The following is a 288,358-nucleotide window of genomic DNA, read 5'->3' as shown; positions in this document are numbered from 1 at the left end:
GATAGCGCGGCAATTTTAGGCCCACCTTACTCACCGTCGTCCCTTTGGTGCTAATGGAAGAAGTTTCATTGAAATCGGTGTTATATTTTTAAAGCTATTCACATTTTAAAGTTTAAATCTATCTCCTAGGGAGGGGGGGAGAGGGAGGGGGAAGGGGGGAGAAGGGGGAGGGAGGGATAAGAGGGGTTGAGAGGGATGGAGTGGGGGAAGGGAAGAGGGCAGAGGGAGGAGGGCGGAGGGGGAGAGGGAGGGAAGAGGGAGGGAGGAGGGGAGGGGAGGGGAGGAGGGGAGGGGAGGAGGGGAGGAGGGGAGGGTGGGAGGGAGGGGAAGGAGGGGGAGGAGAGGGGAGGGGGAGGAGAGGGGAGGGGGATGGGGAGAGGGGAGCAGAGGGGAGAGGGGGGAGAGGGGAGGGGGAGGAGATGGGAGGGGGAGGGGGGGAGAGGGGAGGAGATGGGAGGGGGAGGGGGGAGAGGGGAGGGGGAGGGGGGGAGGAGGGGGAGGGGGGGAGGAGGGGGAGGGGGGGAGGAGGGGGAGGGGGGGAGGAGGGGGAGGAGGGGGAGGGGGGGAGGAGGGGGTGCTGCACCAATGCAGGAAAGGTTTGGGCCCAATGGGTCCACTTGGTCTACTATCCTTCTAAACCTGTCCTATCCATGTACCTGTCTAATTGTTTCTTACATGTTGCGATAGTACCCACCTCACCTCCCAGGTTCCTAATAAATCTTTCCGCTGCCACCTTAAACCTTTTCATCTGACTCACGATTTCCCCTACTCTGGGCAAGAGACTATATGTTTACCCAATCAATTCCTTTCATGACTTTGTACACCTCTATAAGATTACCCCTCATCGTCCTGCGGTCCAAGGAATACATTTCTAGCCTGCTCAAACTCTCCCTATAGCTCAGACCGTTGAGTCCTGGCAACATCCTCGTAAATATTATCTGCACCCTTTACAGCTTGACAACCTCTTTCCTATAACATGGTGCCCAAAACTGAACACACTATAACTTTGACATCACCAACGCCTTATATAACATGACCTCCCAACTTCTGTACTCAATACTCTGGCTAATGAAGGCCAGAGTATTGAGTATCCTCTGTACTCTGGTTCTTGGTTCCCCCTCTCTGCGTAACAGCAATTTCAGCAACTGATAGGTGATGCTAGGTGATGATCAGCAGATGTCCTTGCCTGTGTCTGACGTGGAGCTTTGGAAGTTGATGGAGTAGACAGTGAATGTTGAGGACTCCCCTTGGACGATGTCTCTCAACATTGTACCAATTTGCCACCACAAAATCCACTCTGCTACAATCATGTTGGTCGAAACCTCGTCTTTACCAATCCCGTACCTTACCCACTATGCCGGCCACGTAATCCAACCACAGGGTCAGAAACCGTATTGCTCTTGCCCGTAAGGTCACCCTGATCATTATTTTATACACCCTTAGCTTTTCTCGAAATGAGAGCAGGAGAAGCCTGCAGAATCTCTCAGCTTGCAACACACACACTTGCGGGAGAGTGGAATTCATTATTTTTCTCCAGGGCAGGTAGCGACATATAGTTTTGTACGGACGGCACATGAGACAGTGACGGAGGTTGCCATTGCCTACGCTCACACTTGAATGCATCACAAACGGCCTGAACTGCAACTCCACCTAATATCTGCAGTACAACTGATATGGAAAACGTTGAGAGCTAGAGGGCTTAGCTATAAAGTAAGAGGGGCAAAGTTTTAAGGAGATGTGTGGGGCAAAGTTTTTTTACACAGAGGGTGCTGAGTGTCTGGAACGTTCTGCCAGGGGTGGTGGTGGAGGCAGATACAATAGTGGCGTACAAGTGGTTTTTGGAGAGGCACATGGATATGCATGGAATGGAGGGATATGGATAATGGATTATGGATATGGATCATGTGCAGGTAGATAAGAGTTAATCTTGGCATCAAGAGACTTTTAGATAGGCACATCGAAGTGCAGGGAATGGAGGGATAGGGATCACATGCAGGGTGCTCAGGCTAACTTGGCATCATGTGTAGGAAGGAACTGCAGATGCTGGTTTATACCAATGAAAGACACGAAATACTGGAGTAACTCAGCGTCTCTGGATAAAAGGAATAGGTAACATTTCGGGTCAGAACCCTTCTTCAGACCCGCAGAATATGAACCAGTCTGATGAAGGGTTACATTAAAAACATCACCTACTCCTATTTAGAAACAAAGAACTGCAGATGCTGGTTAATACACAAAGTGTTGGAGTAACTCAGCATGTCAGGCAGCATCTCAGGAGAACATGGATAGAAGACGCTTCAGGTCAAGACCTTTCTTCAATCATGGCTGATCTATCTCTCCCTCCTAACCCCATTTTCCTGCATTCTCCCCATAACCTCTGACACCTCAAGAATCGATATATCTCTGCCTTAAAAATATCCACAGAATATAATGTGGACACAGGCCCTTCGGCCCACCGAGTCTGTGCCGACCAACGACCCCCAATAGTCAATAGTCATTTATTTGTCACAGACACATAAATGTGCAGTGAAATGAAAAATTACCCGCAGTTCAACAATAAGACCAATAAGAATAATCAATAAAAATGCAATAACACACACAATCATAAACCAACACCAAACAAAAGAAACATCCATCACAGTGAGTCTCCTCCAGTCCCTCCTCACTGTGATGGAAGGCCAGAATGTATTTTCTCTTCCCCTGCCATCTTCTCCCACAGTCAGGCTGTTGAAGTTGCCACGTCGGGGCGGTCGGCGCTCCCGACATTGAAGCCCCCGCCGGGCGGAGAAAAATCCCGTGGCCTATTCCAGGCCTATTGTGTTATAAACCACACACCAATACCACCCTACACACACTAGGGATAATTTACAATTATACCGAAGCCAATTAACCTACAAACCTGCATGTCTTTGGCATGTGGGAGGAAACCTCAGAACCTGGAGAAAACCCACGTGGTCACAGGGAGAATGTACAAACTCTGTACAGACAGCACCGAATGCTACAGTCACGATCGAACCTGGGCCACTGCCGCTGTAAGGCAACAACTGTACCGCTGCGCCACCGAGTCGCCTGGTCAGTGTGCCATCTTGGGTGTTTCATGTTGAAAGAAGAATGGTTTATAACACAACAGTGATCTGAAGCAGATGATCACACTGCAAACTCAAACATTCCACAAAGACTTCATCTGTAATCGTTTTTTTGACCTATTGGTCGATGGAATGGAGAACGGACCTGTTGCTTGTTAGGGTTAAGGGTGGGGGACTCTTTCCTGAGACTTTAGATCAAGAAAGAACTCCAGCTGTATATCAAAACCTGGTCATTAATGTTCGATAGGTCCAGCTTTGTCACAGAGTCACTGAAGTGTGATGGATATTATCAGTGCAGTCGGTGTTGGGTATGTGTTGAAATCAGGATAATGAGTTGAGGGAACACCAATTTCATGCATGGCAGGTGGCAGATGGGGCTGCAATGCATATTCTCCCACCGTTATCCAAATTCTAGCACAAAATCCAATACAATCCAGTCAGGAATGGTTGCTGCAATTGGCCTTCAAGCTGAACGAGATCCCTGCATAAAACTCTCAGTCGCCTGCCCCAAACTCTGATCTTATCCCTCTGATTTTAAGCATCAGTAACCAATTAAAGGTTTCACAATAGTTCACTGTCGGATATGAAAACAGTAAGCTGGAATGTAAGACCAACAATTATACAGGGGCTGCGAGATCTGCTTTTTTTTTCCCAGTTGCTGCAAATATTCCAAACTTTTAACTAAAATGAGAGATCATGACGATACAACTCGGAATTGAGTGGGAACACTCAGGGCTAGGTGCTAATGTCAGAGAGAAAACAGCAAGAAATAACAAATTCACCTCCTGACTTTTCATGCATGGTTTCCTAATTGGTAAGTTCACCTCACGCGCCCTCCAAAAGCAGACACACATTTAAAATTCACATTACATTTAATGATCATTCTTTGTTGCACTGTAAAGGAGAATGGGATTTTGTCAGATTGGTTAATGCCGAGGCATCACAAGGAATTTGGATTTAATCCAGGGCGCGGTGGACAAGATAAAGATGGTTTTATTTTGTTGTTTTTTTGTGTGTCTCCCTCAGCAGACTGCACGCGAGGGACAGATTTCAACTTCATCGGCTAACAGGCCCACGGGGTGTTCTAAATGTAATAAAAAAGCATTTTACTTTTTAAGCTACTCCAGCATTTTCTGTCACCCGCTGAGTTACTCCTGCAGTTTGTGTCTATCACGGGTGTTCCGCTTGTTGGCGTGAAAAACCAAAGTTATTCATTTAGAGATGCAGCGCGGAAACGGGCCCTTCGGCCCACCGGGTCCACGCCGACCAGTGATCATCCATTCACTGTAGTTCTATCCTGCACACTAGGGACAAATTTACAGAAGCCAATTAACCTAGTAGTTCACTCAGCAAAAGAGCAAATAGAAAACAAAATAATTTAATCCGACACAGGTGAGCATCCCTTGTGGATTCCTGGGTACCATTTCAGCACTGGTGGACCCTTTGTGCCTTGTCTAATGAGTGATGTCTCAGAATGCACTGCAATACAAGCAGACAACAGCCAACATTAGTGTACTTTAGTTTAGATTTTAGAGATACAGCAAGGAAACAGGCCCTTCGGCCCACCGATACTGCGCCGTCCACCAATCACCCCATACACTAACACTATCCTACACACTAGAGACAATTTACCTACAAACCTGTATGTCTTTGGGGTATGGGAGGTAACCGGAGCACCCAGAGAAAACCCCCGCAGTCACAGGGAGAACGCGCAAACTCCGTACAGACAGCACCCGTAGGCAGGATCGAACCTGGGACTCTGGTGCTGCTAGGCAGCAACTCTACCGCTGTGTCACTGTTCCGCTTGGATGTAACTGATGGGATGCCCACTATAAAAGGGAGTTATCGGATTCTGCTTGGCCTTGCAGGAGGGTTTGGGTTTGGGTTTATGTTTATTATTGTCATGTGTACAGAGCTACAGTGGAAAGCTTTGTTTTATATGATGTCAAATCAGATCAGGTAAAAAAACGCAAAACAGTACAGCACAAGAACAATATCTGTGCCGAACATGATTCCAAGAGCAACTATTATCTGCCTGCACTTAATCCATATCCCTCCATTCCCTGCATATCCATGTCCCTCTCCAAAAGCCTCTTAAACACCACTATCGTATCTGCCTCCACCACCATCCCTGGCTGTGTGTTTCAGGCCCCCACCAATCACTGTGTAAAAAACGCTTCCTTCCACTGTGTAAAAAACGTCTCACGCTTTCCTCCCAATTTTAAAGCTATGCCCTCCAGTATTTAATTTTTCCAACCTGGGAAAAAGATTCCCATGATGTTGGCAGAGATGATGACATTAACATTTGCTTTATGCAAACAAAGGGAGATGGATGGAATTGGATTATTTTCTCTGTTTCTCTGGAATGCCAAAGATTGAGGGGGGACCTCATATAAGTATATAAAATGATGAGAAGCATAGATAGGATAGACAGTCAGAACCTTTCTCCCGGGGTAGAATTGTCGAAGTCTAGCGGCCAAAGCTTTATGGTGAGAAGGGCAAAGTTTATAAGGAGATGTGTGTGACATTTTAATTTTAAACAGAAGGTGGTGGGTGCCTGGAACACACTGCCAGGGGTGGTGGTGGGGGCAGATACAATAATAGCATTATGTTTCTATTTAATGTTTCCCCGCCCACTTTAAACTTGTACCCTTTAGTTCTTGATTCCCCTACCCTGGGTAAAAGACTGTGCATTCACCCGATCTATTCCCGTCATGATTTTATACACCTTTATAAGATCACCCCTCAGCCTCCTGCGCTTCAAGGAATAAAGTTCTAGCCTGCCCAACCTCTCCTTATTAGCTCAGGCCCTCAAATCCTGGCAACATCCTCATAATTATATGTGGCTGTATTTGGAACATCAAACATAGAACATAGAACATGGAGCAGTACAGCACGGAAACAGGCCCTTCGGCCCACAACATCTCTGCCAAACATGATGTCAAGACCAACTCTTATCTGCCTGCACATAATCCATATCCCTCCATTCCCTGCATATCCATGTTCCTGGAATTTAAGTTGCCAAGTAGTCAAATTTTATTATAAGGTTTAAACGTAGTGCATTAGACGACGTTCCTAAGGTAATTAATTGCTTGTGGTACTTTGAAGCATCTTAATGTGATTGGGGACTATAAAAATGCAAGGATTATGATTATTGTTATGGGTTTTGCTATTCTAAAGTGACAATAAACAGCGGTTTATGATATTTAAGATCAGCTGCTTTAACTACTGCCCTGGGCTCATTTGCTTGATCGATTTACGTTTATTTCCAAGGGAAAAAGTATTTTCAGTCTTGGTTGCTCTCAATGAATATATTTGTATTTACATCTGTCCCTCACACTCACATGTCTATGAGCCTGGGTTCACTGTATACAATTCTCATCCTTCACTTGTGGAGGAACCCTGATCCTTGCATCTTAATCCCTGGAGTTATTCCAAGGTGACATTAAATGACGCTGCTCTTGAGAGCAATCGATGTGTGCATGTCTGGGGGAACTAGGGCATGGAGCAGAGTAACTGGGACAGGACGAACTGCAGATGCTGCTTTACCAAAATAAGACACAAAGTGCTGGAGTAACTCAGCTGGTCAGGCAGATCACTGGAGAACATGGATAGGTGACGTTTCGGGTCAGGGCGCTTGTCCAGTCTGAAGATGGGTTACAACACAAAACGTCACCCTTCCATGGTCTCCAGAGATGCTGTCTCAGTTAGTCCAGCACATTGTGTCATTTTGCGTAAACCAGCATCTGCAGTTCCTTGTTTCCAAGGTTTAGAGGGTTTAGGCTGATTGTGGTGTGTGAGGGGGGGGGGGGGGGGGGGGGAGGGGTGAGAAAGCTGCAAGAGAGGAGAGGCAGGCAGGATCAAGCCATGCAAGTGATAGGTGGATACAGGTGACGGGAGTTGTTGATCGGCACAGTGGAGCAGTGGTAGAGTTGCTGCCTCACTGCACCAGAGACCTGAGTACAGACGCTGTCTGTACGGCGTTTGCACGTTCTCCCTGTGACCGCGTATGTTTCCTCCAGGTGCTCTGGTTCCTCCCACAATCCAGAGATGTGCGGGTTTGTAGGTTAATTGGCCCTCCACAAATTGCCCCTAGTGTGTAGGATAGAACTAGTCGAGAGGTGATTGCTGGTCGGCACAGGCACAGACTCCATGGACCGAAGGGCCTGTCTCCACATGGTATCTTTAAACTAAAACTAAACTAAGGATGGCTGGACATCGGCCAGAGATGAAAAGACAAAAAGAGTGAGAAAAGGATTGAAGAAGTGCGAATGGTGAAGCCAGAGGAAGGAATAAAGTCGGAAAGGGGTAAAATGGATGTCAGTTCAGGTGGGGCACAGGGAAGAGGGGGGTGGCAAGGAAGAAGAACAAAAAATGTTGTTGTAGTTAGTTGCGCAGAATATGAGGTGCTGTTCCTCCACCTTTCGTGCGGCCTCACTCTGGCAATGGAGGAGGCCCCGGACAGCGTGGGAATGGGAAGGGGAGTTGAGATGGTTCACAACCGAGAGATCCAGGGGGCAAGGGGTAGTGTGGCCTTGCCTGATGCTCAGCCTTTATACAAGGGCCGGCTTTGAGTTCAGACCAGTGAACATGTATTTGGGAACCATCGATGTATCAGGCAATGTGGCATTGCCCCATTATAAACAGTTATTGATATTTCCTGATAGCGCCATCATAATAACGCTTGCCCATTCATTCCTCCCAGCAACCATCAGGTTCTTGAACCAGCCTGCACCTCACAAACCTCAACCTTACCTCAGTACCAAAGCTCTTTGGTTTAATTTCCTTTACTTCTACATTACTTTCACTTTTTTTAACTTTATTGTCACCGAGGTAAAGTGAAAAGCTTTTGTTGCATGCTAACTAGTCAGTGATTACAATCAAGCCGTCCACAGTGTACAGGTACATTATAAAGGGAATATTTTTTTAGCGCAAGATAAAGTCGAGTAGTCTGATTAAAGAGAGTTCGAGGGTCACCACTGAGATAGATAGTAGCTCAGAACTACTCTCTAGTTGTTGATGGGATGTTTCAGTTGCCTGATAGCAGCTGGGAAGAAACTGTCCATGAATCTGCAGGTGTGTGTTTTCACACTACTGTACCTCTTGGCTGCTGGGGAAGAGGAGAAGAGGCAGTGATCGGGGTGAGACTGGTCCTTGATTATGCTGGTGGCCTTGCCGGGGCAGCGTGAAGTGTAGATGGAGTCAATGGAAAGGTTAGTTTGTGTGATGGTCTGGGCGAGCGAGGTCCACAATTCTCTGCAATTTCTTGCTGTCTTGGATGGAGCTGTTCCCAAACCAGGCTGCGATGCATCCCGATAAAATGCTTTCTACCTTTGCTGACTTTGTATTGTTTTGGCCCGTTCCACTCTGCCTCTAAAGTTTAAAAGTCTAAAGCATTTCAAGAGTCAAGATGATTGTCCTCATTAATTTGTCCTTTACAAATGCATGCACACTAGCTTTCATGAGTCAAGAGTCAAGAGTGTTTAATTGTCAGATGTAACTGTGAGAACAATGAAATTCTTGCTTGCTGCAGCTTAAAAGCCCATTGACGCAATAAAACATAGATACCTTACTTACCATTATCCTGGGCATCATCTCCAACAACTCTCATTCAAATTGAAGATACATTTCTAAAGCTAGAGAGATTTTAATGTAAAAAAAAATCCTTTCTAACCCATTTCTTGAAGGTATTCAACGTCTGACGTCATAATGTGAGCCACACATCTTCTACAGAGGAGAGAGTGGGGGTGGGGGGGGGAAAGAGGGTTGGGGGAGGAGAGTGGGGGGAGGGGATGGGGGAGGTGTGGGTGTGGGGGGAGAGTGGGGGTGGGGAGGAGAGCAGGGTGGGGGTGGGGAGAAGGGAAGAGTGGAGGTAGGAGGGAGAGTGGGGTGTGGGCAGGGAGAGTGGGAGTAGGGTGAGGGAAGGGGGAGGGGGGAATTGGGGTGGGGAAGGGGAAATGGGGGTGGAGGCAGGGCTGGGGGGAATGGGGGAGGGGCAAGTGGGAGTGGGGGATGGGGAGGGGCAAGTGGGGGTGGCTAGGGGGGGTGGAGTGGGTCAGTAGGGGAGGAGGGGGGATAAGGGGGATTGAGTGGGGGGGGTTGAGGGTGCTACAATACAGGAGAGGCTTTGAGTCCAGGGCTCACTCAGTCACACCCTCTCCCCTTCCCTGCCCCCCCCCCCCCCCCCCCCTCTATGAGGAATGGGCCCCACGGGTCCACTTGGTCTAGTTATATCATAATTTCAGAAAGTGTCCGGACCTGAAACACTACCTATCCATGTTCTCCAGAGATGCAGCCTGACCCACTGAGTAACTGCAGCACTCTGTGTCCTTTTACTATATTAAATTAATAGCCCAAGAGCAAAATTCCATAGTGCAACCAAAAACACGGTCCATAGAAGATCACGGTTGCTAAGGTTAGTGTGCAGTGTTCAAGAGCCTGATGTTTGTTGGGAAGAAGCTGTTCTTGAACCTAAAGATCAAATTTTCAGGCTCCTAGACCTTCTTCCCAATGGTAGCAGCAAGATGAGAGCATGGGCGGGGTGGTGTGGGTCTGATGATATTGGCTGCCTTTTTGAGGCAGCGTCTCCTGTAGATCCCTTCAATGGTGGAGAGGACAGCACCCATGATGGACTGGGCAGTGCCCATCCCTCTCTGTAGATCCCTTCGATGGTGGAGAGGTCAGTACCTGTGCTGGACCAGGCAGTGTCCACCTCTCTCTGTGATCTCCTTCGTTCCTGGGCGTTTGTGTTAGAAACATAGAAACATAGAAAATAGGTGCAGGAGTAGACCATTCGGCCCTTCGAGCCTGCGCCGCCATTCAATATGATCATGGCTGATCATCCAGCTCAGTAACCTGTACCTGCCTTCTCTCCATACCCCCTGATCCCTTTAGCCACAAGGGCCACATCTAACTCCCTCTTAAATATAGCCAATGAACTGGCCTCAACTACCTTCTGTGGCAGAGAATTCCACAGACTCACCACTCTCTGTGTGAAGAAATGTTTTCTCATCTCAGTCCTAAAAGACCCCCCTTATCCTTAAGCTGTGACCCCTGGTTCTGGACTCCCCCAACATCGGGAACAATCTTCCCGCATCTAGCCTCTCCAACCCCTTAAGAATTTTATATGTTTCGATAAGATCCCCCCTCAGTCTTCTAAATTCCAGCGAGTACAAGCCTAGTCTATCCAGTCTTTCTTCATATGAAAGTCCCGCCATCCCAGGGATCAATCTGGTGAACCTTCTCTGTACTCCCTCTAAGGTGTTACTGAACCAGGCTGGTATGCATCCAATCAGTTGAACTGTACCTTCTTCTTGATGGTAGTAGCAAGTTGAGAGTGTGTCCAGGGTGGTGTGGGACATGCTGCCACCCACCCACCTGCATGTCCATAGACTAAACTGAGTGAGATTCTGTGAAGAAAAATGGAGCAATAAAATAAATAGTTAAACCAGAGAAGTGTAATTGTTAGATGTCAATAGAATAAGGGAAAGGTCTGGTGAATAATAGGAATGCACAGTATCTTTTACCCAGAGGAGGGAAATCAAGAACCGGAGGGCATGGGTTTAAAGTGAGAGGGGAAAGATTTAATAGGAACCTGAAAGGCAACTTTTTCACACGGAGTGTAGTGGGTGTATAGAACGAAGTGCCAGAGGAGGTAGTTGAGGCAGGTACTATAACAGCATTTAAATGGCATATGGCCAGGTGCATGGGTAGGAAAGGTTTAGAATAATATGGGCCAAATGCGAACAATGGTTCTAGCTTAGATGGGGCGTCTTAGTCGGCATGGATGATTTGCTCTATGACTCTAATTATGGAATTATGGAAAACACGTAAAACGAATGAGAAATTGAGGAAAGATAGATGCTGTTCACAAGTCATAGGAGCAGAATTAGGCCATTCAGTCTATCAAGTCTACTCCGCAATTCAATCATGGCTGATCCTTCTTTCCCTCTCAACCCCATTCTCCTACCTTCTCCCCATAACCTTTGACACCCTTACTAATCAAGGACCTGTCATTCTCCACTTGTCCGTAAGCAATCTTGAATAGAAAAGTTTCTGATTTGTATAAAACCAAAACTATTCAGAGGCCAAAAGGCTAGACTAAATAATCCTCAGACTTAGTGTCCAATTCTGAATCACATATTAGTTGCAGAGATTTTAATGTAAATATGCCATTACACTGCCATTACAGTGATCAGTCTGCATGGTTTACAGGTCACGTCTCTGCCACTGTTAATTTTGCAGGCCAAAGCCTTTTTTTTCTTTTGAAATGTTAATAACTTTCTATTAGTTAATGTAGCGTGACTAAAATTCAGATGAGATATAATTCATTTTAATATCTATGACAGGCTACCTTGCTGCATCTGATCATTTAGCAATGCTTTCCAGCTGAATACTTGATTGTGCTTTGTCCTATTTACATAGGTGAGTTTATGCAGTGTCTTATCAAATGCATTAATTTTTAATATCTGTAGAACATATATTTTAGCACCAATGTTGAATCAATTCTTTGCAAATTTTCATGATTCCATTAGCATAATTCCTGTTGTAATTTAAAATGCAATATTAATGTCCCTCCCTCGTTTTGTCCTTCGTGAAATAATTTTAACACTCTCAATCCATTTAAACATTAAGCTGGCTTAAATTTTATATATTTATATATATATGTGTGTGGTGGGTGTGTGCATGTATATATCTATATAGTCTGAAGAAGGGTCTCAACCCGAAACGTCACCCATTCCTTCTCTCCTGAGATGCTGTCTGACCCGCTGAGTTACTCCAGCATTTTGTGTTAACCATCTATATATATATAAATAAATAAATATATATATATGTGTGTGTGTGTGTGTGTGTGTGTGTGTGTGTGTGTGTGTGTGTGTGTGTGTGTGTGTGTGTGTGTGTGTGTGTGTGTGTGTGTGCATATATAGGCGTATATGTACATGTACATATACATATGCCAGACGTAAAAACAGCTTTTATCCACAAGTGATAGTTCTACTCAATAACCAAAGTCTGTAGTCTCTTTTTTGCTCTGGTTTTTTCCACCCACATGTTTAGACCGTAATGGTGTATCCTTATTGTTTTAATGTGTCTGCTTTATTCTTAATTGTTAACTGGAGTGGGGGAGGAGAGGGTGCTGCACCAATGCAGGAGAGGTTTGGGCCCAATGGGTCCAATTGGTCTAGTATATAAATAAACATATATATGTGTGTATACACACACACACACACATATACATACATACAACACACATACATACACACACACATACACATATATATTTATACATACACACATGCGCGCGCGCACACACACATATACAGTACATACATATACTGTACGACATTGAACACAAAGTGCTGAAAGAACTCAACAGATCAGGCAGCATCTGTGGAGAGAATGGACAGGTGGCGTTTTGGGTCGGGACCCATCAGACTGATGGAGTAGGAGGGAGAAAGCTGGAAAAGAGAGGTAGGTGGGGGAAATGAAGCCTGGCGAGTGGTAGGTGGTCAATCAAAACCTCCATCGTTTGCATCTATCAATAGACAATAGGTGCAGGAGTAGGCCATTCGGCCCTTCGAGCCAGCACCACCATTCAATGGGATCATGGCTGATCATTCACAATCAGTACCCCGTTCCTGCCCTCTCCCCGTGACTCTGCTATCCTTAAGAGCTCTATCTAGCTCTCTCTTGAAAGCATCCAGAGAATTGGCCTCCGCTGCTTTCTGAGGCAGAAAATTCCACAGATTTACAACTCTCTGAGTGAAAAAGTATTTCCTCATCGCCGTTCTAAATGGCCTACTCCTTATTCTTATCAGGCTTATCACGCGATGAGGAAATTCGGCATGTCTCCAACGACTCTTACCATCTTTAGTTTAGTTATCAGAGGTACAGTGCGGAAACAGGCCTTTTAGCCCACCAAGTCCACATCGACCAGCGATCCCCACACATTATCCTGTACACTAGGGGCAATTTACAATTTTACTGAAGCCAATTAGCCTATGAAGCTGAACGTCTTTGGGAGGAAACCAGAGCACCTGGAGAAAACCCACGTGGTCACAGGAAGAATGTAAAACCTTTGTACAGACCGCACGCGTAGTCAGGATCGGACTCGGGTCTCAGGCGCTGTAAGGCAGCAACTCTGCCGCTGCGCCACCGTGCAGAAGCAGATGCACCATAGAAAGCAAACTGTTGGGATGTATCACAACTTGGTCTGGCAACAGTTCTGCCCAGGACTGCAAGACCAAAAGGGGAGGGAGGTATTTGTCGAAGTTACCTGAAATTGGAGATTCCAATGTTCATACCACTGGGTTGTAGGCTGCCCAAGCAGAATATGAGGTGCTGTTTCTCCAGTTTGCGTGTGGCCTCACTCTGGCAAAGGAGGAGGCCCAGGACAGAAAGGTCGGTGTGGGAATGGGAAGGGGAGTTAAAATGGTTGGCAACCGAGAGATCCAGCAGGTTTCATCTTTTCTTATTTCAGTATTCGGATGCTGAGCCTATATACCAATCATACCAGAGTGAATATAACTCACTTGGATTGGGTGGAGGCTGTCAAGGCACTCTTGTTCCCGTGTGGTGGTTTATTTGCTATGGAACAACATCCATCCTCTGTGCATTGAGCTCAAACGGCTAATATTTACTCACAATATTGAAAGATCAATCTGATATTTCCAGGCAGCTGGGTAATTTAGAGCTGGATGCCTGAACCCGTGAGCTTACAAAGTGTTCTGGTAAATGGTGCATTCTTTATTAGCCGTCAAAGTATTTAACTCAATTTTAACAATACTTATGGTGGTGCAGCGGTAGAGCTTCTGCCTTACAGCGCCAGAGACCCGGGTTGGATCCTGACCACGGTTGCAGTCTGTACGGAGTTTGCACGTTCTCTCTGTGACCGTGTGGGTTTCCTCCCACATTCCAAAGTCAGGTTTGTAGGCTAATTGGCTTCTGTAAATGTTCCCTAGTGTGTCAGATAGTGCTAGTGTATAGGTTAATCACTGATCGGTGCAGACAGAGAGTTAAAGGGCCCATTTCCACGCTGTATCTCTAAAGAATCTAAAGTTTACCTTTGACTTTCAAAGACTTGCTGACTGTATTACTAATTTTTATTCCTTCATATCTAATTACTACAGTAAATACAATGAACTGTCGCCTCATCTACCCATCTCCCGGTGGCTGAGCAGTCCGCCTTAACCAACCTGATCTCCCGGTGGCTGAGCCAGTCCGCCTTAACCAACCTGATCTCCCGGTGGCTGAGCACTTCAACTCCCTCTCCCACTCCCAGTCTGACCTTTCTGTCATGGGCCTCCTCCAGTGCCATAGTGAGGCCCACTGGAAATTGGAGGAACAGCACCTCATATTTCGCCTGGGCAGCTTGCAGCCCAGCGGTATGAACATTGACTTCTCCAACTTTAGATAGTTCCTTTGTCCCTCTCATCCCCTCCCCCTTCCCAGTTCTCCCTCTATCTTCCTGTCTCTACCTATATCCCTCCTTTGTCTTGCCCACCTGACATCAGTCTGAAGAAGGGTCTCGACCCGAAACGTCACCCATTTCTTCTCTCCTGAGATGCTGCCTGACCTGCTGAGTTACTCCAGCATTTTGTGAAATAAATACCTTCGATTTGTACCAGCATCTGCAGTTATTTTCTTACACCCACAGAGCTGTAAAGTAATTTGACTCGTTACATGCACTGTTGCCGTAGGATTGCTGTTAACTGATCAATGTCCACTCAGGGAGGGATGAGGGTTAGGTTTGCTCACAAATATTGACCATGGAGACCGAGAGGACAGAGCCGGCGATGATGGATACGATGGGCGTGATGGGCGAGGAGCGAGGCCGGTGGGAGAGGAGAGGGAACCGGGTGATCTGACCCACTGCGGCCTCGTGGTCGGCTGCGGGAAGAACCCCCGGGGAACAAAAGTGGACGGGCGAGGAGAGGGACGTGGCATCCAAGGAAGGCAATGGCTGGAGGCCCACAACAGCCTGGGACTTGCTTGGAACAGCCTGTGACTTGCCTGCAACAGCCTGGGACTTGCCTGCGACAGCCTGGGACTTGCCTGGGACAGCCTGGGGCTTGCCTGGGACAGCCTGGGACTTGCCTGGAACAGCCTGGGATTGCTGCACCAACCTGGGACTTGCCTTGGACAGCCTGGGGCTTGCCTGGGACTGCAGGCAACAGCCTGGGGCTTGCCTGTGACAGTCACCGCTCATGAGAACTAGAGCGGGGACTTTAAAAATGGCGACAAAACATGCCACTTCTTTCATGCGGGTTCTGTGGACTATTCCTGTACACTGGCAATACTCTACTGGACTGTTTGTAAGAAAAATAATTTTACTTTCTTAGCACTTTGCATATGTGACAATAAAAGCACCAATGAACCACTGAATTATTAGCAAATTGATGGAAGATGCAAGCAACTATCCATGAAAAGAATGTATATGTTTGCCCACAAACACTGTTTTGGGAACTGAGCTCATGAATTCCATAACCTTTCTAAAGTTTTTTTAAAACAGCCTAGGCGAGATTGCTAATGCCATTTTTACACCAGAAAAAAAGGTGGTCTAATTCTTTGACCCACTTTCATCATTTTTCTTTTTTTTTCTCACAAAATTTGAACAAATTAAGGTATATCCTGGCACTAATAGAGATTAAAATTTAAAGATGATTTTGGTGTCCGCCCTTGCAATTTAGTTTGTCTGCACCACTCTGCAAATTGTTTTGTTTTCAGATTCAAATATTGCGCCTTTGAAACATTTAAAAAAATGAAAGTGTCAGAGAAAACAATCCAAATCAGTCCATCTCTTTGTAGCTAATACCCTTGAATCCAGGCATCATTCTGGTTAACCTCCTGCACCTTCTTCAAAGCTTCCACATGTAATTCTACCTGTAATTCCTAAATGCAGCCTCACCCAAGCTTGACTTCCTGACTCTTATACACAATGCCCTGACCAATGAAGGCAAGCATACCTTTATATTTGTCTGCTATCTAGTTGTTATACTGTACAGGAGTACAATCAGGCCCTACACAATACTGCTCCAGCATTATGTCGCTGAAGCCTAGATTTCAAAAGCAATCCAGTGACTGTCAACAAAAGAGAGAAATCTTTGGGAAGTTTTTAAAATCAATACCAAAAGATAAATGAAAGAAAGTATTGATCATTTCGCTGAAGAAGATTGCCCTTTCCCTCCCTAAATTTGCTAGTAATATAGGTTTTAAACATATACTACACCCTGTATATAAAATTACGAGCGGCATAGATAGGGTATACAGTCAGAACATTTTTCCCAGAATGGAAAAATCAAATAATAGAGGACATAGCGTTTGTGATTGGGGCAAAGTTTAAAGGAGATGTGCGGGACAGGTTTTTTACACAGAGGGTGGTGGGTACCTGGAGCACGCTGCCGGAGATGGTGGTGGAAACAGATACAATTGTGGCGTTTAAGAGACAAGTGGATATGCAGGGATGTGGATATGGATGATGTAGAGGCAGGTAAGATTTGGTCTTGGCACCATGTTTGGCTTGGACATTGTGGGCCGAATGGCCTGTTCCTGTGCTGTACGGTTCTCTGTTCTCTGTCGCATGTTCTGTGTGCTATTAATGACACTCATTAGAAGTGGCTGTAATAAATGCCTCATCAGAAGGTTTTTCTCGAGTTGTTGTTTCACTGAGTCCATGCTGACCATCGATCACAGGTTCACACTAGCTCTATATTATTCCACTTTCGCATCCACTCCCAACACACGAAGGGCAATTTACAGAGGGCCAATTAACCCACAAACCTGTACCTCTTTGGGATATGGGAGGAAACTAGAGCACCCGGAGGAAACCCATGGGAGAACGTGCAAACTCCACACATCCAGCGCCCAAGGTCAGGATCGAACCCGGGTCTCTGGTGCTGAGAGGTAGCAGCTCTACCTGCTGCACCACTGTGCCGCCCCTCTTCAGCCTGACTGGAGTAGGGGTGAGAAAGCTGGGGGAGGTGGGGTCGGGACAAAACTTAGCTATTGATGGGTGGATAAGCATGACATGAACATTGAATTTTTATCTGTCATTTTGACACAAAAAATTATATGCAAGTGATTTATTTATTCTCCTGTTAGTGCAGATGGAAGAAATAATGTTTAGTTATTATTTCAATGACATACTTCCAATTCAACTCCCAGTCCTCTCTGAGTATTGTTTTTTGGTTCCAGTCTTCACTTGCCTGAACACTGAGGGATTTGTGCATTCTTTGTAAATCTAAATCGAAATTGAATAATATTATTTTATTTCAAGCTCTCGATCACCTTACTGAACAGGAGAATTATGCAACCATATGTTCCTGACCTCTCTCTCTCTCTCTCGCTCTCCCTCTGTCTCTTGTCCTTTTATTATCCTGAGTCATGGACACGTCTATTTATGTCACTGTAGTATATGCAGAGAACAAAATTATTTATTGCCAGAGTGAAGCCACACGCAACCTTGAGGAACGACACATCATGTTCTGCTTCGGTAGCTTACTACCCAATGGTATGAACATTGAATTCTCCAGTTCTAGGTAACAACCCCCCCACCCTTCAGTCTGAAGAAGGGTCCAAATCCAAAACGTCACCCATTCTTTTTCTCCAGAGATGCTTCCTGACCCACTGTTACTTCAGCACTATGTGCCTATCCCGTTTCCCCCCCCTCTCTTCCCTGTGTCAAACCTATATGCAGACGCATTTGTCCCACTATCCTGTCCCCCTTCCCCCCCCTCTCCCCCCCCCCCCCTCCCCATCTCCATCCGCCTATGTTCCTCCCTCTTCACTCATCTCTCCTTATCTGACATCTTTTTGTCTGTTTCTCACCTCTGGCCTTTGTCCAACCATCTGCCAATTAAACCTCCTTACCTGTATCCACCTATCACTTGCCAGCCTTTGTCCAGCTTCCACCTGTCCTCCAGCTTTCACCTCTTTCTCCCCACTACAATCAGTGTGAAGAAGTATCCCGAACCAACATGAAACTTAGGGAAAAAAATCTGCAGATGCTGGTTTAAATCGAAGGTAGACACAAAATGCTGGAGTAACTCAGCGGGTCAGGCAGCATCTCTGGAGAGAAGGAATGGGTGACGTTTCGGGTCGAGACCCATTCCTTCTCTCCACAGATGCTGCCTGACCCGCTGAGTTGCTCCAGCATTTTGTGCTTTTTTGTTGTAAACCAGCACCTGCAGTTTCTGGTTTCTCAAAATTGTTTCTTTCTTTATTCACACAAGTGACTGGGTTCATCAAGGAATTTACTGTCATTGACCTGACATGAGTTTTAATAAAACACCTACTGCCTTTGCACGTACCTGTCACAAACTGCTCTCCAAACCCTTTCAATAGTCACAGGGGCAACACAGGGGCAACACAGGGGCAACACAGGGGCAACACAGGGGCAACACAGGGGCAACACAGGGGCAACACAGGGGCAACACAGGGGCAACACAGGGGCAACACAGTGGCTCAGCGGTAGAGTTGCTGCCTTACAGCACCAGAGATCCGGGTCCCATCCTGACTGGGAGTGCTGTCTGTACGAAGTTTGTACGTTCTCCCTGTGACCGCCTGGGTTTCCTCCGGGTGCTCCGGGTTTTTCCCACACTCCAAAGACGTGCGGGTTTGTAGGTTAATTGGCTTCGGTAAAATTGTAAATTGTCCCCAGCGTGTAGGATAGTGCTAGTGTTTGGGGTGATCGCTGGTTGGTGCAGACTCAGTGGGCCGAAGGGCCTGTTTACGCGCTGTATCTCTATAGTCTAAAAAGTCATTTAAATCATTTCCATCAGTTATGGGGAGAAGGCAGGAGAATGGGTTTGAGAGGGAAAAATAGATCAGCCATGATTGAATGGCGGTGTAGCCTCGATGGACCGAACGGCCTAATGCTGCTTTGATTTCCTTTGGCCATTAACAAATCTCCCCATTTTTCCACCTCCCCCTTCCCAGAACAGTTTAACCTCCAACTCACCATGAAAAACCTTCTAATAAATTAAATTTTCATTTCACTTGGGTAATCAGATTCAAACTTTCATTAAGCAATTGTGTTTGCGAAAATCTAGCAATTTCGATGAATTGGTCCATACACATGTTAATGTATATATAAATCTCAGCACATACATCCGCATTAACGTGCAGTTAACAATGATGTTTAAGTCAATTCCCACTCCATTATTTCAGTACAAAATACGGCTTGCTATTATATTATTTTAGTTTTATTTTAGTTTATTGTCACATGTGCCGAGGTACAGTGAAAAGCTTCTTGCTATGTGCTATTCTGTCCATTTTCCAGTGAGACATCCCCTCTCACTGTCATGCCATTGCCCTTTTCAAAAGCCTGTGGTGCTTTAAGAAATATTTTGAGCATTTGTGTCAAAGAAATACCTTGGCTGCAAACCGGGTGATAAGATACATTTAAAAAGTGAACCTTGAACATAAATACATTAATGCATTGAGAACAGCGTTGATCTAATCCAGTTACCAGGCATCGCTGAAAAGGACAACGGAAGGTCATGAAACAATTACCTTATCAAAATTTGAACTAAACCAAGATGTGCATTCAGATATACCATACATAAAACCAGACGGTAAGACATAAGGATATATATAAAAAGCAAACTATGCAGTTCAACAGAACAAACTCTTTTTTATAGAGATGTAGCATGGAAACATGTCCACCAAGTCCGTGCCGACCATCAATCGCCCAGTCATTCTAGTTCTATGTTATCCCACTTTCTCATCCACTCCCCACACACTAAATGCAGTAAAAATCGCAGTATTATTTTCTACTCGCTTTATGACTGCACTAAGAGTTATTATTCCCTTTTCATGTATCTGTACACTGTAAATGGATTGATTGTAATCATGTACTGTCTTTCTGCTGACTGGTTAGCACGCAACAAAAGCTTTTCACTGTACCTTGGTACACGTGACAATAAACTAAATTGACTGCAATTATATATTTTTTTAATTGAAGAGAATAAATAGAACTAATCATAGAGTCATTGAGTTATGCAGCGTGGAAACAGGCCCTTCGGCCCCACTTGCCCACGCCGACCCATCCACACAGTTCCACCTGCCTGCATTTGGGCCATATCCCTCTAAACCTATCCTATCCATGTACCTGTCCAAATGTTTCTTAAATGCTGTGATGATACTTGCATCAACTACCTCCTCCAGCAACATTCCATATATCCACCACCCTTTGTGTGAAAAGGATACCCCTGAGGTTCCCATTAAATCTTTCCCCCCTCACCTAAAATCTAAAATCATCAGACTGCAATACAACAGGCTCTTTGCACAAGTTTGGGAACAGTCATTTTTTCAGAATTCAACCAGGAGAGGGCGAATAAAGTCACTTCAACACTGTAATCTATTAAACTATAAATATTTAAATTCTATCTTCCAAGGACATAGGGACCATCTGTATGGTGACCTTTTGGTGAAATCTGTAATGCTACAAGATATAATCTAACTAACCTTTGAGTTCAATAGTATAGTTCCACGTTCGCTAACAAAATATGACAGCTAACACAATATCCGTACATGTTATGAATGTAAACATTTGTTTATATAGATCAGACAGACAAAGGAATCAATATCTTAAAGAGTAGATAACAAATTATTTCCTTACTCTACAACACTGAAAAGCAGATCCTACAATAATATCTCTTATTTGCTGTCACCACAATCTTACAATAATTTGTTATTTGCTGTCATCGTGATTTTTTACTGTGTCACAATATGCTTTAAGTTTCATTTTCCCACCCTCGCTGTAACACTTTGACTGCTGGTTAGAACAGGAAAAATTATCCCTTCTTTTTCCCCACCCACTTTTATGCATTATTGCGATTATTTTTATTTTAGTTTGGTGTCGTTTAGAGATACAGAGTGGAAACAGGCCCTTCGGCCCACCGAGTCCATGCCGACCTGCAATCATTGATACACCAGTTCTATCCCACACACCAGGGACAATTTACAGAACCCAATTAACCTTCAAACCAGCACAGCTTTGGAAAGTAATTTTACACAGAGAGTAGTGGGGGCCTGGAACGTGCTGCCATGGGTGGTGGAGGAGGCAGATACAATAGTGGTGCTTAAGAGATTTTTAGATATGCACATGGATATGCAAGGAATGGAGGGATATGGATCATGTGCAGGCAGAGGAAATTGGCGTATCTTGGCATCATTATCGGCACAGACATTGTGGGCCGAAGGGCCTGTTCCTTTGCTGTACTTTTCTGTGTTCTATGTAATTGTTGCATCTGTCCTATTCAAGTAAAACATACTCAGAATATATTTTTTTAAATTCTAGATCTTTCACTTAGTTGTCCATAAGTTTAAGTTTATAAGACATGGGAGCAGATGTAGGCAGTTAGCTCATCGAATCCACTCTGCCATTCAATCATGGCTGATCTATCTTTCCCTCTCCCCTTTTCCTGCCTTCTCCCCATAACGTTGACACCCTTGCCAATCATGTATCCATCAATGTCCGCCTTAAAAATACTCAAAAGCAATGAATTCCACAGATTCACCACCCTCGGACTAAAGAAATTCCTCCTCATCTCCTTTCTAAAGGTACATCCTTTTATTTTGAGCCCGTGCCCTTTTCTACATCCTCTTCACATGCACTATCCAGGCCTTTCACTACTTAGTAAGATTCAATGAGGTCCTCCCATTTAATTCTGCAAAACTGTCTCAATTGCATTTGCATTTGAAATTTAGGCAAGAACTAGACCAAGTGGACCCGTTTAATTATTGGTGCAGCACCCTCTCCTCCCCCCTCCCCTCCCCCTCCCCTCTCCCCCTCTCTCCTCCCCCATCCACCCCCCTCCTCCCATCCCCTCCCTTCTCCCCCCTCCCTCCCTCATCCCCCTCCCTCCTCCCCGCTCCCTCCCTCCTCCTCTCCCCCTCACCCTCCCCTCCCCCTCTCTTCCCCATCCTCCTCCCTTCCCCATCCTCCACCCCTCCCCATCCCCTCCCCTCTCCCCATTCCTTTCCCCCTCTTCCCCTCCCCCCCACTCCATCCCCCTCAACCCACCTTATCCTCCCTCCTCCCCCTCCCTCCACCCCCTACCCCCCTCCCTCCCTAGGAGATGGATTTAAACTTTAAAATGTGAATAACTAAAAATATAAATCGATTTCAATGAAACTTCTTCCATTAGCACCAAAGGGACGATGGTGAGTAAGGTGGGCCTAAAATTGTCGCGCTATCGTGTACCGTTTTGGCTGTAGTTCAGGAACAAACAAACAAACAAGCAAGAGTTTTATTATATAGATTGTGGGAGGACAGGTTTTCTGTCAAGATCTCTTCAAGGATTAGCTAGGGGCCAAAATCTCCACTTCCATGGAGATCTTAGGCAGTTCTTTTTCTGAACATTGGCGCGGTGGCACAGCGGTAGAGCTGCTGCCTTACAGCGCCAGGAACCCGGGTTCCATCCTGACTACGGGTGCTGTCTGTGTGGAATTTGTACATTCTCCCGAACAATGCGTGAGTTTTCTTCAGGTGCTCCGTTTTCCTCCCACACTCCAAAGACGTGCAGGTTTGTAGGTTAATTGGCTTGGGTAAAGATTGTTTATTGTCCTTAGTGTGTTGGATGGTGCTGGTGTACGGGGAAAGCTGATCGGAGCAGACGGTGGGCCGAAGGGCCTGTTTTCACGCTGTATCTCTAAACTAAACTAAAATCAATATGCAAGCACTCATGTTTACAGACCAGACAGGCGACACCAGCATCATCTCTCCACTTCTCTGCAGAATCAGGGATCGAACCTTGCCATCTGCTGCAAACTGACCTCCAGACAACTTTAAGGACCAAAGTGTCTCTTTCCATGACTGGAGGTCACAGTGCCATTATGCCTCTGTGCTGCGTGATCTTTCCACAGGGGACAGATAAATCTTTTGGCAAATCATTCCATTATCAAGCTGCAGGAGCTTCTGCCAGGGGGATAATCTCTCTAATTTTGACTCTGGACAAAAGAGACACCAACCGAAGGAGTTGCAATGAGTTCAATCAAAACTAAAATATTTGGTGTTACTGTATGTTAAATGTGCTGCAGAATTACCAACGCTCCTCTCTGCTACACCAAAAACTGGCTCACCTCTCAACCCATATTTTTCTTAACCAAAATTTTGTGTCTACCTTCGATGGCCGGAAAGGCCCGTTTCTGCACTGTATCTCTAAACTAAACTAAAGGATATAGAGGGCAAGGAGAAGATAGACACCAAAAGCTGGAGTAACTCAGCGGGTCAGACAGCATCCCTGGAGAAAAGGAATAGGTGACGTTTCGGGTCGAGACCCATCTATAGATGAGCTACTCCAGAGTTACTCAGAGTTAGGGGCCTGTCCCACCTAGGCGTTATTTTAGGTGAACGCCAGCGACTGTCATAGTCGTAGCAGGTCGCCGAAAAACTGGCGACTGGACCCCCCTACGACAATGTCTACGACAAGCTACAACAACCTACCACCTAGTCGACGTCAAGCGACGGCAAGCTACAGACAACCGGCGACCCAGTCGTCGCGACTTAGGGGGTCCACCTACGACCGCCCCCATGACAACCTACGACCACGCAGGCAACAACCTACCACAACTGAAGTTAACTTATGTCTACCCGCGACAAGCTATGACAAGCTACGACCCTGCCGGCGGCAACTGAAGACAACTGAAGACAATTCACATCATTTTGGCCTCCGGTTTTGACGCCGGTACCTGTCGCCGGTTGTGGTAGGTAGTCGCCAATGGAATTCACCGAAGTCAGCACCGGCAACAACCTATGTCACCTGGTGACAACCTGGCGACAACCTACGACAGGACCTACGTCAGGAGACATCAAGCTACGATCATTGGCGTCAAACCAACAGTCGCCGAAAATGTTTAAACAGTTCAAAATCCAGCGGTGACCAGAAAAACGCTACGACTCTTTGGAGACTACTCACGACCGTACAGGCGACACCAACAACCTAGTTGCCTGTAGTCACCTAAAAAATCACCTAAGTGGGACAGGGGTTTTACTCCAGCCATTTGTGTCTCCTTCCTATACACTCCTTCTGCCCATCGCGTCCACGCCAACCATCGATCACACTACATCTCTGTTATCCCATTTTCTCATTCACTCCCTATTCATAGGACAATTAAACAATTGACCGTTGAAAGAGCAAAAACCTTTACCATGACGGCTCGCGACCCGAAACGTCACCTGTTCCTTTTCTCCAGAGATGCTGTCTGACCCACTGAGTCACTCCAGCTTTTTATGTTTATCTTTGATGGGCAGAAGGGCCTATTTCTGCACTGTATCACTAAACTAAGCTAATGGATATAGGTGGTAAAGAGGAAATCTTTGACTTATCAGTATGTGCAGGAAGGAACTGCAGATGCTGGTTTACACTGAAGAAAGGCACAAAGTGCTGGAGTAAGTCAGCGGGTCAGGCAGCATCTCTGGAGTAAAGGAATAGGTGACGTTTCGGGTCGAGTCCCTTCTTCAGACTGAGGGGAGAGGGAAACTAGCGGTATATTGTGTGCATAGATGCATAGATTATGGATAGACCGTGGTGAAAGGACACTGTTCATACCAAGTGTTATATCCTGAAAATCTCTTTAAATACTGCAGAGCCTTATAAAGGGCTAATTTGTGGTTAAGTGTGGGTTATATGTGAGTGTATCTCATATTAAAACATAAAAGCATTTAGAAATCCCTACATTTGCTTTACATGAACAGTACTCATGTAATAGATTGCAGAGACTAAACTCGATGAGGTTAACTGAATTTCCTCATTGAAGAACAAGAAAAAGGGGTTTCCTCTTCATTTTATGATAGTGTTCGTAGGTACTGGGATCAAATGAATCTTAATAGATAAAAAGCACAAAAATTAAAGAAACTTCCAAGATAATCCTTATAATATCTATTATCTTTACTCAGTGAGGCAATTACCGCTGACAAGGAAGGAATTTTAAGGTGACATAATAAATGGGGCTTCGTAAGCTTAGCAATAATCTTTTGCAAACTAGAAGTTTAGTTTAGATTAGTTTACAGACACAGCATGGAAACAGATCCTTCAGCCCACTGAGTCACCCGTTCACACTAGTTCTATGTTATCCCACTTTCACATCCACTCCCTACACACTAGGGGAAAATTTGCAGAGGCCAATTAACCTACAAAACCGCACATCTTTGGAGTGTGGGAGGAAACCAGACCCCATGCGATCACAGGGAGAATGTGCAAACTCCACACACAGACTGCACCCCAGGTCAGGATCGAACCCGGGTCTCTGGCACTGTGAGACAGAAACTCTACTGCTGCACTACTGTGCTGCCCCAGTTCTTAAAAGATAAATTAGCTTTAAAGTATGTGAGGAAAGGTAACAGCCAAGAACAAATGACAAATAAAATGCAACAATGAAAATGTTGTTTTCATAAATAAAACAAATATTTGTTAGTTATTTGTTTTATAATGGGGTGCTGGAGGAACTCAGCGGGACAGGCAGCATCTATGGGGGGAATGAACAGGTGATAAGACATAGGAGCAAAATTAGGCCATTCAGCCCATCCATTCAGCAGACGAATGGGGTTATGAAGGAAAGATGGATCAGCCTTGATTGAATGCCCTTGATGGGCCGAATGACCTAATTCTGCTCCGATCACTTATGACCTTACGACCAGTCTACTTTGCCATTCAATTATGGATGATCATTGTTCTGTCTTCCCCCTGGAACTTTTGACACCCTTACTAATCAAGAACTGATCAGTCTCCTCAGGAGACCTGTCTGTCCATTCCCTCCACAGATGCTGCCTGATCCACTGAGTTCCTCCAGCACTTCTCACATACAAAATTATGAGAGGAATAGATCAGGTAGATGCACAGAGTCTCATGCCCAGACTCAGTGAATGGAGGATCAGAAGACAAAGGTTTAATTAAAGTGAGGGAGAAAAGATTTAATAGGAACCTGAGGGATAACATTTTCACACAAAGGGTGGTAGGTATATGGAATGAGCTGCCAGAGGAGGTAGTAAAGGCAGGTAGTATTGCAACGTTCAAAAAACATTTAGACAGTTACATGAATAAGACAGGTTTAGAGGGATATGGGCCAAATGCAGGCAGGTAGAACATGTCGAACAGGGCGGCACGGTGGCGCAGCGGTAGAGTTTCTGCCTTACAGCTAATGCAGCGCCGGAGACTCAGGTTCGATCCTGACTACGGGTGCTGTACTGTAAGGAATTTGTACGTTCTCCCCGTGACCTGCGTGGGTTTTCTCCGAGATCTTCGGTTTCCTCCCACACTCCAAAGACGTACAGGTATGTAGGTTAATTGACTGGGTAAATGTAAAAATTGTCCCTAGTGTGTGTAGGATAGTGTTAATGTGCGGGGATCGCTGGGCGGTGCGGACTTGGTGGGCCGAAAAGGCCTGTTTCCGCGCTGTATCTGAAATATGAAAAAATAATAATAATATGAAATATGTAGATAGGACATGTTAGTTGGCGTGGGCCGAATGGTCTGTTTCCATGCTGAATGACTTTATGACTCTACGACACTTTGTGATTTGACCAAGATTCCAGCATCTGCAGATTGTTGCATCCACAAATCGGCAGTGAACAGTTGGAACTTTATTTCCCTCCACTCGCTTAAGTTTATTTTTAGTCCAGTTTGCTTTCCCTAGGTATTGTTTCACTCTGAGCAGGCGGCATTACTGACAAGGAATTATCCTCAGTTGAATTCCAGACACATCCTCTGTAAGCTGCCCAGATAGTCTGAATGACAGTAACTGAGGAAGGTCCATGATGAGTTCTGGCAGGCAAAGCAAACCTAATCAAAGACTTGTCCCACCCCGGTCCTTCCCTCTTCTCCCCGTTCCCATCATAAAGAATATACAGAAGCTTGAAAGTGTACACCATCAGACTCAGGAACAGCTTCTTCCCCTCTGTTATCAGGCTTCTGAACGGTCCTTCCATAAGCTAGGGTACAGTCCGATTCACCTCTACCCCATTGTGGACATTGGTCTCTGGAACTGGTGCTCTACAATGCTGAGAACTGTATTCTACACTCTGTATCTTCCCTTTTGCTTTACCTTGTGTTTTACTTGATTGCTTTTATGTATAGTATTATCTAATTGGAGAGCATGTAAAATAAAGCTTATCACTGTACCTCGGTACACGTGATAATAATATGGAACTGATGCGCTACAATGCTGAGAACAACATTCTGCACTCTGTATCTTTCCCCTTTGCTCTATCTATTGGACTTGAGTTTTTACTGATTGCATCTATCTATGGTATACCTGCTCTGTGGACAGCAAACAGCACATGTGACAATAATAAACCTGCAGTAAATGACAAACCTCAGTACAACATGACGATAATAAACCTAAACCTAAACCCACTACACAGTAAATATGAGGACAATACCCCTCGTCACTTAGTCCTCCCTGCTCTCAGGACCTAGTTGTGGACAGTGCAATGTCCAAACCCCCAACACCGCACCGATCTGAGCTAGCTACCTGAAATTCAGTGTATAGAAGTGAGTCTTAGATTAGCAAAGGGAGACTCCCTTCCACTGACTCCATCTACACTTCGTGATGCCTCAGCAAGGCCACCAGCATAATCATGGACCAGTCTCACCCCGGTCACTCCCTCTTCTCCCCTCTCCCATCAGGCAGGAGGTACAGAAGTGTGAAAAAGCTGCAGGTTCAGAGACAGTTTTCCCCCAGCTGTTATCAGGCAACTGAACTGCCTTCTCACCAACTTGAGAGCAGACCTGACCTATCTACCTTATTGGAGACCTTTGAACAATCTTTAATCAAATTTTATCGGACTTCAGTGTTATATCTTGCACTAAATCTGTGGAATCTGTGGAATTCTCTGCCTCAGAGGGCAGTGGAGGCCAATTCGCTGAATGAATTCAAGAGAGAGCTAGATAGAGCTCTTAAGGATAGCGGAGTCAGGAGGTATGGGGAGAAGGCAGGAACGGGGTACTGATTGAGAATGATCAGCCATGATCACATTGAATGGCGGTGCTGGCTCGAAGGGCCGAATGGCCTCCTCCTGCACCTATTGTCTATTGTCTATTGTCTAAACGTTATTCCCTTTATTCTGTATTTGTGCACTGTGGACGGCTTGGTTGTAACCATGGGTAGTCTTTTCTTTGGCTGGTTAGCACGCAACAAAAGCTTTCCACTGTACCTCGGTACATGTGACGATAATAAACAAAACTAAACTAAACTAAACTAAACTAGAATTTTAGCCTTAGTGTTTGTTTCCTTGATGAGTTCCCATGAAACCGCAAGTACTGGTTGAAATGTCACCTACTTTGGCCTCTGCTTTTTAATTCTATCTGAATCAGCAATGTCCTGGAATTATTTTTTCAGTCATTGACAGATTTGTAATTGTTTTTGGTGCATTGTTTTGATTTTCTATCACAATCTTCATGCATACGATATTTTGTTAATTGCAGTCCTAGCATAACTTGAGCATAAAACACAAAGTGTTGGAGAAACTCAGTGAGTCAGGTAGAATCTGTGGAGGGAATGATCAGGTGACATTTCAGATAGGGACCCTTCTTCAGTCCCAATCCAAAACGTCGTCTGTCCATTTCCATCCACAGATGCTGCCTGACCCACTGAGTTCCTCCAGCACTTTGTGTTTTGCTCAAGATTCCAGCATCTGCAGTACAATATGTCTACATAAAAAAGGGGTTGCGGTTTAGAGAAGATTTTACAAATTGATCTAATTTTCTTTCAATAAACTGCAAAGAAGTTTAAAATTTTAAGAGATTGAAGGGTTCTTGATTAGGAAAGGTGTTGATGATTACATAGAGAAGGCAGGAGAATGGGGTTGAGAGGAAAAGATAGTTCAGCCATGAATGGTGGAGTAGACTTGATGGGCCAAATGGTCTAATTCTGCTACTGTCTAATGATCTGGTATAATAGGTAACCAATCTATGTATCTGTTTAACTGACGTACATGCAGAAAATTTGTCCTAAAGTATTTGAATGCAATGTTTTATTGGCAATACTCTTAATTAATTTATAGGGAGAGTAGTTGGGTATTTTTCCATGTATGAACTAGTGGTGTCCCTTCCCTTGTACGCTGGCTTATGTCACATATAGTCATGGATTCATGGAAACAGGCCCTTCGGCCCAACTTGACCATGCCGACCAAAATGCCCCATCTCCTATTTACCTGCATTTGTCTCATATCCATTTTAACCTTTCCTACCATGCACCTGCCCAAATGTCTATTAAATGTTATTTTAGTACCTGCCTCAAGTATGGCAGTTCAATCCATATACCCACCACTTTGTGTGAAAAGGTTGCCCCTCAGGTTCCTGTTCAATCTTTTCCCTCAAACGTATGCCCTCTAATTCTCGATTCCTCTGTTCTGGGTAAAATACTCTGTGCATTCACCCTATCTGTTCCCCTCGTGATTTTATACTTCCTTAAGATCAACCCTCAGCCTCCTGTGCTCCAAGGAATAAAGCTTTAGCCTGCCCAACCTCTCCCTGTAGTTCAGGTCTTCAAGTCCTGGCAACATCCTTGTAAATCTTCTCAGCATCATTTTGGTTGAGAGTCATAGAGTCAAACAGCATGTTAACAGGCCCCTTCTCTGAAATTTCAAGATTCTACCTGCGCACACATACAATCACATAAGACCTGTATGTGCGGTCGTGTGGGGTGTGCGTGTGTGTGTGTGTGTGGACTATCATTAAGATTATGTATTAATAAAAATGTGACCTGGTGAAATATTTTCACATAACCCAAATGTAATTGGCAAATAGCTTTGCGATGATTCCGATATACGTGACTAAAAATGCAACAACTACTTGCAATTTAAACTATTGAGATGCTGCATCGTAGAAATATGCATATGTATAAGAAAATGTAATTGCTAATCAGTGACAGATTTAGTGGTGAATTATTAATCATGAATACAATTCATTTGGTGATCCACAGATCTCTGTTTATGCCACTTGTGCATAATTAGTAGAATTACTAGAAAGATCTAGAAATTCAATCACGTCTCACATCCTTTCTAAGTGCTCTGGGATTTCTGTGGCAGCATAAAATCAATAACAAAATGCAATTGTCACCTTATAATACGGTTTTTATTTTGTGTAATATTCAGCTGCATTGTTTTACATGTTCTCTACCCACACACACAAAGCACAACACCACACAACAAGGGCGGCACGGTGGCGCAGCGGTAGAGTTGCTGCTTTACAGCATCAGAGACCAGGTTCGATCTGACTACGGGTGCTTTCTCTACGGAGTTTGTACATTCTCCCCGTGACCTGCGTGTTTTCTCCGGGTTCTCCGGTTTTCTCCCACACCCCAAAGATGTACAGGTTTGTAGGTTAATTGGCTTGGTATAAATGTATACACACATGTCGCTAGTGTGTAGGATAGTGTTAGTGTATGGGGATCGCTGGTCGGTACCTCGGTTGGCCAAAGGGCCTGTTTCCATGCTGTATCTCTAAACTAAACTTAACTAAACAAACATGAGTGTTAATCCTCATGTGATGTTTGATTATCAGCCTCCCTCAAAGATGGCTTTATGTACATTGACTTACCATACAATGTTAAAGATGCGTAGGCGATTAGATCTAGATCGGTTCTGGTCAAGGCTATTCAATGGTCCAAGCAGTGGGCAATCGAGTATTCGACCCAAGTCGACTTCCCGCCGCTCTTCTGTGCTTACATCCGTGCATTGCTTTGTATGTGATTATGCAATAAAAACTTTGTTAAGGAAACAAAAAAAGATCACATGAACAAACCTCCAAATGCATTGTGGAAAGCAATCATCAATGACATATTGGTTTGTTTGGGTGGTAATTGGCTCATTTGAGTCAGTTTCGTAGAGGGTTAGAAGTGTTCTGACATGAAAGTTTAGTTTGTTTCGTTTAGTTTAGTTTAGATACTGTGTGAAAACAGGCCCTTCGGCCCACTGAGTCCGTGCCGACCAGCGATCACCCCGTATAGTTCTTCAGAGAAGATTTCCGACCCAAAACGTCACCTATTCTTTTTCTCCAGAGGCGCTGCCTGACCCGTTGAATTACTCCAGCACTTTGTCCCTATCTTTGGTATAAATTAGCATCTGCAGTTCCTTCCTACACATTATATGTGTTTCGAATTGAACTTAAATCTTACACTTAAAGCAAAAAAAGAGTAAAATCTTACACCAATATTTTATACTGCTCCTTTAACATTCAATTAGATGTACCACGGGATGTAATCAAATTGTGCATTCTATTATACATGCAGAAAATAGATTTATTACAAAATTCTGTGTTTTCTATGCATGCAAAACCAGTTCAGTAAAAAAAAAACATATAATTGATGTATTTGAGTGCACAGTAATTGTTGAGGTAGAATTATGGAGCATATCCATTCTCAAATGAATTACTGGCCATGCATGCTGATTTCAATAATGCTGGGAAACGTACACTTGAATTCCTTCAATGGTTTGATGAGACATTTTTAGAAAAAAAATGAAAAGGGAAATGAAAATAAAACAGAGGGGCATTACTTTCGAGCTTCTGCATCTTCTGCCGGATGGGAGCGGGGAGAAGAAGGAATGACCAGGGTGGGACGTCTTTGATTATGTTGGCTGCTTTCCCGAGGCAGCATGAAGTGTAGATGGAGTCAATGGTGGGGAGTCTGGTCTGTGTGATGGACTGGGCTACATCCACAACTCTGCAATTTCTTGCAGTCTTGGGCAGAGCTGTTCCCAAACCAAGCTGTGATGCAACCCGACAGTACGCTTTCTGTGGTTTAAATCAAACAATCAAATTCTTCCAGAACACCAGTAAGCACAAATGGAAAACATAATGCCACAAATGCATCTGCAAAGACATTACTTTAAGTTATAGCGCACATTTTCAAACTGTTAGAATTAAAGACATATAAATCTGAAAGAATAATGAATTTCACCTGGTGCTGAATTGTAGAGAAGCACTGTCTCACTACTGTTCAAAATACAATCATTATTCAACATTGCACTGCCGAATTTGGCCTGGTTGAAATAAAACTTTTGCAGTGGTTTTATGAGACATCTAGATACTGAAGAACACAGAGCAAGCAGGAACAGGCCCATCGGCCCAAAATGTCTGTGCTAAACATGATGCCAAGATAACCTAATCTCCTCTGCCTGCACGTGATCCATACCCCTCCATTCCCTGCATGTCCATGCACCTATCTAAAAGCCTCTTAAAAGCCACTATTGTATCTGCCTCCACCACCACCCCTGGCAGTGCGTTCTAGGCACCCACTGCCCTCTGTGTAAAAAAACTTGCCCCGCACATCTCTTTTAAACTTTGCCCCCTCACCTTAAAGCTGCACCCTCTGGTCTTTGACATTTCTACCCTGAATTTCTACCATGATATGAAAGTTACCAAAAAACAGTCAAATTTTTGTTAAATTGCGGACTTTTATAGAAATGCAAAATTGAAAGCTTTTAAAATGCTCATAAATAATTAGTGAAATCATGTGGAGAGACAAGAAATCTCCTCCCAATCCCCACCCACACTGACCTTTCAGCCCTGGGCCTTCTGCATTGACAAACTGAGGCCACACGCAAACTGCAGGAACAGCACCTCATATTCTGCCTGGAAAGCTTACAAACCAACAGTACACACATTGTAGGACACAAAGTGCTGGAGTAACTCCACGGGTCAAGCAGCATCCCTGGAGAACATGGATAGGTAATGTTTCGGGTCGAGACACTTCTTCAGAGACCCTTCGTCACCAGACTGAGGAAATATCTTGACCTGAAACATCACTCATCCATGTTCTCCAGAGGTGCTGACTGACCCACTGAGTTACTCCAGCACGTTGTGTCCTTTTGTGCATTAGCCAACATCTGCAGTTCTTTGTTTCTATGATATGAACAGTGAGTTCTCCAATTTCAAGTAATAACCCCCCAGAGGACAGGTTTAATGTGAGGCGGGGAAAGATTTGATAGGAACCTGAGGGGTAACCTTTTTACACAAAGGGTGGTGGGTGTATGGAACGAGCAGCTGGAGGAGTTTGTCGAGGCAGGTACTATCGCAACATTTAAGAAACAGTGAGACAATTACATGGATAGGATGGGCTTCGAGGGATATGGGCCAAACACAGACAGGTAGTGTAGATGTTGGTCAGTGTGGGCAAGTTGAGCCAAGGGGTCACATTGTCTGAAGAAGGGTCTCGATCTGAAACGTCACCTATTCCTTCTCTCCTGAGATGCTGCCTGACCCGCTGAGTTACTCCAGCTTTTTGTGATACCAACATTGTATGACTCTATGACTCAAAGACAAGGATATCTGCACCAAGACAGGAGGATACCGCAGGTGCTGGGATCTTGAGCAAAACACAAATTGCTGGAAGAGCTCAGAGGGTCAGGCAGTGTCTGTGGAGGGAATGGACGGATGGAATGGTTAGCACTGTATGATGTTCTAAGCTCGGCTTCACGAATGAGTATTGACTCTGCTTTTACTGTTTCTCACATATCTATCTGTCTTGTCTTAGTTTAGTTTAGAGATATAGCATGGAAACAGGCCCTTCGGCCCACCGAGACCACGCTGACCATCGATCACCTGTTCACACTAGTTATGTGTTATCCCACTTTTGCATCCACTCCATACACACAGGGGGCAATTTACACAGGGCCAATTAACCTACAAACCGTACGTCTTTGGGATGTAATCTCCACACAGACAGGATCAAACCCGAGTCTCTGGCACTGTAAGGCAGCAACTCTACCTCTGCGCCACTTGTCCCTTCTCATTCCTCCTTCTCCCCGCTCCCATCAGGTAGAAGATACAGAACTTTGAAAGTGCGCAATATCAGACTCAGGAACAGCTTCTTCCCCTCTGTTACCAGGATACTGAACGGTCCTTCCATAAGCTAGGGTACTGTCCAATTCACCTCTACCCTATTAAGGACATTGGACTTTGTCTCTGGAACTGGTGCGCTACAATGCTGAGAACTATATTCTGCACTCTATATCTGCCCTTTTGCTCTACCTATTGTACTTGAGTTTGACTTGACTGTATTGCTGGGGGTCACACGATCAGAGTGATACAGTGTGGAAACAGGCCCTTCGGTCCAACTTGCCCTCACTGGCCAACATGTCCCAGCTACACTAATCCCACCTGCCTGTGTTTGGTCCATATCCCTCAAAACCTGTCCAAACCATGTACTTGCCTAACTGTTTCTTAAACGTTGGGATAGTCCCAGCCTCAACTACTCTTCTGGCAGCTTGTTCCACACACCCACCATCCTTTGTGTGAAAAGTTACCCCTCAGATTCCTATTAAATCTTTTCCCCTTCACCTTAAACCTATATCCTCTGGTCCTCGATTCACCTACTCTGGGAAAGGGACTGTGCGTCTACCTGATCTATTCCTCTCATGATTTTATACATCAATTACTTTATTATCTGATTTTCTTTAGATAGCATGGAAAACAGAGCTTTTCACTGTATCTCAATACACGCGACAATAATATACCTAAACCTAGCCCTGTTTTATTTACATTTTCTGAACACAATGCTATCTAAAACAAATGGACATGTCTCAAGGTGTAACTTACGGGGAGTTGTTTAGGGAAAAAATAATCTAAATTACACAAAGCAATTATGGCTTTCAGAGTCTTTTTTAGAAAAATGGTTAATGTAAAAAAATTATCATCTGTCCTTTTCTAAAAAAAAAATCTGCCTGTGGTACTTAAGACCTGAGATGAGGACACACTTATTTCCATAACTGGGTAGTCAGAGGTAGGAACAAAATTCTGAATAATCACAAGGGAGTACTTAACCCCACAAGAGTATGTGGTGCTCCATCGCTATGAAATTGTTAGTGCACTCCAAGTATTACCCACTTTGAATACCAGCCATTTTCAGGCTGTATAGCAGAAATTTATTGTGATATATAATTACTATAATTTACATATTTTGTATTGGCTATACTTCCATTTAAACATGATAAATACCATCCTGTACTGAGCGCAAAGAAATTTGTTTCAAGTAGCAACACATGGACTCAGTGGTTATTAAAGTCACCGTTGTGTCCAACATCTCATATTCCGCTTGGGCAGCTGACAACCCAATGGTACGAACGTTAAATTCTCCAATGTTATTCATTCAGATACGAGGAATCTTGTGCAAAACGCAAAGTGCTGGAGGAACTCAGTGGGTCCGGCAGCATCTGTGGAGGGAATGTACAAACGCTAGGGTTAGACTTTAGACTTTAGAGACACAGCGCGGAAACAGGCTCTTTGGCCCACCGAGTCCGTGCCGACCAGCGATCAACCATACACGAGCACTATCCTACACACTAGGTACAATTTACAATCTTTACTGAAGCCAATTAACCTACAAACCTGTACGTTTTGGGGATGTGGAAACCGGAGAACCCGGAGAAAACTCACGTGGCCACAGGGTGAAAGTACAAACTCCACACAGACAACACCTGTAGTCAAGATCAGTTCTCATGATGCCTATTCAAATAACCTATTCATGTACCTGCCCAAATATTCTTTAAATGTTGTTTTCGTACCTGCCTCAAATACTTCCTCTAACAGCTCACTTCATATGCCTACCACCCACTATGTGAAAATGTTGCCCCTCAGGTTCCTATTAAATCTTTCCTCCCTCACCTTAAACCTAGGCCCTCTGGCTCTTGATTCCCCAACTCTGGATGAAAAAGACTGTGCGTTCATGCTATCTATTCCCCTCTTGATCATATACACTTGATTTTTTTAATACTAATTAATCTCCCTCAAAGTCAGCAAATGAAGGGGCTTGTCTTTGACTGCAGGAAGCAGTTTGGAGTACATGCCCCAGTCTGTATCTCATATGCTGAAGTGGAGATGGCTGAGAGCTATCAGTTTCTAGGTGTAAATATCACTGTAAATTTATCCCGACCTACCACATTGGTGCAATGGGCAAAAGGGCTCACCACCATTTCTACTTCCTCCAGAAGGCTAAAGAAATTTGGAATTTCTCCAATGACTCTTGCCAATTTCTACAAATGCACCATTGAAAGTATCCTACCGGATTGCATTACAGCTTGTGGGAACAGCTCTGCTCAGGAATTGCAGGGAGTTGTGGATGTAGCCCAGTCCATCACACAGAGCAGCCTCCCCACCATCGACCATCTACGCTTCACGCTGCTTCGGGAAGGCAGCCAACATGATCAAGGACCACTCACACCCCGGTCATTCCTTCTTCTCCCTTCTCCCGTCAGGCAGAAGATACAGAAGCTTGAAAACACGCACCACCAGACTCAGGAACAGCTTCTTCCCTGCTGTTATCAGACTGGTGAAAGTTCTTTTCATATCTTGCACTTATTTTTTGTCTGCACTTTTCCTGTGGAGAAACACAATACATTCTGAACCCTGTCTATTCTCTGTTCTTCACTACCTGATGCACTCACGTATGGAGATAGACACAAAATGCTGGAATGACTCAGCGGGTCAGGCAGCATCTCTGGAGAAAAGGAATAGGTAACATTTTGGATCGAGACTCTCCTTCAGATTCACATATGGTCTGATAGCAATCAAAATTAAGTTTTTAACTGTATTTTGGTGCACATGATAATAATAAATCAATACCAATTAGTATTAGACTAATACTAAATGATACCTAAAGAAGCAAATTGGAAATGCAGGAGACACAAGGAACTGCAGATACCAGAATTTAGAGCAAAACACAAAGTGCTGGAGGAACACAGCCGGTTGAGCAACATCTTTAGTTTTAGTTTTAGAGATACAGCATGGAAACAGGCCCTTCAGCCCACCAAGTCTGCACCGACCAGCGATCCCCACACATTACCATCCTACATACACTAGAGACAATTTACACTTTTACCAAGCCAATTAACCTTCAAACTCTTTAGAGTGTGGAAGGAAACCGGAGATCTTGGAGAAAACCCACATGGTCAGGGGGGGAACGTCCAAACTCCGCAAAGAGAGCATCCATAGTCAGACCCTTCAGGCTGATGAGTCGAATGTGCGAGAGAGAGCAGGAGATAGAGACAGACAGAGCACCTGTTTTTGAATGCTTGCTTTTTTTATTATCACGGAAAGCTTTCATAACATATTCTCGATTCCTGCAATCAATCCAAACACGGTTTCTAGAAAAGAATGGCTTGTCACATCGTCCACAAGTTAACACACACTCTACATGCAGAAATAATTACTTTAATTGCCATAACCTTCCCTACAACAGTTCTCAGACTTTTGCGGGACTTTTTAAAATCGTTGTGAATAACATAAGCTATTTTTCCATTATTCTTTTATGTCGTGTGTTAAAATAATCCGATCCCAAAGTGTGGGTTGGTGAATTACATCCAATTTTCTACCTATAAACCAACACAACACGTGCAAGAACAGCTTGAGGTGAGTCGTCTACCTAGTTAATAGTCGACACCATAACTGCCTTAATGCATTGCCCTCCCGCCCTCTTTTGTGAATGTTTGTATTCCCAAATTCAGGCTGCTGATAAAAACCTAGAAGTTGTTTGCAGATTAAAAATAAATGTCAATAAAAAGTCTGATGCAAATCTCCAACTTCAATGTGTTGCAAGCGATCTGAGTTCCTAGTTTTGAGATGCTAGGGAAACAGTAGAGCTCAGGAACAGTAGAAGAAGAAGGGTCTCCACACGAAACCTCACCCATTCCTTCTCTCCCGAGATGCTGCCTGACCTGCTGAGTTACTCCAGCATTTTGTGAATAAATACCTTCGATTTGTACCAGCATCTGCAGTTATTTTCTTATACAGCACAGGAACAGGCCCTTTGGCCCGCAATGTCCGTGCCGAACACGATGCCAAATTATACTAATCTCCTCGGCCCGCACATTATCCATATCCCTCCATATCCAAACGCCACTACCAAATCTGCCTCCACCACCACCACCCCTGGGAGCGTGTTCCAGGCATCCACCACTTTCCCTGCATGTCTCCTTTGCCCCTCTTCCCTTAAAGCTGTGCCCTCTAGTCTTTGACATGTCCACCCTTGGAGAAAGTTCTGACTGTCTACCCTATCTATGCCTCTCATAATTTTATATACTTCTATCAAGTCTCTCACAACTACTGTTTCAGAGAAGCTCTCTCTCTCTTTCCCCCGCCTGTCTCTTTTTCTCTCTGTCATTCTATCTCGATGTCTCTCTGTCTCTCTCTACATCTGTCTCTCTCCCTCTATATATATATATATGTATATATATATATATATATATATATGTCTCTCTCTGTCTCACTCTCTCTGTCTGTATATAAAATGCCTGACCCAAAACGTCAAAGAAAAAGGGTCTCGACCCGAGAAATCACCTATTCGTTTTCTCCAGAGATGCTGCCTGCCCTGCTGAGATGCTCAAGCATTATGTGTCCATCTTCGGTGTAAACCAGCTTCTGCAGTTCCTTCCTACACACACACACACACACACATATATCACTCCATTCTCCTCACCCGACTTGAAACCTCCCTTAACATCACCGGCACAGCCCTATCCTGGTTCAAATCTTACCTCTCTGACAGACACCAGTTCATCTCCATTAACAACTGTAAATCCCCCACCGCTCCCCTCCCCCAAGGTGTCCCCCAAGGCTCAGTCCTTGGCCCCCTCCTCTTCATCCTCTACCTGTTCCCCCTTGGTCAATTAATCCGCCGTCATGGTCTCAACTTCCACTGCTTCGCCGATGATATCCAGCTCCTCATCTCCACCAAGTCAATCTCCCCCACCACACACTCTACACTGACAAACTGCATCACTGAAATAAAATCTTGGCTTCAATCAAACTTCCTCAAACTCAATTGCAACAAATCTGAAATCATCATCATTGGTCCAAAAACGCTCACCAAATCCACCCAAAACTTCATCCTCAACATTGATGGTCTCCCAGTATCCACCTCACCTCACATCCGGAATCTTGGAATCATCCTTGATCAAACCCTCTCCTTCGACAAACACATCAAACACATCACAAAGACAGCCTTCTTCCACCTCAAAAACATTGCCCGTCTCCGTCCATCCCTCTCCTCCACAGCTGCAGAAACCCTCATCCACGCCTTCATCACCTCCCGTCTGGACTACTGCAACAGCCTCCTCTATGGCGCACCCTCAAAAGTCATCAATAAACTTCAATACATTCAAAACTCCGCTGCCCGTCTACTCACACACACCTCGATCCGTGACCATATCACCCCCGTCCTTTATAAACTCCACTGGCTCCCCATCCCCCAGAGAATCCAGTACAAAATCCTCCTCATAACCTGCAAAGCCCTCCATAACCTGGCCCCATCCTACCTGACCGACCTCCTCCACAGGCACACTCCCACCTGCACCCTCCGCTCTGCCGCTGCCAGGGCTTTCTCCATCGCTGCTCCCACCCTATGGAACTCACTACCCCAAACCGTTAGAGACTCCTCCACACTCACCACATTCAAAACATCGCTGAAGTCTCACCTGTTCAGTACTGCCTTCAACCACTGAAGGTCACCTTACCTTCTGTCTCCTTTCTCTGTTCATTTATTTATTTACTTATTTATCTATTTATTCATTTCTCTATGTTCTCAAAATCTCTGTAAAGCGTCTTTGAGTATATGAAAAGCGCTTTATAAATAAAATGCATTATTATTATTATTATATATCTATTTATTACAAAACTCTCATCTTGTATGTATGTATGTACGTATTTTCCCGAAATACAGCCACAACGGTACATGATAGCACAACAATCGTAGGGGCACCTTGGACGAGCTGAGCCACGCGGGTCAGTTGGAGGAGCCGAGGCCGCGTGGGTCGGAGTGCGGGTCGGCGGAGCGGCCGACGGAGCCTGCGGCTGGGGCCCGGGTCGGCATCACGCAGGCGTGAAGTGGGGTGTTGACAGTGGTGAGGCCTCGGCGGTGGTGAAGCGGCAGCAGCGGTGAAGCCTCGCGACGATGGGGTGAAGCCTCACGGCGGTGGCGATGCCTCACGGATCGACCCGCAGTCGACGGTTGATGAGAGCGTGGAGGAACCATCGTGAGGGGAGGGGAGGAACAATGGGGACTCGGCGTGGGGGGGCCACTGTTGGGGGGGACAAAAGGAGGAGCCGGCACGCTTTGTAACTTTGTCAGCGCCGTAGGTGGCCGCTATTTGTGCACATTGGGTATGCAGCCAAGAATTTCACTGTGCCTAGTCACACGTGACAATAAAGTAGTCCATTCCATACTCCTGAAATAATTTCAGTTTTTAAATCACTATTAACTTCACATATGTACTCTTCACATTTCACACATTCAACAACAAACTTGTTCGACCATAGTTTGTTGTACCACTCATGATCTCCGCCGTAGTCTTGCTATGTAGGTATTGCATCCCTGTCCACTGTCCGCTGTCTTTTCTTGGAATGAAATCCGTATAAGAGCAGCCAATTTCTAAATCAGGAAAAATATATTTTGTTTGCATAAATTTCCAATTCGACTGGAAGAATGTTGTCTATTCCCTTCGAGTGAACAAACAGAATGATAGAGTCAAAGAGTCATACAGCACGGAAACAGGCACTTCGGCCCAACTTGCCCACGCCAACCAACATGCCCCATCTACGCCAGTCCCACCTGCCTGCGTTTGGCCCATATCCCTCTAAACTCTACCCTATCCATGTAACCATGTATCCATGTATCCTAAGAACACTGAAAAAGTCTGGTCTACCCCAACAGCTGCTGACGACCTTCTACCGCTGCACCATAGAGAGCATCCTAACGCATGGCATCCCTGTGTGGTACCTCAGCTGCACGGAGGCAGAAAGGAAAGCTCTTCAGCGGGTAGTCCATAGAGCTCAGAGGACCATCGGAACACAGGTACCAGACGGAGGGCATCTACAACACACAATGCCTCAGAAAAGCCACCAGCATCCACAAAGACTCTTCACACCCCTGCAACAGTCTGTTCGAACTCCTTCCATCGGGCAGACGATACAAGGCCTTCTATGCCCGCACCTCCAGACTCAGGAACAGCTTCATCCCCAGGGCCATAGCTGCTATGAACTGGTCCTGCTGAGCCGGATGGTCACATCGCACAGTGATCCGGCACAGATCTACTTGCACTTTATTCTGTCTCAAAACTGTTACAATTTGTTTCGTTGGGTTGCTGTTGTTTAAATAAATAAAATTATTGCATCGTATGGGAGGCGCATTCCCAATCTCGTTGTACCCCTGTACAATGACAATAAAGATATATTGTATTGTATTGTATTGTATTGTACCTGTCTGGAGTGGGAGGTGCTTTACATCTTCGCCGTCCACCCTGGGTAGTTCTACGGAACTGGCAAAATTTGCAGCAAAGCGTCAACTACGGTACTCTGAAGCACCAATTGCCACTTTAGAATGTTGTAGTTGACATACGAAAGAAAGAAGATGTACCTGTCTAAATGAGTAAGACCTTCATTGTTCTGTTGTCCTTACTCATTTGTGTGTGTTTTAGGACCAAGAAAAACCAAGAGTGTTTAATTGTCATATGTACCGGCAACAGAACAACAAAAGTCTTACTTGCTGCAGCTTAATTGACCCGTAAGTGCAATAAGATATAAATAAATGTACAATAATCAACAAGACAGTAAATTAATCATCAGTAAAATTTGGTAACCAGACCATTATAGTGCAAAACCAAGGTCTGTGGTGTAACCAAAACAGTAGGTGGTTGTTGCTGAGCTGTGCTGTGGTTAACGTGTTGTTCCAGGCTGAATGGTAAATAGACATTTACAACCAAAGGATCAATAATTGTAATTGCAATTTCTTCCTTGAGATGCAAATTCCTCAAATATTTGTGATATATTCTTGTTATTTAAATGTTCATAAGTTCTAGGAGCAGAATTAGGCCGACCCCAGCATTCAATCATGGCTGATCTAACTTTCCCTTTCCAGCCCATTCTCCTGCCTCCTCCCCATAACTCCTGATACCCTTACTATATATATATGGGGATAATATTTTAACCAAAACACAGGCACACACACATAAATGCACACACATATATACAGATACATACACAGATGCACACACGCACACACACACATGCACGCACACAGATATATACATATACACATACACACACATGCATAAACATGTACACACACATATACATTCACACTCATATACATACACATACACACATACGCATACATACACACACGCAAATATATACATATGGATACACATACATACACATACACGCATATGCATACACACACATATATACGCAGACCATCGCATAAAACACACATACACAGAATACAATTTAGGAAAATTCATGAACTAAAGAGTAATAAAGAGTATGAAAGGAAAGACATGTGTGAGCAATTAGATTTTGTGCTCTGCAGATACGAGAGGGAGGTGTCCAATTGCTACCACGTTCAGAGGGACTAATTGCTGTCTTGCTAATTAAATTCCGTTTACAAGCATATAGTATTACTTTCACTTTAAAACATTTTTAACATGCAATTAGCATTTGAGTGCCACATGCACAATGAAACAAAACAAAAAGTTGTCTTTGTTTAAAATGTTAATCGCACTGACCATGACAGAACAGCTGTGATTTTTCTAATGAGACCCAAAATGTTTCGTATGCTGTGTCCTGTGCAAAGTGAATGTGCTAAACATGTTATGACTACATGTTATAATTTATTATTTGTTTAGCCCACTCATTAGAATCTGCTTTTGACAGTGAGGAAACACCACTTGTTAGCTTTTTAACTCAGCATCACTAGTTAGGCTGGAGATATTAGCAAGAACGTGAGAAGAAAAATCCTTTGTTACTCTGAAAATATCAACAGAATTGAGTCAGGCATTGTTACCCATCTCTTTCAGCTTGTATACCAAATTTATTTTGGAGAGTCATAGTCATACAACATGAAAACAGGATCTTCAGCCCAACTTGCCTATGCCAACCAAGATGCCCCGTCTACACTAATCCCACCTGCTTGCATTTGTCCCATATCCCTCTAAACATTTCCTATCTATGTACCTGTCCGAATGTCTTATTGCACCTCCTCTAACAGCTCATTCCATACCCCCACCACCTTCTGAGTGAAAAAGAAGCACCTCAGGTTCCTATTAAATCTTTCCCCTCTCACAAATCTATGCCCTCTGGTTCTTCATTCTACTACCCTGAATAAAGGACTCTCAATGGACTAGATGTCTAGGGTGTTTAATTGTCATATGTAACAAAAATGGAACCTTGTGATTTTATACACCTGTATAAGATCATCCCTCATCCTCCTGCACTCCTAGTCTGCCCAACATGTCCCTGTAGCAGAGGCCCTCAAGTCCTGGCAAACCTACATATGAAAAGCAAACACTTTTGATTAAGATCCAAGAGGAAAAACCTCATGAGAACATGGATAGGCGATGTTTCGGATGAAGAAGGGTCCCGACCCGATACACCACCTATCCATGTTCTCCTGAGATGCTGCCTAACCCGCTAAGTTACTCCAGCACTCTGTGTCTTCTTTTGTCAACTAGCATCTGAGGCTCTTTGTTCCTTTCTTGACTTCCCTCCTGGCGAAAAGCAAGCTCAATTTGCAGTACTTAACTCATTGCAAAGTGTAATGCTTCACTTACCTCAGCCGTAATAGAAGATACTTCCACCGGGTAAACAGCAACATTCCGCACATGTTGACCATCATACATGTGCTGCAAACTCCATGTAACCTGCCTGGATTGGGGGTATTAGCAACAGGGAGTGGTTGGACAGACTTGAATTGTTTTCTCTGGAGCGCCGGAGGTTGAGGGGAGACCTGATAGAAGTGGCTAAAATTATGAGAGACATGCATAGGGCAGACAGTCAGACCTTTTTTCTCAGGCTGGAAATATTCAATACTAGAATACTCTAGTTTAAAGTGAGAGGGGCAAAGTTTAAAGGAGACAAGTGGACCCGTTGGGCCCAAACCTCTGCTACATTGGTCCAGCACCCTCTCCCCAACTGCCCCTCCCCCTCCCACCCCCCCCTCTCCCTCCCCCTCTCCCACACTCACCCACTCCATCCCCCCTCAATCCCCCTTATCCCCCCTCCTCCCTTCACCCCCCACTCACCCAATCATCCGCACGGCACGGTGGCGCAGCGGTAGAGTTGTTGCCTTACAGCGAATGCAGCGCCGGAGACTCAGGTTCGATCCTGACTACGGGCGCTGTCTGTACGGAGTTTGTACGTTCTCCCTGTGACCTGCGTGGGTTTTCTCCGAGATCTTCGGTTTCCTCCCACACTCCAAAGACGTAAAGGTATGTCGGTTAATTGGCTGGGCAAATGTAAAAATTGTCCCTAGTGGGTGTAAGATAGTGTTAGTGTGCGGGGATCGCTGGGCGGCGCGGACCCGGTGGGCCAAAGGGCCTGTTTCTGTGCTGTATCTCTAAATCTAAATCCCCCTGAAACCCCCGTTCCCCCTCCTCCCCACCCCCCATTCACCCACTCCATCCCCCCTCAACCACCCTCCTCCACTCCCTCCCTCACCTCCACAAGCCCCCTTATCCCCCTCCCCTCACCCCCCCCTCACCCACTCACCCATTCGATCCCCCCTCAACCCTCGCAAACCTCTCCTGCATTAATCTAGCACCCTCCCCTCCCTCCAACTTACCAACTTACCCACTCCATCCCTCCACAACCCCCCTTATCTCCCCCTCCTCTCCCCCCCCCCACTCACCCAATCCGTCCCCCCTCAACCCCCTAAACCTCTCCTGCATTGGTCTAGCACCCTCCCCTCCGCCCCACTCCAAACCCCCTTATCCCCCCACTCCATCCCCCCACAACCCCCCTTATTTCCCCCTCGCTCCCCCACTCACCCAATCCGTCCACCCTCAACCCCCCAAACCTCTCCTGCATTGGTCTAGTACCCTCCCCTTCCCCTCCCCTCCACTCACCCACTCCAACCCCCCTCATCCCCCCTACTCCCCCACTCACCCACTCCATCCCTCCTGAAACCCGCTCCTCCCCTCCCCCCACTCACCCACTCCATCTCCCATCCTCCCCTGCCCCCCCACTCCCCCACTCTCCCACTAAGTCAGGGAGCATCTCTAATTAATCGACGGGCCCCAACTGCGCACGTGCGGACTGACATCGAAAATGCAGCTCGTCCTCCCAGCAGAGGGGGGGGGGGGGGGCGGGTGAGTGGGTGAAGGACAGGCGCCAGTCCTCCTGGGGGGGGGAGGAGCGGGTGAGTGGGTGAGGGACAGGCGCCGGTCCTCCTGATGGACCATATGGTCCATATGGTCACAGGAAGAACATACAGGCACCATTCAGACAGCACCCGTAGTCAAGATCGAACCCGGGTCTCTGGCACTGTGAGGCAACAATTCTACCGCTGTACCACTGTGTCTCGACACTCCTGTACCATCTTAGTTTACTAGATAAGAGATGGTCTTGGCATCATGTTTGGCACGGGTATGGAGGGCCGAAGGGCCTGTTCCTATCCTGTACTTTTTATGTTCTATAAATAGGTTGGACTATTATGCCATCAGTGTGCAAATCAGATGCAACGCTTGAAGAAAATAATTCAGGTCAATGCACACTTCCCATGAGGAAACATGATGTTTTTATTCTAAGGAGCTCAGATGTCAGTGAGAGTTTTGAAGAATAGAGAAGGATAGAAAGATGATCCCTCTGAAACCCAGCCACATGGTGCAGCCAGTGCTGGTGACACTTTAGTATAACGTTGACAACAGGAGTAGAGCCAATAGACCCAGGAAAGCAGATTAGATAAGCTCTTACCTGGTCAAATATTTGGGGTTCAATAGCAACATTTCTCACGCTCAGTACACAGTCTGACTGGTAGTTAAAATCCTTTGTACACCAGTTTAGAGTCACAAAGTTATACAGCACAGAAACAGGCCCTTCGGCCCAACCTGTCCTTGCCGACCATCTACGCTAATCCCATCTGCCCGTGTTTGGCCCATATCCCACTAAACCTTTCCCATCCATGTACCTGTCCAAATGTTTTTTAAATAATATAATAATTGTTATATAAGTTATATAAGATGTTGATGAGGCCACGTTTAGAGTATGGTGTTCAGTTCTGGGCACCATGCGAAAGGAAATATGTTAAGTTGGAAAGAGTGCAGAGAAGGTTTACAAGGATGTTACCAGGACTCGGGGGTCTAAGCTATAAGGAAAGGTTGAGCAGGCTGGGTCTATTCCTTGGAGTGCAGGAGGATGAGGGGTGATCTTATAGAAGTGATTAAAAACATGTGAGAAATAGATCAGGTAGACACAGAGTCTCTTGCCAAGAGTAGGGGGATCGAGAGCCAGAGGGCATAGGTTTAAGGTGAAGGGGGAAAGATTTTATAAGAATCTGAGGGGTAACTTTTTCACATGAAGCGTGTTGGGTATATGAAACAAGCTGCCAGAGGAGGTAGTTGAGGCAGGTGCTATTGTAATATTTAAGGAGCAATTAGACAGGTACATGGATAGAACAGGTTTAGAGGTATATAGGCCAAACACAGGCAAGTGGGACTAGTGTAGATGGGGCATGCTGGTCGGTGTAGGGCAAGGAACTGAAGGGCCTGTTTCCACACTGTGTAACTCTATGACTATGACCTATCTCAACTACCTCCTCTGTCAAGCCAATGCCTTCTAGTTCTTGATTCCCTTCCTCTGGGTAAATGATTCTGCATATTCACCTGAACATGATGCTGTTTGATTCTATACTGAGGTACAGTTGAAAGGCTTTGGTTTGCATGTTAACCAATCAAATCAGACGACACTATACATAATACAATCAAGTCAAGCTCAAGGACATTAGGTAGAGCAATGGGGAAAATACAGAGTGCAGAATATGGTCCTCAGCATTGACAAAGCCCAATGTCCCGTAATGGGGTAGAGGTAAATCGGATAGTACCCTAGCTTATGGAAGAACCACTTCGAAGCCTGATAACAGAGGGGAAGAAGCTATTCTTGAGTCTGGTGGTGTGCGCTTTCAAGCTTCTGGATCTTCCACCAGATGGGAGCGTGAAGAAATGACCGGGGTGGGACAAGTCTTTGATTATGTAGGTTGCTTTTCTGAGGCAGCATGAAGTGTAGATGGAGTTAATGATGGGCTACATCCACATTCTATTCACTGCAAACCAAACGCTGTCCAATGGGACTGAACAGAGCAGGAGTCAAACTCATTTTAGACCCAATGCACAAACATAGATTTGACGAATGAATAAAATATCATGTTTAAAATATTTTAGTTTTAAATTTAGCTGAATGCTTTTAATTTGCTGAATAAAACATTCGGATGTCAGTGGAAATGGCTGTGATTTCCAGAGTAAACATGAAAAGATGTAACCTGAGAAAAAATGATTGTACAACTATAATTGAGAGTAAACGCTTGCAAAGATAAAACCTACACTGTTTGGATTTTCAATAGTTTGAAGAAGCTTTCTTTGCGATTCATTCAACTCCTCTGGGTCCTAAAAGACACTTTAAGCTTCCATTATGTTCTCAGAATAGACCAGTCTTTTGTGTAGCGTCTGTAGAAGAATATATTTGATGCTGAATTTTCTAGAGGGAAATTAGATAAAAATGAGAATTATCAATTAATTATTAGTAAAATACTCTTCTTTAAACATTGGCACTGTAATGTGGGTGCAATCCTTTTAGAATTAAGTGGAAGTTAGCTAATATTCATAATTTTAAATGTAAAAATAAGGAAATGCAAGTTCTGCATAGGCGTTTGTGCATTTTCCTTTTAATTAGTTACATTTTTACATTGAACTTAAGCCATTTATTGCAGCAGCGAAATAGAGTAGGTGCATAAATTCAATTGCAATATATTAAACTCTAAAATCTAATCAAAATGCATTTGTTTAATGGGATTTTAGCTCGATGTGACTGAGAAAAAGGATGTGTACATTTTTGCATTTCCCGATATATATTCTTAATTTGTGCATTGAACTGAGATATTGCCATTTGAGCTAATTCCTAAATTGCAATGCCATTTCATTTTCTTGTACTAAGGCATTTTAAAATTTGGAATTTGCTGTTTGTGTGCATTGTGCGCGAACTGCTAATGCAATAATCTGTAATTATACCATTATAAAAGTTTTATTTTATTGGGAAGTGTGAAAATAATCTCTTATTTGGTGACACGTATGTTCCAACGTATGCTGAGCATTTGATGGCCCTGGGCCTGTACTCACTGGTGTGTAGAAGAATGAGGGAGACCTTATTGTTACTTACTGAATAGTAAAAGCCCTGGATAGACTAGATGTGGAAAGGATGTTTCCACTAGTGGGAGAGTCTAGGGCCAGAGGGCAGAGCCTCAGAATAAAAGAACGTACCTTTAGAAAGGAGATGAGGAGGAATTTCTTAATGAGCCAAAGGTAGGAAATTGGCCAAACGCAGGACAATGGCGCTACCTTTGTTGGGGCATCTTGGTTGGCGTGGGCAAGTTGGGCCGAATGGCCTTTTTCTGTACTGTCTGATGGTGAATCTGTGGAATTCATTGCCACAGATGGCTGTGGAGGCCGTCAATGGATATTTTTAAGGCGGAGATTGACAGATTCTTGATTAGTAATGGTGTCAAGGGTTATGGGGAGAAGGCAGGAGAATGGGGTTGAGAGGGAAAGATAGATCAGCCATGTTGAATGGCGGCATAGACTCGATGGGCCAAATGGCCTACTTCTGCTCGTAATTGCTTATGAACTTATGAGGATAGGTTGAGAGGGATATGGGCCAATCCAAGTCAGATGGGACTTATGTAGATGGCACAAGTTGGTCGCCTTGGGCAAGTTGGTTTGAAGAGCCTGTTTGCACACTGTATACATGCTGAATTACCCTATTAGGATTTTTAAACCTCATTTCTGCCAATAATCCTTGTTTCATGAACGTTGGTACGAAATCTGACTTTAAACTTGTTGTTTATAAAGTCTGTATTGCATTGTATTAAATTCTTATAGCTGGGTATCTTCAGATGAATTATAGTAATAGGAAACAATATAATTATAGTAAGATGGTACTGTGATAATATTTAAAAAAAACACTTGTAGAAACAAGAAACAGCAATTACTGGTTTACAAAAAAAGACACAAAGTGCAGGAGTAACTCAGCACGTCAGGCTGGAGAACATGGATAGGTGATGTCTTGGTTCAGAACTGTTCTTCAGACTGAGACTTTGAGTCAGAACAAGGGTCCCGATCTGAAACGTCACCTATTCCATGTTCTCCAGGAATACTGCCTGGTCCACTGAGTTACTGCAGCACTTTGTGGCTCTTTTTAAAAAGACACTTGGACAGGTATGTGGGCAGGAAAGGTGTAGAGGGAGATGGGCCAAACACAGGCAGTGGGACAAGAGTAGATGGACCATCTTGGCCGGCATGGGAAAATTTGGGCTGAAGGGCCTGTTTCCACGCTGTATGACTCTCTGACTCTATGTGAGCATAGGTTACAAAGTTTGGAAACAGATTCCAATTATTCATGCCCGTGATCAGAGAGCTAACTGATTAAATCTATCCTCATATGGAGACACATGGGACTGAAGCTGCTGGACTTGAGCATCTGTGGAGGGCATGGATGATATTTCTGTTCGGGACCCTTCTTCAAATTCAAAATATAGAATGTTGGCTGAAAATCATGAATGACATAAAACTGCAGTCATCTATGATTTAGAAAAGATTAAAGACTTCATTTAAAATGAGGAATGAAGAGGGATTTAAAGAAATATGAACATTTAAATGCAGTGACCATCATTCTGAAAGCAGCACAGAAGGTATAGGTACATATTTTATATACAAAGAAATAATTAATATCACTTTGAGATCAATATCACAAGAGGAAATGCACCAATGAAAAGTGGATTTAAACATTAGAATACAATTCTAAACCCAGAAATGCGACAATAAATGTGGAATCATACACCTAGGAAACTGGCCCTTTGGCCCAACTATATTCTCAAAATACCAATGGATGCATGCTGGGCGAGACCTTTTTGTCCAGTGAAATGACTCTTACATCTAAGGAAGGCACAAGCTGCTGGAGTAACTCAGCGGGTCAAGCAGCATCTCTGGAGAACATGGATTGGCGACGTTTCGGGTTAGGACAATTATGTTCGAAGGCTTCCAGTAAGTGGAAGGTGATTTTTGAATGGGCTAAATGATCTATGATTTTTGCCTCTTTATTATTTGCTTGGTGACATAATTAAGAAAAATCCACATAATGAAATGGAAGTTTATGAATTCACCTTTTTTATACAGCGTTCATTACTTTCTTCAGTGTCATCTGTGAAAGGTGGTACATAAAAACAAGAATACAAGTCAGTCTAGTTTGTTTATTATTTGCAAGTAACTTGATGAACACTCAAAGTCCTTTAAGAGAACTGTACAAAGGTCACCAGTCTATCCACTCAACTTGGTAGAACATGCAAAGAACGGAGGAATATGGATCACGTGCAGGCAGAGGGGGTAAAATAACTTGGCATCCTGTGTATGTTTCCAATGATTTTCGGCATGTCTCCAATGACTTACCAACTTCTACAGATGCACCGTGGAAAGCGTACTGTCAGGTTGCATCACAGCTTGGTTTGGGAACAGCTCTGCCCAGACTGCAAGGAACTGTAGAGAGTTGTGGATGTCGCCCAGTCCATTACACAGACCAGACTCCCCACCAATGACTGGGGTGACACAAGTCTTTGATTTTGCTGACTGTTTCTGATTGCATTAACATGAGATATTTATATATTGACTCCATCTACACTTCACGCTGCCTCAGGAAAGCAGCCAGAAAAATCAAAGGCTTGTCCCACTCGGTCATCCTTATTCTCCCCACTCCCGTCTGGCAAAAGGTACAGAAGTTTGAAAGCGTGCACCAGCAGACTCAGGAATAGTTTCTTCCCCTCTGTTGTCAGGCTTTTGAATGGTCCTTCCATAAGCCAGGGCACTGTCTGATTCACCTCTACCCCTTTGCAGACATTGGACATTGTCTCTGGAACAGATGCACTACAATGCTGAGAACTAAATTCTGCACTCTGTATCTTCCCCATTGCTCTATCTATTGTACTTGAGTTTGACTTGATTGTCTTTATGTATGGTGTTATCTGATCTGTTGGATAGCATGCAAAACAAAGCTTTCACTGCACCTTGTGACAATAATAAACCTAAACTTAAACCTACAATAAGTGCAGAGTACTGGGCAGCATAGTGGCGCAGCAGTAGCGTTGCTGCCTCAGAGCGCTAGAGACCCGGGTTCAATCCTGACCTTGGGTGCTGTCTGTCTGTCTGGAGTTTGCACGTTCCCCCCGTGACTGTGTGGGTTTCCTCCAGTTGCTCCAGTTTCCTGCCACATCCTAAAGATGTAGGTAAATTTCCACTAGTGAGTAGGAAGTGAATGAGAGAGTGGAATAACATAGAGCCAATGTGAATGTGTGATCAATGGCCTGTTTGGACTCGGTGGGCCGAAGGATCTCTAAACCTACCTAAAACTATATTCTACCCTCCATATCACCCCCTGTGCTCTACCTTGGGTACTTGAGTTTGACTTGATTGTATTTATGTATAATATTATCTGATCTGATTGGATAGCGTGCAAAACAAAAATCACGAGGGGAATAGATTGGGTAGATGCACAGGGTCTCTTGACCAGAGTTGGTGAATCGTGGACCAGGGGACATAGGTATAAGGTGAAGTGGAAAAGATTTAATAGGAATCTGAAGGGTAACTTTTTCACGCAAAGGCTGGTGGGTGTATGGAACAAGCTGCCAGAGGAGGTAGTTAAGACAGGGACTATCCCAACATTTAAGAAACAGTTAGACAGGTACATGGATAGGACAGGTTTGGAGGGATATGGACAAAACAAAGGCAGGTGGGACTAGTGTAGCTGGGACATGTAGGCCGGTGTGGGCAAGTTGGGCCGAAGGACCTGTTTCCACAATGTATCACTCTGTGACTCTGTGACAAAGCTTTTCACTGTATCTCAGTACATGTGACAATAATAAACCTAAATCTAAACCCAAACTAAAATGTTCAGCACAATCATTGTGGGCCGAAGGGCCTGTTCCTGTACTATACTGTTCTATGTTCTATGTAAAGTGGCAGATTCTACAGAGGAAAATGTCACCTCATGAAGAAATGCTAAACACATCATGTCTGTTAAGCTGTGAAAACAAATAAAAGAGCAATTGCTTATTCAGATACAGGAATATCAGGTACATTTGGATGCCTTAGAAAATAAGAGTTGTTTCACATAAAACATCCTTAGCCATCGTTTTTCACTTAAAGAGAAACAAAATGCTGCCATTAAGTGAGTGGCATTGATAAATAATATCTGTGCAATGCCGTAGATTTTTCTTGTACAACTTGCAACTCCCAGAGAATGGCGGCTCAGCAAGATATAGTCTGGTCCAGCCTGACAAAAAGCCGATCTAAACAAGAACAAAACCAAAAGAAAATACACAGTAACCTTGAAAATACATGTTAGACCAGAATTACTTTTCTAAGACTGCAGTGCCGCATTCAACAAAATCTTCACAATTTTTATTTACTGCAGACGACGAGATCTGAATTGATTTTAAAAGTAAAGAATGTTAATGACATTAAATACAAGGTTGTACAATTCTGCAAGCAATTTGCTGATGATTTTGGTGACCGGCTTCAATTTATATTAAACAGAAGAAAGCTAATTAACCTCGGTGGACATCAATAGCGTATTGCACAAGGAATAAACAGTTGTGATTTTTATTCAGGGCAGCGTGAAATGTTATTATCTTTCTATGTTTCCTGAGTTATACATAAGAAACACAGTTATCATTTAAATATGTCAGACCTTTTCCGATTTCAATGTTATATTTTGCACTAAATGTTGTACCCTTTATCCTTTAACTGTACACTATGGAAGGTTTGATTGTAACCATGTATAGTCTTTTCTGCCACAGGATAGCACACAAACAAAAGCTTTTCATTGTACCTTGGTACACATGAAAATAATAAACTAAACTAACCTAAACTAAATTTAATCCCTTCTAGAACCTCATAGAATCATAGAGTCGTAGAGTCATACAGCGTGAAAACAGGCCCCTCATCCCAACTTGCCCACACCAACCAACATGCGCCATCTGCACTAGTCCTACCTGCCTGCATTTGGCCCATATCTCTCTAAACCTGTCCTTTTCATGTACCTGTCTAAATGTTTCTTAAATGTTTTGATTGTCCCAGCCCCAACTACCTCCTCCTGCAGCTCATTCTATACACCCACCACCCTTTGTGTGAAAAAGTTACCCCTCGGATTCCTATTAAATCTTTCCCCCCCTCACCATAAACCTATCCTTTTCTGGTTCTAGATTCTACAAAATATATTTGTTATTAACAAAATAATACATGTGAACAACTGTCTTTGTTCTATGTAAAGGACTATGTCTATGTCTAAGTTTTTTTTTTCGCACTAGTATTGTGATTATTAATTTGTTGACTTTGGTGTTTATTATTTATTATCTCCATGTACTGTGTTTACGGACCTGTTATGCAGCGGCAAGTAAGTATTTCAATTGTCTGTTGCTGGCACAAAAGGCAATTAAACACTCTTGACTTTCTCCTCCAATTTCCCATTTGTTTCAATCTTTGAGCAAACTTCAGAGCAAATATCTACCTCCGATGTAAATGAATGGAAAAAACGAACAAACATTGTTCCAGGCCGTGAAACCAGTAAGTGATAAATAATCCTATCCTTTTTCTAAGCAACAATATGGTTTATGAATACAAAGAAGTGGGCACTATCCCAGTTTATCTGCAGCCAAGAGCTAATGAAAAATCATAATAAGTTTTATGAATAATATATTTTGCTCAGTATTTGAGTTTCCATTATGGTTCTGAAGCATATGATTTCACTGCACTATAAGTGCATTGTCAAAAATAAAGTACTGTATGTAGTTACAATATGGCATAACAAAGTATTTTTCACTGACATAACAAAGTATTCTCTCTCTCTATAAACATGTCCTCTGAAAAGTGACCAAGCAACTCTTCACACACCACTGTGTAGAAACAATGAACTGCAGATACACAAAATGACACAAAGTGCTGGAGTAACTAAGCAGGTCAGGCACCATCTCTGGAGAACATGGAACATGGACATTTCGAGTCAGGACCCTTCTTCAGACAGATTGTGGGGGGAGGGGGGGGGGGGGGGAGAAAGGGGAGGGGGAGGGAGTTTGTTAGAGGTTACCTAAAAATTGAAGACATGTGCTGTACTGTTCTATGCTCTATATTCTATGTAATGGTTAAACACAGATGGGTTTTTTTGATTATTCTCTCTACCTGTTTGTTCCATCAGCCACCTTTCTCCGTACATGGACAGGCAGATGGGACGAGTGTAGATGGGGCATGTTGGTCTGTATGGGCAAGATGGGCCGAATGGCCTGTTCGATGCTGTATGACTATGACTTTAAGAGGAGAGAATTGATTTGCTTCGTGGTCTTTGACTACGCACCTTGGAACAACCTGAAGGACACAAATGATTATTTCCATTCTTCAATGAGGAGTTTTTACACGTTGCATTTCCCTGGACCATCAAACCAAAGTCAGGAACTTGGAGGAGTTCCATGCAGTCAGAGAGACCTGAAATACACCCAGCCAGCAAACAAATTTACATTTTAAACACAAAAACATAATAGAGGTAGAGTTGCTGCCTCACAGCGCCAGCGACCTGGGTTCGACCCTGACCTCGGCGACTGTCTGTGTGGTGTTTGCATGTTCTCCCTATCACTGCATGGGTTTCCTCCAGATGCTTTAGTTTCCTCACACATCTTAAAGACTTGCAGGTTAATTAGCTTCTGTAAATTGTGCGCTAGTGTGTAGGATAGAACGGGTGTGATCGATGGTCGGCACGGATTCGGTGGGCCAAAGGGCCTGTTTCCATGCTGTATCTCTAAAATAAAACTATATTAAATTAAGATCACATCTTTAGAATACACTCAAGATGAGAATTCAATTCACTATAGGAAAATTAAATTTTGATGATCCAATTATTACCTGAGCAGAATTAATCAGTTTTCGTTTGAGTTGTTATGGCCAAATAATTCTTCTGAAATATTTTTTTAAACTTACAAAAATGAGAAAACTTACAGGAATAGGTGTATAAAATTATGAGGGGAATAGATGATGTGAATGCTCTGAGTCTTTTACCCCAGGGTGGAGGAATCAAGAAAATAGAGGGTATAGGTTTAAGTTGAGAGGGGAAATATTTAATAGAAACCTGAGGAGCAACCTTTTCACTCAGAGGGTGGTGGGTATAGACAATAGACAATGGACAATAGACAATAGGTGCAGGAGTAGGCCATTCAGCCCTTCGATCAATGCGATCATGGCTGATCACTCTCAATCAGTACCCCGTTCCTGCCTTCTCCCCATACCCCCTCACTCCGCTATCCTTAAGAGCTCTATCCAGCTCTCTCTTGAAAGCATCCAACGAACTGGCCTCCACTGCCTTCTGAGGCAGAGAATTCCACACCTTCACCACTCTCTGACTGAAAAAGAACTTCCTCATCTCCGTTCTAAATGGCCTACCCCTTATTCTTAAACTGTGGCCCCTTGTTCTGGACTCCCCCAACATTGGGAACATGTTTCCTGCCTCTAATGTGTCCAATCCCCTAATTGTCTTATATGTTTCAATAAGATCCCCCCTCATCCTTCTAAATTCCAGTGTATACAAGCCTAATTGCTCCAGCCTTTCAACATATGACAGTCCCGCCATTCCGGGAATTAACCTACGCTGCACGCCCTCAATAGAAAGAATATCCTTCCTCAAATTTGGAGACCAAAACTGCACACAGTACTCCAGGTGCGGTCTCACCAGGGCCCGGTACAACTGTAGAAGGACCTCTTTGCTCCTATACTCAACTCCTCTTGTTATGAAAGCCAACATTCCATTGGCTTTCTTCACTGCCTGCTGTACCTGCATGCTTCATTTCAGTGACTGATGCACTAGGACACCCAGATCTCGTTGAACATCCCCTCTTCCTAACTTGACACCATTCAGATAATAATCTGCCTTTCTATTCTTACTTCCAAAGTGAATAACCTCACACTTATCTACATTAAACTGCATCTGCCATGTATCCGCCCACTCACACAACCTGTCCAAGTCACCCTGCAGCCTTATTGCATCTTCCTCACAATTCACACTACCCCCCAGCTTAGTATCATCTGCAAATTTGCTAATGGTACTTTTAATCCCTTCATCTAAGTCATTAATGTATATCGTAAATAGCTGGGGTCCCAGCACCGAACCTTGCGGTACCCCACTGGTCACTGCCTGCCATTCCGAAAGGGACCCATTTATCCCCACTCTTTGCTTTCTGTCTGTTAACCAATTTTCTATCCATGTCAGTACCCTACCCCCAATACCATGTGCTCTAATTTTGCCCACTAATCTCCTATGTGGGACCTTGTCGAAGGCTTTCTGAAAGTCGAGATACACCACATCCACTGACTCTCCCCTGTCAATTTTCCTAGTTACATCCTCAAAAAATTCCAGTAGATTTGTCAAGCATGATTTCCCCTTCGTAAATCCATGCTGACTCGGAATGATCCTGTTACTGCTATCCAAATGCTCAGCAATTTCGTCTTTTATAATTGACTCCAGCATCTTCCCCACCACTGATGTCAGACTAACTGGTCCATAATTACCCATTTTCTCTCTCCCTCCTTTCTTAAAAAGTGGGATAACATTTGCTATCCTCCAATCCACAGGAACTGATCCTGAATCTATAGAACATTGAAAAATGATCTCCAATGCTTCCACTATTTCTAGAGCCACCTCCTTAAGTACCCTGGGATGCAGACCATCAGGCCCTGGGGATTTATCAGCCTTCAGTCCCATCAGTCTACTCAAAACCATTTCCTGCCTAATGTGGATTTCCTTCAGTTCCTCCATCACCCTAGGTTCTCCGGCCCCTAGAACATTTGGGAGATTGTGTGTATCTTCCTCAGTGAAGACAGATCCAAAGTAACGGTTTAACTCGTCTGCCATTTCTTTGTTCCCCATAATAAATTCCCCTGCTTCTGTCTTCAAGGGACCCACATTTGCCTTGACTATTTTTTTCCTCTTCACGTACCTAAAAAAACTTTTGCTATCCTCCTTTATATTATTGGCTAGTTTACCCTCGTACCTCATCTTTTCTCCCCGTATTGCCTTTTTCGTTAACTTTTGTTGCTCTTTAAAAGAGTCCCAATCCTCTGTCTTCCCACTCTTCTTTGCTATGTTATACTTCCTCTCCTTAATTTTTATGCTGTCCTTGACTTCCCTTGTCAGCCACAGGTGTCTCTTACTCCCCTTAGAGTCTTTCCGCCTCTTTGGGATAAATTGATCCTGCAACCTCTGCATTATTCCCAGGAATACCTGCCATTGCTGTTCTACCGTCTTCCCTGCTAGGGCCTCCTTCCAGTCAATTTTGGCCAGCTCCTGCCTCATGCCTCTGTAATCCCCTTTGCTATACTGTAATACTGACACTTCCGATTTTCCCTTCTGCCTTTCCATTTGCAGAGTAAAACTGAAGAAGGGTCTCGACCCGAAACGTCACCCATTCCTTCTCTCCCGAGATGCTGCCTGACCTGCTGAGTTACTCCAGCATTTTGTGAGTAAAACTTATCATGTTGTGATCACTGCCTCCTAATGGCTCTTTTACCTCTAGTCCCCTTATCAGATCAGGATCATTACACAACACTAAATCCAGAATTGCCTTCTCCCTGGTAGGCTCCAGTACAAGCTGTTCTAAGAATCCATCTCGAAGGCACTCTACAAACTCTCTTTCCTGGGGTCCATTTCCAACCTGATTTTCCCAGTCTACCTGCATGTTGAAATCTCCCATAACCACCGTAGCATTACATTTGTGACACGCCAATTTTATATGGAACAAGCTGCCAGAAGAGGTAGTTAAAGCAGGCAGGATAACAACATTTAAAAGATGCTTGGACAGGTACATGGATGGGAAAGATTGAGGGATATGGGACAAGCAGGGAAATTGAGGCTAGCTTCGATGGGACATTTTGGTTAGCACAGACAGGTTGGGCCAAAGGGCCTGTTTCCGTGCGGTATGACTCTATGACTCTAACACTGCAGGCAGGCATTCTTTACTGAGGAATACAAGGATGTTTCTGTGTGTAAACTGCCCCCTACTGTCCACTAGATATAGAGAACAAATGACAAAAGGATATTAACGAAATTCCAAATGTACATGTTGCATTTATCGGAATTCAACTTTTAAAAATATCTCCCTCATTTATTTGTACTCTAAAATGTACTCTGCACCATATTTCAAGTATAAGATTTTAGACATGCCACACTTCAAATATTTCTACTCTCTCTGGAATACCCACTTGTTTCAAATCAGGATGACTATTCACATTCTCCACCTTCTCCCCGGTCACTCCCTCTTCTCCCCTCTCCCATCAGGCAAGCGGTACAGAAGTGTGAAAACGCATACCTGCAGATTCAGGGCCAGTTTCATCCCTGCTCTTATCAGGCAAATGAACTATCCTAACAATAACAAGAGCGGTTCTGATCTCCCATCTTCCTCATAAGAGACAATTGGACTAGATGATCGCTGGTTGGGACGGACCTGGTGGGCTGAAGGGCCTGTTTCCGTGCTGTATCTCTAAGTCTAAAGTCAAGTGTAAAGGCTGTTGAAAACTAATTACACGTAGATACAAGGAACTGCAGACGCCTGAATCTTGGAGCAAAACACAAAGTGCTGGAGTAACTCAACGGGCGAGACAACATCTGTGGAGAGAATGGACAGGCAGCGTTTCAGGTCGGGTTCCTTCTTCAGACATTGAAAAAACAATTATTGAGTGGGTAACACATAGAAACAATAGGAAATAAATGAAGATTGAAGAATAAATGATAAATGAAGAATTAAAAAAGATCGTCTTTCATAAAATATTCATTTAGATCATGATTAGACAAAATACCAAATTACTTAATGTTTAACTCTGCAGCGCAAGATTAATTATATTTTAGGTCAGCGTAAAATAATTCTTTAAAGCTGCAAAAGAATTCTTACAACAGTCCGGGACAATAGGATTTAATTTTACTTTAATTTCAAGAGCATAATACAAAGAAATAACAAAGTATGCAATGGTATATTGCCCATTTAATTATTACTGTGAAAGTTCTGTATTGTGACTTATAAATTTTATCTTTTATCATTTATTTTCTGCATGAATAAATAGTGGAGAACTTTTGTATTTCATCCACACATCAGATGCATCTCTGAACTCAAATATGTAAAAGGTTCATTGCTCTTCCTTAGTTAAATACTGCTGACCAACAAAGCTATTAGTTAAATAGATAATTACTTTTTTAGCTTTATAATTTAATTGCAGCAGTAAAGAGGATTTATAATGCATTTTAATTATTTGTACCAGGTGACCTCTGTAAAAGGTTTTACAGTGGAGTCTATATAATTACTTGTCATAGACCAGTTTGACTGTTGCCTTGTTGTCCATTTCATGGTTAGTCACGACATGACCAGCATTCTAAAAACCACGCATAATAGACTCCTGCAACAGTTTAAAAAAGAAGCACCAGAAATATGTGCGTGACTGACAAAGATACCGCCACTGTGCTAATTTGCGGTGGCTCCGCTTGGCGGGAAAGTCCCCGGGGTTTTGTGAAATTGTCCCACTCCAAGATCTCAAATTTACCCCGTCCCTAAATGGTCAAAGAGAGACCTCCCTCCCCTGGGTAGGTAATTAGCTTATGCTACAGAACGCCACCTGATCTAATTCCATTTGCTTTGTTGTTCACCCCCCAAAAAAATACAAATACCCTGATAAAAAATTGTCCAAATAAGGCATAAATTCAGTGAATTTCTGAAAATATTCAAACCAAATTGCATTTGGACATTAAAGTACTGTTGACAAATCATTAAGGATGTGAACTATTGTATATTACTAAGTGACAATCTATTAAAAATTGGTTAAGGCAGATAAAGCAAATTATATTACTGTTGGTCTTTAATGTCTATATGCTTCATGTGTTTTCACTGTATGTTACTTTTATCTCTGTGGTTTTTAATGGAAAGCAATTTGGTAAAGAAGCAATTTTCATTTACTTATATTATGCAATTATGAAACAAATTAACCTTACTGGTCTTAATTATGTTTAGTTCCATATGGCTGATCAAGCAATTTATATGCTATTACACTTTAGAAATTAACAACCTTGTTATAATTTTCAGAGGAACATGTATTGTCTTTTAATAGGTGCATCGCTGGATGAAAGATAGACCAGAATACCAAACATGTGTTGAGACTTTATTAGCAAGGAGCATAAATATCCAGCATTTCTATTTAAAAAAATAATCAATGTAATATTCCAACTTCCTGATTTTCACAATTGCTAGGTATAGGTTTAGGTTTATTAATACCACGTGTACCGAGGTACAGTGAAAAGCTTTGTTTTGCATGGTATCCATACGGATCAGATATACTATACATAAATACAATTAAGTCAAACTCAAGTGCAATAGACAGGCAAAATGCAGAAACAAGAAAATGCAGATGCTGATTTACCAAGGAAAGACACAAAATGCTGCAGTAATTCAGAGGGTCAGGCAGCATCCCTGGCGAACATGGATGGATGACGTTTCAGGTCATAAGAAGAGTCTCGACTTGAAATGCCACCGATAAGAGTCTGAAGATGGTCCCAACCTGAAATATCACCTATCCACACTCTCCAGAGATGCTGCCTGACCCGCTGAGATACTCCAGCACTTTGTGTCTTTCCCACAATAGGCAGAGCAAAGGGGATAATACAGAGTGCAGAATAGAGATCTCAGCATTGTAGCACATCAGTTCCACAGACAAAGTGCAATGTCTGTAATAGAGTGGGGGTGAAATAGACAGCACCCTAGCTGATGGGGTGTGCTTGCAGATCGTACATATCAGTGGACAGTGCATTCACAAAGTATTCAGACCCCTTCACTTTTTCCACATTTTGTTACGTTACAGCCTTATTTTAAAATGGATTAAATAAAAATTTTAATCATCAATCTACACACAATACCCCATAATAAAAAAGCGAAAACAGGTATTTAGAATTTTTTTGCAAAGTAATTAAAAATAAATAACTGAAATATCACATTTACATAAGTATTCAGACCCTTTGCTATGACACTCAAAATTGAGCTTATGTTCATCCTGTTTCCATTGATTATCATTGAGCTGTTTCTACAACTTGATTGGAGTCCACCAGTGGGAAATTAAATTGATTGGACATGATTTGGAAAGGCACACACCTGTTTATATAAGGTCCCACAGTTGACAGTGCATGTCAGAGCAACTACCAAGCTATGAAGACGAAGGAATTGTCCATAGACCTCCGAGACAGGATTGAGTCGAGACACAGATCTGGGGAAGGGTATAAAACAATGTCTGCAGCATTGCAGGTCCAGAAGAGCACAGTGGCATCCGTCATTCTTAAATGGAAGAACTTTGGAACCACCAGAACTCTTCATAGAGCTGGCTGCCTGGCCAAATTGAGCAATCGGGGGAGAAGGGCCTTGGTCAGGAAGCTGACCAAGAACCCGATGGTCACTCTGACAGAGCTCCAGAGTCCCTCTGTGAAGATGGGAGAACCTTCCAGAAGGACAACTATATCTGCAGCACTCCAACAATCAGGCCTTTATGTTAGAGTGGCCAGACGGAAGCCACTCCTCAGTAAAAGGCACATGACAGCCCACGTGGGGTTTGCCAAAAGGCACCTAAAAGACTTTCAGACCATGAGAAACAAGATTCTCTGGTCTGATGAAACCAAGATTGAATTCTTTGGCCTGAATGCAAAGCGGCACCACTCATCACCTGGCCAATACCATTACCTACGGTGAAGCATGGTGGTGGCAGCATCATGTTGTGGGGATGTTTTTCAGCGGCAGGAACTGGGAGACTAGTCAGGATCGAGAGAAAGATGAATGGAGCAAAGTACAGAGAGTTCCTTGATGAACACCTGTTCCAGAGCATTCTGGACCTCAGACTGGGGCGGAGGTTCACCTTCCAACAAGACAACGACCCTAAGCACAGCCACGACAATGCAGGAGTGGTTTCGTGACAAGTCTGTGAATGTCCTTGAGTGGCCCAGCCAGAGCCCGGACTTGAACCCGATCGAACATCTCTGGAGGGACCTGAAAAAAGCTGTGCATCGACGCTCCCCATCCAACCTGACAGAGCATGAGAGGATGTCACCCAAATACAGGTGTGCCAAGCTTGTAGCGTCATACCCAAGAAGACTTGAGGCTGTAATCGCTGCCAAAGGTGCCTCAACAAAGTACTGAGTAAAGGGTCTGAATACTTATGTAAATGTGATATTTCAGTTATTTATTTTTAATTATTTTGCAAAAATGTCTAAACACCTGTTTTCGCTTTTTTATTATGGGGTATTGTGTGTAGATTGATGATTAAAAAAAAACGAATTTAGTCCATTTTAGAATAAGGCTGTAATGGAGGAAAATGTAGAAGAAGTGAAGTAGAAGAATACTCTCTGAATGCACTGCATATCAGCAAACACTTGTCCCACCTGCCTGTGATGGCCCATATCCCTCCAAACCTTTCCTATCCATGTACCTATCCAAATGTCTCTTAAATATTATGATAGTACCTGCCTAAAATATCTCTTCAAGCAGCTCGTTCCATACACCCAGCACATTTTGTGTGAAAATGTTACCCCTCAGGGTAATATAAACAATTTCCTAAACCCATAAGAATATTGATACAGAGATTCTATCTTTTATATGTTCTTTCAGCCACACTAAAGTTAAGTTATTTCGCTGTGATCATGCCCAATGTAGGTATTTAAATTAATTTGTTGAAACCAATGACTGCAGATGCTGACTTACACAAAAGGACACAGAATGCTGGAGTAACTCAGCGGATCAGCCAGCATCCATGAAGAATATGGATAGGCAATGTTTTAGGTCTGAAGAAGTGGCTCAACCCGAAATGTAACCTGCAAGAGTCCGAAGAGGGACCCGACCTGAAACGTCACCTATCCATGTTCTCCAGAGATGCTGCCTGACCCATTGTGTGCTTTTTCTATGATAGGTAGAGCAAAGGGAAAAATAGAGAATATAATTCTCAGCATTGTAGCGCACCCATTCCAGAGACCATGCCCAATGTCCACAATGGGGTAGAGGTGAATTGGACCGCACCTTAGCTTATGGGGATGAGCATGTTCGCTTGAGATACTGCCTGGGCCATTGAGTTACTCCAGCACCTTGCATTTATTTAGTACAAGATTCCAGCATCTGTAATTCCTCGTGTCTGGCTCCATACCCATGTGGCTACCCTGAAGCACCTTGAATGGCACTATTGTATCAGCCTCTTTTCTTTGAAATAATATGTTGCCTGCCTGGAAAGCTTGCTGATTGTTGCAATTCTTAAGAGACATAAAAAAATAAACAGACTGAGGCAGTAAGATAAAGTTGCATTTATGTAAGTCAAGTTGCATTTATGTAAGTCAAGTGCTAGAGCTTCATATTACCAGGGATGAGGCTGACATCATACCCCGGTTATCAGAGTGTGACAAATCTGCACAGGTTTAAATAACTCTAATTCCAGTCTACATATCGTCTGGGTGCGCAAGATTGCCACAATATGATCAGAAGCCTAATTAGTCAACTATGGCAAAGATAGAGCATTGTTCTCCACGTGCAGGTCCACGATTAAGGATGCGTTGTGCGTGAAATTGGTGTTCACCTACAGAAAGCACTTGTTCGGTAGCTAGCCGAGATCCTATTTTAAGCATCTTTTAAGTTTCGAATCATTGCCACTTTTTTTAAGCCTTCCTCTCCGCGACTTTGTATTTCCTGCTGAGATTGTTAGTGTCACAAGAGATGTCAGTCGGCTTATTAGTGTCTGGCTGTGGCTCGTCTTACACTGGGATGCTGGCAGAATAGTATGTATTTATTTTCTCTTTCCAGTTCCCCAGGACATTGAGAGTAAGATACATATAACACCTGTTGTAGCTCTTTCCAGGTTTCTATTAAATCTTTCCCCTCTCACCTTAAACTTCTGCACTCCAGTTCTTGATTCCCCTACCCTGGGAAAAAAAACCTCTGCATTCACCTTACCTATTCCCCTCGTGATTTTATCCATCTTACTCTAGACCTACAGACACAGCGTGGAAACAGGCCTTTCGGCCCACCGAGTCCACGCCAACCATCAATCACCCGTTCACACTAGTTCTATGTTTTCCCACTTTCACATCCACTTCCTACACACTAGGGACAATCTACAGATGGCCAATTAACCTGCAGACCCGCACGTCTTTGTGATCTGGAAGGAAACTGGAGCATCCAGATGAAACCCACAGGGTCACAGGGAAAATGTGCAAACTCCACACAGACAGCACCTGAGGTCAGGATCGAACCTGGGTCTCTGACGCTGTGAGGGAGCAGGTCTACTGCTGTGCCACTGTGTGCCATCTCTGTAGGTCATTACTCAATCAGCTGTACCTGACAATAATCTAGCATTCATTTTTACTGGCAAAACTGCCAGATGCAATGGCCATGAATTCGAGCAAAACACAAAGTGCGGCAGGAACGCAGTGGGTCAGGCAGCATCTGTGGAAGGAAAAGACAGGTACTCGTTCTGGACTGAGAGCCCGGAGAGGAAAAACCTGTGCAAAGCAGTGAAGGGAAGGACTGGCAAGTGGTAGGTGGATCCAGGTGAGAGGGGTTGAATGGCAGATGAATCAGATGGTGGAGAGAATGGTGGGGATAGTAACCAGGGCTGGAGGAGATGAGTGGAGAAGCCAAAAGGGTGCAAATAGAGTTATGCAGACGGAGGCAGGCGCATCAGCTCAAGTCTTCCATGTCAGCCAAGATGCCATCTAAGCTGGGGCAGCACGATGGCGCAGCGGTAGATTTGCCTTCCAGCGCCATAGGCCCGGGTTAGATCCTGACAATGGGTGCTGTCTGTACGGAGTTTGTACATTCTCCCTGTGACCACATGGGTTTTCTTTGGGTTATCTCCGATTTCCACCCTAAATCCTAAGATGTACAGGCTTGTAGGTTAATTGGCTGAGGTAAGTGGTAAAACTGTCCCTGGTGTGTAGGATAATGCTATTGTGCAGGTGATCACTGGTCAGTGCGGACTCAGTGGGCGGAGGAGGGCCTGTTTCCATGTTGTATCTCTAAAATCTAAAGTCCTAAAGCTAGCCCACTTTTGGCCCATATCACTTCAAACCTTTCCCATCCATACACTTGTCCAACTGTCATTTAAATGCTGTTATAATACCTGCCTTAACTATCTCCTCTGGCAGCTCATTCCATATACCCACCACCCACAGTGTGAAAAAGTAGACCCTTAGGTTCCTATTAAATCTTTCCCCTCTCATCTTAAACCTATGCCCGGTAGTTCTTGATCGCCCTACTTTGCAAAAAATAGGATGGAACAAGCTGCCAGAGGAGGTAGTTGAGGCAGGGACTAGCCCAACATTTAAGAAACAGTTAGACATTTACATGGATAGGACAGGTTTGGAGGGATACGGGCCAAACGCGGGCAGGTGGGATAAGTGTAGCTGGGACATATTGGCCGGCGTGGGCAAGTTGGGCCGAAGAGCCTGTTTCCACGCTGTATGGCTCAATGACTATGACTCTATGAATAAAGTCCTAGCCTGCCCAACCTCTCCCTATAGCTTATACCCCCAGGGGAAAGATTTAATAAGAAACTGAGAGGCAACCTTTTCACTCAGGGGGTGGTGGTTATATGGAATGAGTTGCCAGAGAAGGTAGTTGAAGCAAATACAATAACAACATTTAAGAGACACTTGGACTGGTACATGGATAGGAAAGGATTAGAGGTATACGTGCCAAGCAGGTGGGACCAGTGCAGATGGGGCATTTTGGTCAGAGTGGTCAAGTTGGGCCAAAGGGCCTGTTTCTGTGCTTTTTGACTTGGGTTGGCACAGTGGCACAGTGGTAGAGTTGATGCCTTACAGCACCAGAGACCCGGGTTCGATCCTGACTATGGATGCTGTTGGTACGGAGTTTGTACGATCTCCCCATGACCACGTGGGTTTTCTCCTGGTGCTCCGGTTTCCTCCCACACTCAAAGATGTACGGGTTTGTAGGCTAATTGGCTTCAGTAAAAATTGTAAATTGTCCCTTGAGTGTATGGTGTTCAGGGTGATAAATGCTCACCACAGACTCGATGGGCTAAAGGGCCTGTTTCTGTGTTGTAAAGTTTAAAGTCTAAAGTAAAGACTACACCTCTAAGAAAGCTACAGAAAGGTCAAGACATTAACAGCTACAGGATACACAAAATAATGCAAAAAAAACCCCACAAGATTAACTGTGCCCAGTATAAAGAAAACGTTTCATTAATTCACACAAAACTCAATTAAGTGTCCCACAGAGAAACTATTAAGCTCTATCCAGGGTGCTGAACATGCATCACTTGGTGAAAAAAATAACGTGGAGGTGACGGGCCAATCTCTTTTCATTTCGAGCCATCACAGCTAATAGATGAAAGAAATCTTACATTGCACAAAGAAAGGGCGGCTATGAACTCAAATCAGGAAAGGGAAACAGAGATGGGAATTCATTTTGTTTACCTTTAGCTTGTCTTTGAGATTCGACTTCTTAGAGAATTGCATTCTTTGCAAAACTGCCCAGATTGTATGTACAAACTGGTAGTGTTACCTTGAGTTTGGATTTCTTACTCCTTTCATGGATAGAAAGTGACACCACAGAAACAGGCCCTTCGGCCCACCGAGTCCACTCCGACCATCGATCACCCGTTCACACTAGTTCTATGCTATCCCACTTTCTCATCCATTCCCGACACACAAGGGGCAATTTACAGAGGGCCAATTAACCTATAAACCCCCACATCTTCGGGATTCTGGGAAGAAACTGGAGCACCTGGAGGAAACCTATGCGGTCACCGGGAAAACGTGCAGACTTCACACAGACGGCACCCGAGGTCAGGATCGAACCAGGTCTCTGGCGCTGAGAGGCAACAACTGTACCTGCTGCGCCACCATGCCACCCATGCCCCCCATGTTTGGTGTGATAAACTGTACCTGCTGCGCCACCATGCCACCCATGCCCATGTTTGGTGTGATAAACTGTACCTGCTGCGCCACCATGCCACCCATGCCCCATGTTTGGTGTGATAAACTGTACCTGCTGCGCCACCATGCCACCCATGCCACCCATGCCCCCCATGTTTGGTGTGATAAACGCGTGTTTATTAATTGATTGAATTTTGTTATTATATATTATCTGTGCGTTATTGTGTTTACAAACCTGCTGCGCTGCTGCAAGTAAGAGTTTCATTGTTCCAGTGTCCAGTTCCAATTAAACACACTTGACTATTGTATTGCAATCAGAGCTAATGCACACTTGAATCTCCTGAGGAATTACAAAATTAGGTAAAAATCCATGAAGATCAGCCAACTGAAGCATTCTATCACCAACTAGAGAGCGGCCCTCAGCTATTATCTACCACATTGGCCACCCTCGGACTTTACTGGACCTTATCTTGCACTAAACGTTATTCCCTTTATTCTGTATCTGTAAACTGTGGACGGCTCGATTGTAATCATGTATAGTCTTTGGGCTGACTGTTTAGCACGCAACAAAAAAGCTTTGCACTGTACCTCAGTACATGTGACAATAATAAACTAAACTAAACTGAAACTTGGTTTCTGCCTTTTGGATATGATAACGGAACCATCCCGATCCTGTACATCATTCTTCCAATTTCAATTAGAAGATTACAAATGATTTTCCACGTCTTAAACTAAGTGTGATTGAACTGAATTGAAAGAAACAACATGGAAACATGTCCTCCATGCCCTCCAGTCCATGCCCACCATCAATCCCCCGTTCACACTACTTCCATGTTATCCCACTTTCCCATCCACTCCCTACACTCTAGGAGCAACTTACAGAGGGCCGATTAATCTACAATAATAAACTTAACTAAACTACACAAAACTAAACTAAACTAAATTAAGACTGCTGCTGTGGTGGTTGACATACAGGCCCTTGCTCAAAAACAGGTCCTGTGAAGTCCTCACCAGTCCTTCCAAGGGAGACAGATATCCACACGCACCTCCTCCAATCTGGTCTCTTGCCGTTGATCATTTCCACACGGTCTCATTTACATGACAACAGTTTCGTTGGGCATATGTGCTCTGCTCTCCTTGGCCATTCAGAGCTCCCAGTTACAATCCATTTTAATTCTTCTTTCCGTTCCCACACCATCCTGTGAATCTGCCATCTCCTCCAACTCCATGGTGAGACCAAATGCAAACTGGGTGAGTGCCCCTCAGGCAACAATGTCCGTGCCGAACATGATGCCAGGTTAAACTAATCCCCTCTGCCTGCACATGATCTATATCCTTCTATTCCCTGCATATCCTAGTGACTATCTAAAAGCCTCTTAAATGTCACTATCGTATCTGCCTCCACAGGTTCCAAGCACCCACCACTCTCTGTATAAACAAAATCTCTTTTAAATGTTGCCCCTCGAGTTTTCGTCATTTTCCATCCTTGGGAAAAGGTTCTGACTGTCTACCTTGTCTATGCCTCAAAACAGTTTCTTCCCAGCTGTTATCAGGAAACTGAACCGTCCACTCAGCACCTAAAGAGCAATCCTGGCCTCCCAACCAACTCAATGGAGACCTTCGAAATATCTTTAATTGGGCTTTACTGGACCTTATCTTGCACTAAATGTCATACCCTTTATCCTGTAAGAGTACACCGGGGATGGCTTGATTGTAATCATGTATAGTCTTTTCATTGTACCTCGATACAAGTGAAAACAATAAATTAAACTAACAAGTCTCCCCATAACTCTCCTCCATTCCAAAGAAAACAATCCTAATCTGTCCAACCTCTCCCTGTCGCTAAACAACCCCGCCCGCCCCCCTCCCCCACCTAATCCAGGCATCATTCTGGTGAACCTTCTCTGCACCCTTTCCAAATCTCCACATCCTTCCTGTAATGGGGTGACCAGAACAGCACGCAATACTCCAAATGCGGCCTGCCCAAAGTCCGATAAAGCTGCAGTAAGTCAGAAGATCCTGCATTGCAAAGATCTGACCCGATCAACTCCCTAGCCGTATGCCCTGAGTGTCGGTGAAAGGCACAAACTGATCAAGAGGCTAGAAATCGCAGCCCGCAGCTCAGAATTGATTTTTAAAAATAGGCTGTGATCAGTGAAGGGTGTATCATTGATTTATCCTGCACAGTACCGACCATTGGAGACCAAGGCTGGAAGATGCTGTTTGCAACACATCAATGTGACTTCGCAAACCCTTTAACTGCCATCACACTCTCAACTCCACACAATGCGCTCCGAGTTTTCTGGTTTGGAATAAATACTGAATGTTGTGGATTTCTCCCCCAAAACCCTGGCATTTATGTGGCAGTGGGGATAAAGTGTGGTTTGATCACTGACGTCAAGAGCCAAGAGCTATGGAGTCATACAGCAGGGAAACAGGCCCTTCGGCCCAGCCTGTCTACCAACTAACATGCCGCATCCAACATGCTCATCCAAGGGGCAGCACGGTGGCGCAGCAGTAGGGTTGCTGCCTTACAGCCATAGAGACACAGGTTTGATTCTGACCTCGGGTGAAGTCTGTACGGAGATTTACATTCTCCCTGTGACCGCGTGGGTTTTCTCTGGGTGCTCAGGTTTCCTCCCACACTCCATAGACATGCAGGTTTGTAGGTTAATTGCCTTCGGAAAGTTGTGAAATTGTCCCTACTGCGTGTGTAGGTTAGTGTACAGAGTGACTAGTGGTCGGCGCGGACTCGGTGGGCCGAAGGGCCTGTTTCCAAGTGTGCCTTCTTTACCATTTAATCAAATCGTGTTGCCTATTTTTAGGGAGTTATGGTCTGGCAGAGAACTTGTTCTAATTTTGCTGGTCCCACCATCTCCAAGGTGACCATGGAAACACAGTTGTGCATTTAATGCTTCACCTCTGTTGCACATCTGTTGCAAGGCGTCAGATACATGACCCACAGGCCTTTCCCTCAAAACCTTTGGGACAATAAAATAGTGATTGCCTACTGCAGAAAATGCTATTGAAAGCTTATTTGAAACCGCTTGTTTAGCTACCAATTAAATACATGATCAATTAAATATTAACGGTTCCAAAGTTGTTTAATTCCTTCAATAATATCAATGTGAAGAAATGGAAAACAGAAAAATCGGATGTTCGTTTTAATCCTCCTATAAATCTAAATGCATTAAACAGCGGGAACCGACCTATTAATGGCTGGCAATTCCACTGATATTGGTGTTGGTTCATTTATTGTTGAGATACTGTGAAAATCTTTTGTTTGCGTGCTATCCAGTCAAACATATTATACATGCGTACAATCAATCCACACACAAGGACAACAGGTAGTGCAAAGAGAAAAATACCAGAGTGTGGAATAGAATGTAGTGTAATATTTCCGGAGAAAAAGTTTAGTTTAGTTTATTCTTGTCACGTGTGCCCAGGTGCGGTGAAAAGCATTTTGTTGAATGCTACCCAGTCAGCGGAAAGACGGCATACGATTTCAATCAAGCACTCACAGTACACAGACACAGGACAAAGGGAATAACGTATAGTGTAAGAAGAAGTCCAATAAAGTCCAATTAAAGATAGTTCAAAGGTCTCCAGTGAGGTAGATGGGAGGTCAAGGCCACTCTAGCTGCTGAGAGGATGGTTCAGTTGTCTGATCATAATCATAATCATAATCATAATCGTAATTTATTAGCCAAGTGTGTTTTGCAACATACGAGGAATTTGGTTTGTCATAGTCATATCAAAAAAGCACCAAGACACACAACTACATAAAAATTACCATGAACATCCACCACAGCAGCTCCTCCACATTCTTCACTGTGATGGAAGGCAATAAAGTCTTATTTTCTTTCCTCCTTTTCTCCAGCGGTCGGGGGAGTCGAACCATCCGCAGTCGGTGCGATTGAAGCTCACGCGGCCGGGGATCGAAGCCCCCATGTCGGGGCGATCGAAGCTTCCGCAATCGGGGAGGTCAAAGCTTCCGCGATCAGGGCTGTCGAAGCTCCATCAGCTTGGAGCTCCCAAAGCCGGTCCCTAACCAGGGACTGTGAGCTCCATATTGTTAAAGTGCGCAGGCCCCCGCGGTTGGAGCTTCCGAGGTCGATCCTTGGAAAAGGGATCGTCAGCTCCGAGATGTTAAGTACGCAGGCTCCCGCGGTTGGAGCTCCCGAGGTCCCAGCAAGAGGCCACCAGCTCCACAATGCTAGGCTGCAGTGCAGATGGAGATACGACATGGAAAAAGTCGCATCTCCGTCGAGGAAAGAGATTTTAAAAATTTCACCACCCCCCACATAACACAACACTAAAGATAAACTAAAACATACATTTTACAACAAACTAAAAACACAAAGAAGGAAAAAGATGAGACAGACCATTGGCGAGGCAGACATTGTTCGGTCCCCCTTGGTGGCGATAACAGCTGGGAAAAAAACTGTAGGAAACAGCTGGGTACAGAAAAAGTTCAAGATCTTTGATGAAGTAGGTTGGAAGATCGGGACTACACCCTGGCTTATGGGAGCATCGTTCAGTAGTTGGATAACAGTGGGGAAGAAGTTGTGTCTGAATTTGATGATAGGTGCTGATAGGATGGGGAAGAAGAGGGAATGACCTGGGTGTGAGTGGTCCTTGATTATGTTAGCAGCTTTACTGAGGCAGAATGAAGTGTGGATGGAGTCAATGGTGGGGTGTCTGGTCTATGTAATGGACTGGGCTACATCTAAAACTCTGCAATTTGTTATGGTTTGGGGCTGAGCTGTTGCCAAAGCGAGCTGCGATGCAACCCAACATGATGCAGTCTATGGTCCACCTGAAGTATTTGGTCAGAGACATTGTTAGAGACATGCTGTATAACATCATGAGAGGATTAGATCAGGTAAATGCACAGAGTCTCTTGCCCAGAGTAGGTGAATCGAAGACCGGAGGACAGAGGTTTAAGGTGAAGGGGAAAAGATTTAATAGGAATCTGAGGGGTAGCTTTTTCACACAAAGGGTGGAGGTATATGGAACAAGCTGCCAGAGGACGTAGTTGAGGCTGGGACTATCCCAACGTTTAAGAAACAATGAGACGCATACATGGATAGGACTGGTTTTGAGGGAAATGGAGTGCCAAATGCAGGCAGGTGGGACTAGTGTAACTGGGACATGCTGACTGGTGTGGGAAAGCTGGGCCGAAGGGCCTGTTTTCACACTGTATCACTCTATGACTCTATAACTCTATGCTGAACTTCCTTAGTCCTCTGAGGAAGTAGAGGCATTGGTGTGCTTTCTTGGCCATTGCTTCGATGTGATTGATCCAGGACAAATTGTTATCGATTTTTACAATTAGGAACTTGAAGCTTTTGACCATTTGTACTTCGACACCAATGATGTTGATTGGGGCATGAACTCCAACACTTTGAAGTAACAAGGAACTGCAGAAGCTGGATTACCAAAGAAAGACACAAGGTGCTGGAGAAACTCAGTGTGGGGCCTGGTTGAATCTCTGGAGAATGTGGATAGGTGATGTTTCAGGTTATTAAGGGTCTCAACACAAAACATCACCTATCCATGTTCTCCATAGATGCTGCCTGACATTCTGCGTTACTCCAGCATTTAGTAACCAGTACGTTTCCTGAGGCCAATATCCAACTCCTTTCTCCTTGCTGGCTTCTGTTTTCCATAAAACTGAATCGACCTATTTGCCCTAAATGTGATACACTTGTTTTTATTTGAAAGCATCAATGTGAAGAAGCCACAATTAGAGTATTGTGTTCAGTTTTGGTCAACCTGTTATGAGAAAGATGCTGTTAAGCTGGAAAGGGTGCAGAGAACATTTTTGAGGATGTTGCCAGGTCTCAAGGGCCTGAGCTACAGGGAAAAGTTGAATAGGCTTGGACCTTATTCCTTGGAGCGCAGGAGACTGAAGGATGATCTTATAGAGGTGCACAAAATCATGAGGGGAATAGATAGGGTGAATGCATAGTCTTTTATCCAGACTAGAGGAATCCATAATCAGAGCACATAGATTTAAAGTGAGGGGAGTAAGATTTAATGGAAATCTGAGGGGCAACTTTTTTACACAAAGGGTGGTAGATATATAGAACAAGCAGCCGTAGGGGATAGTTGAGGCAGGTACTAAAACAGTGGTTAAAAACATTTGGACAGGTACATGGATAGTCAAGTCAAGTCAAGTCAATTTATTTGTATAGCACATTTAAAAACAACCCACGTTGACCAAAGTGCTGCACATCTGACTAGGAAAAAAAGAAACATACAGTGGGTAGGTTTAGAGGGATATAGGGTAGGTTTAGAGGGATATGGGCCAAATACAGGCAGGTGGGACAAGTGTAGATGGGGCATGTTGGTCGGCGTGGGCAAGTTGGGCTGAAGGGCCTGTTTCCGTGCTGTATGACTCTATGACTCTCTATGACATCATATTTAACTCGGAATTCAAATTGCATCTTTTCACAGACGACCCATCCTAATTTTACTGGTCCCACGATCTCCCAGATGACCATGGAAGCGCAGTTGTGCATTTAATGCTTCATCCCTGTTGCACATCTGTTGTGAGGCGTCAGATACATGACCCACAAAGGTGCCAAACCTTTCCCTCAAAACCATTGGGAGAAAAGTAGTGATTGATTACAGCAAAGAGTACTATTGAAAGCGTATTTGAAACAGCTTATTTAGCTATGAATTAAATACACGATCAATTAAATATTAATGATTCAGAAGCCATTTAATTCTGTCAATGGAAAGGAATGGAAAACAGAAAAATAAAATGTTCAGTTTAACCCTCTGATAAATCTTGAGGCGTTAAACAGCAAGAATCAACCAATTATAGGCTTGTAATTAGAGATGGGATACGGAAACAGGCCCTTCAGCCCACCTTGTTCATGCCAACCAAGTTGCCATACTGGGCTAGTCCACTGCACTGGGCTGTGCACATTATGAAAGTGGCACTAAGACTCGATGTGAATCTGCTTGTAATGTGTTTGCTTTCATTTAGAATAAGGTTGAAAGGAGACTGATTTTTGTTAGTTTCAGAACTGATACACAGAATATAGAACAATGACAGGCCCTTCAGTCCACAATGTCAGTGCTGAACACAATGTCAAGACTAGGGTGGCACAGCGGTAGAGTTGCTGCCTTACAGCGTCAGAGAACCGGGTTCAATCCTGACTACGGGTGCTGTCTGTGCGGGGTTTGTATGTTCTCCCTGTGACCAAGTGGGTTTTCTCCGGCTGCTCCAGATTCCTCCCATATTCCAAGAACATGCAACTTTGAGTCTGGAGAAGGGTCCCGACCCGAAACGTCACCCATCCTTTTTCTCCGGAGATGCTGCCTGACCCATTGAGTTACTCCAGTAATTTTTCTCTATCTTTGGTACACTGTAATTCAGCATCTGCCGATCTTTTGTTTCTACAGGTCTGTGGGTTAATTGACTTCTGTAAATTGTCCCCGGTGTGTAGGATTGAACTAGTTTATGAGTGATCATTGGCCAGCACGGAGTTGGTGGGCTGAAGGGCCTGTTTCCGCACTGTATCTCTAAATTAAACTAAACTAACTCTTACCTGCCTGCACATAATCCTTGTCCCTCTATTACCTGCATATACATGTACCGAGCCAAAGATTTCTTAAACACCACAGTCGTAACTGCCTCCATCACTACCCATGACAATGCTTTCCAGGCACCCTCTGTGTGAAATAACTTGCCCATCACATCTCCTTTAAACTTTGCCCCTCTCACCTTAAAGGTAGGGTCAGTTTTTTTCATTCAAGTGCGGATGGTTGGTTTGAAAGGAAGTTAGGTTCCTGTTGGGTAAGGTAGCAAGCTTCACTGTAAATGCCTGCTCTCATAATAAAAATATCCCTGACAGTGCAAATGGTAAGCCACTGTATACACACGGGAAAAAGTGAATGTTGCACATTAGAATCATTCTAAATCTCTACCAACAGAATCACTAACTAGCTCTCCCAATCATCTGCCGTAAATTTGGAGGCCTGTATTTTTTAAGAGATACAGAATGGAAACAGACCCTTCAGCCCACCAAGTCCATGCTGACCATCGATCACCCATGCACACTAGTTCTATGTTAGCCTATTTTTGCATTCACTCCCTACACAGAGGTGCAGCGGTAGAGTTGTTGCCTTACAGCGCCAGAGACCCGGGTTCGATCCTGACTATGGGTGCTGTCTGCACGGAGTTTGTATTGAGCTTTTGATCTCACGTTTTACTTGATTTAAGCATGGGTAGAATAATGTGCTTGTCTAATTACTACCAAAGTTTAGTTTAAGCCGACCTATTTTCCGAATAATGCACTCAGATTTATCCCTGGCACTGTATGGCAGCTAGGTCATGTGTGGTGCTTGGAATAGGTTTGATTTACGTGTTCTCTGATTTACGTACTGCCTTTCAAGCACGTAACCTCAGCGTAAAACGTGAGCTGCTTGAAAATATAAACACTCCCTTTATAATTGCCATAAATAGAATTTTATAAAATATTGCAACTTGCAGGGTTATGTTTAGGGTTGTTTTTGTCATGTATACTGTGCCACAGTGAAAAACTTTTGCTTACGTGCTGTCCATTCAAATCATACGATTCATGAGTACAATCATGCCACACACAAGTATAACAGATGGTACAAAGAGAAAAATACCAGAGTTCAGACTATAGTGTTATAGCATTACAGACTGTAAAGTCAGCAGTGAGGTAGGTTGGAAGATTGGGTCTACACCCTGGCTCATGGGTGGACCATTCAGTAGTCAGATAACAGCGGGAAGAAGCTGTTCCTGAATCTGGTGGAACGCGCTTTAAAGCTTTTGCACCTTCTGCCCGATAGGAGAGGGGAGAAGAGGGAATGATAATATTTCACATGAATACAATCAAGGCCTACACAATTACAACAGGGAGTGCACAGAAAAATGACCATAGTGCAAAATATAGTTTCTCAGCATTGTACCGTAACAGTTCCAGAGGAAAAGCCCATTATCCACAGTGAAATCAGACTGCTTAGACATACCTGATCTCCTGGTTGCTGAACACTTTAACTCCCCCTCCCATTCCCACACTGACCTTTCTGTCCTGGGCCTCCTCCATTGTCAGAATGAGGCCCAGTGCAAATTGGAAGAACAGCACCTCATGTTTCACTTGGGCAGCTTACACCCCAGTGGTATGAACATTGACTTCTCTAAGTTCAAGTGACCTTTGCTTTCCCTCTCTCTCCATCCCTCCCCTTCCCAGTTCTCCGACCGTTCTTACGGTCTCCGACTACATTTTCCCAGCTAACAATGATCTATTCCACATTTTCCTTGATCTCCTTTCCTTTTGTCCCGTTTTCACACCTAACATTTATATCTATGTTATCTATCTTCCCTCTCCCTTGACATCAGTCTGAAGAAAGGCCTCGACCCAAAACCTCACCCATTCCTTCTCTCCAGAGATGCTGCCTGTCCCGCTGAGTTACTCCAGCATTTTATGTCTATCCACAGTGAAATGCTGCATCAGAGGGATACTGATCATTTGCTAGAATTTGCTGATTGATCCTCATTTCATAGAGTGTAGAACAGTACAGCACAGGAGCAGGCCCTTCGGCCCACAATGTTTCTGCAGAACAATGCCAAGACCAGCTCTCATCGACCTGCACATAACGCATATCCCTCCATTTCCTGCATATCCATATGCCTATCCAAATTATTTTGAATGCCACTATCATATCTGCTTCAGCAGTATGTTCCAGGCACTCAACATCCTCTGTGTAAAACAACTTGCCTGCACAGCTCCTTTAAACTTTGCCCCTCTCAACTTAAAGCTTCTTAGTATTTGATTTTTCCATCCTGGGAAAAAGGTTCTGACTGTCTACCTTATTCATGCCTCTCATATATTAATACACTTATATTAGGTCTCCCCGCAACCTCCAGCATTCCAGAGAAAACAATCCACATTTATCCAACCTCTCCCTGTAGCTAATACCCCCATAATCCAGGCTTCATTCTGGTAAACATCCTCTGCACCCTCTCCAAAGCCTCCACATCCTTTCTGTTCAGGGTGGTTTGGTGGCACAGCCTTACAGTGCCAGACAGCGCCAGACAGCTGGATTTGATCCTGACTACGGGTGCTGTCTGTACAGAGTTTGTGTGCTCTCCCTGTGACTTGCATGGGTTTTCTCCAGGTGCTCCAGTTTCCTCCCACACTCCAAAGATATACAGGTTTTTTGGTTAATTGGCTTCGGTAAAAATTGTAAAATTGTCCATAGTTTGTAGGATCGTGTCAGAGTGCGGGGATCGCTGGTTGGCGTGGATTCAGTGGGCCGATGTGGCTGTTTCTGCACAGTATCTCTAAACTAAACTAAACTAAACTAATAGGGTGAACAGAACTGCATGCAATACTCCAAATGTGAGCAAGCCAACGTCATATGAAGCTGCATCATGATTTCCTGACTCTTATACTCAATACATTGACTGATGAAAGCAAGCATACGATATGCCTTCTTTACCACTCAGTCTACATGTGTCACCACTTTCAGGGCATTATGAACTTGGCTCCAACATCCCTCTCTACACCAATGTACATCCACTGTTTTTCTTTTCAACAACAAAAGTAATAATTTCCAATCTTTTGCATTTATCCAGGAGATAGAACAATCCATTTTTAACTAGGATGGTGAAGTTGCAGGTTATATTCTGGGGCATTACTGAATTAATCATCAAAATATAAAGCAAATTAATTTAACACAGGATCACATTTGAGAAGGCCTAACACCTGTGTTATGTTAAACACCTTTTAATGTTAAAAGGTTCACCATTATTATTGGCTTTGTCTATATGTCAGTGTTTTTACTAACATCCCTTGCACTGGTTAGTTTGAGGAATGCTGTAGATATGCCTAGACTTCTAAGTAGCCATGGGCAATAATTCCTAGATCTCATGCCAATTGCTTCAAGAATATTTCTCCTGTCTGAATGCTCCAGTAATTCGTTCCCTTCAGCCCAGCTTTCTGCTTTTAATGCTTTATCGAGTTTTTAAATAGATATAACCAGATAAATAAAAGCAGATAGTCTATTTACCAGAGGTGGGGGAATTAAGAACCAGAAGACAAAGGTTTAAGGTGAGAGGGGAAAGATTTAATAGGAACCTGAGGTGCAACGTTTTCCCTGAGGGTGGTGGGTGTATGAAATAAACTGCCAGAGGAGGTACAATACCAACATTTAAAGGATATTTGGACAGGTGCATGGATAGAAAAGCTATAGAGAGATATGGACCAAATGTGGGCAAATGGGATTAGCTTAGTTGGGGCATCTTGTTCAGTATGGACGAGTTGGGCCGAAGGGACTGTTTCAGTGCTGTAGGACTCTAAGACTAATATTAAAGGCAGTCAGCAGCGTAAATCACACATATTACCATAGGAAGATATTGTTTCTATATCCCCATTCTGATCTCAATTTTAGATACAGGGATCTGATTAGTGGGTCAAATTTGCCCCCTGCGGCCGGGGCTCAAGCCAGCCGGAGATGGCAGATCTGTTCCCATAGCCAACTTTCGAGGCCATCTTTGCGGGTCGCTATCTCGGCCCCTCGGCGACTGAGGCGGATCATTCCGGTACCGATGGACCCCTCTTGGAGGCCGTGGCTTCAGTTGGTCTGGCCAAACGGATAATCCAAAAAGGCTCTGGAGCCAAGGGTGCCAGATAATTGGTGGTGAACCTGCATTGGAGACTGGTAGGTAAATGTTACAACGGTGTCAGATGGCAAATGTCAGATGCTGGCCATGTGGAAGTCCATTTCACTATTGGTGTGGTTCTGTATGACACACAGTAGGTGACAAGCCAATGAAGAATGATATTAGAATTAGTTCAGTGTGTGTTTTTTTCCTGTCTACACTCAATCACTATTCCTGTTAAGACGTTGAAAGGGAAATAATGGAAATGGATGGAAAAGGATTACCATCCAGCTGCTACAGTGTAAACGCAGGAGTCAAAAGTGTTTTATTGTCACATGTCCCGAAACGGAACAATGAAATTCTTAAGATAGACACAAAATGCTGGAGTAACTCAGCAGGTCAGGCATCTATGGAGAGCCGAGACCCTTCTTCAGACTGAGAGTCAGGAGAGAGAGAAGCTAGAGGTATGAGAAGGTACAGAACAAATCAGAGCCGGCACCGATGGCCACGGAGCCCACAATGGCCCATTGTTGGCTGTGGAGGAGGTGATAATGAAGGGATACGAACAGTGAAACTAGCAGAATGACGAGGATGGGGGAGGGACGGAGAGAGAGGGAATGCAAGGATTACTAGCAATTCTTACTTGCATCATCACAGATGTATCACGGCCTGGTTCGGGCAACTCGAACGCTCAGGAATGATGAAGATTACAAAAAGTGGTGGACACCGCCCAGTCCATCATGGGTACTAACCTCTCCACCATTAAGGGGACCCATAGAGAGTGGTGGACACTGCCCGGTCCATCATGGGTACTGACCTCTCCACCATTAAAGGGACCCATAGAGAGTGGTGGACACTGCCCAGTCCATCATGGGTACTAACCTCTCCACCATTAAAGGGACCCATAGAGAGTGGTGGGTACTGCCCGGTCCATCATGGGTACTGACCTCTCCACCATCAAAGGGATCTGAAAGTGTCGCCGCCTCAAAAAGGCAGTCAGCATCATCAGAGACCCACACCACCCTGGCTATGCTCTCATCTCACTGCTAGCATCGGGAATATGGTACAGGAACCTGAAAACTGTAAAGTCCAGATTTCTTAATCTGAAGAAACAGCACCTGTGCATTCACCTCCAGAGATGCTGCCTGACCCGTTGAGTGAGGCCAGGGAGGTGTGGGTCTTAGATTATGCTGGCTGCCTTTGTGCGGCAAACAGACTCAGTCCACCTTGGCCTACGCGATCTCCCGCTCGCCACACGTTTTCACTCCCCTTACATTCCCATACAGACCTTTTTATCCTGGGCCTCCTTCACTGTCAGTGAGGCAACATGAAAATTGGAGGAACAGCACCTCATATTTCACTTGGGCAGCTTACAACCCAGCGGTATGAATATTGATTTCTCTAATGTCAAGTAAACCCTCTCTCTCCGTCCCTCCCCTACCCTAGTCGGCTTGCTAGTTTCACTGTCCGTATTCTTTCATTATCACATCTTCACAATGAACCATTGTGGGCGACACCTTTCCTGGGTCATCGGTGTTGGCTCTGATTTGGTCTGTACCTTTTCATACCTCTAGTTTCCCTCCCCCCTGACTCAGTCTGAAGGAGGGTCTCGACCCGAAACACCACCTATTCCTTTTGTCCAGAGATGCTTCCTGGCCCGTTGAGTTACTCCTGCACTTTGTGTCCATCCTCAGTGTAAACCAGCATCTGCACTTCCTTCCTATGCACTTCTGCAGATCCTTTCGATGGTGCTTTTTCATTTGATTTTGCGGAGTCTAAGAGCTTAAAATGTACACTCTACCCCCCCAAAAAATCGACATCTTGCAGTATTTCAGCTGTGATCATCTGTAGTCTGCCTACAGCATCTGCCCGTTCTCCACTGTTAAACTCGGGCAGATGAAGATCATTTCACTCTCAATTTATAGACATGACCTTAAACTGACAAGTTGTCCTTGCAGGAAATATTGCCGCTCGCATGCACCTTGGAAACGCTACAAAACATCACTCCGTCCTTTCCAGAACTTTTCCCTATTACTTGGACCTGATATTTGCTCATCTCAGCAACATCGTGTTGCCGTCGGTATGGAGAGCCATGCATAAAACATTTTTATTCCGTTGAAAATGCCTAGCAATAAGGTTGCCTACTGAGGCTGCTGAAAATGGTCCTCCACAGATCTGTAGTGGCACTCTGAAGAGTTATTAAAGACTGAATTACCATACACAGAAATGATCTATATTTTCCAAGGGTTTCAAGTCTTCAAATTAACACAAATGGTAGCAAGTGTGGCTTTCAAATAAGTAAATTAGCAAGACTGCTTCATGCATGTCTAAATTATCACATTGAAAAGAGGATCTTAGGATAAGGTAGAGAATGTTGGCGATAATTGATATTATGCTACATTTATCCTAATATATATATATATATATATACATATATATACATATATATATATATATATGTGTGTATATATATATTTGTTACAGCTATGTGTGTGTATATCTAAGGAAGGGTGCGGATCCGAAACATCACCTATCCACGTTGTCCAAAGATGCTGCCTGATCCGCTGAGTTACTCCAGCACTTTGTGTCCTCTTTTGTAAACCAGCATCTGCAGTTTCTTGTGTCTAGTCATATATATAAAACACATTTTGTCTAATAGATACAATCTTATTAAGCGGTTCCTTCTCATGTAATTGCCTTTCATTTTGATTATAAAGGACAGTGGTATGAAATGCAAAATTTATTAAATTGACTTTTGCACGTTGGAATGTAGAACAGTACAACACAGGAAAGGGCCCTTTGGCCCACAATGTCTGTGCCAAACGTGATGCCAAATTAGGGCCACAGAGTGGAAGGATACATATAGATACATAGATTATAGGTGCAGGAGTAGGCCATTCGGCCCTTCGAGCCAGCACCACCATTCAATGTGATCATGGCAGATCATCCACAATCAGTACCCCGTTCCTGCCTTCTCCCCATATCTCTTGATTCCGCTAGCCCTGAGCTCTATCTAACTCTCTTTTAAATGCATCCTGTGAATCGACCTCTACTGCCTTCTGTGGCAGAGAATTCCACAAATTCACAATTCTCTGTGTGAAAAAGTTTTTCCCCATCTCAGTTCTAAATGGCCCACCCCTTATTCTTAAACTGTGACCCCTGGTTCTGGATTCCCCAACATCGGGAGCATGTTTCCTGCATCTAGCGTGTCCAATCCCTTAATAATTTTATATGTTTCTATAAGATCCCCTCTCATCCATCTAAATTCCAGTGAATACAAGCCCAGTTGTTCCATTCTTTCATCATATGTCAGTCCTGCCATCCCAGGAATTAACCTCGTGAACCTACGCTGCACTCACGCAATGGCAAGAATGTCCTTCCTCAAATTAGGGGACCATAACTGTACACAATACCCCAGGTGTGGTCTCACCCAGGCCCTGTACAACTGCAGAAGGTCCTCTTTGCTCCAATACTCAACTCCTCTCGTTATGGCCAACATGTCATTAGCTTTCTCCATTGCCTGCTGTACCTGCATACTTACTTTCAGTGACTGATGTACAAGGACACCCCAGGTCTTGTTGTACTTGCCCTTTTCCTAACCTGACACCATTCAGATAATAATCTGCCTTCCCGTTCTTGCCACCAAAATGGATAACCTCACATTTATCCACATTATACTGCATCTTCCATGCATCTACTCACTTGCCCAACCTGTCCAAGTCACCCTGTATCCTCATAACATCTTCTTCACAGTTCACACTGCCACCCAGCTTTGTGTCATCTGCAAATTTGCTAATGTTACTTTTAATTCCTTCATCTAAATCATGAATGTATATTATAAATAGCTGCAGTCCCAGCACCGAGCCTTGCGGTACCCCACTAGTCACTGCCTGCCATTCTGAAAGGGACCCGTTAATCCCTACTCTTTGTTTCCTGTCTGCCAACCAATTTTCTATCCATGTCAATACCCTACCCCCAATACCATGTGCTCTAATTTTGCCCACTAATCTCCTGTGTGGGACCTTATCAAAGGTTTTCTGAAAGTCCAGGTACACTACATCTACTGGCTCTCCTTTGTCCATTTTACTTGGTACATCCTCAAAAAATTCTAGAAGATTAGTCAAGCATGATTTCTCCTTCGTAAATCCATGCTGACTTGTACCGATCCTGTTACTGCTATCCAAATGTGCCACTATTACATCTTTAATAATTGACTCCAATATTTTCCCCACCACCGATGTCAGACTACCTGGTCTATAATTCCATGCTATCTCCCTCCCTCCTTTCTTGAAAAGTGGGATAACATTAGCTAACCTCCAATCCACAGGAACTGATCCTGAATCGATAGAACATTGGAAAATGATCACCAATGGGTCCATGATTTCTAGAACCTCCTCCATCAGGCCCTGATGCAGACCATCAGGCCCTGGGGATTTATCAGCATTCAGTCCCATCAGTCTACCCAACACCATTTCCTGCTTAATGTGAATTTCCTTCAGTTCCTCCATCACACTAGGTCCTCTGGCCACTAGTGCATCTGGGAGATTGTTTGTGTCTTCCTTAGTGAAGACAGAACCAAAGTACCTGTTCAACTCGTCTGCTATTTCCTTGTTCCCCATAATAAATTCACCAGCTTCGGTCTTCAAAGGACCCACATTTGTCTTAACTAATTCTTTCCTCTTCACATACCTAAAGAAGCTTTTTCTATCCTCCTTTATATTCTTGGCTAGCTTACCTTCGTACTTCATGTTTTCCCCCCGTATTGCCTTTTTAATTATTTTCTGTTGCTCTTTAAATGTTTCCCAAACCTCTGGCTTCCTGCTCATTTTTGCTATGTTATACGTCTTCTCTCATATTTTTATACTGTCCTTGACTCCCATTGTCAGCCACGGTCATCTCTCGCTCCCTTAGAATATCTCTTCCTCTTTGGAATGAAATGATCCTGCACCTTCGGTATTATTCCCAGAAATACCTGCCATTGCTGTTCCACTATCATCCCTGCTACGGTCTCTTTCCAGTCAACTTTGGACAGCTCCTCCCTCGTGCCTCCATAGTCCCCTTTGTTCAACTGCAATATTGACACTTCCGATTTTACCTTTTCCCTCTCAAACTAAAGATTAAAACTTATCATCATTATGGTCCCTTATCAAAACCGGTTCATTACACAACACCAAATCCGGAATTGCCTTCTCCCTGGTAGGCTCCATCTGCTCTAGACAATAGACAATAGGTGCAGGAGTAGGCCATTCGGCCCTTTGAGCCAGCACCACTCTAAGAATCCATCTTGGAGGCACTCTACAAACTCCCTTTCTTGGGGTCCAGTACCAACCTGATTTTCCTAGTCAACCTGCATGTTGAAATCTCCCATAACCACTGCAGCATTACCTTTGCTACATGCTAATTTTAACTCCTGAAGCAACTTGCACCCTATCTCCAGGCTACTGTTTGGGGGCCTGTAGATAACTCCCATTGGGGTCTTTTTACCCTTACAATTTCTCAGTTCTATCCATAATGACTCTACATCTTCTGATTCTGTCACCCCTCGCAAGGGACTGAATTTCATACCTTACCAACAGAGCTACCCCACCCCCTCTGCCCACCTGTCTGTCTTTTTGATAGGACGTATACCCCTGAATATTCAGTTCTCAGCTCTGATCCTTTTGCAGCCATGTTTCTGTAATTCCCATAACATCATACTTACCAATTTCTAACTGAGCCTCAAGCTCATCCACTTTATTTCTTATACTTTACGCATTCATATATAACATTTTTAATTTGGTATTTACCAGTTCCTATTTCACCTGACCTTACTCTTTTATCCCTTCTTGAACTTTCCGTCCCATTAATTCGGGAATCTTTTGCAACTTTTCCTGTACTCTTTTCCCCTTTAACTCCATCCTTATACTCCCAATTCATTAATCCATCCCCCCCACTATTTAGTTTAAACCCACATTTGTAGCACTAGCAAACCTGCCCGCCAGAATGTTGGTCCCCCTCCAGTTAAAGTGTAATCCACCCCTTTTGTACAGGTCACCCCTACTCCAGAAGAGATCCCAGTGGTCTATAAATCTAAATCCCTGCTCCCTGCACCAGCCCCCCAGCCACACATTCAGATCCCCGATCTCCCCGTTCCTGCCCGCAACAGCACGAGGTACTGGAAGCAATCCAGAGATAACCACCCTAGAAGTCTTGCTTTTCAGTCTTCTTCCTAATTCTCTAAGCTCACATTGCAGAACCTCCTTCCTCTTCTTCCCGAGGTTGTTTGTCCATGTGCACAACTACTTCCGGTTGTTCACCTTCCCTCTCGAGGATGTTCTGAAGTTGGTCTGTGACATCTTGAATCCTGGCACCAGGGAGGCAACAGGCCATCCTCGAGTCTCGCCTGCCGCCACAGAATCTCCTGTCCGCAGCTTGAACAATGGAGTCACCCACCACTATGGCTCTGCTCGACGTCGGTCTCGCCGGTTGAGTCTCAACTCTGGGATTGGAGCCACCGACCTGACTGGAAGCCTCTTCTGCCCTGACAGCTCCCAAGAGGGTGTACCTGTTTTCATTAGGCACAGCCACCGGGGTCTCCTGCACTCCACGTTTACTCCTCTTTCTCACAGTCACCCACCTTCGCTCTTCCGGAATCCTTGGCGTGACAACCTCACTGTCGGTCATGTCCAGGAAACTCTCGTTTTCCCGGATGGCCCTGAGGTCATCCAGCTGCTCCTCCAGTTCCCCAACACGTTCATTCAGGAGCTGCACCTGGACACAGTCCCTGCAGGGGAGGGGTAGATGAGTAGGTGGGTTACCTACAATTGGAGAATTCAATGTTCATACGACTGGGTTGTAAGCTACCCAAGCGGAATATGAGGTGTTGTTCCTCCAGTTTGCGTGTGCCCTCACTCTGGCAATTGAGCAGGCTCAGGAACAGAAAGGTCAGTCTGGGAATGAGAAGGGTAGTTAATATGGTTGGCAACCAGGAGATCCAGCAGGCCTTGGCGGAACTGAGTTTGGTGAAACGGTCAGCGAGCCTACGTTTGGTCTCGCTGATGTACAGGAGGCCACATCGGGAACACCGGATGCAGTAGATGAGGTTAGAGGAGGCGCATGTAGACTTCTATCCCACCTGGAAAGTGCTGGGGTCCCTGGATGGAGGCGAGGGAGGAGGTATAGGGACAGGTGTAGCATCTCCTGCGGTTGCAGGGGAAGGTACCTGGGGAGGGGGTGGTTCAGGTGGGAAGGGATGAGTTGTGGAGGGAGCGTTCGCTGCGGAAGGCAGAAAGGGGTGGGGATGGGTAGATGTGACTGATGGTGGGATCACGTTGAGGCGACGGAAATGTTGGAGGATAATGTGTTGGCTGAGGAGGCTGGTAGGGTGACGATCCGTTGTTCTGTCTGGGGAAGGAGTGAGAGCAGAACCACAGGATACAGAGGAGGCAGGTGAGCTCTCCTCCCACAAAAGCAAAAGGTGGAATGTTTCCTGAAGAAAGAGGGCAACTAAATAAATAAATGAGCCATTTAGTTTAGTTTAGTTTATTGCCACAAGTACCGAGGTACAGTTAAAAGTTGTTGCGTGCTAACCAGTCAGCGGAAAGACTATACATGGTTAGAATCGAGTCTTCCACAGTGTACAGATACACGATAAAGGGAATAATGTTTAGTGCAAGGTAAATTCCAGTAAAGTCCACTGTTGTAGAAGTTTAAGAGTGGAGCGATTGTAATGTGTGATTGCAGATCCACATCTGGGACCAGCACGCAGAGTCGCCTGGCTTGGGCGCCATCTTGTTTAGAGTTCTTCGGCCCACCCAGTCTGTGCCAACCAGCGATCACCAGTACACACCAGTACAGCACTATCCTGCACACTACGGACAATTTACAGCTTTTACCGAAGCCACTTAACCTGCAAACCTGTACATCTTTGGGACGTGGGAGGAAACCGGAGCACTGGGAAAAAACCCATGCAGTCAGGGTGAGAAATGACAAATTCCATACAGACAGCACCCAGAGTCAGGATCAAACCCTGGTCTTTGGCACTGTAAGGCAGCAACTCTACCGCTGCGCCACTGTGCCGCATCTGGTTGTAGCTGTGTTTTGAAGCAGGTCTAAGTTACTTGTCCATAGCATGTTCAGTACCTGGAAGCGACCAGCATTTCTTGCTTGGAACTTCATTAACTTCAGCAACTCTTTATTTGAGCTTAATCCAACCGTTACCATTTCAGTACGATGTTCACTAGAACAGCTTTTCAAAAAGCTTTTAACTGACTCAGACCCGAGACTTTAACAAACTCAGGGATATCGAAATAATTTTATATTTACATATTGCATTTGCATTTCTCAACTTGCTCCTAATTATTTTTAACAGAACTCCCACTAAGGAGGTTTTAAGATCGCAGGCAGTCATCTCTGGCTGAGATAAGAGACAGCTCATACAAAATAAGGAGTATATTAGAGTCCCTTTGCTCTTAGAAGTCCTAATTAGAATGAATTATTTATTCTACCAAAAAATTAGCTTGACAGGAGCATACTGGGAAGCAAAATTTATATAAATCAGACTACATGTACAGCTTTGAAATATTTTGGAACCCAATCAAGGAATTCTTATGATGACTTTATTCAATTGGACTGCAGCATCAGTTTTTAGATTTTATCGTTATGTTTTATGTATATTATATATACACACATACACACACACGTCCCTTGAATAATTGAAATGCTAATAGTTTTGTTCCCACGCCGGTGATTTTACCATTCAGCATAAATTATCGCAGAAATAGATGCGTTTTGATTAATTAATTCATGTAGTCAGGATCTGTTCAAACCTTTCATTCGTTTGTTCTTTATCCTTTTCACACTCTAGTTTCCAATTCCCCTGACACTCAGTCTAAAGAAGGGTCTCAACCCAAAACGTCACCTATTCCTTTTCTCCAGAGATGCTGCCTGACCCGCTGAGTTGCTCCAGCATTTTGTATCTGTCTGGTTATCAACGTCAAGGCAAGCAATTATCACCCATCCTCAGTTGCCCTTGGTCTTGATGGGCAACTTCAGAGGGCATTTGGCAGTCAACAGTATTGAATGGATCCAGAATCACATGTGGACAAGACCAGGGTAAGATGGCAGACACAGGGAACTGCAGACGCTGAGTGAAACACAGAATGCTGGAGGAACTCAGTGGGTCTTTAGACTTTAGACTTTGGAGATTTTAGAGATACAGCTGGAAATAGGCACTTCGGCTCACACCGGGGGCCGTTGAAGAGCCGAGGGAAAACCATCGGAGAGCGAGGAAGGCCCAAGAATGATGTGGGACACAGCGGAGGGCGGGGGGGGGGGGGGGTGGGGGGAGGTAAGCATGAGAATGAAGGGGGACACGGCAGGGGAAGGGGGGGTGGGGGGCATGGCTGCCACATGCAGCGGCAGGCAGTAGACAGGAATTTTGGTGAATGTTTGTAACTTTGTCGATGCCAGAAACGTGGCAACACTTGTGTACTGCCTAGGCGAGGTCTGCTGCATGATTTTACCGAGTTGTATGTAAAGCAAAGCATGTCACTGTACCTAGGTACAAGTGACAAATATATCATTGGATGATTAAATCAACCCATGTCCTGCTGTAACATACCTGTGACCAGAGACTGGACAGACTGGGACTGTTTTGCCCGGAGTGTATGAGGTTAATGAGTAGTTTTATAGAGGTGCATGAAATCTTGAGGGGTGTAAAGAAGGAGGATGGACACAAGTCTTTTTCCCACGGTAGGGAAAATCCTAATCCAAAAATCCAATGGGCATACGTAGACCTAAGGAGAGAGGGGAAAGATGTAATAGGAAGCCGAGGGGGCAACTTTTTCACACAGAGGGTGGTGGGTATATGGAACAAGCTGCCAGAGGAAACTGTGGAGGCGGCTCCAATTATATGGTTTGAAAGTCATTTGGACAGGTACATGGAGAGAGAAGATTTAAAGGGACAGGGCCAAATGCAGGCATATGGGATGAGGTCATATGAACATCTTAGTGAACAGGGGCAAGTTGGATTGAAGAGGCAGTTCCTGTGCTCTGTAACGTCAATCATGGGCGGCACGCTTGCACAGTAGTAGATTTGCTGCCTCAGCACCAGATAGCCAGGTTCGATCCTGACCTTTGGTGCTGTCTGTATGGAGTTTGTACCTTCTCTCTGTGACCATGTAAGTTTCTCCGGGTGCTCCCACATCCCAAAGACATACAGTTTTGTAGGATAATTGGCTTCGATAACTTGTAAAATTGTCCCTAGTGTGTTAGTGCACAGAGTGATTGCTTGTGGGCCCAGGGCCTGTTTTCGCGCTGTATCTCTAAAGTCTGAAGCTTCTAAAATGATGCATCACTAAAATGTCTAAATGAACAGCTGAACTAGAATTAAGTTCTCTTGTGATTTCAAGTGCATTATATTCAGGGATGGCCCTGACATTTCTGATATTACCCCTTGCGCATTTGTTACTGAGAACAAGGCTAAAAGAACAGCAGACATATTATTTGTGACGATGGTCTTATACTGATGGTGCTGAATAACACGTGTGAAACAATACTGCTACCTAGAGCTCAGAAAATGCCACTAAACATTTTTGCAACCTAGAAATACGTAAAAAGTAATAAAAACAATACAATGCATTATGTTGGCTAAAGTGGTTCAATTAGAAATATTTTAAAAGCTTAGTCATAGAGTTGTACAGCTTGGAAACAGGCCCTTCAGCCCAACCTGCCCATGCAGACCAACGCATCCTATCTATACTAGTCCCATCTGCTTGTCCCTCTAAATCTATCATATCCATGTACGTGTCTAAATGTTTTTTAAACATTGTGATAGTACCGGCCTCAACGACCTCCTCTGGCAGCTTATTCCATATACCCACCACCCTTTGTGTAAAAAAGTTGCCCCTTAGTTTCCTATTAAATCTTTCCCCACTCACCTTAAACCCATGTCCTCTGGTTCTTGACTCCCCTACAAAAGACCTTCTGCATTAACCCGATCTATCCTCTCATGATCTTTATAAAATCGCCCCTCGTCCTCCTGCACTCCAAAAAAGAAAGTCCTAGCTTGCTCAACCTCTCCCTGTATCTCAAGTCAAGTCAAGTCAAGTCAATTTTATTTGTATAGCACATTTAAAAACAACCCACGTTGACCAAAGTGCTGTACATTTGATTAGGTTCCAATAGAAAAAAAATGAAAACATACAGTAGCACGCAAACAGTTCACAGCGCCTCCTCAATGAGCCTCAAACGCTAGGGAGTAGAAATATGTTTTGAGCCTGGACTTAAAGGAGTCGATGGAGGGGGCAGTTCTGATCGGGAGAGGGATGCTGTTCCACAGTCTAGGAGCTGCAACCGCAAAAGCGCGGTCACCCCTGAGTTTAAGCCTAGATCGCGGGATAGTGAATAGCCCCAAGTCGGCCGATCTGAGGGACCTGGAGTTAGAGAGGGGGGTTAGAAGATTTTTGATGTAGGGGGGGGAGTGTCCATTTAGGGCTTTATACGTGAATAGGAGGAGCTTGAAGTTGATTCTGTACCGTACAGGGAGCCAGTGGAGAGAGGCCAGAATCGGGGTGATGTGGTCCCTTTTACGGGTACCCGTCAGGAGTCTCGCTGCGGCGTTTTGGACCAGTTGCAGGCGGGACAGGGAAGATTGGCTGATCCCAGTGTATAGAGAGTTGCAGTAGTCTAGGCGGGAGGAAATGAAAGCGTGAATGATTTTTTCTGTGTCGTCGAATTTGAGGAAAGGTTTGATTTTAGCTATGGTTCGAAGTTGGAAGAAGCTGGCTTTTACCACAGCGTTGACTTGCTTATCAAATTTTAATGCAGAGTCAAATATCATGCCGAGGTTTTTGACATGCGGTTTGACTAGGCAGGATAGGCTTCCAAGACTGCCTGTTATCAATTTGATGGAGTCGGGGGGGCCGAATAGGATGACCTCAGACTTGCTCTCATTTAATTGGAGGAAGTTCTGTGCCATCCAACATTTTATGTCCTCAAGGCAGTGTGAGAGGCTGTTTAAATTTGACTGGTTGTTGGGTTTCAGGGGGAGGTAAAGCTGAGTGTCATCGGCATAGCAGTGGAAAGAAATGCCGTGCCTTTGAATGATTTGGCCAAGGGGGAGCATGTATAGAGAGAAGAGAATGGGGCCTAGGATGGAGCCTTGTGGAACTCCGCAGGAGAGGCTAGCTGGAGCAGAGGAATAGCTGCCTATGTTGATGGCGAAACTCCTATCTTTGAGGTACGAAGCGAACCAGCTCAGGGCAGTGCCATCAATGCCAACCGCGTACCGGAGACGGTCAATAAGGATGGTGTGGTCCACTGTATCGAATGCTGCGCTGAGGTCGAGAAGGAGCAGGATTGCACAGTCGCCGGTGTCGATGGCGAGAAGCAGGTCGTTGTGTACCTTCAACAAGGCAGACTCTGTGCTGTGGTGGGCTCTGAAACCTGACTGGAAACTTTCCAGGATGGTGTTTTGGTGCAGGTAGGGCACTAATTGGTTAAGGATTGCCTTTTCAAGGACTTTTGACAGGAATGGCAGTTTGGAAATGGGTCTGTAGTTGCTAGGCAAGGTGGGGTCTAGGTTAGGTTTTTTCAGTAGGGGCTGGACCACCGCGTGCTTGAAACTGGTTGGAACAGTGCCAGTGGCCAGAGAACTGTTGATAATAGAGAGGATGCTGGGACCAGCTATTGCAATGACATCCTTCAGAAGGGCAGTGGGGGCAGGATCAAGGGGGCAGGTTGCAGGCCTTAAGTCCTGACAATATCCTTGTAAATCTTTTCTGCACCCTTTAATTAGTTCATTTCATTTTATAGTACGAATGATGTGAATTTAGCAAGAATGTCTGTTGACTAAATAGGCCTGAGATTTTACAGAAGTATATAATGTATAAAATTATTGATTGAGAATGATTGAGAATGATCAGCCATGATCACATTGAAGGGCGGTGCTGGCTCGAAGGGCCAAATGGCCTACTCCTGTTGTCTATTGTCTATTGTCTAAACTAAACTAAACTACAGAGAGCGATGGGCACTGCCCAGTCCATCACGGGCACTGCCCTCCCCACCATCCAAGGGATCTACAGGAGGCGCTGCCTGAAAAGGACAGCCAGCATCATCAGAGACCCACACCACCCTGGCCACGTCCTCATCTCACTGCTACCATTGAGAAGGTGGCACAGGAGCTTGAAAAACCGTGATCTCCAGGTTCAAGAACAGCTTCTTCCCAGCAACCATCAGGATCTTGAACACTGCACAACACTAACCTTAACTACTATGAACTTCAATGGACTGTATCTTTGGATGCATTACGGACTTCCATTTTGCACTGTTATAGTCTGGTTAACTTGTATTACTGATTATCAATGTATTGTGTTTTTGATGATTGTATATTTATTTGTGTGTTATTCATTGTTTGGGTCGGCTAAGCTGCAGCAAGGAAGAATTTCATTGTCCCCTTGCTTGCGCATGACAATTAAACACTCTTGACTCTTGAATCAAGAAAACAAATAATGCTTTATCCAAGAGAATCAGGAAGAAAATGAGAGGATGGAAAGAGGAATTCAAAGTTACAAAAAATCAGAAGAAACAAAAAGCTAACAGATACATATACAGTAAAGCACACAGTGCTGGAGGAACAGTGGGTCAGGCAGCATCTGTAGAGAGAATGGACAGAGGACGATTCAGATCGGGACCCTTCTTCAGATTGATGGAGTAGGGGGAGAAATACTGGAAAAGAGAGGTGGATGTGAGACTTTGTTCATTGGAGCGTAGGAGGCCGAGGGGTGACCTTATTGAGATGTGCAAGATCATGAGGGGCATGGATAAAGTGAACGCTCACAGTCTTTTTCCCAGCGTAGAAGATTTTGAAACTAAAGAGCACTGACAAGGTAAGAGGGAAGAGATTTAAGGGGCACCTCAGGGGCAACCTTTTCACCCAGGGTGTAGTCCAGATCTGGAACAAGCTGCCAGAGGAAGCTGTAGAAGTGGACACAATCATGACTTTTAAAGGTCATTTGGACAGATATAAGAAGGGTTTTAATGGTTATGGGCCAAATGCAAGCATTGGGACTAACCCAGTATGCCAACTTGGTCGGCATGGATAAGATTGGCCAAGGGGCCTGTTTCCTTGCTGTACAGCTCTGATTCTGATTAGAGTCATAGTCATACAGTATGGAAACAGGCCCTTCGGACCAGCATTCCCATGCCAACCAAGGTGCCTCTTCTACACTAGTCCCACCTACCTGCATTTGGCCCATATATCCCTCTAAACCTTTTGTATCCATGCACCCGTCCAAGTGTCTTTTAAATGTTGTTATCATACCTGCCTCAACTATCTCCTCCGGCAGATCGTTGCATACACCCACCACCCTGTGTGAGAAAAAGTTGCCTCTCAGATTCCCAGTAAATCTTTCTCCTCTCACCTTAAGCCTATGTCCCCTGGACTGATTGTACTTGGTAATTAGCTTCAACATTCAGGATATTCCAAAAGATATTATAACAGTCACATTTGGGCACCACAATCCCATTGATCTCAAGCCATTGGAGAACAGCCAATAAGCAATTGTTTTAATGAACATATACATCACAATCGTTTGATTTGTTCTTCCCATTGCCATCACATATATCTTAGTGAAATTGCCCCGGCATTACACTTGATTAATCAGTTCAAGCTCTTGAGGTTAGCTGTCAGTTTCCATTGGGAACAGAGTAACAGGTTTCCAATATGTAACGAATATCTAAATCACAAGCTGCCAATGAGTCAAATCTTGCAATACAGAAATAAATCAATTTAGGAATTAGTTAATAGACAGTTATTTTGTTCAGATTAGTTTTGAGATTCAACGTGGTAACAGGCCCTTCGGTCTACCGAGTCCACACCGACCAGCGATCACCCGTAAACTATTTCTATCGTACACACTTGGGGCAATTTACAGAAGTCAAGTAACCTACAAACCTTCATGTCTTTGGAGTGTGGCAGAAAACCCACACGGTCACAGGAAGAACGTACGAACTCCATGCAGACAGCACCCAAGGTCAGGATCGAACTCGGGTCTCTGGCACTGCAAGGCAACGGCTCTACTGCTGTGCCACTGTGCCACCCCAAATGTCAAAGTAACAATACAATCATTTTTTAAATCGTTGCTCGGGTGGCATACTGTGGCGCGCCTGGTAGAGTTGCTGCCGCCAGCACCAGACACCTGGGTCAAATCCTGACCTCGGGTGCTAACTGTGCAGAGTTTGTACGTTCTCCCTATGACCTTGTTGGTTACCTCCGGGTGCTCCGGTTTCCTCCCAAAGACATTCACATTTGTAGATTAATTAGCTTCTGTAAATTCCCCCTAGTGTGTAGGTAGTGGGTGAGAAAGTGGGATAACATAGAATCAGCGCAAACAGGTCACCAATGGTAGGTGTGGATGCAGTGGGCTGAAGAGCCTCTTTCCATGTTGTATCTCTAAACTAAACTAAATTAAAATCCCTTAGTTTGGATTTGAGACTCAATAGTGTTTAATTGTCATATGTACCAACTATAGAACAATGAAATTCTACTTGCTGCAGCTTAATATGCCCATAAACACAATATCACACCAATAATAGATAAGAATCAAATATACAATACGTTAATAATATTAGGTAACCATAATAGCGCAAAAAATGAAGTCCACAGTGTAACCAAACACACAGTCTGTAGATCATAGTTGCTAAGGTTAGTGTTGTGCAGTGTTGAAGAGCCTGATGGTTGCTGGGAAGAAGCTGTTCTTAAACCTGGAGATCATGGTTTTTAGGCTCCTGTACCTTCTTCCCGATGGTCGCAGCGAGATGAGAACTTGGCCAATATGGCGTGGGACTGATGATATTGGCTGCCGTTTGATCGCTTCAATGTTGGGGAGGTTAGCACCCATGATGGAGCGGGCAGTGTCCACCAGTCTCTGTAGACCCCTTCGATGGTGGGAAGGCCAATAAACGTAATGGACTAGGCAGTGTCCACCACACTCTGTAATCTCCTGTTCCTGGGTGTTTGAGTTGCTGAACCAGGCCGTGATGCAACCAGTCAGTAAGCTCTCTACTGTAATTCCTGTGGAAGTTTGATAGAACATTGATCGACATACCAAATCTACTCAGTTTTCTAAGGAAGTAGAGGCATTGATGGACTTTCTTTGGGATTAGATTGATGTGTGATCTTTGGAGATATGTACACCCAGGAATTTGAGCTTGTTTATGAATATAAACCCAGTATCTGCTTCTGGGAATATTGTCTGGCCATCCAACCAATTGTGGGAATATTTAAACAATGAAACGACACAAATTACAATAATTTTTTTGTTGAATTCCTGAAACCTTAAATCAGTAATTATCTTCTATTGTTTAAGGAGTGTAGGAAAAAAACTGCAGATGCTGGTATAAATCAAAGGTATGACAGAAATTGCTGGAGTAACTGAAGGGTCTCGACCCAAAACGTCACCCATTCCTTCTCTCCAGAGATGCTGCCTGACCTGCTGAGTTACTCCAGCATTTCTTGTCTACCCCATTGTTTAAGAATAGGTTCCTTCACAAAAATTGCAATTCACAACTTGCACTTACTGCCACAAATACGCACTCCATTTACGCCAGATAATTTTAATTTAAGCTTGCACCAATAAAGTTTGTCTACATGTCCTGAGAAATTACGATGAAAATATATAATTAATCTCACGAGCAAACTAATTTAAAAAACAGTTTTTCTATTATTCTCAGGAGTATTACAACCTATTAACTATATTGTGTTTTATGGATTATTGAATAATAAATCAAAATTTATTGATAATTGAAATGCTTAATAAAAGATAGAGGTTACAAAAATAAGTTATAGCTGCCTTTCAAATTAAAAGATAAAGGATTAGAGTGTTTTTGATTTTGTAATTGTTATTTTGATGACATTTGTCATAGATAAATTAATGAACCACCATCGACTCCATCTGCACTTCATGCTGCCTAGGGAAACCAGCCAACATAATCAATTACCTTTTTCATCCCAGCCGTTCCCTCTTCTCCCCTCTCCGGTCAGGCAGAAGATACAAAAGCTTCAAAGCACACCCTATTAGATTAAGGAACAGTTTCTTCCCCGCTGTTATCAGACTTCTGAATGGTCTGCCCATAAACTAGGGTATAGTCCCGATCTTCCAACCTACCTCATTGCAGATGTTGTACTTTTTCTCTGTAACTGGAACATATGACACTGTAACTTTATATTCTGCACTCTGGTATTTTTCTCTTCGCGCCACTTGGTGTAATTGTGTATGTGTATTGTGTTCAGTTTTGATCGCCCTGCTTTAGGAATTATGCCATTAAGTTGGAAAGAGTGCAGAGATGATTTACGAGGATGTTGCCAGGACTTGAGTCCTTGAGTCCAGTGCTCCGGTTTCCACCCACACTCCAAAGACCTGCAGGCTTGTAGGTTGTGTAAGAAGGAGCTGCAGGTGCTGGTTTACACCAAAGAGACACAAAATGCTGGAGTTACTCAGCAGGTCAGGCAGCCACTTTGGAGAAAAGGAATAGGGTAAGGTTTCGGGTTGGTCTGATGAAGGATCTCGACCCAAAACGTCACCTATTCCTTTTCTCCAAGATGCTGCCTGACCCACTGAGTTACTCCATCATTTCGTATCTACCAGGTTTGTGGGTTAATTGGCTTCTGTAAATTATTCCGAGTATGTAGGAAAGAACTAGTCGGCGCAAACCTGATAGGATGAAGGGCCTTTTTTCATGCTGTATCTCTAAAGACTAAAGCTTGGGCAGGCTAGAACTTTATTCCCTGGAGTGCAGGGAGCCGAGGGGTGATCTTATAGACGTGTATAATATCATGAGAAAAATAGATAGGGTGTATGCAGAGTCTTTTACCCAGTGTAAGGGAATCAAAAAGCAGTCGGCGTAGGTTTAAAGTGAGAGGGGAAATATTTAATAGGAACCTGAGGATCAACTTTTTTTATACAGAGAGTAGTGGTTATATGGAACAAGCTGCCAGAGGAGGTAGTTGAGGCAGGTACTATAACAGCATTTAAAAGAAGATATTCTATCTTCATTACTTAATTCCCTGACCAATGAAGGCCAGCGTGCCATATACAGTCTCGTAATTTATGTACCCCAAATAATTTGTAATGTTGGAATAAAAAGTAGTAAATTGAGATATAAACATTGAGAACAATTAAAATGTTTGTCACTGGATATAAAATCCATTCTTCTTCTTGCATTTGAGGCAGCAGAAGTTATGAAGCTGCTTCTGCTTCTGCTGTCTCTGTTTGTTGTCGTTCGCCTGACTGAGGTCAGTTGACAGGGCTCACCACAGGGAGGTCAACTAAAATCCATTAAACACTGATAAACAGCTCCTAAACCACTAGATGGTGCCAGAGGGCAGGTGACAGATACCTCAACAGAAAGATGGCATTGAAAAGCTATTGATTGTAGAGCTTGAAGGTGAACAAGCACACTGCTTGTCTTCAGTATTCTAAATTTCAATAAATTAGATCACAATTGCAGTTTCCAGGTACAAATTATTTGACGGAGACACAAGGAACTGCAGATGCTGGAATCTTGAACAAAACACAAAGTGCTGGAGGAACTCAGCAAGTCAGGCAGCATCTGTGGAGGAAATGGACAGACAGTGTTTGAGGTTGGGACTGATTCAGTCTGAAGAAGGGTTCCAACGCGAAACGTTACCGATTCTTTTTCTCCAGAGATGCTGCCTGACCCGCTGAGTTATTCCAGCACTTTGTGTCTTTTACAAGTTAGAAACATAGAAACATAGAAAATAGGTGCAGGAGTAGGCCATTCAGCCCTTCGAGCCTGCACCGCCATTCAATATGATCATGGCTGATCATTCAGCTCAGTAGCCTGTACCTGCCTTCTCTCCATACCCCCTGATCCCTTTAGCAAAAAGGGCCACATCTAACTCCCTCTTAAATATAGCCAATGAACTGGCCTCAACTACCTTCTGTGGCAGAGAATTCCACAGACTCACCACTCTCTGTGTGAACAAATGTTTTCTCATCTCGGTCCTAAAAGACTTCCCCCTTATCCTTAAGCTGTGACCCCTGGTTCTGGACTCCCCCAACATCGGGAACAATTTTCCCGCATCTAGCCTCTCCAACCCCTTAAGAATTTTATATGTTTCTATAAGATCCCCCCTCAGTCTTCTAAATTCCAGCGAGTACAAGCCCAGTCTATCTAGTCTTTCCTCATATGTAAGTCCCGCCATCCCAGGGATCAATCTGGTGAACCTTCTCTGTACTCCCTCTAAGGCAAGAACGTCTTTCCTCAGGTTAGGAGACCAAAACTGCACACAATACTCCAGGTGCGGTCTCACCAAGGCCCTGTACAACTGCAGCAGAACCTCCCTGCTCCTAAACTCAAATCCTCTTGCTATGAATGCCAACATACCATTCGCTTTCTTCACTGCCTGTTGCACCTGCATGCTTGCTTTCAATGACTGGTGCACCATGACACCCAGGTCACGTTGCATCTCCCCTTCTCCCAATCGGTCACCATTCAGGTAATACTCTGCTTTCCTGTTCTTGCCGCCAAAGTGGATAACCTCACATTTATCCACATTATATTGCATCTGCCATGCATTTGCCCACTCGCCTAATCTATCCAAGTCACTCTGCAGCCTCCTAGCATCCTCCTCGCAGCTAACACTGCCACCCAGCTTCGTGTCATCCGCAAACTTAGAGATGTTGCATTCAATTCCCTCGTCCAAATCATTAATATACACTGTAAATAACTGGGGTCCCAGCACTGAGCCTTGCGGTACCCCACTAGTCACTGCCTGCCATTTCGAAAAGGACCCGTTTATTCCTACTCTTTGCTTCCTGTCCGCCAACCAATTTTCTATCCACCTCAACACTGAACCCTCAATACCGTGTGCTTTAAGTTTGTACACCAATCTCCTATGTGGGACCTTGTCGAAGGCCTTCTGAAAGTCCAGATATAACACATCGACTGGTTCTCCCTTATCCACTCTACAAGTTACACGCAAGAATTCTTCATGCAGGCATAATAATTCTACATTGAAAATATAATTCTCTCAACTCTGTACAGAACCATTATAAAAACCAATTCAATGAAAATTGGAGGAAGCTTTATTTATGTAGAAAATGGCAATTAAACACGAGTTGCTTTAACAGAATATAGGCCAGTGCAACTAGCTCTCTCACTAAATCCACTAAAATTTGAAAGGTTTTGAAAGCGCTTGCAATTTAAATTTCAGTGCACTACAATGCGGCAAGTTGTCCTCATGTCTTCACATACAATATCTAGAAAGGACAATCCAATGCAGAATTGTCAACTAAAAATTAAAATGTGCTGAATCCAAGCTGCTGAAAGAAATAAGGAACTGCAGATGCTGGTTTATACCAAAGATAGACACAAAGTGCTGGAGTAACTCAGCAGGTCAGGCGGCATCTCTGGGGAAAAAGAATGGGTGATGTTTCGGGTCGGGATCCTTCTTCGGACTGGAAGTAGGGGGGTGTGGCGTGAGGAGAAGAGCAGGAGACGAGGGAAGAGCAGGACCCAGTAACGTCTACTTACACTACCCTCCCCTTCCAGCCCCCTCCACTTCCCCTTCCTCTACCCTAGTCATTTAACCAAGTCCGCAGTACTCCACTGTTTCCCTCTTGAGATCACTCTTTCCCCAGCCAACAATGGACCTACCAGGCACTGCCCTGCCAGAGGTCACCTGCGACTGGCCCTGAATGATCCTGGCCTTCTGATCATAACCCCCCCCATCCCCCCAACCCCCCCCCCCCAACCGCCCCCCCCCCCCACCTCCCTCACAAATCCCTACTTTTAGTCTGATGAAGGGTCCCGACCCAAAATGTCACCCATCCTTTTTCTCCAGACATTCTGCCGCAGCCGATGAGTTACTCTAGCACTTGGTGTCTATCTTTGCTATAAACTTACATCTGCAGTTCCTTGTTTCTTTAACAAATTAGCAAGTTGAGCTCAGCACATTTTAATTTTTTTTAATTGAGAATTCTGTATCGGATTATCTTCAAACGAGAACAACTCACTCGGACTCGCTCACCCCAACACTTTGTATCCAGCTCTGCTCATTTGTTGCCTTGGGTTCAAATATCAAGAAAACACCATACAGTATTTTACCTCTGGTTTTGGTGCCCCTTCTAACAATGGAAAGGATTGTTCTGTTGGCAAGTCATTATGATCCGAATAATAAAGGCCTGCTTACATTCTGAAATAAGAATAGTGTTACCTCAATCAAACACACCAGTTGTTGCGCACAGACCATCAACTCACAAGAAGATAGGCACAAAGTGCTGGAGTAACTCAACGGCTCAGGCAGCATCTCTGGAGGACAAAGGGTCGCGACCCTTCACACCAGCATCTGCAGTTCTTTCCGACACAGTGAACATTGAATTCTCCAATTTTAAATGACATTCCCCTGTTCCCCCTTTCTCTTTCCTGTGCCTCCATCCTAGAGCACACACATTTCTACCACTATCCCAACCCTCTTTGCATAACCCCCTCAACCCCTTCCACCCATATCCCTCCCTCCGGCTTAACATTTCCCTCCTCCTCTTCTCTCCTTATCTGAAACCCTTTTGTCTCCTTCTCATCTCCAGCTTTTGTCACTTACTCCACCCATCTGCCAATCACCCCCCCTCACCTGTATCCACCTATCACTTGCCAAGTTTTGTACCACCCCCATCTCTTTTCCAGCTTCTTACCCCTGACTATAATCAATTTGAAGACGTTTCGGATTGAGACCCTTCAGACTGAAAGCAGAGGGGAGAGAACTGGAGGTAAGAAAAAGCCAGGGTTCTGACTGAAGAAGGAACCCGACCTGAAAAGTCACCCATCCTTTTTCTCCAGAGATGCGACCTGACCCGCTGAGTTACTCCAGCATTTTGTGTCTACCTTCGATTTAAACCGGCATCTGCAGTTCTTTCCTACACATCTGCAGTTCCTTTCTACACAACTCACAAGCAGCGTGGATTTTAGTAATGCCGCACAGATTGTCTTGGTGCGGGCCTCCCATTACAAGCAGCAACCAAGGAAACACTGATTCCTCATAGACAAGTGGATTGAAAAATAAATCCACAAAGATTGAGTATTAAGGAACATCAATCTAACCATCCAAATACCCAGGCAGTCTTCCCCTGTGTCTGAGGCACCATGCACTTCATCACAAATACTTTCTCACAGTTCCAGCGTGTTTGTTCTCAGCCCACACTCCATTTATTATTGAAGCAACTCTGCTGAGCTGATGGCTTCAAAGGGCACTCCGTGTGCAGTGGTACCTCAGCTTACAGGGCAGTGCTCCTTTGTTAAGTTCGTAGAACTCCACCAGCTGAATAAGGTCGGTAAATTTGGTGTGACCCTCATCCAGGGAATAATACAATTCTCCATCTTCTTCCAGCTGTATTGATGACATGAAATTATGAAACCTTTCCAATATGTTAAAACCTTTCTTTACAATTCATCAACATTGTTATTTTATATCCTTGTCTCTCACTTTTTACAATACTGGATATCCCCGAAAGATCTCAGCCGTTACGAGGATGTTGCCAGGACTGGAGATAATCTCTTTCTTGATTAGCAATGGTGTCAGGGGTTATGGGGAGAAGGCAGGACAATAGGTTGAGATGGATAGATAGATCAGCCATGATTGAATGGCGGAGCAGACATGATGTGCTGATTGGCCTGATTCTGCTCCGATGAATGGGGTGCCGCAGTAACGCAGTCGTAGAGTTGCTGCCTTATCGCGCCAGGGTTCGATTCTAACTATGGTTGCTGTCTGTTCGGAGTTTGTACATTCTCCCTGGGACTGCGTGGGGTTTCACCGGGTGCTCTGGATCCTTCCCACACTCCAAAGTAGACTTGAGGGGCTGAATGGCCTAATTCTGCTCCTGTGACTTATGAACTTATTGAACGATTTCTATTTTAGAACCCAACAGTATGAACATTGAAGGTAGACACAAATTCTGGAGTAACTCAGAGGGACAGGCAGCATCTCTGGAGAGAAGGAATGGGTGACGTTTCAGGTCGCGACCCTTCACACCAGCATCTGCAGTTCTTTCTTACACAGTATGAACATTGAATTCTCCAATTTTAAATGACATTCACCCATTCCCCCTTTCTCTTTCCTGTGCCTCCACCCTAGAGCACACACATTTCTCCCACTATCCCAACCCTCTTTGCATAACCCCCTCATCCCCTTCCACCCATATCCCTCCCTCCAGCTTAACATTTCCCTCCTCCCCTTCTCTGCTTATCTGACACCCTTTGGTCTCCTTCTCACCTCCAGCTTTTGTCACTTACACCACCCATCTGCCAATCACCCTCCTCACCTGTATCCACCTATCACTTCCAGGCTTTGTACCACCCCCATCTCTTTTCCAGCTTCTTACCCCTGACCATAATCAATTTGAAGAAGGGTCCTGACCCAAAGTGTTGCCGATCCATGTTTTCCAAGATGCTGTCTCACCCGCTGAGTTACTCATGCACTCAGTCACTTATTTGTGTAAACCAGCATCAGCAGTTCCTTGTGTCTAAAACAGGACTGCACAGAAACTGGCCCACCAGCCCAACCGTCCTATGCCAACTAAGATGCCCAAAACTTTCCTATCCATGTACCTGTTCAAGTGTCTTTTAAATGTTGTTATGGTACCTGTCTCTACTACCTCCTCTGGCAGCTCTTTCCATACACCCACCACTTACGTAAGACTTCACTTAAATAAGCTAAAAGTAAAATTAATTCATTATAATTTTCAAATTTTAACACAGTTGCAGCAAATCTTCAAGCTCCAACCACTTACCGGAACAATTTGAAAATGTCTTATCTTCTGGTAATGACATAACGACAAAACAAAACTCTTCACGTTGCTTTGACTGTCACGTACCAAGAACATCCTAGATGGGGAAACAGGGAGAAGTACATGAACACCAACTTGTTTGCATTGTATTCTTTGCACACCCATTGATCCCGCACCGCTTTTCCCCTCCCTCCATCCCCTTCTACCTACATCCCTCCCTCTGGCATTACATTTAGACCAAACGACCATAAGACATAGAAACAAAATTAGACAATGCGGCCCATCAAATTTTCTCCGCCATTTAATTGTGGTTGATACAATTTTCCCTCTCAATCCAATTCTCCTGTCTTCTCCTTGTAACCTTTGACATCCTTAGATAATCAAGAAATTATCAATCTCCGTTTTAAAAATAGTTTATTTTTTAAAATTTTTAGTTTAGCTTAGTCACTGTCATGTTTACCGAGGTAGAGAGAAAAGCTTTTGTTGCAAGCTATCCAGTCAGCGGAAAGACAGAAGAAATGATTCAAATTTTGAAGGAGAGCAGTTTGAAAAAGGTTTTGTAAAGTTCATTACTGGAATCAAGAAAACCGTATGGAGTGTAAGCATGCCTTCCTCCAAACAAGTTTAGATTTTGTATATTTATGTACATTGGTTGACATTTTGGATTGTTTTTGTGTCATTTGTATGACTTTGAAGACAGTTATGTGAGTATCTTTGAATGTTTTGGGTTTGGAATGAAGGTTTATAGAATGTGTTATATGTGTTATAGAATGAAGGACATAGGTTTAAGTTGAGAGGGGAAAGAACTAATAGGAACCTAAGGGGCAACTTTTTCCACACAGAGAGTGGTGGGTATATGGAACAAGCTGCCAGAGGAAGTGGTTGAGGCAGATACCATAACAGCACTCAAAAGCCATTTGGACAGGCACATGGATGGAAAAGGTTTAAAGGGATATGGGCCAAATAGAGGCAAATAGGACTAGCTTAGATGGGGCAACTTGGTCAGCATGGATGAGTTGGGCTGAAGGGCCTGTTTCTGTGCTGGGTGATTCAGAATTCTATTGAAGCATAACATCAAAGAAAAATATTATGACTTCCAATAAATTAATTTTACAATAAATAATTTTATTTAATTAATTAAAATTAATAATTCATAATTAAAAATTCTATTATAACATCTAATTCTGCAGCTTCAACAGAGCCGTGAAATATTTAAATGCACATTTCTTTAGCCTATTATGAACCACATTTTAGAAGGTGGCAACAACAAAATATACAACTTCTCCGGTGATAGCTTTGATTAATGCACCTTAGATGATAATGTTTATAAAATGTGTTTTCTTTACAGAGGATAATTATGCAAAAGGTCAAACCACCCACGGCCCTAATTACATGAAGCCCATCAGAATGAAGACACAGAAAGAGAAATTTCAGTAATATTAGCATTTGGCTTAATTATTCAAAGTTTAAAGACTTAACATCAAGATCGTGTAAATGTAATAAAAAGCAAGGAAAAAACAAAATAATTGATTTCAAAATGAAGGGATTTCACACTTTAAAGTACAGGTCCACCACAGATTTTCCAGCACCCCTGATTCCAGCGCCTTTCTAGATTATCCAGAGGTCACGGCCTTGGGAGGGCTGAGATACCGGCCCTCAAAGTCAGCCGCGGAAGTCAGCTATAGGAACGGATCTGCCGCCTCTGGCTGGATGGAGTTCCAGAGCCCCGGTCGCAGGGGGTAAATTCGACCCGCCGATCGGCCTTGGAGGTCCCGATGAGGTCGAGATCGGCCGCCTCATCTGGCCTAGGCGCCATGTTTCTGGGAGAGATTTCAAGTGCGCTCTCGTAACTTTGTCCAGATTAAAGGATGTGCCGGACCAACAGTTGCCGGAAAATCAGTGGTGGACACTTGCCATTAAAATTGTGGAAATTACATAGCTGAACAAATAATTACTTTAACATAGTGGCTTACCCGTCCACAAGGCCTTGTTGTTCTATCGCCTTTTGAGCTTCATCTCTGGAGATTCGGTGATGAAACCACATCTGCATCCTGTGAATGGCTGGATCAAAGCAAGGTAGAATTGTAAAACAGTGGCAAACTCAAACTGTCATTTTCATCATTTTAAAGTTACACGAAAACCACGCATATTACCTGGACGGCACAGATGGTAGAGCACACAAATATACACACATATACAGTAGACACACACACATACACACATATATATATGCACACACACATATATACACACACATATATAAACACACACACATATATAAACACACACATATATACACCCACATATATATACACACACACAGACACACACACATACACTTATAGATATATATAGATATATATATGCACATACATACATACACTTATGCATGCATTTATACGTACTGTATACTGTATGCACACACATAAAACAAACAAACAATAATAGTGCAAAAAGACAAAACCAATGCCCCCAAGTCTATGTAGTTCAGAGCTTATTTGGAGGGTTTAGTGTTTAATAGCCCGATGGCTGCAGTAACTCCTGATAAGAACAATTTGACTGCATTTCCTGGGAAGGTTGCAGCAATTGGCGGCACAGTGGTGCAGCGGGTAGAGCTGCTGCCTCACACGCCAGAGACCCAGGTTCAATCCTGACCTCGGGTGCTGTTTGTGTGGAGTTTGGATGTTCTTCCTGTGACCACGTGGGTTTCCTCCGGGTGCTCTGGTTTCCTCCCACATCCCAAAGACGTGCGGGTTTCATAGGTAAATTGGCCCTCTGTATATTGCCCCAGGTGTGCAGGGTGGATGAAAAAGTGGGATAACATAGAACTAGTGTGAATTGTTGATTGATGGTTGGCGTGAACCTGGTGGGCAGAAGGGCCTGTTTCCGTGCTCTGTCTTTCAGTCAATCAGTCATTCTCACCTCAAACGTAATTTGTCCCATCAGAAGTGTAAAACTTAACAGTACAACAGAACAGGAAATCCTGGCCAGAGGAAATATAGAAAGATAAAAAGAAGAGGCATAGATGGGATAGACAGAATCTTTTTCCCAAGATGGAAAAATCAAATACTAGAGGGCATAGTTTTGAGTAGAGAGGGGCAAAGTTTAAAGGAGATGTGCGTGGTTGGTTTTTGTATGCATCAGGTGATCAGAACACAGTGTGCCGAGAACACATTGCCAGGAGAATACCTTAAATGCAGATACAGTGAAAGATGTTTGGATAGGTACATGGATACAGGGAATGGAAGGATATGGATTATGTGCAGGAAGATAAGTGATGGTCTAGGCATCATGTTCAGCACAGACATTGTGGGCCGAAGGGCCTGTTCTTGTGCTGTACTGTTCTATGTACTATGTTCTAAGTTCCAAGAAGATGGGAAGAAAAGTGATTAGCGATAACCAGAGAGAGCTTGAACATACAGTACAAACTGGTAATACACAGATACTGAGAGTTAGCACAGGAGAAAATGGGGCAAGAAGAGAATTGAAGACTCTATACATTAATGTATGTACCGTGTATGCACGGAAAACACAGTAAAATTGCAACGACCAAGAATCCCTTTAAAGCAATGCAAAAAAGTGGTCCAATCAATGCAAAATAATGTTTCCAAAGTGCAGTAAGTCGGAAGATTGGCAAAATTTCAAAACACAGCAAAATTTTAGATTAAGATATTTATAATTATATTTCTCTCCTCCTGCCCCTTCTCCTACATTCCTTCCTCTGGCTTCACAATTTGCAACTCTTCAATCCAACTGTCTCAAAGCCTTTAATCCCTGGCCTTTGCTCCAACCATCTACGTGCCAACACCTCGCCGGCCTCCGCCTATTAGCTGCCAGGTTTTGTCCTGTGTCTCCCAGCTTTTATTTCCTCACCCCCCCCAATCTGTGTCTCCCAGCTTTTATTTCCCCCCCCCCCCAATCTGTGTCTCCCAGCTTTTATTTCCTCCCCCCCAACCCCGCCCTACAATCAGTCTGAAGAAGTGTCCCAACATGAAACGTGACAAACGCATGTTCTCCAGAGATGCTGCCTGACCTGCTGAGTCACTCCAACACTTTCTGTTCTTTTAGATATTGTTAATTATTGCTTTCACTGTTTTATAATCAGCAGCAAATAGTAGTTTGAAATGGATTGGCTAATAAATAATTTCCATGGTTTACATTCTGATTTATCAGCATAGTACACATTAAAACCACCTTGACACGGTGTAGAAGTCTGTGATGCAGTTGGACTTCCATGCGTGTTCATACGATGGCAACTTCTTCTCTGTTTTGATGCAAAATAAATTTAAACAGCATGAATTTCATTCTTACTCTTCATGAAGTACATTTCTTGAGAAGTATAAATCAGTCACTGAAAGGAAGCATGCAGGTACACCAGGCAGTGAAGAAAGCCAATGGAATGTTAACCTTCATAACAAGAGGAGTTGAGTATAGGAGCAAAGAGGTCCTTCTGCAGTTGTACAGGGCCCTGGTGAGACCGCACCTGGAGTACTGTGTGCAGTTTTGGTCTCCAAATTTGAGGAAGGATATTCTTGCTATTGAGGACGTGCAGCGTAGGTTTACTAGGTTAATTCCCGGAATGGCGTGACTGTCATATGTTGAAAGACTGGAGCGACTAGGCTGGAATTTAGAAGGATGAGAAGGGATCTTATCGAAACGTATAAGATTATTAAGGGGTTGGGCACGTTAGAGGCAGGAAACATGTTCCCAATGTTGGGGGCGTCCAGAACAAGGGGCCACAGTTTAAGAATAAGGGGTAGGCCATTTAGAATGGAGATGAGGAAAAACTTTTTCAGTCAGAGAGTTGTGAATGCATTCAAGAGAGAGCTAGATAGAGCTCTTAAGAGTAGCAGAGTCAGGGGGTATGGGGAGATGGCAGGAACGGGGTACTGATTGAGAATGATCAGCCATGATCACATTGAATGGCGGTGCTGGCTCGAAGGGCCGAATGGCCTATTCCTGCACCTATTGTCTATTGTCTATTGTCAGATGTTATTCCTTTACATTTAGCATAAACAGCTGCGTAGAACTTGCATGGGATTACAGAGAGTTGTGGATGTAGCCCAGTCCATCACACAGGCCAGACTCCCCACCACTGACTCCATCTAAACTACACGCTGTCTCGGGAAAGCAGCCAACAAAATCAAAGACTTGTCCCACCCCGGCCATTCTTTCTTCCCCCTCGCTCCTGTCCGGCAGAAGATACAGAAGCTTGAAAGTGCGCACCACCAGACTCAGGAACAGCTTCTTCCCCTCTGTTATCAGGCTTCTGAACGGCCCATCCATAAGCTAGGATACTGTCCGATTCACCTCCATCTCATTGCGGACATTGGACTTTGTCTCTATGCGCTACAATGCTGAGAACTATATTCTGCACTCTGTATCTTCCCCTTTGCACTACCTATTGTACTTGAGTTTGGCTTAGTCATATCTATATAAACCTGAGACCCAGGTTTGATCCTGGTATGGACCAGTGACCCAGGTTTGATCCTGGTATGGACCAGTGACCCAGGTTTGATCCTGGTATGGACCAGTGACCCAGGTTTGATCCTGGTATGGACCAGTGACCCAGGTTTGATCCTGGTATGGACCAGTGACCCAGGTTTGATCCTGGTATGGACCAGTGACCCAGGTTTGATCTTGACCTCAGGTGCTGTCTGTACGAAGTTTGCGTCTTCTCCCTGTGACACGTGGGTTTTCTACAAGTGCTCTGGTGTAGACTTTAGAGATATAGCGTGGAAATATGCACTTTGCCCCACATAGTCCACACCAACCAGCAATCACCACGTGCACTTCCACTATCCTACACTCTGGGGACAATTTACAATTTACAAAAGCCAATTAACCTACAAACCTGCACATCTTTGGAGTGTGGGAGGAAACCGGAGCACCCGGAGAAAACCTATGCAGTCACAGGAAGAATGGACAAATTCCACCCTGGCCACACTGCGACCATTGGGAAAAGGTGCAGGAGGCTGAAAACTGTGACCTCCAAGTTCAGGAACAGCTTCTTTCCAGTAACCACCTGGCTCTCAAAAACACTGCAAACACCAACTAAACTGGGAACAACAAACTGCCTTGTTGAACAAGGGACTTTGGGCTTCTGTTTTGCTCTAGTTTAGTTAACTTAAGCTAAGTTTAGTTTAGTTTAATGTCTCGTTTATTTGCTTTATGCTATGCAGTCAGGAGATAGACAATACATGATTGCGATCAAGCCGCCCACAGTGTAGAGATTAATGATAAAGGGAATAACATTTAGTGCAAGATAAAGTCCACTGAAGTCCGATTAGAGATAGCCCCGCAGGTCTCTTTGGTGAATTTTTTATTTGTTGATGGTGTTATCTTTGGGCTCTGTGTGTGAGGAGAAGAGAGAGACGACGGTTTCATGGGCCCAGATGGTCGTGGGAGACGGGGGGAGATCGGGAGCCGCTCCAGTGGAATGAACACGCTGGAATCCAGACTTCGAACTCGATAAAATGGCGCCACACACGGCTGCAACGGCATCATTATATGCAAAATGAATTTCACTGTGTAATGTTTATTTGCATATGTGACAATAAATATCCATTGAACCATTGGGTTTATAGACATGTTGTGCTGGTGCAAGTTAAAATTTCATTGTTCCATCTTACAACAATTAAACACCGTTGAGTCTTAAGTTCTGAGAGAGGAATGGAGTGGGGAGGGAATGCAGATATTGTTGGCCATATCAAAGCCATACATTACCCTCCACGCCAACCCTTCCTCAGCAGCGACCGACAGCGCCTCACTAGGGTTTTCAATCACTCTCCCTTTGCGTCCTGAAAAGTCCATTGCTACCAGCGAGTTTTCTGAGATACTCCGCTGCAAATGAGAAAGACAGTATTTCAGAAAATAGATCTAATGCAGATTTAAAATATAATACAAAAATGTGAGCGAGACAATCTTAGAAAATAGATCTAAAGCACACTGAAAATATAATATTAAAATGTAAGCAAGACATTCATAAGTTCATAAGTTATAGGAGCAGAATTAGAGCATTTGGCCCATCAATTCTACCCCGCCATTCAAGCATGGCAGGTCTTTCCCTCTCAACCCCATTTTCCATTCTTCTCCCCATAACCTTTGACACCCTTACTAATCAAGTATCTGCCACTCTGCATTAAAAAAAATCCATTGATTTGGCCTCCACTGTCTTCTGTAGCAATGAATTCCACAGATTTACCACCCACTGACTAAAGAAATTCGTCCTTATCTCCTTTCTGAAGGTGCATCTTTTTATCCTGTCCTTTGGTCCTAGACTCTCCCACTAGTGAAAACACCCTCTCCACATCCACCCTATCCAGGCCTTTCACATTTCAGATCTAATGTTGACTTAAAATATAATATTTAAATGTTAGAAATGGTGTTGGAGGCAGATACGGTGGAAGTGTTTTAAGAACAATTTGGATGGATACACAGGTGAATGAAGCGATACGTGCAGGCGGAGGAGATTGGTTTGACTTGGAATCATGGTCGACGCGGACATTATGGGTCAATGATCTTGTTCCTGTGCTGTACTGTTCTATGTTCTATGTACTAAGCTAGAGTCTAATTTTCTGTAATTGCATGGACTGAACAACATACCATTGGCGATGAATTCCCTGATGCAAGGCTGCCATTCCATTGGGGTGGAGTCTTATAATTTTGATAGAGTTGCAATCCATACTGTAAAATAACAAGGATTTTGAAAGAGAAAATTGCATAAAGCAGAATAATTTGATAATGAAATGATGTCAATGCTTTTAAAGTCTTTAAACGTGACAAAGCTGCCCTTCAATGTAGTGCTGTGTATACCAACAAAACCATTCTAAACATACGGGAGATATGGGAGAAATTTGTGGGGAATAGATAGGGTGAATGCACAGAGGCTGTTTCCTGTGATAAGGGAATCATCAACTAGAATGTGAAGGTGTAAGCCCGAGAGGGGAAATTTAATAGGAACCTGATGTGCAACATTTTCACACAACATTTTCACACAAAGGGTGAATGGAAAGAGTTTTCGGAGGAGATAGTTGAGGCAGGTATGCTATTGCAAGTAACAATTTCACTGATAAAGTTAGGGCAACACGAATGAGTTTTTACAGACTTCAAAGTAATCCACAGATTTGCATATCAAATTGTCATTTACTGAAACTAGACTAAATTGTAAGGTGATGAATACAACATAGGTTAGTTCCAGCAACTCTACCCGCGCTATTACCTTGAAGAGCCGTACCACGGTCACCCAGCATATCCTGGTCTGCTCATCCTCTGCACAGAATAACCGCAGGTCCCTGGCATCTGCTGATTTGTTACACTGAAAGGTCATGTTACATTGTTTAGTATTAGTACACAACTTAACCCCTGCAGGAATTAAAAATAGATAAAACCTCCCAAATTAAAACTGTTTAGATCTCCTTAAAGCAAGAGCTAGAGGATGTTGGTTAAGGCGAGAGGGTGAAAAATGTAATGGGAACCTGAGGGGCACCTTTTCCACACAGAAGACAGTGGGTATATGGAAGGAGCTGCCAGAAGAGGTAGTTGAGGCAAGTACTATAATAATATTTAATAGGCACAGCGGGTCAGGCAGCATCTCTGGAGAACATGGGCAGGTGACGTTTCAGGTTGGGACCTTTCTTCAGACTGAAGAAAGGTCTCGACCCAAAATGTATCCTATCCATGTTCTCCAGAGAAGCTGCCTGACCTGCTGAGTTGCTTCAGAACTGTTCGTCCTTTTTTTGTAAACCAACACGCGTAGTATCCTGTTTCTAAGATTTAAAAATAATAAAACAACATGCACATTCAGATCAACGGGATAACTATTCATATTTGGAAATACAGTTAGCAGATGATGTACCTTGATGCAGAATCCAAAGTTCGTTGGAGCTCCATACATCTTCCTCCCTGATAATAATATGTAAACGTTGCTTTCATTTAACTCAGCAATAAACTGTAGATGTCTTGGTTCCTGTTATTACAATATCAAAACAGTTAGAACATAGAACAGTACAGCACAGGAACAGGCCCTTCACCCACGATGTCCATGCCGAACATCATGCCCAGTTAAACTAATCTCTTCTGCCAGCACATCCCCTTTAAACTTTGCCCCTCTCACATTAAAGCTGTGCCCTCCAGTCTTTGACATTTTCACCCTGGATAAAGGTTCAGACTGTCTACCCCATCTATAGTTTGATATATTTCTATCAGATCTCCTCTCAACCTCCTTTCAAGTGTTCGTCTGGGTATCTAAATGTACCGAAAATGTCTGCTTCTTCCATTATTTTTCAAATACAAGACCTTCAGTACCCTCAGGGTGAATAGATTTTCCCTCAATTCTCCTTGAAACCATTGACTAATAAACAAACGCTACTAATCAATAGGTCCTATTCAGCTATGAATGAAACAGATCCTACTCATTTATGCTGCCTACATCCTTCATTTCCTACTCTCTATGAAGTCAAAGGGTCCTAATCCAAAACATCATCCCTCTACAGATGGGGGCAGCATGGTGCCACAGCGGTAGAGTTGCTGCCTCACAGCACCAGAGACCCACGTTCAATCCTGACTACTGGTGCTGTCTGTATGGAGTTTGTATGTTCTCCTTATAACTGCGTGGGTTTTCTCTGGGTGCTCCGGTTTCCTCCCACACTCCAAACATGTACAGGTTTGTAGGTTAATTCGGTAAGTTGCAAAATTGTCCCTAGTGCGTGTAGGTTAGTGTACGGGGTGATCGCTGGTTTCTGCACTGTATCTCTAAAGTCTAAAGTAAAGATGATGCCTGACCTTCATGATGATGCTGGAAGTTCCAGCATCTGCAGTTCCTTGTGTCTCTCATCCTTGAGTCAAAGGGTCATACAGCATAGAAACTGGTCCTTCGGCCCAATGCCAATCATCTATGTGTGTCCCATCTGTCTGCCTTTGGCTAACATCCCTCTAAACCTTTCCGATCCATATACCTGTCCAAGTGTCTTTTAAATGTTGCTATTGTCCCCTTTGTTCCAATGGAAACATCAACCAAGCAAATCATTCCTTAACTCTGATAATTCTCAATTGGCAGCATATTCCTTCAAGAGCCAACAATTCCTTCCTGTCGTATATGGATCAGAACAGTGGAATTATGGACTTATGCAGCATGGAAACGGGGCCTTTGACCCAACAAGTTCACGTCGACGAAATTGACTACCTGAGTTAGTCCAATTTCCCCACTCGCATTTGGCCCACATCTCTCTAAAACTTCCTTGTTCAGTTTAGTTTAGTTTATTGTTGTCACCTGTACCAAGCTACAGGGAAAAGCATTTTTGTTGCGTGCTAGACTGTACATGATTACAGTTAAGCCGTCCACAGTGTACAGGTACAGGATAAAGGGAATAACGTTTTGTGCAAGATAAAGACCAGTAAAGTCCAATTAAGGATAATTCAAAGGTCTCCAACGAGGTAGATAGTAGCTCCGGAACACTCTCTGGCTGATGATAGAATGGTTCCGTTTCTTGATAACAGCTGGGAAGAAACTGTCACTGAATCTGGAGGTGTGCATTTTCACACTTCTGTACCCTTGCCTGGTGGGAGAGGGAAAAAGAGGAAGTGACTGGGGTTTGACTGGTCCTTGGTTACCCTGGTGGCCTGGCCGAGGCAGCGTGAAATGTAGATGGAGTCAATGGAAGGAAGGCTGGTTTGCCTGGTGGTCTGGGCTGCGTCCACAACTCTCTTCAATATCTTGCGGTCTTGGATGTAGCTGTTCCCAAACAATACTGTGATGCATCCCAATAAAATGTTCCCTCTGGCGCGTCTGTAGACGTTGGTGAGGGTTGTTGGGGACATGCCGAACATCCTTATCCTTCTAAGGAAGTAGAGGCGTTGGTGTGCTTACTTGGCCTTTGCTTCGATGTGACAGGTCCAGGCGAAATTGCCGGTGATACTTACTCCACATGTCCACATACTTGCCCACAGCCTCTCATGCTGTGTTCTGATCTTGTGTTCTGTGCCACAGCTGATAAAATCCTTCACAACCACATTGAAAAAAAACCTATTCCCACTTGTTCAACCCTCTAAGGACTTGCACTGCAAACTTTGTATACTCTGGTGCATCATCAGAACTTGCATCTCTACTCTTTTCAAATATTCCCACCATTGTCGAAGAGACATCATTGATTTATTTTTGTCATAACATTTGTTTCACCATCACAACATTGGAGCTTAAAAGATCAATATAACGGCCAGCGAATTCCATGCTGCTATTCCAAATAGTTCAAAACAACATCGTGTTATTGCGATCAATATCCAAGAAAAAATAATTAAAAGCTTGAAAGGAATTTTGGGCGAAAACTAGTTCAGAAAATAATTCAATTGATGCTAATCTCTTACCTTTGACGTTCCTTTGGTGGAAAAGTATAGTCCTGACCTTCGCAAGATGAAGTAACATTTCTTCCAAGACTTCTTCCCCTGTTCTCTAATGTGGAGATACCCATGAATTTCAGGACATGTTCTTGAACTCAGGAAATCCTAAACAAGCAAATTTCCAAATGTAAGTACAAGTCTAAAGATTATATATATATACCACATCGAAAGATAGATATATATATCTTTTGAGGCGGATATAATATAATATAATATATATATCCACAAAATGCTGGAGTAACTGGAGTGACTGATGCTGCCTGATCTGCTGAGTTACTCCAGCATTTTGTGAATAAATATCTTCGATTTGTACCAGCATCTGCAGTTATTTTCTTATATATATATCCACAGACATCTCAATGTTTCTGCACCACTCCTCATACACTCCTTGATCTCAATCTCCATGTTAAATCATCACCAAACACTCTCCTATTTTCTCATCACCAGCTCCATATGTCCTTAAAATTTACATTCCTCTGCACTTGCCCCAGTAATTTCAAAATTACATTTTCAAACCACCTGTTTCTTTTTAATCTTTTGACACAAACATTTTGACTACAATTTCAGGCAATCGTCTTCTTTTAACCTGCAGTTTTTTTTCCTGTGGACAAAAAAAAGTGCTGTTTATATTCAAACAAGCTCACAGAGTCAGAGAGTCATACAGCATGGAAACAGGCCCTTCGGATCATTAAGCTGCTCCATCTACACAAGTCCCACCTGCCCACAATTTGGCCCACATCCCTTTAAACCTTTCCTCTCCATGTACCCGTCTATGTATCTTTTAAATGTTGAAGCCATTTAGAAATCATCCCCTTAACTAATTATAGAACAAACAGATTATAAAGATATTACTTGAACATTATACAATATAATGGCTCACCTGTATTAACTGTTGATGACTTAAACACCCATTTGTTTCATTGCTGCTAGACACCATGTTTTCTGGGAAAAACTAAGAGAAGAAAAAAACACAAAAATTCTTACTACAATTTCAGGCAATCTTTTTTACCCTGTGCCTTTATTTGTAGGCAGCAAGGTGCTGGTATTCCTCTTGAATTTGGATCCTCTCTCTTGTCAAGTGGCTTTTTTAACCACAATCCGACAATCGATCAACTACCCTCCAAATCTAAACAAGACTACAAGATCGTAATCTATTGACCATCGCTCTGGCCATCTGCTTTAATGTCTTGAGTTGTAGACGGCACTGGTAGTTGGTGAAACAGTGGCACAGCAGCAGAGTTGCTGCCTTACAGCATCAGTGACCCGTGTTCAATCCTGACTAAGGGGGGGGGATGTCTGTATGGAGTTTGTACGTTCTCTCTGTGACTGCGTGGGTTTTCTCCGGGAGCTCCGGTTTCCTCCCACACTCCAAAGACAAGCAGGTGTGGCTTCTGTAACTTGCCCCTATGGTATAGAATGTGAAATTGGGACAACATAGAACTAGTGGTTGGCGATGACACAGTGCTAAACTAAACTAAACTAAACCATCAAGGAAATCTTGATCATTTTGCGTTATTCCATTTCGAATAAATAATTCTTTAAATATATTTTAAAACTTTGTTTTGCAGAAGATAACAGAGGACATTTGTAAAAATAGAACACTCATTATTATCACATAAGACATATCAGCTACTTCAAAACAATGTAATTCATTTTCTATTTATGGTAACTCCTCATATCACTGTTGATAATACTCCAAAAGTATTTGCTATAGGAAAATGCCATTAAGCTGGAAAGAGTGCAGAGCAGATTTACGAAAATGGTGCCAGGACTCAAGGGCCTGAGCTACAGGGAAAGAATGGGCAGGCAAGGACTTTATCCGTGGAGCACAGGAGGATGAGGGGTGATCTTATAGTGGTGTATAAGATCATGAAGGGAATAGATAGGGTGAATGCACTAGCTTTTATCCAAATTGGTGGAATCAAGAGCAGAGGACGTAGGTTCAAGGTGAGAGGAGAAAGATTTAATAGGAACCTGAAGGACAATGTCTTCACACAGAGAGGTGGTGAGTATATGGAACACAGGACAGTGGGTATATGGAACACAGGACAGTGGGTATATGGAACACAGGACAGTGCATATATGGAACACAGGACAGTGGGTATATGGAACAAGCTGCCAGAGGACACTAAATGCTGGAGTAACTCAGCAGGTCAGGCAGCATCTCTGGAAGACATGGATAGGTGATGTTTTGGGTCAGGTCTTCATCAGAGCTGCCAGAGGAGGTAGTTGAAGCAGGTACTATAACAACATTTAGAAGACTTTTGGACAGGTATATGGATAGGAAAGGTTTAGCCTTAGATGGGGTATGTTGGCCAGCATGGACGAATTGGACTGAAGGGCCTGTTTCCTTGCAGTGTGACCCTATGACTAAAACAGCAACTGAGATATGGGTTCAGTTCCCCAAACAGCTGATTTCACTCACCGATGGATTTTTAAAGAATTCATATTTAGTATAATTTTTTCTGAAGTATAATTTACAGTCTTCATCCATTGGCCAGCTTGATTGTACCTGAATCACTGATTCATGATCTTCTACAATTCTTTCTGTACAAAGGATAAAAACAAGTCACCTTTTATGTGTCTTTGCATTTAAAACAATTATTTTTGGCATAATGTGATAAATAAGTCCCTGCACACAAATAAGCTTTTGTGCCTTTTGTAATGCATTGTTTTCTAGTACAGCAGTTCCAAACATACTGTCGACACAAGGAACTGCAGATGCTGGAATCTTGAGCCAAATACAAAGTGCTGGAGGAACTCAGTGGGTCAGGCAGCATCTGTAGAGATGATGAACCTCTAAAATATTACTTTGGTTTAGTTGTAGAGATACAGCAGGGAAACAGGCCCTTCGGCCCACCGAATCCGCGCCGACCAACAATCCCCATACACTAACACTATCCTACACACACTAGGGACAATTTACAATTTTACCGAAGCCAATTAACCTACAAATCTGTACATCTTTGGAGCGTTGCAGGACACTGGAGCACCAGGAGAAAACCCGCGCAGGTCACGGGGAGAATGTACAAACTCTGTACAGACAGCAACCGTAGTCAGGATCGAACCAGGGTCTCTGGCACTGTGAGGCTGCAACTCTACCACTGCACCACAGTGCCACCCTGACCCATTTAAAACCCATTTTACTTTAATTAAAGAAATATTCAGCGGCCGATGCTGGCTTACCTATACCAATATTAGACAAGTGCTCAGCAATAGTCCAGCCGCCTTCATTAACACAATGGTTTCTCATTATGAAGAGCTGACACACATCACGGGCCACAATGTCACTTGGTACCTCCAATGCACGGCTACTGCCATCTTCATTAAATACCTTAATAACCTGCAGATAGAAAGATCAGGTCACCAGCTCAAGTTTAATTGTTGGCCATTATTATGCTATTTACCTATATCAATCGTACTGATAATCCCCATGGACAAATCCTGCAGCATTCTACCCAAGATAAATGATCAATAATAGATCTTAACACAAGTTTTAACAGAAAATAAGATATCTAAACACAACAGATAGTCAGAGTAAAACTTGGCTTTTGAAGTAGCTGCCAGAGTGGGCGGTTGGGGCAGGTACTATAACAACATTTAAAAGACATTTGGACAGGTACATGGATAGGAAAAGTTTAGAGGGATATGGGCCAAATTCAGGCAGGTGGGACTTGCATGGATGGGGCATTGTGGTCAGCATGGGCAAGTTGGGCCAAAGGGCCTGTTCTTGTGCGATATGACTCTATTAACCTATGTAGGCATCCTCAAAAATAATTTTGACCGCTTATGATATAATTGGCCTTTTCCAGGACACAGCATAGAAGTTAACAATCCATCACCTGTTAACATGGCTCAGAGGAAATCACTTTTCAAAATCATCAATTTAATAAACAGACTTACTGAAAGGAAATCATTAAAGATTGATGCAAATAGTCCTGTAAATGTATTCACTATGTTTTGCAAACACTCATTTAATTATCCAGATATCTATCACATTTGTTTTTGACAGGCAATGCAATATGCAAAACCAGTAGACTACAAACATATCTGTTTTAAGGCTGTTTTATTATTTATACATTGTGTCCATCTTGCAGTAAAAATAAGATTAATGGTATTTGAACAACTTCGTATTTGTTTAAAAAAATCTTTCTGCGCACATCTCTTTTAAAGTTTGCCCATCTCATCTTAAAGCTCTGTCCTCTATTCCTCGCCATTTCGGCCCTGGGAGAAAGGTACTGGCTGTCGACCTTATCCTATCCTATGTACTTAATCTGTGCTTCAATAATCCACTTTACTCCACTGATTATTTCTGTAGACAAAAGGGTGCTGATATACAAATCAACTAGAATTTTTTTTTAAATTCCATCAATATATCCCACTTTTCAATTATAATTTTGTGATCAATAAATTTCAAATTTAATAAATGTATTTATTTTGTAGCAAATTTTGGACAACATCTGAGTTGGCATGAGATTATTTTAAAAAGAGAGTTAAGAGAGTTAAGAGAGTTTAATTGTCATATATACTGACAACGGAACAATTAAATTCTTACTTGCAGCAACAGGCCTGTAAACATAATAACACACAATACAATACAATACAATACAATATATCTTTATTGTCATTGTACCCAGGGGTACAACGAGATTGGGAATTATATATATATAATAAATAAATCAATAAATAATTCACATCCACAGTTTTCAACTTCAATTTATCTTTTGCAAACCTTCAGACCACAAACCTTGCATTGTACTATTAGTACACTTACATTCTCATTTATTATGTCTAAATGATAAGACCAAGGCACAACTGTACATCCCTAGAGGAGCAAAGGTAACCGGGCTCAGAGTCGGAGAGGAAGGGACACAGAGACAGAGAGGCAGAGAGGCAGAGAGGGAGAGAGGGAGAGAGGGAAAGAGGGAGAGAGGGAGAGAGAGAGAGAGAGAGAGAGAGAGAGAGAGAGAGAGAGAGAGAGAGAGAGAGAGAGAGAGAGAGAGAGAGAGAGAGAGAGAGAGAGAGAGAGAGAGAGAGAGAGAGAGAGAGAGAGAGAGAGAGAGAGAGAGAGAGAGAGAGAGAGAGAGAGAGAGAGAGAGAGAGAGAGAGAGAGAGAGAGAGAATAACAGCTTTTAGTTTTGTTTAAAGATACAGCATGGAAATAGACCCTTTGTCCCACTGAGCCTACGCTGACCATCGATCACTAATTCTATCCTACACACTAGGGACAATTAGCAGAAGTGAAATAACCTACAAACCCGCATGTATTTGGAATGTGGGAGGAAACCGGAACACCCAGAGAAAACCCATGAAGTCACAGGGAGAACGTTCAAACTCGATACAGAGCGCCTGTAGTCAGGATGGAACCCAGGTCTCTGGCTCTGTGAGGCAGCAACTCCACCGCTGCATTATTGTACCGCCCATTTAAAAGACACTTGGACAGGTACATGAATAACAACGGTTTAGAGCGATATGGACCAAGTGCGGGCAAAGGAGACTAGCTTAGATGGGGCATCTTGGTCGGCATGGAGGAGTTGGGCTGAAGGGACGGTTCACTGCTGTGCACTGTACGGGATAACATGAAAAGCAAAGCTGTTCATTGTACCTCAGTCATGGAGGCAGGGGGTTTGAAAGCACCCACCATCAGACTCAGGAACAGCTTCTTCCCCTCTATTGTCACACTTCTAAATGGTTCTTCCATAAGCTAGGGTACTGCCCGAATCACAAAATCAAAGTCTCGAATGGCCAGAAATGATGAAGACTGCAGAGAGTGGTGGGCACTGCCCAGTACATCAAGGGTACTGACTTGCCCACCATCAAAGGGATCTACAGGAGGAGCTGCCTCAAAAAGGACCCACACCACCTGGCCACACTCTCATCTCGCAGCTTCCATTGTGGAGAAGGTCCAGGAGCCTGAGAACCCTGACCTCCAGGTTCAAGAACAGCTTCTTCCCAGCAACCATCAGGCTCTTGAACACCGCACAACACTAACCTCAGCAACTGTGATCTTCTATGGACAGTGAATTTGGAATGTGACTTTGCATTATTGCGATTACCTAATATTACTGTTATTAATTTATTGTATTATTGATTATTATATTTATTTGTGTGGTATTGTGCTAATGGGCCTGGGTGTTTGAGTTGGTGAACCAGGTCACGATGCAGCCAGTCAGTCTGCTCTCTACTGTATGCCTGTAGAAGTTCAATAGAGTATTCTTCAACATATTAAATCCACTCAATCTTCTAAGGAAGTAGAAGCGATGATGGGCTTTCTTTGTGATTGCATCAATGTGCTGGGCCCAGGACAGAACTTCAGAAACGTGTACACCCTGGAAATTAAAGTTGTAGACTCTCTCCATCAACATCCCATAGATGGTTAGTTTAGTATATTGTTGTCACGTGTACCGAGGTACAGTGAAAAGCTTTTGTTTGCATGCAATCTAGTCAAAGGAAAAACTATACATGAATATAATCAAGTCAAACTCATGTATAATTGTTCACTTTAGTTTGTTATTGTCATGTGTACCAACGTACAGTGAAGAGCTTTTGTTTGCGTGCTATCCAGTCAAAGAAAAGACTATATATGAATACAATCAAGCCGTCCACAGTGTACAGATAAAGGATAAAGGGTACAACATTTGAGAAAGATGAAGTCTGATAATGTTCGGTTAAAGATAGTTCAAAGGTCACTAATCACTAATCACACTCTGGCTGGTAAACCCTTCAGTTGTCTGATAACGGCTGGGAAGAAACTGTCGCTGAATCTGGTGGTAGACAGGTTTGTGGATCCCCATCATCCCCCTCCTTCAGAATGTTTTTGCTGGATATTCCCCATACAATGGACTATACCAGGTTTAAAAAGTTTTTGATTGAAAGTGCAGATGGATTTTCCTTTCATGAAAGTTGATAATGGTGGGGAAACGTTATAGTTGAGAGTTTAGTTTATTATTGTCACATGTAACGAGATATGTTGAAAAGCTTTTTTGTTGCAGACTATCCAGTCGGTGGAAAGACTATACAAGATTACAAACAAGCCGTCCACAGTGTACAGATACAGGATAAAGGGAATAACATTTAGTGCAAGATAAAGTCCAGTAAAGTCCATTTAAAGATATACCAGGGGATTTCAGTAAGGTAGATGGGAGGTCAGGACCACTCTATGGTTAGGGATAGGATGGTTCGCTCATAACTCCATTGGGCAGCTTACAATGTATGAACATTGATTTCTCTCATTTCAACTAACTCCTGCATAACCTCTGTCCCCGTTTCCCTCACCCTAGATGTCCTACAAGTTCTATTGTTCATGTATCCCTTCATTATTATCTTTTCCCCAGCCAACAATGGGCCATTGTGGGCTCCACCCTTCCTTGGTCATCTGTTGCCAGCCCTGCTTTGTTCTGGCCGTTTCCTACCTCCCGTTCCCAGTCTGAAGAAGGGTCTTGACCCAAAACATCACCCATCCCTTTTCTCCAGAGATGCTGCCTGACCCATTGAGTTACTCCAGCACTTTATGACTATCTTCAGTATAAACCAGTATCTGCAGTTCCTCTCCACACATAAGATGGTTCAGTTGCCTGATAACATGTCTCAGAACATGGTGTTGCTATCACTGTCCAATAGGTGGTGTTAAACGTTGTGATACCACCAAGTGAAGGAGATCGTGGAAGTGCAGGAAAATAGTAGACGGCTCCTCATGGCACTGTTTGCACAGCCAGCCAATGCATTGCAGATGAGCGAAGTGAAGCAACAGTTTTCAACCTACGAAATATTTAGAATAATTTTTTCCATAATTTAAGACCAATTTTCTCAGAGTCTTGGGAATCAAGTGCATACAAAGTAGGTATGCAGATAAAAACTCTTGATAGTCATGGATTCATAGTCATACAGCACGGAAACAGGCCCTTTGGCCCAACTTGCCCATGCTGACCAACGTGCCCCATCTACACCAGTCCAACCTGCTTGTGTTTGGTCCATTTCCCTCTAAACCTAACCTATCCGTGTACCTGTATTTTGTGAAATGTTGTGATAGCACCAAGATACTGGAAATGTGAAAGAATTTGAGATAACTTTAGGTAACTCACTCTTTCTATCTGCATTAGTCTGAGGGGATTTTGCATGCTGCCAAATTTGCTTATCAAACTTTTACAGGTTTACAGTAGAGAGTAAACTGATTGGTTGCATCACGGCCTGGTTCGATAACTCGAACACCCAGGAACAAAGGAGACTGCAGAGAGTGGTCATTACTGCTCGGTCCATCACAGGTACAAATCCCCACCATCTAAGGGATCTACAAGAGGCACTAGCATCATCAGAGACCATCAGCATCACTCTGACCATGCTCTCATCTTGCTGCTACCACTGAGAAGAAGGTACAGGAGCCGGCAAACTGTGACCACCACGTTCAGTATTTGCCAAGTGCCTGTTATTACAAATCTTAGCATATCAAATATATTTCTTTACCCAAAGTCTTGTGCCGGCATGCATGGGAGCTGCAAGAGTCACTATACATATGCTCCGAGTGTGTTAATCCATAAAAAGCCAGCGTTGGCAATTCAGCAGCAGTGCAGATGCTGGGACCTCATTAATACATAAACCACCAACTTCAAATGATCTCTTGGGAGAGCCAAGCACAAAGTCCTTCTGACTACGGGTTCAACAAACTTCAGGCAGGTCAGAAAACACAGCCATTGTCTTTGCAATTAACAGTCATACTTCAGTGCTCCATTTCTCCCATGATTTGTTCTGATTCAACACCGAAAATAATAAGATTAATTGGCATGTCATAAAATACACACGTTTATTAATATGGTGTTCTCAGTCAAAGTCTCTGTGGTAGAGCTGCTGCCTCACAGCGCCAGAGACCCGGGTTGAATCCTGACTTCAGGTGCTGTCTGTGTGTGGAGTTTGCACGTTCTCCCTGAAACCATGTGGATTTCCTCCGGGTGCTCCGGTTTCCTCCCACATCCCAAAGACATGATACATTGAACTTGTTTTTCTCATTCATTACATTATTTACAGAGTACTATGCTGAAATATTCTACTGTGCTGCTGCAGGTAAGAATTCTACTGTTCTGTCTGCGACATATGGCAATAAAACACTCTTGACACTTGACTAATTGCCCTCTGTAAATTGCCCCTGGTATGTTGGGAGTGGATGAGAAAGTGGGATAACATAAAGCTAGTGTGAACAGGTTCACACCCGAAGGGTCCCGACCTGAAACATCACCTATCCATGTCCCCCAGGGATACTGCCTGACCTGCTGAGTTACTCCAGCACTGTGTCCTTTTTGCTAAACCAGCATCTGTGGTTTCTTGTTTCTACATCCTAGTATGAATGGGTGATCAATGGCTGGTGTGAACTTGATGGGCTGAACAGCCTGTTTCCATGCAGTAATTCTAAACTAATCTAAAAAATATTTTCAACTCATAGAGTTATAGTCATAGAGTCATACAGCATTGAAGCATGTTCTTCTGCCCAGCTTGCCCAAGATGCCCCATCTACAATGGTCCCACCTGCCTGCATTTGACCCATATCCCTCTAAACCTTAACCATCCATGTCCCTGTCTAAATAGCTTTTAAATGCTGTCATAGTACCTGCCTCAACCACCTCCTCTGGCAGCTCGTTCCATGTACCCACCACCCTCTGTGTGAAGACATTTCCCCTCTGATTCCTATTAAATCCTGCCCCTCTCACCTTAAAATATTATAAATATTCACTGCTGAATAAAATACCTCAATGTGAACACAAATTATAAAGTTCTCCAGTGTTCAAACAGTTAAGGAGTTAGTCTAAGAAGTTGTAGCTGAATTAAACACTGGGGCTTGGAAATAGTTTAGAGAAAATAACTTGATTTCTGACACCCAAAAATGCTTACCCTTTTGTGCAGCACAAGTGGAGTGATTGCAGGTAAGGTCACTCTTCTTACAAACAAGTTCATCTCTGTTCCGTAGAACGCACAGCCATTAAGCAATCACAAAACACCCACCCGTAGCACGGGTAGTGAACACTCTGAACACAATCGCTTGCAAGGCACAGAACACAAAATAGTTTGTCATCGCTCAGAGACAGCTCATCAAAGCATGTTTTTAAAGGATCATCAAATATCACCCAGCCTACGTGAATCCGACACTGCTCAAAGCAATTAAAAGAAATGTGATCATCAGACAGGGCAGAACAGCAGCCAATCGCTGTCACTACAAAGCTCCTCCTTTGCCCTTGAAAACAAATTCTAAACTCTTTGTTTACACTTTTACGGCAACAAGAACACAAATTTCCTGTCTGCTGAACATACTTCTAAAGTTTGAAAAAGGGTCTCGACCCAAAACATCACCCATTCTTTCACTCCAGAGATACTGCCTGTCCCACTGAGTTACTCCAGCATTTTGTATCAATCTATGATTTAACCAGCATCTGCAGTTCTTTCCTAAACATACTTCTAAATCTGTTCTTAGTCAAGAAATTCCAGTTTTAGTCCCTTCGAATCCTATATTATACTTGTGTCATTGTTTAAAATCAGGAAAACTTCCTCTAACAAAGAGACATAGAAACATAGAAAATAGGTGCACGAGTAGGCCATTCGGCCCTTTGAGCCAGCACCGCCATTCAATATGATCATGGCTGATCATTCAAAATCAGTACCCCGTTCCGGCTTTTTTCCCCGATATCCCTTGATTCCGAGGCCTTAGAACTAAATCTAACTCTCTCTTGAAAACATCCAGTGAATTGGCCTCCACTGCCTTTTGTGGCAGAGAATTCCACAGATTCACGACTCTCTGGGTGACAAGTTTTTATCCTTATCTCAGTCCTAAATGACCTATCCCTTATTCTTAAACTGTGACCCCTGGTTCTGGACTCCCCCAACATCGGGACCATTTTTCCTGCATTGACCTTGTCCAATCCTCTAAGAATTTTATATGTTTCTATAAGATCCCCTCTCATCCTTCTAAATTCCAGCGAATACAACCCCAGTCGACCCATTCTTTGTCTGTCCCGCCATCCCGGAAATTAACCTGGTGAACCTATGGTGCACTCCCTCAATAGCAATAATGGCCTTCCTCAAATTAGGAGACCAAAATTGCACACAATATTCCAGGTGCAGTCTCACCAGGGCCCTGTACAACTGCAGTAGGACCTTCTTGCTCCGAAACTCAAATCCTCTCGCTATGAAGGCCAACATGTTATTAGCTTTCACCACTGCCTGCTGTATCTGCATGCTTACTTTCAGTGACTGATGCACAAGCACACTCAGGTCTCATTGCACCTCCCCTTCTCCTAATCTGACACCATTCAGATAATAATCTGCCTTCCTGATCTTGCGACCAAAGTGGATAATCTCACATTTATCCACATTATAATGCATCTGCCATGCTTCTGCCCACTCGCCCAACCTGTCCAAGTCACCCTGTAGCCTCAGAGCATCCTCCTCGCAGCTCACACTGTCACCCAGCTTTGTGTCATCCGCAAACTTGGAGATGTCACATTTAATTCCCTCGTTTAAATCTTTAATATATATTGTAAACAACTGGGTTCCCAGCACCGAGCCTTGTGGCACCCCACTAGTCACTGCCTGCCATTCTGAAAAGGACTCGTTAATTCCTACTCTTTGCTATCTGTCTGCCAACTAGTTCTCTCTCCATGTCAATACCCTACCCCCAACACCATGTGCTCTAATTTTGCACCCTAATCTCTTGTGTGGGGCCTTGTCAAAGGCTTTTTGATAGTCCAGATACTTCATAATCACTGGCTCTCCCTTATCCATTCCACTTGTTGCATCCTCAAAAATTCCAAAAGATTAGTCAAGCATGATTTCCCCAACATAAATCCAAGCTGACTTTGACTGATCCCGTAGAGTGATACAGTGTAGAAACAGGCCATTCGGCCCAACTTTCCCACACCGGCCAACATGACCCATCTACACTAGTCCCACCTGCCTGCATTTGGCCCATATCCCTCTAAACCTATCCTATTTATGCACCTGTCTAATTGGTTCTTAAACTTTGCAACATCTTACCAAATGATTGATATTATTGTGCACCCTAGTTATTCAGCTGTTTACATGATATAATGCACTCAGCAATGTTTAAAGCTGCAAAGCAAGAGAAGATTTTCAAATCAAAACATCAGTTTTTAATAAAGATAAACACAAAGTGCTGGAATAACTCAGTCGGTCAGGCAGCATCTCTGGAGAACATGGATAGGTGACTTTAGATTAGGTTAGATTAGAGACAGCGCAGAAACAGGCCATTTGGCCTATTAAGTCCGCGCCGACTAGCCAGACCTTGGACACTAGCATTATCCTACACACTAGAGACAATTTGCAATTTTTACCTAAGACAATTAACCTACAAACCTCTGCGTCTTTGGAATGTGGGAGGAAACCGAATCTCCCAGAGAAAACCCGAGCGTTCACAGGGAAAATGTACAAACTCCGTACAGACAGCCTCCATATCCAGGATTGAACCCGGATCTCTGGCAGTGTAAGGCAGCAACTGTACCGGTGTGCCCTGATGTTTTGGGTCGAGACCCTTCTTCAGGCAACTTCAAACTTCAGATTCCTTCTCCTAAGTCTGAAGATGGATCCCAATCTGAAACATCACCTCCCCTTTTTCTCCAAAGATGCCGCCTGGCCCACTGAGTTACTCCAGCACTGTGTGTCTATCTTTGGTATAAACCAGCATCCGCATTTCTTTGTGTCTACAGAGCAGTTTTCAACATCTTGTTGAGTTTCCAATCCAAAGTAGCTGAATGTACACTGTTTTGTAACTGCCTTTAAATTTTCCTTGATGATCATTGATGATTTCTTGTTGGGAGTAAGTTGAGGGCACTTGTTATTGGGTAGGTCCATGTTGGATATGCAGGGAGATGTTTAAAGACCAGCTGGTTCGGGCTCAGGACCGGCATGTACCAATAAGGAGGAGGGGCAAGGATGGCAAGGTAAGGCAACTTTGGATGACCAAAGAGGTTGTAAACGTGGACAACAAGAAAAATGGAAGTGCACACAAGGTTTAGGAAGATTAAATCAGACATGGTCAGAGGAATATCAATCAAGTTGAAAATAACTCAAATGGGCAGTTAGAAGGGACAAAAGGGGGTATGAAATGTCATTGTCAAGAATCAAAAGTGTTTTATTGTCATATGTCCTAAAATGGAACAATGAAATTCATACTTGCAGCAGCACAACAGATATGTAAACATAGTACTCTGTAAACACCCAAATAGTTCAGTAGCTCTGCAAACAGTAATAGTGCAAACAAACAATAATAGTGCATTAAAGAAAAGTTGCATTGAAGAATAGCCCAAGACATAGTGATGCAGAGGGTAGAGCCACTACCTCATAGCCCCAGAGACCAGGATTTGATCCTGACCTCAGGTGCTGTTTATGTGGAGTTTGCACTTTCTAACTGTGTGGGCTTCCTTCGGCTTCCTCCCACATCTCAAAGACCTGCAGGTTTGTAGATTAATTGGCCCTCTGTAAATTGCCCCTAGTGTGTAGAGAATGGATGAGAAATTGTAATAACACAGAAATAATATGACCGGGTGATCGATGGTCGGCATGGTGGGCCGAAGGGCCTGTTTTCATGCTGTATCTCTATAACTAAGACTAAAAAGGATGCAATCCAACAATTATTTTATCTAAAATCAATGAAATATGAAAATGTTCCTCAAAGTAAAACCTTAAAGAACAATCTTGAGTAATGCCATCACAATAATTAACATTTGGTAATTAACAACTGCGCACATTGTTCCAGAATTGGTTTAGAGATGCACTTAATGTTCTACCAAGACTTGCAGGCTGCAGATGGGAAAATTCAAGCTCACGAGTTCCAGGCACATTTATATTTGAGAGAAACACAGAACTCCTCATTTGAGGTTTTGCTCTTTTACACAAATGAATGCTTGGTTCTTCCATAATGAACCAACACCGACCAAGGTGCCTAGATTATGGGGTGTTAGCTACAAGGAGATGTTGGACAAACTTGGATTGTTTTCACTGGAACGTCAGAGGTTGAGGGGAGACCTGATAGAAGTGTATAAAATTATGAGTGGCATAAATAGAGTAGACAGTCAGAATCTTTTTCCCAGGGTGGAGGTACGAAATACTAGAAGCAGAGCCGTAAGGTGATGGGGGGCAAAGTTTAAAGAAGATGTGCGGGGCACGATTTTCTACCCAGAGGATGGCGAGTGCCTGGAACATTCTGTCAGGGGTGGTGGTTCAAGCAGATGCGTTAGTAGCATTTAAAAGACTTTTGAATAGGCATCTGGATTTGCCAACTTACCAACTTCCACAGAACCACTGTAGAAAGCATATTATCGGGTTGCATCACATCTTGGTTTGGGAACAGCTCTGCCCAAGACCGCAATAAATTTCAGCAAGTTGTGTATGTATGGAGCTAAAGTCACTCATTACAACAACTTAGTTGCTTTTAAATGTTTCCATAATCTGTCTACATCTCCGTTCCTCCATCTTCCACTGCTATTGGGAGGTTTAAAGCATAATTCCGTTAGAGAACCTGCACCTTTCTTATTTCTTAGCTCTATTCATTTCACCTCAGTGTATGAACCCACCAGAATGTCCACATGTCTGCTTATCAATTCAATGACAAGTTACTGTAAAACTCCAACTCAATCCTAAAGGGATGGGCAGTGTGAGAGGGCTGGTCTTGTATAGTACATGGCTCGTACCATGCAGACTGAGGTGAAAAAACGCTGACCAGCTTTTAAACAGCTCAAGGACTTTGACATTCATGAACAATCAAAACCAATGAACTGAAAATCAAATTGGTTAAATGTTTGTAATTGTTTGTGTGTTTAAGTAAACCCAATTAATTCAAAGGAATGTATGTCATCCAATGTGTAGGAAGGAACTGCAGATGAGGGTTTAGACCGAAGATAGATGGTAAAGTGCAGGAGTAACTCGGTGGGTCAGGCAGCTTCTCTGCAGGAAAAGGATGGGTGACGTTTCGGGTTGGGAGCCTTCTTCAGACTGAAAGTAGGGGTGAGGTGAAGAGCTGGAGACAAGAGAAGACCAGGACACAGTAACTTCTACTTACACCCCTCCCGTCCCCTTTGCCTTCTTTCTCCACCCTATTCATTTTATCGGTTCCACAGTTCTTCACATTGTATCCCTCTTTCAAGGCCAACAATGGACCTACCAGGGCCCTGCCTTGCCTGAGGTCATTTGCAGCCAGCCCTGATTGGTCCTGGTCTTTTCTCACCTACAGTTCCTCACCCCCCCCCCCCCACCCCCCTGTTCCCACCTCCCTCCTCTACTTTCAGTGTGAAGAAGGCTCCCGACTCAATACATCATTCATCCTTTTTCTCCAGTGATGCTGCCTGACCCGCTGAGTTACTCCAGCATTATTTGTCTATCTTTGTCATCTAATATGTGCCATGACTTGGAGCAAGTGCATTCTCTGCTGCTGTATTAGACTCAAAGAGTCATCAGTACAGCACAGAAACAGGTCCTTCAGCCCACCTTGGCCATGCTGACCTAGTTGGCAAATTGGGCCAGTCCCATTTTCCTGGATTTGGCCCATAGTCCTCTAAACCCTTCCTGTCCATATATCTCTTCAAATGTCTTTTAAAAGTCATCATTGTATCCACTTCTAGCTTCCTCTGGCAGCTCATTCCAGAAACACACTACCCTCTGAGTGAAAAGGTTGCCCCGGAGGTTCCTTTTAAATCTCTTCCCTCTCACCTTAAGCCTGAGCCATCTTATGTTAGAATGCTCTATCTGGTAAAAAAGACGATGAGTGTTCACTTTACACATGCCCCTCATGATCTTGTATACCTCAATAAGGTCACCCCTCAGCCTCCTACATTCCAATTTAGTTTAGACATAGAGAGTGGAAATACACCCTTCGGCCCATCAAGTCTACACTGACCATCGATTACTCGTTCACACTAGCTCTACTTTCTCATCCACTCCCTACACAGTAGGGGCAATTTACAGAGAGACAATTAACCTACAAATCCTCACGTCTTTTGGATGTGGGAGGAAACCGAAGCACCTGGAGGAAACCCACGCGGTCACAGGGAGAATGTGCAAATTCATGGAGGTGGTTGAGGTGGGTACAATAACAGCATGTAAAAGTCATTTGGATAGGTACATGGATAGGAAAGGTTTAGAAGGATATGGATCAAAAGTGAATACATTGGAACAGCTTAGGGCATCTTGGTTGGCATGGATGAGTTAGACCTGCTTCTGTGCTGTATGACTTTATGACTAAAATCTCAAGTGCTGTAAAAACTGGTAACCAAGACACAATCAGTGAAAAAATGGCAGTTATGGGATCACACAATTAATTATTGATAAACTACATGGTTAGCTAAATCACAAGATATTTTTTATAAATGGCCTGCCTTGAACCAGCTTTGAGACACTTTAAATTCTAGATTGGAATTTCAAGTCTGTTAATAAATAGTGGATTAAATGAACAGAGAGTCATATCTGACTGTTCACCAATGCATGGTGATCCTACATCGCAGCTCGCCTGGTGCACACAATCCCAGGCTTTAATTCTAACCACATCGACTAGGATACATGGGACATGTTGGTCAGTATGGGCAAGTTGGACCAAAGAGCCTGTTTACATGCTGTACGATTCTATGACTCTATGATTAATATCAAACATTCGTGGCATTATTTTCCATAACAATCTCATTGGGATCTGCTGGAATGGTGTCATAGATCCACCAAGGCAGGGAGTGAAGAAAACCTGGGGCTAAAAAAACCACACCAACACCTCTACTTTCTCAGGAGTCTAAGTTAGTCATGTCTCCAATGATTATTCTGCTGATGCACCATAGAAAGCATACTGTCGAGTTGCATCATAGCTTAGTTTGGAAACAGTTCTGCCCAAGTCCACAAGAAATTACAGAGTTGTGGATGTAGCCCAGTCCATCACACAGACCAGACTCCCCACCATTGACTCCATCTACACTTCATGCTGCTTTGGGGAAGCAGCCAACGAAATCAAGGATCTTTTTTTTACCCCAGTCATTATCTCTTCTTCCCTCTCCCATGGGGAAGAAAATACAAAAGCTTGACAGCATTTACCACCAAACTCTGGAACCACTTCTTTCACACTGTTGTCAGGCTTCTGTATGGTCCTCCCACAGCTAAGGAAGGTGTAGTCCCGATCTTCCAACGTACCTCAGTGTGGACCTTGCACTTTCTCTCTGTAACTGCAATGCTTTAACACTGTAACACTATATTCTGGAACCTGGTATTTTTAAAAGACATTTAGACAGGTACATGGATAGGAAAGGTTTAGAGAGATGTGGGCCAAACACGAGCAGGTAAGACCAGCATAGATGGGGTATTTTGGGCAAGTTGGGCCGAAGGGCCTGTTTCCATGCTGTATGACTCTATGACTCTCTGACTCTTTGTACTACTTATACTTGTGTATGGCTTAATTTTACTCATGTATAGTGTTATCTGATTTGATTAAATAACACGGAAATAAAGCTTTTCATTACATGTCGGTACAGGTGACAAAAATAAACTAATACCAATGCCAGTCAAGTGTAAAACATCCAGTCCAATGACATACATTGCTCCCATTGATTGTGTAATTTACTCAAAGCCTCTTCATCGACTGTATCTGCAGCTTTATAATTACATTGTGAGAAACTGCTCTCCGATTTGCATCCTGACAAAGCTTAAAGTTGTAACAGCTTTAAACCAGTAACTGTTCATCCAAGCTCACAGAGTCACACAGTGTGGAAACAGGCCCTTTTGGCCCAACCTGCCCATGCCAACCAACATGTCCCATCTACACTAGTCCCACCTGATTGTGTTTGGCCCATATCCCTCTAAACCTGTCCTAACCATGTACCAGTCCAAATATAATATGACTTTCCAACTTCTATACTTAATACTCTGACTTATGAAGGTCAATGTGTTGAAAGTCTTCTTGATCACCCTATCTACCTGTGATGCCATTTTCAAGGAATGGATGTCCAATTAAAATTAACAGGTCAACGTTCTAACCAGTCAAGAATCTAAGAGACAGTGATGGGTGGACACAGGTGAGGGGGGTGATTGGCAAATAGGTGGAGTAAGTGACTAAGGCTGGAAGTGAAAAGGAGACAAAAGGCTGTCAGATAAGGAGAGAAGCGGAGGAGTGGAATGTAAAGCTGGAGGGAGGGATACGGGTGGAAGCGGAGGAGTGGAATGTAAAGCTGGAGGGAGGGATACGGGTGGAAGCGGAGGAGTAAAATGTAAAGCCGGAGGGAGGGATATGGGTGGAAGCGGGAGGGGGAAGGGGAATATCAAAGTGTTGGAGGAACTCAGCGGGTCAGGCAGCATCTGTGGAGGGATTGGCAGGCGACATTCTGGGTCACGATCCTTCTTCAGACTGATGGAGTCAGCGGGAGAAAGCTGGGAAAGAGAGGTGGGGACAGGACAAAGTCTGTCAAGTAATAGGTGGATATAAGTGAGGGGGCGTGATTGGCAGATGGGTGGAATAAATGACAAAGGCTGAAGGTAAAAAGGAGAGAACAGGGTATCAGAAGAGGAGGGGTGAAATGTAAAGTCGGGAGGGAGGGATTTGGATGGAAGGGAGCAGGGGGGACGGGAAAGAGAGGGGGAAAAAGGAAAATGGGGACCCCGGGAATGGGAGATGAGCATACGGAGGAGATATTCTCATTTTATACTAAAACAGATTTTATTAAACCCATCTTTTGATATTGGGTTCAACATTTAGATGGTGCTGTTGAGGACATTGTTTATTTTATGCACAAACCAATTTACCAGTTTGATTCAATTAGAGATGACCCAGCTTGTTTTCAGTCATTGTTGCATGGATTAGAGGGTATTACCAATAAGGAGAGGTTGGATAGACTTGGATTGTTTTCTCTGGAACGCTGGAGGCTGAGGGGAGATCTAATAGAAGTTGATAAAATGAAGAGAGGCAATAGATAGGTTCCACAGTCAGAAAGCAGGCAGGTGGGACCAGTGGCAGATGGGACATGTTGGTCAGTGTGAGCAAGTTCCACCAAAGGGCCTGTTTCCACACTCTATGACTCTATGAATTTAGTTTCATTTAGTTTAGTTTAGAGATACAGCGCGGAAACAGACCCTTCGGCCCATCGAGTCCACACCGAGGAGCGATCCCCACACATCAACACTGTCTTACACACACGAGGGACAATTTACACATACACCAAGCCAATTAACCTACATACCTGTATGTCTTTGGAGTGTGAGAGGAAACCAAAGATCGCGGAGAAAACCCATGCGGTCACGGGGAGAATGTACAAACTCCATACAGACAGCACCCGTAGTCTGGATCGAGCCCGCTTCTCTGGTGCTGCAAGCGCTGTAAGGCAGCAGCTCTACTGCTGCGCCACTCTAGACTCTATAGAGTCTAGAGGACATTTTGATTTTCAAAATGTTGCAATAGAGTGCTTTTTAATTAATAATCCCACTTATGCAACAGAGAAAGGTAACATACCCAACATGTTTTGGGTCATTGTTGTCTCGATGAGAAGGTATTAGCTATAAGGTGAGGTTGGAGAGACTTGAATTGTTTTCCCTGGACCTCTGGAGACTGAGGAGAGACCTGATAGAAGTGTATAAAATTATGAGAGGCTTAGATAGGGTGGACAACCAGAACCGTTTTACAAGGGGGATAATGTCAAAGATTAGAAGGTAAAGCTTTAATTTCAGAGGGACAAAGTTTAAAGGAGATGTTCAAGGGAAACCTTTTACACAGAGTGTGGTGGGTGTCTGGAACGTGCTGCTGGGGGTGGTGATGGAGGCAGAAAGACAGGAGCATTTAAGACGTATATCGACACCTGGATATACAGAGAATAGGGCGATGTGGATCATGTGCTTTCAGGGGAGATTAGTTTAAAAGCTTTTCACTGTACCTTGGTACACATAACAATAAACTTCACTAAAGATAGACACAAAATGCTGGAGTAACTCAGCGGGTCAGCCAGCATCTCTGGAGAAAAAGGATGGGTGAGGTTTCGGGTCTGAACCCTTCTTCAGACTGGTTAACTAAACTAAACTAAGTATTGTGCTCAGCATGGACATTGTGGCTGTGCTGTACTGGTCTATGCCCTATAGTGTTCAGCACTGCCATAACAAATATACATCTGAGCAGGATAATATAAATAGGTTTGACAATCTGATTATTCCAGTTATTTGCAATAAAGTGGGGTTGACATTTAGATAAAGCACTGTACCAAAAATAATGCTGCCCAATTTAAACAGTGGCAGGTTCACAGAGTATACTTGAGTATAATATTACAATGTTATAGCTCAGTAATCTTCTGTATAAACATTGACTAGCTTTCATCTCTAACGACTTTATATTACACCAGGCTGCAGGACGGCCCTTGTTATGGTTGAGTTCTCTCTCCGTACTTTGAAGTAGGGATAAGCGAGAGATCACCATTTACTTGCACAGACTATTGGTGATATCTTTGGTGGCCAAAGGAGAATTGAATTAGGAAGCTCATCTCAGTTATCACAATGCAAGGATGAGGAAGCACTTAAAAGCTTTTGTGGGTAAATTTAAACACTTGCTCTTTGTTCCATTCCCAATCTACTCTCGTAACTCCCACGGCCCAAATCCTCCCTTCCTGATTTCTCATCTTCTCACAGCCAGATATTACAGCCAAAACATAGATGGTTTTGTTTCGAGATTCGGCATGGAAACGAGCACTTCGTCCCACTGAATCTGCACCGACCATCGATCACCCATTCACACTAGTTCTATGGTATCCCACTTTCTCATCCACTCCCTACAAACTAAGGACAATTTACAGAGGCCAAATTAACCTACAAACCCCCACTTCTTTGGAATGTGGGGGGAAACCGGAGCATCCAGAGGAGATGTATAAGACATTGGTGAGGCCACATTTAGAGTATTGTGTTCTGTTTTGGTCACCCTGTGATAGGAAAGATGTTGTTAAGCTGGAAAGAGTGCAGAGAAGATTTACAAGGATGCAGCCAGGGCCTGAGCTATAAGGATAGGTTGAGCAGGCTCGGACTTCATTCCTTGGAGTGCAGGAGGCTGAGGGTGAACTTATAGAGGTGTACAAAATCATGAGAAGAATAGATTGGGTAAATGCACAGTTTTTTTGCTCAGAGTCGGGGAATCGAGAACCAAAGGACATAGGTGTAAGGTGAGCGGGAAAGTTGGGCCAAAGGGCCTGTTTCCACAGTCCATGATTCTCTATGACTTCTGTTTCAACACACCACACAAAAGGCATTTGAGGGAATGCAAGATAAATATTTCTTAAAGAATGACAATTTATAACCACTACATCCATAAATCTATGTTTGAAAAAATGCTCATTCCCTTTTCCTGAACATAGCTTTGCACAAATATTTTATTCTATCAAATAGGAAGCGTGAAGTACATGTTTTAAATAAATGTTAATTTACAAAGTAAACTGGTGGAGGGAAATGGAGAAATCAGATGGCTGCGACATTCAATTTACCTTTAATGTTAAACAAAACTATTCTGCACAAAATGTGATGAAATGCTTTAAAGTTTGTGTATCATGATGCTCAACAGAACACTGCATGTACCCACTGAGGTTAAGAATAATGTCTCAGTAAGAAGCATTCCTAACAAATTAGGTCATGAAACACACCTAAATAATGCTCCCAGAAAATCAATAATTCAATTCATACAAACTTTAAAAGGGCAATGATGAATTACATCCTAAAAATAAAAGGTTAAAACATAACAACACCCAAGAGTGTACTTTTGTCACTTAAGCATACATTGTCTCAGTTTAAGACAGACACAAAATGCTGGAATAACTCAGCAGCATCTCAGGAGAGAAGGAATAGGTGACGTTTCAGGTTAGTTTAGTTTAGATTTGTTAAGTTGTGTTTAGAGATACAGTATAGAAACAGACCCTTCGGCCCACCTAGTCCATGCCAACCATCGATCGCCCTTTCACACTGGTTCCATGTTATCCCACTTTCTCATCCACTCCCTACACACTAGGGGCAATTTACAGAGGGCCAATTAACCTACAAACCCGCACGTCTTTGGGATGTGGGAGGAAAATGGAGAACCCGGAGGAAACCCACATAGTCACAGGGAGAACCTGCAAACTCCACACAGAGAGCACCCGTGGTCAGGATCGAAGCCGGGTGTCTGGTTTAGAGAGGCAGCGGCGGTACCCGCTGCATCACTGTGCTGCCTATTGCTACACCCTTCACAGGAAATGCAGTCAAACAGTTTTGTCAAGAGAGGTCAATTGTCATATGTACTGAAACAGAACAATAACATTCTTACTTGTAGCAGCATAACAGGTCTAGAAACAGTACTCAATTGAAAACATAACATAATATAAAACATAATAAAAAAGCAAACAAAAATGTTAAAAAAAAATTTTTTTAATCTAACATGAGTGCAAAACAAAACAAAAGGCCAAAGTCCCTAGTGCAACTAAGACAGTTTGTAAAAGTGCTGGAATGCCTCAGTGGGTCAGGCAGCATCTCTGGAGAACATGGATAGGTGACGTTTTGGGTCGGGAACCCTCTTCAGCTTCAGTTCATAGTAGGATTTGGAGAAGGACTAGGATTTGACCAACTTCACAACAGGTCAGACATTAAAAGAACATGAAGCAGTACAGCATGGCAATAGGCCATTTGGCCCATAATGCCAATGCTGAACATGATGCCTAATTAAACTAATCTCCTCTGCCTGCACGTTCCCATTCATTCCCTGCATCCTCGGCATTCCCAGCAGCAGTGAAGCCTCGCGATGATGGGGCCTCGGCGGTGGTGAAGCCTCGCGGTGGGGGCGATGCCTCACGGGTCGACCCATGGACGACGGTTGATGAGAGTGTGGGAGGACCCCTGTGATGGGGGAGGGGAAGAACAATGGAGGACCCAGCCTGGGGGGACCGCCGTGAGGGGGGAGGGACAATGGACAATTGGGGAGAACAAAGGACAATGAGGACCCGGCGTGGAGGGATCGCTGTGGGGGGGGGGAGGATGGGGGGGGGAACAAAAGGAGGAGCCGCCGTGCTTTGTAACTTTGTCAGCGCCATAGGTGGCTGCTATTTGTATACATTCGGTATGCAAGCAAAGAATTTTGTTGTCCCTAGTCACATGTGACAATAAAGTCAAGTGTTCCATTCCATTCCACCCATGTGGCTATCCAAAAGCATCTTAAATGCCATTATCGTATCCGCCTGTTAATTCCAACCTGACCTTGGATGCTGGCTATGTGGTTTGCATGTTCTCCCTGTGACTCTGTAGGTTTCCTCCCACATCCCAAAGACGTGCAGGTTTGTAGTTTAATTGGCCCTCTGTAAATTGCCCCTAGTGTGTAGGGAGTGGATGAGAAAGTGGGATAACACAGAACTAGTGTGAACGGTGATCGGTGATCGGCATGGACTCTGTGGGCCAAAGGGCCTGTTTCTATGCTGCATCTCTAAACTATAATATATGACCATCTTCACAAGTCAGACAGTAAAAGGTCACCTAGAGTTGTTTTCAAGGTGTGCTTCCAAAATGTATCCATGAAATAATTTTGACATCAAAACAAGGCGAATGAAATTTGTCTGCACCACCCAGAATCTCAGATATCAAGTGTCAGGGTTACTTCATCAAAGAGGTGTTTCACGGAAAAACAAAACACATGGTTGCCATTTAACACACAGCTCGACTGGGAAAACAGGTCATTCTGCTTCTTGGAAGCTCCATGCTCAAGTTCAAGACAATGAGCTTTAATGAAGAGTACTTGAGGTTGACGGGAGATTCCCAATATAATTACCCAACTTATGTTGCGTGCGCCAGAACAATAATCACCACACAGCTATGACGCACCAGAAAAGCATGTGGTTCATAAATTCATAAGTTCATAGGAGCAGTATTAGGCCATTCGGCCCATCAAGTGAGCAATTTTGGGCACCATATCTGAGGAAGGATGTGCTGGCTCTGGAGAGGGTTCAGAGGAGGTTTACAAGAATGATCCCAGGAATGCGTAGGTTAACATATAATGATGAGCGTTTGATGGCACTGGGCCTATAGTAGACGATGGGTCGAATGGTCTAATTCTGCTCCTATCTCTTATGATCTTGAGTCTACGCCATTCAATCATGGCTGATCTATCTTTCCATCTCAACCCCATTTTCCTGCCTTCTCCCCATAACCCCTGACACCTGTACTAATCAAGAATCAATCAATCTCCACCTTAAAAACATCCATCAACGGCCTCCAGAGCCTTCCATGGCAATAAATCCCACTGATTCACCGCCCTCTGACTAAAGAAATTCCTTCTCCCTGTAACCTTTGACACCGTTCTTATTCAAGAGTAGGAACCTAAGGAACAACATTTTTCACATAGAGGGCGGTGAGTATATGGACCGAGCTGCCAGAGGAGGTAGTTGAGGCATGCACAATAACAACATTTAAATCCTTTGCCTTTGAGCAATCCCATTTACGCAAGAATACACTTTGGAGTTGCAAAGACCTGCAGATGCTGGAATCCTGAGCAGAACACTAAGTGCTGGAGGAACTCAACAGGTCAGGCAGCATCTGTGGAAGGACTGGGCAGACACCATTTCAGGTTGGGACCCTTCTTCAGATCTTTATCCATTTGAAGAAGGGTCCTGACCAGAAACATCATGATGTATTCAAGAGAGAGCTAGATAGAGCTCTTTGGGCTAATGGAATCAAGGGATATGATATGATATGATATGATATGCGGAGAAAGCAGGAACGGGGTACTGATTTTGGATCAGCCATGATCATATTGAATGGCGGTGCTGGCTCGAAGGGCCGAATAGCTTACCCCTGCACCTATTTTCTATGTTTCTATCATCTGTTCATAAGCTCCACAGAGTATACTTAGCTGCCTCAATTGTAATCATATATTGTCCTTCCGCTGACTGCTCAGCATGCAACAAAAGCTTTTCACTGTACCTCAGTACACGTGAAAATAAACTAAATTCAAACTCAATAAAAACTCCAAAAACTCAAACTCAATACCTCAGTACACATGACCATAATAGACTAAACTAAACCATTTCCCTTCCCAATTGCTTTCTGTGCCTCTCAGTCGGTGCACATTACTAACAAGGTCCCTTTAAACACAAACATCTCCAAATCACACCAATTAAATCCTCTCTATTTCACTTTACAATCACACAGCAAGGTCAGCCCAGGGAAAGGCAGACTCCACAGTGAAAAGCATCAGGCCACAGTCTATTTTTGTACCCACACATCAAGGCTAAGCACTTTGTTCTGAGCCAATAGCCACATGTTTCAAGGATAGATCAACAACTCCTGAACATAGTTCAGTCCAAGGCAATTTACGTTTCCTTGAAATTCACTTTAAAATGTCACGAAAAACAAAGAACACATTATTCTTGGATAACATGTTATCTCTGACATTTTATCTGTGTGTTTCTTATTTAAATTTTCAATTTCTATTTTAAATCCAACCAGACCAAATTTTCCACCAGAATTAATCTGCTCACTAAAATCATTGACTATAAATGTACTGGAGCACAATCGTTTTCAGCTAAAATTTGACCTGTGTCAAGTTCTTAGCTTAAAATTCATATTACAGTGATATCTAAATTCCTAATTTTCATGTGACAAGTTTTTAAAAACCTAATATGGAAAAATATATATTTGTATTTCAACTAATCTTATATAATGCATAGTTTTCTGGTTTAAAAGTATGCAAAGTTGATGTACATGACTAAAGGAAAAGTGTTAAAACATGGATCACAAACAAGATTGGGTAGATGCACAAAGTCTCTTGCCCAGAGTACTCAGGAATTGAGGACCAGAGGACATAGGTTTAAGGTGAAGGGGAAAGGATTTAATAGGAATCTGAAGGGTAACTTTTTCACACAAAGGGTGGTGGATGTATGGAACAAGCTGCTAGAGGAGGTAGTTGAGGCAGGTACTACAACAACATTTAAAAGACAGGTACATGGGTAGGAAAGGTATAGAGGGATATGTGCCAAACCTGGGCAAAGGGACATCTTATCGGCATGGCTGAGTTGGGTTGAAGGGTGTTTTAGGTACTGTAGGACTCTGATAGAACAACACAGGGGAGAAACTGTAGAAAGCTTAATAAAATGCTCAGTTGCTGTCTGTGGGTCAAAGGGCTTGGTTCCATGCAGTAATCTCAATGGCTCAATCCTACTCCCCAGATTCCACATCTATCTGAAACTGGTCCTAATATCTGAATGAAGGAAACTATGAAGTACAAACTGGTGATGTCCATGGTAGATCAATAGCTACTATTTACCTCATTGGGCATTCTCGGATTATCTTTAATCAGAATTTACTGGACTTTATCTTGCACAAAATGTTATTCCCTTAATCATGTATCTGTATATCTGTAGATGGTAATAGACAATAGACAATAGACAATAGGTGCAGGAGTAGGCCATTCAGCCCTTCGAGCCAGCACCGCCATTCAATGCGATCATGGCTGATCACTCTCAATCAGTACCCCGTTCCTGCCTTCTCCCCATACCCCCTCACTCCGCTATCCTTAAGAGCTCTATCCAGCTCTCTCTTGAAAGCATCCAACGAACTGGCCTCCACTGCCTTCTGAGGCAGAGAATTCCACACCTTCACCACCCTCTGACTGAAAAAGTTCTTCCTCATCTCCGTTCTAAATGGCCTACCCCTTATTCTCAAACTGTGGCCCCTTGTTCTGGACTCCCCCAACATTGGGAACATGTTATCTGCCTCTAATGTGTCCAATCCCCTAATTATCTTATATGTTTCAATAAGATCCCCCCTCGTCCTTCTAAATTCCAGTGTATACAAGCCCAATCGCTCCAGCCTTTCAACATACGACAGTCCCGCCATTCCGGGAATTAACCTAGTGAACCTACGCTGCACGCCCTCCATAGCAAGAACATCCTTCCTCAAATTTGGAGACCAAAACTGCACACAGTACTCCAGGTGCGGTCTCACCAGGGCCCGGTACAACTGTAGAAGGACCTCTTTGCTCCTATACTCAACTCCTCTTGTTACGAAGGCCAACATTCCATTGGCTTTCTTCACTGCCTGCTGAACCTGCATGCTTCCTTTCATTGACTGATGCACTAGGACACCCAGATCTCGTTGAACTCCCCCTCCTCCTAACTTGACACCATTCAGATAATAATCTGCCTTTCTATTCTTACTTCCAAAGTGAATAACCTCACACTTATCTACATTAAACTGCATCTGCCATGTATCCGCCCACTCACACAACCTGTCCAAGTCACCCTGCAGCCTTATTGCATCTTCCTCACAATTCACACTACCCCCCAACTTAGTATCATCTGCAAATTTGCTAATGGTACTTTTAATCCCTTCATCTAAGTCATTAATGTATATCGTAAATAGCTGGGGTCCCAGCACCGAACCTTGCGGTACCCCACTGGTCACTGCCTGCCATTCCGAAAGGGACCCATTTATCCCCACTCTTTGCTTTCTGTCTGTCAACCAATTTTCTATCCATGTTAGTACCCTACCCCCAATACCATGTGCCCTAATTTTGCCCACTAATCTCTTATGTGGGACCTTGTCGAAGGCTTTCTGAAAGTCGAGGTACACCACATCCACTGACTCTCCCGTGTCAATTTTCCTAGTTACATCCTCAAAAAATTCCAGTAGATTTGTCAAGCATGATTTCCCCTTCGTAAATCCATGCTGACTCGGAATGATCCCGTTACTGCTATCCAAATGCTCAGCAATTTCGTCTTTTATAATTGACTCCAGCATCTTCCCCACCACTGATGTCAGACTAACTGGTCTATAATTACCCGTTTTCTCTCTCCCTCCTTTCTTAAAAAGTGGGATAACATTTGCTATCCTCCAATCCACAGGAACTGATCCTGAATCTATAGAACATTGAAAAATGATCTCCAATGCTTCCACTATTTCTAGAGCCACCTCCTTAAGTACTCTGGGATGCAGACCATCAGGCCCTGGGGATTTATCAGCCTTCAGTCCCATCATTCTACCCAAAACCATTTCCTGCCTAATGTGGATTTCCTTCAGTTCCTCCATCACCCTAGGTTCTCCGGCCCCTAGAACATTTGGGAGATTGTGTGTATCTTCCTCAGTGAAGACAGATCCAAAGTAACGGTTTAACTCGTCTGCCATTTCTTTGTTCCCCATAATAAATTCCCCTGCTTCTGTCTTCAAGGGACCCACATTTGCCTTGACTATTTTTTTCCTCTTCACGTACCTAAAAAAACTTTTGCTATCCTCCTTTATATTATTGGCTAGTTTACCCTCGTACCTCATCTTTTCTCCCCGTATTGCCTTTTTAGTTAACTTTTGTTGCTCTTTAAAAGAGTCCCAATCCTCTGTCTTCCCACTCTTCTTTGCTATGTTATACTTCCTCTCCTTAATTTTTATGCTGTCCCTGACTTCCCTTGTCAGCCACAGGTGTCTCTTACTCCCCTTAGAGTCTTTCCACCTCTTTGGAATAAATTGATCCTGCAACCTCTGCATTATTCCCAGGAATACCTGCCATTGCTGTTCTACCGTCTTCCCTGCTAGGGCCTCCTTCCAATCAATTTTGGCCAACTCCCGCCTCATGCCTCTGTAATCCCCTTTGCTATACTGTAATACCGACACTTCATGTAATCATGTATTGTCTTTCCGCTGACTAGTTAGCACGCAACAAAAGTTTTGATGAGAATGTCTAAACTTCAAACTTCATTAAAACTGTTTACAAACAGACGGAAAACCTGCTGCTTCACAATGCCAGAGACCAGGGTTCGATCCTGACCTTGGGTGTTGTCTGTGTGGAGTTTGAACGTTTTCCCTGTGACCGCATGGGTTTCCTCCAGGTGCTCCGGTTTCCTCCCACACTCCAAAGATGTGCAGGTTGACGTGGACTCGATGGGCCGAAGGGCCTGTTTCCATCCCCTAGCTTTCAATCAATTCATAGAAACATAGACAATAGGTGCAGGAGTAGGCCATTCAGCCCTTCGAGCCAGCACCGCCATTCAATGCGATCATGGCTGATCACTCTCAATCAGTACCCTGTTCCTGCCTTCTCCCCATATCCCTTGATTCCTTTAGTCCTGAGACCTATACCTAACTCGCTCTTGAAAATATCCAGTGAATTGGCCTCCACTGCCTTCTGTGGCAGAGAATTCCACAGATTCACAACTCTCTGGCTGAAAAAGTTTTTCCTCATCTCAGTCCTAAATGGCCTACCCCTTATTCTTAAACTGTAACTCCTGGTTCTGGACTCTCCCAACAATATCCCTTTCAATATCCCTTTAAGGCAGAAAAAAAGAACGACTTCAGCAAGTCTTCCAACTATGGCCATTGAGTAAAAGATAGCATTAGATCAAAGGAACAGGCTTGCAACTTTGCCAAAAGCTAGTGAGCCCAAGGACTGGGAAGATTTCAAAGGAGAATTAAGACGATGATAAGGAAAGTGAACGCTGAATATGAGCAAAGGTCAGTGAGAAACAAAACCATAAAGAAGATACTAAAATCCTCAGTATGTAAAATGGTAAAGATTAATAAAAGTTAACGCCAGACTTTACTTTTAGAGATACAGTGTGGAAACAAGTCTTTTAGCTCACCAAGTCTGTGCTGACCATTGATCACCTATTCACAACAGTTCTCTCACTGCCAATCTGTAAAGACAGCACCTGAGGTCAGGATCGAACCCGGGTCTCTGGCGCTGTGAGGCAGCAACTCCACCACTGCACCACTGCACCACTGTGCCGCCCCCAAAGAGTTTGGAGTTTAGGGACCCTTGCAGAGTTTAGAGTTTAGAGATACAGTATGGAAACAGGCCCGTCGACCCAATGAATTCCTCCAGCACTTTGTGCTTAGAAATAATGTTATAAGGTTTCGGACAAATAAGCAAACAATGTCAATGACAAGAACTAAGAACCATGGACGGGACTGAGTTCCCGCTGGCCAGTAATCTCTTTCTCTCCCGGCAGCTTATGGGACTTGTTTGTCTGTGCATCGGAATGTGGAACAATCTGAAGAGCTGAAGGGGCAGATCCAAGTGCCACCTACTTCCCACTGCACCACTGAACCACTAAACCACTGCACCACTGCACCACTGCACCACTGCACCACTGAACCACTGCACCACTGCACCACTGCACCACTGCACCACTGAACCACTGAACCACTGCACCACTGCACCACTGAACCACTGAACCCCTGAACCACTGCACCACTGCGCCACTGAACCTCTGAACCACTGCACCACTGCGACACTGAACTACTGCACCACTGCACCACTGAACCACTGCACCACTGCACCACTGAACCACTGCACCACTGAACCACTGAACCACTGCACCACTGCACCACTGCACCACTGCACCACTGAACCACTGAACTCAACATGGACTGTAGCTCTATCCATTTGCAAAGGGTTGCTGACAGGGTTTAAATACGTGCAGGTAAGTATAATCAAGAGTCAAGAATGTTTAATTGTCTTATGTTCCAACAACGGGAACAATACAATTAACACTTGCTGCAGCTTTACAGCCCGGTAAATATATATTATATCAATATATTATAAAAATATATAATGCACAGTGGCGCATTGGGGCCACACAGTACCAGAGCAGTAGAGCTGCTGCCTCGCAGCGCCAGAAACCCTGGTTAAAATCTGACTACAGGTGCTGTCAGTGTGAAGTTTGCACGTTCTCCCTATGACCGCGTGGGTTTCCTCCAGTGCTCCGGTTTCCTCCCACATCCCAAAGACGTGCGGGTTTGTAGATTAATTGGCCCTCTGTAAATTGCTCCCTAGTGTGTAGGGAGTGGATGAGAAAGTGGGATAACATGGTACTAGTGTGAATATGAGGTGATGGAGTTCTTCCAGCACTTTGGGTCCTTTCGTGTATTAACCAGCATTTGCAGTTCTTAGTTTCTACAAAGAACCTGTGTATGGGGCGATTATTGTTCAGACTCTGGTGGGCCGGAGGGCTTGTTTCCATGCTGAAACTCTAAATTAAACTCAAATAATTATATAATAATCAAAATTACAATAAATTAATGATCACAATACAAGTGCATAAACTCTAAAGCCCTAGGTACAACAAAAGACAGGTCACAGAAGTTCATAGTTCAAGTTAGTGTTGTATAGCCATTTGCCTTTACTGTATTAAATGACGATTTAATATTTTCAACTTATTGAAACACTTCAAACAACCTTATGTTCTCCCTCTCTCTTTCCTGTGTTCTCCCCCCCACCCCACTGCCCCGGTCTGCAACCATTTCTCCTGCCACCTCCCCACCCCCCCCCCTCCCCCCCCGCCCCCCCAGTCACTCTGCTCCTTTCCCCTCCAAATATTCATCTCCCATTCCCAAGTCCCACATTCCCATTTTATCCCCGCCTTTCCCCTCCCCACCATTCCCTTCCATCCATATCCCTCCCTCCAGCTGAACATCTCACTCCTCCTCTCCTTATCTGACCCCCTTTTGTCTCATTTTAACCTCCAGCACTCTGTCACTTACTCCACCCATCTGCCAGTCACCCCCCCTCACCTGGATCCACCTATCACTTGCCAGGTTTTGTCCTGCCCCCACCTCTCTTTTCCAGCTTTCTCCCGCTGACTCCGTCTGAAGAAGAATCCTGACCTGGAACGTCGCCTGCCCATTCCCTCCACGGATGCTGCCTGACCCGCTGAAATCCTCCAGCACTTTTGATAGTCCACCTTATTCCCGTCCTCTCCCTCTCCCTCCCATATCCCTCCCTCCGGCTTAACATTTCCCTCCTCCTCGTCTCTCCTTATCTGACACCCTTTTGTCTCCTTTTCACTTCCAGCTTTTGTCACTTACTCCACCCACCTGGCTCCTTTTCACCAGCACTTTGTGTTCTACTGAAAGATAGAGAGAGGATGTTTGCTTGGGCTTCTATATCCCCAAGCCCATGTAGTTTTTACACCCCAAAGGCTCTGTCAATCCATCTTCTGTTAAACAAATAGATATTATCAATAAATACCAAGAACTCACCTTGGGGAAAACACTAAATGTGTTAATAGTTATTGCCGCAGAAAAGAATTTTGATCTGTCAAGTGCCATCCACAGACTTGCCTTTCTGGTTCAAAAAACGCTGACAAAATAAAATACCTTTGAGATATCAATGACACCTTAGATAACAAACATTTGGTTGTACAACCCAGCTGTGCTAAATACAATGTGTAGGAAAGAACTGCAGATGCTGGTTTAAATCGAAGGTAGACACAAAATGCTGGAGTAACTCAGTGGGACAAGCAGCATCTCTGGAGCAAAGGAATGGGTGACGTTTCGGGTTGAGACCCTTCTTCAGACTGATGTCAGGGGAGTGGATAGGACTGAGATAGAATGTAGTCAGAGACAGTAAGACTGGTGGGAGAACTGGGAAGAGGGAGGGGATGGAGAGAGAGGGAAAGCAAGAGCTATTTGAAGTTAGAGAAGTCAATGTTCATACCACTGGGGTGTAAGCTACCCAAGCAAAATATGAGGTGCTGTTCCTCCAATTTGCACTGGGCCTCACCCTGACAATAAGGAGGCCCAGGACAGAAGAGTCAGATTGGGAATGGGAAGGGGAGTTAAAGTGCTGAGCAACCAGGAGATCAGGTAGGTTAAGGTGGACTGAGTGGAGGTGTTCAGGTAAACGATCGCCAAACCTGCGCTTGGTCTCGCCAACGTACAGGAGTTGACACCTGGAACAGCGGATACAGTAGATGAGGTTGGAGGAGGTGCAGGTGAACCTCGGCCTCACCTGAAAAGATTGTCATGCTACTTGGATGGAGTCGAGGGGGGAAGGTAAAGGGACATGTGTTGCATCTCCTGCAGTTGCAGGGGAAAGTACCTGGGGAGGGGGTGCGGAGGGAACGGTCTCTGCGGAAAGCAGACTTTTTTCGTCACCTCCAACGGGATCCCAATACTCGCCACATCTTCCCATCTCCACCCCTTTCTGCTTTCCGCAAAGACCGTTCCCTCCGCGTCTCCCTGGTCAACTCGTCCCTTCCCACCCAACCAACCCACCCCCTCCCTATCGCTGTCTCTATCTCTATCCCGCCCACTCCCCTGACATCAGTCTGAAGAAGGTTGTCGACCCGAAACGTCACCCATTCCATCTCTCCAGAGATGCTGCCTGTCCCGCTGAGTCACGCCAGCATTTTGTGTCAACCTTTGTGCTAAATACAAACTAGACACAAGGAACTGCAGACGCTGGTTTACAAAAAGTAGAGATATCAGGTGCTTGTGTAACTCAGTGGGTCAGGCAGCGTCTCTGTAGAACAGATGTTTCAGAGTTCAAGGTGAGAGGGGAGAGATTTAAGAGGGACTAGACCAAGTGGATCCATTGGGCCCAAACCCCTCCTGCATTGGTGCACCCTCTCCTCCCCCCCTCCCCCTCACCACTCCCCCCTCACCCCTCCCCTCCCCCCTCTCCCATCCCTCCCCCTCCCCCCCCACCATCCCCCACAATCCCCTTATCCTCCCTCCCCCCTCCCTCCCTCCTTCCCCCCTTCCTACCTAGGAGAGATTTAAACTTTAAAATGTTAATAACTTGAAAAATATAACACCGATTTCAATTAAACTTCTTCCATTAGCACCAAATGGATGGCGGTGAGTAGGGTGGGCCTAAAATTGTAACGCTATCATGTACCGTTTTGGCTGTAGTTCAGGAACAAACAAACAAACAAGAGTTTTAGTATATAGATGTCAGGGACAACTTTTTCACTCAGAGGGTAGTCCCTTTCTGAAGTAGGCTGCCGGAGGAAGCTACAGAAGTGGATACAATTACGACTTTTGAAAGGATATATGGGCAGGAAGGGTTTATATGACAACGAACCAAATGCAGGCAATTAAGATGAGCTCAGTATGCCAACTTGGTCGACATGGATGAGTTGGGCTGTACAGCTCTTTAACTCGAACTTTATGATGCTCTCTGACCTCAGCCATTCTAGCACGGTGGCGCAGCTGGTAGAGATGCTGCCTCACAGTGCCAGAGACCCGGGTTTGATCCTGACCTTGGGTACTCCCTGTACGGAGTTTACACGTTCTCCCCCTATGCGCGTGGGTTTCCTCCGGGTGTTCCGGTTTCCTCCCACACTCCAAACATGTGCAGGTTTGTAAGTTAATTGGCCCTAATGTGTAGGATAGAAATAGTGTACGGGTGATCATAGACAATAGACAATAGACAATAGGTGCAGGAGTAGGCCATTCGGCCCTTTGAGCCAGCACAGCCATTCAATGTGATCATGGCTGATCATTCTCAATCAGTACCCCGTTCCTGCCTTCTCCCCATACCCCCTGACTCCGCTATCCTTAAGAGCTCTATCTAGCTCTCTCTTGAATGCATTCAGGGAATTAGCCTCCACTGCCTTCTGAGGCAGAGAATTCCACAGATTCACAACTCTCTGACTGAAAAAGTTTTTCCTCATCTCCATTCTAAATGGCCTACCCCTTATTCTTAAACTGTGGCCCCTGGTTCTGGACTCCCCCAACATTGGGAACATGTTTCCTGCCTCTAACGTGTCCAACCCCTTAATAATCTTATACGTTTCGATAAGATCCCCTCTCATCCTTCTAAATTCCAGTGTATACAAGCCTAGTCGCTCCAGTCTTTCAACATATGACAGTCCCGCCATTCCGGGAATTAACCTAGTAAACCTATGCTGCACACCTTCAATAGCAAGAATATCCTTCCTCAAATTTGAAGACCAAAACTGCACACAGTACTCCAGGTGCGGTCTCACCAGGGCCCTGTACAACTGCATTGGTTGGCGTGGACTTGGTAGGCCGAAGGGTCTGTTTCTATGCTGTACCTTTAGAGCATGTTCACTTTCATGCAGATTTCCAGCAATGTGAGTTTTTTATATATCATAATCATAAGCCACATAATCATAATCATACTTTATTAGCTAAGTATGTTTTGCAACATACAAGGAATTTGATATGCCATACAATCATACCAATAAAAAGCAACAAAACACACAAAACACATTTTAACATAAACATCCACCACAGTGACTCCTCCACATTCCTCACTGTGATGGAAGGCGAAAAAAAAATCATTTACTGGTTGAAGTTTGCCTTGGCTCATTTTCAATGAAAAAGCTGTCAGCTTCAATATGGTGTTGACACAAAGTGGACTTTGTCCTCAAAGACAGCAACGTGACCCATTGTTGAACTGTCCCAACACAGACAACATAGAACATAGAACAGTAGAGCACAGATACAGGCCCTTCGGCCCACAATGTCTGTGCTGAACATGATGCCAAGCTAAACTAATCTCTTCGACCTGCACGCGATCTATATCCTTCCATTCCCTGTATATCCATGTGCCCATCCAAAAGCCTCTTAAACACCACTATCAAAACTGCCACCACCACCACCACCACCTCTGGCAGCGCATTCCAGGCCTCCACCACCCTCTACGTAAAACTTATCCTGCTCATCTCACGGACCAGAGTCCACACTGACCCTTGATGACCTGTTCACACTAGTTCTATGTTATCCCACTTTCTCTTGCACTCCCTACACACTAGCCAATTAACCTACAAACCCCCATGTCTTTGGGGTTAGGGTGGAAACCGGAGCACCCGGATGAAACCCACGTTGTCTCAGGGAGAACGAGCAGACTCCACACACACAGCACCTGAGGTCAGTGTCTGGTTTCACACCTATTCCTGCCACAATCTCATTCCTTTCCCCTTTCACCTATATCCTTTCCTCTGGCTTCACATTTCACACCTCTTCATCCTTTTCTGTTATCAGGCAACTGAACTGTCCTCTCACTGTCTAGAGAGTGGTCCTGACTTCCCACCTACCTTATTGGAGACCCTCGGACTATCTTAAATCGGACTTTACTAGACTATCTTGCACTAAATGGTATTCCCTTTATCCTGTATGGTACACTGTGGGTGGCTCAATTGTAATCAGGTATTGCCTTTCCGCTGACTGGTTCACACGTAACGAAAAGCTATTCACTGTACCTCGGTACATATGACAATAGACTGAACTATCTCACAGTTTTTTGTCTCATCCTCTTTGCCCTTTTTCCAAACATCGGCCCATCAAAATATTCACCTATCAATCGCCAGGCTTTGTCCAAACCCTCTTCCCTTCCAGCTTTCTCCTCCCCAGCCACAATCAGTCTGAAGATTGGTCCCGACCTGAATCATCGCCTATCCATGTCCTCCAGAGATGCTGCCTGATCCGCTGAGTTACTCCAGCACTTTGTGTCCTTTTTTTGTAAACCAGCATCTGCAGTTCCTTGTGTCTAGCCCAGAGACCATGCCAGACTGTTCAATTAATAGCTAAAGCCAGTGTGTTTGGTAGGACTGGAATGGCTCGCCGGCAACTCTAAAGAGATACAGTATAAACTAAATAGGATGTACAGCGATCAATAATGTCATGTGAATGGTTTTAAGACCATTAGACGTAGGAGTTGAATTACGCCATTCGGGCCATCGAGTCTGCTCCGCCATTCAATCATGACTGATCTATCTTTCCCTCTCAGCCCCATTCTCTTGCCATCTCCCCATAACCTTTGACACCCTTACCAATCATGAACCTATCAATCTCCACTATAAAAACACCCAATGACCATCCTCCACTGTCTTCTGTGGCAATGATTTCCACAGATTCACCACCTTCTGGGTAAAGAAATTCCTCCTCATCTCCTTTCTAAAGGTACGTGCTTTTATTCTGAGGCTGTGCCCTCTGAACTTAGGTTGTCCCACTAGTGGAAACATCTTCTCCACATTCACTCTATCCAGGCCCTTCATATTCAGTAGTTTCAATGAGATCCCCCTCATCCTTCTCAACTCCAGTGAGTACAAACCTTCAGCACTCCTCATATGGCAACGCGATCATCCCCAGGATCATTCTCGTGTATATCCGTGCTGACGCGCGTATTTGTCTACAGTACAAGTAGGCACTAAAACAGCAATTGTGAAAGGGAGTGCATATTGTATCATTTATTTTCAGTTGAAAAGACTTTTAAAAGTGGAGCGTGACCAGCAAATTAAAAATACCAAAGAAATGTCCAGATAAATTTGAAGGCCAAAGTTGAAAGCAGCTGTGTGTCACAGTTCTTGTATTCTGTCTAGTTGATATAAAGGGGAAGGGAAATGTGATGTGCGATGAGGAGGAGGGCAATGAAAGAGTAGTTTTAGTAACATTACTTGAGGGAGCCATCAACTAACAATGTGCTTGTTTTTGTTGGCAGCTGGATAGTGGTGGTCATAATGATTAAGAAACAGTTCATAGAGTCCGCTGAGTTACTCCAGCATTTTGTGTCTATCTTTGTTTAGTTTAGTTGAGTTTAGTCTTGTTTAGTTTAGTTTAGAGATACAGCATGGAAACAGACCATTGAGCCCACTGAGTCCACGCCACCATCGATCACCCATTCACACTGGTTCTTTGTTATCCCTCATTCTCATCTATTCCCTACACACTTGGAAAGGGAATAACGTTTAGTGCCAGTCCAGTAAGTCTGATTAAAGATACCAGCTGGGAAGAGACTGCCCCTGAAAGTAGGGATATGCATTTTCACATTTCTGAGCTTCTTGCCTGATGGGAGAGGGGAGTGACTGGGGTGAGACTGGTCCTTGATTATGCTGGTGGCCTTGCCGAGGCAGCATGCAGTGTAGATGGAACTAACTAACTAACTCACCCAATCGACCTCCACAAATTCCCACAACGCCTCCTTGGTCCAAGAGTCGTGTTTTAATGTCATATTTCCCAAACAGAACAATGAAATTCTTACTTGCAACAGCACAACAGAATATGTAAACATGGTACTCTGTAAACAATAAAATAAATGAAAAGTTCACTATATCTATATATATATATATAGATATAGACATAGATATATATATATATATATATACCCATCACACGTAAAAGAAACAATAATAGTGCCAAAAGACAAAACCAATGTCCCAAGTCAATGCAATTCAGACCAATAGCCTGAATTCAGTTCAATAGCCTGAAGGTTGTGGGGACAAAGCTGTTCCTGAACCTGGACGTTACACAGTTAAATGAGAGTGTGATCAGGGTGGTGTGGGTCTCTCATGGTGCTGGCTGCCTATTTGAGGCAGTGACTCCTGTAGATCCCTTCGATGGTGGGGAGGTCAGTACCCGTGATGGACTGGGCAGTGTTCACCACTTTTTGCAATCTTCTTCATTACTGGGCGCTTCGAGTTGCTGAACCAGGCCGTGATGCAACCCGAGTTGCTCTTGTGGAATTCAGCACAAATATGGGATACAATTTTTTTTAAACTCTGCATTCAATACTTCACTGTTCTGCGTGGAACAAAAGATAACTTTAACAAACCCGCCCAGCAAGTAAATGAATCAAAGCGACCAAGACACGCCACGCCCAACGACCATTATAGACAACTATACCCAAACCAATCTCCGCAACTTCCTGTTATGTAGGTTAGGTTAATAATAACTCATTTATTTTCTAAAGCAAAAGGCATATGAAAATACAAATACAAAGTAGCCAAAACTCTCCCACTTTTATAAAAAAACATCTTAATCATCTGTGGTTAATTGGCTTTGGCAAAAAAAGTAAATTGTCCCTAGTGCGTAGGATAGCGCCAGTGTACGGGGTGATCGCTGGTCCGCGCGGACTTGGTGGGCCCAAAAGGCCTGTATCCACACTGTATCTCTAAAGTCTAAAATAAAGTAAAACTGTGTTTCAAGCTAAATGTCCTTTAATGCAGCAAACCACTCTTTGTGTGACACCAATCAACACTTGCACATCAACTTACTTGTTGAATGTCACTTCTGACGTCCTGCAGGAATCCGGGACCTTAGCATAAACTATTTAGGGCAACACAATGGTGCAATGGTAGAGTTGCTGCCTTAAAGTGCCAGAAACCCGGGTTCGATCCTGACCTCGTGTGCCATCTGTATGGAGTTTGTACGTTCTCCCTGTGACTGCTTGGGTTTTCTCTAAGGTGAACGGGCGAGGAGAAGGACATCGGTTCGTTGAACAATTTAGACGTCCAAGGAAGGCGACAGCTGGAGGTCCTGCAGCAGCCGGGGGCTCGACTGGATTGGACACAGCTCATAGAAACAAAGAAAATAGGTGCAGGAGTCGGCCATTCGGCTCTTCGAGCCAGCACCGCCATTCAATATGATCATTGCTGATCATCCAAAACCAGTACCCCGTTCCTGTTTTTTCCCCATATCCCTTGATTCCGTTAGCCCTAAGAGCTAAATCTAACTCTCTCTTGAAAACATACGACCAAGAGCACGGACTGGACTTTGAAAATGGTGCCAAAAACTGGCTCCTCTTGCATGACTCCTCAGCGGAATATTTCTGTACACTTTGCTAATTGGGGATTGGGCTGAGGTATGGAAATACTTTACTGAACTGTATGCAAAAAAAGAATCTGACTGTGTGTTTGCACACGTGACAATAAAGCACCATTGACCATTGTAACTGTCTCCCCCCCCTACTACAATCAGTCGGAAGAAGGGTCGCGACACAATACGTCGCCTGTCCATGTTCTCCAGAGGTACATCCTGGCCCACTGAGTTACTCCAGCACTTTGTGTATTGTTCAAGTTTTCAGCATCTGCAGTTCCTTGTGTCTTTAGTTCTTTGCTATTCTCCCACACAAGGTAATACGCCATCTAGTGGCTCAGATTGAGAAGAGGCTACATTCTCACATTAAAATTCGCCATTTCGAATAGGTTCAGCTCCCTATGTGGCGGATAAAGCTGATCTCCAAAACCAATTTTCATGTGACTCCATTACACATTTAGAAGTTGAATATTACACATTTTGACACAGCAAACTAGAGAGGTTGATAAAACATTTTGAACATTAAATAATTAACTTTTCAAACCATGTAGGAAGGAACTGCAGATGTTGGTTTAAACCAAAGATAGACACAAAATGCTGGAGTAACTCAGCGGGACTGGCAGCATCTCTGGAGAGAAGGAACGGAAGATGTTTTGGGTTGCGACCCTTCTTCAGACTAACCTGACGTTTGGGTCTCGACCCGAAACGTCACCCATTTCTTCTCTCCAGAGATGCTCCCTGTGCTGCTGAGTTACTCCAGCATTTTGTGTCTAACTTTTCAAACTAATTGCTCATGGGCAGCACAGTGGCACAGTGTAGAGATGCTGACTTACAGAGCCAGAGACTGGGGATCGATCCTGACTATGGCGCTGTCTGTATGGAATTTGTACGTTCTCCCTGTGACTGCATGGGTTTTCTTTGGGTGCTCCCACAGTCCAATGACGTGCAGGTTTGTAGGTTAGGTAGACACAAAATGCTGGAGTAACTCAGCGGGTCAGGCAGCATCTCGGGAGAGAAGGAATGGGTCTGAAGCAAGGTTTCAAACAGAAACGTCTTCTATTCCTTTTCTCCCAAGGTGCTGTCTGACCCGCTGAGTTACTATTGTCCCCAGTGTGTAGTATATAGCTAGGTGATCACTGGTCGGCATGCAATTGGTGGGCCGAAGGGCCTGTTCCCATGCTGTATCTCTAAAGTAAAGTTCAAGAGTCAAGAGTGTTTAATTGTCATATGACCTGGCAACAGAACAATGAAATTCTTACTTGCAGCAATTTAATAGGCCCATTAACACTAACACACAGATAAATGTACAATAATCAATTATATAATAAATTAATAATCAGTAATACCGGGTACACAGACCATAATTGTGCAAAACCGAAGTCCTTAGTGCAACAAAAACAAAGCCCAAAGTTGGGCTGCTAAGTTAGGGCTCATTATAAGACCATAAGACATAGGAGCAGAATTAGGCCATTCGGTCCATCGAGTCTACTCCGCCATTCGATCAAGGCTGATCTATTTTTTCCTCTCAACCCATTCTCCTCCTATTCTACCCATAACCTTTGAAGCCCTTACTAATCATTAACCTATCAATCTCCGCTTTAAAAATAGCCTTTGACTTGGTCTCCACTGCCGTCTGTGGCAATGAATTTTACAGATTCACTGCCCTCTGGCTAAAGAAATTGTATGACACATATCAACTGCCTTAGCAAGGACCTGCACTCAATACAATTATACGGATCAATAGGGGATAGACACAAATAGCTGGAGTAACTCAGCGGCTCAGGCAGCATCTCCGGAGAAAAGGAATAGGCGACGTTTCGGGTCAAACCCCTTCTTCAAACTCAGAGTGGGGGAGAGGGAAGCTTGTCCATGCTGACCAAGATGCCCCATCTGCACGAGTCCTACATGTCTGTGTTTGGCACATTTTCCTCTATCCTATCCATATACCTGTCCAAATGTATTTTAAATGCTGTTATTGGACCTGCCTCAACTACATCCTCTGGCAGCTCGTTCCATATAATCACCCCTCTGTAAAAAAGACGCTCCTACCTCTCCTTATAGCTCGGGCCCGGGCAACATCCTTGTAAATATTCTGTGCACTGCTCCCTTTCACAGGGTGACCAGAACCAATCAGAATACTCCAAATGCAACCTCACCAACATCTTGTACGACAGTCACCAATACAACAGACCAGCTGTTATACCCACAACTTCTTCTCAATACTTTCACATATTTACATGATTTCATTTATAATCACACGCCAAGCCTTAAGTAGTTTCACAAGAACATCCTAACCCAAGGCAAAACAACAACAATTTTCTTAAAACTTGAAAACTTAACAAAATACAGCTGTCCATACAGTATGAGGGGCTTGGACAGAATTGCTCCTTCATTCATCTACCCATTTGCCTCACAGAAATGATGAGTTAATTTTTTCCATATCTCAAATTTCTGGGTAATAACTTGTGAATTCATTGGAGACCCTCAGTCTTCATTTGAGACCTTCGAACTATTCTTTAATTGAATCCACTGGACTTTAACTTGCACTAAAGGTTATTCCCTTTATCCTGTATCTGTACACTGTGGACTGCTTACTTTTAATCACGTAGTCTTTTCACTGATTGAATAGTACACAGCAAAAAAGCTTTTCACTCTACCTTGGTACAATTGACAATAATAAACCTAAACTAAAATATACAAGGGTGAATTTCAGTAACTTAAATGGTCAGGAATAGCTTCCTCCCTTCTGTTTTCAGACCTCTGAACAGTCCTCCCATAAGTCAGGATGTGGTCCTGATCTTCCAACCTACCTCATTGTGGACATTTTACTTTTTACCCCTGGAACTGTTACACTACAATGCTGAGAAACTATATTCTGTACTCTGGTATCTTTCTCTTCACTCTAATTGTTGTCCATGAGTTTGGCTTGATTGTACTCACGTAGAGTTTTATTGGATTTGATCAGGTAGCATGCAAACAAAAGCTTTTCACTGTACCTTAGCACTCGTGACAATAATAACCCTAAACCCAAAACAGGGGAGGGTGCCTCTATTTATTTAATTGTTTATGAATTTAGTTCAGATACAAAACATAAAAGGCCACGTGCAAACTTTTAAAACGATATTGTACTCACCATAGTCTGGACAAAGAACACTTCTCAAGCATGCAGGGGAACTAGATAGCTCAGGGAAAGGATTTGAATGGATAGAGCCACGGTTTTTGCTTCTTCTTGATAGCCCCTACATTAATAATGAAAATCGCAATGTTGTACAAATAGCGTCAACAAGTTCTCAATAGATACAACGAATGCAGCCCGGAGACCCGGGTTCGATCTCGACTACCGGTGCTCTTGTACGGAGTTTGTACGTTCTCCCTGTGACCTGCGTGGGTTTTCTCCGAGATCTTCGGTTTCCTCCCACTCTCCAAAGACGTACAGGTATGTAGGTTCATTGGCTTGGTAAATGTAAAAATTGTCCCTAGTGTATGATAGTGTTAACATGCGGGGATCGCTGGTTGGTGCGGACCCGGTGGGCCGAAGGGCCTGTTTCAGCGCTCTATCTCTAAACTAAACTAAACAAATGGTCAGGCAGACCCGAAAGTCATTATCCTCAAAAGTTCAAAATATTCTGAAGAAGGATCCTAACCCAAAATGTTGCCTGTCTATTCCCTCCAGAGATGCTGCCAGACCCGTTGAGTTCCACCGGCACTTTGTGCTTGCTCAAGATTCCAACACCTCCAGTTCCTTGTGTCTACTTTGTTATGCTTTTCCTTGCTGGTCCTTTAATGTTGGAGACTTCACTTCAACCTGATTTTCTGACAGTGGACGTTATTTTGCACTAAGCACTGATCCCTTTATCCAGTATCTGTAAACTGTGAATGGCTTGACAGTAATCATGTAGTCTATTCTCTGACTGGATAGCACGCAATAAAAGGCTTCCCACTGTACCTCGATACACATGACAATAATAAACAAAATGAATAAACTAAACGTGGGGTGAGCCTGGCAGGAGAGTGAACCCCGCGAGGTCTGGGCTTCCACGCCCTCGAGGTCAGCTGCAGGAGGTGCCCCGGGGCACAAAGGTGGACGGAGGCGAGGAGAGGGATCCACGCATCCAAGGAAGGCAATGGTTGGAGGCCCTGCAGCAACCTGGGACTCGCCTGGATCGGGAGCTGCTTATAAGACCTAGAGTGCGGATTGTACTTTGAAAATTGTGCCAAAACCTGTCGGCTCTTGCATGCAATCTCAGTGGATTATTTCTGTCCATTTGCTAATCGGGGATGTGCTTAGGTATGACAGTACTGTACCAGACTGTGTGCAAGAAAATAATTTCATTGTGCATTTGCACCTGTGACAATAAAAGGACCATTGAACTATTAATCTCAGTAAAACGTAATCTCCTGGTGAAAAATGCAACAGTTCCGAGTTTTGGACACTGGAGGGCTCTGGAGGTCATGTCTGACAATTAGACCAGACTTTTTTAGACTTTTGTGATACAGAATGGAAACAGGCCCTTCGGCTCACCGTGTCCACACAGTTCAGCAATCACCCCTATAACGAACACTATCCTACACGTTGGGGACAATTTACAATTTCCAGAAACCAATTAACCTACTTGTACGTCTTTGGAGTGTGGGAGGAAACGGCAGCACCTGGAGAAATCCCACACGGTTACAGAGAGAACATAGAAACTCGGTAGTCAAGATCAAACCGGGTCTCTGGTGCTGAAAGGCTGCAACTCTATCACTGCCCACTGTGTTTTGAGACCATTTACTGGGTATCGTGAGGAAGATCTTCACTCATCCAGGATCAATGACCATATAGTATATTCCTCGGTGTTTTGTAATGTGTCCAATAAAAGTTATTTGCATTGTTAACTCAAAGTTACACTAATTAAAAATATTGAAGCCTAAAAAAAATGCTGTTTTCTCTTAACAGCTAATGTAAGTCCTTTCATAGAACAGTACGGAACAGGAACAGGCCCTTCGGCCCACAATGTCCATGCCGAACGTGATGCCGAGATAATCTAATCACTGCCTGCACGTAACCCATTTCCCTCCATTCCCTGCATATCCGTGTGCCTATCTAAATGTCTCTTAAACGCCATTATCATAACAGAACTCGCTGCCAGGCAGATGCGATATTGGCGTTGAAGAGGCTTTTAGCCAGGCACATGGATAAACAGGGAATGGAGGGGGATACACGGGGAATGGAGAGGTATGGATATCGTGCAGGCAGAGGAGATTGTCAACATGTTCAGCACAGACGTTGTGGCTTGAAAGGCCTGTTCTTGTGCTGTACTGTTCTATGTATTTGCCTCCAACACCACCCCCGGCAGTGTGCTACAGCCACTCATGTTAAAGAAACTTGCTCTACACACCTGCTTTAGACTTTGTCCCTCTCACCTTAAAGCTATTCCCTCTCTGGGAGAGAGCTGCTGAAATTGTAATATATCTCTGTAGATGTTTATCTCTGTGTTAGCATAACCAACACTGCCCAGCCAAGGCTGGGAGGTTTAGTTGAGTTTGATGTTGAGTTTATAATTTGGTTTAGTTTATACCCTGGTTCAGAAACAGGCGCTTTGACCACCAAGTCCTCGCCGACCATCCATCACCCTTTCACTCTAGTTCTGTGTTATCCCGTTTTCTCATCCACTCCCTACACACTAGGGATAATTTACAGAGGTCAATTAACCTTCAAACCCGCATGTCATTGGGATGCGGGAGGAATCCAGAGCACCCGAAGAAAACCCACGCAGTCACAGGGAGAATGCGCAAACACCGTTTGTATCCTACGTTAAAGGGCGACAGTGATGCAATGATAGTTGCTGCCTTACAGCGCAAAGACCCAGATTCCATCCAGACTACGGGTGCTGTTTGTACGTTTTCCCTGTGACTGCGTGAGGTTTCTCCGGGAGCTGGTTTCCTCTCATATACCAAAGACATGCAAGTTTGTAGGTTAATTTGCACTCTGTAAATTGTCCCTATTGTGTAGGATAGAACTAATGTACGGGTGATCGTTGGTCGGCCGAAGGGCCTGCTTCCACACTGTACCTCGTAAGCTAAAACTCCACACAGATAGCACCTGCGGTCAGGATATCGAACCTGTGAGATAGCACCTCTACTGGCTGCGCCACTGTGCCACGCATCAAACCTGTAAAGGGTGCAAGGGTAGGACCACGGGGTGGATGTGGGGTCAGAGGAAAGTGAAGAGGAGAAAGTTCAGGAGGGGTATTGGATGTCAAGAGTTGAGTAAGTTTGTAATCTTTTGTGTCAGAAAGATTTTTTTAAAAATAAATGTTTATATCACGTACGTGGTATAGAATAAAGTGGAGTTTGAAACACAGTTACTTTCAGGAGATATTGTTGACATAAAGTTATTGTTGAATCTAGTATTTAACTATAAACTGGAAGTCATGTTGCAGCTCTACGGGACTGGCAAGGCTGCATTTGAAATATTACGTGCAGTTCTGGTTGCCCCATTGTAGTTAGGATGTGGAGGCTTTGGAGAGGGTGCAGAGAAGGTTTACCTGAATACTGCCAGGATTGGAGGGCTTCAGCTACAGGGAGAGGTTGGACAAACTTGGATTGTTTTCCTCTGGAATGCTGACAGAAGTATATAAAATTATGAGAGTCATAGATATAGTCGACAGTCAGAACCTTTTTCCTCATGGTGGGACTACCAACGACTAGAGGGTATGGCTTTAAGGCGAGTTTAAAGGAGACTAGACCGTGGACCCGTTGGGCTCAAACCTCTCCTGCATTGGTGCAGCACCCCCTCCTCCCTTCCCCCTCCCTCTCCCCTCCTCCCTTCCCCCCCCATCCCTCCCTCTCCCCAGCTCCCCTCTCCCTCCCCACTCCATCCCCCTCAACACCCCTTATCCTCCATCCTCCCCCCTCCCTCCCGCCATAGGAGATAGATTTAAACTTTAAAATGTGAATAACTTTTAAAATATAACACCAATTTCAATGAAACTTCTTCCATTAGCACCAAAGGGACGAAGGTGAGTAAGGTGGGCATAAAATTGTCACGCTATCGTGTACCGTTTTGGCTGTAGTTCAGGAACAAACAGACAAATGAGTTTTAGTATATAAAATATAGATAGATGTACGGGGCAAGTTTGTTCCACAGAGAGTGGTGGGTGCCTGGAACGCATTGATGTGGTGGTAGTGTGGAGGCTTTTAAATAAGCACATGGACATGCAGGAAATGGAGGGATATAGATCACGTGCAGGCAGAGGAGATTAGTTTATCTTGGCATTATGTTTGGCTTGGACATCGTGTGCCTTTCCTGTGCTGTACCATTCTTGTACCTTGCTGAATTATCCATTTTGCCAGACCAACAGAGGTCACGGCCTTTGAGAGGAGTCCAACGCTACTGAAACGGTCCGCCTAGGCCGCCAGGGGACAGAGATACCGGCCCACAAAGTTGGCCTCGAAGTCAGCTATGGGAATGGATCTGCCGGCTCGGGCCGGGCTGGAGTTCCAGAGCCCCGGCCGCAGGGGGCAAATTTGACCCACCGATCGGCTGCGGAAGTCCTGATGAGGTCGCCATATTTTCGGGAAGACTTTTGGTGGGGGAGGAGGGGGGGAGGATTTCAAGTGTGCTCTCGTAATTTTGTCTGGATTAAAGGAGGTGCCGGACCATCGGTTGCCGGAAACATCGATGGTGAACCTATATGTAAATAAATGGAATTCAAATATTTAAAGTTTCAAATATGTTTTATATATTCTTAGAGTACAGAAAATGGAAACATTGTAAATATCAGGACTTTATGAAGTTGTTAATTTTAAATACCAAGTTAAATCAGAGCATTTATACATATAAAAATTGTAAATCTGCAAGTGGATATCGACAGTGTTTTTACTCCAACATAAATATTCCGCAACTTTTGAAAATCAGCAAAATTAAACTACACCATACATTAGAATTCCTTTCTCCCCCAAAATAATTGCTTGACAAAGTTTGAATGAAACTCTGAATACATACACAACAAACCGTTCCAACAAGTGATTAAGAGACATTTTTGAACTATTTCATAAGCCTTCATATTAGAAGCAAAACAATAAGCATTTACCTGAACCAATATTCCTTTAAACAATTCATCAACTTTTGGATCATTAAAGATGAAAAAAAAAGTATCATCCTTGGCATTATACACAAAATGGAGATAACAGCTGAGTTAAAGAAAAGGTTGTTTTAAACCAGACAGAATTTTCACCAAATATATATTTTCTGTGTGACACATCTCTTGATTTGGCTTTGAGATTCCAGTGAAACCCATCAATGCTTTTCCTTGAGAGTAGAAAAGATTCTTGCAGACTTCCAATAGCGAGGCAATTTAGAGGCAATAGCTTTAGGAACCAAAGGTGGCCTGAAAAAAAATATATTGTGCAAACGCAAATTGCTGAATGTTCATCAGGGAAATCAAAATATTTCATGGCTTTTATTTTACAGTACATACGAGAAACAGTTGGAAATCACATTCTAAACTAGCTAAGCTTGAAGATAATTCTGATTTTAAAAACATGGCAGTTATATCTTCAATTAAATTTAAAACATTATCATCCTTGTTACAATAACGCTTTCGCGATTACTGCAGCTGTGCATGCACAGCATAAAAACTTTACGCAGAAGTGTAAATTCTCATCTGAAAGTGTGAACTTGAGAGTTTTAAGTGCGTACAACTTTCACACAGGACATACAATATTTGTATCCTCATAATTACTTGATGCATCACATCCAGTCAATACCGAGACAGAACCTCACCTAATCCAGTGAAATGCCTTTTGTAGTGCAAGAGAAAAGATACTGGTGACCTGTGCACTGAAAGAGCTTAACGATCACTCGTCAAATTTCAAAGTTGAATTTGGATATGTATCGAAATGCCAAGTCACGTGGTTAGATGGTGGTGAATGTTTGTGCCTTTCGAAGTCTAGCAGCCCCATCTCCCGAGAGAATCGCATCCAGTACTGCTTGATGAATCTCTCCCGGGTTGCTGATCGGAGAAGGTAAAGGAGGCTTTGGGATTCCCGATGGAGATGGCACCTGTGGCCGGAATGGTTGTGGACACGTTGCCGGCACTGTGCGGTGACAATCCCCTTTTATGGCCTTTTCAGCAATGCTTACCTGTAAAAGATTACAAGACAACAGCAATTGAAAAAAAAAATGGCCTCTTTTTTGAAAGTATGGGAAGTGACTTCAAATTTTTCAATCCTCTCCCCTCTCCCATCAGGCAAGAGGTACAGAAGTGTGAAAACGCACACCTCCAGATTTAGCAACAGTTCCTTCCCAGCTGATATCAGGCAACTGAACCATCCTCTCACCAACTGGAGAGCGGTCCTGAGCTCCCATCTACCTCATTGGAGACACTTGAACTATCTTGAATCGGACTTTAATGTTATATCTTGCACTTAATGCTGTACCTTTCATCCTTTAGCTGTGCACTGCGCATGGTTAAATTGTATTCATATATTGCTTTTTCTTTGACAAGATAGCCCGCAACAAAATCTTTTCACCGAACCTTGGTACACGTGACAATAGTGATCTAAACTAAAATCTCCCCTTCCCAAGACCTCTCCCTGTGATGGCATGGGTTTTCTCTGGGTGCACTGGTTTCCTCCCGCATCCCAAAGACGTGTGGGTTTGTAGGTTAATTGGCCTCTGCGAATTGTAAATTGGCCCTAGTGTTTATGGTAGTGATAGTGTACGGGGTGATCATTGGTCGGCACGGACTCGGTGGGCCGAAGGGCCTGTATCGCTAAAGTAAAGTCTAAATAAAAGAGTTGTTGCCTTTACTATTTGCAGTGGCTCTCAATGAGGCAAGTATATATTTTTGTTTATTTCTGAGTTCTGTTGGTGTTCAAAAAACATTTCTAGACTGGTTTTTTTTCTCCAAGCTGTCAAAAAAGCTACAAGGCTCCAAAACAAAGATTTTGACAGCATGGCCGTTTCCAACAAAATTATTTAATTAAAAACAAATGATTACTTTGTGCATTTGACAGCTCTAGGTCTGTACCACTCGGAGGGTAGAAGGACGAGGGAGATCTCATTGAAACCCACCGAATAATGAATGGCCTGGATAGAGTGGATGTGGAGAGGATTCTTCCACTAGTGGGCGAGTCCAGGACCAGAGGGCACAGCCTCAGAATAAAAGGATGTAGGAGGAGTAAAAGGGGATGGGGAGGAATTTCTTTAGCCAGAAATTGGTGAATCTGTAGAATTTATTGCCACAGAGGGCAGTGGAGGCCATTATTGGGTAGTTTTAAAGCGGAGATTGATAGTTTCTTGATTAATAAGGGGGAAGGCAGGAGAATGGAGTTGAGAGAAATAGATAGATCAGCCATGATTGAATGGCAGTGCAGAATCAACGGACTGAATGGCCTAATTCTGCTCCAATACCTTATGGTCAATTAAATAAATAATAAACCTAAACTTGCAGGACATTTGCCATAACATCACTAATGTCCTATTATCTTTATGCTTGATCACATCCCTTGACCACAGTTTAATTCAAGCATTTAATCTTTTTCGGCTTTTGAACCTTTCCCAAATCCTCTCATTCCACCACATACTTTAAAAGTCCATGAACGACCCTATTTAGTTTGATTTGCCAGAACATTGCTACTTCACACAGGGCCAGTCTTTCCAGGTGAGGCAGAGGGTCACCTGCACCTACTCCAACCTCATCTATTGTATCTGCTGTTCCAGATGTCAACCTCTCTACATCGGTGAGAGCAGGCGCAGGCTCGGTGATCGTTTTGCTCAACAAATTTGCTCAGTCGCCTTAACCAGCCTGATCTCCTGGTGGCTCAGCACTTTAACTCCCCCTCCCATTCCCAATCTGACCTTTCTGTCCTGGGCTTCCTCCATTGTCATAGTGGAGGAACAGCATCTCATATTTCACTTGGGCAGTTTACACCCCAGCGGTATGAACATTGACTTCTCTAAATTCAGATTGCTCCTCTGTCCCTCTCTCCCCTCCCCCCCCCCCCCCATTCTCCCACTAGTCTTCCTGTCTCCTACTACATCCTATCTTTGTCCCGCCCCCTCCCCTGTCATCAGTCTGAAGAAGGGTCTTGACCCGAAACGTCACCCATTCCTTCTCTGGAGATGTTGCCTGACCTGCTGAGTTACTCCAGCATTTTGTGTCTACCTCCAGATATCATGCCATCGTCTCAAGCATCAGAATATCATCTTCTAACATTTCTATTCCACACATATTTTCAACTTTCCAGGCTGTTAATCTGGATAGCAATTTGTGCACAGATCATTCCCTTTGATGTTTGGCACGTTGAATTTGCAGTCCAGCACTTCCCACTCTCTCAGCAGAAGCCATGTCACTGGTGCTCACATGGACGGACGATGGTGCAGGTTTAGGCTTATTCTTGCCCCTTATACCGCAGTACTGTGTTTTGTAGTACAGCTTTGTTTTGCATCCTATCCAATCCTATCAGATAACACCATACATAAATTCAATCGAGTCAAGCTCAAGTACAATAGATAGGATGCACCTTTAGAAAGGAGATGAGGAGGAATTTCTTTAGCCAGAGGGTGGTGAATTTGTGGAATGCATTGACACAGATGGTGGTGGAGGCCGAGTCAATGGCTATTTTTCAGGCAGAGATTGATGGATACTTGATCAGTAAGGGTGTCAGGGGTTATGGGGAGAAGGCAGGAGAATGCGGTTGAGAGGGAAAGACAGATCAGCCATGATTGAATGGATTTGATGGGTCGAATGGCCTACTTCTGTTCCTATGACTTATGAATTAGATAGAGCAAAGGGGAAGATACAGAGTGCAGAATACAGTTCTCAGGAATGTAGCACACCAGTTCCATAGATAAAGTCTACTGTCCGCAATGGGGTAGAGGTGAATCGGACAGTACCCTAGTTTATGGAAGGACCATTCAGAAACTTGATAACAGAGGGGAAGAAGCTGTTCCTGAGATGGCTTGATGAGTCTTCATATTAAAATCCTTCTCCGACTGTGAGACGATTTTCCTCGGCAGGGAATTTGGTAGGCAACCGATTCATTGAAAATCATGGCCGCAATATTGGGGCAGCAGTGGCGCAGCAGCAGAGTTGCTGCCTTACAGTGCCAGAGACCCAGGTTTGATCCCGACCATGGGTGCTGTCTTTACAGAGTTTGTACGCTCTCCCTGTGACCTCGTGGGTTTTCTCCGGGTGCTCCGGTTTCCTCCCACACTCCAAAGATGAACAGGTTTGTAGGTTAATTGTAAACAGTCCCTAGTGTGTAGGATAGTGTTAGTGTACAGGGTCACCACTTGTTGGCGGGGACTCGGTGGGCCACAGTACCTCTGAAGTCTGGTCTAAACGGCACAGAACTTTATCTAAGCCTCTGACTGCACTGTTCTTTACTACTACCTCATATATTTTTGCCTCTTCCAGAAGAATGGTGAGGCCAGATTTATAGTATTGTATTCAGTTCTGGCCACCATGTTATAGGAAAGATGTGGTCAAGCTGGAAAGGGTGCAGAGAAGATATACAACAATATTGTCAGGATTCAAGGGCCTGAGCTATAGGGAGAGGTTGAGGAGGCTGGGACTCTATTCCCTGTAGCGCAAGAGGATGAGAGGTGATCTGAAAGAGGTGTACAGAATCATGAGAGGAATAAATCTGGTAAAGGCACAGAGTCTTTTGTCTAGGGTAGGGGAATCAAGATCCAGAGGACATGGGTTTACAGTGAGGGGGAAAAATGTAATAGGAACATGAGGGGTAACTATTTTTACACAATGGGTGGTGGGTGTATGGAACGAGCTGCCAAAGGAGGTGGTTGTGGCAGGTACGATCACAACGTTTAAAATACATATGGACAGGTGCATGGATCGGATAAGTTTAGAGGGATAAGGGCCAAACGCAGGCAGGTGGAACCCATGTAGATTGGGCATGTTGGTCCACTCTTCAACTCTACGAGAATGAACACCCTTAAATTGGATCAGTTTGTTCCTTCTTATCTTAATGTCACATTCATACATTTGGCAAAAAAATCTCAAGAGCTTTAAACAAATGCAATGGCCAAATTTCTTCTTGGGGTTCTTTGTCCCGTTTACCAAAGTCCTGCAAAACTGCAACATGACTTCCTGACTCTTATAATCAATGCGCTAACCTATGAGGGCAAGCAGACCATAAGCCTTCTATAATGCTCTATCTACTTGTGTTGCCACTTTCTTGGAGTTATGGACTTGTACCTCAAGATCCCTCTGTTCATCAGGACACAGATATAAGTTAGTTATTTAGTTTAGTTCAGAGATACAGATTGGAAACGGGCTCATACCCATCATTTTGTTCCTCCTTCTCTTTATCTCATCCATACATTTTGCAAAAAATCTCAGAAGAGCTTTAAACAACTGCAATGGCCAAAGTCCTTCTTGGAACATCACCTATACACTAGTTCACTCCTGCACTCTCGGGACAATTTACAGAAGCCAATTAACCTCCAAACCTGCATGTCTTTGGGATGTGGGTGGAAACCAGAGAAACCCCACGCGGTTACAGGAACATACAAACTCCGTACAGATAGCACCCATGGTCAGGATCGAACCCAGGCTTATGGCGCTGTGAGGCAGCAACTCTACCGCTGCGCCACTGTGCCGCCCCGTACATGGCCCATACATGAACTGATGGTCGGAGAGATTATTCAGGGCACCCAGGTTCTTTCCAAAACTGGCAGCAACACGCTGCAGTCCATTGATCAATGCCAGAGCAGCCAAGAAAGTGTTTCTGTTGTGAGTTTGGAGCCGAGAGGAACTCTCTCTGCCAAACCCTTCCTCTTGAGGAGTCAACATGGACGTGCTGAGAGCTTCCTCTGGGAAAGGGGGGCAGGTGCTCACAGCTTTGCCCGTTTTATACAGCTTCCCCCGTGTTACACAGCTTCCCCCGGCGCTGGCAGACTCATATCTCGTGGGTCTGCCATCAACTTCTCTAAGCATGGGATTCACTTGGATAATGTTCAAATTTAATCAAGATTCTGATTAGAGAACCAGGCATTTTAGGTCAGTTATGCTTTGAAACGTCCAAGTAAAAACTGGCAGCCCGTGGAGAAAAGATCCCTGGAAAATAGACCAGGAAAGTTACTAGCAATTTCACATCTGTTAACTTCTGCCAGGGGAAGGAATTAGCACATGGTTATACCACCGGGTGGCGCCGCGATGGCAGCCTCGCCTGCAGGCTGTCTGTCTTTTTCATCTTTCTTTTGTTATTAATATGTTTTAAAAGTATGTTAATGTTCTCTGGTTTGTTTTATGTGGGGGGTGGGCAATTGTTTTTCAATCTCTTACCTTGCCGGAGATGCGATTGTTTTCCGGATTGTACCTCCGGTCGCTCTGCGGCCTAACATCATGGAGCTGGAGGCCTTGCTCGGGGCCGTGGACTTACCATCAAAGCGTGCGATCCCTTGCCTGGGATCGACACTCCAACCGCGGTCAGCGGACTTCAACATCGAGGAGCTCGCAGTCTCGGGTAGAGACCGATGTCGGGAGCTCCAAACGACGCAGAACGTATTGGCCAAGCCCCGACCCGGGGTCCGATCGCTCGCGCGGGGTAGCTGAGATTGCCCTTCCCCCCGATGCAGGAGCTTGATTGCCCCGACGCTGCCAGCTATGGGAGTAAGATTGTCCCGTCAACGGAAGGCACGAGCCCCCCCGACCGCGGGGGACCTAAGAAGAGAAGCTTGAACTTTTTTCACCTTCCATCACAGTGAGGAATGTGGAGGAGTCACTGTGGTGGATGTTCATGTTAAAATGTACTTTGTGTGGTCCGTTCATTTTTATTGGTATGACCGTATGGCAAATGAAATTCCACGTATGTTGCAAAAGATACTTGGCTAAAGTATGATTATGATGATGATTCGGTTCAGAATACTTTTGCGTACATTCTTACGGCAGGAATAGAAGAGATCTGATTTAGTACAGCTGCTACCTGTGAAATAATGGTCTGTATACAACCTGACTAAATATTTCAGCAAAACACAAAGTGCTGGAGGAACTCAGTGGGTCCGGCAGCATCTGTGGAGGGAATGGACCGACCATGTTTCGAATCAGCACCCTTTTGTTTAGCTTAGAGATACAGCAGGGAAACAGGCCTCCGACCATCGATTCACATTATTTCTATGTTATCCCACTTTCACATCCACTCCCTACACATTACAGGCAATTTACAGATGGCCAATTAACCTACAAACCCACACACATCTTTGGGATGTGGGAGGAAACCGGAGCACCCAGAGGAAACCCACGCGGTCACGGGGAGAACGTGAAAACTCCACACAGACAGCACCCGAGGTCAGGATCGAACCCGGGTCTCTGGCGCTGCGAGGCAGCAGCTCTACCAGTTGTACCACTGTGTTGTCCATTCTTCAGATTGATGTGGTCGGGGTGGGAAGTTGGAAAAGCGCGGTGGGGTGGGACAAAGTCTGGCGAGTGGTAGGTGGATACAGATGAGGAGGGGTAATTGGCAGATGGTGGAGTAAGTGACAGAAGTTGGCAGTGAAAAGGAGACAAAAGGGTGTCAGATAAGGAGAGAAGAGGAAGGATGAAATATAAACCCAGAGGGAGGGATATGGGCAGAAGGGGTCAGGGGGAGGGTAAAGTGGGGAAATGGGGGACTCAGGACAGGGAGATGAGTGTACAATGGAGAGGGGAAAAAGGGTCCCGACCTGAAACGTCACCTATTCATTCCCTCCACAGATCCCTCCACTGAGTTCCTCCAGCACTTTGAGTTTTGCTCAAGATTCCAGCATCTGCAGTTCCTTGTGTCTCTGAGTAAATATTTCCCTTCCTGCATATGAGACAACAGTGTATGTAGTTTAACACGAGATTTTTTTTGTTTTAAGTCATGTTGCACGTTTACCCAAATTTCTGACGAGGTCGGAATATCGTATTCAAATGAAGTTCTCCAGACAGACGATGAACAATTGTACTTGAAAATACAACACGACGATGAGGATTTGCATTTGGAATTTGAATTGTATGTGTCACAGGGAACTGCAGATGCTGGTTTACACCGGAGACTCAAAATGCTGGAGTAACTCAGCGGGTCAGGCAGCATCTCGGGAGAGAAGGAATAGTTGACGTTTCGGCTCGAGACCTTTCATCAGACTCAAACTATGTGTATTAATTTGCAAGGAAAAAATAGGAGCTCCTTAAATGACATTTGTGCATCAAGTTTACTACTCTGAAACAACCATTATTAAGAAACCTCTGCAAAACAAAAAGTGCAGGAGGAACTCAGCAGGTCAGCTCAGCAGCATAGAGTCATACAGCACGGAAACAGGCCCCTCGGCCCAACTTGCCCATGCTGACCAAGGTGCCCCATCAACACTAGTCCCATCTGCCTGCATTTGGCCTATATCCCTTGAAACATTTCCTTTCAAATGTCTTTTCAATGCTGTTGCAGTGCCTGCATCAACTACCTCCTCTGGCAGAATGTTCCATATACCCACCAGCCTCTGTGTGAAAAAATTGTCCCTCAGGGTCCTATTAAATTTCCCCCCTTTACCTTAAACCTATTCCCTCTGGTTTTTGATTCCCTTATTCTGGGCAAAAGATTGCGCATTCTCCCTATCTATCCCTTCGTGATTTTATACATCTCCATAAGATCACTTCATAAAGTCCTAGCCGGCTCAACCTCTCCCTTCAGCTCAGGCCCTCAAGTCCAGGCAACATCTTCATAAATCTTCTCTTCCTCTGCGGCTTACCAACATCCTTCCTATAGCCGGCTGACCAAAACTGAACATAATACTCCAAATGCAACCTCACCAACATCTTGTACAACTGCAACATAACATCCCAACTTCTATACTCGATATTCTGATTGATGAAGGCCAATGTATCGAAAGCCTTTATGTCAATCCTATTTACTCGTGATGCCACTTTCAGGGAACTATGTATCTGCACTCCTAGATCCCTCTGCTCTACAACACTCCACAGGGCCCTACCATTCACTGTGCAGGCAGGCCCTGCCCTGGCTTGACTTTGATGGAATAGACAGACAATTGAACCTTTCTTCAGTGTCTGTAGAAGGCTCCCGACCCGAAACATTATTGTCAGTCTTAAGAAGGGTTCCACCCGAAACATGGTCTGTCCATTCAGTCCACAGATGCTGCCTGACCCACTGAGTTCCTCCAGCACTTTGCGCTTTGCTCAAGATTCCAGCATCTGCAGTTCCTTGCGTCCCCAACTAGTGATCCTCGTTGAGTTACCTGCTTTGGTACACTGTTGTTGTTGTTGTTGTTGGACTCCTGGGGAACTGGAGAAGCTTGATGCACTTCTTTGTTTCCAAAGTCTGAGGGAGAAGACTGGCTTGACGACTTGGTTTCAAGGTGCTTCGGTTTAAATGAACACGTTGCATTCGCTTGAGTTTTCCTGACTGCCGAGGACACGGCTAGAGCAAAGGGCGACGGGGAAGTAGGAGTGTACGTTTTAGAAGCAGCAGTAGTTTGAAGAGTTTTTGGGTTGAGTCGCATGGATGGCTTCTTTGCTACTTTGGGAGGCTGGGATGGACGGGATGCTGAAGTCCCACCAGCTTTGGACAACTCTCTTTGGACCTTCTCTGCAGGTGCACCAGCGAATTCCGGTGGAGGAGGGATTATGATCTCCCCATCAATGGTTTTTGTAAGGCTAACATCCTGAAAGGACATTCCATTTTCTTCATTTGCTCCATCCAAGCTGGACTGAGAAGGCAAACTGGAACTTCTGGCGAGCGCAGATGTAACATACTGACCCGAGGTTCTCTTATGGAGCTGGAGGAAGACGGATCCAGGCCTCATTTTCTTCTCTGAAGTACTCTGTGATCTTTTGGTAACTGTTTCCCTGAGAGGTTCAGACTCATTCTCAACAACCGACTTAGAAACCGTTGATTCAGTGCCAGGGAAAGGGGTTGCAGAGTCGATGGGGACGGTACTCTGAGCCTCTTGTCGAATGTCCGTCACCTCCTGTGCAAGAGAAGCCAGCAACCCAGGGTGGTTTGACGACTGTTTTGTAGTATCAGACTCTGGGACATTATCGTGGGCAGGAGTTTGTTGATCCGCTCTTTCAACTTCTGGCATAGGTCCGAATGAACTCTTTTCCAATGATTTTGGAGGGACAATTTTATAGGTGGTCATTCCAATCTTTGGTATATAGTCTCTTGTAATTTCATTGGATGGCTTGGGCTTGGGCTCAGATTCAGATCTGTAGATCATTGGAGTCTTTGTTGGACTTTCTGGCGTTACAACCGTGTCATCGGTCAACTGCGCCTCAGAGCGAGGTAACGCTGAAGGCTCGGTAACTCGCTGGTCAGCAACGTACAAGTGTTCCATGTCAGAGAGGTTGTGTGCGGTTGGCTCTGTAGACGTGGCTGAGACAGAGCTGTGCGGCTGAGAAGACAGAGGCACTCTGAAATTATTGCTTCCAGAGTCGCCCGTGTTTTCAGCAACGTTTGTCACACTTTGCCCATGCAACGGGCTAACTGAATCATTTACAGTCTTGGTACCAGGAGCAGGCTGGAAGTCCAGTGTTTTGTTAACTTCTTCGGATCTAACCTCTGCAACTTTCTCCTCATTTACCTCCGTTCTCTCAGACCTCACTTGCTGGTCTTGGAAGACTACCTTGGTCGACTGAAATCCTTCAAATCTTTCCGTAGAATCTTTCAGCAGAAGACTTGTTGCTGCATCTCCTGCTCCGCCATTACCCGATGGAATCAACCCTGATGGTTCTACGGAAACCCTCCGATTTACTTCCTCACTTACGTTTTCTGCAATTGGTTGCTCATCAACTGAAACGGAAAAAAAACCCCGTTTACTTGCACAATAAAATACTTCCAGAAATATTAACGATTCATGTGTAATGTACAAGGCATGATGAGTACTATCTGTACACTGCGGGCATGTTTCATCTTTCCGCTGACTGGCTAGCACGCAACTAAAGCTTTTCACTGCACCTCGTTGCAATAGACAATAAGACAATAGGTGCAGGAGGAGGCCATTCGGCCCTTCGAGCCAGCACCATCATTCAATGTGATCATGGCTGATCATTCTCAATCAGTACCCCGTTCCTGCCTTCTCCCCATACCCCCTCACTCCGCTATCCTTAAGAGCTCTATCCAGCTCTCTCTTGAAAGCATCCAACGAACTGGCCTCCACTGCCTTCTGAGGCAGAGAATTCCACACCTTCACCACCCTCTGACTGAAAAAGTTCTTCCTCATCTCCGTTCTAAATGGCCTACCCCTTATTCTTAAACTGTGGCCCCTGGTTCTGGATTCCCCCAGCATTGGGAACAAGTTTCCTGCCTCTAATGTGTCCAACCCCTTAATAATCTTATATGTTTCGATAAGATCCCCTCTCATCCTTCTAAATTCCAGTGTATACAAGCCTAGTCGCTCCAGTCTTTCAACATATGACAGTCCTGCCATTCCAGGAATTAACCTGGTAAACCTACGCTGCACGCCCTCAATAGCAAGAATATCCTTCCTCAAATTTGGAGACCAAAACTGCACACAGTACTCCAGCTACGGTCTCACTAGGGCCCTATACAACTGCAGAAGGACCTCTTTGCTCCTATACTCAACTCCTCTTATGAATGCCAACATTCCATTGGCTTTCTTCACTGCCTGCTGTACCTGCATGCTTCCTTTCAGTGACTGATGCACTAGGATACCTAGATCTCGTTGTACGTCCCCTTTTCCTAACTTGACACCATTCAGATAATAATCTGCCTTCTTATTCTTACCACCAAAGTGGATAACCTCACACTTATCCACATTAAACTGCATCTACCATGCTTCCACCCACTCACACAACCTGTCCAAGTCACCCTGCAACCTCATAGCATCTTCCTCACAGCTCACACTACCACCCAGCTTTGTATCATCTGCAAATTTGCTAATGGTACTTTTAATCCCTTCATCCAAATCATTAATGTATACTATAAATAGCTGCGGTCCCAGCACCGAGCCTTGCGGTACCCCACTAGTCACTGCCTGCCATTCTGAAAGGGATCCATTTATCCCCACTCTTTGCTTTCTGTCTGTCAACCAATTTTCTATCCATGTCAGTACCCTACCCCCAATACCATGTGCTCTAATTTTGCCCACTAATCTCCTATGTGGGACCTTGTCGAAGGCTTTCTGAAAGTCGAGGTACACCACATCCACCGGCTCTCCCCTGTCAATTTTCCTAGTTACATCCTCAAAAAATTCCAGAAGATTAGTCAAGCATGATTTCCCCTTTGTAAATCCATGCTTCGTTACACAAGACAATAAATTAAACCAAACTAATAAAGTTGTGTAGAAAGGAACTGCAGATGCTGGTTTATACCAAAGATAGACATAAAGTGCAGGAGTAACTCAGCAGGTCAGGCAGCATCTCTGGAGAAAAAGGATGGGTGATGTTTTGGGGTTAGAACTGGAGGTGGGAAAATGCCAGGACAAAGCAAGGCCAGTAAGTTTGCAGTTGACATCAATGTAGGTGGTATCATAGGCAGTAAAGAATTACAGCGGGATCTTCATCGGCTGGGCAAGTGGGCTAATGAATGGCAAATGGAGTTTACTTCAGGTAAAGTGTGATGTGTTGCAATTTGAGAAGTCAAACCATGGCAGGATCTATACAGTAATGGTGGGGCTCTGGGGAGTGTTGTAGAGCAGAGGCATCTAGGAGTATAGGTACATAGTTGCCTGATGGAGGCATTCCGGGTAATTAGGATGGTGAGGTCTTTTGGCATGCTGGCCTTCATCAGTAAAGGAATTAAGCAAAGTTGGGGCATTATGTCACCATTGTACAAGACATTAGTGAGGCTGCACTTGGGAGTATTGTGTTTAATTTTGGTCACCTTGCTATAGGATAGATGCAAATAAGCTTGAAAGAGAGAGAGAGAGAGAGAGAGAGATATAGGGACACAAGAGAGAGGAACACAGAGTGGAGCGGCTGGGTGTGTCAGAGGGAGACTGGACACGCCAAAGAGACTTGCAGCTGAGAGAAAATGATGGAGTTCTAAATAAAATTGACATTATTTAAATTAAGTTATTTTGAAGCAGAATTATCTCAATTAAATGCAGCAGGGAAATTTATCCATGCCAAACAACACGTGTCATCTAAGCTAGTCCCTCTTGCTTGCATTTGGCCTATATCCCCTCCTAAACCTTTCTGATCCATGTACCTGTCCAAATGTCTTTAAGTGTTGTTATAGCACCTGCTGGCACCTCATTCTATACACCCACCACACTCGATGTGAAAAAGTTGCCCTTCAGGTTCCTAGTAAATCTTTCCCCTCTCACCTTAAACCTATGTCCTCCAGTTCTTGATTCCCCTACTCTGGGTAAAAGACTTTGTGCATTTACACGTGACTTTATACACTCTATATGATAATCCCTCATCCTACTGCGTCCCAAAGAATAAAGTACTAGCCTGCCCAGTCTCTTGCTAATTTTACACAAGTAGGATTTTTGAAAGTGTACTATTCCAGATTCCCTGGTTTACGAGGCACTTACCAGCACTGTTACCCAGTGAAAGATCTTTCTCCTCATGTTCCATAGCGATCTGACTGGAGTTCTGTTCAGCTCCACCTCCCCTGTAGATACACAGACAAATCGGGAACATGAAGAATAAATATAGGCTTATCCCAGGTTGCTTGAGATTTGTTAATATACCAATTATGTTGCTGAATACTTGAACAATTTCAAACAAAACAAGAATGAGAGGGACAAGGTCAAAAGCAAATGTAATGATGGTAATATGAGTGCACAGCGCATAAACAGGCCCTTCGGCCCACCTTGCCCCTGCTGACCAAGTTTGCTAGACCCACATTCCTGCAATTAGCCCATATGCCTCTAAACACGTCCCATCCATATATTTGTCCCAGTGTCTTTTAAAGGTTATAATTATATCTGCATAATCCAAGCCCAGTCTCATCCCAGATACTCCCTCTTCTCCCCTCTCCCATCAGGCAAGAGGTACAGAAGTGTGAAAACGCACACCTCCAGATTCAGGATCAGTTTCTTCCCAGCTGTTATCAGGCATCTGAACCTCCTATCAACAACTAGAGAGCAGTCCTGACCTCCCGTCTACCTCAATGGAGACCATTGAGCTATCATTAATTGAACTTGCACTAAATGTTGGACCCTACCTGTGCACTGTGGACGGCTTGACTGTAATCATGTGTAGTCTTTGCTTTGACTGTATAGCATACAACCAAAGCATTTCACCTACCTCGGTCCACGTGACAATAATAAACTAAACTTCTATAGCTTCCTCTAGCAGTTCATTTCAGATATGGATGACCCTCTGATTTTGGCTTGATTGTATTTATGTAAAGTAATATTCAATTTGATTTGACACCATGCAAAAGTAAGCTTTTCATTCTAAGTCGATAGTAAACCTGAACCTAAGCCGAAATACCTTGTCCAGGCATGGAAGTGGGGGAAAAATTGACCATACTGACTGGAGGTTTATTGTGCAGTTGCACATAAGGGGACCGAGCACTGTGGCTTTCGGAGAGAGTAGATGGTTTGCAGGAATCAACGAGGCCACATAAACCTATCCTCATTAGTTCTCACCTGTTGTCCAATTTAATCTCAGTGTCTATGTTGGTTGCAGCAGATACATCAGCAAGATTCACGTGGTCAGATGCTGATATCCGTGCACGTTTTGAAGGTTGATCTTTGGTTCGATGTGGGCTTGGTGTCTCCTCCTTCTGAACGCGGCTATCTTCTGCTCCAACGTCGGGAGCCCTCGACTCTTCCAATTCCACAATCTCCTCAAGGTTACCTTCAGATCCAATGCCAGCTGGACACAGAGAAACCAGGGACAGGTATCAGCATCAACACTAATGAACCACATGTCCCAACAGTCACTTCTCAAAGTGGAAAGCTTCTACAACCGAACGTGCACCTTTCTGATCTGAATTTTGGAATTTGTTCTCCCCGTCCTAGACAATAGACAATAGACAATAGGTGCAGGAGTAGGCCATTCGGCCCTTCGAGCCAGCACCGCCATTCAATGTGATCATGGCTGATCATTCAATCAGTACCCCGTTCCTGCTTTCTCCCCATACCCCCTGACTCCGCTATCCTTAAGAGCTCTATCTAGCTCTCTCTTGAATGTATTCAGAGAATTGGCCTCCACTGCCCTCTGAGGCAGAGAATTCCACAGATTCACAACTCTCTGACTAAAAACGTTTTTCCTCATCTCTGTTCTAAATGGCCTACCCCTTATTCTTAAACTGTGGCCCCTGGTTCTGGACTCCCCCAACATTGGGAACATGTTTCCTGCCTCTAACATGTCCAACCCCTTAATAATCTTATATGTTTCGATAAGATCCCCTCTCATCCTTCTAAATTCCAGTGTATACAAACCTAGTCGCTCCAGTCTTTCAACATATGACAGTCCCGCCATTCCGGGAATTAACCTAATAAACCTACGCTGCACGCCCTCAATAGCAAGAATATCCTTCCTCAAATTTGGAGACCAAAACTGCACACAGTACTCCAGGTGCGGTCTCACTACGGCCCTGTACAACTGCAGAAGGACCTCTTTGCTCCTATACTCAATTCCTCTTGTTATGAAGGCCAGCATTCCATTGGCTTTTTTCACTGCCTGCTGTACCTGCATGCTTCCTTTCAGTGACTGATGCACTAAGACACCCAGATCACGTTGTACGTCCCCTTTTCCTAACTTGACACCATTCAAATAATAATCTTCCTTCCTATTCTTACCACCAAAGTGGATAACCTCACACTTATCCACATTAAACTGCATCTGCCATGCATCCGCCCACTCACACAACCTGTCCAAGTCACCCTGCAACCTCATAGCATCTACCTCACAGTTCACACTACCACCCAGTTTTGTATCATCGGCAAATTTGCTAATGGTACTTTTAATCCCTTCATCCAAGTCATTGATGTATATTGTAAATAGCTGCGGTCCCAACACCGAGCCTTGCGGTACCCCACTAGTTACTGCCTGCCATTCTGAAAGGGACCCATTTATCCCCACTTGTGAACGTCCTTGTACGTTCTCCCCGTGATCACGTGGGTTTTCTCTGGGTGCTCCAGTTTATCCCCACACTCCAAAGACGCACAGATTTGTAGATTAATTGGCTTTGATAAAAATTGTATATTGTCCCTAGAGTGTGGGATAGTGCTCGTGCCCAGGGTGATCGCTGATCGACGTGGATCGGTGGGCCGAAGGGCCTGTTTCCGCACTGTTTCTCTAAACCACACTAAACTAAATTACATTTGGAAAAAAAGAATGCACAAGGTCTTTTTGACCACGGTAGGGGAATCAAGAACCAGAGGACAAAGGTTTGAGGTGAGATTGGAATGATTTAATAGGAACCTGAGGGGTAACATTTCCACACACAGGGTAGGGGGTGTACACCGCTAGTTTTGTTTGGGCCTGCTACAAGATGTGAACTAACTCTGAAATTAATTTTGAAGGCATTAAACATGTGAAATGTATCCATGGTCAGAAAGTCTATACTTAGAGTTCAAAGCTCACTAAAGGTGGCAGCGCAAGTAGACAGGGTAGTTTGTATGTTCTCCCTGTGACCACATGGGTTTTCTCTGGGTGCTCCGGTTTCCTCCCACGTTTTAAAGACGTACAGGTTTATAGGTTAATTGGCTTCTGTAAATTACCCCCAGTGTGTAGGATGCGAAACTGGGATAACATGGAACTATTGTACGGGCTGATCGATGGTGATGGTGATCGTGGACTCGGTGGCCCAAAGGGCCTGTTTCCACACTGCATCTCTAAAAAAAAATGATTGATTGAACTTGAAATGGATTTAAATGATTAAAACCTAACTAAAACTATACTTTGAAAATGGGTAAGCTGCTCAGAATCCGAAGGAACCCGTACACGGCTAGTTCTTGGTGAAGAATGTACAAGTTGCCATTACATTAGAAGCCTTTTACCTTGATCGTTGGAGGACATTTTAGCAGCAAAAGCCTTATCTTCAGTGTCAGGTGTTGGACAGGATCCCAGATCAGAATCTGCCAAAGAAATAAGTGACCTTTTGGTTCAGACTGGAACTTAATTTATTTAATCACATAATTACTTCATTTAATTATTTAATTGCTTAATTAACTAAGGAACAATACCATAATTGAAATCTTAACACAAATCTTTCAACCAGAACAGTGTATAGATTCCAAATCAATTGACTAGATTCATGAAAGCAGCCAACATAATCTTTTTCACTCTGTTTGTTCTCTCTTCTCCCCACTCCCATTCGAACGAACATACAGAAGCAAGCACCACCAGACTCAGGGACAGCTTCTGCTCCTCTGTTATCAGACAACTGGACAGCCCACCCATAACCTAGGGCTTAGTCCCGATTTGCCAACCTACCTCATTGCAACTCTTGCACCTTTTGTCTGTAACTGCAACTGCAACATTTTAATGCTGAAACACTATATGCTGTACTCTCTATACCCTGTTGCAAAGTCCTCATCAAAACAAGCCCTTCTTCAGACTGATTGTGGAGGGGAGAAAGCGAAACCATGTTCTCCAGAGATGCTGCCTGACCCGCTGAGTTACTCCAGCACTTTGAATGAATGAATGAATGAATGAATAAGTTTATTGGCCAAGTATGCATATACAAGGAATGTGTCTTGGTGCTCCGCTCACAAAAAAAACACAAACATACAGTTAACAATTAAGAATAAAGGATAAACACATCAAAACAATAAGGATACACCATTACGGTCTAAATATGTGGGTGAAAATAAACCAGAGCAAAAAAGAGACTACAGACTTTGGTTATTGAGTAGAACTATCAATCGTGGGGAAAAAAGCTGTTTTTATGTCTGGCTGTGGCTGCTTCGACAGTCCGGAGTCGCCTTCCAGAGGGAAGTGCTGCGAAGAGTTTGTGGCCAGGGTGAGAGGGGTCAGAGATGATCTTGCCCGCTCGCTTCCTGGCCCTTACAGTGTACGGTTCATCAATGGGGGGAAGGTTGGATCTTTTTTTTGTAAACCGGCACCTGCAGTTCTTTGTTGCTGTGGTATATTCTCTGAATTAACCTGGTGGGCCCCGGTGTGTAAGGAAAAGTTTACAATCCGGGCCCAGCTCGTCCCCAGACGTCCGGAGACCGGAGAGGAGAGGGAACCGGGCGGGGTCTGGCCTGACCCCTTCATGGTCAGCTGGGGGAGGTGGCCCTGGGGACAAAGGTGGACGGGCGAGAAGAGGGTCGTCAGTTCGCTGAACAATCCAGTACTTGCAAGGAAGGCGATGGGTGGAGGCCCTACAGCAGCCTAGGGCTCGCCTGGATCGGGCACACTGATCAGAACTAGAGCGCAGACCGGACTGGACTGTGAAAATGGCACAAAAAACCGGCACCTCTTGCACAGAAACATAGAAAATAGGTGCAGGAGGAGGCCATTCGGCCCTTCGAGCCAGCACCGCCATTCATTGTGATCACGGCTGATCGTCCCCAATCAATAACCCGTGCCTGGCTTTTCCTCATATCCCACAATTCCACCAGCCCCTAGAGCTTTATCTAACTCTCTTAAATCCATCCAGTGATTTGGCTTCCACTGCCCTCTGTGGCAGAGAATTCCACAAATTCACATCTCTCTGGGTGAAAAAGTTTTTCCTCACCTCAGTTTTAAATGGCCTCCCCTTTATTTTCAGACTGTGTCCCCTGGTTCTGGACTCGCCCAACATTGGGAACATTTTTCCTGCATCTAGCTTGTCCAGTTCTTTTATAATTTTATATGTTTCTATAAGATCCCCTCTCATCCTTCTAAACTCCAGTGAATACAAGCCTAAGCATGTGGGCTCAGTGGACTATTTCTGTACACTTTGCTAATTGGGGATTGTACTTGGATATAGCATTACTTTACTGAGCCGTAGGCAAAAAAAACAATTTCACTGTGCGTTTGAACCTGTGACAATAAAGCACCATTGACCAAAATGACTTGATATCGTTTTTATGTCACGCTGGAAATTCAATCACAGTTTAGGGCAGAAACTGGCCCTTCAGCCCACCGGGTCCACGCTGACCAGCGGTACAATAGCACTATCCTACGCACTAGGGACAATTAACAATTTTACCAAAGCCAAATAAACTACAAACTCGGACGTCTTTGGAGTGTGGGAAGAAACCGAAACACCGGGAGAAAACCCAGGTAGACACAGGGAGAACATGTAAACTCCATACAAACAGCACCCGTAGTCAGGATCAAACCCAGGTCTCTGGCGCTGTGAGGCACTGCACCACTGTGCTGACCGGGTTGGATTATGAGGTAGTTACAAAATGGTTAGACTTGACAAATCACCTGCTCTACCTCTCTCTGTCCCCTTTCATTTGTTCCTGTGTATTTTGAACCAGTACAGTGGACTGAGGCAGGAGTTTTCTGCCAAGTCCTTGCAGGTATCCAAACTGCCAGCAGGTGGCGCGATCTTGGAATTGCACCACAAGGAAATCTGTATACAGGTCCACCAGATTTTCACGCAACTGATGGTCTGGCACCTCCTTTAATCCGGACAAAATTACTAGAGTGCACTTGAAATCACCCTCCCCCCACTCCCCCCTCGTAAATCCCCCCAAAAATGTGGCGCCCTGGCCGGGTGAGACGGCCGTTCTGCGACCAATCGAAGGGTCAAATTTGCCCCCTGCGGCCGGGGCTCTGGAACTCTGGCCCGGTCGGAGCCGGCAGATCCGTTCCCATAGCCGACTTCTGAGGCCATCTTTACGGGCTCTGTATGTCGGCCTCTCGGCGGCCAAGGCGGACCATTCCAGTATCGTTGGACTCCTCTTGGAGACCGTGACCTGGTCCGGCAAAACGGATAATCCAGAAATGCTCTGGCACCAAGGGTGCCGGCAAAATGCGTGGTGGACTTTATCACAAAGCGGGATTTAAAGCAAGTCTCTTCACGGGACTATGAGCATTTATTAACTGTGTGCCTTTCACACCTTCAGAAACTGAGACATTCACGTCACAGGTAGTGGCTATTTAAAGCACAGGGAATGTATTATTAAAGAAAGGACACAGAGTGCTGCAGTAACTCAGCGGGTCAGGCAGCATCTCTGGAGAACATGGATAGGTGATGTTTTGGGTCAGAGATGAGAGAGCGGAGGGGTAGGGTATCTCCTCAGGGACTGATGTTTAGGGTGGGTGGGGGGGGGGGGCCTGATAGGGGAGAAAGCTGGAAGATATGCGGGGCAGGATATCAGTATTATATTTTAATTTGACTTGATTGTATTTTTGTATGGTATTATCTGATCTGTTTGGATAGCATGCAAAGCTAAGCTTTTCACTGTATCTCTGTACATGTGACCATAATAAATCTCAATAGGGCAACAAAAAAAAATAGGGCAGCACAGCTGCCTCAAAGTGCCAGAGACCTGGTTTCAATCCTGATTACGGGTGCAGTCTGTATGTGGAATTTTCTCATTCTCGCTGTGACCAAGTGGGATTCCTCTAGGTGCTCTGGTTACCTCCCCATTCCAAAGATGTGCGAGCTTGTAGTTTAATTGGCCTCTATAAATTGCCCCGTGTGTAGGGCGTGGTTGAGAAAGTCGGGTAGTATAGAATGGGTGAACGGGTGATCGATGATCAGTGTGGACTCGGTGGCCGAGGGGCCTGTTTCAATGCTGTATCTCTAAACTAAACCAGTACTTTTTTTAATACTTAGTCGGCCTCTGACTCTCATGTGTTATTCTCAACTAATCCAGTGTCTCATGCAGCTTCAAAAATACCTCTGCTGCTATCTTCAGGGACGTGAAGGCAACCTCCCTTCCATTGACTCCACCTACACTTCACGCTGCCCCGGCAAGGTCACCAGCATAATCAAGGACCAGTCTCACCCCAGTCACTCCCTCCCCTCCCCTCCCCATTCCATCAGGCAAGAGGTGCAGAAGTATGAAAATGCACACCTCCAGATTCAGGGACAGTTTCTTCCCAGCTGTAATCAGGCAACTGAACCATCCTATCAACAACTAGAGAGCGGTCCTGAACTACTATCTATCTCATTAGAGACCCTCGGACTATCTTTAGTCGGACTTTGCTGGATTTTATCTTGCATTAAACATTATTCCCTTTATTCTGTATCTGTACACTGTGGATAGCTCGATTGTAATGATGTATTGTCTTTCCACTGACTGGATAGCACGCAACATAAAGCTTTCACTGTGACAATAAACTAAACCAAATTAAACATGTATCATAAGGTCTTTTTTTCCTTACGTTCCCATTCTTCAGGTCAGCGTGCAAAAGATAACTCCGTTTGTTAATAATCGGAAGTACGTGACAAGACAGATGGCCCGTGAGATGCTGTCAGGTAGCCAAGCACCACTGCATTCAAACTGTTGACTTTGACCTCGAGATGAGTTGCATGTTGGAGCATATTTCTGAATACAGATAAACTAACTCTGCACGTATAATTTACCATTAAGTGGTTCCCACGGCAATTTCCCACAATCACGTCACAGTCCAAGACTGAGCTGTATCATTGGATAAAACTGGATCTGGCCAATGCCACGATTACGATAAGGGTGGCACAGTGATGCCAGAGATCCAGGTTTGATCCTGACTACGGGTGCCATCTTTGCGGAGTTTTTACATTCTCCCGGTGACCGTGTGGGTTTTCTCCAGGTGCTCCGGTTTCCTCCCACATCCCAAAAAACGAGCAGGTTTGTAGGTTAATTGGTTTCTTTAATTTGTCCCTATTGTGTTGAGTAGAACTGCTGTACGGGTGATCGCTGGTCGGCACGGACGATGGAAGGGCGAGGAGAGGGACGTGGCGTCCAAGGAAGGCAACGGCTGGAGGCCCACAACAGCCTGGGACTTGCCTGGAACAGACACCGCTCACAAGAACTGGAGCGGGGACTTTGAAAATGGTGCCAAAACATGGTGCCTCTTGCGTGCGGGCTCTGCAGACTATTTCTGTACACTTGCTAATTGGAGATCGAGCGTATGCCAATACTCTACTGGACTGTTTGTAAGATTAAGAATTTCACTGTGTTAGCACTTCAGACATAGAGTCAGACAACGTGGGAACAGGCCCTTTGACCCAACTTGCACACACCGACCAACATGCCCCATCTATTAAGACATCCCCGTCTGGTCCATATCCCTCTAAACCTGCCCTATCCATGTCTAGGTGTTTCTTAAAGGTTGCGATAGTCCTGCCTCAATTACTTCCTCCGGCAGCTCGTTCCATGCACCCACCACCCTCTGTGTGAAAAAGTTACCTCGATTCCTATTGTGTAGGTCATGCGACAATAAATGCACCATTGAACCACTGATAATAAACCGATCTGAATCAGAGCCACAGAATAAAGACAATGACAAACCTTTAGCCTGGTCAGGAGCACTCTGGACGTCTGCAGCTTTACCGGGAGGAAGAGGTGCCTTTCGTTTCTTCTTCATGGAAGAGGCAGAATCACCATGTGGCAGAGACCCTGCCCTGGGTCTACCTGCTCCCGCCCCGCACTGAAGCAGATTAAAAGACAAGATTAACATCAGGAATGAGAGGCATCGTGTAAAATCTTCACAAGCACGAGAGACAAAAGCAAAGATGTAGAAACAAGGAACTGCAGGTGTCGGTTTACAAAAATAAGACCCAGAGAGCAGGAGTAACTCAGCGGGTCAGGCAACATCTCTGGAGGACATGGATAGGTGACGTTTCACAGAGAGCTGGAGTAACTCAGCGGGTCAGGCAGCATCTCTGGAGGACATGGATAGGTGACGTTTCACTGAGAGCTGGAGTAACTCAGCGGGTCAGGCAGCATCTCTGGAGGACATGGATAGGTGACGTTTCACTGAGAGCTGGAGTAACTCAGCGGGTCAGGCAGCATCTCTGGAGGACATGGATAGGTGACGTTTCACTGAGAGCTGGAGTAACTCAGCGGGTCAGGCAGCATCTCTGGAGAACATGGATAGGTGACGTTTCACAGAGAGCTGGAGTAACTCAGCGGGTCAGGCAGCATCTGTGGAGAATATGGACAAGTCCAGATTAAGGCAAAGTCTATTTTCTATAAAGAAATAAACTAATATTAGGAGTATGTCAGCGTTTGACACACTGGAGCGTAGAACAGTACAGCCCCTTTGGCCCATAATGTACGTGCTGAACTTGATGCCCAACAAATCTCTGCTTGCACGTGATCCATATCCCTCCATTCCCTGCATAACCATGTGCCTGTCTGTCCAACAGCCTCTCAGATGCCATTATTGTAACTGCCTCCAGCACCTCCCCAGTCAATGCAATGCAAGCACAAAACGCCCTGTGTAAACAATTTGCCACACACATCTCCATGACTACAGGCCTGTCACACTGACCTCTGTAGTCATGAAGACGCTTGAAAGACTTGTGCTGGCCCACCTGAAAAATATCATACCGGGCAAATAGATCAATGGATGACGCAGTCAACCTAGGCCTGCACTTCATCCTCCAGCACCTAGACCGCAAGGGGACCTGTGCAAGGATTTTGTTTGTGGACTTTAGCTCTGCATTAAACACCATTGTGCCAGAGCTACTATACTCCAAACTCTCCCAGTTGACTGTGCCTGAACCCCTCTGTCAATGGATCATCAACTTCCTAACAGACTGGAAGTAGCATTTGAGGCTGGGAAAGCACCTCAGACCCACAGACCCTCAGCATAGGAGCACCGCAAGGCTGCGTACTCTCCCCTCTCTTTTACTCTCTCTACATCAACGACTGTACCTCCACAGACTCCTCTGACAAGCTTCTCAAGTTTGCGGACACAACCCTGATTGGACTGATCCAGGATGGGGAGGAATCTGCCTACAGACAGGAAGTGACACAGCTGGCGTCCTGGTGCCATCGCAACAACCTGGAGCTCAATGCTCTTAAAACGGTGGAATTGATTGTAGACTTTAGGAGAGCTCCCCCTCCCCTCCTCCCACTCACCATCAACAACACCACAGTCACATCTGTGGAGTAATTTAAGTTCCTTGGAACCATAATCTCCAAGGACCTTAAATGGGGGGCCACCATCGACTCCACAGTCAAAAAGACCCAACAGAGGATGTACTTCCTACAGCAGCTGAGAAAACACAATCTGCCACAGGCAATGATGGTCCAGTTTTATACAGCCATCATAGTCTGTCCTCACCTTCTCCATCATGGTCTGGTTTGGCTCAGCCACCAAGCACGACATCCGGAGGCTGCAGCGCATCATTCGATCAACCGAGAAGGATGCAACCTTCCCCCCATCGACAAACTGTACACTGCAAGGGCCAGGAAGCGAGCGGGCAAGATCATCTCTGACCCCTCTCACCCTGGCCACAAACTCTTTGAAGCACTTCCCTCTGGAAGGCGACTCCGGACTGTCAAAGCAGCCACAGCCAGACATAAAAACAGCTTTTTTCCCCACGAGCAGTAGCTCTACTCAACACCCAAAAGTCTGTAGCCTCCTTGTACTCTGGTATTCTATTTAATTCTTCACGTGTTTAAATTATAATTTATTATTTTTTATTGTCTACTGTCTATCGTGTGAGCAAAGCACCAAGGCAAATTCCTTGTATGTATACATACTTGGCTATTAAAATTTATTCAAATATTTAAATGCAAATTCTTTAAACTTTACCACTCTCACCGTAAAGCTATGCCCTCTCGTCTTTGACATAGCCAACCTGAGAAAAAGGAGTGGCACAGCAGTAGAGCTGCTGCTTTACAGTGCCCCTGTTTGATCCTGACTACAGGTGCTGTCTGTATAGAGTTTGCACGTTCTCCCTGTGAACAGGTGGGGTTTTTCCAGGTGCTCAGGTTTCTCCCACTCATGTTCCTCCCTCCTACTCCAAAGACGTACAGATTTATAGGTAGGTTTGGGAAATTTTAAATTGTCCCTAGTGTGTCTGATAGTTCTAATGTACGGGGTGGTTGTGGACTTGGTGGGCCGAAGGGCCTGTTTCCTCGTGGTATCTCTAAATCAATTCAAACATATGATGATTGTTTAATGCCAATCGGCCTGTATTCACTGGAGTTTAGAAGGATGAGGGGGGCCTCATTGAAACTTACCAAATAGTGAAAGGCTTGGATAGAGTGGAACTAAAGGAAGTTCCTTTAGGAAGGAGATGAGGAGGAATTTCTTTAGTCCGAGGGTGGTGAATCTATAGAATTCTTTGTCACAGAAGACAGTGTAGGCCGTCAATGGATATTTTTAAGGCAGAGATAGATAGATTCTTGATTCATACAGGTGTCGGAAGTTATGGGGAGAAGGCAGGGGAATGGGGTTAGGAGAAGTAGAGCAGCTATGATTGAATGGCGGTATGCTTGATGGGCCGAATGGCCCAATTCTGCTCGTGTAATTTTTCATCTTATGACTAAATTAAAAAGGTTCTGACTGTCTGCCCTATCTAACGCCTCTCATAATTTTAGATACTTCTATCAGGTCTCTCCTCAACGCTCCAGAGAAAACAATCCAAGTCTGTTCAATGGAGACATAAGAATGCTGCAGCAATCCTGAGCAAAACACAAAGTGCTGTCAGTAAGTAGTGGCATTATAGTGATTGGCCGCAGAATAATACGGACTACCATTGACCCACATGTCACAAAGACTTTAAGTATAAAAATGCAGAGGCTGAAAATGTTGGAATGACTCTGCAAGTCACACAGCTGTGACCTGACCTGCTGAATTTTCCAGCATTTCCTCTTTCAGTTATGTTGTGTTCACATTAGCTTAACTGGTATCTTAGAACATAGAACAGTACAGCACAGGATGTCTGTGCCGAACATGATGCTGGGTTAAATTGATCTCCTCTGCCTGCACATGATCCACACCCCCCCCCCCCCCCCATTCCCTGTGTAGGAAAGAACTGCAGATGCTGGTTTAAATCGAAGGTAGACACAAAATTCTGGAGTAACTCAGCGGGTCAGGCAGAATCTCTGGAGAGAAGGAATGGGTGACGTTTCGGGTCGATACCCTTCTTCAGACGGAAGACCCGAAACGTCACCCATTCCTTCGCTCCAGAGATGCTGCCTGACCCGCTGAGTTACTCCAGCATTTTGTGTCTACCCCCCATTCCCTGCATTCCCATGTGCCTAGCTAAAAGCCGCTTAAACGCCACTATCGCAGCTGCCTTCACCACCATCCCAGGCATCGCAAACCAGGCCCCACTCTCTACAGAAAACTTACCACGCACATCTTCTTTAAATTCCACCACCCCCCCCCCCCTCCCCCCACCTTATGGTTACACCCTCTACTGTTGGATATTTCCACCGTGGGGAAAAGATTGTGACCGACTACCTTTTCACCACCCCTACATTCTCTTCTCTGCACCCACATCATGGATCCGACAGTCTTTTTTTTGTATGGTACACTCTGATCAAAATGACATCAAGATTGGCCATAACATCCCTACATCCAATTCCAATCCTCCAGAAATAGACACAAGCGTCTCATGTGCTTTTTTTATTCCCCTTGCTAACCAGTGTTATGTTATGTTATGTTATGTCATTCAGTATGGAAACAGGTCCTTCAGCCCAACTTGCCCACACCACCCAACATGCCCCATCTACACTAGTCCTTGAAATGGCACCAAATCTAGCACCTCTATATACTGTCCAAGTGTACGACCACGATACACTTGTACTACATCTGAGATGCTTATCTAAGATGCACCTAAGTGCTTATGAATAGTGATATTTGTACTGAACTGTATATAAAAATGAATTTCACTGAGCCTCAGTACATGTGACAATAAACTACAGGTCCACCACTGATTTTCTGGCAGCTGGTGGTCTGGCACCTCCTTTAATTCAGACAAAATTACGAGCACATTTGAAATCCCCCACCGGAAGTCCCCCCGAAAATGTGGAGCCTAGGCCGGGTGAGGCGGCCGACCCCAACCTCATCGGGACTTCCGTGGCCAATCGGCGGGTTGAATTTGCCCCCTGCGGCCAGGGCTCTGGAACTCCGGCCTGGCCAGAGCCGGCAGATCCATTCCCATGGCCGACTTCAGAGGCCGACTTAGCGGGGCGGTCGGTGTCTCGGGCCCCCCGGGGCTTAGGCGGACCGTTCCGGTATCGTTGGACTTCTCTCGGAGGCCGTGGCCTCTGTTGGTCCGGCAAAACAGATAATCCAGACAGGCTCTGGAAGCAAGGGCGATGGGAGATCGGTGGTGGACCTGACTTGTACCATTGAACCATTGAACCATCTCGGTCACAAACCTGTGCAGCCTCATTCGGGGCGACGTCAGAGAAGACACAGGAGACGGGCCGGGCTGGTGCCTGTTGACTCGCTTCCTTCTGCGGACTCTGCGGACAGTGCGGCGGTGGTGGCGGCGCGGGAGCCTGACGTTTCTTCGGCACGCCCGAGGGCAAGGTGTTGAATTCATACGTCGGACAGTAGGCACTGGAGCTGCTCATGCCCAGCGGTCTCTGGGGGCTGATTAACGGCGTCGCTGGGGCACTTGTTGGCTAAAAATACATCAGAAAAATAAAACTCACCGTCTAACATTGTCACGTCCACTCAAATGTAATTACAGGTCTAGTCCAGCTCGAGTCTACTCCGCCATTCAATCAAGGCTGATCCATCTTCCCCTCCCAACCCCATTCTCCTGCCTGAAGGGTCTCGACCCGAAACGTCACCCATTCCTTCTCTCCCAAGATGCTGCCTGACCTGCTGAGTTACTCCAGCATTTTGTGAATAAATCGATTTGTACCAGCATCTGCAGTTATTTTCTTATACCCATTCTCCTGCCTTCTCTCCGTAACCCGACACCCTTAGTAAACTAGAACCTGATCCTTTATTCATTGTTCTATATCTCTCCACATCATCGTCTATACTCTCGTTTCCTTTATCCCTAACCAGTCTGAAGGGGGGGCTAGACCCGAAATTTCACCCATTCCTTCTCTCCTGAGATGCTGCCTGCTGCGCTGAGTTAAACCAGCTTTTTGTGTTTATCTTCGGTTTAAACCAGCATCTGCAGTTCCTTCCTACACAAGAACCTGATAATCTCCGCTTTAAAAATACCAAATGACAGCCATCTGTAGCATAGAGTTTTTCCTATCCAAGCCCCATCTATACTAGTCCCACCTCCCCAGAGATGGCCCATATCTCTCTAAACCTTCCCTATCCATGAACCTGTCCAAGTGTCTTTTAAATATTGGTATGGCCTCAACTAACTCCTTTGGCAGCTCGTTCCATGTGTGAAAGAAGTTGCCCCTCAGATTCCTTATCTTTAGAGATCCAACATGGAAACAGGCCCTCGGGCCCACCGAGTCCATGCCGACCATCCATCACCCGTTCACACTAGTTCTATGTTATACTAGACCAAGTGGACCCATTGGGCCCAAACCTCTCCTGCATTGGTGCAGCACCCTCCCCTCCCCCACTCCCCCCCTCCCTCCCACTTCATCCCCCTCAACCCCCCTTATTCTCCCTCCTCCACCCCTCCCTCCCTCTACCTCCCCTACCCCCCACTCCATCCCCCTCAATCACCCTTATCCTCCCTCCACCCCCCTCCCTCCTTCCCTCCCTACACCCCCCTCCCTCGTGTTTTAAACTTTAAAATGTGAAAACTTTAAAAATATAACACCGATTTCAATTAAACTTCTTCCATTAACACCAAAGTGATAGCGCTGAATAAGGTGGGCCTAAAATTCTCGCGCTATCGTGTACCGTTTTGGCTGTAGTTCAGGAACAAACAAACAAACGAGTTTTAGTAAATAGATGTCCTATAATGCTATTTATTCACAAAATGCTGGAGTAACTCAGCAGGTCAGGCAGCATCTCGGGAGAGAAGGAATGGGTGACGTTTCGGGTCGAGACCCTTCTTCAGACGCGTTATCCCGTTTTCTCATCCACTCCCTACACTCTAGGGGCAACTTACAGAGGACCAATTAACCTACAAACCCGCACGTCTTTGGAATGTGAGAGAAAACCGGAGCACCCGCAGGAAACCCACGTGGTCACAGGGAGACGTGCAAATTCCACACAGAGAGCACCCACGGTCAGGATCAAATCCGGAACTCTGACGCTGTGAGGCAGCGGATCTACCCACTCCACCACTGTGTGCATTTGTAGAGGACAGCAACTTTTTGCTCTTGAACAAATGTACAATTAAGCACAATTATTTAAAAGGATAATTTCACAAGTGCAGAGAACTGAAGACGTTCAGTTCAGACTACACTCTGCCAGCTTTAGCAGATATGATACAATTAACGTTCATATAAAATGCTTACTTTTTCCCGTTTTTTCTTACTCAGTCGAAAAATGTTGAGGAACCCTTTGTTTTCCTTATCCAGATTTAAATTCCCTGAAACATGCGCCTGGTCTGAAACACAGTAAGTTGGAAATGAAGTTAAACATTGACTGCATCTTTCACATCGTTAGGTCCATTTTCTAAGAGGGTCTTTTCATTCATGAGCATTCTCCACATTATAAATCAAACAAGTGCTTCAAAAAGACTGAAAGCTTGAGACAATGGATAAGAAAGGTTCAGAAAGATATGGATTGGAGAGGTTTAGAGGGGTATGGGTCAAACGCGGGCAGGTGAGACCTGCTTAGCTGAGGCATCTTGGTCAGCATGGACGAGTTTGGCTGAAGGGTTTGTTTCCACGCTGTATGACTCTATGATTCTGTGGATAGAAAGGGGTTAGAAAGACATGGATAGGAAAGGTTTAGAAGAAAATGGGCCAAATGTAGGCAAATGGGACTAGCGTAGATGGGACATATTGGTCAGCATGAACGATTTGGGCTGAACAGCCAGCTTTTGTATTATATAACTCTATGGATAGGAAAGGTTTAGAAAGATATAGATAGGAGAGGGTAGAGGGATATCGGCCAAATGTGACTAACTTAGATGGGAAGTGGTATGTTGGTTGGCAGGGACAGGTTGGGCCAAAGGGTCTAAATCCATGCTGTAAGACTCTATGAGATGGAATACAGCTACACTGAAGATAAACCCAACTTAAATAGGACCCTCACATATTCTCTAATTTTACAATTGATTTCACTGATTACAGAGACAGATGCACAAACGCTAACAAACTGGGGTGTGAGAAAAGGGGGAATGTGGGGGAAGTGGAAAATAGGACAAACTAAAGATGTAGAAAGAGAAAAAACTAAATAGGGGTACTAGTATGAAATGCTCATATACAAGGTACAAATTCATACTAAAGAAAATCCAAAATCCAGAGCAAAATATATGATCTGCACTATTTTATAGATCAAATTTCCAAAATTGTATTACCTTGTTGTAAGGATTCACCTGGAATATCATGCTGGGAAAGTCCTAAAAAAATAGGAAGGCACAATTTTAACTCTCTAGGTTTTATCATAGAATGTAGAAGATCGTGCCGCGCTTGCATTCATTCCCGACAACAGGCCTGGCTCGCTGCCATGGTAACGAGAACCAACCCGGAGAGGTTGCCGCCAAGCCCCGGCCTCTGTTCACCTCGTGGACTGGAGAGGAGGGAGTGGGACTGAGGGCCGGCAAGCCTCAGCAAGGCCAGCAGCATAATCAAGGACGGGTCGCACCCTGGCCAATCCCTCTTCTCCCCTCTCCCATCGGGCAAATGGTATAGAAGTGTGAAAATGTATACCAACAGATTCAGTGAATTTTTTCCCAGCTGTCATCAGGCGACTGAAACATCCTACCACAACCAGAGAGCAATCCTGAACTATTATCTACCTCATTGGTGACCCTCGGACTATCTTTGTTGGCTTTACCTTGCACTAAACGTTATTCCCTTATCATGTACCTGTACACTGTAAATGGCTCGATTGCAATCATGTATGGTCTTTCCACTGACTGGTTAGCACGCAACAAAAACTTTTCACTGTACCTAGGAACACATGACAATAGACTAAACTAAGCAGAGTGGCGGCAGGAAGCAGTGAGAGGGCCGCTGGAGGCCCTGCAGCAGCCTGGGGCTCGACCCGGGGGCCCAGCGAGCTGTGGCTGTATCCCAACCGCAGGCTTACCCGCCTCAGAACCGAGAACTCGCCCGGAGAGGGAAGAGCCAGCAAGCCCCACCCTTCCCGTCAACCAGGAATTAATGAGGTCACGTGGGACCTCATTGAAACATACAGAATAAACAAAGAAAATAGGTGCAGGAGTATAAGAAAATAACTGCAGATGCTGGTACAAATCGATTTATTCACAAAATGCTGGAGTAACTCAGCAGGTCGGGCAGCATCTCGGGAGAGAAGGAATGGGTGACGTTTCGGGTCGAGACCCTTCTTCAGACTGATGTCAGGGGGGCGGGACAAAGGAAGGATATAGGTGGAGACAGGAAGATAGAGGGAGATCTGGGAAGGAAGAGGGGAAGGGAGGGACAGAGGAGCTATCTAAAGTTAGGTGCAGGAGTAGGCCATTCAGCCATTTGAGCCAGCCCCACCATTCAATGTGATCATGGCTGATCATCCAAAATCAGTACCCCGTTCCTGCTTTCTCCCCAAATCCCTTGATTCCGTGAGCCCCAAGAGCTATATCTAACTTGCTCTTGAATACATCCAGTGAATTGGCCTTCACTGCCTTCTATGACAGAGAATTCCACCATTTCACAACTCTCTGGGTGAAAAGTTTTTCCTCATCTCAATCTAAATGGCCTACCCCTTATTCTTAAACTATGACCCCTGGTTCTGGACTCTCCCACCATCAGCAACATGGGGAACATTTTTCCTGCAGAATAATGAAAGGCTTGGATGGAGTGGATGTGGAGAGGATGTGTCCATTAGTGGGAGAGTCTAGGACCAGAGGTCATAGACTCAGAATTAAAGGACGTTCTTTTAGGAAGGAGATGAGGAGCAATTTCTTTAGTCAGAGGGTGGTGAATCTGTGGAATTCTATGCCATAGAAGGCTGTGGAGGCAAAGTCAGTGGATACATTTAAGGCAAAGATAGATAGATTTTTGATTAGTACTGTTCAGAGAAGAAGACAGGAGAATGGGGTTGGGAGGGAGAGTTAGATCAGCCATGTAGACTTGATGGGCCGAATGGCCTAATTCTATTCCTATCACATGATATGAAGTGTAAAGGGGGTGGAAGGAGATAGTAATAATCAAACATTATTGTCAATTCATAATTTAGCATTCTCTTTCACAGCAGTCAGTTTTCTCCATTTTACAACTCAGTTTGGGGACTGTTTCATGAAAGAACATTTATTACATCCATTTGACTAACGTTCAGTATTATGGATAGAAGTTCAGTGTTCTGATATGTAGAAGGTTTGCAGAATACAATTAAAGTATTGATGCTTTTTTTAAAAAAAAGAACTTTATCAATGAACAATTTTTAATACTAGTGCAGTGTTTTATTCTGGATTATTTCAAAGCAATCAAACGCCATACATTTCTGCAGGCACAAATAACTCAGCAGATCAGGCAGTATCACTGGAGAGTATGGATGGGTGACGTTATGGGTCATGGCCCTTCTTCAGACTGATTGTAGTGGGGAAGAAAGTGGGAAGAGAGGTGGGGATGGAATAGTCTTGCGAATGGTAGGTGGATATGGAGGGGGAGGGTGGGTGTTTGTCAGATGGGTGGAGCAAGTGACGAAGGCCAGAGATGAAAGGACATAAGGTGTGATATAGGGAGAGATGTGGTGTGAAATGTGAAGTCGGAGGAAGGGATATGGGTTATGGGTGGAAGGGAATGGGGGAGGGGAGAAATGGGTGCGTACCTAGATGGGATACAGGGAAGAGAGGAGGAACATAAGGGGGGTTATTTGTTTGTTTGTTACCTAAAGTTGGAGAATTCAATGTTCATGCCACTGATTGTGTTAGTAAGTTATTATTGTGTTAGTCAGGTGCTGTTCCTCCAGTTTCCTCCAGGAGGCCCAGGACAGAAAGGTCAGTGTAGGAATGGGCAGGGGAGTTAAAATGGTTGGCAACCGGACGTTCCGGCAAATCGTACACGATGAGGTGGCCGTAGGTTTCTTCGCTGGCCACAGCCAGGTACATACCTGCACTGGTATCCACCGCACACACCTCTCGCAAACCCAACTCGTTAAGAGATTTTGTCAAATCAAAGGGTTCCAGATGTTCAAAGTCTTTGACGAGAATCGTGCTGCCTGGATCAAATTCACACTTATTGCTGATCACTGGAATCAGTTCTTGAAGAGGAACGAGGGGACTAACGCGGACAATGGTTTTCTGTGTTTTCTTGTAGTTTACCACCACACGCACTGTTTGCTGAAAAAATAACAAGAAGTTTAGAATATGCAAGGGATTGCCTGGGAGAAGTTGCTGAAATAACGATGCTGTGGATTTATAGTGGCGCTTAAGAGGCTTTTGGAGGGGCACATGGATATGCAGGGGATAGATGGATGTAGATCACGTGCAGGTAGATAAGAGATGGTCTCGTCATCATGTCCACCACAAACAGTGTGGCCAAAGGGCCTGTTATTGTGTTGTACTGTTCTATGTGTAAAAGACATTTGGACAGGTACATGGATAGGAATGTCTAGAGGGATATGGGCCAAATGCAGGATGGTGGGACTAGTGTAGATGGAGCACCTTGGTCGGCATGGGTAAGTTGGGTCTTCGGATCTATCTTGGTTCTTCGTTCTTGGTCCACCAAAATATACCAAATGGAATATTCCAAATCCAAATCTCCGTGCTGTGTGACTCTACGTTCTATGAATACCAGATATTTAACTGATTTGGAGGGATAGGACACGACAGGAGTGCTCAATGTAGCGACAACAGAACGATGAAATTCGTACTTGCAGCAGTATAACAGGCCCATAAATGCAACACACACAGATAATGTATAATAAACAAAAATTCAATAAAATAATAACCAAATGTAGATATGAACCAAATGCAGGCAAATGGGACAAGCTGAGATGGGCTATTTTGGTTGGCATGGATGAGTTGGGCTGAAGGACCAGTTTCCATGCCGTATGACTCTAAATAGCTTTACTTTTTGTTAAAATTATGACTGGCATGAATTTTACATGGTAATTGATTCAACTAACCTCAGGCACCACTGATGTGGGCTTCTTTTTCTCTTCCACATTTTTCTCCTTTAGAATAACTTTCTCTACTTCCAAGGTCCCAATCAGAGTGTTGGGTTTGAAGCGGATTGGATTTTTCTCGTTTCCTACCAGATCAAGTGTGTGGCTCGACGGATTCAAACGATACTTGCCACAGAGAAAAACCAATAAATCCATCATGGGTTTACTAGGAAATAACAAAATGGTGTTTTCTAGGTGAATAAATCATTATTGTAAATAAACCACAGATTAAACAGCCGATTGTACAAGTGCAATTGCATCTGGTGATTGGATTCACCAGATTACAAGAACGGTCATCGTATTGCAGGATGATTATCAATATAGAGGCACAAGAAACTGCAGACGTTTGGAATCTTGGAGCAAAACACAAAGTGTTGGAGCAGACAATGGAAATACAGTCTGTAGAAGGGTCCCGCCTCGAAATGTCGCCTATCCATGTTATCCAGAGATGCTGCCTGGCCTGCTGAGTTACTCCAGCACTTTTGTGCCCATCCTTGTTTCAGAAAGTGCCAGGGTAAGCAGAGGTAGTTTAGTTTAGTTTAGAGATACAGCGCGGAAGCAGGCCCTTCGGCCCACCGAGTCCGCACCGACCAGCAATCCCCGCACATTAACATTATCCTACACACACTAGGGACAATTTACACATACACCAAGCCAATTAACCTAAAAACATGCACGTCTTTAGAGTATGGGAGGAAACCGAAGAACTCGGAGAAAACTCACACGGTCACGGGGAAAACGTCCAAACTCCATACAGACAGCACCCGTAGACGGGATGGAACCCGGGTCTCCGGCGCTGCAAGCGCTATAAGCCAACAGCTCTAGCGCTGCGCCACTGCGGCTGCCGTACAAAGTGGACGAGAGATACAAAGACTCTCACCTTCCATCAACACTGGTGGAGTGCACCGAGCCTCCGGGAAGGACAACGCTCAACTCAACATGGGCATTGAGGGCAGGGTCCTTCTGTTCCATGATGAGATGTTCCCCTTCTTGGTTCTTGGCTACTGACGAGCTGACACCATGTCTGGAGAGTGCGGGTGGTGCTGGGGCCTTTGCTTTGGTCCTCTTACTGTTGGTGAAAAACAGAACACACATCAGTGAAACTGCGCTCTGCAAAAAGAATTCTTTAAAAATAATCTTCAGCTCTTTGATCAACTCTTGGTCAAGTCTACTGTTCAGGTCTAAAAGCCCATGGATGCTCACTAATATTTGGGCACCTATCTATTAAAAACATCCACCATTCAACCCCCCCCCTTCACCTGTGTTTACCTATTACCTACCTGGATTTGTCCTGCAACCTCCTCTCTTCCAGCTTCCTCCTCCTTCCTTACTATCAGGCTGAAGAAAGGTTCCAACTCAAAACATCACCTATCCATGCTCTCCAGAGATGCTGCATGGCCCGCTGAGTTACTCCAGCGCTTGGTGTCTTCTTTTGTAAACCAACAGCTGCAGTTTTTTTTCCTATATTCTACGTTCTGCTTCATTGTCTTTTTAGTTTGGAGATACATCGTGGAAAGTGGTGCACAGAGACTGCACCGACCAACAATCACCCACACACTCGTTCAATCCCACACACCAGGGACAATTTACAGAGGGTCAATTAGCCTATAAACCTGCACATCCTTGGGATGGGGGAGGAAACCGAAGAACCTGGAGAAAACCTGCACAGTCATAGGGAGCATATACAAACTCCACGCACGGAAAGCATCAGAGGTCAGGATCGAACCCGGGTCTCCGGCGCTGTAAGGCAGCAACGCCACTGTGCTGTTTTCACTGGATCGGCATAAAGCAACCACAATTAATCCATTTATTTAATAAATAAACTATAAATAAAAAGAAATTTGCACCAAAAAAAATCACCATAGCTTTTATTCAAAACAAAAAGCTTTCTTAGTTCTGAATCGTACGGAATGAGCGAATGGTCCAACATTAATTATCAATGCCTTCATTTAAAACTATAAATAAACAGATAAGAGGTTCAGGGAAGTGGGAGGTGAAATATTATTCTAAATAACTTCAGCAGCTTCAGTGGCGGCACAGAGAACAAACATGAGGCAAGGATGTCTTGCACAGAAATATTTTTCAGCAAGAAAAAAAATCCCCAAATTCCCATTTGGGTTACATGTGGTTCACCGACCGGTTGCAAGCTCTTCTTAAATGATGAAGTGAACATTAATGTTTTGCCAGGGTAAATGGCACAGGCTTAAGGTGCGAGGAAAGAGATGTAGGTGGGACTACAGGAGCAACTTATTCACTCAGAGGGTAGTGCGTATCTGGAACGAGCTGTCAGAGGAAACTATAGAAGCGGGTACAGTTATGACAGTGGCATTTGGTAAACTTTAGAGATACAGCGTGGAACATACTTTAGCGATACACTGAGTTCGTGCTGACCAGTAATCACACTGAACACAAGTTTAGTTTAGTTTAGAGATACAGAGTGGAAACAGGCCCATCGGCCCACGGAGTCCGTGCTGACCAACAATCCCCCTGAACACAAGTTGTATCCTATGCACTAAGGACAATTTACAGAAGCCAATTAATCTACAAACCTGCACGTCTTTGGGATGTGGGAGGAAATGGGCCAAATGCAGGCTGACGGGACTAGCTCAATATGCAAACTTGGTCAGCATGAATAAGGTGGGCTGAAAGGCCTGTTTTCATGTTGTACAGCTCCATGACATTGTAAAATGAAAGCTGGGGATTTAGGATTAGTGTAAAAATAGAGTGGCACAGTGGGTAGAGCTGCTGCCTCACAGCGACAGAGACCCAGTTTAGATCCTGACTGTGTGTAGTTTGTACGTTCTCCCTGTGACTGCGAGGGTTTCTTCCAGGTGCTCCGTTGTTTCCTCCCACATATCAAAGACCTGCAGGTTTGTAGGTTAATTGGCCCTCTGTAAATTGCCCCTAGTGTGTAGGGATTGGATGAGAAAATGGGATAACATGGAACTAGTGTGAACGGATGATCGATGGTCGGCCTGGACTCATTGGGCCAAAGGGCCTGTTTCCATGTTGTATCTCTAAACTAATGTGCATTTCCCTCTCTTGGTCCTGGGAACAATGCCTACATTAAAATAAATTAATTTTTCCTGGCAGTTGAGCTAAACAATAGGATTGACAATGACCTTTGTTCTGATTGCCAGCCTGTGTACCACTTGCTCTCTGCATAATGAATCATTGCAACACAATTTCCCTCGCTCCCAGGGCTCCCTAAATGTTCTCAGAGTTGGGCTCAATTTACCGAGGCCAATTAACCTACAAACCTGCACGTCTTCGGGATGTGGGAAGAAATCGGAGGAACCCATGTGGTCACATTGAGAATGTGCAAACTCCACACATAAACAGCACCCAAGGTCAGGATCGAACCCGAGCCTCTGGTGCCATGAGGCAGCAGTTCTACCAGCTGTGCCACTGCATTTAATACAGCTTTGTCAACTTCCTGCAGCTCCTGATTTTTCACGAACCGAACAGTTCCAGGCATATTCGTCACCTAACATTATCCGTTTGCAAGCAAAGGTTTGTGTGTGTGCCATAACAACGTATTCCCAGGTGGTTCTTTGTGCAGCTTACCTTCCTTATTTGGTAACCTGAGTAGCCCAGGTGAGATCGGAACAGATAACCAAAGCAGGCTGGAAGGGATCTTAAAAAGGATTTGCCAGAGATAGGTAGACATGGATTAATCAAACCCATGGATTCAGCCAAGTGAACTGTCCTCTCATTAGCTAGAGTGTGGACCTGACCTCCCACCCACCTCACTGGAGATCTTTGGTCTATCTTTCATTGCACTTTGCTTTGCACTAAATGTTGTACTCCTTATCCCGTAACTGTACACAGTGGAGGGCTTGATTGCAATCATGTATAGTCTTTTGTTTGACTTGATAGCACACAAACAAAACATTTTCCTTGTACCTCGGTACACGAGACAAGACAAAACTAAACTGGATGCCTACTCACTGTGATTCTGGCCTCCAAACCTGCTGCAGCCAAAATATGCCTCACTCCCTTTCATGTAGAGTGGTGGGTGTATGGAATGAGCTGCCACAGGAAGCAGTTGAGGCAGGTACTATAACAGCATTTAAAAGACATTTGAACATGTACATGGACAGGAAAGGTTTTGAGAGATATGGCCCAAATACGGGCGTGTGGGACCAGTGTAGAAGGGGCATCTTGGTTGCAATGGATAAGTTGGCTGAATGGCCCATTTCTGTGCTGTATGACTATAGATGGGTAACATTTTGGGTCGAGACCCTTCTTCACATTGATCAGTCAGAAAGGTTCCACCCGAAACATCACTGTATGACTCGATGACTCTCATCCACAAATTAAACCCCATGTTTATTGTTAAACAATGTATGGTGCACTGTTGGCAAATCTGAAACCCCTTCCAAATGCCTGGATTAGGGAGTATTAGTTATAAGGAGAAATTGAACAGAGATTGTTTTCTCTGGAACGTTGGAGATTGTGGAGAGACCTGATAGATGTTTATAAAATTATGAAAGGCATAGAACCTTTCCCCCAGGGTGGAAATATCAGGAACTAGAGGACTTAGCTTTAAGGTGAGAGGGATGAACTTTAAAGAAGATGCGCGGGGGAAGTTGTGAGGTGTGTTCCGTTTTCTTTGACCCAAAGTCTTAGGCCGCGGCTGGGGCCTGGGTTGGCGCTATGGAGGCGGCCGGACAGGACCCGGTAGCGACAGTGGAGATGTTGCTGCGGCGGCCGATGATGACGCCAACCGACGGATGAGAACGGACACATGGAGTGGGGACGTCACTGCCGAGGAAGGAACAAAGGGGGAACCGGCATGGGGGGGGGGGGGAGAGAATTTGTAACTTCGTAAGCGCCCTTTATGGGCGACCATTTGCATACCTTGGTAAGGTATACAAGCAAAGAATCTCACTGTGATTTGTCACATGTGACAATAAAGTATTCAATTCAATTCAATCATCAAGCTGCATTACGACTTCCCGACTCTATTACTTAATGGCCAGACCAATGAAAGCAAACGTACTTTCTTTGCCTCTCTTTCGACTTTCAGAAATGTGGTTACCTGGTATTACTGAATATTAATTTATTGTACTGTTTATTATTTATTTGTGTGTTATTTTGTTAATGGGCCTGTAAAGATGCAGCAAGTAAGATTTTCACTGTACCTCTCGGTACATGTGATAATAAAGAACCATTGAACTTCGAGGTGGAAGGGTTGACACAATGTACATTGCAGAGACCTCTGTTTGTATTTGCTGGGAGTTCACTCCACATCCAATAACCGTGGGCCAAATGGGACTAGTTTAGATGGGACATCTTGGTTGAGAGAGACAAGTTGAGCCGAAGAGCTCTTTTCTGTGCTGTATGACTCTATATCTTCCCACTCAATACTGCACTCAACCCAACAACACAACAGAAGTGAGAGGATCTTACTTGCAGCAGCTTAACAGCCCCCTAAACACAACACACACAGGTAATACATAATAAACTATTCAAAAAATATCAACAAGTGAATAATCACAACAGGAGTGCAAAAAGCCATAGCCCCTCGTGCAATTAAGGACAGCCCATAGAGTTCATAGCTGAGGCTAATGTTGTGCAGTGTTCAAGAACTTTAGTTTACTTTAGTTTATTGTCACGTGTACTGAGTTAGTGAAAAATCTCTTTTGTGTGCGAACCAATCAGCGGAAAGACAACACATGATACCCATTGAGCCGCCCACAGTGTGCAGATGCATGATGGAGGAAATAATGTTCAGTGCAAGATAAAGTCAAGTAAAGTCCAATTAAAGATAGACGGAGGACCTCCAATGAGGTCGATAGTGGCTCTTTAGTTAATCAGAGGGTGATATCAGCCTGATGGTTTGTTGGGAAGAAGCTGTTCCTGAACCAGGTGGTCATGGTCTTCAGACTCTACCTTCTTCCCGATGATAAAAGGCACATCGCTTCAATGGTCACAGGAAATGCTACTGGAAATGAGGCACAGTAATTTGCAATCTCAACCTTTGCACCAGGATAGCAATTTAGAAAATTCCACAGACTTCAAACAAACCGCTACATCCAATCAGTGAGGAAAGCTAAAATCAGCACTATTTTGAACCATATCTATTAAAGTATTATCTTTTGCCTTGCCAGACGATATCAAATGGTCGTCTATAAGCCAACCTTTGATGCACAATTGGTATTATTAGTGTTGCAAGGCAAGGCATGCCTTCCATCACAAGAAAAAGAACTCAAATTTCACTGTACTTGAATTGGTACATGTGACAATAAACTGACCTTGAAACCTTGAAACACCCCTCTCTTTCCTTGAAGCCAAGTTTAGACTTTAAAGATACAGCACGGAAACTATCCCTTCGGCCCACCAAGTCTTCGTCTACCAGCGATCACCCCATACACTAGCATCATCCTACACACTAGGGACAATTTACAATATTTCCCGAAGTTCATTAGCCTACAAACCTTTAGAGTGTGAAAGCAAACCGGACCACCCAGGAAAAAACTCATGCAGTCACAAGACAATACAATACAATATATCTTTATTGTCATTGTACAGGGGTACAACGAGATTGGGAATGCGCCTCCCATACGATGCAATAAATTAATTAGCTAGTCAGTATTAATTTAAACAACCCAATGAAATAAATTAGAACAGTTTTAAAACTAAATAAAGTTCAAGTAGATCTGTGCCGGTTCACTGTGTGATGTGACCATCCGGCTCAGCAGGACCGGTTCATAGCAGCTATGGCCCTGGGGATGAAGCTGTTCCTGAGTCTGGAGGTGCGGGCGTAGAAGGCCCTGTATCATCTGCCCGATGGTAGAAGTTCGAACAGACTGTTGCAGGGGTGTGAAGAGTCTTTGTGGATGCTGGTGGCTTTTCTGAGGCATCGTGTGTTGTAGATGCCCTCCAAGTCTGGTAGCTGTGTTCCGATGGTCCCCTGAGCTCTATGGACTACCCGCTGAAGAGCATTCCTCTCTGCCTCCGTGCAGCTGAGGTACCACACAGGGATGCCATGTGTTAGGATGCTCTCTATGGTGCAGCGATAGAATGTCATCAGCAGCTGTTGGGGTAGACCAGACTTTTTCAGTGTTCTTAGGAGAACAGTCGTTGCTGTGCCTTCTTGACCAACGCAGCAGTGTTATTGGACCATGTTAGGTCCTCCGAAATGTGAGTGCCCAGAAACTTGAAGCTGGACACTCTCTCCACACTGTCCCTGTTGACAAAGATCGGGGCGTATTCCCCGTTATGTGACCTACGGAAGTTGATGATCAGCTCCTTGGTCTTGGTGGTATTTAGGGACAGGAGAACAAAAAAAACTCAATAATGACAGCACCCATAGTCAGGATCGAACCCAGGACTCTGGCACTGTGAGGCAGCAAATCTACCGCTCACCACTATGCTGCCCCTTGTGGGAATCATCACTGCAATTTTACAGCACTCCGATTGCTTTAACCTTTATACAAAGCTGAAGATAATTATTTTGTAAGAGTTTAGAAATACAACGTGGAAATACAACGGCACGGTGGCGCAGCGGTAGTTGCTGCCTTACAGCGAATGCAGCACCGGAGACTCAGGTTCGATCCTGACTACAGGCAGCGTCTGTACGGAGTTTGTACGTTCTCCCCGTGACCTGCATGGATTTTCTCTGAGATCTTCGGTTTCCTCCCACACTCCAAAGACGTACAGGTATGTTGGTTAATTGACTGGGTAAATGTAAAAAAATGTCCCTAGTGTGTGTAGGATAGTGTTAATGTGCGGGGATCGCTGGGTGGCGCGGACTCGGTGGGCCGAAGGGCCTGTTTCCGCGCAGTATCTTTAAATCTAAAAAAAATCTAAAATGAAATAAACCCTTTGGCCCACTGAGTCAACATCAACCATCGATCACCCATTCACTAGTTTTATGTTATCCCAGTTTTGCATCCCACACTAGGGGCAATTTACAGAAGCCAATCAACCTACAATCCTGCACGTGTTTGGAATAATTTGCAAATAAACACGGAGGCATCACCGCACAGAGGAAGATGATCTACACTTCCCGCTGCCTCGGCAAGGCCACCAGCATAATCAATGACCAGTCTCATTGGGTCATGCCCCCATTGCTCCTCTCCCATCAGGCAAGAGGTACAGAAGTGGTAAAATGCACATCTCCAGATTCAGGGACAGTTTCTTCACAGATCTTATCAGACGACTGAACCATCCTATCACCGGCTGTTTCTGTGCTGTACTGTTTTATGTTCTTATTTAGTTCCTAGCCAACTACCTGGCATTATCAAGTTATGATTACTTGTAATATTACTTTAAAAAATATATATCCTTTGAGTTGGCCATGTGATTTCAATGTATTGCCAGCGTGAGGCATCTGGAATGTAGGCATGAAAACAGTGTGATTTATTCATATTCATAACCATAACTGAACCATTCGCATGTCAAAACAAAGAGAGCATTATGTACTCCCATACATACTGGGCATTGCAACCTCTGTGAATAGCATGAGTTAAACCAAGAAATATTACTCCAGCACATGGCAATGTCTTAGTCATGACATTGGATTGTTCCTTTCTGTAAAGACATTGTTTAAAGCTCTCATCTACACATGCAATCACAACATAATTCCACTGGGCATAGGAACAGCTAATATTCGGAGCGCTAAAAGTCACAAGGTCATTTTGAATTCAAATTGTTAGAGCCACTACGTAAGGACAGGAAAGGAGGAATTTCCCACATACTTTTTATTCATTTGTTGACTTTACCACTGGGAATGCTTGTTATTATTAGCAATGTTATGAATGTTTCCATCTGCGCAGCAGGCCCTTTGGCCCAGTTTGTCTATGCCAACAAAGATGCCCCATCTAGGCCTGTGTTTGACTCAACAGCGCAGAAAAAGGCCCTTCTGCCCAACTTGCCCATGTCAACCAGAATGCCCCATCTGCATGTCTCATCCACCCACTTTTGGCCCATATCTTTCAAAATCTTTCCAATCCATGTCCCTGTCCAGTGTCTTCGTTATAGTACCTGCCTCAACTACCTGCTGACAGAGGAGTCCAGGTGCACTGGAACGGTGCACCTCGGCCGCCGAGGGGTCGAGAGAGCAGCCCAGAAGTTCAGCCTCAGAGGTCGACTATGGGAACGGATCTGCCGGCTCCGGCTGGGCCGGAGTTCCAGAGCCCTGGCCTCAGGATGGCAAATTCAACCCACCGATCGGCCATGGAAGTCCCAATGAGGTCGAGATTGGCCGCCTCACCCAGACTTGGCGCCATATTTTGGGGGGGACTTCCGGGGGTGATTTCAAGTGCCCTCTTGTAATTAGAGGAGGTGCCAGACCAACAGTTGACAGAAAACCAGTGGTGCATCTGTGTACGGATGTGTGTATGTGTGTGAGGAAGGTAAGCGGTCAGTGTCCCATTCAGCACCTCCACATCTGAGCATTCCTAAAGTTTGAGTCTAGTTTGAGTCTAGTTTGAGTTTAGTTTATGGTCATGTGTACCGAGGTACAGTGAAAAGCTTTTGTTGTGTGCTCACCAATCAGTGGAAAGACAATACATGATTAGCATTGAGCCATCCACAGTGTGCAGATACATGATAAAGGGAATAACGTGAATAACGTTTAGTGCAAGATAAAGTCTGATCAAAGACAGTCCGTGGGTCTCCACTGAGGTAGATGGTAGGTCAGGATGGTAGTTTCTCTAGTAGTTGGCAGGGTACTTCAGTTGCCTGATAACAGCTGGGAAGAAACTGTCCCTTACACCTGTCCTTACAGCTAACACAAGTATTTTTTTTAAGTCATCCTATTTTGTATGGAAAACAAAGATTCTGGAATTACAATAGTGCAGTGCTCACCACACCCTTTTCCCCCAAAAGGGAACGGCAAATCGCAAACAATACAACTGCTAACATTGTCCTTCTGACAAATCTCCCTCTCATGGAAGCAGATCAATGAAGTATTAAAAATAGAATATAACTCACAATCAGCATTCATGGGGAAACAGCCACTTCCTTGACATCTGCAATCTTAATTCTTTGGACCAGAAGGTAGAATATAGAACAGTACAGGGGAGGTAGGTCGTTGAGGAAGGTACTATTGCAATGTTTAAGAGAAATTTGGACAAGTACAGGGATAGGATTGATTTAGAGGGATATGGGCCAAACGCAGGCAGGTGGGACTAGTGTGGATGGGGCATGTTGGTCGGTGTGGGCAAGTTGGGCCAAAGAACCGGTTTCCACACTGTATACCACTATGACAGTAACAGGCACTTTGGCCCGCAAATTTTGGCCCAAATATGATGCCAAAGTAAAATCTCATTTGCCTACACGTGACCCATATCCCTCCATTCCCTGCATATCCAAGTGCTTACCTAAAAGCCTCTTAAACACCACTATCATGTCTGCCTCAATCACCACCGGTGGCAGAGTGTTTCAGGCACCCACACTATTCTTTTTGTGAAGAAAACCTGCCCCACACATCTCTGTTAAAATTTGCCCCTGGGATAAATGGACTCCATGCATTTACCCTATCACTCCCCCTCATGGTTTTATACCCCTCTATAATATCACCCCTCAACCTCCTGCACTGCAAGGAAAAGAGTCCCAGCCTGCCTAACCTCTCCCTATAGCTCAGGCCCTCGAGTCCTCACCACATCCCCGTAAATCTTCTCTGCACTCTTTCCAGCCTAATGGCATCTTTCCTGTTTGTACTGCAACAGGTTCCACAGCACAAGTCGTGGGGTTTTCCCCCGATGCCTTTCTCGGCCTCCGACTTCCTCGGTGCCTAATGTCAGAACCTTGTCAGGAACAGGCACAGTGGCATAGCAGTAGAGTTGCTGTCCCACAGCGCCAGAGACCCTGGTTCAATCCTGATCTCAGGTGTTGTCTGTACAGAGTTAGTACGTTCTCCCCGTGTCCACTTGGATCTTCCCCATGTGCTCCAATTTCTTCCCACACTCTAAAGATGTACAGGTTTGTGGATTAATTGGATATGGTAAAGCTTGTAAATTGTCCCAAGTGTGTAGGATAGTGCTAGTGTACGGGGATCACTGGTTGGCGATTAGCACCTCCTTATAAATTAGTTATTCTGCAGACAGGAAATGTCATTAATTACAGAATACCAAAGGCTATAATAATTAAAGGGTAAAAATTATTAATAGCATCACACCCATTTAACGATGTTACTAGCTTCTGAATCTTTCTGTCCTTTCTATCATTTCTTTAAAGATACAGCATGGAAACCGGCCCTTCGGCCCAACATGTCCACACCGACCATCGATCACCCGTTCACACTAGTTCTATGTTATCCAACTTTCTCGTCCACTCCCGACACACCAGGTGCAATTTACAGAGGGCCAATTAACCTACAAACCCGCATGTCTTTGGGATGTGGGAGGAAACCGGAGCACCTGGAGAAAACCCACGCAGTCACCCTCAATTTCTAGCGCCAGATGCAAATTGTCCTGTAGCCCCAGAAATAATTAAGCATGGCTTTGCACTGAATTTTGCTTGTGTGATTATGAAGTCGTAATAAACTAAAATCAACAATGCACATCGACTTTATCAAACTTTGAGGAGTTAAAAGAAAAAGCTCTGAAATGTTGTTAGTGTTTCACAATGCAATAAATTAACCTCCTTCAACCCGGGCCAAATGGCAACAGACCGATTGATACAGTGAGCCGCACCGGCTTACACATCAATAACTGGATCACCGACTTTCATACCAAGTCGGGACATGTCCCGCACTGGGAACATTGCTTGTTCATGTCATTAATCTGGAACAAGTGAAACTTAAATCTTAGTTACAGTCGGCCATTGTCTAATAACAAAGGGAGTATTATAAATTAATCGAGAGTGATCCGATGGAGATGTACAAAATCAGGGCCTTTCTTTCGGTCTCAAGTGGTCTGCCGAGGCCTATGGGATCTCCTGGTTGCTAACCGTTTTAACTCCCCTTCCCATTCTCACACTGACCTTTCTGTCCTGGGCCTCCTCCGCTGTCAGAGTGAGGCCACACACAAGCTGGAGGAACAGCACCTCAAATTCCACTTGGGCAGCTTACAACCTAACGGTATAAACATTGAATTCTCCAAATGTAATAAAAAAGGAATTGCTGATGCTGGTTGAAAGCAAAGATAGACACAAAGTGCGGACTGATAACATGGATAGGCAATGTTTCAGATCGGGGCCTTTCTTCAGACTGATTGTGGAAGGGGTGGGGGGGGTGTACAGTTTCTACAGAAATTCATTCAAACATTCATTATTATTCATCATGAAGCAGCTGGATTGCCAAAGCTGGTGGGAAGACCAGTAGCAACATGTCAAATCCCACAAGTATTTATAAATAGTGCACAGATTTGAGGCAGACGGAGAACTTCCGTGGACTGCTTCTGCCAGGCACTGTTTTTTTGTGGGTTCAAAGTCACTTGAGAAAAGAACAACAACTTTAAAATAAAACTTAAAACAAAACTGCACATGCGGTTTCAACATGATAGATTTTAAATAGCAATAGTACACAGTCTGTGAAATATGTGTAATAGATTTTGTGCTTTAAACTGCACCCATGTCCACACCCCTCCATTCCCTGCATATCCATGTGCCTATCTATCCTGTATCATGACTTCCTGACTCTTATACTCAATGCCGTACCATCTTCCTCTTCACCACTTAGTCTACTTGTGTGGCCATTTTCAGGGAGTTATGGACTTAGACCACAAGATCCGTCTGTACATTAATGCTATTATGGGAGTGGGGTGGAGGTAGATACAACCGTGGCATATCAAAGGGTTTTAACCCACTTAAAAGCCACTGTTGTATCCGCCTTCACCAGCTACCATACCTACCATCCACTGCGTTAAAAACACTTGTTTCAGTGCTGCACAGCTCTGCAACTCTATTCCATCAATGAATTTAGACGTGAAAGGTTTTTTTAAATGACCATGAGGTTGGTTGGAAGATTGTGAGGGAGAACATGGTTAGCTTGTGGGAGGAGGGTTCAGTGGGGTAGTGGCAACAGGTAAGAGGCCGTTTCTGAACCCGGTGATAAAGAACAGGTTCTTCCCCTCTGTTGTTGGACTTCTGAATGGCCTTCAATAAGCTCGGGTACTATCTGATTCACCTCCACCCCATTGACGTCATTGGACTAGTGTGTAGGGAGTGGATGAGAAAGTGGGATAACATTTTAACTGGGATTACTTTTAATTGATTTCCAAGATGGCACCCAGCCCAGGTGAATCTATTTGTGCTAGTCATAGAAGTGGATCTGCAATCATGCATTATAATCACTCATCTCTTTTAAATCTCTACTCCCACTGTAACATTTCTTATTTCAACTATGCTATTCATGTTATTCCCTCTACCATGTATCGACACTGTGAATGGCTTGATTGTAATCATGTACAGGTGCCCCTCAGCTTACGATGGGGTTCCGTTCTGAGAAACCCATCGCAAATCGAAAATATTGTACATCGAAATGCATTTAATATACCCGATCACGTGGCCGGAAGCGAGCGGCGGATTGCTATGGGTCGCTGCCGCCTGCACCATCGCAAAGTCAAAATATCGTAAGTTGAAGCATCGTAAGCTAGGGAGCTTTCTGCTGATGGGATAGCACGCAACAAATGCTTTTAACTGTACCTCGGTACACGTAACAATAAATAAACTAAACTCAACAGCCTGTGAACAGCAGTTAGCCAATTCAGAAGCTCTATGGTTACATATTTCTACACAGACAGTCTGGACTCCCTGACTCCGATGTAAGAGAATATCTGCACTTCCCACAAAACATGGCTGATTGTGTCATCCTGTTTAAACTTCACTCTCTCTCTACAGTTGCATACTCAGCAACCCCCCCTCCCCCTTCTCTACCCTGAGCCCCACCTGGACACAGCCAATTCTCCCACTATCCCCCCCCCCCCCCCCCCCCCCACCCGCTCGGTCCCCTTCAACCGATATCCCTCCCTCCGGCTTTACATTTCACTCCTCTCCTTATCTGACACCCTTTTGTTTACTTTTCACCTCTAGCCTTTGTCACTTATTCCACCCATCTGTCAATCACCCTTGTCCCTCACCTGTATCGATCTATCACTTGTGTAGGAAGAAACTGCAGATACTGGTTTATTCCATAGACACAAAATGCTGGAGTAACACAATGGGTCAGGCAGCATCTACACATCCCACCTGCCTGCATTTGGTCCATATCCCTCTAAACATATCCTATTGATGTACTTGTGTAAATGTTCCTTAAACGTTGTGATAGTACCTGCTTCAACTATCTCCTCTGGCAGCTCGTTCCATACATCCACCATCCTTTGAGTGAAAACCCTTTTGTACCCTTTAACATACCCCGTTTATATGTAATGTCAGTAGTTCTTGCCCATGACATTTTCAAATGTTTAAAGGAAAAAAATGCGGACAACCAAGTAAATGTGACATTAACTGCCACAAATAAAACATGCCATGGTACTTTAAATGTGCTTTAATCACATCACAAGCTTTAGTATGCGGTCTGCATATCATGTGTAGCGATCAGCTATAATAACTATGTAGAAACAAGGTGCTGCTGATACTGGTTTACACAAAAGGGCGCTACATTGCTGGAGTAACTCAGCGGGTCAGGCAGCATCTCTGGAGAACAAGGATGGGTGACGTTTCACAGAGTGCTGGAGTAACTCAGCAGGTCAAGCAGCATCTCTGGAGAACAAGCATGGGTGACGTTTCCGATCGGGATCCTAGTTTAGACTCAATGAAGAAACTTTTACAAATTTGGACTCGGCTCTGAAGAAGGGTGCCGACCTGAAACGTCACCTCTCCATGTCTGCCAGAGATGCTGCCTGACCTGCTGAGATACAGTAACTAAATATAAATGTGCCTTCTTTTGTTAAACGTATACAAATGGCGGCAGAGTGCGCAGCGGCAGAGTTGCAGCCTTACAGCGCCGAAGACCTGGGTTCGATTCTGACTACGGGTACTGTCTGTATGGAGTTTGCACGTTCTCCCTGTGACCATGTAGGTTTTCTCCAAGTGCTCCGGTTTCGTCACACATTCCAAAGATGTACAAATTTGTAAGTTAATTGGCTTTGGTCAAATTGTAAATTGTCCCAAGTGTATAGGATAGTGCTAGTGTACGGGGTGATCACGGGACAGCACAGACTCAATGGACCAAAGGGCCTGTTTCCGTGCTTTATCTAAAGTCGAATTGTAATGTCAGGATTAGTCTTACAGCAATCAGAGAGAGGCTAAACACAAATGTGCCCTTTTCGTTAAACATATAAGTTTGTTTAGTTTAGTTTAGAGATACAGCATGGAAATCGATGACCCGTTCTCACTAGTTCAATGTTATCGCACGTTCTCATCCATTCTCTACACACTAGGGGAAATTTACAGAGGGCAATTAACTTACAAACCCTCACGTCTTTGGGACATGGGCGGGAACAGGAACACCTGGAGGAAACTCAGGTTATGTCAGGATTAGTCATATAGCAATCAAGTAGTTACTAAATGCACACTTAGAAACAAGAAGCTTCAAATGCACAAAAGGACACAAAGTGCTGGAGTAACTCAGCGGGTCAGGCATCATCTCTGGAGAACATGAATACGTGACGTTTCGGGTGGAGAACCTTCTTCAGGCTCAAGGTTTGGGAGTCTGAAGAAACATCACCCATCCATGTTCTCCAGACATGCTGCCTGACCCACTGAGTTACTCCAGCACTTTATGTCCTTTTAAAAGCAGATATACCTATTTTATTAAACTTATGTCTGTTATGTCAGGATTAGTCACATAGCAATCAGATACAGTAACAAAATACAAATGTGTTTTTTTTACTAAGTGTATCACCATTGTTGAAAAACCCACACCCTGTAATTCAGTCAGAAGAAGGGTCCCGAAGAAGGGAACATCACCTTTCCACGTTCTCTAGAGATGCTGCCTGACCCACTGTTACTCCAGTCCTTTTTTGTAAATTAGTATCTGCAGTTCCTTATTTCCATTAATTAACACTGGCCATTTATTTCTCCAGTTTTATTCACTCTTATAACACTTTAGTAGCCTGCTAATGTTGCAGTCTTATAGGCAAAGATATTGCTCTAAAAGTTTCGTTTACTTTAGTTTAGCTTAGAGATACAGTGTAGAAACAGGCCCTTTTGCCCACCAAGTCCACGCCGACCAGCCGACCACCCCATAAGCTCGAACGGTCCTACACACAAGGGACAATTTACAACTTTACCAAAGCCAATTAATCTACAAACCTGTACGTCTTTGGAGTCTGGGAGGAAACAGGAGCACCCAGAGAAACCCCACATTGTCACAGAGAGAACGTACAAACTCTGTACAGGAAACTTGTCCCGCACTTCCCCTGTAAACTTTGCCCCTCTCATCGGGATATTATCTCCAGCACCTTCAAGGTCGGCTGCAGCCCCCCCCCCCCCCCCCCGGGACACGGGCGGGCGGGCGAGGAGAGGGACGTCGGGTCATGGGCCTGCAGGCTTCCTGGATCAGGGGCATTCTAGGACTTCCAACATTGGACTGTGTGTGTTTTCTGCTTTAAAAAAAATATTAATGGCGCCAAATTGTGGCGACTGCGTTTGTGGTCATGCAAAAGAATTTCACTGTGCTGTGCATATGTGACAATAAAGAAACATGGAACCATTAATGCCTTATAGCATTTGATACTTTAATCCTGGGATAAAGGTTGTGACTGCCTACCCTACCCTATCCATGCCTCTCATGCTGAAGCAACAGCCAGGCCCAGGATTGAACCGGTGACTGACCTGGTGAGCCAGCGGCTCGAACTGCTGCACTACAGTGCCACCCAATAATACTGTTCTGAAGTTTAGTTTAGTTTAGAGATACAGCGCGGAAACAGGCCCTTCAGACTACCGAGTCCATGCCGACCAGCGATCCCCGCACATTAACACTATCCTACACACACACTCGGGATAATTTACAAATTTACCAAAGCTAATTAGCCTATAAACCTGTGTGCCTTTGGAGTGTGGGAGGAAACCGGAGCACACAAAGAAAACCCACGTAGGTCAGGCGGAGAACGTACAAACTCTGTATAGACAACACACGTAGTCAGTATCGAACCATGGTCTCCAGTGCTGATAGGCAGCAACTGTACTGCTGCATCACCGTGCCGCCCTGTTAGAGTTATAGTATATTTCCTGTCTCTATATATAGTTCATGTCTGAGTGAACAACATGAGCCAGGTGTGCCATCTGGTTTCAACAATAACCAAAATGGAGAAACAACACACTTCATTGCAAATCTTTCATGTAATCTTTCATTCATTACTACCCTTCCTTCCTAATCAGCGCAGCTTACGACCGAACCAGTCGGAGAACAGTTTCAATTTCAACTTTTTCTACCTTGACCGCTCATCATACTTGCCCGTTAAACGGCAGCACGACAAACAAACTCTGCGTCTCAGTAGGGAACCAGCAAGCATCAAAGCTGCCCTGTCAGAACAGTCCAACAGTCTCGAGGGAAACCAGCAATCTCAAAACGCAAATACATCGCTGAACAGAGACATCACCCAGCACGGTCACACCCAAATTGACTTAAAATAAAGTGAGCTGGCTGGAAAAGATAACGATATCTATGATTCACTTGGCTGTAAGAATTCGACTAAATTACTTAAAAGCTCACCACTGTGGTAGAGATATAGGGCATAGCAATGCACGATGATTTGTAAATCCGAGAGATAAATTAAAAGTAAGTCTAAAGACCAACTTCAAGCGACAATAATTAATTTCAGGCCATCTGCAGCCTTAAAAACATTTTTGAAAAAGTTTCTCGTTATTTACACATTTCAAATCTTTCTCAGTCATTTTTAGCAATCCACCTCTTCTAATTCTACCTTCACCACCTCTGCTCTGCCCAACCCACCCACAGCAACTCACCAAAGGAAGTTTAAATAAATACATACGGATAGTTCAGATTCTTTATAGAAAACCTTCTTTGCATGAAAGCTTTCACACAAGGCAAGACGGAATTACTGCACTGACAATGTCAAGAGTGCTTAATTGTCCTATGGAACAATGAAATTCTTACTTGCAGCAGCTTACAGACCCGTAAACACAATACTCACAGATAAATATACAATCATTTATAAAAATATAATAAATAGTGCAAAAACCAAAGTCTTTGGCACAATCAGACAGTCTTGTGAAGTTAATAGTTGCTGAGGTTAGTGTTTTGCAGTGTTCAAGAGCCTGATGGTTGTTGGGAAGAAGCTATTTTTGATCCTGGAGGTCACGGTTTTTAGGCGATGGTAGCAGCGAGATGAAAGGGTGATCAGCATAATGTATACTACAATTAGTGACTGGAGAAGTCTTATAGGCAAAGATATTGATCTAAAAGTTTATATATCGGTGTTTGCTTAATAAATGTACCAACTAGCTTACAGTTATTGATGCACAATGACGTAAATTCAGTTTTACCTTTGTTTTAAAAAGTTTTAACATTCTGAAGTAACAATGTTAATTAGCAAGTTGCTCTTATAAAGAAACCAAGTGTTAGTAATGTTTACCTTTGAGCTTCTTTACTTTTAAACCAGAACCTCCTTTGTTAAAGCTTAGAGTTTGTCGGTGCACAGCGGCTAAGAGGAAATGATTACAAAACTGCCAGTCCAGCTGATCCATTGTGTAAACTCCTCCCCCATCAAGATGTCACGCTGACAACAGGACTTCCTCCTCATTGGACATCCACTTTTTAAAAAAAAGTTAAGTGTGGGGATACAGCACGGAAACAGGCCCTTCAGACCACCAAGTCTGCGCCCACCCGCCACCCCCACACAACAACACTATCCCACACACGAGGGGCAATTTACAATTCCTATATACAAAGCCAATCTTACTAAACCAATTAGCCTACAAACCAGCATGACATTGGAGTGTGGGAGGAAACTGGAGCACCCGGAGAAAACCCATCGATTCCATCAACACTTCATGTTGCTTCTGGAAAGCAGCCAACATAATCAAAGTCAAAGACTTGTCCCAGCCCGGTCGGTCATTCCTTCTTTTCCACACTCCCTTCCGGCAGGAGATACAGATGAATGAAAGCACGCACCACCAGCTTCATCCCCCGTTATCAGGCTTTTGAGTAGTCCTTTCCATAAGCTAGGGTACTGTCCGATTCACCTCTACCTCAATGTGGACATTGGACGTTGTCTATGAACTGATGCGTTACAATGCTGAGAACTATATTCCCCATTGCTCTACCTATTGTACTTGAGCTTGACTTGATTGTATTTATGTATAGTATTATGTGATCTGATTGAATAGCAAGCAAAGCAAAGCTTTTCACTGTACCTCAGTACATGTAACAGTAATAAACCTATACTGAAACCATACCATGGAGGAAGGAACTGCATATTTCATATTATTTCAGATACAGCGCGGAAACAGGCCTTTTCGGCCCACCAAGTCTGCGCCGCCCAGCGATCCCCGCACATTAACACTATCCTACACACACTAGGGACAATTTTTACATTTACCCAGTCAATTAACCTACATACCTGTACGTCTTTGGAGTGTGGGAGGAAACCGAAGATCTCGGAGAAAACCCACGCAGGTCACGGGGAGAACGTACAAACTCCTTACAGTACAGCACCCGTAGTCAGGATCGAACCTGAGTCTCCGGCGCTGCATTCGCTGTAAGGCAGCAACTCTACCGTGGCACCACCGTGGCACCACCGTGCCGCCCTGGTTTACACCAAAGGTGTAAGATGCTGGTTTACACCAAAGGTGTAATTGCAGATGCTGGTTAATACACAAAATATACACAAAGTGCTGGTGTTACTCAGCGGATTGGGCAGCATCTCTGGAGAAAATAAGTGACGTTTCCGGTCGAAACCCTTCTTCAGGCCCAGTCTGAAGAAGGGTTTCGACACGAAAGGTCACTTCTTCTTTTTCTCCAGAGATGCTGCCTGACCCGCAGAGTTATTCCAGCTATCTTTTTAAACCTTATCCAATGGGCACATGACTGAAATATTCACGCCTTGTTTCCTGACGTGCAAATCAACAGAAAGAAACAGAAACCAAGTGCACGTGAACAGACAGAATCGGCATGGTAAATTAGACAGGTGAGAGGCTGAGATCAAAGTGCAGGACTCGTAACTCAATATTCACAGGTACTTTGGAGAAAATGGGAAGCAGAAAGAAAAAGGAGTGGGGGAGGGAGCATTGTTGATCAAAGAACCTATTGTGGTGTTGAGGATGGATGATGTATTTAGGAGGTCAAACTGAATTTATTTAATTAGAATGAATGAAAGGTCGTAGAGCTATTACTCTCTCGTATAAACAGTAGACCAGAGGAACAGAGAACAAAAGTAGTTGTAAGTAGTAGAAAGTAGAACAGAGGTGGTAGTTGAGACAGGTACAATAACAACATTTAAAAGGCAGATACGTAGATAGGAAAGTTACCTGGACCGGCATACGGTTCAGAGAGATACTAGACCAAGTGGATCTGTTGGGCCCAAACCTCTCCTGCATTGGACCCATTGGGCCCAAACCTCTCTCAGCACCCTCTCCTCCCCCCCCCCCCCCCCCACTCCCCTCCCCCTTTCTCCTCCCCCCCCCTTTTCTCCTCCCCTCCCTCTCCAGGAGATAGATTTAAACTTTAAAATGTAAATAACAAAAAATATAACACCGATTTCAATGAACCTTCTTCTATTAGCACCAAAGTGAGTAAGGTTGGCCTAAAATTGTTGCGCTATCGTGTACCGTTTTGGCTGTAGTTCAGGAACAAACAAACGAGTTTTAGTATATAGATGGGCCAAACACAAGTAAATGGGAGAAGCTTAGATGAAGCATCTTGGTCGGCATGAACAAGTTGGGATGAAAGGCCAGTTTCTGCCTGTATGACTCTATGACTAAGTATATTATCACTCCGAGAATAGTATAAAGTGTGAGAGGCCAAGGTGAATTTAAACTAAAAGGAGATTATATTTGGCTGTGGCAGCGTCCAGACCTTCTCAAGGAGGAATTTCTTTAGCCAGAGGGTGGTGAATATGTGGAATTCATTGCCACAGACGGCTGTGGAGGCCAAGTCAATGGATATTTTTGAAGCAGATATTGATAGGTTCCCGATTAGTAAGAGTGTCAAATGTTATGGGGAGAAAGCAGGAGAATGGGGTTGAGAGGGAAAGATAGATCAGCCATGAATGAATGGTGTTGACTCGATGGGCTGAATGGCCTAATTCTGTTCCTATATCATGGTCGTGTGGACCTGAAACGTCTGTGAACCATGTCCTCCAGACACTGCATGATCCGCTGAGTTACTCCAGCTCTTTGGGCTCTCCACAAGATTGCAGCATCTGGAGTTCCTTGTCCCCTTCATGGCTTTTACCCAGGGTCGGGGAAGCTGTTTGAGTCTTTAAAAAATATCTTACACATAGACAGCAAATTGCTATGCAGTGACTAAGCAATGTCAAGGTGCATTCTTCCCTCTTGTCAAAGTGGCTGGTCGACATTCTCCAGTTCCGACCCAAAACATCACCTACCCATGTTCTCCAGAGATGCTGCCTGACCCGCTGAGTTTCTCCAGCACATTGCATCTATTTTTTTGGTAAATCTGTATCTGCAGTTCCTTGTGTCTACCTGCAGTTGCAATAATTTTCCTGGAAGGCGGTGCCATGTATTTAATTGTCATTTGTACGGCGGCCAAAATAATGAAATTCATACTTGCTGCAGCTTTACAGGACCATTATCACAATAACACACAAATCAACACATAATAATAATAATAATAATAATAATAATAATAATAATAATAATAATAATAATAATAATAATAATAATAATAATAATAATAATAATAATAATAATAATAATAATAATAATAATAATAATAATAACAACAACAGAGACACTCAGTATACCATACAGAACTTGGTAAACTGTGATATTTCGTTTAGTTTAGCGATAGAGCATGGAAACAGGCACTACGGCCCACCGAGTCCACACTGACCATCAATCACCTGTTCACACTAGTTCTATGTTATCCCACATTCTCATCCACTCCCTACATACTCAGGGCAATCAACCTACAAACCCGCACGTCTTTGGGATGTGGGAGGAAACTGGAGCACCCGGAGAAAACCCACGTGGCCACAGGGAGAACATGCAAATACCACACATACAACACCCGAGGTCAGGATCGAACGCGGTTGTCCGGCACTGTGAGGCAGCGCCATTGTGCCGCCCCCGAATCATACTGGAAAAGCACAAAGGTAGAGGATGGCACTTTGACACCCCATAAACTCTGCTTTGTCTCTGCAGTATAAAACGCCAGGGGGGCACGGTAGCGCAGCGGTAGAGTTGCTGCTTTACAGCGAATGCAGCGCCGGAGACTCAGGTTCGATCCTGACTACGGGTGCTGCACTGTAAGGAGTTTGTACGTTCTCCCCGTGACCTGCGTGGGTTTTCTCCGAGATCTTCGGTTTCCTCCCACACTCCAAAGACGTACAGGTATGTAGGTTAATTGGCTTGGTAAATGTAAAAATTGTCCCTAGTGGGTGTAGGATAATATTAATGTGCGGGGATCACTGGGCGGCACGGACTTGGAGGGCCGAAAAGGCCTGTTTCCGGCTGTATATATATGATATGATATGAATCAGTAATAATGGCATAGAATTTGCATTGTGGATACCTCTTATACAAAGTCTGACCAAAGTGGAGAACATGATGTCCTGACACCCATAAAACATGCCATTACATGAGTAATGAGCAAGTAAATAATGTCAATAATTGATTAAGTTACTTATAGAGAGGCATCCAGTAAGGAAACAGACCCTTGACCCAACTTGCTCATATCGAACAAGTTGCCCCATCTACACTCGTCCCTCCTGCTGTTTTTGGCCCATATCCCCTAAACCTTTCCTATCCATGTACCCGTCTAAATGTCTTTTAAATGTTGCTATAGTACCTGCCTCAACTAGCCCCTCTGACAGCTTGTTCCATTTACCAACTACCCTTGATTGAACTGATTGAAAGATGCAGCAAGGAAACAGGCCCTTCGGCCCACTGTCCACACCGACCACCGATTCACACTAGTTCTAGTTATCCCACTTTCTCATCCACTCCCTATATTCCAGGGGGTAACTTACAGAGGGCCAATTAACCTACAAACCCGCTCATCCTGGGATGTGGGAGGAAACCGGAGAGCACCCAGAGGAAACCCACGCAGTCACACCCGTAGTCAGGATTGAATCCGGCTCTTTGGCACTGTGAGGCAGAAACTCTATCGCTGTGCCACTGTACCGCTGCCAATCTCTTGAAAACTGCTGGATGAATTAACTTAATGAGTAAACCAATGCAGAAATGTCTTCTGAACTTGTGAACTGCTGAGGTTGGAATGTTTCTTTAAATTAGATCTCTGTGCTACCGTTTGTATAGTTAGTCTTCTGATATCTTCATCAGCGTTTTCTTTAAAGCCACTGTGCAGAATATTTCAGGGATTTCTCATTTTTATTGCGCATCAATTGTTTTTGAATCTATCAGCCTCTTCTGTTCCAAAATAAACATGCATTAAATAATAATTTTTTATTATATTTATTGGATAGATCAGATGAGATACTTCATTCATTGGAGGATTGTAAAGGAAAGTTTACATGGAGATTTACTTTCGAGATAGTTGACTGCAAGCTAGCCAACAACCTCTGACTAATTCGTCCCACACCCCTCCACCCCCGGGTCCCACACTTGGATTCCCACTTGTTTCATCCCCTTCCCCCCGCTACTTTCTTCCTCCCAACTTACAATTTTCCAGTTTTTTTCTTCCTCGTCCCCCAATCAGTCTGACGAAGGGTCTCAACCCGAAACGTCACCCATCCATGTTCTCCAGAGATGCTGCCTGACACGCTGAGTTACTCCAGCACTTGGTGTTCTGTTGTATATTAACCAGCATCTGCAGTTTATTTCTGCACCTGGAAATGTCCCCAGTTTTGATCAGTTTTAATCCAGTCTCTCCGTTAAAAGTTGGATCCTATCTAACAGATCTTTGTGGCAGCACTTAATTGTCCATTGAAGGTCATAAGAAATAGGAGTAGAATTAGGCCATTTGGCCCATCAAGTCAACTCCGCCATTCAATCATGGCTGATCTATCTCTCCCTCCTAATCCCATTCTGGAGTATTTCTGGAGAACAAGCTATCAATAGTCAAGGCTGAAAGAAGATTGAGAGTAAATTTATACATTTATGTCATACCTACTTCTTTTTTTTTTTTTTAAACACAATGGAACAAACAAATCTCACATTAAGGAAAAGCCTGCTATTTCAATTAAAGAGGTCACCTGCGACTTAAAGCAACAAACTAATCTGGAGTAACAAAGATGCCTTTGACCAATAAGACCAAGTAATCCACCAGTACTGGCTTCATTACTGCACGGAAACAGACCCTTCGGCCCAAAGTGTTCATGCTGACCTAGATGCAGGTCCCATTTGCCCACATTTTTGTTCCATATCCCTCCAAACCTTTCCTAGCCACATACAATGTTGGAGCAAAATTTACTTTTCATACCCTGACTGAGAAACACACGAATAAGGACAGTGAGATCAGAATGGAGAATATTGATTAGTCTAGAATTACCGCATGGAAACAGGCCCTTTAGCCCACAGAGTCCACATCAACCAACAATCACCCATACACTATTTATATCCTACACACTAGGGATAATTTACAGAAGCCAATTAACCTACAAAGCTGCATGTCTTTCGAATGTAGAAGGAAACTGGAACACCTGGTGGAAACCCACGCGGTCACAGGGAGAACGTGCAAACTCCACACAGACAGCACCCGTAGTTGGGATTGAACCTGGGTCTCTGGCGCTGTAAGGTAGCAACTCCACTGCCACGCCACACTAATTTTACAATAGCTCTGAATATTTTTAAACAGAAGCTATAAAAGATGCAATGAACCTCGTCTTTCTACCTATCACTTCACCAGCCCAAAGTGCAACAGCTTGTTTTCTATTTGAAAGTTTGGTTTAACCTTGTCATGAACACTAGCTTCCTCTACCGCATGGAACAGCAATGCTTAAAAAACAAAGAAACATTTTGTGCCTTCCTTACATTGTGTTCTGTTCCAGTGTCTACCTGTTATTCTAGTTCCCATTGCAAAATATATAATGGCAAATACAATATATAATGGCACAATAGTAGAGCTGGTGCCTAACAGCACCAGAGACCCGGGTTCAATCCTGGCCTCGGGTGCTGTCTGTTTGTAGAATTTGCATGTTCTCCCTATGGGTTTTTTGTGCGTGCTCCGGTTTCCGCCCACACTCCAAAGACGTACGGGTTTGAAGGATAATTGGCTTCTGTAAATGGTAAATCATTCCTAATGTGTAGGATAGTGCTAGCGTATGGAGTGATCACTGGTCGGCACAGACTCGGTGGGACGAAGGGCCTGTTTCCACACTTTATCTCCAAAGTAAAAGTAAGAAGGGTTCGAGGGATATGGGCCAAATTGGAGTAGCTTTGATGGGGCATCTTGGTCAGCATGGAAGAGTTGGTCCAAAGGGCCTTTTTAGTTTATACTAGACGACCCGTGGACCCGTTGGGTTCCCGTTGGGATGCAGGAGACGTTCAATTATTTCAAATTCCGTCTCTTCATTTTCTGGGCGCGCCGCCACTGGGCCTGGCAACACTCCCCCAACTATGCACGCGCGGATACCGGGCCCGGCAACCCCCCCCCCCCCCCCCCAACTATGCATGCGTGGATACCGGGCCCGGCAACCCTCCCCAACTATGCACGCGCGGATACCGGGCCCTGCAACCCTCCCCCAACTACGCACGTGTGGATATGGGGCCCGGCAACCCACCCCAACTACGCACGCGCGGATACCGGGCCCGGCAACCCTCCCCCAACTATGCACACGCGGATACCGGGCCTGGCAACCCTCCCCCAACTACACACGTGTGGATATGGGGCCCGGCAACCCTCCCCCAACTACGCACGTGTGGATATGGGGCCCGGCAACCCTCCCCCAACTACGCACGTGTGGATATGGGGCCCGGCAACCCTCCCCCAACTATGCACGCGCGGATACCGGGCCCGGCAACCCCCCCCCCCCCCCCCCCCCCCAACTATGCATGCGTGGATACCGGGCCCGGCAACCCTCCCCAACTATGCACGCGCGGATACCGGGCCCTGCAACCCTCCCCCAACTACGCACGTGTGGATATGGGGCCCGGCAACCCACCCCAACTACGCACGCGCGGATACCGGGCCCGGCAACCCTCCCCCAACTATGCACACGCGGATACCGGGCCTGGCAACCCTCCCCCAACTACACACGTGTGGATATGGGGCCCGGCAACCCTCCCCCAACTACGCACGTGTGGATATGGGGCCCGGCAACCCTCCCCCAACTACGCACGTGTGGATATGGGGCCCGGCAACCCTCCCCCAACTATGCACACGCGGATACCGGGCCTGGCAACCCTCCCCCAACTACGCACGTGTGGATATGGGGCCCGGCAACCCTCCCCCAACTACGCACGCGCGGATACCGGGCCCGGCAACCCTCCCCCAACTACGCACACGCGGATACCGGGCCTGGCAACCCTCCCCCAACTACGCACACGCGGATACCGGGCCCGGCAACCCACCCCCAACTACGCACACGCGGATACCGGGCCCGGCAACCCACCCCCAACTACGCACACGTGGATACCGGGCCCGGCAACCCTCCCCCAACTACGCACACGCAGATACCAGTCCCGGCAACCCTCCCCCAACTGCGCAGGCACGGCTGCTGGGCCCGGCAAGTGGGAGCGCGCTGCACAGGTGAAACTTATCCAATTCACAGTATAAAGTTTATTAAAGTTTGTAAAGTGAATTACTTTTAAAATATAACAAAACTTGATACTGCACACCGCGGGCAAATGGTGAGTAAGGTGCCCCTAAATTTGTTGCGCTATCGTGTACCATGTAGGCTGTATTTCGGGAACATACATACATACAATAAATAATATATAGATTAGTTTAGTTCAGAGATACAGCATGGTAATGGGCCCTTCGGCCACTGTGTCGACCAACGATCACTTGTTTACACTAGCTCTACGTTATCCCACTTTTACATCCACCACCTGCACACTAGGAACAATTTAGAGGCCAATTAAGCTACAAACCCGTACACCTTTGGGGTGCGGGAAGAAAGCGGAGCACCAAGAGGGAACCCATGCGGTCAGTGGGAAAAGGTGCAAACGAGGAGAGGAACATCGGTTTGCGGGCCTATCCGGTTGAAGGGGTCGGAGGGAGGCCCTGCATGAGCCTGGGGCTTACCTGCATCTGGAGCGGCACCCAAACAAGAGGGTGGACCGTGCGTAGGACTTGCCGAAATGGAGCCAAAATATGGCAGCACCTGCATGTGTAAAGGTGCAATAGGAATTTCACGGGGCAGTTGCAAGCATGACAAATAAAGCACCACTGAAACACCATTGAACTCTGCACAGACAGCACCCAAGGTCAGGATCAAACCCAGATTTCCAGCGCCATCAAGCAGTAGCTCTCTCTACCAGCTGCACCTCTGTGCTGCCAAACTGTATTTTTCTGGGCTGTATGACCCTATGACTCTAAAAGAAAAAGAATGTATGAAATGCTGAAAACTACAGTAATATGGTTCCCACACATGGCTCTGAAATGTTATTTCCTGATAAGCATGTCCAGGCTCCTCAAGAGGACAGTATGTCACACATGATCTTCTGGAGACCTGCCCGACTCCAGAACAAAGCAATGCTCTTTCGTCAAAATCAGATTTGCTATTTAAAAACGCAATGCATAGAATGACTTCCCTGTTCAGACGATAACCTTTCATCTCCAACTACATATCCTTTGCTTAGGAAAGCACTCTGTTTTAATAAGCAACATTGCTGTGTGTGTGTGTACATGACCCAACATCACATGTTACACTGAAAAAGTTTGTGTCTCACCCGAACTATAAACACAATGAACTGAAACCCTGAGGTGGATTGCTGCCTGGATTTGCTGGGGCGCACTGTGAGAAAGAGCAAAGCATTCTGCCAAGTTGTGAATGCTGTAAACAGTAGGTTGACCATGTTTAGTTGTGCATGTTGAGTGTCCTTTCTATGAACTGTTAAAAATTCTGTTCTCAAGGAGCTTGACCAAAACTATTTAATCTCCTGAGGAGAAGCCCTTCACAATATCGGCCCCAGAATTAAATGCTGTGGCCTGTTTTTTTTTAATGCCATTGTTTCTCATGATCTTCAAGATCATGAGGGGAATGGAAAAAGTGAATGCACAGAGTCCTTTACCCAGAGTATGTGTGGAATCTAAAACAAGGACATACAGAAGCAGAGAAGTACAGATGCAGTGTTAATACACAAAAGGACACAAAGCGCTGGAATAACTCAGTGGGTCAGGCAGCATCTCTGGATGTTACTCCAACACTTTGGGTCCTTTTTACAAACGGACATACGTTTAAGGTGAGGGGACCAAGATTTAATAGGAACCTGAGAGGCAACGGTTTAAACTCAGAGGGTGGTGGGTGTATGGAATGAGCTGCCAGAGGAGATAGTTGAAGCAGGTCCTATAACATCATTTAAAGATATTTGAACAGGTGCATGGATAGGAAAGATTTTGAGGGATATGGGCCAAATGCAGGCAAACAAGACTAGCTTAGATGGGGCATCTGAAGAAGGGTCCCAAACCAAAACTTCATCTACCTATTTTCTCCACAGGTGTTGCCTGACTCGCTAACTTACTCCAGCATTTTGTGTCTCTTTTTTGTAAACCAGCATCTGCAGTTCCGTGTGTCTACAATAGAGTCATAGAGCTGTTTTATAGAACACCTTTCCTAGCCGATCCAACCTTTCCTGAGAACTCAAGCCCACAAGCCCAGGCAACATCCTGGTGAATGCAAGTACAAACATTATGAGAGGCACAGAGTAGACAGTCCGAACCATTTTTTCCCAGGGTGAAAATGTCAAGGCAAGAGGGCAGAGCTTTAAGGTAAGAGGGGCAAAGTTTTAAGGAGATGTGCAGGACATTTTTTTTTAACACGCAGAGGGTGGTGGGTGCCTGAAACACACTGCCAGGTGTGGTGGTGTAAGAGGCATTTAGGTCAATTAACCTACAAATCTACACGTCTTTGGAATGTGCAAGGAGATTTTTCTAATTCATGTACCTGTCAAAATGTCTTCCCACACCATCCACTTAGCCAGTTGTGTCGCCCCTGTGAACACTGATACAAGGGCCTGTTCCACTTAGGCGATTTTTTAGGCGACTACAGACAACAAGGCTGTCATCACACGGTCGCCGGGGTGTCGTCTGTATGGTCGTGAGTCGTCTCCAAACAGTCCTAGCGTCTTTCTGGTCACCGCAGGATTTTCAGAATGTTGAAAAAATTTTGGCGGCAGTGGGTTTGACGACAATGAGCGTAGCTTGACGTATCCTGGCGTAGGTGCTGTCATAGGTGCTGTCCTAGGTTGTCGCCAGGTGACGTAGATTGTCGCCGTTGTTGACTTCGGTGATTTCGATTGGTGACTACCTACGTCAACCGGCGACAGGTACCGGCGTCAAAACCGGAGGTGAAAATGACGTGAATTGTCTTCAGTTGTCACCGACAGTCGTAGCTTGTTGCGGGTGGATGTAGATTGACTTCGGTTGTCGTAGGTTGTCGACTGTGTGGTCATAGGTGCGGTCGTAGGTGGACGTCCTACTCGCGACGATTGGGTCGCCGGTTGTCGGTAGCTTGCCATAGCTTGACGTCGACTAGGTGGTAGGTTGTTGTAGCTTGTTGTAGACATCGTCATGGGGGGATCCAGTCGCCGGTTTTACGGCCACCTGCTACGACACGGACTTGGGCGGCACGGACTTGGAGGGCCGAAAAGGCCTGTTTCCGGCTGTATGTATATGATATGATATGATATGATATGACTATGACAGTCGCAGGCAGTCCCCTAAGAAATTGCCTAAGTGGGACAGGCCCTTTATGCTGCACTTTGCAAGATGTCCTTTCATTGGCTTTCCCTATAACCAACAGAATTATCTGCATTAACCTTGACTGACTGTACAACCTGCCTTTAACAGCACGGTGGCGCAGTGGTAGAGTTGCTGCTTCACCGCACCAGAGACCCGGATTCGATCCTGACCTCAGGTGCTGTGTGTACGGAGTTTGTACATTCTCCCTGTAACCGCACGGGTTTTCTCCAGGTGCTCCGGTTTCTCTGTTTTTCACAGAGTGGCAAATCTGTGGAATTCTCTGCCACAGAAGGTAGTTGAGGCCAGTTCATTGGCTATATTTAAGAGGGAGTTAGATGTGGCCCTTGTGGCTAAAGGGATTAGGGGGTATGGAGAGAAGGCAGGTATGGGATACTGAGTTGGATGATCAGCCATGATCATATTGAATGGCGGTGCAGGCTCGAAGGGCCGAATGGCCTACTCCTACACCTATTTTCTATGTTTCTATGTTTCCTCTCACATCTCAAAGACATGCGGGGTTTATGGGTTAATTGGCTTCTGTAAATTATCCCTAGTGCGAAAGACAAAGCTAGAGTGCGGGTAATCATTGGTTGGCGCAGTCTCAGTGAGCCAAAGGGCCTGTTTCCAATAAGACAGACACAAAATGTTGGAGTAACTCAGCAGGTCAGGCAACATCTTTGGAGAAAAGGAATAAGCAATGTTTCGTGTCCTTCTTCTGAAGAAAGGTTCCAACCCAAAGCGTGACCTATTCCTTTTCTCCTGAGATCTAAACCAGCATCTACAGTTGCTTTCTACACAGGTTGCCCAACAATGTTTGCTCTTTTCACATTTTTTGGCAAGGATGTAATGTTTGCACACATCTGATATCTGCATTAAATGTCTAAAATGCTGCAGTGTTTTTCTTGCCTTTACTTTTTACTTTAAGTAGTACATACTTGCATTAAAATATGTTTAGGCACCTTCTTAATCAAAAATCTTGCTGTACCACCTGCAGTGCGAAGCACGATACACTTACCCTTCAAAAGGTTTAGTATAAATAAAGCATATCACTTGGACGATCTTTCAAACAAACAGTTTTTAAATATGGGTGAAAAGGTGACCTATTTAATCAGAGTCTGCATTGAATCATCTGATCCCAACTGGTGATGTAAGACGTTGACACAAGGGACTGTAGGTGCAGGAAACTTGAGCAAAACTCAAAGTGCTGGAGAAATTTTTGCGGGTCAGGCAGCGTCTGTGGAGGGAATAGACAGACGTTTCGGGCCGGCTCCTTGCTTCAGACTGATGGAGGAGGGGGGAGAAAGCTGGAAAGGAGAGGTGGCGGTGGGACAATCCATTCCCTCTACAGATGGGAACATAAGGGGTGGCACAGTGTTATAGTGGTAGAGTTGCCGCCTTACAGCGCCAGAGACCCTAGTTTAATCCTGACTACAGGTGCTGTCTTTACAGCATTTATACGTTCTCTCTTTGACCACGTGGGTTTTCTCCAGGTGCTTCGGTTTGCTCCCACACTCCAAAGACATACAGGTTTGTAGGTTAATTGTCTTCTGTAAATTGTAAATTGTCCCTAGTGTGCAGGTTAGTGTTCGTGTACAGGGTGATCGCTGGTCGGTGTGGACTCACTGGGCCAGCAGTCCTGTTTCTGCGCTGTAACTCAAAAGTCTAAAGTAAAGTTCGCAGCCATCAAATTAAATTACTCTGAGGGAGTTTTATCTTCAGTTTGTTTCAGCTTGCTGCTGTAAGTGGATTCGTAGTGTGAATTGATTTTTTTTAAATGCTCTCCAAATACCTTTTGTGCGGCAGTGAAGATTATTCGTAATTGAAAATTTTGATGGGTCATGGTGAGATTTGGGGCAGGGAATTAATTTCCAATGTATCAGGAACAGCTTTCTCCCCTCTGTTATTAGTTTCTGAACTCTATCCCATTGCAGATATTGGACTTTGTCTATGAAACTGATGCGCTACAATGCTGAGAACTATATTCTGCACTCTGTTTCTTCCACTTTGCTCTACCTCTTGTACTTGAGTTTGAACTGATTGTATGGCATTATCCGTATGGCATTATCCATTTGGATAGCATGCAAAACAAAGCTTTTCACTGTTCCTTGATGCATGTAACAAAAATAAGTCTAAACCCTCTGGTTCTAGATTCCCCTGCCCTGGGAAAAGGACTCTGCCATTTTTAGATAGTTCAGTGTTGTTACCTCCCTGCTGTTGAAGAACCCTAGGATTTACATGGATTTAATGGATGTGCCTAATCACCTCACCAAAGCTGCCGCTCCGGTTCAGGAAACAAATACGGTGGAATTTGACAGGGATTTGCATGCCGCATCTATATATGTTTGAGCCTGTACTACTGCACATACAAACAGCTCTTTCACTGTGAATGCACAATGTAAACAACAGTGAGGACGTCAGCTTTGACATTTGGAGGACAAGTCATTCGCTCTGCCTCACAAGTCGTAAAAACTGGATATTGCACAATTTGGGTCTCAAGATTATATCCTGAATGTACGTAGAATCATACAGCACGGAAACAGGCCCTTCGGCCCAACTCGTCCATGCTGACCAGGATGCCGCATCTAAGCTCGGCCCATTTGCCCGTGTTTAGCCCATACCCCTCTAAACCTTCCCTAAACATGTACCTGTCCAAGGATCTTATAAATGCTGTTATAGTACCTGCCTCAACTACCTCCTCTAGCAGCTCGTTCCATACACCCATCACCGTGTGAAAAAGGTGACCTCGGGTTCCTATTAAATCGTTCCCCTCTCACCTTAAACTTTGTCCTCTGGTTCTTGGTACCCCTACCCTGTTAAAAAGACTCTGTGCATTCACCCTATCTATGCCTCTCATGATTTTGTTCACCTCTATTAGATCACCCCTCAACCTCTTGCGCTCCAAGGAACTTCATTTCCTTTCTCTAGCTTTCTCTTAACCCCAGATACTTCAAATGTGCCAAGGATAGACATTCAGTCTGCATAGTGCTTTGGACTATATGATATTTATATTATATTGTCGGTACTGCACCTTAAAATATGTCCAATTAACTCTCTACTCCTGGGAGACACAAGGAACTGCAGGTGCTGGAATGCTGAAGGAGTTCTTATGTCTGAATCTGATGAAGAAGGGTCCTAACTCGAAACTTTGACTGTCCATTCCTTCCGCAAATGCAGCCTGAACTGATGAGTTCCTCCGGCACTTTGCATTTTCCTCTCCTGCTTTTCTTTCCTGGATCACTTTACTTCAATATTAACTATCCAACTATCGATCGCAGAAAATGCCCCAATATCAGTTTTCTATTGGCCTTGCACAGAGCCCCTCTAAATCACTGGCCCTTAGTTTCTGCATTAGTTTAGTTTAGAGATACAGCGGGAATTAGGCCCACTGAGATCCGCGCCGACGAGCGATCACCCCGTAAACTAGCACCATCCTACATACATTAGGGACAATTTACAGAAGCCAATTAACCTACAAACCCGCAATTCTTTGGAACGTGCTAGGAAACCGGATCATCCGCAGAAAACACACGCGGTCACAGGGAGAACGTACAAACTCCGTACAGACAGCCCCCTTAGTCAGGATTGAACCCGAGCCTCTGGCACTGTGAGGTGGCAACACTACCACTACACCACGAGTTCACAATCTGAATCAATTAACCTCTGAAGCTGAAAAATGATTAATTTTTAAAAATCAAACCCAACATCAAGATTTAGGATTAATTATTGAGCAAAACACAATGCGAACATAGAGCAGTACAGAACAAGAATGGGCCCTTCGCCCACAATGTCTACGTAGTACATGATGCCAAGGCCACCGATCTGCATGCACGATACATATCCCTCCATTCCCTGCATATCCACGTGCCTTTTCAAAAGCCACTTTAAACACCACTATCGTAGCTGCCTCCAACACCACCCCCAGCAGCATGTTCCAGGCACTCACCAGCACCTGTGCAAAAAGGTTGCCCAGCATATCTCCTTTAAGTTTTGCCCCACTCACCGTAACGTTATGCTGGAGGAACTCCACGGGTAGGCAGCATCGGTGGAGGAGGGAATGGACTGGCAACATTTCCGATGCAATCATAATGTGGAAACAAAGAACTGCAGATGCTGATTGTCGCAAAAGGACACAAAGTGCTGGAGTAACTCAGCAGGTCAGGCAGCATCACTGGAGAACATGGATCGGTGACAGCAGAAGGGTCCCGGCCCGAAACGTCACCTATCCACGTTCTCCAGAGATGCCGTCTGACCCGCTGAGTTACTCCAGTAATCTGCGAAACGTCACCTATCCATGTTCTCCAGTGACGCTGTCTGACCCGCTGAGTTACTCCAGCACTTTGGAATTATATTTTTGCCCCGTGAAGTCAAACCTAAAATTCAATTACATTGCAAAACATTAACAAAGCTTTTATTTTTGATCAGCAGAGGGTGCAGATAGCTTCCCCCAGGGACTTGTCCTTCCTGTCATATGATACAGTTTATGCCCTTGCAAGATTTCAAATGAACACCACATTAGTTTCTGATACGATTAAGTGTTGATGAGATACAATGTGACTCTGTTTATCTGTCTGAATAGCCAAATACTGTACACAAATTCTTAAAAATAGATTTTGAGTAAGGGAGTTTAGTTCTCCTTCCCCCCCCCCCCCCTCCCCCACTCCAACCCGTCTTAAGAAGGGTCCTGAGCTGAAACGTCGCCTATCCATTCCCTCCACGGATGCTGTCTGACTCGCCGAGTTGTTTGGCAGATTTCTATCCGTAATTACAATCCTGCTTCACAAATGTATCAAAATTTCCACCGAACTACATTTTCCATACCCGAGCTTATGGAAGGACCATTCAGAAGCCGGATAATAGAGGGGAAAGAAGGTGTTCCCGAGTCTGGTGTGTGTGCGATTCAAGGTTTAGATTCAAGGAATCAGCAACATGGGGAAGGGATAGGAAATGAAGGCAAACGAGGGTAAGATCCAGAAAACAAAGACAGTCTGTTACCAGAAGGAAGAGAACACATCACAGTTTATTACGAAGAGTAGGGGAATCAAAAAACACAGGACACAGGACAAAAAACACAAAAAAATAGGTTTAAGGTGATCGGGACAATATTTTAAACAAACTTAACGGGCAACTTTTTCACCAAGATGGGGGTTGGTATATGGAACGAGCTGCCAGAGCAGGTAGTTGAGCCAGGTACTTGAACAATGTTTAAAAGACACTTGAACAGGTACATGGATAGGAAAGGTTTAGAGGGATATGGGCTAAACGTGGGCGCGTAGATGGGGCATGTTGGTCGGTATGGACAAGTTGGGTGAAGGGCCAGTTTCCATGCTTTTTAGTTTTAATTTTTAGCTTTAGTGATATAGTGTGGAAACAGGCCCTTCGGCCCACCGAATCCATGCCGACCAGCTCTCACACCATACACCAGCACTATCCTGCACACTAGGGACAATTTATAATTTTATCAAAGCCAATTGACCTACAAACTTGCACGTCTTTGGAGTGTGGGAGGAAACCGGAGCACCTGGAGAAAACGCACGCACTCACTGGGAAAAAGTACAAACTCTGTACAGACCGCACCCATAGTAAGCATCGAGCCCGGGACTCTGGCGCTGTAAGGCAGCAAGTCTACCACTGCGCCACTGTGCCGCCTTGTATGACTGTTATTTTCGTTAAATGCACACATTGCACCATTCAACTGATGACCAGTAACTTCGGCACCTTACCAACCCTGTACAAAAAGTGGTAGATGCTCAGATAAAAATGCTTATAATTTTGTCCTTATCTTTCATGAACTTTGTTTCCTGTTAAATATTAATGCATTTATCTTCAGTTGATAGACGTTTCACTGTTTGACTGAGAATAAACAGTTAACTATTAACAAGTTGGTCTTAACCTTCGCAGTTAACTATTAACAAGTTGGTCTTAACCTTAACTCTGGGCTAAGTCAGTCCAAGAGAATATTCACCCACTGTACGATGAATCAAAGATACTTTAATTACTGGGCACACAGCTGCAGGGAAGTTGCGTTACGTTGGAACGGGTGCAGAAGCGATTCACCAAGTTGTTATAGAGTCATAGAGTGATACAGTGTGGAAACAGGCTCTTCTGCCCAACTTGCCACACTGACCAACATGTCCCAGCTATGCTAGTCCCACCTGCCCACGATTGGTCCATATCCCTCCAAAGCTGTCCTATCCATGTACCTGTCTAACTGTTTCTTAAATGTTGGGATAGTCCCTGCCTCAACTACAGCAGTTGTTGAGGCAGGGACAGGCAGCTTGTTCCATACACCCACCACCCTTTGTGTGAAAAAGTTACCCCTGAGATTCCTATTAAATCTTTTCCCCTTCACCTTAAATGTATGTCCTCTGGTCCTTGATTCACCTACTCTGGGTAAGAGACTCTGTTCATCCACCCGATCTGTGCATCTACCTGATCTACCCTGCGCATCTAACCGCTGGGGCTTGCAGAATTTAGTTATACGAAGAGGTTGGATAGACTGGGACTTTTTTTCTTTGGAGTGTAAGAGGCTGAGGGGTGATCTTACTGCGATGTACAAGATCATGATGGGCATGGATACAATGAACACTCAGTCTTTCTCCCAGGGTAGTGGATTCCACAACTGGAGGGCACAGGACATGTTTAGAGGGATGGGCCAAACACAGGCAGGTGGGACTAGGGTAGATGGGTCACGTTGGTCGGTGTGGGCAAGTTCGGGCAAAGGGCCTATTTCCACACTCTATGATTCTAGGGTTAAGGTGAGAAGGAAGAGAGTTGAGAGGAAGCAACTTTTTCACCCAGAGGGTAGTCCATATCTGGAACGAGCTGCTCGAGGAAGCTGTGGAAATGGATCCAATTACGGGTTTTAAGAGACATTTGGACAGATATATGGGCAGGAAGGGTTTAGAGGACTGTGGGACAAATGCAGGCAAATGGGACTAGCCCACTTAGCCAATTTATTCAGCATGAAGGAGGTGGGCCGAAGGGCCTGTTTCCATGCTGTACAGCTCTGTGACTTTGTTGAACATGGGTGCAGCTAGTCCTGGGAGATTCCCTGGCATCAGCCCTAAGCTGAACACATTCAGAGAAGTAGAAGGCCAGGAAGGAAAAAAGCTCTGGTTCTTGTGCAATCCTGCCACAGGCACAGGCAAGTTTCCATTTTAATTACAACCCTGCTTTAGACTTTGGAGATACGGCGAGGAAACAGGCCTTTCGGCCAAAGGAGTCAGCACCAACCAGCGATCACCCCATACACTACCACTATCCTACACACTAGGGAGATTTTACAATTTTACAGAAACCAATTAAACTACAAACCTGCACGTCTTTGGAATGTGGGAGGAAACCGGAGCACACGGAAAAATCCCATGCAGTCACAGGGAGAGCATACAAATTCCGCATAGATTGCACCCCTAGTCTTACAGTGCCAGAGGCTCGGGTTCAATCCTGACGAGGTGTGCTGTCTGTACAGAGTTTGTACATTCTCCCTGTGACCACGTGGGCTTTTCTCCGGGTGCTCCCACATCCCAAAGACATGCAGGTTTGTAGGTTAATTAGCTTCTGTAAATTGTCCCTAGTGTGCAGGACAGAACTAGTGTACGGGGTGATCGCTGGTTGGCGTGGACTCAGTGGGCAAAGGGTCTATTTTCATGCTGTGTCTCCAGAACTAATACTAAATATGGTGCTACAAATTTGAATCTGGCAGATATCTTCACTGATGTTATGGCACCAGTTAGTTCAATCATTGTCGATGGCAATTTTCATAGAAGCATGAAAATGTGACCAAATAAAATATTGATACTGCTTGTAGATAAACCAAAGAGAGAGACATCTTCAATCCTCTTAAATTCTGCAGTTCCTCGTTTCAAGATTTTCACTGTACCTGCATCTTGTGCATACGGCAAATCCCAAACTCTCTATCCAATCTATTTAACTATCTATCTAACTTTGAATTAAATAAAGCCAAAACTATCTGATTAATCTAAGATAGACACAAAATGCTAGAGTAGCTCAGCGGGACAGGCAGCATCTCTGGAGAAGGAATGGGTGCCATTTCAGGTCGAGACCCTTCTTCATACTGCTGATTAATATGATTATCTGATTAATCTATCTATCTAACTTTGAAGCAAATAAATCTCAAACTATCTAATCAATCTATCTAACTATCTAACTAACTGTAAATAAATCCAAAATTATCTAACTAATAAAATGTTTTAACAACAGTAGAAAATTATAACAAAATGTATATGTAATTGCATTTTGAACTGAAAAGTCCCTTTCATTGTCTTCTGATGTGATTTCTTTGAGTCAGAATGCGTAGGAACAAGTCAAGACAAAACACAAAGGGAAGAAACAGCTCATCATTGGAACTACTGTTGCTGGTGGGGAATAGTTTACCTGCCCCCTCTCTTACCCTGGCATGCACACCAGAAAATGAAGAGTTAGAAATATAACCAGAATCAGGTTAGTGAGGACCAAAACTGTTGTACGTTTACGAAACTTTGGTTATTACCTGAAACATCATCTGTCCATGTTCTCCAAAGATGCTGCCTGACCTGTGGAGGTACTCCAGTAAAGCCAAAGTGTCCTTTGTGTATTATCCAGCATCTGCAGTTCATCGTTCTTTAGTGGCATTTCTTGTGCCGACTTGTTTAACATTGTACACCATGTCTTGCCAATGTTGATTTTATACCCTAGTCATAGAACTGTACAGCACGTAAACAGGCCCTTCGGCTTACCTTGTCCATACTGACCAAGTTGGCATAACTGGGATCGCCCCATAGCCCTCCAAACCCTTCCTATCCTTATATCAGTCTAAATGTCATTTAGAGTTTTAGATTGTGGAAACAGGCCCTTTGGCCCAACTTCCTCACACCAACCAACATGTCCCATCTACACTCATCACACCTGCCTACGTTTGGCCCATATCCCTCTAAACCCATCATATCCATGGACCTGCCTAAATGTTTCTTAAATGTTGTGATAGAACCTGCCTCAACTACCTCCTTCAGCAGCTTGTTCCATAAACACACCACTCTGTGTGTAAAGATTACCCCTCAGGTTCCTCTTAAATCTTTCCCCCCTGGTTCTCGATTCCCCTACTCTGAGGAAGAGAGTATACATTTACTCGATCTATTCCTCTCGTCATCTTGTGCACCTCTGTAAGATCACCCCACATCCTCCTGCGCTCCAAGGAATAGGGGCTTAGCCTGCTCAACCTCTCCCTGTAGCTCAGGCCCTCGAGGCCTGGCAACATCCTGCTAAATCTTCTCTGTGCCCTTTCTAGCTTGTCCTTTGAAATGAACGGATGGTAATTTTCCGGTGATCTGTTTGTCAGTTTGTGATGAGCGAGGCTGGACGGTGGGACATGGGCTAATTTTCAAGGTTACTCCGTGCTCGTCCAACCAGTTCTTCTACTTATTTATTTCAAGCTAAATCTGAACATTGCCTGGCAACACTCCAACTCAATGCTCTTGGTGGGGAGTGTGGGAAAGTGGAATGAAAACAAATTGCAATGCCTCAATCACTGCATATTCAGCATCTTTTGATCCAGGATTTTGTATGATCAGATACGAGGCCTGCAAGTCGTAACACCTGTGACTAGGGATCAACATCGTCACCTTTGTACAAGTGGGAACAAACAGTCTGTATGCTTTTAACTCATATTGAAGTCATAAGTTCATGTCCATAAGTGATCGGAGCAGAATTAGGCCATTTAGCCTGTCAAACCTATTCCGCCATTCAATCATGGCTGCTCTATCTTTCCCTCTCAACCTCATTCTCCTAACTATTCCCTATAACCTTTGACACCGGAAATAGACACAAAATGCCTGTTTTTTTCTTAGACACAAAATGGAGTAACTCAGCGGGTCAGGAGGACAGACAGCATCTCTAGATAGAAGGAACAGGTGACGTTTCAGGTCGAGACCCTTCTTCAGACTGAGAGTCAGGGGAGAGGGAGACAGAGATGTGGAAGTATAAGGTGGGAAAACGAGACATCAAAGAGGATGGATATCAAAGAAAATGTAGAATAGATTATTGTTAGCTAGGAGTAGTTAACAACAAAGCATACAGAGATAAAAAATTATCAGGGGAACAGTCAGACTGGTTGGAGAACTGGGAAGGGAGAGGGATGGAGAGAGAGGGAAAGCAAGGGTTACTTGAAGTTGGAGAAGTCAATGTTCATACCGCTGGGCTGTAAGCTGCCCAAATGAAATATGAGGTGCTGTTCCTCCAATTTGCACTGGGCCTCTGACAGTGGAGGAGGCCCAGGACAGAAAGGTCAATATGGGAATGGGAGGGGGAGTTAAAGTGTTTAGCAACCGGGAGATCAGGTAGGTTTATGCGGACTGAGCGGAGGTGTTCAGCGAAACAACTGCCGAGCCTGCGATTGGTCCCGCCGATATATAGGAGTCCACACCTGGAACAGCAGATACAGTAGATGAGGTTAGTGGAGGTGCAAGTGAACCTCTGCCTCACCTGAAAGGACTGTCGGGGTCCTTGGACGGAGTCGAGGGAGTAGGTATAAGGATGATCACAATGAATGGCGGTGCTGGCTCAAAGGGCCGAATGGCCTCCTCCTGCACCTATTTTCTATGTTTCTATGATAGGTGTTGCATCTTCTGCGTTTGCAGGGGAAGGTATGAGTTAACCTGGGAGTTGTGGAGGGAACAGTGTCTCTACGGAAAGCGGAAAGGGGTGGAGATGGGAAGCTGTGACTAGTGGTGGGATCCCGTTGGAGGTGGCGAAAATGTCAGAGGATTAAGTGCAGTTTGCGACGGCCGACGGGATGAAAGGCAAGAATGTTGGGCGGCACAGTTATGCCCTCTGGCACTTCATATATCCATCCCGGGAAAAAGGTTCTGATTGCCTTACCTATGGTTCAATGGTTCTTTATTGTCACATGTACCAAATGAAACTCTTTTTACATAAGTACAATCCAAGATTAAGTACAAAGTGTATAGAAACAGCCCACTGAGGCCATATGCAAGAGTCACCAGGTTTCCGTTGCATTTCACAGTCCCAGAAAAGCCCTTTGCAGCTGTCGCTCCATCCAGTGGTCCCTCTCCTCACCCGGCCACCTTCAGCCCCCGTGCCTCGGGGACACCTCCTGCAGCCAACCTTGAGGGCTCGGAAGGCAAGTGCCTCGGTTCATCTCACCGGCCCTTTGTCCAGCGTCAGTCGCCGCCGCCCTCCGCCCTCCTGACACACAATCCCCGGTCTAAGTAGGTGGTATCTCCTCCAGTTTGTAGTTCTTCTGCCTGTCTCCTCTTCCATGTACAGACACGTCAGTGCTGAGGTCGATAAACGTTACCAGCCTGCTCCGGAAGTGCCGTCATTCCCCAGCGCGAAGCGGCTTAATGCCCCGGCCCGAAATGTCACCCATCCTTCCTCTCCAGAGTTGTATCTATCTTCGGTCTAAACCGGCATCTGCAGTTCCTTTCTACGCACTTCAGTAACTTCTGTTCCCCCTGCTGACAGTCCTGTTCCCCTTGACAAATCTCCATCCTCTCTGCATGGGTAAATGGAGGAAGGAGAGCAGGCAGAGAGGGTGGGGATTGCAATCTCAATTCCAGATGACAGCACACCAGCTATGCTAGCTAGCCCATGCTCCATCGTTCACGGCTCATTGCTTTTAGTTTTTAGATTTAGTGATACAGTGTGGAATCAGGCCCTACAGCCCACTGAGTCCGTCCGCACCGACCACCCGTTCACACTAGTTCTATGTTATCCCACTTTCCCATCCACTCCCTACAAACTAGGAGTAAATTACAGAGGGCCAATTAACCTACAAACCCGCACATCTCTATAGGATGTGGGAAGAAATCGGAGTACCCGGAGGAACCCCACGCAGTCACAGGGAGAATGTACAAACTCCACACAGACTGCATCCAAGGTCAGGTTCAAACCCAGGTCTCTGGTGCTGTGAGGCAGCAACTCTACTGCTGCGCAAATGGGCTTGGTATTCAAAATACACTGATACTATTACATAAAAAAAGGAAAAGATAAACGAGGCAGGAGTCAAGAGCATTTAACCATCACATGTTCTGCAAACAGAACAATTTAATTCTTACTTGCTGCAGCTTAACAGTTAAACACAAAAACACACCAGATAAAATATGATAATCAATAATACAACAAATCAATAACTAATACAAGAAAAGTGCAAAACTAAAGCTTCATTTTTGCATTATATTGCGTTATTTTATTTATTGAACTTATTTTTTTGTTTGTTTATTATAATCTAGTGACTATTATGTTTACAGACCCATTGTGCTGCTGCAAGTAAGACTTTCATTGTTCCGTTTTTGGTACACATGACAATTAAACAAAAATGTTGATTCTCTTGACCATTGAAGGTCCGTGGTGCAACAAAAGCCAGTGAGGCATGGTCCGCACACACTAAACCCCCTCCATTCAGTCTCTCTGACTATTCTTTCAATGCTGAGAATATATTTTGCATTCTGTATCTACCCCTTTGCTCTACCTATTTGCTGCACACTTCACGCTGCCTCGACAAGGCCACCAACATAATCAAGGACCAGTCTCACCCCGGTCACTCCCTCTTCTCCCCTCTCCCATCAGGCAAGAGGTACAGAAGTGTGAAAACGCACACCTCCAGATTCAGGGACAGTTTCTTCCCAGCTGTTATCAGGCAACTGAACCGTCCTCTCACCAACTAGAGAATGGTCCTGACCCATCTACCCCATTGGAGACCCTCGGACTATCTTTAAGTGGACTTTATCTTGCACTAAACATTCCCTTTATCATATATCTGTACACTGTGGATGGTTCAGTTGTAATTTTGTACTGTCTTTGGTCTGACTGGTTAGCACACAACAAAAGGCTTTTCACTCTACCTCAATACACGTGACAATAAACTAAACTGAACAAGGAACTGCAGGTGCTGGTTGACAAAACCAGTAGGACACAGTGCTGTAGTAACTCAGTGGATCAGGCAGCATCTCTGGAGAACATGGATAGGGCAATGTTTCTGGTCTGAAGAAGGGTCCCGACATGAAACGTCGCTTATCCACGTTCTCCACAGATGCTGCCTGACCTGCTGAGTTACTGCAGCACTTTGTGTCTTTCTTAAACTCGAAACTAATGTCTTGTTTTTTTGTACACTCTTTTTCCTTTTAGAATTTTACATGTAAAATATGTACAATTTATTTGTGTGATTGTTGGAATGTATGTGCCAGTGATGCTGCAACTAGCAAGATTTTCATTGTACCTGTTCCCATCTGCACTTGTGTACGCTACAATGAACCTAAACTCAAACTCAACGCTCAACATTACCATCAACTAAAGTTATTTTCTGGAAAGTTTCAGAGAGCGAAACAACTCTGTGGTTGTGTCCAGATGGACAGCACACTGTGAAAGCACACGCCACGATAGACAAGTCATGGGAGAGTGAAAGGGTGAATAGAATACCACACAGATCAAGAATTGAAGGTCAAATAAAGATCTGAAAGCCAACAGAGATCTACTCATCCCTGTTGCTCCGTGTAGTTGATTCAGAATAAGCACGGCTGGAACCCACACGGTCACAGGGAGAACGTGCAAACTCCACACAGAGAGACAGCACCAGAGGTCGGGATTGAACCCTTGTCTCTGGTGCTGTGAGGCAGCGGCTTGCACTATCCGTGACATTTTAAAGTCACTGGGTCATACAACATGGAAACAGGCCCTTCGGCCCAACATCACTTGTAGATTGAACCACATGATAGTGGTGTCTTATTTCTGCACAGCATTAACGTTAAAGGAGAAAGAGCTGTCAAAATTGAACGGGATGATCGTTAAAAGAACGGAAGGAGTAAAACAAAGAGCTGCAGATGCTGGAATCTGGAGCAAATCACAAAGTGCTGGAGGACCTCAGCAGGTCAGGCAGCATCTGTGGAGGGAAATGAACAGACAACGATTTCGGTCAGGACCCTTCTTCAGACTTACAGGAGATACAAGTAGTTGAGTTCACAGCACCAGAGACCCGGATTCAATCTTGACCTCGGTGCTGTCTGTGTGTGTAGCTTGTACGTTCTCCCTGTGACCGCGTGGGTTTCCTCGGGGTGTTCTGGTTTCCTCCCACATCCCAAGGGCGTGCTGTTTTGTAGGTTAATTGGCCCTTTGTAAATTACCCTAGTGTGCTGGGAGTGGATGAGAAAGTGGCATAACATCGAACTAGTGTGAACGGGTGGCCGATGGTCGGCGTGAACTCAGTGGCCAAAGAATTCCTTTTACATCTCGAACGGTACCTCACCATAATCATGTGCATGACAATTAACTTAGAATGTAGATACAAGGAACTGCAGATGCTGGTTTACCAAGGAAAGACATAGAGTGATGGAGTAACTCAGCGGGTCAGGCAGCATCTCAAGGGAACATGGACAGGTGACATATCGGGTCGGGACCCTTCGTCAGACAATAAACTTGACTTGAGTTGGAAGAAAACTTTGTTGTGCAAATAAACTCCGTAATTAGACTCAATTCGTTTTCAACATGTACACACTATGCAATATTAATAACATGGAAAAAGCAGATAAATCTGTAACTGCAGTTGCCCTTGCTCTTCTGAAATGTTTATTTCAAATATATTAGGAGAACTTGTCTCTGAGTTCCACCATGTCGTTATTGCTCTGACTACCATGATCTAGTTATTTAAAGTGTATGTAGCCATTCATATGATATTGTCTTGCCCCTAAACACACAATCTGACCCATTTCTTTTGGAATAAACAATTTACATTTCCTGAAACTCTGTCAAACTCTAGCATCTTTAGCCTAGTTCTTCAATGTTCCACCTTCCCTGTAGGTGGGTAATATACATACTTAGAAAGGACGCAAAGTGCTGGATAACTCATTGGCCCGGGCAACATCTCTGGAGAACATGGATAGGTGACATTTCCAGAAGACGTAAACATCACCCATCCTTTTCTCCAGAAATGCTGCCTGACCCACAGAGTTATCCAGCACTTTGTGTCTATCTTTGATATAAACCAGCATATGCAGTTGCTTCCTACACATACTAAATTAACCAGAGAGAAACACAGTCCAGGAAGACCGGGTGACCGTGCATGCTCAATCTCAAGGGCAAGGTGGGGCAGGAAGCCTGTGCAGGGTTGGGTAGTGTGAGGACAGGCAGTACGGGGCAAGCAGCCAGCAAAGGAGAAGGTGAGCAACTCAGTGCAGTCACCAATACAACAGGTAGGGCAACTGATAACAACACAAGGTGGAAGAGGTGGATAACAGCTCAAGACAAAAGTGTTGTAATAAGAAAATGGACAAGTTTGAGCGGCACAGTGGCACAGCGGTAGGTAGAGCTGTGTATTTTCCAGGATAATTTGGGCAGTACATGCTATGCACCTGCCCAGTGCCAGCCACCCAAACGATGCTGTGATGGGAAGAGATTACTGGTTGGACAGAGCAAGACTCTTACAGTCATACAGCGTGGGAATAGGCCCCTCGGCTCAACTTAACCACACCAACCAACATGCCCCATCTACACTAGTTCCACCTGCCCGTGTTTGGCCCATCTCCCGCGAAACCTTTCCTGTCCTTTTACCATTCCAAATTGGAGTTTTTTTAACTTTAGAGATACAGCTTGGAAACAGTCCCTTCAGCCCACCAAGTCCACGCCAGCCAACGATCACCCCGTACACTAGCACTATTCAACACTAGGGATAATTTACAATTTACAGATCCCATTTAATCTATAAACCTGTACATCTTTGGGATGTAGGAGGAGACCAGGGCACCCGTAGAAAACCCATGCGGTCACAAGAAAGAACAGACTTTTTGTAAACCAGAATCTGCAGTTCCTTGTGTCCACGTGTTAACAATGAAAAAAACTTGACTCTTGCTTATAGTTTTAGCAAAACCATTTGGAACTGAGATCACTTAATACTAGATTAAGTGCATTGTGTCAAGTCTTCAAACTCCATTGCAAATTCGACATTTTGTTATGTAGTAATTATACACAGCGATTAAATTATGAATGATGAATTGAACAAGCAGAGAAGCATTTTAATAGCTTGTGACGTCCAACTTTTAATCTATGGTTTCTTACTTCAATTTGGATGTCAAATTTAGAGAAAACTACTTTTCTTTAATGTGGAATTTAAAACCATCCTACAGTATTGTCAGGGCATTCAATTTTAAGCCCGGAATATTAAGAAATCCTAATGCAATCTACACTTTATTCTCCTTTGAAAAAAGAAATTAATTAATTCAACCCAAAGTAGGAATTTAGTGGAATATTAGTTATGAGATAATTTGATCGCCAGCCAGACTGTAACTTACACACAAGCATTCTAAAACTAGGCAAGGAAATACAATATCTCCCCTATGTCTATTGCTCACCCTTAATTGGGAATAAAAACACATTTAATTACATAATTAGGTCATGATGTTTAAGTAAATCTTTCAAATGGTAGAGTTGACAGTTCAAAGACCATATTTCTTGATACAGATGAATCGGACTGCAGCACAGCATGGTCTGTGCAAGTCTTGTTACAACAATGAGAAAAAGTAACACAATTACCACCACAATATAACTTTTCAAATCAGCCAAAAATGCACATCTGTCACAAGTTGCTATGTAATCCTTTCTGATCTTTTATGAATTTTGACTATTTTCCTTTCGGTCTCTAGAACATTGTACAGCATGGGAACAGGCCCTTCAGTCCACAAAGTCTGTGCTGAACGTGATGCAAAGTTAAACTCATTTCCTCCAATCCTTTTATCTCACACCAAACGCCTCATCATCTCTGGCCTTTGCCCACCCACCCATCTGTCAAAACCTCCCTCACCTGTATCCACCTATCACTGCTGTGTCCTGCCACCACCACAATCAGTCTGAAGAAGGGTCCCAATCCGAAACGTCACCTATCCATGTTCTTCAGAGATGCTGCCTGACCCGCTGAGTTGTTCCTGCACAGTGTGTCTTTTTTATAAACCAGCATCTGCAGGTCCTAGTTTTTAAAACAATCTCTCCTATCTACACGATCAATATCCCTCCATTCCCTGCATATCCATGTGCCTGTCTAAAAGCCTCTTAAAAACCACAATAGTATCTGCCTCCTCCACCACCACCCCTGCATATGCCAGGCACACACCACCCTCTGTGCAAAAAAAATTGCCCCACACATCTCCAAAAAAACTTTGCCCCTCACACCTTAAAGCTATGCCCTCTAGTCTGACATTTCTACTTTGGGGAAAAGTTGTGTTACAAGCTCAGTGTAATAATAAAGCTGGCACTAAATGAAACATGGTTTGCTATTATGTGTGCCATTTGTACAGGTACATGTATTGTTTAGAGGGATATGGGCCAGAAGTGGGCAGGTGAGACTAGTGTAAGTTGGGCCAAAGGGCCTGTTTCCATGCTGTATAACTAAAACGAAAATTTCCATTGTATTTGCATTATCTGTGATGATTTTATCTTTTTCACGCCAATGATTTTAGCTGTATGTTTCACCTGACTGGCGCAGCGGTAGAGTTGCTGCCTTACAAAGCCAGAGACCCGCGTTCGATTCTGTTCTCGGGTGCTGCATTTACAGGGTTAGTACGTTCTCCCTGTGTCCGTGTGAGGTTTCCTCCCACACTACAAAGATCTACAAGGCTTGTAATTTAGTTGGCTTCTGTAAATTGTAAATTGTCCCTGGAGGGTAGAATAGTGCTCGTGTACGGGGTGATTGCTGGTTGGCGTGGACTCGGTGGGCCAAAGGGCCTGTTTCTGCGCTGTATCTCTAAAGTCACTTCATTCAGAAGTGACGGTTTGACAAATTTTCTTTGAGGCTTTTTTATCAGGACGCCTTGAAAAACAACAACTTGTGACTTGGTAATTACGCAAACAACCCAGAGACAATATGCCATGTTGTGTTAAGCAAAATATTTCAAGTTATGTTTTATTTTAATGTTATACAACTACAGTCAGGAGCAATATAAATCTAATACAGAACTGAAAATGCTGGAAAATAAAATTGATTAAACCTAACAACATAATGAAAGGCATAGATAGAGTGGGTGTGGAAAGGATGTTTCCACTTGTGGGAGCGTCTAGGACCTGAGGTCATAGCCTCAGAATTAAAAGGCAGTCTTTTAGAAAGAAGGTGAGGAGAAACTTCTTTAGTCAGAGGTTAGTTAATCTGTGGAACTCATTGCCACAGAGGGCTGTGGAGGCCGTCAGTGGATATTTTCAAGGCAGAGATAGACAAATTCTTGATTGGACCGGGTATCAAGGTTTATGGGGAGAAGGCAGGAAAATGGGATTAGGAGTAGACGATGGGCCGAATGGCCTAATTCTACTCCTATAACTTGTGAACTTGTGAAAATTCAAAGAGTCATGCAGCATTGAAACAAGCCCTTCAACCCAACTCATCCATGCCAACCCAAAGAGTCCATCTAAGCTAGTCCTATTTGCCCACATTTAGCCTACACCTAAATCTTTCCTATCCATTCACTGTCCAAATTTATTTGAAATATTGTCATGTTGCCTGCCTTAACTACTTCCTCTGGCAGCTTGTTCCATATATCAACTACCCTCTGTGTGAAAAAGATGCCCCTCAGGTTCCTATACATTTTCCCCTCTCACCTTAAACCTCTGTCCTCTGGTTCCAGATTCCCCAACCATGGGTAAAAGAGTCTGTGCATTCACCCAACTTAATCCCCTCCTGATGTTATACTTCTTCATAAGATCACCCTAATCCTCCTGTGCTCCTAGGAATAAAGTCCTAGCCTGCCCAACCTCTCTCTATAGCTCAGGCCCTCGAGTCATCAATTTCAACAGTATATTGTAGTTCATCTCAACGGTATATCTGAATGGAGGCCAGCTTAACACATCATATATATATATATATATAATACACACACACACACACATATACATACATCACACACACCACACACCACACAACACACCACACATACCTCTTCCCCTTTTAACAGATTAACATTAATTATTAAAGTCAGGAATGGAAAACTAAACCATGATTTCAAAATGTCCTTTCAGTTTTGACACCCTGCTCCATTGCTGAAACAATTACTAATACTCAGGGAATTGAGTACAGAAGTTGGGACGCTATGCCATAATAGTACAAGATGTTGGTGAGGCCGCACTCAGAGTATTGCATGGAATACCCTCAATCTTTGCATTTCAGTTTTCGTAATAAACTGAAAATTGTGTGCACAGCAGTCCGCAAATATTTCCTTGGTTACCACAGGCAGACTGCATTAGTCAGAGCGACATGTGACAGAGCTCTGTGGTCACAAGTCTTGGCTTCCAGCCTGCTCTGCCTCCTCTTTAACGACTCGATTATTCCCAGCCGGAAGCGTCTAACGACACAACTCCACAAACATGAACAACTATCAGCTAGACGGAACACAAGGATGACGGGGCATTTCTATTTCAAGGATGCTGCCTTTGTGGAACTGCTCGTAGCGTGTGTGTGCACTGTTTAATGTCCAACTACGCTTCCAAAGTCACTGAAATGAATTTAGAACTTTACACGCCCCTCCCAGACACCGTCTGTCGTTTATATGTTTGCCGTTTCTCTGGAAAATATTAGCACAAAAATACTTGAGCTTCCACGCGTCTTTTTATTTATATTTGGTGGTTGCCCTTGCTCCTGGGGCCGGAACTAGACGTTGGATTTGATGTATATTATTGACCGAAGAAAAATAAATTTCAGGTAGAAACTTGCAAGTAAATGACTGGAACCTGCATGGCAAAGCTGAAACTACAGAGGTTACCCAGACTTAAATATGACGCAAGTTTGTAAGTCTGTGCCAGCGGGTGCAACAAAACCATAAAACATATCAAGCCGGTAAGTACAGTCACATGCTGGAAAAACTAAGCAACGCTTATAAACCTGATATATTCAGACTTCTCAATAAAACAAGTCTGCAGAGAACTGACTTCACAATTAAATGCCAAGGGATGTATGTTTGATTGCAATCATAGAGCCATGCAGCATGGAATCAGGCCATTCAGCCCAACTTGCCCATGCCAACCAAGATGCCCCATCTACACGAGTTCCACCTGCCTGCGTTTGCCACATATCCCACTACACCTTACCTATCCATGTACCAGTCCAAATGCTTCTGAAACAAGTGCGATAATACCTGCCTCAACTACCTCCTCTGGCAGCTCGTTACCCCTCAGGTTCCTATTCCCCCCTCACCGTAAATCTATGCCCTCTGGTTGTTGATTTCGCTACCCAGGGTAAAACATTTCTGGAACAGCATGCAGAGAGTCACCACATTCTGGCCATCTTGCAACTACCAAGTCATAAGTCCCTGAAAAGCTCAATCTTGCCTTAACGGAGCTATGCAACTTCTCATTTTTAAACAGTAAATCTCCCGTTACAAACCACAGAAACAGTACTAATCACAACCAGGAAACAACGTGTTATTTAGAGAACGGCCTATTATAGAAGGGAAAAAAAAAAGACAATTTTTAAAAACTTTATCACTGACTGTTGAATCTGACTCCTGTACTGCATAACACAACAGGAAAGAGAACAGAAACTAAATGATCCATGGTCTTTCCCTCATCTATTTGCTACTTTCTCTAGTGAAGTGACACAGTACCGCACAGGAACAGGCCCTTTGGTCCACGATGCCCGTGCTAAGCATAATGCCAAGACCATCACTTATCCACCCACACATGATCCATATCCCTCCATTCCGTGCATATCCATGTGTCTATCCAAAAATGTCTCTTACACGTCACGATCACATCTGTCTCCAGCAACAACACCACCACAGGCACCACCTTCCAGGCACTCACCACCTTCTCTGTAAAAGGTTTCCCCGCACATCTCCTGGAAACTATGCCCCTCTCACCTTAGCTATGCCCTCTAGTCTTTGACATTTCCGCCCTGGGAAAAAGGTTACCTATGCCTATTAATTTTATGTACTTCCATCAGGTCTCCCCGTAACCACTGACGCTCCAATCGTTTGCTTTAAATACAGTGCGATGTCTCACATCACATTCCACACCGTTGGGATATAATTTGGGCACAGAAAGCATGAGATGGCTCCAATGAAACATCGCAAAGCCCAGACTGAAAATGGGTCCCAACCCAAATAAATAGTCCAGCACTATTTTATAGTCCAGCACTCCAGCGCGTTGTATCTTTTTTTTGTAAACCAGCATCTGCAGTTCCGTGCATCTCCTCTGAAGAATTTCACCAGCTGACTCTGAATTAAGGATGTATTTCAGCTAATTACTACAATATCGCTGCCCAAAGCAAAACTATTTCAAGGTGACCTCCTACCTGTAGAACATTTGTTATAACAAACAAATATTTGATTCATGGGTATGCATGGAATGGAGGAATGTCAATCACGTGCAGGCAGAGGAGATTAATTTATCTTGGCATTGTTCCTGCACTGTAATGTTTTATTTATTTGATTGTCATTATGTCGTACCCGATATTAAGGCACAAGTTCTAGAAGAGTCATAGTGGGCCAAAGGGCTTGTTCCTGTTCTGTACAGTTCTATTTATTTGATTAAGTAGATAAGTTCATAAGTTGTAGGGGTAGAATTAGGCTATTTGGCCCATCAAGTCTACTCCGCCATTCAATCACGGCTGATCTGTCTTTCCCTCTTAACCCAATCCTCCTGCCTTCTCCCTGTAACCTCTGACCCCCGTACTAATCAAGAATCTATCAATCTCCACCTTAAAAAAAATCCATTGACTTGGCATCCACAGCCTTCTGTGGCAATGAATTCCATGTCATAAGTCAGACCCAATATTAAAGCACAACGTCTAGAAGAATCAAAGTGGGCCAAACCCTATTTATCTTAAGTCATAAGTCAAATCCGAATTTCCAGAAGAATCCATTGCTCTGTTAAGATAGCACAATTTGCAAACACCCTCATTTTTCACACAGGTATGCACTGACCAGCACCAACTGTTGCACTGAGAATGAGGGTTCTGTTCTCAATCTGGGTGTTTACTCCAGAAGACAGCGATGTTTATCATCATTTAAACACAAATCCCTCGTTAGACGTGACAAGAAGTTTAGCACACTGCTTTCCCCACAGGTTATTGCTCCTGCCTTTGACAGCTCCCCACTGTGACTGGTTCTGCTTCAACTCTTCTCAGTCCTTGCACATCGGAAGGATTTTGTAAGTTTCTAACCGTATGTGCTCTCCACCCCCATACCCGTCCGCACGCACTCTCACACACGCAGACACATACTCACACAATGAGTAGGAAAGAACTGCAAATGCTGGTTTAAATCAAAGATAGACACAAAATGCTGGAGTAACTCAGCAGGACAGATATGTGCACATACTCTCACACTTGTGCACTCACACACTCACTCACTCACCATCCACAGTTAGGCCAGGAGTTGGAAAGCTGAGAGCTAGAGGGGCACAGGTTTAAGGCGAGAGTTTGCCAGATTGTTTCTTGTTGCAAGCACAACTAACGAACAAAGTACGTGTGTGTTCTTTGGCCGGTTACAACATGCCATCAATGAGTACTGTGAAAGAGACGCTCCTACTTTGTTGCCGCCCACCGCACTCTATCCTGTGCACTTTGTAATTTACTATTTTCAATTTGCTGTCAATTTAATGTAGGAACAAAGAGGGAAAGACAGTTCATAAAGTTACATGGCCTGTACTTGTATTCAGCAGATGGTGAATGCATTGCAGAATGGGAGACACAAGGAACTGCAGATACTGGAATCTTGAGCAAAACACAAAGTGCTTTAGACTTTACACTTTAGATAATCATTGTATAAATACTAGAAACAAATAACTGCAGATTTTAGATTTTACTTCAGACTTTAGAGACACAGCACTGAAAAAGGCCCTTTGGCCCACCTAGTCCATGCTGACCAGCGATCACCCCGTACACCAACACTATCCTACACACTGGAAATAATTTACAAATTGACTGAGGTCAATTAACCTCAAACCCACCCACACATCTTTGGAGTGTGGGAGGAAACCAGAGCACACGGAGAAAACCCACACGGTCACGGGAAGAATGTACAAACTCTGCACAGCACCCGTAGTCAGGATCGAACCCGGGTCTCTGGGGCTTTAAGGCAGTGACTGTACCGCTGCGCCACTGTGAGGAACTCAGCAGTCAGGCAGCATCTGTGGAGGGAATGGACAGATGACGATTTGGGTTGGGTCCCCACAATGGCCTGGTACAGCGTGTCTTTGAAAAGTGATTTAAAAACCGACAATGCACACTACCAGCAGGAATTAATTTCCGTGACTTTACACTAGACAGCCTGACTATTTTACATACAATAATGCAGCAGCCCCTGGACAATGTTTGGGCTTCGGCTGACAATGAACTGTAGAGGCTGGGATCTTGCATAGAATACAAAGTGCTGGAGGAACTCAGCGGGTCAGTCAGTATTTCTGGAGCTCATGGAAACCCCTTCCCCTTATCAACACCTTTTTTCTCTCTAAGTCTCCTTGTCTCTCTTCTGTCACTATTTTGGCTCCTTTTCACCTCTGGTCTTTGTACACCCATCTTCCAGTCACTATCTCCCCCCCCCCCCAACCCACCGCACTTGTATCCACCTATCACTTGCAAAGCGTTTTCCTGCCCACACCTCTCTTTTCCAGCTTTTTCCACCCCTACTCCATCAGTCTGCAGAAGGGGCCCGACCTGATACATCATCTGGCCATTTCCTCCACAGATGCTGCTTGACCCGCTGAGTTCCTCAAGCAGCATTCACACTTGCAAAGAACCACACAAAAACCACAACCAGACTGTTGTCAAACTACTTGGTAATATCCGATGACAGTGCTATCTTCTGAATCTCCACTGTCAGCATGATGGGATCACCATTAAATAGGAACACAACTGAACATATCTTATGAGTAGAGCCAGGATGTTTAGGCACTAAAAACCTCTGAAATAGTCAGGCAAATAGGCATAATAAAATTACAAAAAAGACACGGAAAAGGCATTTATTGACAAAAAAGGCCTAAAAAGGCATGTATTTCCACCACCAAAATATGGTTTAAAATGTGTTTAGCTGTCTGTACATGCTGGGAGACGAAATATTTCTTCTCATGATTCACTGCTTTCTCACATGCTTTGCAAATCAGCACACAGTTGTCTGTAGAGAATATATCACTCCCTTACACTCTCACCAAATCGTTCCGTTTTTTACATGACGTTGACTTGACTTTAGGCATTTTGACGCATGGAGGGGTAGATCCGACAGGAGCGGGGATACAGACCTCTACAGGCAGGCCAAGTACAAGCTGAGAAGGGGAATCAGAGCTGCCAAGGAAAGGTACTCTGAGAAGTTGAGGAGCAAGTTCTCAGCTAATGACCTTCAGTTTGGTAGAGCTTGCAAGAAATCACAAGCATCAAGAGGAACCCCCCCCCCCCCCCCCCACTCCTTGGACAATCGTCAGCTGACAAACGACCTGAACCAGTCCTACTGCAGGTTCGAGAAAGAGAAACTTAACCGTGGTACCCCCTTCCCCAACCAACACTTCACACCTACTCACAGCCTGACTCCAGTTTGAAAAGACTGAACCCTTCCCCACCCACCCCTCTCCAATCACCACTTAACACCCACTTACAGCCTGACTGCAAAAGACTGGGGCCTCGTCCACTACCCACGAATGAACGACTGGCGGTGGCGCCCCCGGTTTCGCCTCGGAGGTGGAGATTTTCTTGTACGTTACGTTAACACGGCAAAAAAAGCTGATTTAGGCACTCGATCGTGAAAAGGGCATTATCTTGCTGAAATCAACAAAAAAGGCATTTATGGCAAAATCTTGGCTCCACTTATGAGCATTGGAGCTAAATTAGTTTAATTTAGTTTATTGTCATGTGCAACGAAGTACATTGAAAAGCGTTTGTTGCGTTCTTTCCAGTCAGCGGAAAGAATGCACATGATTACTATGGAGCTGTCCACAGCATACAGAAGCATGATAAAGGTAATAACTTTTAGTACAAGATAAAGTCAGGTAAAGTCCGATTAAAGTTAGTCCAAGGGTCTCCAATGAGGTAGATGGCAGGGCAGGACCTCTCTAGATGGTGATTGTATGGTACAGTTGCCTGATAACAGCTGGGAAGAAACTGTCCCTGAATCTGGAGGTGTGCATTTTCACACTTCTGTAACTCTTGCCTGATGGAAGAGGGGAGCAGAGGGAATGACCGGGGAGAGACTGGTCCTTGATTATGCTGATGGCCTTGCCGAGGCAGCGTGAAGTGTAGATGGAGTCAGTGGAAAGAAAGTTGGTTTGTGTGTAGGAAGGAACTGCAAATGTTTGTTTACATCAAAGATAGACACAAAATACTGGAGTAACTCAGGCAGCATCTGTGGAGAGAAGGATTTGGTATCGTTTCGGGTCGATACCCTTCTTCAGATTGAGAGTCAGGGGACAGGGAAACTATAGATATGGAAGGGAACAAAGAGCATGTAAGGTATGAAAAGGACATATCAAAGCAGAAGGCGTTCAAGGAAATGTATAATGATGGTTCATTGTTGAATGAGGGGAAGGTGACATTGAGGCATACAATCAGTAAAATTTAATCAGGACAGTGAAACTAGTCGGAGTACTAGGGTGGGGGAGGGGCAGAGAGAGAGGGAATGCAAAGGTTACCTGAAGTTAGAGAAATCAATATTCATACAGCTGTGCTGTAAGCTGCCCAAGCGAAATATGATGTGCTGTTCCTCCAATTTGCACTGGGCCTCACTCTGACAATGGAGGAGACCCAGGACAGAAAGGTCAGTATGGGAATGGAAAGGGGAGGTAAAGTGTTTAGCAACCAGGAGATTGCATAGGCCCAGGCAGACTGAGCAAAGGTGTTCAGCGAAACGATCGCCCAGTTTGCACTTGGTCTCGCCGATGTGTGGCATGCCGGATGGAGGAGGGAGTGACTCATATCCTGATTCATCAAAGCAAGTCAACAGTCAGCAGTGTGATGGAATACTGACTGAGAGTCTGGATCAGACCAGCTCCAAATAGAAGCTCAACATTACCCATGTGATCAACACTCCACCACAACTAAGAGTCTAGAGCGTTTATAAGTCATAGGGGCAGAATTAGATCAAACTGCCCATTGTGTCTACTCCACCATTCAATTATGGCTGACCTGTCTTTAATTGTCGCGTACCGACATTTGAACAATGAAATTCTTACTCTCTGCAGCTTTACAAGCCCGTAAACACAATAACACGCAAATAAATATATAATAATAAAACATACAATTAATTAATAACCGCGTTACTAGGCAACAACGATAGTGCAAAAACCAAAATGCGTAGTGCAACCAAAAACCCAGTCCATGGACAATCACAGTTGCTGAGGTTAGTGTTCTGCAATGTTCCTGGTTGCAGGGAAGAAGCTGTTCCTGAACCTGAAGGCCAGGGTTTTCAGGCTCCTGTACCTTCTTCCCTGATGGTAGCAGCGAGATGAGAGCGTGGCCAGGGTGGTGTGGGTCCTGGGAAGAACAGCTTCTACCCAACAACAATCAGGCTCTTGAACACTGCACAACCACGACCATAATGTTTGACAATAATCTAATGATCTGTATGCAAAATAAAGAACAACGAGGATTTTCAATGGAGCTTGTTTTTAATTGCACTACTGAATTCAGTTTTACCCCATCGCAGTATGGTTACCTAGTATTACTAATCATTAAATATACAAGTCTGAGGCTTGTGGACTTTAAAGATAGATTTTAGAGATACAGCACAGAAGCAGGCCCTTCGGCCCACCGAGTCCACACCAACCAGCGGTCACCCCGCACAATAACACTATCCTGCACACTAGGGACAATTTACAAAGGGCCAATTAACCTACAAACCTGCACATCTTTGGAGTGTGGGAGGAAACCGGAGCACCCGGAGGAAACCCAGGCAGTCACAGGGAGGACATAAAACTCCATCAGCCAACACCTGTATTCAGGATCAAACCAAGGTCTCTGGCACGGTAAGGCAGCAACTCTACCACTGTGCCACTGTGCCAGCCTGCAGCTGCAGCAAATAAGAATTGCTCCAGTACATGACAAATAAACATTCATGACTGCTGATGATCAATCATAATGTTATCACGAGTAACAAGGAATTGACAATAAATGTTTACCAAATTAGTAACACCCGATCCCTGCAAATAAACTATCGTACACTCCAGTCTTTATCTCTACAAACTTCCTGCTTGCTTTACCTTTCCATCATATTCTCCACGAAACAGGTTTCTCAAGGTACTGAAAGACCGGAGGGCAACGTGGCTGGATACAAGCAGCAAAGGGCCATGGCATGCAAGGGAAGCATCTAGGCCGGCCCTGATCACCCCCCGAGGACCTGAGAACCGGAGAGAAGGATGGAGGGAGTCGGCGACGGTGGACGAGAGAGCAAAGGCCGGTAAGAGAGCGAGCCGGGGTCTTACCTCCCTTCCACGCCCTCATGGTTGGCTGCGGTAGGCACTTTGGGAGTACGAAGGTTGAAGGTGGCCGGGCAAGGGGAAGGACTACGAATCGATGGGCGATCCAGACGGAGGCGACGGCTGGAGGCCCTGCAGCAGCCTGGGGTTCGCCTGGATCGGGCACCGCTCTAGGAGACCGAGCACACGGACCGGACTGGACTTTGAAAAATGGCGCAAAAAACCTAGCGACTCTTGCATGCGGTCTCAGTGGACTATTTCTGTACACTTTGTTCTAATCAGGCAACTGAACCATCCGAGAGAGAGCAGTCCTGAACTACTATCGGTCCATCTTTGATCGGGCTTTACCTTGCACTAAACGTTATTCCTTTATCATGTACCTGTACATTGTGAATGGCTCGATTGTAATCATGTATTGTCTTTCCGCTGGCTGGCCGATTAGCACGCAACAAAAGCTTTTCACTGTACCTCGCACACGTGACAATAAACTAAGATGAAACTAATCAAGGATTGTGCTTAGGTATGGCAATACTTTACTCAACTGTATGCAAAAAAATGACATGCAAACCATTCTCTGAGAAAATATTTCCAGCTCTTTAATTCCTATCGTAATCCAGTTAAACTTGACTGGTTACGACTAAATCATTTGCCCAGAGGCTCCAATATAATTTAGCAATACTTGGTAGAATTCAATCAAATCAAGCTGCATCTTCCTGCACAAAGGTGCACCTATAAATTCACCATCGGGCAAGACACAGGTCCACCACCGATTTTCCAGCACCCTTGGATCCATATCCTTGCCGTATTATCCGTTTTGTCGGATCATCAGAGGTCACGGCCTCAGGGGATCCACAAAGATGGCCGTGGAAGTCGGTTATTAGCCAGAGTTCCAGAGCCCCGGCCACAACCGGCAAATTCAACCCACCCATTGGCTGCCGAAGCACCGATGAGGTCGAGATCAACCGCCTCACCGAGCCTCGGCGCCACATTTTCAGGGGACTTCTGTAGGGGGGGGATTTCAAGCACACTCTCGTAATTTTTTCCGGATTAGAGTAAGTGGTAGACCACCAGTTGCTGGAAAATCAGTGGTGGACCTGCACTGAAACTTGGTTTCTGCCTTTATATTTTGGATAATATAATGGAACAATCCTGATCCTGTATATTATGCTATTTGGATTTAATGGTTTTCAAATGCTTTTCCACATCTTGAACTGTGTGAATTGAACTGAATTGAAAGATACGGCATGGAAACAGGCCCTTTGGCCCACGCCAACCATCGATCACCCGTTCACACGAGTTCTATGTTATCCCACTTTCTCATGCACTCCCCACAAAGTAGGGGTAATTTATAGAGGGCCAATTAACCTACAAACCCGGACATCTTTGGGATGTAGGAGGAGACTGGGGCACCCACAGGAAACGCATGCGGTCACAGGGAGAATGTGCAAACTCCACAGAAAGCATCCGAGGTCAGGATCGAACCCAGGGCCCTGACGCTGTGAAGCAGCGTCTCTAGCAGCGACACCACTGTGCCACTCCTGGTGTGCTGGTACCGTTAATGACTGTAGTATCGACTCATGCATTCTACTTAAACTCTGCCATTAAAAGACTGCTTTCCTTTTAATGTTCTAACAAGGTAATCTGCAAGATTTTTTGATATTCCACATCTGCCAGCCAGCTGTTGAACAGCTGGAATTCCCACCATCTCTTACAGGCTACCTCCAAATTGGAAACACCAGAACATTTTTACATGGATATATCAAATATAAAGTATATTTCACAAGTATAAAGCATTAAATGCAGATCTTTGGGTGTGAACAGGTCCAGTAAAAATCAAGGTGTGTAGGAAAGAACTGCAGGTGCAGGTTTATACTGAGAATAGAGCGCTGGAGTAACTCAGTGAGTCCAGCAGCATCTCTGAGAACATCACCCTTCCATTTTCTCAGAAGTGCTGCCAGACCTGCTCCAGTACCTTGTGTCTATCTTCAGTAAAAATCACATTGACTTGGCAATCACTGCAAATTTCCAGTCAAAAGCACCTTTTGCGAAGGTAGTCACTGTTAAAATGAATGACTTTTACAATTTTAAGCTGGAGAAGTGTAGAGTATTGTGTTCAGTTTTGGTCACCCTGCTGTGGGAAGGATGCCATTAAGCTTCAAAAAGTGCAGGATTTGCCAGAACTCGAGGGCCTTAGCTATAGGGAGCGGTTGGGCAGGCTAAGAGCTTGGAGTGCAGGAAGCTGAGGGGTGATCTTATAGAGGTGCATAAAATCACACATGGAATAGATAGGGTGAATGAAAAGTATTTTTTACACAGAGTGGGGAATCATGAATCAAAGGACGTAGGTTTAAGGTGAGAGAGTAAAGATTTAATAGGAACCCAAAGGGCAACTTTTTCACACTGAGGGTAGTGGGTACATAGATCAAGCTGCCGAAGGAGGTAGTTGAGGCATGTAGCATAACAACATTTAAAAGACATTTGGACAGGTACATGGATAGGAAAGATTCAGAGGGATATGGGCCAAACGCAGACAAATGCTACAGTTAAATTTGCCATCACTGTTGAAGCCCATGGAATAAATGGGACTGTATTGACAGGGATTTAAATAGGCTCAGTAAACTGGAACATCAGAAGTTGAGAGGAGACCTGGTTGAAGTTTGTAAAATTTTGAGGGGCATAGGGAGGGTAGACAGTCAGAAGCTTTTAACCAGGATGGAAATGTGAAATGCTAGAGGGCATAGCTTTAAGGTGAGCTGGGCAAAGATTAAAGGAGATGTGCAGGGCACCCACCATACACAGAGGGTGGTGAGTGCCTGGAACGCACTGCCAGGGCCGGTGGAGGCAGATACGATAGCGGCATTTAAGAGGCTTTTAGGTAGGTACACAGATATGCAAGGAATGGAGGGATATGGATCACGTGCAGCAGAGGAGATTCGTTTGTAGAACTCATAGAAAAAACAAAACTACAAAATGGATGGTGGCCATTCAGCTCATCAGGTGTATGCTAGGTGAACATCAGTGCAAGCAGTGGTCATTGAGTCCAATGTCACGAGCATTTTTTGCCTTTGGGTACTTATCCACTTCCTTTTTAATGATCTTTGCACACAATGCCTGCTCTGCCTGTTCTTTCTTTAGTCTGGAGCCTTGAGTTTATGTTGCTTCCTCTTTACTGCATCACAAACCGTGTCACGGAACCTGCCTTTTTTCTGCAACTGATACGCTCCAACACTGTAACACTATATTCTGCACTCTGGTATTTGTCTCTTTACACTACCTGGGGTGTACGGCTTGATTATACTCATGGGTTTCATTGCGAGAGGATTTGAGTTTAGGAGCAAGGAGGTCCTACTGCAGTTGTACAGGGCCCTGGTGAGGCAGAGTATTGTGTGCAATTTTGGTCTCCTAATTTGAGGGAGTGCAGCGTAGGTTCACCAGGTTAATTCCTGGTGTGTAGGAAAGAACTGCAGATGCTGGGTCAAATCGAAGGTAGACACAAAATGCTGGAGTAACTCAGCGGGCCAGGCAGCATCTCTGGAGAGAAGAAATGGGTGACGTTTCGGGTCAAGACCATTCTTCTCAACCCGAAACGTCACCATTCCTGCTCTCCAGAGATGCTGCCTGTCCCACTGAGTTACTCCAGGTTAATTCCCGGGATGGCGGGTTGACATATGATGAAAGAATGGGTCGACTGGGCTTGTCTTCGCTGGAATTTAGACGGATGAGAGGGGTTCTCACAGAAACATATAAAATTCTTAGAGGATTGGACAGGGTAGATGCAGGAAAAATGTTCCCAATGTTGGGAGAGTCCAGAACCAGGGGTCACAGTTTAAGAAGAAGGGGTTGGCCATTTAGGACTGAGATGAGGAAAAACTTTTTCACCCAGAGAGTTGTGAATTTGTAGAATTCTCTGCTACAGACGGCAGCAGAGGTCAATTCACTGGATGTTTTCAAGAGAGGGTTAGATTTAGCTCTTAGGGCTAAAGCAATCATGGGATATGGGGACAAAGCCAGAAAGGGGTACTGATTTTGGATGATCAGCCATGATCATATTGAATGGCGGTGCTTGCTCGAATACAGCCCCTATTTTCTATGGTGTTTCTTTCTTATGGATAATTCATGTTCATAAGTCATAGCAGCAGAATTGAGCCATTCAGCCCATAAACTATACTCCGCCATTCAAACATGGCTGATCTATCTTTCCCTCTCAACCCCTTTCTCCTGACTTCCCCCCCCCCCCCCCATAACCCGACATCCTTACTAATCAAAAATCTGTCAATCTCCTCCATAAAAAAATATCCATTGGCTTGGCCTCCTCAGCCTTCTGTGACAATTCCAGATTCACCACACTTTGACTAAAGAAATTTCTCCTCATCTCCTTTCTAAAAAGTCCATCCTTTTATTCTGAGGCTGTGGCATCTGTCCCTAGACTATCCCACAAGTGGATAACAAACTCTCCATATCAACTCTATCCAGGCCCTTCACTATTCAGTAAGTTTCAATGCAGTATGATTTGGCTGAATAGCACACAAACAAAGCCTCAGTACACTTGGCAGTCATGGTCTGGACGCAGCTCAGACCAACACACAAACCAACCTCCCTTCCATTGACTCCATCTACGCTTCATACTGCCTCGGCAAGGCCACCAGCATAATCAAGGACCAGTCTCACCCCCGGTCACTCCCTCTTCTCCCCTCTCCTATCAGGCAAGAGGCACAGAAGTGTGAAAACACACACCTCCAGATTCAAGGACAGTTTCTTTCCAACTGTTATCAGGCAACTGAACCATCCTCTCATCAGCTAGAGAGCAGTCATGACTTCCCATCTACCTTATTGGAGACCCTCAGACTATCTTTAGTCAGACTTTTATCTTGCACTAAACATTATTCCCTTTATCCAGTATCTGTACACATGATTGTAATCATGTATAATCTTTCCGCTGACTGGTTAGCACCCACCAAAAAGCTTTTCACTGTACCTTAGTACACGTGACAATAAACTAAATTAAACATAAACCAATACCGACACCAAACTGTAATACTTGGCATTTTTCAACATAAACTTTCGTCCCATTTGCTTCCATTCCTCCTGCCTGCCGAGGTTCCTTCGTGGTTGATGACTAACCTTCTCACCAAGCACTACGTTTCCATGTTTTATGTCATCACAAAATTTGCAATTTGTGACCAGCACACTCAGGTCTAAGTCATCAACGTTTATGTAAAGAGAGGGTGGTTGATGTACTAACCCTGGAGCACACCTCCCTCTGGTTTCAAAGCCGCTAATCATATCTCCTGCCTTTTCGTTTTCACTTTGCCAGTGTTAAATCCAAATTGCTACTGTCCCTTTTATTCCACGGAACCCATTCTCAATGACAAATCGACCCATGGCATTTTATCAAGAGACATAAGGAACTGCAGGTGCTGGTATACCAAAAAATATTGGAGAACAGGGAAAATGTTGAAGGGAAGAAAGGACAAAAGAGAAGAAAAAAGTATTTTCTCCAGGTGCTCCGGTTTCCTCCCACACGCAAAAGACCTACAGGTTTGTAGGCTTCTGTAAATTGCAAATTGTCCCTTGTGTATAGGATAGCCCTAGTGTACAGGGAGATCACAGGGACATGGGCCGAAGGGCTTGTTTCCACGATGTATCCCTAAAGTCTAAAGTAAACTATTTAAAGTAAATAAAGCAAGTCGAGCTGTAAATTCTCTTTTATAATCGGCCTCCAGTTTTCAGGCAGTTTTTGCAAAACTGTGGCATGGATCTTTGATCTTTGCACTACATTTGTTTCTGAACAATTTTATCCCACCAGGTTACTCTCCTGTTAAAAGACCTGTAGTTTTATATAATTCACAAATTTAAACATTCAAAAGCCTTTGACAACCACTGAAGTATCTTTGCAGCACAGTCATTACAATATAATGTGATATGAGTAACCTTGTCATACTTTTTCTAAAATTCTGATCTCAACCCACTTCCAAGGTTCCGAGTATTTTTCAACTGTGCAGTTTCTGTTTTGCAGTTTTTAAATCGCCCAGCTTTAGCAGGAGCATTATTAAGTTGGAAAGAGTGCAGTAGAGATTCACCAGATGTTACCTGGGATCCGTGGGTTTGAGTTATCAGGAGAGATTGGATAGGCTGGGACTTCATTCTTTGGAGCATAGGAGGCCGAGGGGTGACCTTACTGAGGTGTACAAGATCATGAGGGGCATGGTTATGTGAACACTCAGTCTTTTTCCCAGGGTAGAGGATTCTAAAACTAGAGGGCACAGGCTTAAGTCCATATCTGGAACGAGCTGCCAGAGAGGAAGCTACAAAAGCGGTTGCAATTACAACTTTTAAAAAACATTTGAACAGATATGTGGATAGCAAGCGTTTAGAGGGATATGGGCCAAATGGGACTAGCCCCAGTAAGTCGGCACGGACAAGGCCTGTTTCGACCTCTATGACTCTACATTTCACTTATGCATGTGGAATCTAATCACACCTCCAATATATTTTCACAATTCCTTTGCTGTCTTCTACAAATTTGGCTACAGTTTCAGGGCAAGTTTCTTCCCAGCTGTTATCAAGCAACTGAACCATCCTGTCACCAACTATGGAGCAGTCCTGACCTCCCATCGACCTCGTTGGAGACCCTCGTACTATCTTTAATCGGATGTTACCTTGCACTACATACTATTATCCTGTATCTGTATTCTTTGCACTGTACCTCGGTACACATGTTACAATAATCCGAGGGTTTCCAAAGAGGTCAGGGCTGTTCTCTAGTTGTTGGTGACAGGATGGTTCAGTTGCTTGATATTAATGCACCGCAAACATTTTAATTTACAACCGTGGTCATTTCACAGCACATTTTAACACAGGCTGGCGTTGCAATCTGTAGTTTGCAACATGCATTGATTGGCCTGGGCTGGGCTGGGCTGCAGGAGGGTGAGAGGGGAGAGGGGCCACGAAACAATGAACAGACTGCGGGCACACTCACTGCTAAACGACCAATGCACCCTAAAAAAACAGAACTCGTTTAAACTGTAAGGAAGGTTGGTGGGTAACTGGGGGGAGATTAACCCGGACTTACCCAGGGGGTAGAGGCACAGTTGCAGAGCCGGCTCTGTGAACTTCCATCGCTCTCAGCAGCAGTTCCACAAGTAACTCGTCGTCAGCAGAATGGATTCTCCCCCCTTCTTCACAACTGCAAACGGAAACACAGCGAGGAAGGGCACCATTCGGGTCTGTGCTGGTCTGGTCTGGGAGGCTGCGGGCGCTTGCAGTTGTACAGTGACTGGTGTTAGCTGTGGCAGAGACAGCGTGTGCTGTGCCTGTCCCACACGCACCTTGGATGGATTCTAGCCAGACCCAGATCTCTCCCACTTCCGCACTCCTCTCAACCGCCCCCTGCAAACATATTCAAGCCATAGCATGTGCAAGGAGTCAGACTTTCCAAGCTGCCCTCTCGTTCCTCACCACCACTTTGCACTCTGCATGTATCCCTGACTTGCTGGGCGGTTGTCAGTGAGTGTGCAAAGCCAGCCTGCCCTGCCCTGCCCTACAAACCACCTCAGCAACACACAGCGCTTGCACACATTTCTTTATTGCTCCCTTTACTTTCCTGCTCCAAGAAGTTCCTGCCAGGATATTGCGTTTTCCAATTCCTGCCGCTAGGATCACAGACTGCCTCTCTCCGCCTCCACCTGCATTTACACCCACCACCCCCTCTTGCCTTTGTCAAGATAAAATGCACAAGAGAGCAGACAGAGAGGGAGTTGGATTTGGGTTTTTTTTCATTTTAAATGATCTCCACCCACAGCTCGCAATCGTTTTCCCAAAACGCTCAGCGTGCATCCGATTTAAATCTCAAAAGCAAAGTTTTAAAATAGCCAACTTTTCAAATTGTGAAGTCATTTTGCGCCCAGAGGCATTGACAGTGAGAACAGAAAACTGGCCAAACCAGACAAGGTTTTGATGAACACATTGTACCCATGCTTTGTTTATGCACCTGGTAATATTCAGACACATTTTCCTGCACATAGACCAGAAATTGACACTGGTTTTGTTTACTTTATTATTGCCACGTGTACTGAGGTACAGTGAAAATCTCTTTTATTGCCTGCTATCCAGTCAAAGAAAGGAGCGGCACGGTGGCGCAGCGGTAGGGCTACTGCCTTACAGCGCCAGACACCCAGGTTCAATTCTGACTGCAGGTGCTGTCTGCGCGGAGTTTGCACGTTCTCCCTGTGACCATGTGGGTTTTCTCCGGGTGCTCCGGTTTCCTCCCACATTCCAAGGACTGAGGAGAGATCTCGACCCAAAACGTCACCTATCCATGTCCGCCAGAGATGCTGCCTGACCCGCTGAGTTACTCCAGCACTTTGTGTCTTGTTTTGTAAACCAGGGTCTGCTGTTCCTTGTTTCAACATTAAACAAAACACCCTTGGTGGCCCCCTGGGGTGACATCCCTTCCCCTGGGGTGACATCCCTTCCCTTGGGGTGACATCCCTTCCCTCACCACACCCGACCTCCCAATGCCCAGCGGTGTAAGGACGCTCAGAGCCTTGAATGAATTAATGATACTTTATCACATGTGAAATTCTTTGTTTTGCATACCACACACAACGTATAGGGTGCCGTCAAAGTTACAAAGTGTCCCAATGGCCCCTCCTTTGTTCTCTCGGTGACCTCCACACAGGTTCCCTCTTTGTTTTCGGGGCTCCCCCCCCCCCCCCCCCTCCCCTCCCACACGGGGTCCCTCTTTGCCCTCAGCGGCTCCCTCCACACCGGGTCTCACTTGATTCTCGGCAGCATCTCAGGAGAACACGGACAGGTGGTGTTTCAAGCTGGGACCCTTCTTCAGACAGAGTCTGAATCTCGAGCATTTTGATATACGCTGCATCTCTAAACTAAACTAAGCTAAACTAAACTCGGATAAAGTGAGAATTTTGTTTAATTTTACTCCAGTAAAAATGCTTATATTTTGTTGTGAGGCAAATGAAAATTCCAATTTACTTTAACTTTATTTAAGCTTTAAGCAACTCATTTCTGTAATACACGTCTTCAAAGCGTCTGGAAATTATCGCTGATTCCACAGGCCTCGCCCGCCCGAGAGTCCCGCACATGCGCACACTTCATTTTTTTTAAAAATCATTGTTTTTAAAAAGGGTGAAAAATGCAGGGAAGACCAGCGGTATTACTTTGTAAAAGGTTGGGGACGTTTTTTGTTTCACTGTAATGATGCAAAGACGTCCTTGCTTTCAAACACCCTTGAAATAACTCTGCAAACCTTCTTAATGGGGCCGCTCCTATCAGAAGAATGTGCCAGAGATCATCTGATACATCACTAACATTTCTCCTTTCAGAGCCAGCCAGTTCTGCAAATTGACCAGAAAATCGATTAGTTCGGCTTATTCTTCCAAAACTAATGCACAGTAACTAGTGTCAGAGATATTAATAAATGTGCGTCTAATACACAAAAGTGCTTTGATGTTTCTGTGCAGCAAGATATTATTTTCCATTTGCTATCATTGACATAGTCACAAGAGTCCTACAGCAAAGAAACAGGCCCTTCAGCCCAACTTGTCCATGCCGGCAAAGATGCCCCATTTACCATACATCTTCAGCGCTTGGATGGGAAGTTGTTGTGAAAGGCAGAGGGAATGTTTGGGTGAATGAGGAGTGGACCAGGGCGAGGATCTACAGAACACAGAGACTGGGGAGGGGTGAGGGGATTTATTTGGTGTTAGCGTGGAAGCAGGCCCTTCAACCCAACTTGTCCATGCTGCCAATGATGCCCATTCTACGCTATCCTACCCCCCCCCCCCCCCCCCCACCCACATTTGGCCCATATCCCTCTGAACCTTTCCTTGCAAATGTCTTTTAAATGTTGTTATTGTACCTGTCTCCAGCGTGGACTCGGTGGGTCAATGGGCCTGTTTCCATGCTGTATCTCTAAACTAAAGTAAACAAAATAATGGTTCACATGCAAAAAATGACCCTGAAATGCTGTAAATTCCATTGGTGATCTAAGCCATTAATCCTTTTGCTGTAAATCAGACCTTAATGTTCTGTTTACAGCTTTTCAGCTGCCTCTGCCGGCTTCAACTTGTTGCAACAAAATAGGCGGCTGTTGCAAAACATCAGCTGCTGACGATTATTTATTTAGACTTTACTTTAGACTTTAGAGATACAGCGCGGAAACAGGCCCTTCAGACAACCGAGTCTGCGCTGAACAGTGATCATCCTGCTACACTGGCACAATCCTGCACACTAGGGATCATTTACAATTTTACAGAAGCCAATTAAACCTACAAACCTGCACCTCTTTGGAATGTGGGAGGGAACGGGAGCACCCGGAGAAAACCCACGCGTTCACAGGGAGAACGTACAAACTCCAAACAGACAGCACCCATAGTCAGGATCAAACCAGGGTCTCTGGCGCTGTAAGGCAGCAACTCTACCGCTGCATTTCTTGTATCGTGGAATGTTTGGGAGTTCATCTTCCTTTACTCCCCTTATCTGTTGGAAAGCTAACCTGTCTGTTATTGGCATCAAGGCCATTCATATTTTAACTCTGGCAGTGCAAAAATATATATTTGTTTATCAGGTTTAATGTTGTCTTTAATTAAGGATTTATTTTGGGGGAAAATCTTAGAATTATTTTTTGATCAAAGGATAGAATTGTCAATAAACAAAAGGCTTGAGGAACTCCTAGACACCAGGAACTGCAGATGCTGGTTTACCAAAAAAGACACAAAGTGCGGGAGTAACTCAGCAGGTCAGGCAGCATTGTTTTCCTGCTCCCTTCTCTCTTCCAGCTTTCTGCCCCCCACCCACCACCACAATCAGTCTGAAGAATGGTCCCGACCCAAAACATCACCTCTCCATGTTCTCCAGAGAGGTTGCCTGACCCTGTTGTGTTACTCCAGCATTTTGTGTCTTTTTTTTGTGTGCACAGGCATCTGCAGTTCCTTGTGTCTAGAACAATAGACAATAGACAATAGGTGCAGGAATAGGCCATTCGGCCCTTCGAGCCAGCACCGCCATTCAATGTGATCATGGCTGATCATTCTCAATCAGTACCCCGTTCCTGCTTTCTCCCCATACCCCCTGACTCCGCTATCCTTAAGAGCTCTATCTAGCTCTCTCTTGAATGTATTCAGAGAATTGGCCTTCACTGCCCTCTGAGGCAGAGAATTCCACAGATTCACAACTCTCTGACTAAAAATGTTTTTCCTCATCTCTGTTCTAAATGGCCTACCCCTTATTCTTAAACTGTGGCCCCTGGTTCTGGACTCCCCCAACATTGGGAACATGTTTCCTGCCTGTAACATGTCCAACCCCTTAATAATCTTATACGTTTCGATAAGATCCCCTCTCATGGAGCTGTACAGCTCAATGGAAGAACTCAGCATTTGTGTATTTGGGGGCGGTCACGGTAGCACAGCGGTAGAGTTGCTGCCTTATAGCGAATGCAATGCCAGAGACCCGGGTTCGATCCTGACTACGGGGTGCTCTCTGTACGGAGTTTGTACGTTCTCCCCGTGATCTGCGTGGGTTTTTTTCCGAGATCTTCTGTTTCCTCCCACGCTCCAAAGACATACGGGTTTGTAGGTTAATTGGCTTGGTAAATATAATAATTGTCCCTAGTATTTGTAGGATAGTGTTAATTTGCGGGGATCGCTGGTCGGCGTGGACCCGGTGGGCCGAAGGGCCTGTTTCTGTGGAACAGGGAGTTGTGAATCTGTGGAATTCTCTGCCGAGTTGTGAATCTGTGGAATTCTCTGACTCAGAAGGCAGTGGAGGCCAATTCTCTGAATGCGTTCAAGAGAGAGCTAGATAGAGCTCTTAAGGATAGTGGAGTCAGGGGGTATGGGGAGAAGGCAGCAACGGGGTACTGATTGAGAATGATCAGCCATGATCACATTGAATGGCGGTGCTGGCTCAAAGGGCCGAATGGCCTCCTCCTGCACCTATTGTCTATTGTCTATTGTTTCCGCGCTGTATCTCTAAACTAAACTAAACTAAACTAAACTAAACAGCAGGCCAGGCAGCATCTTGGGAGAACATAGAAAAGGAGTGAGTAGACATAAGGAACTGCAGATGCTGCTTTTCAAAAAAAGACACAAATTGCTGGCAGTGGGTCAGGCAGCATCTCTGGAGAACATGGATAGGTGACGTTTCTGGTCGAGACTGATTCACAAAATATCCCAACTCATCCGAAGAAGAGTCACAACCCAAAAACACTGAATTACTCCAGCACTTTGTGTCTTTTTTCTATAGAACATCAGGCCCATTGGCCCACAATGACCATACCAAACATAATACCAAGTTAAACTTATTTCAACTGCCTGAATGTGATCCATATCCCTCCATTCCCAGCATATCCAAGCGCCTATCCAGAAGTCTATTAGACACCATTATCGCATTGGGTAGAATAGGTGGAGCAGTAAGATTAAGGACTGCTCATTTTCTTGGTACCACTGAAGCTGAACAAACCATCACAAATTTACATTTTGTTTCCATTCTCTTATCATTTCTTTTGCACATTCTTGTATGTCAGTAAATAATAAATTAAACTAAAATCTTGACTTAAAAATTGAACAAACATAGAGATGATGCATCACTTAACCATGCCCAAATAGAACGTACTACAGCACAGCAACAGGCATTTCGGCCCATAATGTCTGTGCCGAACATGATGCCAAGACCATCTCTAATGTACCTGCACATAATCCATATCCCTCCATTCCCCGCCCCATGTTCATGTTCCGATCCAAAAGTCCTGCAAATGCCACTATCATATTTGCCTCCACCACCACCCCTGACAGCACATTCCAGGCACCCACCCGATGCAAAACTAATTACTTGCCAAATTGCATTGAGCAAAATAATTTAATTAATGTTTTGTTTCATATGTTGTTATCGAACTAAAGTCAGGAGAGATTTAAATCGAATATTGAAATGCAGAATGTTGAAAAGTAAAATTATTGTTAATAAATTAAACCTAACAAAGTCATAGTTATACAGCATGGATACAGCAGCCCAGAATGTCCATGCTAATCAAAATGCTCCATCTAAGTCCTATTTGCCCTCATTTGACCTCTATCCTTCTAAACCTTTCCTATTCATGTACCTGTCCAAATGTTTTTTTAAATGCTGTTATTGTACATGCCTCAACTACCTCCTCTGGCAGCTCGTTCCATGCACCCACAACCCTCTGAGTGGAAAAAGTTGCCCCTCAGCTTCCTATTAAATCTTTGCTCTCTCACCTTAAAGCTGTGCTCTGGGTAAAAGACTCGGTGCATTCACCCTATCTATTCCCCTCATGATTTTATGCACCTCTATAAGATCACCCCTCAGCCTCCTGCACACCTAGGAATAAAACTCTAACCCTCCCAACTTTTCCCTGTATCTTGGGCCCTCGAGTCCAAGCAACATCCTTGTTTATCTTCAATGCATCCTTTCCAGCTTAATGGCAACTTTCCTATAGCAGGGTGACCAAAACTGAACACTATACTCCTCACCAATGTCTTGTACAACTGTAACATAATGTCCTAACATCTATACTCAATTCCCTTACTGATGAAGGCCAACATGCCAAATCACTTAATCGCATTATTGCCTTATTACAGAGAGAACAAACAAGCACAATGTTCAGCTAATATTTAAGATTTTTACAGAACACCAAATATCTGGAATTTAGGCAAAAGATCATGTATCTATGCACTGTGGATGGCTGGATTGTAATCATGTATTGTCTATCCGATGACTGGTTAGCACGCAACAAAAGCTTTTCACTGTACTTCGGTACATGTGACAATAAATTAAAGTCAAACTCAAACTCAAGATTAGACAGTGGACTAAACAAGGGTGCCTCGTTTAGAGACATAGCGTGGAAACAAGCCTTTTGGCCTACCGAGTCCGCGCCGACCAGCGATCATCCCGTACACGAGCACGACCCTAAACACTGGGGATAATTTACAAAGCCATTTAATCTACAAACCTGCATGTCTTTGGGATGTGAGAGGAAACCGGGCCACCCAGAGAAAGCCCAAACGGTCACAGGGAGAACATACAAACTCCATACAGACAGCACCCATAGTTAGGATGGAACTCTGGTCTCTGGCGCTGTAAGGCAGCAACTCTACCGCTGCGCCACTATGCCACCCTGCAGTACTCGGTTATGCAGAGAATGGAGGGATATGGATCATGTGCAGGCAGAGGAGATTAATTTAACTTGGCATCATGTTCAGCACCGAAATTATGGGCTGAAGGGCCTGTTCCTGTGCTGTACTATGTTCTAAGTTGAATTATTTTGAACAAATGCGTTAACTGTTTCTCTCTCCTTTAACGCTACACCGTCTTTCTCCGATTTCGTGTTACTATGCTGAGTTGTCTTTTGTATTTCAAAAATTAAATTAAAAAATACATACATTTGAAATAAGTGAAGGGTGTAAAATGAGGCAGTTTACGGGTGGAGTATGTGTTAGAAATGACCAGCTCTGAAACAACATTTCCATCCACTCAATGCCTCGTTTTAAATGCAGTGGTGAATACGTCAAAACTAAGCTGCACAGTCAGAACAACTTGGAGATTTCAACATTGAACTTTGCATGCATGTAAATCCCAAAGATTCTTCCAGTTACATGATATCATGACAGTTTCACCATCACCGTAGGTTGCATCTCAGCTTGGTTGGGGAACTGCGCTGTCCAAGACTGCAAGAAATTGCATGGAGTTGTAGATGGTGCCCTGTCCATCGGACAGACCAGACTCCCCACCATCGACTCCAGCTACACTTCATACTCCCCCAGGAAAGCAGCCAACAGAATCAAACACTTGTTCCACCCCCGTCATTCCTTCTTCTCCCTGCTCCTGTCCGGCAGAAGATACAGAAGCTTGAAACCACCAGACTCAGGAATAGCTTCTTCTCCTCGGTTATAAGACTTCAGAATAGCCCTTCCATTAGCTAGGGTACTGTACGATTCACCTCTAACACATTGAAGACATTGGATTTTGTCTATGCACAATGCTACAATGCTGAGAACTATATGCTGCTCTCAATATCTTTCTCTTTGTTCTATCTTTTATATTTGTATTTGGCTTGATTGCATTAATGTATGGTATTATAGTACTGTCTGAAGAAGGGTCCCAACCCGAAACATCATATATTCCTTTTCTCCAGAGATGCTTCCTGACCTGCTTAGCTACTCCAGCATTTTGTGTCTATCTTTAGTATAAACCAGCATCTGCAGTTCCTTTTTATTACATTATAGTATTATTTGATCTACCTGGTTAGCACACAAATGAAAGCTTTTCACTGCACCTTGATAGATGTGCCAATAATAAACCTAAACCTAAACCATTGCATCCACAAAGTCTGGCCAATTATTCAATATGTGCCTGACCTGCTGAGTTACTCCAGCATTTTGTGTCTATATTCAATATATAAACTTGGTTTATAAAGTTGAATGGCAGATCTATTGGCCATGCCCGAAATCTTGATCAAAAAGATAACGTTTACACGATATTGTATTTATAAAACCCATCTTGAACATTGATACAAACAATGCACGGTGGCACGGTGGCGCAACGGTAGAGTTGCTGCCTTACAGTGAATGCAGCGCCGGAGACTCAGGTTCGATCCTGACTACGGGTGCTGCACTGTAAGGAGTTTGTACGTTCTCCCCGTGACCTGCGTGGGTTTTCTCCGAGATCTTCGGTTTCCTCCCACACTCCAAAGACGTACAGGTATGTAGGTTAATTGACTGGGTAAATGTTAAAAAAAAATTAAAAAATTGTCCCTAGTGTGTGTAGGATAGTGTTAATGTGCGGGGATCGCTGGGCGGCGCGGACTTGGTGGGCCGAAAAGGCCTGTTTCCGCGCTGTATCTGAAATATGAAAATAAATATGAAAATGCAGTGATCAAGAATTGAAACTAAAGGACAGATTGTGTGATGAACTGCCTCCCTCTGTTGGTGATAAGGAAAGAGAAGTGAAGAAATAATTCAATTTGTTTCTCTTTAACAAATAATGTGTTTGCAATCCCTTGGATAAACAATAGAAGCTGCAAAAATAATATGATGTGTGGAAACCACCAGAAACTATTTAATAGGCACTTGAGGGGCAACTGTTTCACACAGAGGGTGGTGGGTGAATGGAACAAGCTGCCAGCGGAGATAGTTGAGGCAGGTACAATAACAACATTTTGTTTCAGTTCAGTTTAATTATCGTTTAGAGATACAGCATAGAAACCATCACCGAGTCCATGCTGACCACTCGATCACCCGTTCACACTAGTTCTATATTACATCACTTGCTCATCCACTCCCTACAATTATGAGCAACTTACAGAGGCCAATTAACCTACAAACCCATACGTCTTTCCAATGTGGGGGGAAACTGGAGCACCCGTAGTAAACCCATGCGGTCACAGGGGGAACGTGCAAACTGCACACAGACTGCACCCGAGGTCAGGATCGAACCCAGGTCTCTGGTGCAGTGAGGCAGAAGCTCTACCCGCTGCACCACTGTGTTCCCCAAAAAGTCACTTGGACAGGTACATAGATAGGAAAGGTTTAGGGGGATATGGGCTCGGTGATGGGAAATGGGACGAGCTTAGATGGAGCATTTGATCAGCACGGACAAGTTGGGGCAAAGGGCCTGTTTCTGTGTTGCATGACTCTATGACTTTAAGTAAAAGCACACCATACATTTCTTCTTAAAATGCTGTTCAACAGGTCCCCAACAATGAATTTCAGCCTAGATATATGCAAAGGTTTCATTTTCATTTGTTTATCCTGACATGAAAAGCTACATAAAATTAAATGCAAGATGCAGACCTTAACAACTGCTATCAATTGTCAGAGTTGGCTGCAGATTCTCCTGAAGAGGGTTGTGCTACTTAGAAACAACTTTTGTGGATTAACAGTTAAACCCACGCAGAAGTTGTAGGTCTGCAAGATCTGTACAGGTAGGTTTCTGCATTAGGTTTGTGTTCAGGTTTATTATTGTCACATGTACTGAGGTACAGTGAAAAGCTTTGTTTTGCACGCTCCCTTCTTGAACAGTGGAATCACATTTAAGCTCTTTCTGTTTATACTGCCCTTTTGTTCACCATGGTCATTATCAGCCTGAACTTCCAGTAATCTTGTGCAAAAGAAAAATCCTTTAAAGCATAACATACACAAAGGGGTGTAACTAACAGGACTTCCACGAGCGATCCTATTCCCAGTAAAATTTGAGCTATTCGCATTATTTAACCCTTGATGTGACAAGGAAATAATGTTAAGCTATTGTTTCAGGTCAAATAACGTAACATCTCTTACATCTCGTGTCTTTGTTTCAAAAGGAGGAGGTACAATATAAACTAAATCAGTGAGTACATTTCAGTGTAGGAAGAAACTGCAGATGCTGGTTTACACCGAAGATAGACACTAAATGCCAGAGTAACAGCGGGTCAGGCAGCATCTCTGGAGAAAAGGAATAGGTGACGTTTCGTGTCGAGACCCTTCTTCAAACTGAGAGTAAGGGGAGAGGGAGACCAAAGATATGAAAAGGTACAGAACAAATCAGAGAGGGCACAGATGACCCAGGAAAGGTGGAGCCCACAATGGTCCATTGTTGGCTGTGGAGGAGGTGATAATGAAGGGATATAAACACAGAATGGTACACCGTGAAACAAAGATCAATCATTTATTGCATTTCACTCAAATTAAAGAAGGAGAAATATACTGCAAATTTTCTTTTGGGTAGCACGTTTGGATGAATTTTGGAGTTTTATTATTTTCTTTGAAATATTTTATGATTTGTTTGTCATTCAGATAACATCTGTTAGTGGGAACGGCTTCTGGTAATCTGGACGCGTTTCATCTAGGAGTGAAACCAAAGCTGAATGTGTAAATGTCAGAACTAGCAACTCAACGGCCTGCATTGTTAATGCTATTCAGAAAATGCAAGGATGGAAAAGACAACCGAGCCTCTTCAGAAAAGTTATTGTGATAGTCAGGCTCATAAACTTGAACAGATTAGCATTTCCCATCCTCCCACTCAATGGAGTCACTGACATTTAACATTTTACATTCTTAATCACCCTTGCATGGTTTAAATTAGTGACTGTTCCCTGGAGCTTTGCCTTCACCCACTCTGCTGGGGCTCCTAGCAAAACAGTAAACAGTGTCTCCACCCACCTCTTAGATCAAAGAACAGAGAACAGATCATAGTTCATAGATCATAGAACAAATATTATAGATCATAGATTATAGAACAGAAAACATAGATCAATCATAGATCATAGAACATAAGACGGAACATAGATCATAGATTAGAGACCATAGATCATAGATCATAAATCAGAGCATGGATCATAGATCATAGAACATAGATCATAGATCATAGATCATAGAACATAGATCATAGAACAGAACATAGAACATAGATCATAGATCATAGAACATCGAACATAGAACATGGATCATAGAATGTAGATAATTGATCATCAAACATAGAATATAGTATATAATACAGGAGAAAATACATCGGCCACAACCTCTGTCCTGAACATAATGCCAAGACCAATCCTTCACATAATCCATAATCCCTCCATTCCTTGCAGAATAGCAATATTTGCTACAATATATTAAACGTTTATAATGTATAGAAAATGTTCAAACACTCTACAGGATATTAAGGAGAATGGAATTTCCATGCTAATATTGCATTTGCCTCAACCACCACCCCTGGGAGCATGGTCCAGGCACCCACCACCCTCTGTGTAAAACAACTTGCTCCACACAACTCCTTTAAACTTTGCCCCTCTCACCTTAAAGCTATGCCCACTAAAATGTTACATTTCCATCCTGGAAAAATAGGATCTGACTGTCTACCCTATCTATGCCTCTCATAATTTTATATACTTCTATCAGGTCTCCCCATAACCACCGGCATTCCAGAGAAAGCAATCCAAGTCTGTCCAACCTCTCCCTGTAGCTAATACCCTCTAATTCAGGCATAATTTTCGTAAACCTCCTCCGCACCCTCTCCAAAGCCTTCACATCCTTCCTTTATTGGGGCAACCAGAACTGCATGCAATAGAACTAATGTGGCCTTATCAAAGTCCTGCCAAGTCACCATTTATTTCTCTTCCCAGGACTTGTGTATTGCTAATCCATTCCAACTCATTCTGAAATGTAGCTGGCTTGAATTTCAAAACCTCCCACAGGTACAAAGCAATGGGCTGGCATATTGGATACATTATAAAACCAAGACCTATACAACTGCATAGAGTCATAGAGTCCTTACAGCATGGAAACAGGCCCTTCACCCCAACATTCCCAAACCTCCCAAGATGTCCCATCTATGCTTCTGACATGCTGGAGTTTAGATGGATGAGGGGGAACCTCATTGAAACCTACTGAATAGTGAAAGGCCTGGATAGGGTGAATGTGGAGAGGATGTATTGATTTGGGGGAGAGTCTAGGACCAGAATACAAGGAGTTACCTTTAGAAAGGAGATGAGGAAGAATTTATTTAGTCAGAGGGTGGTGAATGTGTGGAATTCATTGCCATAGACGGCTATTTTTAAGACAAAGATTGACAGATTCCTGATTAGTGTGTCAGGGGTTATGGGAGAAGGCAGGAAAATGGGGTTGAGAGGAAAAGATAGATCAGCCATAATTGAATGGTGGTGTAGACTTGAAGAGCCGAATGGCCTAATTCTGCTGCTAGAACGTATGAACATGAACTCAACAGCAGATCTCTACAGATTGCTCACAAGCCAACCACTGACTTGCTGTTCATGGCGTGACACATGGGCTTGCAGAGTCATGTTCACTTCTCGCAATATTGGCAAGAATATCCTAAACTTTTATAATACCTGTCACGTACAGTAATCTCCAAACATTCAACAGGACATTAAGGACGATTTATTCACAAAATGCTGGAGTAACTCAGCAGGTCAGGCAGCATCTCGGGAGAGAAGGAATGGGTGACGTTTCGGGTCGAGACCCTTCTTCTGACCTGCTGCGTTACTCCAACATTTTGTGAATAAATCGATTTGTACCAGCATCTGCAGTTATTTTCTAATAGGACATTAAGGACCATGGGATGTCCAAGCATTGGGAGATTCTAGAAAAGGTTTAGCGTTATATGGGCCAAATGCAGGCAAATATGACTGGTTAGGATGTGCATCTTGGTCGGCATGGATGAGTTGGGCTGAAGAATCTGTTTCCGAGCTGTATAACTCTAAAACAACAACCGCTTTTAGTGAAAAAGAATAAAATGCTTTTAGTGAAAAAGAACATGAAAAACTCTTTCTTTAATTAAATGTGCAATGATTGAAATCATACTATAGAAACAAAGAAACATAGAAAATAGGTGCAGGAGTAGGCCATTTGGCTCTTTGAGCCAGCACCACCATTCAATATGATCATGGCTGATCATCCAAAATCAGTACTCCATTCCCGCTTTCTCCCCATATCCCTTGATTCCGTTAGCCCTAAGAGCTAAATCTGACTAATGAAACAAAACTAGAATTCTTTCAACCTTATCGACCTAAATAATTTTTGACAAAGAACAACATCCAACAAGAACGAGCTGGGCTTTTCAGCTAATAAAAATGGGCTCTTTAAAATCGCAATTCCTCTTTGCAATGATTGAAACAATGACTGCAGTCAATAAATAAGCAGTAATGACTCAATGGAAGGATTTGCGGCTGGGACCCTGGCCATTTTACCTTGCCCTTAAACTTACTATTTTTAATTAAAAACTTTGGTCAAATGGAGCTTGTTGAATCATACTTAAAAGCAAGGCAATAAAACTAAATTGTTTTTTATCTGCTTTATATAGAAAAAGATGTAGTTTAGTTTCATTTTGAGATACAGTTTCGAAACAGGCCCATCAGCCCACCGAGTCCGTGCTGACCACCGATCACCCATTCACCTTTGCTTTTATCCTACGCACTAGGGATAATTTACAGAAGCCAATTAACCTACAAACCTGTAGGACTTTGGAGTGTGGGAGGAAACCAGAGCACCCGGAGAAAATCCATGCAGTCATAGGGAGAGCGTACAAACTCCGTAGAGACAGCAGAACCCGGATCTCTGGCGCTGTGAGACAGCAAATCTACCGTTCCGCCACTGTGCCACTTCATCTGCCTCTGTCAGCTCATTCCATATACACTCTTAACCAAATAATAACTCCAGCTTTTAACAGACACAGAAAGGCACAGAAAGCAAAGATCTCTGGCATTGTAAGGCAGTAACTCTACCGCTGCACCAATATGCCAACCTTAAATTATCGACACATTTTCTTTAAGTAAGGACTGTCAATTACTTCAAGACAGCGCCTGGAGGGCGTTACATAACTTCTGCTGCCTCAAACGCAAGAAGAAGCAGAAGAAGATGTACTCAACACCAAGTGAAGGTAAATGTGCCAAACACCTTCTTCACCACCCAGTCCACCTGCTCACTAATTTCAAGGAACCGTGCCCTTTGCCCCCAGATCTTTCTGTTCTACACACTCTCCAGGGCTCTACCATTTACTGTGTAAGTCATGCCCTGGTTTGACATATCAAAGTGCCACACCTCACACTTGTCAGGGTCAAATTCCATTTGCCTTTCCTTGGCCCACCCTCCCAACTGATCCAGGTCCTGTTATAAACTTAGATATCCTTCCTCACTGTCCACCATATGTCGGCTGCTTTCCCAAGGCAGAGTGAAGTGTAGATGGTAGGGAGTCTGGTCTGTGTGATGGACTGGGCGACATCCACAACTCTCTGCAATTTCTTGTGGTCTTGGGCAGAGCTGTTCCCAAACCAAGCTGTGTTGCAACCGGGGATATACACCGATCAGCCAACACATTATGACCTGATGAACCGAAACGTTATGACCAGCCTAATGTGCTGTTGGTCCTCCATGTGCAGCCCCATACGCAGAAGGGTGTGATGCACTATGTACTGGGACACATTCCTCCCGTGACCACCATTAAAGTTTTCTGTGACTTGTGTCACAGTAAACCTTCTGTCGGTTCGGACCAGATGGGATAGTCTTCGTTGCCCTCGGCCAACACCCCATCACCGGTTTGTGGTTTGTCCCTCCTCGGACCACTGTCGGTAGGTACTCACCACTGCTGACTGGGAACACCCCACAAGCCTTGCCGTTTCAGGGATGCTCTGACCCAGTCGTCTGGCCATAACAATTTGGTCCTTGTCAAAGTCGCTCAGGTCTTTACTCCTGCCCATTTCTCCTGCATGCAACACATCAACTTCAAGAACTGACTGTTCACTTGCTGCCTAATATATCCCAGGTGCCGTTGTAACAAGATAATCGATGTTATTCACTTCGCCTGTCAGTGGTCATGATGTTTTGGCTGATCGGTGTATGCTTTGTGTTAGAAGAGTAAGGTGGTGGCTCAACAACACATCATGTGAATCGCAGGGGTACAAGAAGCAACCTCAAGTGAATTAACAGTTGTTTTAAACATTCCACACCGATGATGTTCAAAGGACAATTCACTCCATAATTACAGGGAACCCACATGGTGCAGGTGGCGGTAGTCAATTTAAATGACAGCACCATCAGATAATTTGAAGCTCAAGAAATAGGCTTCCTGTCGACCTAAAGAAGAACAAACGTCCATGCAGACACTGCCTGGATCTATAGAAGATGTGTTTAAGTGATAGGGACCGTGCTCCCTTTTAACATCGAGTTCAGGAGAGTTACCAGTCAGAAGATTAAAGGCTTCATTACTAACAGGATGGTGTTACTTCGAGTCATAGGTCAGAGCTGTACAGCATAGCAACAGGTAATTTGGTCTGCCTTGTCCATGCCAATCAAATTGGCAAAATCACCTAATGTGATTGGCCGTGTAAGAAAATAACTGCAGATGCTGGTACAAATCGAAGGTATTTGTTTCACAAAATGCTGGAGTAACTCAGCAGGTCAGGCAGCATCTCAGGAGAGAAGGAATGGGTGACGTTTCGGGTCGAAACCCTTCTTCAGTCTGAAGAAGGGTCTCGACCCGAAACGTCACCCAATCCTCTCCTGAGATGCTGCCTGACCTGCTGAGTTACTCCAGCATTTTGTGAAATAATGTTATTAGCCTGTCTTTGATCCACTCCCTGTGATATCCATTTATCTGTCTTTTAAAATCTCCATTAAAATCTTATTTCATAATCTTCAGCATTACAAATTAGGACTTTTTTTGTAATATCTGTAAATTATGACATTGTTCTTTCATTTGCTGCTTTTTGTAAAAAATAGCTCCCTCTGTTGATTTAGGCTGGAATTTGCTTTTGCTCATTCTTTCTTCTCCCCATTTCAGTCTGGCAGAAGGTACAGAAACTTGAAAACGCGAACCACCACTCAGGTACAGCTTCTTCCACTCTATTATCAGGCTTGTGAATGGTCCTTCCATAAGCTAGGGTACTGTCCAATTTACCTCTACCCCATTGTGGACATTGGACAGTACGATGCCCTTTAATGCTGGGAATTAGATTCTGCATTTTTTTCTTCCCTTTATTGTACTTGAGTTTGACTTGATTTTATTTATGTATATTATTATCTGATCTAAGGTAGACACAAAATGCTGGAGTAACTCAGCGGGACAGGCAGCATCTCTGGAGAGAAGGAATGGGTGACGTTTCGTGTCGAGACCCTTCTTCAGTCTTCAGTCTGAATTCTGAATTTTACCTTTGATTTAAACCAGCATCTGCAGTTCTTTCCTACACATTATTATCTGATCTGTTTGGATAGCATGCAATCACTGAATGTTGGTATGCATGGCAATAATAAATCTGTACACTGTGGACAGCTCAATTGTAATCATGTATTGTCTTTCTGCTAGCATGCAACAAAAGCTTTTCACTGAATAACAACTGAACACTTGACAATAAACTAAACTAAACTTAAACTTAATCAACAGAGAATTTGTTTTTAACTCAAGTGTATTTTTCCAGGTATACCACTTGCATTCAATAGATGGCAGAGTAATATTAAACTGGATCCCATTTTAGGATTTAACTATTTAACCTTCAATAAACGCAGATGTAAAAACATAACAAATAGCTATTACTGGCCATTTTTAAGTCATAATCAAATTTTGGCGACCCGCTTTTGGTTTTAGATTTAGTTATAGTTTACTATTTTGACGTATACCAAGTTACATGTTATCCAGTTGAAGAAAAGACTATTCATGAGTGCAATCAAGTGCACAGTATAAGATAATACGAATAACATTTAGTGCAAGACATAATATTGAGATCAAATAAAGTCCAATAAAGATAGTTCTAAGGTCTCCAATGAGGTCGATGGGAGAGTGACACAAATGCTGGAGTAACTCAGCGGGTTAGGCAGCATCTCTGGATAAAAGGAATGGGTGACATTTCGGGTTGAAACCCTTCTTCAGACTGTTCAGACCCAAAACGTCACCTGTCCCTTTTCTCCAGAGATGCTGCCTAACCTGCTGAGTTACTCCAGCATGTATCTATCTTCAGTGTAACCCAGCATCTGTAGTTCCTTCCTGCACAGATAGATGGGAGGTCAGAACTGCTCTCTAGCTGATGAGAGGACGGTTTAGTTGCCTGATAACAGCTGGGAAGAAACTGTCCTCAATCTGGAGGAACGTATTTTCACACTTCTGTATCTCTTGCCTGATGGGAGAGGAGAGGGGAGCAAGTGACTGAGGTGAGACAGGTTCTTGATTATGCTGGTGGCCTTGACGAGGCAGCGTGAAATGTAGATGGAGTCAATAGAAGAGAGGTTGGCTTGCCTGATGTGCTGGGCTACGTCCACAACTCTGTGCAATTTCTTGCAATTATTTGACAGCTCAGCAATTTGCCGTTGTATGCCAACTTTAAGGTAGAATAAAATTAAAAGTTTTCATTAGATGCTCATTAGAAACGTTTTCATCAAAGTTGCTCATTGGATGCATGTAAAAGATGATCCAAAAAAGGAAGATATCAAAAGGGATATTGAAGGAGAGGCAGGCAGTGATGTGTGGGAATTCAGGGTGTGATGTGAGTTCATCAATATCTGGTCAGCTCAGGTAATTTGGGTGGGGATGCAGGTGGAAGGAGCTATTAAGTGGTAGAGCCTTACTGATGCAGCAATTACACATTGGGCAGAGGCCCAGGATACAAGAGTCAAGAATTCCTTGTCATATATAACGGAACAATGAAATCCCTATTTGCTGCAGCTTTACAGGCACCTAAACATCACAACACACAACTAAATATACAATAATCAATAACTGGGGGTGGCACAGTGATAAAGCTGTTAGAGTTGCTGCCATACAGCTGCAGAGACCCGGGTTCGACCCAGGTTACGGGTGCTGTCTGTATAGAGTTCATACGTTCTCCCTGTGACCATGTGGGATTTCTCTGGATTTCTCTGGATGCTCCGGTTTCCTTCCACACTCCAAAGACGTCCAGGTTTGTATCTTTGAAGTCTAAAGTAAAGTCTAAAGTCATAAATTTCCTCCTTGAACATTCCTACCTTCTCTCTGCTTATCATATTGTTTTTAATGTACCTACAAATGTTCTGGGATTTTCTTTCATCCAATTTACCAATAACATTGAATGGGCCCTTTTGGCCCTTCTAATTGCCTACTTGAGTTCTTTCCTAGTTGCTTTATATTTAGTTTAGGTTAGTTTAGAGATACAGCACGGAAACAGATCCTTCAGCCCACCGAGTACGTGCCAACCAGCGTTCCATGTGCACTAGCACTATCCTACACACTAGGGACAATTAACCTACAAACCTGCACGTCTTTGGAGTGTGGGAGGAAACCGGAGCACTCGAAGAAAACTCACGCAGTCACAGGGTGAACATGCAAATTCCACACAGACAGCACCCATAGTTCCTCAAGCTTACATATGCTTTAAAAAAAATTTGACCAAATTTACAACCTCTTTGGTCACCCAGGCTCCCAGACCTTGCCATCCCTCGTCCTGACTGGAACACGTTGCCCCATAACAACTGAAAAATGGAAGCATTGTGCAAACGTTTCAGGCCACTGGGTGGTGCTGCGTTGGTAACATTGAGAATTCTGTTAACTATTTGAGACTTGAAGTATTTAGCAAAGTATTGCAGTTGTAGCTAATTTAATGTGGTAATCCTGACCACATTATATTATTTCACAAACGTTTAAACCCTTGTTTTAAAAGAACTGGTTTGAGGAAGCAAGAAACAATTACAATAAATAACATGAGATTAACCAGAAACCCATTTAAAGAGTATTTAAATCATATATCCTTACAGAGTGGAGACAGGCCCTTCAGCACAATAGTCCGTGCTGACCAATGTGCCCCATCTAAGCTAGTCCCACCTGCCCGTGTTTGGCCCATATCCCTCTAAACCAATGTTTCTCAACCTTTTTACCCTTGCGGAACCCTTGAAATAATTTTCATGTCTCAGGGAACCCCTTCATAAAAATTATTGTATATATTTATTAATCCCTTTCTTTCTCTTTCATAAACTTAAAGTTCATAAGGCAAACAACACACATAAACTTTTCATAAACTAACAAAAGCATAAACACAAACTTTTCATTAAACTAACAAAAAAAAACAAAACATACTTAATTTTTAAAAATTCATATAACATCCCTAAATTATGGGCAAAAATTACTAAATCACGCGGGTGAATGCGAGACTGTACCTGCACGCCAGGAAGCACAGACAGGACTGACGGAGACCGTGCATGCGTCTGTACTCAAGTGAGTCACTTGATGATACATGAATCCGTCACGTACAGCTCCTGTCCACTGACCACTAAAGGCCATTTCACACAGGCGCCGTATAGATGTTGCTAAATATATTCCCTATGAATATTATACTTTTAAATGATATAACAGGTTGAAGACTTTATTATAATACCCAAGAATTTTCCAAGAATATGCTGTAGGTGTATAATAAAATTACGAATATGAAATTAAACACAAAAATGACTCAAAAACGCATTTACATATGATTAGCCTATTTCTCTCGGAACCCCTAGCAACCCCTACAAGAGGTAGCACCAATGCAGCCGTCAATGCTACCATTTGTAACATCGACGACTGCATTGGTGCTACCTCTTGTACCCATGCAGAACTCACTGACTTCATAACATCGACGACTGCATTGGTGCTACCTCTTGTACCCATGCAGAACTCACTAACTTCATACACTTCACTTCCGATTTCCATCCTGCCCTTAAATATACTTGGACTATCTCCGACATCTCCCTCCCGTTTCTGGACCTCACCATCTCCATCACAGGAGACAGACTAGTGACTGACATCTACTATAAACCCACTGACTCGCACAGCTATCTGGACTAAACATCTTCTCACACTGTGTCCTGCAAAAAGTCTATCCCCTACTCCCAATTCCTCCGTCTACGCCGCATCTGCGCCCAGGATGAGGTGTTTCACACTAGGACATCAGAGATATCCTCATTCTTCAGGAAACGGGGCTTCCCCTCCTCCATTATAGATGAGGCTCTCACTAGGGTCTCTTCCACATCCCGCAGCTCCGCTCTTGCTCCCGCTCCCCCCATTCGTAACAAGGACAGAATCCCCCTCGTTCTCACCTTCCACCCCACCAGCCAGCGTATCCAACAAATCATCCGCCAACATTTCCGTCACCTACAGCGGGACCCCACCACTGGCCACATCTTCCCATCCCCTCCCTTTTCTGCGTTTCGCAGAGAATGCTCCCTCCATAACACCCTGGACCACTCGTCCCTTCCTACCCAAACCACCCCATCCCCGGGCACTTTCCCCTGCAACCGCAGGAGATGCAACACCTGTCCCTTTACCTCCCCCCTCAACTCCATCCAATGACCCAATCAGTATTTCCAGGTGAGACAGAGGTTCACCTGCACCTCCTCCAACCTCATCTATTGCATCTGCTGTTCTAGATGTCAACTTCTTTACATCGGCGAAACCAAACGCAGGCTCGCCAATCGTTTCGCTCAGCACCTTCACTCAGTCCGCCTTAACCAACCTGTTCTCCTGGTGGCTGAGCACTTAAACTCTCCCTTCCACTCCCAGTCTGACCTTTCTGTCATGGCCTCCTCCAGTGCCATAGTGAGGCCCACCGGAAATTGGAGGAACAGCACCTCATATTTCGCTTGGGCAGCCTGCAGCCCAGCGGTATGAACATTGACTTCTCCAACTTTAGATAGTTCCTCTGTCCCTCTCTTCCCCTCCCCTTCCCAGTTCTCCCTCTATTCTTCCTGTCTCCACCTATATCCTTCCTTTGTCCCGCCCCCCTGACATCAGTCTGAAGAAGGGTCTCGACCCGAAATGTCACCCATTCCTTCTCTCCTGAGATGCTGCCTGACCTGCTGAGTTACTCCAGCATTTTGTGAATAAAAGGCTTTCTTCTTTTATTGAAAGCAGAAAACATTACTGCTCAGAATGTTCCATTCTGCTGGCCTGATCTCAGTGGAGCAGTCAAGGGTATGGATGGAGTCCTGGTGGGAGAAGTGATGCATTGATGCTGCCTGACCCGCTGAGTTACTCCAGCATTTTGTGTCTGTCAGATGCTGCCTGACCCGCTGAGTTACTCCACCATTTTGTGTCTGTCAGATGCTGCCTGACCCGCTGAGTTACTCCAGCATTTTGTGTCTGTCAGATGCTGCCTGACCCGCTGAGTTACTCCACCATTTTGTGTCTGTCAGATGCTGCCTGACCCGCTGAGTTACTTCAGCATTTTGTGTCTGTCAGATGCTGCCTGACCCGCTGAGTTACTCCACCATTTTGTGTCTGTCAGATGCTGCCTGACCCACTGAGTTTAAGTTTTGTTTAGAAATACAGCCTGGAAACAGGCCCTTCTGCCCACCAAGTCCGTGCCGACCAACGATCACACGTACACTAATCCTGTCCTACACACTAGGGGACAATTTACAGAAGTCAATTAACCTACAAACTTGTTCGTCTTTGGGATCTGGGAGGAAACCGGAGCAGCCGGCGAAAACCCACGTGGTCACAGGGAGAATGTGCAAACCTCCACACAGACATCACCCGAAGTCAGGATGTAACCCGGGTCTCTGGCGCTGTAAGGCAGCAACAGCACCGCTGCACCACTGTGCCGCCCTTACTCCAGCATTTTGTATCTATCTGATTTCAGTCGATGTTGGTTTCAAAGACAAGTTCCTGGAGAACTACAAGATACATCGCTGCCAGGTGTAGCTTGGTCATGAGGAGTTTGTGAGCCTGATTGCTTTGACAGTGATGCCCGTAGCTGGTAATCACTTACAGTGGCGATTTTTTGTCTCAGGCCTTTTAGCCCACTTTGTCACGACACGATCACAGTTTAAATCATCACTTGTTAAGTAAGTCAGCACCAGGTGAGAGCATGCTTTCATGTTTGTCTGGAAGCCCTTGAATATTTTAATTCATGTAAGTGTAACTGTTATAAAACAGTGCAAAGTGCCCACACACTGTATTATTCTCCCAGAATACTGCTCATCAACTGTTTGACATGGTTTCATTTGAAGAACGTCACAGCCATTAATGGCATGGAAACTGGTGATCTCCTGGTTTGATTTTTCTTCCTGGGCCACTGATAATTCTATTTACATTAACCAAAGCACACAGCATTGAGTACCAGCGTTAGAATGAGGCATATGTTGTGATATCATCACTCTGAGTGACTACCTTTATTGTAAAGTGAATAACTTGTTTCAAAAGTAATGTTAAAATTCTTAAAGCTATTGAAGACATCAGTACTCCCTGAAAATGGCAACACAGTAGAAGAAGGAATATGCCATTGGGTTGTAAGCTACCCAAGCGGGATATGAGGTACTGTTCTCCCAGTTTATATTGTTTTCCCCAGAACACTAGAGGTTGAGAGAAGACCTGCTAGAAGTATATAGAATGATGGGAGGCATAGATCGGATAGATAGTCAGAATCCGCTTCCCTGAATGGAAATATCAAATACAAGAGGGCAGATCTTTAAGGTGAAAGGGGCGAAGTTTAAAGGAGATGAGCGGGGCATTTATTTTACACAGGGGAGGGGGAGGGACAAAGATAGAGGGGGTGGAAAAAAGATGTCTCCGACTACATTCTATCTTTGTCCGGTCCCTCCCCTGACATCAGTCTGAAGAAGGGTCTTGACCTGAAACGTTACCCATTCCTTCTTTCCTGAGATGCTGCCTGACCCGCTGAGTTACTCCAGCATTTTGTGTCTATCTTTGGTATAAACCAGCATCTGCAGTTCATTTTTGCTACATTTAAAGCCTCTTGTTTTCTGGTGCAAAATTTTACTTGATTGAGAATTCATGCTGGATTTTAAAAGGTGCATTCCTTTACCTGAGCTTCCACTGTTCAATGCTGTATCTATAGAGAATGTAGAAACAAGGAAATGCAGGTGCTAATTTATTCCAGAAATAGATACAAAGTGCTAGAGTAACTCAACGGGTCAGGCAGCATATCTGGAAAAGAAGGATGGGTGATATTTTGGATCGAGAAATATGAACTGGCTATTTCTGGTTGTGCTATGTTCAGATGTAAATAATTTACGAGGATGTTGCCCGGACCCGAGGGCCTGAGCTATAGGGAGAAGTTTAGCAGGCTAAGACTTTTATTCCTTAGGGCGCAGGAGGATGAGGGGTGATCTTATCGAGGTGTATAAGATTATGTGGGGAATAGATAGGATAAATGCACATGGGTCTTTTGCCCAGGGAATTTCGAGGACCATAGGTTTAAGGTGAGAAGGGGAAAGATTTAATCAGTACCTGAAGCGTGATTTTTTTACACAAAGGGTGATGGGTGTATGGAACGAGCTGCTGGAGGAGGTAGTGGTAGAAACATTTGGATAGGAAAGGTTTAGAGGGATATGGGCCAAGCATGGGCAGATGGGACTAATGTAGATGGGGCACGCTAGTCAGAGTGGGCGCGTTGGGCTGCAGGGCCTGTTTCTGTGCTGTATGGCCCTCTGACTATCACTCTAAAAGGAGGAAATTAATGTGATTAGAAATGTGAACATTAGCACAACCATGTAAGACTTTCAAAGTAAATGACATAAACAGTGGTATAGAATATGCTTCATAAATCATAACAAATAAAAAGGGAGTGATTTCAAGACTGTAATCTCTTCCCGGGATTCTGTTGACATGCGTAAACCTATCATGTGAACCCCTTGATTAGATCACAATTGTAATCGCACTCCCTGGTGTCTGTTATTATATATATTTACTGGAACATTACATCTGCAATATTGTGCCAGATTATTGCATTGTTATGAAACAGCAATTAACAAATCATTCTCATTGATAAATAATGCTTTGTAAAGTGGAAAATGACCAGATTTGGATTTTAAATTGCATGGAATTGATTGGTGAATTATTTCAAGTTTACGTGTAGAATCAGAACAATCAGGATCTCGAAATGCAGGTACATAGTTTGTTGAAAGTGGCACCCCAGGTAGATAGGGTAGTCACAAAGGCTTTTGGCACATTGGCCTTCATCAGTCCGAGTGTTGTATAGAAGTTAGGAGGTCGTGTTGCAGTTATGATAGGCATGGATGAGGCCACATTTGCGGTGTTGTGTTCAGTTCTGGGCACCCTGCTATAGCAAGGATGCCATAAAGCTGGAAAGGGTGCAGAGAAGATTTACGAAGATGTTGCCAGGACTCGATGGGCCTTTACTACTGGGAGACGTTGGGCAGACTTTATTCCTTGAAGCACAGGAGGATCAGGGGTGATCTTTTAGAAGTCTATAAAATCATGAGGAGATTAGATACAGATTATTTTACTCAATATTGGGGAATCAAAACCAGAGGACATAGATTTAAGGTGAAGGGGGGGGGGGATGTGATTTAATAGGAACCTGAGGGGCAATGTTTTCACATGAAGGGAGGTAGGTATATGGAATGAGTTGCCAGAGAAAGTGCAGGTAGTTGAGGCAGGTACGATCACAACATATAAAGTCATTTGGACAGGTACATGGATAAGGTTGGTTTAGAGGGATATGGCCAAACACAAGCAGATGGGATTGGTGTAGATGGGGCATCCTGAATGATGGCGACTCTTGTCCACTCTCCCAGTGTAATTTACTATTCTTACGCTCTTGTACTTAAGTATGACAGTGCTGTTTTTACTGAACTGTACGAGAAAATGGAATGTCACTGCTCCCAGGTAGATGTGACAATAAAGGAAAATTGATGCGTACTTCCTAATAAATTCAGAACAATTCCGATTGGCAGGATGGCCGCTTAGATTCCTCAAAGACAAATTTTGTTTCATCTTAGCTCCAACTTAATTCTAGGATAAATATACTTCCCAGGAGATGTTCACTTAAATTATCTGATAAATGTCATTGAAAAGATCAACCTGACTTGTTTCAGTGCAATCGTTTAATTAGAAAGTGATTTATTATGTGCGCTGTTGGAATGATATAAAAGCAGAGTGGGCAGTCTGAATAGAACAGGAATAGGTAATGATGTCTGGAAAAATATAATTCAAAGCATGTTTATAACAATGCTTTAGACTTTAGAGATACTGCGTGGTCATCCCCTTCAGCCCACCGAGTCCATGCCGACCAGTGATCACCCCATACACTAGCATGATCCTACACACTAGGGACAATATACCATTTTGAAGCCAATTAACTTACAAACTTGTACATCTTTGGAGTGTGGGAGGAAACCGGAGCTCCGGAAGAAAACCCACATGGTCACAGGGAGAATGTACAAACTCCACACAGACAGCACCCATAGTCGGGATTGATCCCGGGTCTCTGGCAGTGCAAGGAAGCAACTCCACCGCTGCGCCACCATGCTGCCAGGGCCACCATTGTTTAGGAAATATATAATTGGACACTGTAAACTAAGATAAAAATGCTTTAATGCATGATGTTTGCATATATATTAGGAACAGCAGTTGCAAAATATTGCAGAGATGTGGATGTGGCCCAGTCCATTACACAGACCATACTCCCCACCATTGACTCCATCTATACTTCACGCTGCCACAGAAAAGCAGCCAAAATAATCAAGGACCATTCTCACCTGATCTTCCAACCTACCTCATTGCCAACTTGTCACTTTTTCTCTGTAACTGCAATGCTATAATGCTGTAATGCTTCATGCTGCACTCTGGTATTTTTCTGTTTGCACTGCCTGTTGTACTTGTGTATGGCTTAATTGTACTCATGTATAATATGATTTGACTAGACAGCACGCAAAGAAAAGGGTTTCACCGTATCTCATACACGTGACAATAGCAAAACCAATAACAACATGAGCTAGGTACTTCATCTCTGAAGCCTGATTTGTCATTTAGTATGATCATATCTGATCTCATTATAATCTCAACACATTCCCACTTTCCCAAGTAACTTTTCATCCTCTTGATTATCAAGAATGCATTTAGCGCTGCCTTAAAAATATGCAAAGATTTTGCTAGCACTCAGCCTGCAAGGAAAAAAATTTCAAAGACTTTGCATCATCAGGGAAAAATTGGCACCTCTTGGAGACATCATCATAGAGCACGTACAGTACGGAATCAGGCCAAACTGACCAGGTTGACATACTGGAGTAGTATTATATGCCTGCATTTTGCCCATATACCTATATATGACATACGCCCATATACCATTTGCCGATATATTGAATAGTGAATGGCCTGGATAGAGTGGATGTGGAAAGGATGGAAAGGACCGCTGAGTTACTTCAGCTTTTAATGTCTATCTTCGGATGTTTTTACTAGTTGGGAGAGTCTAGGACCAGAGGCCATAGCCTCAGAATAAAAGGAACGTACCTTTAGGAAGGAGGTGAGAAGGAATTTCAGTAGACAGAGGGTTGTGAATCTGTGGAATTCATTGCCACAGAAGGTCATGAAGGTTTAGCCAATGCATATTTTTAAGGCAGAGATTGATAGATTCTTGATTAGTATGGATATCAGGGGTGATGGGAAAAAGGCAGAAGAATGGGGTTGAGAGGAAAGATAGATCAGTTATGATTGAATGGCAGAGTAAAACCAATGAGCCGAATGGCCTAATACTGCTCCTATTATTTATGAACTTATGAACCTCTAAACCCTTCCTATCTATATATCTGTCCAAATGTCTTAAACCTATAACTTCCACTGGCATCACGTTCCCGATACGGACTACCCTCTGAGTGAAAAAAGCTGTCCCAGAGATCTCTCTTAGATCCCTCCTCTCTCACCTTAAATCTGTGCCTTCAAGTTTTAGAATCCTCGATCGTGGGGGAAAAAACCTTGAGGGTTCACTTTATCCAAGTTCCACATGATCTTGATCATCTCAATAAGGTCAATCCTCAGCCTCCAATGTTCCTAAGAAAAGATTTCCACCTATGCAACCTCTCCCTGGAGCTCAAGCCCGTAAGCTCAGGTGGTGAATCTTTTAGAGTCATAGACATAGAGTCATTCAGTGTGGAAACAGGCCCTTCAGCCCAACCTGCCCACACCAACCAACATGTTCCATCTACATTAGGCCCACCTGCCGACGTTTGGCCCATATCCCTCTAAACCTTTCCCATTCATGTACCTATCTAATTGTTTCTCAAACGTTGCAATAGTCTCTTCAGCACCCTTCCCCACTTAATGACATCCTCCCTGTTTGGTTTCTGTAGCATTTAAGTGAATCCATTTTAGGATAAAGCAGCACAAGAGAGAAAGAAGTCAAATGAATTCTGTATAATAATGGGCCACAGATAATCAGGGAGTTAATAGCTTCCACAGAGACCAGACGTAACACTCAGCAACACCAGATGTACTCAACACAACCGATTTGGTTTAAAGTAACGAGACCTCTGGATCAGCTAGGTCTCTTTACTGGAGACACAAAGAACTGCAGATGCTGATTTACAAAAAGGTCACAAAGTACTGGAGTAACTAAATGGGTCGGGCAGCATCTCTGAAGAGCATGGATAGCTGACGTATTGGGTTGGGTGCCTTCTGGACTATTTCAGATTCAGCTTATATGTCTCTATTGATTAGTAAGGGTGTCAAAGATTACAGGGAAAAGGCAGGAGAATGGGATTGAGAGAGAAAGTTAGATCAGCCATGATTGAATGGCAAAGTAGACTCGATGGTCCGAATGGCTTAATTCTGCAACTATGTCTAAGAAACTCATGGTTTATTATCATATGTCATGAAATGAAACAATGAAATTCCTACTTGAGACTTTAGAAATACAACGCGGAAACAGGCCCTTCGGCCCACTGAGTCCGCGCTGACCAGTGATCACCTTGTACTCTAGCACTCTCCTACACACTTGGGACAATTTACAATTTACAGAAGCCAACTAACCTTCAAACTTCTACGTCTTAGGAGTGTGGGAGGAAATCGGAGCTCCTGGAGAAAACCCATGCGGTCACAGCGAGAACATACAAACTCCATACAGCCAGCACCTGTAGTCAGGATTGAACCCAGGTCTCCAGCACTGTAAGGCAGCAACTGTACTGCTGCGTAACTATGATGCCCTAAGTTAGTGTTATTATGGGATAAGTTAGTGAAGTTAAAATGTATCTAGTAGAACAAGGAACTGCAGATGCTGGTTTACAACAAAAAAAAAGCCACTGAGTTACTCCAGCACTTTGTGTATGAAAAAGTGCTTTATACTTGTGCATAATAAAGTTGGGAAAATGCTGCCTTGAATTAGCTCATTCAGCTGGAGGAAGAGGAAGCCTGAGTGTTTGTACCCCTTGGGAATGATCATTATCTGAAGAACAGTAAATGCCTCACAGCATTTAGATTGCAGAAAAATCCTGGAAGGAGCTGCTGATAATTCAGTTAATGGTCAACGGCAATGTCACGTCTGTTAAGTTACAAGCAAAATATATGCATTTATCTCTGCTAACTGTGATGAGAAAGTGAAGATCTTAGTATAGTTTGTTTCACTATTATTACGCATCCTTATCCAACCTCAAATAAGCTCTGAGCTCTGAACTACAATAGATTATTATTATTATTATTATTATTATTATTATTATTATTATTATTATTATTATTATTATTATTATTATTATTATTATTATTATTATTATTATTATTATTATTATTATTATTATT

General features: G+C 44.3%; 2 protein-coding genes across 4 annotated transcripts; both read right to left on the bottom strand.

The window, feature by feature from the left end:
• Positions 1-96,308: 96,308 nt before the first annotated feature.
• On the bottom strand, positions 96,309-123,996 carry grb14 (growth factor receptor-bound protein 14). Of its 2 annotated transcripts, none has more exons than XM_078404497.1 (13): positions 123,746-123,996; positions 117,056-117,212; positions 116,295-116,416; positions 114,750-114,821; positions 113,837-113,974; positions 111,333-111,443; positions 110,697-110,792; positions 110,081-110,161; positions 109,202-109,318; positions 106,670-106,739; positions 104,449-104,536; positions 102,479-102,572; positions 96,309-97,283 (listed from the first exon to the last, which is right to left on the bottom strand). In XM_078404497.1, exons 1-13 carry the CDS (start codon positions 123,806-123,808, stop codon positions 97,170-97,172), a joined length of 1,323 nt encoding a protein of 440 aa, XP_078260623.1. In that variant the 5' UTR covers positions 123,809-123,996; the 3' UTR covers positions 96,309-97,169. The 2 variants fall into 2 exon arrangements, with proteins under 2 accessions (XP_078260623.1, XP_078260622.1); XM_078404496.1 differs by lacking the exon at positions 96,309-97,283 and adding an exon at positions 100,287-101,079.
• Positions 123,997-160,904: 36,908 nt separating this feature from the next.
• cobll1b (cordon-bleu WH2 repeat protein-like 1b) lies at positions 160,905-259,899 on the bottom strand. 2 transcript variants are annotated; one of them, XM_078403796.1, is made up of 13 exons: positions 259,419-259,899; positions 195,944-196,132; positions 195,025-195,229; positions 194,008-194,236; positions 191,294-191,335; positions 190,284-190,375; positions 188,268-188,516; positions 183,429-183,567; positions 178,044-178,121; positions 175,683-175,911; positions 174,618-174,697; positions 170,355-171,907; positions 160,905-162,263 (listed from the first exon to the last, which is right to left on the bottom strand). In XM_078403796.1, exons 1-13 carry the CDS (start codon positions 259,463-259,465, stop codon positions 162,036-162,038), a joined length of 3,360 nt encoding a protein of 1,119 aa, XP_078259922.1. In that variant the 5' UTR covers positions 259,466-259,899; the 3' UTR covers positions 160,905-162,035. The 2 variants fall into 2 exon arrangements, with proteins under 2 accessions (XP_078259922.1, XP_078259923.1); XM_078403797.1 differs by lacking the exon at positions 259,419-259,899 and adding an exon at positions 213,558-213,625.
• Between the last annotated feature and the right edge of the window lie 28,459 nt (positions 259,900-288,358).

This window comes from Rhinoraja longicauda, chromosome 8, assembly GCF_053455715.1.
Source record: "Rhinoraja longicauda isolate Sanriku21f chromosome 8, sRhiLon1.1, whole genome shotgun sequence".
NCBI lineage: Eukaryota > Metazoa > Chordata > Chondrichthyes > Rajiformes > Arhynchobatidae > Rhinoraja > Rhinoraja longicauda.
The sequence above is the reverse complement of the archived record's forward strand: the minus strand, read 5'-3'. Positions and strand labels throughout refer to the sequence as shown.

What these genes read in the sequence shown, in the direction of transcription:
- cobll1b (XM_078403796.1), bottom strand. Translation starts at nt 259,465, where the DNA reads ATGGAAGTTCACAGAGCCGGCTCTGCAACTGTGCCTCTACCCCCTGG. An exon ending in CCACATCAGTGGTGCCTGAG is followed by an intron (nt 194,237 to 195,024) that starts GTTAGTTGAATC and finishes TTATTTTTTCAG; the next exon opens with CAAACAGTGCGTGTGGTGGT. An exon ending in CCCCGAATGAGGCTGCACAG is followed by an intron (nt 183,568 to 188,267) that starts GTTTGTGACCGA and finishes AATCTGCTTCAG; the next exon opens with TGCGGGGCGGGAGCAGGTAG.
- grb14 (XM_078404496.1), bottom strand. Translation starts at nt 123,808, where the DNA reads ATGAACTTGTTTGTAAGAAGAGTGACCTTACCTGCAATCACTCCACTT. An exon ending in CCACCAAAGGAACGTCAAAG is followed by an intron (nt 111,444 to 113,836) that starts GTAAGAGATTAG and finishes TTGTAATAACAG; the next exon opens with GAACCAAGACATCTACAGTT. An exon ending in GACTTCTACACCGTGTCAAG is followed by an intron (nt 104,537 to 106,669) that starts GTGGTTTTAATG and finishes GCTTTGATCCAG; the next exon opens with CCATTCACAGGATGCAGATG.